General features: G+C 38.8%; 3 protein-coding genes across 5 annotated transcripts; 2 read left to right on the top strand and 1 right to left on the bottom strand.

The window, feature by feature from the left end:
- The first annotated feature begins 2,011 nt into the window (after nucleotides 1-2,011).
- On the top strand, nucleotides 2,012-110,242 carry epha4b (eph receptor A4b). Its single transcript, XM_056743134.1, has 17 exons — nucleotides 2,012-2,133; nucleotides 20,385-20,449; nucleotides 25,547-26,207; nucleotides 58,635-58,790; nucleotides 61,108-61,443; nucleotides 65,036-65,148; nucleotides 67,759-67,921; nucleotides 69,812-69,920; nucleotides 86,418-86,485; nucleotides 86,768-86,893; nucleotides 88,235-88,420; nucleotides 98,639-98,700; nucleotides 101,265-101,474; nucleotides 103,191-103,340; nucleotides 104,678-104,871; nucleotides 107,005-107,142; nucleotides 107,255-110,242. Exons 1-17 carry the CDS (start codon nucleotides 2,040-2,042, stop codon nucleotides 107,352-107,354), a joined length of 2,931 nt encoding a protein of 976 aa, XP_056599112.1. The 5' UTR covers nucleotides 2,012-2,039; the 3' UTR covers nucleotides 107,355-110,242.
- A 44,031-nt stretch (nucleotides 110,243-154,273) lies between these two features.
- On the top strand, nucleotides 154,274-163,736 carry LOC130417901 (uncharacterized). 2 transcript variants are annotated; one of them, XM_056743748.1, is made up of 7 exons: nucleotides 154,274-154,334; nucleotides 155,048-155,137; nucleotides 158,175-158,378; nucleotides 158,518-158,625; nucleotides 158,987-159,994; nucleotides 161,715-161,883; nucleotides 163,275-163,736. In XM_056743748.1, coding segments are annotated over exons 2-7 (1,620 nt in total). In that variant the 5' UTR covers nucleotides 154,274-154,334; nucleotides 155,048-155,136; the 3' UTR covers nucleotides 163,405-163,736. The 2 variants fall into 2 exon arrangements, with proteins under 2 accessions (XP_056599726.1, XP_056599727.1); XM_056743749.1 differs by having other exon boundaries at nucleotides 158,236-158,378.
- Nucleotides 163,737-262,559: 98,823 nt separating this feature from the next.
- Nucleotides 262,560-284,731, bottom strand: uggt1 (UDP-glucose glycoprotein glucosyltransferase 1). 2 transcript variants are annotated; one of them, XM_056743385.1, is made up of 40 exons: nucleotides 284,684-284,731; nucleotides 283,763-283,895; nucleotides 283,493-283,572; nucleotides 283,260-283,390; nucleotides 283,067-283,179; nucleotides 282,793-282,967; nucleotides 282,603-282,699; nucleotides 282,431-282,509; nucleotides 282,249-282,349; nucleotides 281,439-281,538; nucleotides 280,721-280,781; nucleotides 279,322-279,413; nucleotides 277,603-277,753; nucleotides 277,402-277,521; nucleotides 277,206-277,291; nucleotides 276,869-277,004; nucleotides 276,545-276,676; nucleotides 276,086-276,250; nucleotides 275,132-275,252; nucleotides 274,536-274,634; nucleotides 273,001-273,095; nucleotides 270,684-270,890; nucleotides 270,406-270,537; nucleotides 270,196-270,326; nucleotides 269,564-269,659; nucleotides 269,368-269,470; nucleotides 269,175-269,254; nucleotides 268,753-268,942; nucleotides 268,435-268,593; nucleotides 268,266-268,351; nucleotides 268,093-268,177; nucleotides 267,101-267,189; nucleotides 266,917-267,021; nucleotides 266,410-266,494; nucleotides 266,039-266,221; nucleotides 264,853-265,013; nucleotides 264,622-264,736; nucleotides 264,190-264,306; nucleotides 263,903-264,068; nucleotides 262,560-263,403 (listed from the first exon to the last, which is right to left on the bottom strand). In XM_056743385.1, the coding sequence occupies exons 1-40, from the start codon at nucleotides 284,718-284,720 to the stop codon at nucleotides 263,378-263,380; spliced, it is 4,620 nt and encodes a 1,539-aa protein (XP_056599363.1). In that variant the 5' UTR covers nucleotides 284,721-284,731; the 3' UTR covers nucleotides 262,560-263,377. The 2 variants fall into 2 exon arrangements, with proteins under 2 accessions (XP_056599363.1, XP_056599362.1); XM_056743384.1 differs by having other exon boundaries at nucleotides 282,431-282,512.
- Between the last annotated feature and the right edge of the window lie 3,627 nt (nucleotides 284,732-288,358).

A 288,358-nucleotide genomic window follows, 5' to 3' on the forward strand; every position in this document is an offset into this window, starting at 1 on the left:
AGGCTTTGTGTTTTACATAGCACTGACTGATGCTGCACACAGAGCTCTACAAAAAGATTTACCAGTAGCTCACTATCCTCCTCTAATGGCCATTTGTGTTATGAAAGAAGAGAATATTAAAGAGATATTTCACATGGTCTGACTTCGACGGTTCGTCCTGAAGGGCAGAAGCTGACAGTGCACTTTACTGTAGCATTCAGAGAAAATCCACAGAGATTGTGAGGATTGTGAGTGTCTTAGAGATCTCACACACATACAAACAGGGTGGGTGGTAGTTGTAAAGCCTGATAGCCCTGTCATGTCGTTGATAGGGTTGCCATGACAGAACAGGGTTTTGTTACTGTTGAATGCAGCCTTCTAAAAACCTTTTCTATTTTTCACCCCGTGGGGAAATTAGGTCATTGGCGAACGGCCTGCATGGCGTGTAAATTGCGGTCTTAATTGGACACTTAGAAAGTGCAGTTGGAGCAAAGTGTGGGCAGATAAAATGATACTGGTTTCATTGGTCGCTGTTGCAATGCTATGCATTAGGTACAGATAGTTTACGAATGATCTCCTTGGGATCTCTGAGGTTCTCCTGGAGTCCATTTACTGTAGATATTTGAATGACTTTAAAATGGGTGTTTATACAAGTCCCTTGAATACGTTGCAAAAACTGTATTTCAATATGTCAAAACGCTAAATAACAGTTTTACCTAATAAACTGATCTATAAATTAAGAAGCACAACATTTCTCGCGTCATTCCTGTACAAAAACTTCTGATCTCCAACAACCTGTTCTTGGTCTAGATATAGACGAAACTATATATTAGGTATACAGAAATACAAATGTTTACGTTTTTTTAGGTTTCATATATTTAGCTTCATTTTGTAAGCTCTTCTTTTAGAGTCTTAATGGTCTTCATTCATATCCCAGAAGTAATTAAGTGTTTATGAGTTTTACATCACTGACATGAGATGTCAAACGAGAAATTATCTAGTATTTCCTTCATTTTAAGTAGGTCCTGTTAGCAGGATAGCAACACGACAAAATCCAAATGGCTGCTCTGTTTCATTAAAGGGAAAGTTCATCTCAAAATCAAAATTGTGTTATTTTTTACTCACCCACATGACATTCAACATGTTTAAGACCTCCCGAAGTATTCGGAACACAAATAAAGATATTTTATTTTAATGATAGTACTTTTCTGGACCTTGAAAACCACTATTGCATGATGTCTATATGAATAGGCCTGGAAACCTCTCGGATGTCACCTAATTTATTTGTGTTCCTAAGACGCCATGTGGTTGAGCAAAAAATAACACAATTTTGATGTTGAGATGAACTTTTCCTTTATTGTATGCAGTATATGTTGCCAACACTGAAGGTTGTCAAGAAGATTTTATGTGGTGACATTGATCAGTTGAATACAATCATAGTCTCAATTTATGACACTCGTGATGTTATATCTCTCCGTATATATATATATATAGGACACATTGTGTATTTATTTATTGTGATCAGTTGTCGAGATGTTGACGGAAACTTTCAAATGCACATTTGTCTTTAAACTTAGCCTACAAAACAAAATAAGTCTGTGATACTTTAATTTATTTTCTTTTCGTAACCTGTTTTGTCACTAAGAATCTATGAGCGAATATGCACAAAAGCAAGCATTTGTTCCTATTGCGTATTCATATTCTTTTTCGCTTAATTGCTGTAGCTAAAGTGAAACAAGCATGGCGTTGCTTTGGATAAAATTACCTGAGATGATCGAATTTGACCACTTTAAAGTCCCTCTAAAATGAAATTTGGCAGCTGTCATCGCCCGCGTTTCCCTCATATGAGATCTTTATCTAGCTCGAGCTTTTAAATGCGTCCCGCGCCTCCCGACGCGGCTCGCCGTCCTCCGTTTCCCTGGCAGCCTTGGGTGATTGACAGCCCGAGACTGGTCCCGGACCCTCCCTCTCTTCTCCTCTTCTCACTCGACCTCCGATCGGGAGCCTCAGTAACTTTCTACAGCGAGAGAGATGCAGCGCGCGCTCAGCGCAGCCTGAAAATGGCAACCCTTTGGATTTATCCGTCCCTTCTTTTCTTTCTCTTTCCCTCCCTCACACCGAGTCAAGCCTTACGGAATTACCCAGAAAATGAAGGTAAGAGAGGGCTTCTGTTGAATAACTTTAGAATAGGATGGTTTAATGCTGCGTTTTTCTTTAAACCACGCATGAGTTCTCGGAGACAAGCAGAGGGGAATAAAGCAAACGCATGTGTCTTCTGTTAGTTTTATTGAGATATCTGCTGTATCTGGAATATTTATATGTCAGGCTGGTCCAAAAGCACTATACATATCCGACAGCGGAACTGCGAGTCCAGATGAATTCAGTGCGCCCGGGGAGTCGGAGCTTTCCAGTATATAGACATTACGCACACGTGCAAATGATTAAGATAATGAAAATGATAATGGCATGTAAAAAGAACATCTGGGATTCCAACAAAAAAATAGTACTCCGTTTATGTGGAGTGTAAAAACATCAAATCAACACTTATAAATAAATAAATAAAAATTAAGTATTACCCAAGCCACGAAAACATGCTAAAAAGGGATGAATTTGAAAACGTCTGCAACTAATATTTACTAATGTGCATCACAGCAGTGCATCAATATTTTTCTTGCCCACAATCTCAGAAAGAGAATAGTGGTTTGACTAATATATTAAAATGTTATTTATTAAAACGTTACTTAAATTGGTAATAAAGAATATAATGATATTCTATTAAAAAGTACATTTACCAAGAATTTGATACAAATAAAGTTTATGTGATCAGGACAACTGCTCCAGGTTGAATGTCCGAGGAGCAATGTGCCGTGTACAGTCAGCTACAGAGATAACTGAATTTTCCTGTAATCATGATTTTTTAATTGCTGGCCATAAGGTGATTTGTTATGGTGACTGCAGCTTGTATATTGCATTTTCGTTCCACGTAGAGAAAACTTGTTTTATTTGTTTACCCGGCCTGCATATTTGAAGGGGAGAAAAGAAAACATTAACTTCCCTGGTATACTGTATACATTTAGTTCTTTGAAACCAACTACTTTAGTACTTGATTTCAGAATACTTTTCATTTATGATATTAATTCACTTGAAAGGTACCAAGGTCTCGCTCAGTTCAGACAGTAGTGTGATTTGTGTGTGTGCCAAAGCTACGAGTTGCCTGGCAAATATTTCAATATGATTAGTTTTGAATGAGAACTGTTTTTTTTTTTTTTTGTTGAAGATGCAGTAAGATTTTATGAGTGAGCTTCCTCTTCTGGCACAGCTTAGCCCTTGTTTCTTAAATGCCAATTGCTGGAAAATTCAGCAATTGCTCAGTTCAGGAAAATGCACGCTTAGATAGACAATGAAGATAATGCATCCACCGAGACAGAGACCTTATTGCAGTAATTTGCCATCCAGAGTATAGGAGGGGAAGAACTTTTTTCCTCTTTTTTTTTTTTCATTTCATATTATACATTTAAATCACGCTTGTTCTGGTTTCTGAATCAGAAAAGCAGTTTTAGGTCACACTTCTGCCAAACCACAACACTTCAGCAGATGATGAAACTGTGTTTAACCAGTGGAAATAAGAATACTGTTTTAAGCAAATAGTTTCTGTGCCCCGTGTGGGTGTCCAGTGTTTGATCTGTCTGGAGATGGGAATGTAGAAGCCGCTTTCCAATTTTTTGTATGATTACCTCCATCTCTCTCTTACTCTCTAGTTCTCTTTTTCTGGAGCTCTACCTTGTTCATCATGTTTTTTTGGCTTATCTTTTTCGGCCTAATTGGCAGACATTTGTCAACTGTCTAATGTCTTCATGACATTGTCTGTTATTGCGTGTCTGAGGAGAGTGGGTAATGACCCATCGAGTGCCTTCCGATGGCATGGCAGGATCTTTTCTGCTTTGTCTCTGCTATGCTCTGATGTGCTCCATGTGACTGTAAACAACGTCCTCTCGTCTGGAGGGTGCCCGCTGTGCTTGCTCACCGAGCCGAAAGACTGGCCAGCGTTTGTTATTTTAAGCCCCAGTGGGAGTACGGGTGCCATGTTACAGCGGAGCAATGCGTACACAATGACACAGGAGTCATTTGCCACATATGAGCAGGACAGAAATGGGGAGGTCACATAAGGAGGAATGAGTTCTTACTGAAGTGATGGGGACAGAACATTAACTGTTGGGACCAGCAGAGGGCGCCTTGTTGCATTCCATTGTTAGGCTTTTATTCTGAGAAAGATCATATCACAGTTTTATGGATTTCAAAAACTCTGATGAGTGTCGCAGGAAAATTTGAGGCTTTTATGGGCATCTTATTGGAACACATCCATTAGATTCAAGATTCAATGGCACGTCAAAGTACATCAAAATTCATATTGTTCACTTATTGACAATATGAGACATTACAAGCTTGTTTTGCAGACCTCCACGGTTTAAAAACCACATGACTGCTAATTTAAATCAAGGTAATTTGCTATAAAATGAAAAAGACCTTCATGCAGTCTGAACAGCAGAGGGTTCATACCACCTGCTTGAGTAAAGATTAGATAAAGTCTGATCCGGGCCGCAAAGCTTAATTCGGTTTATTGGCTTAAGAGAACATTTAATCTTTTTGCAGAACCCCTGGAATGGTCATCGATTGATACTTTTTCATTTTTTCTTCCTCCATCGTGATGTGTTGCTTTCTCCCATCTGTTTTTTCTCTCTTTCCTTCCCTTTTGGAATTTGGGTGACCTGTCCCTTGAATTCTTTCCTTTAGTGGTCAGCCGGATTAGCGGTTCCCCAAGGAGAAGAGGGTCTGTTTGTGAAGGAGCTTCTGTTCTCCGTCTTTTCTTGTGGTTTAAACAGTCTGGATTAGAGCGACCCTACAGCCACATGCAAGCAATGTGTATGTAGTAATACATCTAGTTGTTTAAATATATAATCAAAGCAAGGATCATAATATGAGTCTTGTGATTAATTGCACAGGTGTAATTGGATTGGGTTTTATCACCATCATTATTTTGTTCATGACCTTGAGCTGACGTGGACATTGATTGGCCGTCTCACCGCTCTGATTCACCTCTATTACTGGGATTACTGATGGATTTGCACTGTGGCTCACACGCTGATGTGTAATCATGAAAAGACCTCGGAGGATCCCGTAATTTCCCACTGTACATGCCATTATTATTGCATGTGAGGGCAAAATGATTTTCTGGACACACATTGACCCGAACCGGATAATTGATTGTCAATGTTATTTGCAATGAAATTAAAATAGGTAGGAAGGTATTGATTTTTGGGACCTCATCGTGGAACGGTTCACCCGTGTGCACGGAGGCCTGTTTTTCTAAGAACAGCTGGACATAAAAGAGAAAATTCTTTGTGAGGGGAAGAAAAAAGGATCGTTTTACGGGATGACTTATTTGTTTTGGTTGAGCTCAGTTTGTTTGGACTGTATCTGTTGTTTTTGTAAGAGAACACTTCCTGTGACATGCTGGGCCAGTGACCTATATTCACCGGGGCCGTCCCGCATTGTCCCGTCAGCTAAACATTCTCCGGCAAATGAGCTGCACTGTCCTCCGTTTATAACTCTTTCTCTCTCGCTCTTTTCTTTCTGTTTCTTCAAATTAACGCCTCGTGTTCTGCAACCGGTTCTCTCGAAACTCATTAGCAGGCTAGTCAACACAATAGCAGGGAATGAAGTCTGGTTCTGAACGTCATGCTGCGTGCCCAGCTCTCCCTGCGGTCGTGCTGGGTCCCGGTCTTGACCTTTTATTTGTTTTAATTGAATTTGTCTGTCTATTGTGCTCAGAGAATCGCCGCCTTACCGCAGCGCTAAACAAACAGCAGGGTTTTTCTATTTGCTCGGGTCGGTGTTATTGACCGGAAGAAATCTTTCACCGCATCTGCCCCGCATGCTTTGAGGTACCCTTTTCTGTTTATCAGAGCTGATGGTGGGCTGTTTGTTCAGTTCACCTGCGCTGGTTGTGAGTCAAACACCGGCTGGATTTACATTGCGGTGCAGAATGACCTTGGCAGCGGCTTCTCTGCTCACCCTGCATGCATCTATTTCAAATGCCAAAACCAACATCCTGCGACGGACAGGCTGCTTCCCAGGTCACCCTGATACTAAAGCGATGCTGTCTTTGAGATCTGATCCAGTTTTATGTGGTTCTTAAGGCGGCATTTTAGGCGGTAATAGAAGAGCTGTAATTGAAGCAGTGCACCACTTAACAGAAAATAATACACCCAGGTCATGTTTATACAGATAGGTGGGCAGCATTTTTGGGGGGATAAAAAGTAAAAGTGATACAATAATGAACCGCAAAACTGCTGGTGGTTATCAGTAAGTGCACTGAAATGGATGGATTGAGGTTTTGAAGTAGTTGGTGTGCATGTTTTGGTGTGAAAATGAGACCTTGGTGGGTTTAGATTTCCAGTGTCATACCACCCACTTTTACAAGCAAGGTGACAGAAAAACAGGTAAAGTTTTTGCTTTTTTTCTGGGATTAAAAGGTTATTTAAAATAATACTTTTATTTTCTGGTCAGTGTTAAGAATTACACTAGCATAGGATGAAGACGCCTAGCTCAAAGTTAACTTCCGGTCTATGCTTGGTTATCGGTTACTTATTGTTATAATATAAAAATTTATTTTACATTTATGTTAATATTCATTTATATTGATATCTTATTGTATAGACCTAATAATTGTATGATTTTAATTAAAATAACTCAACAGTTATTGAGGTCTACTGGAAGTTAAATTCGGGCCACATAACATTTATCTATGTTGTTGGCGCTGAAACCATAGATTAGACATATGTGGTGTTCGGTAATACCACGTTAGTGAAGATGCACGGTAGTGTTATTGCGGGCACGTCAAATCACTGTGAAGAAAAATGTGCCTTATCTTTTCCTTTGACTGGATAAAATAACACTGGCAAGCTTCATTTGCGTGCACAGTCACACGCTCTGATGTAAACAGCCTCAGGTGGAGAAGAATGGGTGAAGGTGGAGCGCTGGCGACCTAAGGTGAAATATGAGCTATGGCACACCAATTCTCATATTTATGTGTTTCTGATTACCACAAAGTGCCAAAATGGCAGGGTTATATGGATTATATTGCCAATGCATTCCTGACAGTTATAGAGCTAGCTTGGTCTGCTAGCTACTCTAAAGTTAGCATCTCGTAATTTAACGAATAAAAAACAGTAACCTGCATATTGTTGTTATAATAATGATCAGATAATAATGTCAGTGTGGCAGAACAATTCTTGTGATTTGAAGTTGAAGATGAAACGCGACACAATCGTATCTTGCCACAGAGTGCTGCTTTTAAATGTCTATTAAGCTTAGTAAACTATTCTACTACTTGGAAATGATTTATGATTTATTGGCTATAATATTTTATATCAAATAATGTTATTATCCGAAACCGATGACATTAAAAATGAACATTTTTAATGGTCATTAATTTATCATGCATCCCTAATCGATTATAAAAATCATATTTCAACAGCATTAGCTTTTAGATAGAATGCATATTTTCTTCCCACACTTACATTTTAGCAATTTTACGTGTCTAATACATGCATGGGCAACTAATAACACACCAAAGACACAGAAGAACATGTATTCGTGCCATATGACCTCTTTAACAAGAAAATGTCAGAGGTTTTCATTAAAAAAATCTGGTCACCTTATTGTACAGTGAGTAAAGTTGCCATCTTTAGCTAAATCATCATGTGTTCACTTTCTTAAATCTTATATATAGTTTAACTAAACACCTGACAAATTATCAATAAACTGTGATTTCTACTTATTTCTTATTATTGGTTGATATTTGAAAAAGTAGTTTTTAACACTGATACTGGCTTATGTTTTTGTAATGCATTTCATCAATAAAAGCTTCATCAATTACCGCCACATAAAAATGTGCTACCGGCACAACCCTACCGTCGATACATACTGTAAAGATGGCGTAAATTCTTACACACATGAAGAAAAAAACACAAAACTGTAATTTTTGGGTCTTCGACCATTTGGGACATGTTACTTTATTAAACATTTTTCTAACATGGTTGGCCATGAAAGGTATACTCCGGTTTGGGAATAAAATCAACATTTGACATCTACAACCGAATGATTATGGAAATTTCCTATAGTCGTCTTTTTGTTCAGTAAGTTTAGAACCTGATGGCCAGTGGGAAATGGCATAGGAAAATGAGAATGAAAGACATGAAAAGAAGAAGAAAAGATAGTTTTTTTGTGAGAGCTTCATTCTCCATACACTCTCCAGAGCGGGGCTGATGTTGGCAGCACAATAGCAGGGCGACCTGGCAGCTGATAGGGGAAAAAAGAGACAGAATGGAGATGTGTTTGTGGGAAGGATTTGTATGCCAATGAGCTTCAGCCTGAACGGACTGAAAATCTCTCTCTCTCAGCCACTCACACTTTCTCGTCTCTCTCTCTTTCTCTTTCCCTCCTGTGGCCAATTTGGTGCCGAGGGACTTGAGAATCCTGTCACTCAAAAATCTTGTCTTCTAAAGCTTTGTGTTCCCATGACTCCAGGCTTTGTCCTGCTGTGTGATGGTCAGAGTGTGTGTGAGGACGAGCGTTCAGTTTGCCCTCTATCTTATCCTCAGTTATGTGTGTGTCAGGGCTTGTGTATAGCTTTGCAGAGCTGCAGATGAATTCTACTGTCCTTTTGTTGGTAAGCTTACAGACGGGCTGAAAAAACGCTTAAGAAACAATATATAAAATGTTTCCTCTACCTGAGAGAGAACATTTCCAGCATTATAGATTTATTGGCTTAAAACATTTGACCAATAATTATGGCCGATAATTATATGTTTTCTTTTACAATAAATCTCCAAATGAGAATTTTTCACAGTACACCTGTAACTATTTGTACCTTTTTTGGTTAAAAATAAGCAAAAGCATCATTTATTTAACAAGAAGATTAAAAACACAGTTTAACCATTTAAAAAAAGTTATGTTACCCTTTAATTTTTTACTATTTCTTTATGAAGTTTAACAGGGTGAATATGAAAATCACATTAATGGAACTGACAAATGACAAATTCACACATTTATACATATCGGTATTATTACTCGTACGCAGAAATTACAAGGTACTTGCATAACATTGAACTCAAAACAACAGTTTAACAGAATTAAGCAAAGTAAGTCCTGATATTATTTGCTTGTAATATTGATGTGTAGGTTGGCAAATACTGTTACGATCACAAATATATTCTGCATACATTTTTTTCATTAATTTATTCACTTCGTATCATTTCAATAAAACACTAGGGCTACAGTAATGTCTAAGTTGGCTCTGAGAGTTTGGGAGAGAAAGGAAACTCGTCCATATGCTTTTCTGACGGCTATGACTCATTAGGGATGCAGTACATGATGGTGGTATCCGCTCACAGGTACACCGACTCGGTCCTCAGCAGTGATTATCTGCTCACTAATGTGCCATTGGCTGCTGAGTGACCCATCGCTGACCGAACTGCACAGACTCCAGTCTCCCTTAATGTCTTACTAGAGCCAGATGCACCAATCGACAATTTCCCCCCTGTACCCCATGTACCCTCCTGTTACCACGACAACACTCTGGGCCCTGTCGTAGAAGAGAGCGGAACGAAACTTTAAGGCACACTGATGGCCTCATTCATGAGGCTGTGTGTGTGTGCACATTTCATTTCTACACTCGAGTATTATATCTGTTGCAAAAAGCTTTTGGAGGGGATCTGTGTATTATTTACGCATGTTTCAATGTGCGTTTATTCTTGGCTGCCACCCTCATCGTGAAGTCCGCAGCGATGTCTGAGGTATTGGATGGCCTGGCCAGGTGTTTGATTGCTGGCAGGAAGATTAAAGCAGCTCTTCTGCTGGGATTAGAAAGTGAAAAGGGATGAAAGTGCACATCACAGCCAGAGGAACACTGAGCTTTCTAAAAGTGTCCGTAATTGCCCCCGGCTTGGACTCAAGCAGTCGACACAGAGTATCATGGGAGATGTGGGCAAAGAAAGAGAGAGGTCCAGAAAGGGTTTTTGGTTGGTCTTAATTTGTGAATGTGTTTGGTTATGGAGTGAAATGTGTTGATATTGCTGTTGTTAAGAGGAGGCTGGCCAACGCCCAGGCCTGCACAGAATCAGTGAGAAAGTTTGACAGCAAGCAACACAAATTTTCAGAATTAAAAGACCGGTCTGTTCTACACAATTTAATGCTATTAAAATGTTTAGCATTTTAATGCTAGTGGCCTCTAAAAAGTTATGGGTCGAAAGTATGTTCAAATGAATGTAATTTTTGTGGGGACTATATTCATTTACCAATTCAAATTGACTAAATGTTTTTAATGCAACAACTATTTGATTTCATATTTACTTGTACACAAATTCAAATTGCGAATGATCATATAAAGGCCGGCTGACTATTTTGTAGTAACCCATCAAAGGGTTATCAAAACCACATCTGCTTTGTGAGATCCACTAATACAAGGGACCTAAAGTATGACAGATCAATAGATTACTATGAAAGTGTCATATTTATTGATTTCTCACAATAAAATCATGGACTCTGTCTTGTCTCTGGGGGGGGCTGTTCCAGTAACATGGTCCCATAGTCTCTAAGCTTTTCTTCCCCTATGTAAAGCGCTAACAAGACGACAATAATCGATATGTGAGCATGCCTTTTTGAAACCCTAACCCTGTGAAGAGCCTGTGCAGTCTGCGCGACATGTGGAGAGCAAATGTGGTCATGGGAAAATGAATCAGTCCGTGTGCTAACAGAGTTGAATACCAGCAGGATCCCACCACTACTAAGGAGAGTGTAAAATCAGTGTAAATGCCCTAATGCTACGTTTGCCAATTTGAGTCATAAGTCAGTTTCTACATTTTCAATTTATGCCTGGAAAGTAAGTGCCGAACAACCACTTTCACAAAGGTACAGTACATAATGGCTAAAGCATGTACATGAGGCAGGCAGCACGATTTGCCAAGTCTGGATACACAGGTCAATTTTAAAAGCTATTTGTTGCTTTTTGATCCAAGGTGAATGAACTTGAAATCCTCCTAGTTTTTATTTACTATACAATAATCTTTGTAAGATTTTTGCAAAACCCTGAAGCAATAATAGCCAAAGAATGGAGAAGGGATGCCTCTTTATACAAAATAAAATAGTTATTTTAATTTAATTTTCGTCTGTCCATTTATGAGGAATATGTAGTGTTATGGATGTGACAATCCTGAAAATGGCTCTTACATGACTATGAAAAATCATGCACTAAAAATAAAACAAGGGCTTTACAAATTTGAAGAGAGATCTCACATGGGTGAGATTTCCATGTTAAAATCTGTGCTGTTACCATAGTAAAAACCGCTGGTAAAAAAAAAAATTGTGGTAAGGTTGACATTTTCACAGAATTGCCAAAATTATTTTATTTTCAATTTTTACACTGACAATGCATTGTCTCTGTCAAATTGATAAAGAAAATGCAATTTGACATTTCCACTATTCATTTTCACAAAAATCTTTGGCAAGACTGCCAATGTGAAAAAAAATGCAAAAACATATTTACAAAGGTTTTTATTAATGCTCACACAAAAAAGACTGACACTATTCAAATTAAAATGTAACGTTTGATTTTCATTGAATTTTCCCTTTATTTCGTTTTCATTTTCAAAGTCATGCAAATTACATGTTAATCAGTGGCTGTGGATGAACTACTGGGAACGCCCACAAAATTGTCATATTAGTTTATGTGTGCCGTAGGGGAAACAAACCATTCGAATGAACGTTTAGAGAACTTTTTAGGTGCTTGGTCTTAGCTCTTGGTAATGATTCACTTCAGACGTCTGTTAACCTGTCAGAGATGAAAAACACCACACAGCAACTTTTCGGTATTGCACCAAGCACAAGGCAGTCGTAATCATGACAAAGATCTAAAAGCAAGCGCCAAACAAGGTCTACACACGTTCATTCGAATGTTTTTTTTGCCCCACGGATATGAAGATTTTGTGGGTGTTCCCAGTAGTGCAGACGTTCATCCACACCCACTGATTAACATGTTATTTGCATGACTTTGAAAATGAAACAAAAGTTTGCATTTTAATTTGAAGTGTTTCAGTATTAAAGCGTTATGATTATAAACCTTTGTAAAAGTGTTTTTTGCATTTTCATTTTCATATTGGCAGACTTGCCTCCTATTTTAGTGAAAATGAAATCACAAGTTGCATTTTCTTTTTCAATTTAACAGGGACAACGCATTGTCAGTGTAAAAATGAAAATAAAATCATTTTATTTTGGCACATATTGTGTGCACAGTTGTGTATCATGAAATTGTTAATCTGGTTTTTATTTAAATTTTCTCATTTTTTTTTTTAAACAATTATTTTATTTACCTTCAATAGTTAAAGTGATTTGTTCGGTTACAACACATCACTAAATAGCTTCATATTCATGATTTATTTTAATTATTGACAATACAAGAAGATTGAAAGCTTTACACCAACAATATGAAGGGAAAATTATGTTCATCGGGTGATTTGTGTTTTTTGGCTTTTACAAAGAATTATGGGAAATGAACTTTGCTCACTAAAGGCAGTCAAGTCATAAAAAAATTCTGATTCCGGTTTTTATCTCTGTTCTTCATCAAAGGTAAACAAATTGCATAGACAATGAAATTATACTGTGAGAAAATGAAATTATATAAATTACAATTTATGATGAAAACTACCTCCTTCCGCAAATGAATGTAATTGACACAACTCATAAAATTTCATAAAAACATAATTCAAACTAGCATACTCCCACATCGAAAGCTAGAGTGTTTAGCAATGGGCGTTTTACCCACTGATGTGAAAACCTTCGGAAAGTCAATCCAGAAATAGCAAGTTTAGTGCAGGCGAGGAAACGTACAGAGAATCCAGTCATTTACACAGGCTGAAAAAGTGGCCCACACTCATGCTTGACCACAAAAAATATGTTGATTGGATAATTTCACTGGACCATGAATGAAACTATATTGTCATTGGCTTGCTACTTAACATTTAATCACACATTCAGATAGCAAGATATATTTGCATGTTATTATGGCACAAATGCAAATGACTTTGTTATGAGGTTCAGATGGTAAGAGACCAGTGCAAGAAATATAGAAAGGTGCAGTGTGCCGTGATAATGAGGTATAAATGAAATGTGACCATTAGAGTAAATTACATTGTGTCTGAATAGAGTTCGGTCAAAATGTGCCGTAAGGCAGGATTGGTATTATAGGGGTAAAAGTTAGTAGACTGGTAATACCAAACTCTGCTGCTTCGCTTTACTTAGTAGACAGAGTCTGGAAGGGCATAATTGAGAAGTGTTAACTTTCTCGTGAGCGGACACTTGTCTGAAGTTAAAAATCATTGGTGTACCCGTAAGCCAATCACATAACACAAAACACCATCAAGCAAAATAACGGACTGACGATGACTGTGAACGACTTTTGCAGATTATGTGAAGCAAATCTACGCATCCACGGTACAATTACTGCATCTAAACTAATATTTGTCAGCAGAGAGAAACAAGAAAATATTTGCAGCCAACTGTCAAAGTTAGGATTATTTCTGTTAAACACAGCTCTTCATTCATTTCGAGTCTGTCGGAAATGCTGCAATTTCATTGCAAGATTACAGCATGACATGGGAATATTCAAGGACTGAAAAAGAAAGGAAACACTGACCAGGGGGATGCCAGTTTAAAAAGGATAAAAAGTTTGGGCCGGAATGATATATGTCGAGATTCACACTAATTTTACCTGTCTAGGGCGATTCTGAAATCGCAAGGGCTTCAAATCTATGTTTTATGCACAGCTCTTTCGTTAACTACAGCTCTTTGATCAGTAGGAACTGTTCGTTCGAAAATCACTACGAGATTGAGTCGTTTATAACGTGCATTTGAAAAAGCTATACTTGTAAAACATTTAAATTATAAATATACTTTATTATCATGAAATACCTGAAAATGTTTGAAAAAGAGCGATACAATATGACCATTGGCATTTCCTGGAACTAATTGTGTAAATCGTTCTTCTTCTGTGTCCCATATATGGATTTTCTGGGCGAAAGCGCCCTCTGGCTTTTGGATATGGCAGCATTTAACCGTAATGCGATGAGAAACTCACCATGAGAATTACATGATATATCGTCCCAGCCCTAGTAAAAGTGAAATTTGATAACGGTTTGGTTTCTGCTACAGAAAAATATATAACAACTGGCAAATTACCATAGCAATGCAAATGATGGGATAAATATGGCTCTTCCAGTAAAGTGTTTTTGATAGTCATCAAGTATCAAGTCATTGATGTTTTGTGTGAGGTCTTACTGGATAATGATGAACTTGAGCCGGGCTGGGCGGCTAATGGACAAGTCTTTTAGCCGTGAGAGTCCAGCCAAAGTTAGAGTTACACGTGCGGACAAATCGACTTCCCCAGAGACAGAAGAACAGAGTGAGAGAGTGGACTGTGGACAGTGAAACACTTAAGGTCTAGGCAGGGCCGTCCCAAGCATGGGGTGGGGCTCAGTGCGAAACAGAAGACGCAGAAGCTCTACCTGGCTGGCACTTTTTTCATAATGGCATATCTTGTATATGGTTTTAGGTCCTACTACAGTGTTTCATTGGTCAAATACGCAAATAAAATGTCACGCGTGCGCTTGCTCCAAGTGCTGCCAAATCATTCATCAGTCCGTTCTGAATCAATATTCCATCGTACAGGAATGTGCTGTCACCGGAACGCGTCATGTTTTTCTTGCCATGTTGCCTCTTCTGGGTTCACTTTTCGAAGGAAAAGTGCGTTTAATGCAAACGCGCACACATTGGTGTTGTTACAAATAACAATACCTGTTTGTGATAGCGAATAAAAATATCCTACATCAGAGAACTAAAGAGCCTGCAGACAACAAAATGCATGTTTTTTGATGGTTTAGTTCATGCATACTCTCACTCGTTTCTGTAAAGGACCAGACACATTTGCAGCTTACTCTTTCCACACAGTAGGCACTCATTCTACTCAGCCGTGCAAAGCAGGATCAAACACATGAAAAAAGACTTACTCAGAAAAACCCACTAAAACACTACAATCAATGCAAGATTCAAGATTTTTTAATGTTTTATTTTTTATATTTCCTCTTGCCGAGGGACCCTCTAGAGTGCGGAGCATGATGCGGTCGCTCCAGTTGCGTTGCCCAAAAGACGGCCCAGGGTCTAGGGATGTATTACTTTTTACATGTTAATCTTATGAGATTCCTACTGACATCTAAATTTTTTTTTTTTAATCACTCAATTGTTTCAAATAGAAATGGCAGACCTTCACACATTTGGTGCAATCATTTATGTCGAAATTAATACTTTATTAACACTAATACACAAACCCTAAATCTGACTGATAGTGATGCTTGCCTTAGCAAAACCCCTAATGAAATATAGCAGAACGCATACTAATAGTTTCTGCACCAGATAAGAGGTGTGCTTATTACATAAAGCCCTTAAGACCATGAGATTCAGTTGAAAAAGAACATGGTTGTCCTTATAAAGATGGAGTTGTTGTTTTCTTAAATTAAGATCTCGGGGCTGAACTATTTTGTTTCACCCTCAAAGGCTTCACCAGAAGCTGTTATGAGTAATTAATATAACAGTAATTCACATGTGTTATCCGCATTTTCATTCAACATCCGACAACAAAATACGTCTTATGGGTCAATTTTTCAAAATTGAGATTTTTACATAACCAGAAAGCTGAATAAATAAGATTTCTATGGATGTATGCATTGTTAGAATAGGACAATATCTGTCTGAGATACAACTGTTTAAAACTCAGGAATCCGAGAGTGAAAAACAAACTAAAGAGTGAGAAAATTGCCTTTGAAGTTGTTCATCAGAGGCACTGTAGCAGGCCATCCACTCACATTTTTTTTAATATAAATAATTTTTTTATATAAATAAATATAATAAATATCTTCATGAAGCGTGATCTTTATATAATATCCTAATGATTTTGGGCATAACAAATAAAAATCTATTATTTTGACCCAGGGCATAACAAATAAAAATCTATTATTTTGACCCATGCAATGTATTTTTGTCTTTTACTAATAATGTTCCCGTGCTACTTAAGGCAGGATCACATTTGTTCTGACTTCCTTCCTCCTCTGTTGTTTAAAATGGTTTCTCCTCTTTTAAATGAGTGGTTCTCAGCCCCTCGGCTGTTGTGTCAGCATCCGCCCTCCATTAGCCAGCATGCTAGACATCAGCATGTTTAACCAAACAGAGACCACAGAAAAGCTGTATTTTTCACATGCAGTTTTAAAGCGTGACCATTCCTTTGCGAAATGTTACCTGCTCGCTGTGCAAATGGCCTCCGCAAACGCTTTGACACACTTTCGGTGCAATTTTATTTATTTACATATGTCACTGTCACCAGGGTGTAATGCATTGCATCAGGAATGGAGCTCTTTGGAAAAGTGCTCCTCATCAATCCAGAGAGTCCAGACGGAAACGGTAGAGTAAGATCCCAGAGGACATTTTTATTTCTCAGAGTTTGCTCTTTCACAGCTCAGGAGACTTAATGGAGTTCTCAGTTAACAAATCACAACAAGGGATAGTTCACCCAAAACTGAAAATTCTGTTATCATTTAGTACTTATCCTCAAGTTGTTCCAAATCTGCATATGGGCAATTCTGTGAAAATATCAACCTTACCATGAAAAATTAAGTTTTTACCAGATGTTTTTACTATGGTAACAGCACTGATTTAATCATTTGGTGGCTCAGACACCCATGTGAGAACTATCTTCAAATTTGTACAGTATTTGTTTTATTTTTAGTGCATGATTTTTCATAGTCAGGTAAGAGCCATTTTCAGAATTGTAACATCCATAACGCTACATATTCCTCATAAATGGACACATGCAAATTTATATAAAGTAACTATTTCATGTTCTATAAAGAGGCATCCCTTCTCCATTCTTTGCGTATTATTGCTTCAGGATTGTGCATTTTATTTCACAGAAATCCTTAAAAGTTTTTATCGTCTTCCAAAAACACGTCCTTTTTTTGCATGTTTATATCCCTTTTTTTAAATACAAAATTTGTTCATAGACAGACATATTTTGATGTTTAGACTCTGTCAACAAGGGTTTGGTAAACTGTAAACAGATGGTTCAATATACTTGTAACAAATGCATTCTATGAGCATTTTTATGTCACGTCCTTAACCCAAAATGTCACGTCCATAACGCTGGAATTGTCCATAAATATATTTGTTCTGACGAACACAGAGAAAGAAATTTTCATTTCTGGGACATCATTGACTACCATAGTGCCACAGAAATGTTTGCTTAGTACCAGGTAGTTTATGATGTCCCAGAACTGAAAATTGCTCAAATTCTTCCAAATATCTTTCTTTGTGTTCAACAGATCAAAGATATTTATTCAGGTTTTGAAAAAATTGAGGGTGAGTAAATGATGACAGAATGTTTGGTTGAACTATCCCTTTAAAATAAAGAAAGAGTTTATTGCTATACAATGAATGCAGATAAAAATAATAGATTATGTGTTCTTTTTAGAATCTGATGAGAAATGTATAATGTCATATTGATGTCTCTTTTATGTTGCTAAATATAAGTCCTGTCTAAAATACTGAGATCTATTCTGAAGCTTTAGAGAAGGCACATAATATAACACAGTGTTTTTCTCAGAGCCAGCCAGTCTCAAGCAAAAGTCTGCATTTGCTCGCCTTTTAATCTTGCTGCTATCTAGGAACAATTGAGGTTTTAAAGGGATTTAATTTGGCATTACATTTTATTTCTCTGTCCTATGGGATGATGTTTATTGAGTGATTCATTGAGAATTCTGTACGCTCTTTCATCACTTCTATTTTTAGCCATAGTGATGTTGCACCAAACCTAACCACAGTCACCAGAACAATTTCTCACCCGTATACTTTGGATTGTTCTGTGGTGCACAGCACTCAGAGATGAAGTAGATCTTTCATCAAGTGAAGGATTATAGTAAGTGTAGGTGGTTACTATTTAGAAAACATGAATCCTAGTCCATTAATTTCATATCAACACCTCTCTGTCTTTAGAAAGGATAGGTAACTCGTACTGCAATAAATGTTCAGTTTTTAACTTTTTTGACCAAATATAATTAAAATATTGACTTTTAGAGAGTGAAAGACAAACAAGGCTATTAAACCACTTAAGATCTGCATGCCAATAGCTTGCATGCTTGCCAATATGCCAAATGTGCCTTGCTCAGCATTTGCTTATGCTGATATCTTAAAGCAGTGACTGGAAATGTGTCTTTGAAAGTGTTTGTTGGCTACAGAGAAGACAAGAATGAATAAGTATGTGAATGTGACAGAGAGTATGTGTAGGCATTTGTCTTGTTTATATACACAGTAATACAATACACATAGACATATGACTTCATTTGTTCGGTTCTAACTGTATTTGGCAATATTTTACCTTTATTTTTCATAAATGTAGCTGCGATAGTTCAGCTTACAATGAAAATTCTCTCATATACTGTTTTCCATGGTGACTGAGGTTTTTGAAGTTTAGTTCAGCCAAAAATTAAATTCTGTCATAATTTACTCACCCTCGTGTCATTTCAAACCTGTATGACTTCTTTCTTTTGCAGAACACAAGATATAAAAATATAATGTTGGTAACCAAACAACAACGGAACCCATTGACTTCCAGTGACTTCCATTAATCCCATTGACTTCCAGTGAATGGGTACTGCCATTGTTCGGTTACTAACATTCTTCAAAATATCATCTTTTAAGTTATGCAGAAGAAATCATGTCATACAATGACTAAATGATAATATAATTTTCATTTTTGGGTGAACTATCCCTCCAAGAAAGGTTGTAAATGCACCTATAAATGCTTTTCAAGGACTACAGTGTGTGTGCGCTTACCTCTTAAACACATTTATGAAACATCCTTTGAAGTCCTGCTTGCAAATGCCTTTTTATCATCCAACTCGGGTCCAATATAAAAAAACTAACGCTTCTATTATTACAGTTATTTAATATAACTGGTCTGACGCCATTCGGTCCGGTGTCATTCCCCTCGCCATAGTAGGAAGAAAAGATCACTAACAAAGACTGATGAAGTTTATGAGTACACATGAAAGGGGCACCGACCAATCACAACAGCCTGATAAGCGGAAGCCAATAACGAAAGACCCATCAGAGCACTTCAGAATGAGGGACTTTATATAGAACGGGAAGAAATCCGGTCGTTTTGTTAGAAGTGGGACAGCGATGAACAATAGACTTGAAAAACTGTTTTTTTTATTAGATACATGAACATCCATTGTTAAACACCAAAAAACATAACCAAAGCCTTTAAAACAGCCAAATACTGGGTCCTTTAAGCTTTTCTCAAGTTGCACTCTCATCTGTACACAAAGTTATCATATAACTTCATTATTCTTCATCTTCATAATCTAGTATCCGCAGTGACTGACTCACTGATTCACGACGTCTTTCAGATCGGTTTTATGAACTAGATCAATCAATTAATATAACAAAAATTGTTACAAAAGAATAATTTGTTCATTAATTGTACATTACTACTTCTCCTATGAGCTGTCATGCATGTGGGAAAATAAAAGCTATGGTGGATGTGAAGATTTTAGTTAATAATGAATGAAATATAGGTTGTTTCTTCACACGGCCAAACAGAATTGTAAAAATAAATCGTACACTTCCAAACATACAGAAGCCAACAGGGACTATGCATTACATGCATTATTAAAGCAAATATTATTATATTTTTTCTCAATATGAAAAAGCAACATCTGAAGTGATTAAAAATGAATGGTGTCGAGCTCTTAATTACCCTGGAATGCAACTCATAATAGAAAAACACAGATTGAGTTATTCGGGATGGAGGAGACCAGCACCAGAATTAAATAGCCACTTAGATGGTTTGTTGACCCAATCCCCTTGGCACACACTCACTCGCTCCAGAAATGAAAATGAAAACCATCAATACCGTGATTGAGAGCAAACTTTGTTTTGCACGTAACGCTGTGTAAGACATAAAAGTGTTTTTATTGATATCTCTGATTTACAAAACAGTCATTTTCTTGTAATAGGCTCCCAGCGTTAGGTTTCTCCACAGGAAGAACGAGGGCATTGTGGAAATGATTTAAATCGTAGGGCCGGACTCCCGTCCCTCAGACTACAAACCTGATTGTCTTCAACTGTTCTATGATTTACTCGCCAAATATCCAACCATCTTATTTTTTTCACAATATGTCGCAAGTTGCACTGAACTTTAGCAAATCATTACTTTTTATCTCTCTTTCTCTCTTTCTCTGCAGTTACGTTGTTGGACACCATGTCTGCTCTGGGAGACCTTGGCTGGGAGGCCTACCCGGCAGAAGGGGTGAGTAACACAACCGATCAAAATCAAGACACAAACACACACGCCACCCCAAATGCCTTGAATCATTTCTGACTCATGCGCCCAGCCAAAACTATGCCGTATTTTGTCCCAGTGCATGTTCTAGACAAAATGATTTGAACTGCGTAGGGACCTACATACTGTTTTGAAATTAAAATGAAGCTGCTCTCCTGGGTCTCGACACACTTTTGAACCCCTCGTACATGTTTTTTTCATGCAAACAATCATGGTTAATCATGCCGTCGCCTTTTAGATGTGCTGGAATTTCACATGGTCAGATGTATATTCATAAGCATGGATATGGCGTATACTGTATACATCTGGACTGTGGGATAGGGGGTCCCTATGCATTTTCTGAAGTATTATAAAGCTGCCTGTTTTTTTAGGGTAATTTTGCACATTTTGGTCCCTGAAATTATGCAGTTAATGCAGTATTATGTCAAGCATAAAAATCAATGTGTTGCTGCAATGAATTCAGAAAAAGTCATTTGCAGTCTATGTATGAATCAGTTCGATTATCATTGAAGCTAACAAATTTAAAATAGGAATTTTACAAACGCTAATAAGACATTGAGACCAAAACACTTTCGAGATTTTTACATTGAATCATCTAGTCTGTGAAGAGCCCCAGTTTCATTTCATCCGTCGCTTGAGTTTGTATCAATACAAGCAGAGGGCGGTATCATGCTGAAGCCAAAATTCTGGTATCAATCCAACCTTACTGTTTTACGGAAGGTGTTCTCAAGGTCATCTATGAAGTCTACCATCAAAGGAGGGTTTTGAGAGCTTAGTCCTGTTTCCAGCCAAGAGCGGCTCAATTCGGCTTAACACCACCTACCCGGTCGCTTGCTTCCAATTTATTTGAGGAAGATGTAATGCAATCCCCTGTGCCATAGAGGGAGAAGAGGGAGCGGTTTACGTTGAGTGGAGTTGAGGAGGCCGTCTCCTTCTTTTTTGATGTAACCAAAGGGGTCTAAAAATAATCAAGTTAGTAAAAACCATGGTAAGCTTAAAAGAAAATCAATCTTTGGGATTTCACAGACACCCTTTAAATGATTTAATAGAGCCGTCATAGGCTAGATCAGATTGCCCGATGTCGCACATGCATAAGCTGGGCCACCAGCGGCTAAATCTGGAGACGAGGAAAATTTGGGAATGATTTTTCAACAATGCTGAAAATAGTAATGCAGACAGTACTCACATTGAGAAATATTACATTTGCATAATAGAGTATGAGTTGCAGAACTTGTATTTTGTTAATAAGACATACTTTCTGAATTACATGATCGTTGACAACAAAAACAATTTAAAAGATAACCAGGAGGCATTGCAGATCCACAATTCTGATGTCAAAGTCTACTTTATATACAGTCCTCCAGACATAATACTGACTATATATAACTTTGCAACTACATGTCAACAAACTCTCAATTACTTGCATTTATATTTCAACTGAATCTCATTAGAGTATTAATAGAGATTTAGGTTTAGTTTAGAGTAAGTAGAATTCAGTTTTTTTAGAGACTTTTATAGTAAAGTGTTATTAGATATTACAGAGACAGTCTACTTTACTGACTGGTAGTTGACTAAGGTGTAAAGTTACGTAAAATATCTAAAGTGGACTATCAAAATAAAGTGTTACTGCCATTTGTAAGCCAAACAGCAGATATAGGATTGGTCATATTTTATATTCACGATATTCCTTGCAGGTTGCTTAAATTAATGTCAAGAAGATTAGCGGATTACTTTAGTGAATATGTGCTCTGCTGTAATGTGGGTGAACCCATCTTTATAGCTTATCAGCAGATAAGTGGAGTCACTACAGGGGGCTTTTTTTGTCCTGGGCTGCTTCTCAATTCACACAGTATATGTACAACATGAAATCCTTTTTGGATACAAAATTGCTACTGAAGGGGAGAGTTTGTGATTGTCGTTAATCAGTTGTAGGAAAAAATGTGTGAGCAGTGCAAGGCTGAAGGTAACAGTAGTTTTTAAATGTATGAACGTTAAATGTTTGAACTTTAATGAATAATTTCACAAATAAAGTCACAAATTAAATAAATTAGCTGCATTGTTACATGAGACATTTTTAAAGCTCCTAGTGGCATCTAGTGGTGAGGATTCGAATTGCAATCAACGGCTTACTCCTCCACTCCTTCCTTTCGAAGATCTTCTGCAGCTAACACAGAACTAAGATGTCGTCACGTTTTTGCTTATTTGCCGAACATATTTACTTTGTAGAGCAGTTTGTCCATTTAGGGCTACTGTAGAAACAACATGGTGAATTCTCGCAATGTATGTAGATAGAAATAGCTCGTTCTGAGGTAATAAAAACATAACGCTTCATTGTGAAAGGTCTTTATACACCTCTGAAGACAGTAATTTGTGTTATGTAACATTTTTGACCATAGATCCTCCAAAAAATTACACAGAGCACCTTTAGTGCCGTATTATATTCCTATACTGCTTTACCCTCTTGCTAAATACTTAGTATATTCTATCCCATACAAAGTAGTACTGTAGTGCATAGTTGGTGAATTGGGATACAAACTTGGTTACGCAACATGCTCCCAAATAGACCTTCTTTCATTGCATACTACTAACTACACAATACCATTCATATATCACCATAAATCAGATGTAGATTCAGAATTTTGTCTAGATCCAAAGACTTACATTACCGTTCCCTGTGAATGTATCAGTTGAGCATCAGAGTCCTGTTCCCACTTTACGTCTGTTATGAATAGCACCTCATAAAACACTTGCTCATGTCCTTGTGCAACGTTTACCTTAGATTTTCTGAAACTAGACTAGGCTTTGTTTTGTATGTATTTAATGTGGGTGAACTGTAAAGCGACGTCAGGTCTCACACATGCGAATTGCATTTCATACCCACGGATTATTGCAGCGACCCGCCGAACCTGCCGACTGTGCTGCATCTGGTGAGGCTCGCAGGAAAAGCCAACACGTCCCTGAAGCGACCGGTTCGCCTCCGCTGGATATTTACCTTACTGACTCAATCGACTGCCACTTGACCTTTGGGGTCAAGACTAATACAGCTTTCCCTATCCCAGATGTGGAAGGTTTGTTTTGGATCGACTCTCAAACGGCCGTAGTCATTTAGGGTATGTGTGCGTGTCTGTTACCAAAATAGAAGGGAATAATTCAGACCGAGTGATAGAAAACAGGTAACCCTAATCACATGTCATGCAAAAGGGGCCGTCTTCCTTAAAACAGACGCTCTTTTAGGGATTTAAAGTCAATTGCGCTTAAGTACCTTAAACTACCAGATGATTGTGTGCGGCAATTAAGTTAAGCCAATGAAGGGCTAAGCAGACCCCATGAACTGACATATTCGCCGGGCTTCAAAGCAGTCGGACCCTCTGAAGGGTGAGCGGGGAGTTAAGGTATTTTACATGGGACGCGGACAGCTGGAGAGGCTAATTAACGGGACGCCAACGTCACACTTGTGACTGCTACCTTGATTAAGAGTGGCTAAGCTTTACCTTCTGTCCAAATAGCCTGTTTTTCACTCAACAATTGTGTATGTGTTGGGATAGCTTTGCGTAGGAGGACGTGTGAACGTTTTGGCATATGCTTAGATTTTTTAAAGGAATATATGAATCGCATATGGCCGGTTTTTTTTCATATGATTATACGCCATCATGGGATATCGAAATGTGTAACTATATTGTACTAGCGCATCTGGAGTGTGTAACACAATCCTCTCGACTTTTGTAAAAGCCACCCGTCTGTGGTAAAATGCTCCATGATTTCAGACAAAGCATTCCCGAAACAACTTTCCATAGCGGTTAACTTCGGACCAAAAATTGAAAATAAATAAACAGAGAAGCATAAACCCGCCTTTATGCCTGTATAAATAATCCTTCAAATGTCCAAATTATTGCACTCGAGGGAAAGAACGCACAGACATTTAGCGTACGCTTTGATCTGCGATGTCCCCCCGTTCTAACCGTAGGCATATGGCTCAGTTTAACCGACCCGTGCTAGCAATTGACTCGTGTGCCTCGATGGTTTTTTTAACTGTAAGCTAATGGAAATGTGTCACAAATAACTCTCATTGTTAAATGCGATGACATCATGGCAGGAGGGGCCAGTGATGTACAGCCCAGACCGTGCTGTCGCATGGAATAAAATACTTACCCTGATGTGGAAAATGAGGCTTTTGGAGTCAATTGAATGTACTTGGGCTCCTTGTCCGTTTGCTTAAATGTGCACCCATATTCAGATGCCACTCAGATTAAGGATTGTTAAAAGGACTCGCTGCGCTCATAGAAAACCATAACTCCGTTGGCTTCTTGCAGTCAAGTAATCACTTTTTCCCATCAAGCGCTATTCAATGAGGTAAACCTTCGAGTGGGTGGTCAAGTGGTCAGGAAAGCGATGATTCCTGTATGCTTGGCATTTGAGGTCTAGCACGGTATTCGGATTGATCAGTAGATTTAATGAATTCTGTAATCACTTAAAAACTGAGCTGGTGGTCCTTCAGCCCATCTCCTCTGGAAATTATGCAGAGAAGGACTGAATTTATCGAAGTAAATCAGATTTTTTTCAAGACCCAAGCATTCGAAACTCCCCTAGAAGCCTCCCTTGTTGGTTTATTTGCTTTCCTTTTTAGGAGTGAAATGTTACTTATGCATGAAGTGTTCCAAATGAAGGAACCTTAGACAAGTGGAAGCAGATGGTAAGAGATGATGGGAGACAAAGTCTGTTAAATGTAGTGTATCTAATGCTGTCTACACGACTGCAGACATGCACATAAAATCATGTTGAATAATGTTTTTATTACATCCAGGGGTCAGATTTACAAAGCTATAGACATTCAAACCTGCATGTAAATGTATGTTATTTGTCTACAGAAAAAGTATTTGATTCCGCTGAAAGATCTTAATCTGGTCATTACTGAATGTAACAAAGATAATTGTCCTTGCCAACAGTGTTATTTTCCTTATAAATGTCATGTCAACGTCTTCATGCTCTGTTTAACATTTCAATTGATCAGCTCGATGAGTTATGCACCTTATTTCAACCGTAACTGTTGTTCTGTCTGTTCTGCAGTGGGAGGAAATCAGCGTGATGGATGAGAGGAACACTCCCATGCGCTCCTACCAGGTGTGTAACGTAATGGAGGCTAACCAGAACAACTGGCTACGTACGCGCCACATACCACGAGACGGGGCACAGCGCGTCTACATCGAGATTAAATTCACACTTCGTGACTGTAACAGCCTACCCGGGGTCCCCGGAACCTGCAAAGAAACTTTCAACATGTACTACTATGAATCCAACAACCCCAACCTGTGGTTTATCAAGGAGAGCCAGTACATAAAGATCGACACCATCGCCGCCGACGAAAGCTTCACGCAGACCGACGTTGGCGATCGGGTCATGAAGCTCAACACGGAAGTGAGGGACATCAGCAACCTGAGCAAGAAGGGTTTCTACCTGGCATTTCAAGACGTCGGAGCTTGCATTGCTTTGGTGTCCCTGCGGGTCTTCTATAAGAAGTGTCCACTTGCCGTCCTGAATCTGGCCCAGTTTCCAGACACGGTCACGGGTGGAGATTCAGCTTTGGTGGAGGTGAGGGGATCTTGCGTGAATGACTCCGAAGAGTTTGAGGCGCCGAGGATGTATTGCAGTGGGGATGGCGGATGGCTGGTGCCCATCGGACGCTGTGTCTGCAAGTCAGGATTCGAGGAGAATAAGGACTACTGTCAGCGTGAGTTTAATATGCAGAATTTTGTCCACCTGTTTCTTTTATGAATGCTTTTATGAATAGTTTTTATGAATATTTCAATTTTTTATTTTAAATATGGGATTTATTGGATATTGTTACATGTCTGCTGGTAAAAATATCCATGGAGAAAATTTACTAAGAAATAATATCTGCACTTTTTGGCACGTGCTATCTGCGTTGTTTCAGCACTAGATTTAGATTTGTTGAGTCTGCGCAGCAGTTTTTGCCCATATTTCGTCCATATGGTGGCATCTATAATATGCCTCACTTTCATAGGCATGTTTACCTTGTGAAGAACGACGTTGACTTATATGCATTGTGCAAGGCTGTTTCGATGCATATAGCGGCTTTGGATTGCAGGTGGTAGTCAATTATATAAGGTTTTTGTAACTTTTGCAAAATTTGAGTAAATTTGCCTCCTTGTGTTTGCTTCAGAACAGTGTGAGTGTACATGGGTTTGTGAACAAATGCAAATAAGTTTGTGATGAAAGTAGCTGAGGGCTTCAGTGACTCATTTGCATTCACTGTGTGCCTCTTTCCTCTGTGTTGGAGAAGGTAGCTTTGCTCTAGGATACAAATTATTGAGACATAGCATTCCTTAGACTATATGCTCTGTTTACTTGCCGCAAATCCATAGGCCTCCAGCAAGCCGTCTAGATTTTATTTTAAAAGAGTATGTTTGTGACTGTGTGTGTGTGTTGGTGAGTTTCTAAAAGTTTTCTCCAAACAGATCTAAGCCAGCTGTTTGAGGGAATTAAACTCTTTCGTTTCAGCTTATGTAATAGTGACTAAAACCCTAGATCTTCTCGATTGGATGGATTTATATATAAGATAGAAGAAATGAGAGACTGTGACATATTGTGAGTGGGGCTGATGGGTCTTGTTAGGCAGAAGAACATTGCAGAATGCATGGAACCCCTTCAGCCATGACTCTTATTTATATTTTTATTATACTGTTTTATTATTTACAAAGATGATATCTACCTAGTCAAAGTATTAGACATGCGATTTCTTATAATTGTTTATGGTAACTAGGGCTGTTCAATGAATAATCGCATCCAGAATAAAAGTTTTTTTGTTTACATAATATGTCTGTGCACTGTGCATATTCATTTTGTATTTATAAACACATACATATATATATATATATATATTTCACAATAGGTAAATGCATGAGCTAACATTGAAATAACAATACACCTACAGCATTTATTAATTTTAGTTCATGTTAATTCCATCATTTATTAATCTGAAATTAACAGTGGTAAATTATCTGTTAACATTAGTAAATGCACAATGAACAAACATGAACAATTGGATTAACTAACATTAACAAAAATTATGCAAAAAGTTGATTATTGAAAATGCAATTAATAACAAAACAACCTTATTGTATTGTTACTATATTAATTTATTTAGACATCCCTAACACATTACTATAAAGTGTAGTCAATGTGGACCTTTTTCGGATTAACTGATATGTTGTATAGTCCAATCAGCATCCAGAACCATTTCATAAACTAAGATCGAACCACACTCGACTGCTCTCCAAACTCATCTTGCTTTGTGCTGTTGCTGTTTTGATTTCTCTATAGCCTGCAAAAACGTCTACACATTAAAAAAGGAATCGTATCCACCCACACGCTTCTCATTTTATCAAGCCTCTACTTGATTAAATTGGCAGCACAGAGGAAATTTGTCTTTTAACCTTCTGCTAAATTCCCACTTATCTTTATTTGTTTGTGCCCACATTGGCGCAGTGTAAGTTTGCTTTCGCAACTCTGAGTTTTCGTACTGCAGTGGAAAATATAAGTAAAAAACAGAGAGCGGTTTTGAGTCTATTTGCGGGGCTGCTGTTCTTTTTTCTTTCTGCGTTTGCCTGTTTCCCATTTAATAGCTGCCGAATGGCTTCATGTTGTTTGCTAATGGTCGGTCTGGAGCGACACAGAGGGACCTGCTGAGGAGCTAATGATAGCACCTTCATGATGAAACGTTCACAGACTTCACACCACTCTCTGGCAGATATATCTCTTTTTTTGTAAAATACATGCATTTTAGCTCTGCTGTGGATTTCTGAGTTATGTTAGTTATATTAATTAACAGAATTATTTATTTTCTATTAAATGTGAATGAGAGTAGCATTGTTATCACATGATGTAAATCAGCTAATGGCATCCAGTTCTTAGAAGGTTGTTCTTAAAACAACAAATTTTAATTGAAAAAAAGTGTGTTTGTTAAAAATGTATTTTTCATTGTGTATTGCAAAAACTGGTGCGTTGCCGATTAGGACATTCTCATACTCTCTTGCCCTCAAGTTTCAAGAGTTTGTGCAACTTTCCCTCCCTCTATCATGCACTGGGGTCAAGGAACGGTCACTCTTTGCAAAATAATCTTATCAGAACGTGTCACTGTAATGAATCGCTCTCCGTCGGTCAATTAACCTTATTCAAGACAAAACTAGCTGTATCTTTTCCGGTCCAGCCGCTGAATCAATCATGTGAGAGGTCAGCAGAACAGAGAATAAAGGAGGCACCGAAGGCCCAGCTAACAGAACGCAAGACTCAATAAATGCCGATTGACCGTGTTGAGCTATTATTCAGCTTGGTGATCCGTGGGCCGGCATGACGAAATGGCTATAATCACAGTTTATTGGCAGCACAAGGCCAGAGGTCACTTTATATATGTTCTTGTCCTTCATTTAAGGCATTGAGTTATAGCTGTGTATGGGGTCCGCGTACATGGTTAAGTACACGTGTGGCCATGTTGTTTTTACCTTAGTGAATGAATTACACATAAGGTAGACAGATGGCTTTCATATTTATGCATCACACGGCTGATACGGCTGAAACTCTGATTATGATGAGGACTTGTGAATTATCCTCGATCTTTGTTCAGTTGACAAAACGGATGGATTCTGCCGGTAGTACAATAGCTGCCTTGGTGAGCAGTCTTTAATCGACGGGCAGACACCTCTCAGATATCACACAGCTCGGAGAGGGATTAGGAAATGGGGATCTATCGCTTTGCACCGTAGGCTACTTTGGGTTAGCCTGTCACCTTATCATTCTGGTGAAATAGAGATGGGAAAGCATAATTAAAGCATAATAACATGAACATTTAAGGGGATACTTAAACAATGAATTATTTGCATCTGTTTGTGTATCATGGATATACAAATAGGCTCATTTTATAGGACTTCGATTAAGGAGCAATTTGGAGATTTTAGCGGCATCTAGCGGTGAGGTTTCATGTTGCAACCAACGGCTCACTCCACCGCTACCCCTCTCTTTCGAAGCACTATAATGGCTGACGGAGGAGTACGATGTCATCACATTTTCACTTCTTTGCCGAAGGAGATCACGTATTTGCGACACGCGCTCTGTAGAGCAGTTTGTTTGTTTAAGGCTACTGTAGAAACAACATGGTGAATTCCATGTAAGTGGACCTGCGGTGTGTGTAGATAGAAATAGCTCATTATAAGGTAATAAAAACATAACTCTTCATTATGTAAGGTCTTTATACCCCTCTGAAGACATAGTTATGTATATTATATTGCATTTCTGTCAATAGATCCTCTAAAACTACACACAAGACCTTTAGAGGAATAGTCATGTTATACAAATGAAGAGCCTCTTTATATTGTAAAGACTATACGTTACGTTAGACAACACTGTTCTTTTCTATACAATAAAAGGCGTACTGTAGATATAGTAATACACACATACTTTTTGTTCAAAAGAACTAAATGAGGTCAAGTGTTTACTTTTAAAAGGATCAGAAAAAGTTGTCATTTGCTGACAGTCTTTTATATTAATTTTTGAGGTCATTTTGAAAGCTTGCCAGCCTGATGTCATTGTGTTTGTCATTGAGGTCACTTGTTCTTTCGTGTTCCACAGAAAAATGTCACATGGATTATGATAGTAGTCATATAGTTATTAGGAATAACACGAGGGGGAGAAACTGATGGTAGAATTTTAATTAATTTTTAAGCAAACTAACCATTTAAGCATCTGGGCAAGGACATTTGTCCTTGGAGTATAGTTGAAATTTGACAGCGGAGGGAAATTCAGGAATTAAAAAAGCGAGAATACTTTATCCTTTTCACAGTTTGTTGGTTCTGGGCCAAGGTGAAATGCGTATATTCACTTAAACAGAGAGCTTTTGGAAATGTTTCTGTGGCCTTGAGCGTCAGCTAAATTTGGAAACGGTGCTTGACTAATGCCCACATGGGCAATTGTGTTGCCTCTTCTGCAATGTATTCCAAACGAATCGGAGAAAGCAAAGGTGTTGGTTTCTTACATTTCCTCCAGTGTTTATGCTCAGGAGAGCTGAATCCACACTCTCGTCAGAGACAGCGCTCTGCAAGCAAAAGGTCAGGGCGCTCCGAAAAGCGTGTCAGCGGCTCTGAAAGGCCCGCACAGTGAAACTGTCAGCGGACAAATGTAGTAAAATGAGCCTTTTTTGCTTGTCTTCTTTATGCAAGGTAGGTGCTAATGGACTCATTAGACAGGCCCGCTCTGGCACTGTAATGGCAGCCTGCTCTAATTACCGACATTTTCCATAGTGCTGTTTTCGTAATATTGGTGTTTTTCCTCAGCCCTTCTGTGGTCGAGTTTCGGTAATGGTCACCCCTCCTTCCCGAAGCGGGCTCTAGCGACGCTCCGAGACCACTCAGGAGATGAGACTGCTGCTCCCTGTTTAAAAATTCATTAGGATTCATGGATCCAACTGAGAAACGTAAACTTAAAAAAAGCTAAGTGCTTTCATTTAAAAAAGGCAACAAATAATGGAAAATCATGACATTCAATTAGGCCTGCCTACTTGCTGCCCGTCAACGCTTCTCATTTGGAAGTCAGCGAGGAAGTCCATTTGAATGCTGATCAGCGCATGTTTGTTCAAGACTGGGCTTTTCAACAGTCGCGCATAAATGTGCTGGTGCGTTTGGTAGGGGGCGTTTGTTGTCTTCTGTGCCGATGCAGTCAGGCAGGGTAGAGCGCTGGTACCACATTTCCACAGGGACCTCTGCACGTAGCGCTTTCCTTCTATGGTTTTCTCAGATGACGCCAGCGTACCGGTCATGAAATATTAATATCTGTGTGGCCACATCTTTAAAACATAGTTTTATACTCTCTTTTGGGTATAACTTCATTTATCAGAAGGATGGCTTGTTTGTGTATGCAGCGAGTGTATGAATATCAGAGTAGATTATGATAGGTGACACTGCCTTACGTTCAGAAGCACTTTAAAAGCAAAACCCAAGTTGGCAAAAGATTATTTTCTGTTCATTCACATGATTAGGTAATTATTATGTTATCCATAATAATTATTATGTAAAGGAATAGTTCACCCAAATACGAATGTTCTGTTATCATTTATTCACCCTCTTGTCATTTCAAACCAGTTATTTCACACAGCCAAATCATGATATTTTGAAGAATGTTGTTAACCAAACCATGGTTGTACCCATTGCCTTTTTTTAATGATATAATAAAGCGAATGGGTACCGCCGTTGTTCATTTACCAACATTCTTCAAAATATCTTTTTTTTTTCTGGGGAAGAAAGAAGGTCATACAGGTTTGAAATGACACAATTTTATTTTTTTCATTTTAATCATGTGATGATGATGATTATTATTGACATACATTTTTTTTATTGATAAAATCATATAAATAGTTAAACATTTGCAAAGACTTTTGCTGTCCAATTCAGCTAGTTGGGTTGCTTGTCAGGTAGTCAACTGTAATATTTTGAGCTGGGTTGAATTTTTCTTTATTACCTGTAATAGATTTGATTTACTTAATTGACAATGTCAGATTCACTACCATCCAGGTCCATAAATATTTTTTTCATAAATCTTCCTACTAATTTGTCAGCAATTTCTTCGTCAACGTACTATAAGAAAGTCATAATTTACCGAAGCCAGTTTAACACAAGCTTAAAGTGTTTTTATTATTGATGCTATAATGTAAATTTAATGCTGGATCGGATGTGGAATATAGTGCTTAAAATACTCTTGAAATATATTTTGGTGTCCTGCGTAATGAGTTCCAAGTAAACCCATCTATCCATCTTCTTAGTGTCTCCATTCAATCTCCATTCCTGGTATCACCTTCTCTCAGACGTTACCGCTACTGTATAGTGTTTTTCTCATTTGGCATATTATAAAACGGGCCGGTCCAAAACCTTTCAACCCTGCTAGTTAATTAACATGCTCTGGCTGTATGTGTCTCAGGGGAGCTCTCATTAGCACGGAAAGTGTTCAATGGGCCTCATTCACAAGAGGGGACCTATCTGATAAGAGCCGCCTGTTCCCGGGTCAGTTATTGTGTTGCTGCTGGCTGCTCTTATCAGCTGGATGAATAAAGCTGATGGGCTCTTGGTTTGTAGTGCTCATAGATGGGTGGACAAGGCCCGTTTCATTTGAGCACTCATAGCCTGTATGAATAGCAGCGTGTGTGCTTGTTTGTGTGTCTATTTGTCATCTTGACGGTACTTGTGTGTAGGGAGACTTTGGACCGATTTTGTTTTATTTTTCTTAGATACAAAATAGAAAACCACAGTTCATTTTTTATGTGACATTTCAGCCTGACCTGAAAGGAATTTAGCTATTTTACAAAGTTGCTATTTCGTATGAATTCATGAAGTCACAAATGTACGTTCAATAGAAAAATGCAACAAAGAAGCATGACACTGATCATACAAAAATGCATGAATGAGATTATATGAATTCATACAAATTAGAGGTGGACAGTAGTGAAGTATTTTTACTCTAATTAGTATTCAAGAAACTTACCTTGGGAATTTGTTCTTACTTCATTTTAATGCATATCATCCTTTTCTCTACTAAATTTCATAATGTTTTGAGTAAAAGCACTTTAAGTGTGAAAGGAAAAAACTGTATGTATTTATGAAATGTAGTAGAATACTATGATGTTATGCTTTATAATGTACTGAAGTAAAATTTTTCTAAATTAAACACTGTAAAAATACAAAATAAGACTTGAAAATGTTCTTGAGAGTAAAGATAGTTCACTTCTGTCCACCTTCAGCCAACTTTCACAAATTAAAGAGAAAAAATATTACAGTAATAAACAGAAATATTTAAGATTTAAGTAATAAGGAAAAATAATAGTTGCATCATAAATTAAATAAGATAAAAATGCATTTTTTCCTTTTTATTAAGAAATTCTTCAAAGTGTGCAAAATGCATTAGATTGGTATACTTTCGAATTCCCTTAATATTTTCATTTAAAGTTCCTAACTACTGTGTAAGTTTTATATTCAGTTAATTTTCGGTATAGGACTGTTTATTTATATTGTACAGTCAGCGTATTTTACTGTATGCAGAAATGTGCAGTACCCAATGTACTGATGTCTGGCAGGTTCTCACTGATTAAACAAGAATAACTCGCTGTACAGTACGAGTCCCAGAGCGCTGTGTAGATTTCACTCATCCTTTATCTCTGTCTCACTCTCTCAGAGTAACCCCACACGTTCACGAAAAAATTACCTACTGCATACTGTCACAGGGATTATATTATTAGGAAATTGAGTTTTGCTGTCAAAACATCCTCTGGATGCATATCCTCAATTGCACTCATCGCTAGCTCTCTCTCTCTGTTCCTCCTTTTCTTTCACAGCTTTGAGTTGATGCTTTTTTCTCTCTCTACCTGACCCCTGGAGGCCTGAAGCAGGCCATTCATGCTGTCTGCGTCTGCCACAACCAATTACAGATCCAGCGGAGACCAGAACAGCCCAGGCACCTGTCATCTCCCACAGCCTCTGTCCTGGAACCCAGTAGACTTCCACTGTCTTTCTCTGACTCACTCTCACTCCTCCCCTCTGACGTTGGCCGATCTCTTCTACTTATGCTCTTTCTATCACCCTCTCTTTAGCTTGCATGTTCAATGTCTCTGTGCTCCATTCTTTCGCCCTCTACTTAGGAAGGATCTCACCGCTGTGTGTATTGTTGTGTCAGTCAAGGTATTATATTGCACACTACAACCAGGAAATGGAATAGAGTCAGTGGTTGACTTCAAATGGATGAACGTTTTAGACAAGAGCAATGGAACAGGTTGTGACACTGGATCAAATGTTTGATATGATGATTAAATGGGATAAAGTTTTGCCTAACCAGACTAAAAGACAAAATCTGCATTCCATAACAGCTTTTATTGGCCAAGAGGTCTAAGTGACATGTAGAAGAACCAATCACAGTATGCTTTGTTTAGCGTAATGTTTTTGGGCGTTTCAGATCTCCCAGAAATCCTTTCGAATTCACTAATGATGACTTGGAAACTACTGAATTGATAAAACTGTTAAAAAATACTTGGTACTTGGTCATTGGGGGAAAACGTAAAATTAACGGAATAATTCACCGTCAAAATGTAATATTTACTCAACCTGTTGTCATTTTAAACCTTTGTGATATTCTTTCTTCTGCTAAACACAAAAGAAGATATTTTGAAAAATTTTGGTAACCAAAATTCCATCATTGGTCCCACCATCATTGGTCCACTTCTATTGCATGGACACAAATCCAGTGCAAATCAATGGGGATCAACATTTTTCAAAATATCTTGTTGTGCAGAAGAAAGAAAGTCTTAAATAATAAGGTTAATAATGACATCTTTTTCATTTCAAAGGTGAACTATCATTTCAACTCGCCATTTATTTCTAAAATTTGACTTTTTACCACAATTCAAATAAATGAGAAAAATCGGTAATTTTTACAGTGCTATGCATTAGACACATGAGGATGAGTAAATTATGACACAATTTTCATTTTGGGTGAACTGTTTCTTTAAGTTAAACCAGAGTTTTCTGAGTGTCTGAAATGACAACAGAAAACACATTCTGCTCAGTGGTGAAAGCACATTCTGGCCGATTGCCTGTGAGTCCCTCTTAGTAGCGATTAAGATCAGGTTGATTTGATTTTACAGTAGGGAAAGTGGGTCATGACTTTCAGCAGCATATATTATCTGTGTTGGATCATCAGAAGGACATCAACTATATCACCAAAAGCCGGAATTCTCCTGCATGATTTTGTTTAAATCAGATCGATTGTGTATGTATAATATATCCCACCCTGGATATGAAATTGCTTTTCATTAGAAGTTCATAAAAACGGCAAAATCTGAGAAAATGTCCATTAATTATTTTAAAAGGTTTTGTGTATGTAAGGTCAAGCATATTATATATTATTTGGAGTTATTTCTCCAAAGAACACAGACTTTTATGTTTCCCCAAACTCCTGCAGTTGTCCTTAAAGTAATACGCAGCCTGTCAAATCTTTGCTTTAAATAGTCTGCTTGTTCAGTGAAGTTTTGATTGAATATCTCAAAGGAAAATAACTTAACTTTGCAGCACAAACTCTTTGTAGCACGTAAGAAAAAGCAACTTCATATTTTAAAAAGAGAGCTCTTCGTGATATATGAACTCACAGTGATATACGAACATGTTAGATGTTATAACAGATGTTATGAAGGGTTAGTCTTCAGACCTGTGAAACACATTTTAATCATTTCAGGGGGCAGTTTTTATCGTCTTCTGGGTGATCACATCTACTTTCTTAGATATCCGTAATGCAGTTTTCTCTCGCTTACAAATCATGTCATATATCACAGAGGGAGAGACAGTGTGTGTGTTTGTTAAACCAGTATGCGGCAGCAGTAGTCAGTCATGCTCCACCTGATCTCTGTTAAGTTCATCTGAAACATCGAAGGATCTTTGAAGGTCAAGCGTTCCCTGAGCAGCTGCATTATTCCTCTCTCGCTCTTTCTCTCTCTCTGGCAGTTGAGGGTCAGTCAGAAGCAGGAGACCTCTTGCTTAAAGGATTCTCTTGAAGCTCAGTGTGTGCGGCAGGGCAGTTTTACCTCATGCCAGATGTTTTCTGAGGGGGGCTGATGGGTGATGTGGAACGACTCCTTGAATAACAATCTGCAGGTCGTTTCCTCCTCCCCACCCCCTGTTCTCTCGCTCACATCCTCACAAATCTGCAGTGTTGCTTACCGCTGTTCTCAAATACACAGCTGCACCTCATTTTCAGGCCCCCCCCCAATTCTCTTAGTGAAATGAATAACGTTTATTCTTTTGTATGTCAAAAACGTGCACGTAAAAGGATGTACAGTTAGAAAATCTTAGTTTCAAATATAGATTTTTTCCCCCACGGATGATGCATCTGCAATAGTGGGAAAATGTAATTGCATTTGTGGCTCAATATCTTGCTGTAGTTAGGTACAACAAAGCAAATTTTTCCTAGGCCGTTGTAATATTAGCTTTGCTTCAAACCTTGTGAGCTGTCTCTTAAGAATGTGTTAATAACCTTAGGCTGCCATGAGCTCTCATACATGACCAGTTTGAATGGTTTACATAGACTTGTCCAAATACACTAAATTGTTTATTGTTTTGTGATACTTTTTTAATTTGTGAAAGTCCATTGAAATCAATTGGCCTTTGGTATAAATAAGAATATATGAACATTGACAAAATTCACAGATATAGTTTTTTCTTATGCCATTCCAGGCTCTGAGGTAACTAACTCCTATTGGCTGTTTTATAAAGGGAGGAGCCAGGCAATATGTCCAGCCCAATCCAGTACCTCAGAGATGGCATATTTTGTAGGCTAACCCGGAAGTAAGTGCCGCGCTGGTTCCCTCAATCGAAAGCCAGTCTAAACGCTAAACAAACCATGACTAAATATTTTTGTTTTTTTTGGTCCGTACCAAAAGAACCAAACTAGAAATACGAACGCACCCTTAGTGTATATAGCATCTATTGCTATTTAAAGCAATTAGCCGCCGCCTAAACTTATTTGATAAATAGATCTTCTATATTTTGCATTCCAGTATCAATTAAACTGGATTTGATGCTTTAATGAGTGAGGTATCAAGATTATTTGCCTTTTCATTCAGCATTGCTGTTGATGACGTCATCCAAAAACTTATTTTAGAAGTGTACAAATGTAGTAGCTTTTGATTTTAAGATTTAAAATACTTTTTTTTGGAACATGCACAATAAACCTGAGAAAATGCCTTTAAATAGGGCCAATCATTTATGTTTTATGTTGACTTTAGAGTGAGGAAGGAAACAAAAAGTTAAGTGAAAAAAGAGAAGGACGTTGAAATGATTTGTGGTATTGTGGTATTGCAGAAGAGAAATTCAAAAAAGAGAGAGGTGAAAAAAGCTCAAGAATATTGGAGAGTCAGAGTTCTACATAAATTGGGTCGCTGTTGTTTTAGGGTGCACATTGGCAGGCAGCTATTCCTGAAGGAAATGGTGCATCGACTCCTCTGATTCGTGGCGATAAATTCCAGATGTTCTTCAGCGATGTCAGACAGACGCCCGCTTCTGCGTTTAGCTCTTTGCAGACAAAACCAATCGCTGCCTTGAGAATTGTGGGGCGCCATATGAACATTGCCCGCTGTGGTGCTATGTTATCAATAATGCAGAAGCTCTGTTTCTAACACTGTGATTCGCCTGCGGTATGTATTTCTCATAACCCAGTTTGCACCTTAGCGTGTCGTTTTGCTTACCTGGGGGCTGACGTGTATCTTCTCTGAAGTGTGGTTACTCTACGGCAGCTCGGACATTGTTGGATTGAAAAAATTGTACTTTTTAGCACACAGTTGCTTCAGACTGGACTTTCTTTCTTTGCATCTATTTTTCTTTATTTGTAATGACTCAATGCTCTGACACAGGTGACATGTACGTCATCGGACAGATTGGCAAGTCTATAATCAGACCAGCATCAGACACATGAACGCTTCACAACATTTGCCAGGTTTCTTTAATAAAAATCTGGTCCAGGTGGGAACGAAGCTTGAGATGTATTGGAAAGGGCAGGCAGGTGATAAGTATCACTCTGAATTGATTAGTGTGTCAGAGGAGCTAAAGATCAGCACCTGCTTCATCAAACAACCCCCACCCATTTATAACACCCACCCACTCCCTGTCTGCCCACCAGCAGACCATAAAATAAACCGTTAGCGATAATGCAGATTCAGCAACCCACCTTAAAATAACCTTTTTGACAAGATCAGCTGTTGACTTTGACTTACAAGAATATTTTGTCCAGGAACTGACTACTTAAATAGGAAGAAGTCATCAGATTGACATGTAAACCAACCACCCACAGTTTGTTTTAACGTGACATTTACAGGCTGATCCGCATCTGAAATCAATGTACCACGATAATAGAGCAGTGCAGGAAAAAACTGTTTTCAGAAATGGATACAAATTAGATATGATCTGAAAACAAAACATGTTTCTGTGGAGAATCTATCAGCCTCGCTGTGAGAGACTACTCGGTAACCATCATAGCTATACTGGACAAACTGGTTTACCTGCAGTATATGAATGTATCAGACCAACAATGTCATCTAAATCTTCATAGGAGCTGTTAAAATAATCAAATGTATGAAAAGGTGCATGGAAGTCATTTGATGTGTTCTTTCACAACCCGAATCTTGCTCAATGGAGAATATCACTAAACTATGTCGCATTTGGGACCACTGTGATGAAGCCGAGCTTTACATGATGGCCGAGATCCAAATGTTTGAAACGGAGAGATGTACTCCATTGATCCCTGCGGGAATATTCAGTATTACGCCCTGAATGGAAAAATTGAAAACAGAATCTCTGTAATCCAGCCACCACAGGGGTCAGTATTAACAGTTATTAGAGTGTAGCGTTTTAGAGGTGGTGAGCTAATCAGTGTTAATCGTAGCCGAGCCATGTTGGCGTTCACTGTTGCGATCTGTGGTCACTGTGAGCCGAGAGTGTGTTAGCTGTGCTTTTCAACAGCTTCATTACAGAGAGCAGGAACTTGGACATCACTGTCCTTATGATAGAGAGAGTGGTGTTCTGCATCTGCCTGTGATCATGAGTTGAGCTACTGCTATTATTCTTGTGTTTACCGTCGTTATTCACTCGGAGGAAAAATGTATCGCTCAGTGGATGCACTTTCACAGCTTAGGAGATTTAATTGAATTGTTGTTTAGGTATAAACTTCAATATCAACTGTCTCAGATGTTACTGTTGTAGTTGCGTTGGAGAAATAGAAACGATTCTTGAAATGTGAGAATATGGAGCTAAAAAATAGTCTTCGCGATATGTAAACACTGGTCCAGTAGCACTTCCGGTATTCATTTTTTTATTTCTTACATACAGTATTTAAGCAAATCTTAAAGATTTGAAACTGGTGTTAATGAAGCAGGAAGTTTTTTGGACCAGCGTTGGACCAGCTTTGTTTTCTGAAGTGGTCTGTAGGTAAGAAATCTGATTTTGGATCTATTTAATGAGTTCACAGTGAAATCTTCAATGATGTTGACTTTTGATTACAAACTTAGCAAATATGCACATAAGGAACAGCTCACCTTAAAAAGAAATAAAAACATTTACTCTGTTGTAACCTGGGTTATTTTCTTTCTTCTCTAAAACCCCAAATATGCTATTTAAAAAATGATGGTAACCAAAAACTGTTGTTCCCCTTTGACTTCTTCCCTTTTACTTTAAGAGAATGAGTAAGTAATTACAGAATTTTCACTTTGAAGGTGAACTGTCCCTTTATTTTGATGTGTTATGAAAGTAGTAGATATCGGAAAATATTAAAGATATACATATGATTTTTGGGTCTTTTGGTTAGAAATATTTTAGACACAGGAGGCTTGCATAACATTTTTCATTTGCTCTTCATTCAATGTCATTGCTGTTTAGAAGATGTTGATTTGAGGTATTGAAGAATCTCATCTGTGTTTTTTCTTTCTTAAAGTCTTTCTTAATCGTAAACCATTTAGATATTAGGTTTAATGATATTAGGTAGAATGTTGTATTTTATTTATTCAAAAAATATACATTTCAACACCCAACTAATAATGTAATCCCCAGCAAAGTTACTAAAAATGAGTGTGTTGGTTATCAAGGATATAAAAGTGTCTTGAAAAAAAGAAATGTATGCTTCGTTTATAGTGAATGAGACATGAAAAAGCCTTCTGAAACAAAAACCAATAGTAACCCAGATTGAACTGTGATGATTTTAATAGTTAACAGCTGACGGTTGTGCAAACTATTAGTTTTTGTGGCTTCCATTGTTTTTTCAGCAGGGAAATAACTTTAACATAGATTTTTTCTAAATGTCATTGCCATTCCTAATCAAAATAATGTGTTTTATGCCTCATTGTCAGTCAAACAGTAAAACAGTGGTGAGGTAGAAAATGACACAGAGAGTTTATAGCCCAGAACACGGCACTGGATCTTCAGACTACCTCCGGTCCTGTTTTATTTTAAGTTCATCCCTCTCAATAATTCATAGCCTCTGTCCCAAGAGCTCACAGTAACACATTCACAAGTCTCGCAGTCCCTTTATCAGCCTCACCACACTGTTCAAACTCCCACACTGTTCTCCCGTACTCCCACGGATTAATCCGTATTCTTGCTTATCGATGTCATTTCTTTATTCTAAACAATTGGTGCAAAACTTGCCACCTCATAGCATAAAAAATAGTAGACTAATGGAAAGTAAACACCTTATGCAACGCGTGATTCATTTACAACATTATATTGCTGATTGTGAATCAGATGTGAATGGCTACAGTGGTTGGAAAGGGCATCACGGTAGCATGAGTCAGAACGTCTCCTGCCGACGAGAACCCTGCGGCTCCTTAATTGAGACTGAGGCGAAGAGGCCAAAACTCGCTTTGTAGATTCTGCTTCCACTAAGTATATTATGGTAAGCCAATTACATAGGAGTTCAGAGTGTGAAGAATATTTACAGACTTTTAATTTTTTGGGCTGTATTTCTGCGTGTGAATCTCTAAATGGCCTGGTTTCAAATGGGGGAGCTGAGTGAGCCTGCGTCTGGTAACACCAGTTTGATTGCTAATTTTATTAATCTGAAGGCAGTGGCGTGTTTACCATTTTGGGGGCCCTAAGCAAAGTCAAGTCCCGAGGCCCCCCACACATTGCCTAAAATATTTGTTTGAATTGCACAGCAGTATTGAGTACATGGAATTAATGCGACATATGACACTGGTTCCTTCAGTTTTATCAAATGGTGTCAGAGGGGATTTGAGTGGCTCTAGGTTTGACATTTGGCATTTCCCCATGATGATCTTCATTTATATAGATGTGTCTAGAACAGTATGGAGTTCAAGATACAAATTGTAGGTTTGTAAGTTTCATGTAAAGTTTTGTCATTTATTTAAAACAAATAGTATTTTTGTTGCGAGACAATTTTGCTGTCATACTTTTTTGCTGTAATATTTCTGTGGCAACTGCTTACATCAGATGTTTTTATGTGTCCGTCTTTGTGTCAAGAGTTTGGTTACTTTTGTTATAAATAGACTTAAAGGGATAGTTCACCTTCAAAATGAAAATTCTGTCATCATTTACTCGCCATGTTGCAAAACACAAAAGAAGATATTTTGAAAAATGTCTGTAACCAAAAACCTATTGGTCCCCATTGACTTCTATTGTATGGAGACAAAACCAATACAAATCAATGGGGACAAACGGTTTTCTGCTGCCAACATTTTTCAAAATATCTGCCTTTGTGTTCTGCAGAAGAAAGAAAGTTATACAGCTTGAAATGACTAGAGTGCGTGTAAAAATGACCGATTTTTTTATTTTGAAGGTTAACTATTCCTTAAAACTTGAATGCACACAAAATGTGTCATGTTTTATGCCAATGGAGTACTGAATTGAATATTGAATATTGTGAACAATTATATAGAAATAATAAAAGAGACTAGGATGTTTAATGATTTTTATACAGTTGTATACAATATCAGTTTAACCTGGTACAGAAATTACACATTATAATATTGCAAGAGTTGAGATTATACCATCCAAATTGTTATAGCTCTTGGTGCAAAACACGTTGACTACTATTGATAAGTGGATATCAAAAACATTGTATACTGTCAGATATGGCCGCTTTAATATCAGACACTTATAAATAACCGTACCTGATAAAAGATAAACCAATGCTGTTCTTTGCTCCTGCAATATAGATAGAGGAGCTGAACAGGCATGAAATGACAGGCAGGGGTGTCGCTTCATCTGGAACCGTTCGCTAACCTCATAAAGAACCCGTCTGGAAAGCTTCCCGGTGAGTTTCATGACTCAAATCAGGCCAGGACAATAGAAAGCGGGAGGCCACCACGGAGGGTGAAACCCGGATATTACTGCGCTTATCAACGAGAAAGAGCTCATCAGGGTTCATTCGTACTTTCAAAGAAACGGACACTAAAATCCTTATCTGCCTGAGTGAACACGCCAAGCATTTCCTATTAATTCTGACAGGGAGAGCATATGGTTTGTAGGAATCAGTATGCAGTTTTCAATCTGAAATCCATAACCTCACATCTGAAGATGAAAGGAACAATGGCCCGTGGACAATCTGGAGTATGGCTGCGTGTGAATGAGTGAATAGGGATGAGATATTGTGTCAGGTCAGGACTGTTATCAGTATTTTGATTGATCGCGTTTTGTCTCGCACAGTACGTGTATTTGTGTGTGGTTGTTTGTGTGTGCCGCCGGCAAGAGGAAGCATCACTTGCCATTTGCACATGGGGCAGATGAACGGAGCCAGGATGTAATTTGCCGAAACCTGATAACTGCTGATGACAGGAGCCAAACATTTATTTTATTCTACATCTTTTGAATTCAGGTCTACTGGCTTTAATGAAAATAAAATTGTGAAAGGATGGTTTTTCCCTCAATATGCTTCTTTCATTAATACCTTCTTGCATTAGCATCTCAAATCAAAATCTGTCCCTTACAAAATACACATGAAATTCCCATGTGAAAAAAGCACACGTGATCACACATGAAATATGTGTTTTTGGAACATTTTTGTGTGAATCACATGTAAATTCCCATGTGAAACCCATAGGACATGTTAAAACGCATGGGATAACATGTTCAACATGATATGTCATGTTGCAGATGTTGACCCATATGGGTTTTTACATGTTATCCTATGGTTTCCACATGGGAATTTAAATTGGATTAACGCAAAAGTGTTCCAAAAACACACATTTTACATGTGTTTTTGCACATGTAAAACACATGTTGTACAGATGTGATCACGTGAGTAAAACGTGTGAAATGTATGTGTCTTGACTCGCACTTTGTTTTAAAGGAATGACTTTATATGGAAGAAACCAGCAGAAAACATTGTGTGGTGGTATCTTAAACTACTCCAGGCTTTCATAAAAGACATATGATAGCTTTGTGTCAGGAGCAGACAACAGTCAGGGAAATTTCTTATTAACACATTATTAAGTAATTTCTTTTACTATTGAGTATTCCTAAAGAAAAACCCTAAAAATAAGCCTTAAACATTAACATTTAATAAAGCATTAACTTAAACAATAAGATTTTTGGAACTACTTTCAACCATGATGTGTTTCTATGTGCTTTGGTAGTTTTTTCTTGCACTTGATTGTAAATTTGGTCTTATTCTGTATATGCCATTTGTTTGCTTTTTCACTTATCATTCCTCAGTTGTAGAATCCAAATTAAAATCACGTTCTGGTTAAAACAGTGAATGAAGGAATGATCCTTTTAAATAGACCAAATGAACATGTTCAGAATAAATTCAGAAACGCAGTTTGGTTTGGCCTTGGTCTCCCAGTGAGAAATATGAGGTTTGGTGAACGGGGGGTTGTTTATATTTCTTCATGTCTGATATTTTATGCACGGAAGAGCTCAGAAGGACATTTCAGAGTGGTTTGAAGAAAGCCGGGCCACAGTTTATAGACCTTTATTTAACTGCTACTCAGTTTGTCCTGTAAATTGCAGAGAGCGGGACGTCGTCTTGGCGTTTCCCCAGCTAAGCCTTTTGTAGAATGATGTCGAAAACATACATGAATGGAAAACTTCTCAAAAAACTATGTTTGTGTGTTTCCACGTGTTGACTTTGCATCTAGTCCGATCTCCTGAATACTAAGTGTTACAACATATTAGGAGTTTGTAACTTCATTAAGCAAGCATGTAGTGAGGAGATGGATGAAAATGTAGATGTAGAGAGAGAAAGAGAGTCGTCTCCAGATAGTAGATGCAGGGCTGTAGCACCTGCCGCAGCCACGTGAACCTCGAGCCCGCAGCGTTAAATATTTACTGCTCAGCATCACACATGACAACACAGATCACACAGCGAGCTTCTCTCTCTCCTTCTCTCTTCGTCCTTCACTCCTGAATCATCCCTATCCTCTTCAGTGAGTCATTTCTTCCATGTTGACATTTGTACTTTGCAAAGTTACGCTTTTTCAATATTGGTGTCTCGCCTTGCTGGTACAAGATAAAGATTGATTGGCAAGGCATAGCAGAAATATGATCATTCGTTTCTATTTTTTTCCCAACTAAAAGTATTTTTTCACAAAGCTAGAATTGTTACTTTGACAGGCCGTGCATCCCTTTCACTGCGGGCACGTGAATAATTTTGACAATGAAACAATGTTTATTTCTTTGTGTAGGCTGTTTTTACTACAGTGGGTATCAAAGTTTACGGATCAAAAATATTTTTTATATAGATAGACTCACAATCTAGGTGTGCAGAATAACCCTAAAATTAATCTATTAATGCTCTGCAGATTTCTATAAATCTGTAAGCCCTCATACAACTGAACAAAACAGAATAAAATTAACTAAAACTGTAACACCCCCACTTGAGGGTTTCTTAAAATGTTGATTTTTTTTTGGCTGATTGAATTGTACTCCCAGCTAACAGCTTGAGTGCAATACTCCTTTAACACATTTTATCATGTGTAAATCATTTCTGGAGAGTTTCACAGGTTTTAGTCCGAAATTAGAAAATATCTTCAGTTTCCATCTGTTACATAGGCTTTGTTTTGCACTAAGGAATGCAAATGAATGACCGGTGCACCATTTGCTTTTGTTATCCCATAAAAATGTATTACTTTGGTGTAAATACATTTTTGGCAAACTTACATTTTCATGTTGCCCTTGAATGTAAAAGGGCTTAAAGCTCATCTGTATGTCTTTCATGCCGTATGTTATGCACACTGAGACATTAAAAACTCTAGAAAAACCATCACATGCTCCCGTCATCATTTTTCAGCGAACACATGCTGCGTCCAGCTATATGCACATAAGCAGAAATGCAGCTGGAATCCATTTGGTTGTGTTGTGTGTTTGTGTGATTATAGGTTCTGTAGGCTTGCATGAAATTAGTGAGTGATTAGTTTGGCTGGCTGAGAATCTGGACCATGTTTTCCTGGAAGAGCAGCGAGACTGAGACGCCCAGCTGGGCTTCACCTCACCAAATTCTTCTCTCTCTCTCTCATCTTCTATACCTCCCTCTCACTTTGTCTTTTATATGGGCTTCCAGTTCCTATCAAACAGCAGTTGGATACAGAAAGTGTTTGGAGAGAGATGAAACTGCAGGGTTTTTTTCTGTTTCTTTTTTACATTTCTTCTCGAACCGTTTTGCATTCACATCATCATTTACGGGTAGTTTTAGAGCTGGAATGTGTGTGTGTTTGCCTCCCACTGTGGCTGTCTGTCAGATTTTGACCCTGACCCCTCCAGAGCTCCTGCACTAATATTTATTTAATTTCAAATGGCCAGCACAATGACGAGAGGTCAGGGAGGAATAACAATCACAAACTGCCAGACGGAAACCAAAGCTTGAGTTTTTCGGAATCTTTCTGCCCGTCTGTCTGTCCGATTGCATTTCTGTTTATATCTTTCTGCTAGATCTGTTTTTTTATAGTTGACTGATGTATGTCGGAAGCAGGTTGTGCAGTATAACTGCTATAGATATCATTTTTGCATTGAATAGATACTTTTTTAGTACAAATGAAAGAATTGAAGCCAATTTTTTGGTCACATTTCCCCCCACATTTTCATTTCTGTAATGCACATTAATTCTCGTTATGATAATGAAGTAAAGTACTTTATGAATGTACTGTACAGTTATCCGTTTGTAAGAATGGATTTTTTTTCCACATTAAAGTGTATCATATGTGGACACAGTGTATTCTGTATTCTTACAGCATAGAACAAAAATTTAACATGATGCTTATTTTACTCACATATGCCACAGTGATTGATGGAAAATGAAGTTTTGTGGTGGCCTGAAGCTAAAGCAGCAGTCTGTGATACCAGTTGTCCTTCACTGAACTAAAAAATTGAGAGACTTCGCTTATTTTTATCACTGTGCTCTGCTATCATAGGTTTATGCAATTTGTTTTCTTTAAGTGAGACTGCGAATCCAATAAGCAAGTGTGCCTGTTTGTTTGTTCATGTTCATGTCAGAATGTCTGTGGTGTTTTGTCCATTACAAGCACAGTGTCACTCAAAGCCTGACCTGCGTCTGGAGTGGTGTTTCGGTTGACCCGGTGGTTCACAGATGGTCAGTTAAAAATTTGGAGTATTTTAGGGAGATAATCACCCGATAAGTGATCTCCTGTAATTGGGGTGAAGGGGTACACGGGTCACATTGAAGAGACCTGTTGGTAAAATATAATAATCATTTTTTCTGGATTAAAGAAGAATTTATATTAAAAATAAATTGAGACTAAAACTCTATTTTCAGAATAAAGCAGAAACCCATAGATTTAAAATGCCCATAGAGAGATTCGGTTTTAATGTCTAAACTAGTGGTTGACTTTGATATAAGCATCTTAGTGGACCTTAATAATATAGAGATCTAAATATGAAAATTAAAACATCCAATGTGTAATTTTTTGGAGGATCTATTGACAGAAATGCAATGTAATATATACACAACTATGTCTTCAGAGGTGTAAAAAGACCTTACATACTAAAGTGTTATATTTTTATTACCTCAGAATGAGCTTTTTCTATATACATATACCACGGGTCGCATCACTTGAATTTCTCCATGTTGTTTCTAAATTAGCCCAGAACAGACTGTATCGTTAATACATTATCTCCTTAGTCGCCAAAACGTGATGACATCTTGTTCCTATGTCTGCCTCCGCAGTTAGCCATTGGTTGCAATTCGCAACGTCACCACTAGATGCCGCTCAATTTCATATACTGGACCTTTAAATGATGAGTTTGTTTCCAAAATAAGGTAGCTCTGTTTTTTTTTTTTTTCAAAAATCTTGATTTTTGTTATGTTAACATGTTTTAATTCTGTTTTGTTGTGTTTGTTAGCTATATTTTTTTAGTTATTATAGCTTAAATTAAAACAAACCAACTGCCGTTTAATTGATATTAATTGGAATGCACAAAAATTATTTTGGAACCAAACTCTTTATATATATTGTAAGTTGAAACCCTTAAAGACAGCCCTCCAAAATTCTCCATTTATCTCGTTTGCTTATGTAGACGTCAAATGTTATTTCACTTTATCTAGTAAAAAAATCATTGTTGAATTCATGGTTTTATTTATGCTGTCAGTTTGGAAATAGTAATTGTAACTAAACACTGGAATTCAACCTGTTGAAGGATTTTATCTGATAAAGAGCCTTGACACACACATTTATTCATCCTCCTCAGAAGCGTCATTATTATCCATTGATACGACTGATCCGTCCCATAGAACTGAAGTCCTGGTTTTGCACCTAATGCCATGAACGTTTTTCCCCGTTCCTCTTTCTTTTACCAGCAAGATTTCCATTGACAGAGATAATTATTCAGTGACCCGTTTAGCTCAGAAAACACCAGCAGACGAGATAAATGCATTTTGTTGAGGCAACTCCCCGGTGTATAGTCGCCTATGCATGATTGCCGGCCGGCTGCAGCTTTTACAGAGAAAAGCCCTTAGTTCAGCTCATCTGGAGCTCTGCTCGGCCTGGAATAGCGACATGTTGATTTTCTATTGATGCAGTGCAGCGCTCGGGCTGACCATGAGGAGGAGAGAGAAGAGTTTAAAGATGATTGCCAGAACCTGTCCTCTCCTGCATGACATAAAATCGATATCTCAGACCAGCCCACCACCCATCAGGTGAATGAAAATGCAAGGAGAGTAAGAATCTGCGAGTCTTTGTGAAGCAGTCAGCAGAGTTTCATGTTGAATTAGGTTCACCTCCGGTAAAGTAGCTTGTTTGTATATGTGCTATTTTACTATCTGTCTGATTTCTCAGTTTATAAAGTGTACAAACACACACGTAAAAACCTGCTGAATGAACTTTGCACAGTGTTCAATAACATACTGCCCCTAAAGCTCAATTGGTAGAGCATGTGCACGCTTTTGTGTATGTGTGCGTTTGACCGAGTGTATGTTTCTGTGTGGCCTACTCATCTAACATTACATGAGTCAGGGTGTCTAAGTGTTCCCCTTCACAGCTGATTGGCAGAATGCCGTCTGTCTCTCTGAGGCAAGTCAAAGGAGCGTAATCGAGAGATGGAGAGGAGGAGCGGAGCGGGGATTTGGTTTGCTTCAGTGCTTATTAGGATTTAGCCCTGATTTGGGCTCTTACAGGGAAAGAAAGCTCTCCGGCTGCCTCTAGCCAAGCCGCGAATGTCTCAATTTGGCCTCCAGAGCTTTAACCCAGTGCTTGCTAACTGGGCAAAACATTTTTAGGTCGCTGTTTTCTTTTATGTAACCCCTGAGGAGAGCATATAACCCCGGTGAGGTAACAGCTGTAGACAAGATCTCAGAGTTTTCCAGACAATAAAAGCTGGCAAAACCAGTGATGATTTTTCACATCACGATTCTTATAAAAAGAAACGATTCTTATTTTTTTTTTAACATCTACAGAAATTATTTTAGAGCTATGATTTGTGCCTCTCTATTGCCGTAATGTACTGTAGTTCAGTAGTTCAAATATATTATGTGATAGTTGCTCTACGTTTTCTGTCTTTCTGTACTGAATCTTTCATTTTTTTGCAGCTCTATGTATGACCTGTATGACTTTCTTTCTTACACAGAACACAAATGTTAAAATACTTTTTTAAGGAATGTTGTGCGGTTACCAACATTCTTCAAAATATCTTCTTCTGTGTTATGCAGAAGAAAGAAAGTCATACAGGTTTGAAATGAGATGAAAGTGAGTAAATTATGACAGAATTTTCATTTTTGGGTGAACTATCACTTTAACCACGGTACAATCAAAGTTGAACCGGTTGCTCATTACTTTTATAAAATGCAGCGTGTGTTTTTGAAAACTGCAGGTACGCGGCTTAATACATAAAAATGCAGGGCAAACCAAGCTTTGTCAGCGGCTAATTTTGTTTGTTCCAGGCTATTAGGTTCTGTGGTCCAACAAAGGAAGTGCAGCTAATTGCGCCGTCGCTACAGCGGTCCGTCAACCGTGTGTTATTGTCCCGAAACGGTAACAACACATCTGTCATAGGTATCAGACGCCGAGAGTAAAACAAAGAGCTTTGATTTAACATCTCACTCCTCCATGCCATCATCGTTCCTGCGGAGCTTCGTCTGTTGTGCTGTCTGCCAGAAACACTCCACTGTCTGGTGAAAAATGAGCCCTGTCAAAGTTAGATCCCTTCAGGAACGACTCTTTATGTCAATGTCCAACTCTAATATGCTCAGGGAGTGGTTTTATGAAATCATAAACAGTAAATGGAGATACAGGTAGAGGCCCCGCAGTAAGGCTCAGAATGACAAAGAGAGTTCCCGGAAATCTAACGCTAGGGCCTGAAATTGAATCTCTTTATCTCTCCGACATTTATTGGAGGCAGGAACAATTTCATGCCATGTTTTTCATATCCTGAGATTTAAATGCGATTGGCTGATACAGTTTAGTTGTTTACTTTAAAATAACATTACCACTGAAGTTGCATTGCAAATTCAGAGATATCAGTGAATAAACCATCATTCCCTCAGAGCTCAGAGGTTATTTGTTCAAGTGCGCCTCGCACCGTGATCTGATAGCTATAATGGCCTGACCTGAGCATCTTCTGTGCTTGTTACCGAAGTGCGGATGAAGTTATAAGAAAGTGAAAGCGTTTGCATGCTGGATGTCCTCGACCTCGACAGTGGGCCCTGAGGCTTTAAGACAAGTCAAATCCTATTATCTCGCATCCCATGTCTATTGAAGCTTTCTGTATTGAAGTTCTATAGAGGCGTAATCCCATAGAAAGATTTTGCTTAAGGGGCCACATTGTAAAATGAGTTATCTCAGAATGACATTGCCCTGGTAACTACAGGGACCAATCACATGCTGCTCCCACAAGCTGAGTGAATGACTGAAGGCAACTTTTTTTAATTTCTCGTGTGGCAAAAAAAATGCGAAAGAACTTTCAAAAATGTTTTTGGAGACATTTTATTTTTATTCATTTAAAGTGTTTGACACTTTTATCCAAAGTGAGCTACAAATGAGAGAGCATGTTATACACTTTTAAATAAATAAATGGAGATTTGCTTCTGGTTTTGTCTGAAATTGTAATAATCCACTGGATTTCATCCATGATAACTGAAAACTGTATATGAACTGTTAAATTTTAATTAATAGTTTGGAAGCATGAAAATTGGTCTTGAAAGTCATTTAAATTTAATAAAAATTTGTGATCTGTTGCAAAAAATTATAGATAAATCATAAATTATATACAGCCGCCAAAATAAGATAAGAGACCATTTCAAAGATCATTTTCAGCTTCACTGAATTGACTAATTATAAGTATGTGTTTGGGCAAAATGTTTTGTTTCATTCCGTGAACTACTAACTAGATTTCTCCCAAATTTCAAACAAAAATATTGTTAAAATTTAAATTTATTTGCAGAAATGAAACTGGTCAAAATCACGGGAAAGATTAAAATACTGCAAAAAAAAAAGTTTATATTCACCTTTAAGCAACACAACTGTAATATTTGCGCATGTTATCAAGAAAAGTAAACAAAAGTGATAAAACCTCAATTTGAATTTTATCACATTTTTTTGTGTCTTGTCATGCTGTCACATTACCGTTGGGTGACTTTGTCACTCCTGATGGTGGTTTTTGGTCAAATTCATAAGGCACTATACTGGAATTGCCACAATACATCTGGAGGTGCTGTGTAAATGAAAATTTGAAATGGTCTCTTAATTTTTTCGGCTGCTGTATATAAATTCTAAGAAATTATAATTGTTAAAAATATATATATACACAGTATTTCTTCTATTATTTCTTCAATGTAATACCTAACAACCTTTTTGAGTACTCACAAAAGTAGATAATATATATTATATTACAATATATATAATTTAATATATATATTAGATAAAAATATAATGTAGCAAAGCCAATTTTATTTACACATTTTTTAAAGTACAATAGTAGGCAGTATTGCACTGTGTATTAGGAAGTATTTTTCTTAACACATGGTTTTCCCTGTAAACATCTCTTGCTCAGTGGATTAGTAAATAGAGATTACTGTCAAATTTAAGGCAGGATTGTATAAAGATTGCATCGAAGAAATGTAATATGCAGTTTGAGTTTGGTTAGAAAAGCCCACCTTAACACTTATCAAGTGTGTTTATCAGATGCACCTCACTCTCAACCACGAGTGTGATGGGCACATCCTGATTTTCCATGTCCTGATATCATATGATGCACTTTTAAGAGCTGTGTGTGTGCGCGTGCATTTGAGTGGCACACAGGCTTATCACACACAGTCCAGGAAGCAACTCGCTGCTGGTGATTACAAACCTTTTGTGTGTGTGTGTGTGTGTGTGTGTGTGTGTGTGAGCCGTCCTCCAGTAATGATGTCATCCTACAGGATGTAATTCACAGTTATCTAGGAGTGTGTGATTTCTATTTCTCTGCCCGGGCTGGCAAGAGACACTGAGACCCCTGGTTTCTTTCTTTCTCCCACACACACTTGTTTTGCCTGGGGACCTGGTATTTCTCTCTCAGGATGTGATTGTATTTCATATAAATTTCACACTTGTTGGGAAGGAGCCCCAGCAGGAAAAACTTGATTGACACATCTGTATTCTACATCAGATTTAGGCCTATTGGGCTTGACTAGCATTCAGATTGCTATTTTATCACTTTACCTAGACAACAGACAACCAGAGACCAAAATGTAAAGGCTAAATGTCTTCTGTTGCAATTTATAATAACTTTCATTAAAGCATACTACTATAAATTAAATAAATTTACGATTAAATAAAAAATTATATAAATATGTAATAATTTTTCCTTGTCATGTCATTCAATACCTGTATATGACTCTTTCCTCTGTGTAACACAAAAGTAGCTATTTTGAGAAATGTCTTTGTAGTCTTGTTGATACAGTGGAGGTCAACGGAGGCCAATATTGTTGGTCATAAACGTTCTTCAAAATCTCTTCTTTTGTGTTCTCCATAAGAAAGTCATAAAGGATCGGAATGACATGAGAATGCACATTGTTAAACCCTCAAGTTTTTTGAACACCGGTAGTAATGCAGCTTGAGTGATTAGATTTTAGCTGGAAAATTGTAAAAGCAAAGATTTGATTCATTTGACCGCAGCATAGAGACATGCACTTGTCTTTGCCTTGCAAATAACATCATCTTTATTGATGCTTATACAAGGTTGCTTTCGCAAACACCGTTATTGCAAAGGCGTGGGTTTGTGCTCAGCACCAGAGTGCAGTTTACTTACTGTCATTCTCTTAAAAGACAATGACGACTGCTACATTATGTATGAACCCGGTGATGGTTACAGGGTTTGCAATTTTCTGTCTTGCGAATTTGTTTTCCGGCAGAACAAAGGGCAGTAATTGAAAAATGCACACCTCTGCTCTGACGTCTGATCGGATAAAGAGAGACGTTGTTGAAATACATTCTGCCTGTTTACTGCCGTGATAGCCAATTAGCACAGAGAAAATTTGTTTAGATTATAATCAGTGATACGTCGATGCAACGTGACAGTTTTGCAGCAAGCTAGCCCTGAGGGGTCATTCTTCATCGGGATGTACGGTTGGGATGTACCCACAAAGTTTAGAAGCGAATTATTCCTGTTTAAAATTGATTACTTACATGACGGTTGATATGGATACTGCTGAGATCGGATTCATGTTCATAAAATGGATTCATACACTTAACATAAATCCTGTTTTATATCCACCTCATCTCTCTTCCTCACCCATTCTTTTCTTCTTTTTGCTAACATTATTATAATGCGGCACACAATTATCGAACATCATAAAACTCTCCCACCATAAAGTATTTCAGCAATACCGTAATCAAATTCCACAGATGAGCGCCACTCTGTAAATTAAAATAACGATTACGTTCATCTCATAAACAATGCTGGATCGCTTCGCCATATCTCACCTCGGCGAAGCGTCATGTTCTCCATGTTGTTCTCTTTAGAATCATATCTAAAAGCTATTGATTGCCATAAACAAAGAGCCAGAGTCAGATGAGTATGAATTTTTAATGGGGAAAACCTCCCGGAGATATCTGAGATGTAGTTTTCTGTGGCGTTTGCTTCCCCTCGCCTCGTGATTTACTACCTGGGCATGAGCACGTGTTGTTGGGTGCAGCGGGCGTTATGTTTTACATTTGTAGAGATGTATTGCTGCAGTCAAGGAGACAGCTCTATACGTGTGTTTTATATAGAGAGAAATACTGTTCTGTTCTGTTCATTTATTTTTCCTGTGAGAGACATTCGTTTGTGACACATCATTAGTGTTTGACTGAAGTATCTTCAGGCCATGGTTCTGATTCTGCCTCCATGTAGTGTTTTTAGATTTAGTCTGTTTTGCTCTTTCTTCACAGACTCTTTCTTTTGGGATAGATACACCCATTCTCTCTTATACCCCTGGAAACAACACAGCAGTACTTATATTGATAAGGATTTTGGAGATCAGACAGCAATACAGTTAAGTTAAAAAAAGGATTTTAGGAATTTGTCAAATTTGGTTGGTTGGTCCCTTATGAAAATGAAAACCACATGGTTACCAATATAATAAATAATAGATAATATTAAAAACTAGAAATACACTCATACTAAATTTCTCAACTGATACCGATATCAAATATTCAGAGTGACATTTATGCAAAATCGCTCAAGAAAAAGTGTATATATGACATGTGATCCGCTGAGTCTCACACAGAAATTTTCATGGGATTCACATAATGATTCAAAACTACATGTTTTACATGTGATCACAGGTGTTTTTGCTGATGTGATATGTCTTTTCTGCAAGATATTTTTTATCAAAAGGCATGTCTGAAATTTTGAAAAAAGTTATGTGAAGCAAATACAATTTCATTAAAAAGTAAAAAAATTTTCAAAGCCATTGGAGAGAGAGAGTTGCGACAATGAAACAGCAATGGCGGTTCATGGAGGCTCTAAATAGTTCCGGAAGTTACAAGTAAAGCATTGAATTACAGCAAATCAGATTATTTGTGACAAACGCAAATTTAAAGACGCAAGTCATTTATTGAATAAAAAAAAGAGAAAACATAACTTACTGGAACTATCTGAAGGTTCCATGAATCACGTGACTTGTGAAAATTGTGAACTTCTGCTGTCGCGACTCTCTCCCTTTCAACGGCTCTGATAATACCCAAATAATATAGAAAAACAGCCAGTTGGATAGAGAGAATCTCCTTCAATATTGTTTAAAAAGGATTACAGAACCTCAAGAAGTTGGTGGATAAAATCAAAAGCATCCTTACAAACCATAAGCAAAGGGTTACAAAGAGGATAAAACACTGGAAAAGAATATTGGTTGCTTTTATGACAATTTACACTTTTGATGAGTTAATGTATAATAATGGTGTTAATGACTTATTGATCGCATAATTTGAGCAGTCTAATTTTAATGAAAAATATTTATGTTTCTGATTTTTACACATACACAGAGAAAGCTGAATTTATTTCCACAACTTGTTCACATTGTCACTATAGTAAAAACACCATTAACCTTTAAATGACCACCCCTGAGCCTTCACCACCAAACCACCACTTCTCTCCATTTCACAGCACTGATTCAAATGAAAAGACTCTTAGATTCTTTTTATTGCCTCCTTAATAGTCCCAAGTAAACAAATGGATTCAAATGAGTTTTTTGAGAGTTTGTTAGACTTGAGTGTGTTAGACCTTTTGTTAGTCCGGAGAGAGATAGAGAAAGTGATGAGTAGGGTGAAACAGGGGTGGCTCTGCTCTCAGAAAGCCTAATCAGAGGCTAAGTGTCTGGGGTGAGACTTGGGCACGCTGCCCCTGCACTAGAGAGGTTTGGACTGCTGAAGAGGGTTGCCTGGCTGCCTCTTCCTGGCACCGGTCCACCGCGGTATATCAGAACTCCCAGGCATTCTGGCCACACACAAATCTGGAGCAAACATACACAGACCCTCGCGGCCACAGGAAACTCCCTTTAGCTAACAATCTTTGAAAGACATTCAAAGAGAGAAGTAGTGTGACCTCCAGCATCTATTTAGATGACTTTCAAAGACTGAGTTTCTCCGCAAAAGCTGCTGAACTCAAGCAGTGAAAAAAACACAACAACCTTGGTCGTGTTTCGTGAGTTTGGCCCAACCTAAATGATCTTGCAAATCAGAGAGAAACAGTGGAAAATTCACATGTGTTAGTCATACGGCTCAGGAAAGCCCAATGTTTATTTGAATGGCATAGCCTGAGAGACCCTAAACCTCCCTCATTATAGACTGTATCATGGGACGCGTGCGCGCCTGACCCCCAGTTAACCTCTGGTCTTTGTTTGGCTAGTGTCTTATAATAACTATTTTTGTTTCATTGTTTTGTTTCAATTCAATTATGTTCATATAATTTGTATTATTATTTTATTGTAAAGCATTTAAATAAACGATTTGATGACTTATTACTGTAGTTTGGTCGCATTTAAACAAACCGTATGGTACATTGACATCTAGCGGTTGAGCAAGGTATTGGATTCTAAATCCTAAATATTGGAGAGACAAGTTTAGCAAAGTAACGGTTCTTCTCGGTTTCTTTTGATTGTTATCAGAAATAATCTACAGACACTCTATTGTTTGTGAATGTGCACCCAAAGTTCAGTTGAGGTCACAAAAGTGCGCATGTGATGTTAGACGAAACCGTCTATACAAGCCTTCCTTAAAGGGATTCTTTATTCAAACATTTCAATTCTCATTTATGTCCCCACACACTGGCCCAAGCCCATTTTGAGAAAAGAGAATGTTAGTGACAACCTCAGTGCCTAGTTAACATTAAAAGTTTGAAGATGAAATAAGGATGATTGATGAAAGGGTGACAACTTTCACTTTTGTGTGCAATAGCTCTTTAACACTGTCTAGTCAAGCAATGTTTTTTTAGAGATGCATTGATATATGGGACAATAATCTGTACTGGTCAATAAAAGCAATTTTTTCACTATTGGTTATTAGCCGATAGTTTAAAAACAGCCGATGATCAGGGCCGATATATCCTGTCAGTCAAAAGAGGACAGGAAAAGGTGATACGTTTGTGCTCTGTTTATAATAAAGTGTGATGTTCAGTAAAAATGGTGATTACGGTAACTGATATGCTGGGCTTGAATTTGTGGCGGAAGAAAGTAGTTCCCCTGTTTTTCCCTTAAGTGTGACACTTAAAGGGAGATTTCCCTTTACCAAAGACAAAAGGAGAATAACATAAGTTAAACTTAAGGTATATTTAAGGGCACACTTAAGGGAAAATTACACTTAAGGTGCTTTATGCAACCGGGCCCTGTTCTTTTAAAAACCGGAGGGGATTCTTTACAGCTTTCTTGTGGCTCAGTGGTTAGAGAATGGTGTAAGTGATGTCAAGGCTATGGGTTCGATGGCAGGGATTGCAAATACTTAGAATCAATGTATAGTATAATGCAATGTAAGTTGGATAAAAGCGTCTGCCAAATGTATAAATATAAGTGTAAAGATACTCCTATGTTGTTCCTGATTTATCTACACACGTGTGCCGTCGAGCTGTTGTTTAAATGCAATATCGCTCTCGTAGTCGTGTATATTGTTCTTATATCAGCGGGTTTGATTGCCTCCGGCCTCGAGCCTCTGGCGTAATCACAGCCATGCTGATAAAAGAGCACTATGATGATGACATGATATTCATTTGTTTTTTTTCTGTAAGAATTCACTCAACTTTGTGAAATTTTTATTAACATATTTTTTTATGTTTTGTGTGTTTATGTTTCATGTAGAACAGAATAGGGCTGAGTATTGAAACGATAACAAATTAAATCACAATAAAATCTTTGTCAGTCTGGTATGTCAAATATATACAATGAAACAAAAATACATACAGTATATGATGGGCCCTATGTTTAGTAGAATAAAAGAAAGTAAACTGTGAGTGACATGCGAATGTTTAGGAATCAAGGTGCAGATTGGATCATCGCGTGCAGGTTGAGCCGTCGTTCTCAGCCGGGTGTGGATTTATGGGTGAGGAGGGAAGCTGCAGGCCTTGATTAAATCGGTGACCTTCACCACTCGCACAAGCAATCAAGGCGAGGATAAATTCATCATTGCATTGATCCATCAATTGAATTGCGTTTCCGACACTAGCGATAGCTTGACCTCGGCAGCCAGCAGGATTGTCTAATTTGCTCGCGGTGCAGATTGCTAGCGCTCTCGCCTTAACTGCGGTGTGGATTTACGTCTCTACCCCTGAGACGCGCCATCACAAACCGCTTCCCTCCCACCACCGTCCCCTCAACGATTGCCAGGCAGCAAGGCAATCAAATAAATATGCCCTTTCCAATTCATTAACATTCACATGGGCCTCTGAATTTACATACATTAGAATACTCACAACCCTATGTGGTGTTTTTTATGGGCGCCTTGAGCTAGCGTGATTCTAACGTTGCCTTACTAAAGTCGCATCCTTGCTTTCTGCCGCTTCACGTGTTCCCTCTCTCAGGCCTGTGTTTATGAGAAACCCTACGCATATAAAAGACTGAATGTTACCTCGCATTTCAGAGCAGCTCCTCTGAGGGCACGAAAAATTGGGTCATCCATCGGGGCTGTGAGGCAAACAAATGAATGTGAGTGGCATATGTTAAAGGATTTTTCCTGACAGAAATGCCCACAAATGACGAAGAATGTTGTGTTGTTTTTCTCAGATTGGTAAACATAATCACGGTGCATTCTGAGGTAGGGAAACGATGGGATTTTTGAATCCAGGTCTCTGGGATGTGTTTGGGTTTGCAAGTCCTTAAGGGATGCTCTGCTACACGAAACTATTTGTAATTCCTGCACTCAAGCTCGTTTTTCTCCGCTGGTTATTTAAGTCCGTGTCGACTGACCCATTTTTACAGAACATGGGATGTTGTAACATCCCGGAAAATGAGAAAGCGACGAGTATTTAAGTTCAAGCAAAGCAAGAAATGAAAGAGAGCACAAAAAGGTTAAGCGCAGAATGAAAGACAGGGGACAGTCCTGGTCAACCTGTATAAAGCTGGTTTACAACCCACGGCATGATTGAACTAGATTACAACCTTTAACTAACATTACTGTATAGGTTTGAATGTAGCCTAACCTTTCACCTCTTGTGTTTTTGTATTGCAGCCTGCATTCCGGGCACCTACAAAGCATCTTTGATGGATGCGTTCTGCACCAAGTGTCCTCCCCACAGTTACTCCCACCAAGAGAAGGCGTCCGAGTGCTCCTGCGAGAAGGGATTTTACCGAGCTGACTTGGACCCGCGTTCAATGGCCTGCACTCGTGAGTGATCTGTAATGCTCCACTTGATGGATGGATTTATGGATGGATGGATTTATAGATGGATGCTTGGATAAACTGATGGAAAGTTGAATGAATAGATAGATGGATCAAGTTATGCATGCAAGCATGGGTAAACAGACAGATGTATAGGCGATAAATGAATGAATTAATGCACGTATGTTAAAACACGATAGAGGACAGATGTTTATAGGAGTGAACCTGGAGGCTGTTTTCCTTATTTATTCTTATAGAGCGCTGTACATTTTCACCTTCATCAATGTCTCATTATCAGACATCACGTCAGATTGGACGTTTAGTGCTACATTTATGAGGGTGTGGAGGTCACTCCTAACCATAGACCAGAGAAGTGAGTCATGGCCTGAATGTTCTATTACAACACATATGAAAGAAAGCAAGCCTCATATGACAGACCTTCATTAGTGGGTTCACTCATCTGATAAGACAAATCATTGATGCAGTAAAACATATGCATGTTCTTAATGACCTTCGGTTGTTATACCGAACAGAACAGATACAAACTATTGTTCCATCCCAAATAAACAGACAGACACACAACCTGCTTGTCTAATGTAATGATGGAATAAATTAGGGCAACAGCAGCGATACGAGACTGTGTTTATTCACGCAAATCATGTGCCAGGAAAAAATGTGCTAATGTTATTACTGAGATAGCAGTCATAACTCACATATGTAAACATAAGGAGAAGCAACTATATTTACACCCTCTTTTCAACTGACTAAAATGGGTGTTTTTAGTCATGTTTTTTAGAGTTAACATACTTCCAGCCATCTTTATGCTCAATGCAGATGTTTTCAAAGCAACAAGATACATAAACTTTACTGCGCATGCACGCTTTGTGTGCGTCCGATGAAACCATCTGTAAAGTTAAAGGAATATTTTACACAATTGTTTTATTCACGCTCATGTTATTGTAAACCTTTATGACTTCCTTATTGTCTGCAGAACACAAAATAAGAAAATTTGGAGAATGTGGTTAGCCAACTAACATTCATTGACTTCCATTATATGGTGTAGTAGAGTAGGCGGGCGAGACCATGGTTCGAGTCCGGTGAGTAATTGTGAATGAGCGCCAGCTGTGCGCACACCGGGCTCGAATCACGTAGGGGATAGGGAGCATATAAAAGGAACGAGCGACCGGACCGTCGAAGAGAGAGGACCGGGCCCGAACATATTTTACGTTTGTATTTGTATTTATATTTGTTGTTTATGTTATTTCGCCGGCGGTCGTCCGTGAGGGGCCGCCGGCTGTTATTATTTATATTAAAACGTTGTGTTTAATGTCTGCCGGTTCCCGCCTCCTTCCTTCCCTTTTATGGATGTATTACATATGGAAACAAAAAAATGAGATATTTCTCAAAATATCTTCTTTTGTGTTCCACACAAAAACAAATCAAATACAGGTTTTGAACGACATGAGGGCAAATACATGATGAGAGAATTTCTATTTTGGGGTGAACTGTCTCTTTAAGGGTGTATATATATATATATATATATATATGTTCAGCATGTTATGAAGTAATGAAGTGTGATGAAGTTAAGCCAAACACACACACACAGAGAAAGAGAGAGACACGAATCTAAAGGCAGCCAGTAGATCTGGTGAATGTCATCTCCACATTTAAATTCCTCCTATCCCTCATTCTTCCGCGTCATTTCTTTTTTCATCCAAAAACCCTCTTGCAGACTCATCAGAGCCTTTGAGCAGAGCAGAGAGCATCCTTCACTCTCCAAGAATAGAGATGAGCTGGCTTGATTAAAACACTATCAGCGTCCATGTGGAATATGTGCAGACTTCACAATCTCCCTCTCTTTCCTTAAGGCTGCATTTCCTTTTCTCATGTCACATGATTACAAAAGACCCAGTTTTTTGGTCAGAGCCTCTGCTGAACAAAGTGATGTAAAAAACTACTGTAATATAGGTGCAGGTTCGGCACACCATTAGAGAATAACCCGGCAGCACATTATAGCTCCTCACATCCTGCTCAGATCGTTCTCTCATTATCATGCCCCCTGTGATGGAAGGAGAGATGCCTTAGATGATGAATTTTGTATGGATTCATCATGGCTTTCTGGTTTGGTCAAATATGTTGGAAGTGGGTACCAAAAATGTAGATATTATTACTGTATTAATAAATTCGTATTTTAACCCACAATCTTTGCACTGCTTGCTCAACGTTCTATGAAACTGAGCCACAGGAACAAAACATTTTATATGAATTGAAACAATATTAACAATAAATGACGATTTTTTTGTCTGTAACTATTCTATTTCAGGGCCTCCATCAACACCCGAGAACCCCATCTCCATCCTCAACGACACCTCTGTGACCCTGGAATGGAGTCCTCCGAGAGACAGCGGCGGGCGAGGCGATGTCATCTACAGCGTCCACTGCAGGAAGTGCGCGGGGGATGGCAAGACATGTACCCCCTGTAGCACCAGTGTCCATTTCGTACCCAGACAGTTCGGTCTCTCGATTCCCAAAGTGCTGATAACAGACCTGCTGTCCAACACCAACTACACCTTCAGCATAGAGGCGGTTAACGGGGTGTCTGATCTGAGCCCAACCCCTAAACAGCAGGTTATAGTCAACATCACCACAAGTCAGACCGGTAGGTTGCATTACTACTCTACACACCCACAACAAAGAGAAGTGCTGTATTATGAATTATCACATCATGGTTACATTTACACATTTGGCACTCTGACACCTCACACAAAAAGGATTTACCCTAAAAATTAAAATGATGTCATCATTTACTCACCCTCTTGTCGTTTCAAACCTGTATGACTTTCATTCTTCTGCAGAACACAGAAGAAGATATTTTGAAGAATGTTGGTCACAAAACTTATGCAAGTCAATGGGTCAACATTCTTCAAAATATCTTCTTTTGTGTTCTAATGAAGAAAGTCAGTCATACAGGTTTGAAATGACAAGATGTTGAGTAAATAATGAAAGAGTTTCCATTTTTGGGTGAACTATCCCTTTAAAGTGTGTGCGTTTCTTGCTTATGGATTCTATGACTTTGGATGTAGCCTACTGAGGTTTTGTTCTAAGCAGCAGCAATTGTGAGAAAGATATTTTGTCAGCTGCTGTTTTTTTCTCATATAGACACACATTCCACAATTTTGTTGTTTTGCGTAGCAGTTCAGTGCTTTTCAGTGAGGATTGAAAAGATTTTCTTGATCTGAAAGTTTGTCGGATTGTCTATGGTTAGGAGGCAATCTTGCGCTGTGTATGCAAACGGCGGAGCAAAGCTAGCTGTTGATAAACAAAAAAACAACACGCCAGAGGCGGATGTTATTCCATTTTTCACTGGAAAAAACCCTCATTAGATTTCCTTTGAACAATCGTCTCTGAATGTGATTTAAAGGTATTTATGTAGTCAACCTGTGCCTCTGTGTTTCAAGAAAAAAGTAAACAAAATCTCTTTTTTTCTGACTTACCTTTCGTATTACAAACCTTTACGCTGACAGCAAAGGTTATCTTTTCATTCCATGAGAGCTTTCAAAACTCAAGTATTTGACAATCCTTGTGTCTGCTGCACGTCTGTGTGCTGACTCCTGTGATGGAGCATATTGTGGAATCTCCAGCGGTTGTGTTCATCTGCTCAAGGTCCCAGTGACGGATAACTGACAATGTAACGGTACAACTAGAGTGCTGCTGTTGGACCGGATTCATATATGAACCCTCACAGACACAAAACACACACACACATACAACCTCCTTTGAAGTTCACAAAAATCAAAATGCTTTCAATAATACATCTCATCGAATACAGTATCTTCAGTCAGGACTCGTACTCTGGTTCTAAAATGTGCTGAACACACAACTGCCCTAACAACTTACTGACTCTGTCTCACACCGCTGAAGGGATGACCAGGGTCATCGGTGCTGGTGTGTTCTCATTAAATGCGGGTTTGTGAGCGTGTATACGATTGGGCCTGGTGGAAGACTCCGGCTGAGGTATTAAATATGTATGAATCTGTTCGGGGTATAGAGCGAGGCTCTTGAGCGCACGCAGAGAGAGAGAGGTGCTTTGTGTCAGAACAGGGTCAAAGATCCAAATGATTTATACATTCAGAGATGACAGATGCTGACCTTACAAGAATCTGGAAATTATAGAGTTTAAAAGATTTAATGCCACCCATAAAAATGTAAATTTTTGGATATGCTATTACAAACTGAAGTTCTACTAAAATCTACCGTTCTGCATCCTGATGACATCCACAAGGAACTGTTTGTTCTGTAGTCGTTCTGAAAGCCGTGTACTTTTTGTACTGTTAGCCAAAGATTTTATGACTGACTTTATGTAGCACTAGACAGTAAAATGCATTTCACTATTTAGAAGTGATTTTGATTGGTCAGTCTTAACAAACTGTGGCCAAATATTTAGCATAATGAGGGGTAAAAGGCATATGTGACGATTGTCCCCGATCACTAATGTCCTACATTGTGCTAGTTTGATGTCTTGAAGCACAAAGATGTCTTCTCACATAATGAAAAAATTTCAGTTAAGATAAAAAAACAATAGTGTTCTCATAAAGAGACCTGAAAAACAATCATAGAAATTTCTCAATTATAGTGCATAAAGTAACAGTCTTGATTTACTCATCCTTAAATTGTTAAGAATCTGAATAAATGTCTTTGTTCTGATGAATACAGAGAATGATATTTGGAAGAAAGCTTGTAACCACACAGTTCTTGACCACCATTGACTATCATAGTTGGAAAAATTGCTTTATACATTTCTTTGTTTGGTTGAACAAAAAAAAACTATTTGAAGAATGTACAAAAGCAGTTCTGAAGGCCAAGAAAGAACGATATTTCTCCCTGTAACACAGTTCAAAGTTGGTAAGGAAGGAGGCGGGAAACAGCGAACATTTAAACAAAGTTTAATCACAATAAACAAACAATAACACGGAAGAAAAAGGCCACAGGAACAAAAATACAAACTTAACATATGTTCGGTCCCGGTCCTCTCTCGTTGTACACTTTGCCTCTCGTCCTTTTATGCTTCACATCTCCACCTTGAGGGATACGGAGCCGGTGTAACGCCCAGCTGACACTCATTATCTCTGCCGTCATCAGCCCCTTGCTCGTCACACTCCCGAAATATCAAATGAAACATTGTTGCTATTTGCATTTATTTGAAGAAATTGAAAACTGGAGAAACAGGTCAAAATAACAGAAAAGATGCTCTGTATTTTATCAGACCTCAAATACTGCAAAGAAAACAGGTTATTATTCACTATTAGGCAATACAATAGTATTATTTCTTCATATATTTAGGAAAAAATAATCATAATTTATTTAATAACCTCACAGTTTTTTATGTGTTGTGCCATGCTGTCAACCTTGCACATTGCTGTTGGATGACTTTGTCCCTTCTGAGGTTTCATTTTGTTGAAATTTAACAGACACTGGACTGGAATGGCCAAAATACATTAAGAAATACTGGTAAAATGAAAATATGGATATACAGAATATATTTCTATATACAATATTTGTGTTTTCTCTGTATTATAAGATTATGGTCTTATATATTATTATGGTCTAATAAATTAGAATATATTTCTTTATCATGCACAACTCGGGTATTTGCGAGTGCAGTCTTTATAAAAGATATCTTTAAGTCATTGACCAAGTGTGATTTCAAAAGCTGTTCTCAGAGATCACAGAAAAGGTGAAGGACATCAGGTTACCTCCAACCATCTGACCAAATATCAGACCTGCTGTCTCTCTCTCCCATACACACCCTCTCACATATTTCTCTTTGTCCTGGTGTAGTGTAGAAAGGCAAAGAGAGAGAGGTGTTAGACTGAAGCTGGCAGGTCATGGCGTTTCAGGAGTGTAAATACATGGTGTGCGGCTGTCGCTGTGTCTCGTTAGACAAAGGTTTCGCAGCAGTTTGTGTGTCAGCTGATGCGTGTGTATGTGTCGAGCACACTCGAGTATGTAAGGAGGATTGTGACCATTGATTTGCAGCAACAGAGGTGTAACTGGAATAAAACAGTGTGACCCGAGGAGCTGTGATTGAACCGAGGTGGTCTTAAGTGTCTGTTGACAGATGCACACACACCGCATGTACTCTTAACATGATTGCCTTTGCTTCCCGAGGGCACTATGTTGAATGCACATCATCACATGGCACTGCTGTACTTCTGTCTCGCTTACCTGTCTCGCCATCTTTCTATTTGCAGTGAATGTAATCCTGAAGGAGAGAAAAAGCAAAGACAGTATCACACTGGCGTGGCAAGGACCCGACAGACCCAACGGGGTCATAGTTGAATATGAGGTCATCTACTATGAAAAGGTAAATATTGTCTACTTTGACGTCCTCGTTTTTCATCTCATCTCTTCTTCTCCACGCATCTCATGTAATCTCCTCTCTTCCATTTCTGTTTCTCATACTAATAAGACGTCTCTTCTCTTTACACACTGATTACACACATGCCTCTTTGCCCTCTATTAAAAGCCATAACGATTGCCGTTGTCCACGCAGCCCTGGCACGTGTAATTGAGAGCTGAAGCATCATTGTACCTTCGGGAATGAAAGCAATCAGAAAGCCCGTATGCCACAGCTGACTGCTCACATACACAAGCCTTTTTAATTATAAAAGGAAAATGAAGTCGGGACATCACCGTTCAAAGAGAACTCTGTGACACACCTGTAGACACCACACACGTGCATTCACACAAGTGTAAAACACAGCTGACCCATTTCCCAGGTCATATATGCTTATGTTTAACTAACAGGTTTAAATTGGCCATTATAGTGGTGATGTTATAACACTTTATGTGTTTTATAAACATAATTTAGGGTTGTGCCACTATATGTTAATAAGTGTAGCCTGGGTATGAAAACAAGACGAGACAAGTCACACAATATGTGAATGCATATGCATTATATAAGATAATACGTGTTACTGAAAGAAGTGAGTTAGGTTTTAAATGATCACATTTTTTATTCCTATTTTATAATGATGTGTTAATTATGAAATTTGGAGCTTCAAAGATTGATTACAGTCATTAAAGGAACAGTTCAACCCAAAATGTTTTTTATCCAAATCTGTATACATTTCTTTGTTCTGATGAACATAAAGGAAGATGTTTGGAAGAATTCTTGTACACCATTGAGTGCCATTATAGGAACAATTGCTTTGTACATTTATTTCTACTGTTGAACACAAAAAGAAGATATTTTGAAGAATGTAGGAATACGAACAGTTTTGCGTCATTTTTTACTACTGTTGTAATTTTTCCTACTATGGTAGTCAATGGTGGCCAAGAACTGCTATATTACAAGCTTTCTTTCGAATATCTTTCTCTGTGTTCATCAGAACAAAGACAGATTTGAAATGAAAAAATGACAGATTTTTGAGGGGGTTGAACTGTCTCTTTAATTTCAATATGATTTTAATCCTTGAGATTGTCTTATTCAGTCGATATTATTCAGGTTTTATTTTCACTTAATGTTCTGAACATTATCTAGGGTGAATTTATGTAGAATACACCAAATCACAAAAAACAACTTTTCACAACATCTGTTTATGACCCGTAATAGCATTAATACGTAAAAATGTCTATTCACATGCAAGAGATTTATTTTAGATCAGTCCAACACAGATGCAATCGTTTGACCTAGTCTGGTCTGGCACTCGTACTGGTTGCCGTCCGTGCGATTATGGGATGTGTGCGCAGGCTGAATGCACAGATGGATGTCTGGCAATGGTGATTGTGTGTTGGATGTGTATTTGTTGGAACTGGAACAATCTCATGATCACACACAAAACTGCTCTGCCTTCTTTCGGGGTGTGGTGGACAGCGACCAAGTATTTCCCAGAATCCATTACAGTAGTTATGGGATGTTTGAAATGATTTAATGTCTGTTTACTGTATTTCATTATGTACATTTTATGCTTACATAACTCATTCTGTTTTCAGAATGTTTTTAAAATCTCTATACAAATTTGTTTATTTTATGGATAAACTGATATTTGTATATTAAGTATATGAACTTAAGATTTAGAAGAATAGAGTTAATTTAATAGATGCTATACATTGCGGCACACATCAGTGGTATATAGAAGTGCTTTTCAGACATATTTGAAATTATACTTTCATAAGTTAACATTTTGTTATAACATTCAAAAAACTGTATAACTCCACTTCTATATAACAATGCTATGTGTCGCATTGTTCAGGATCTGCTAAACTTAAAAATTTTCGGCTTTAAAAATTATTTCTTCTTTAAGACTCCCCAACCGGAAACTGCCTAGGGTTCTTACTGTGAAACGCAGAAGTCTTGCATGCATATAGCCCATTGCATTGGTTCAACTTTCCAACCAATCATAATGAATTCCAGCTAGTTCTTTAATTTTTCTATGCAATATTGATCATGAAGCCAGTATTTTTTTGTTATTAGTTAGTTTGAGCAGTTACTTTAATATTAATCACTATGCATTATTCATAGACTCACATTCTTATATGCACTGCAGCATTATAAATCAGATGTCTCGCCCATGTAACTGTAATCAGACCAATAATCGTGGTACACAGTGTAAATAAAAGCTCTTGACTGGCCTGTTAGCGCATAATGAAAAAATTAACTCAGCATCTGGCTCTCCATAATGACTACCAAAAGATTAGTACTGCTGGCTACAGTGTTAACATGCTGCCGAAATAATATCCTTCATTAATCCTCTCATTTTTTAGATGTAGACGCAGGGTTCTGCTTCTCTACGTGGCGCACGTCTCAGAATTTCACCACGCCATTTATCTCAAAGAGCTTTAATAAGTAATAATACTTGACTGACATTCTGCTCATTTTCACCTTTGGTTAACACTGCATTCTCTGTCTACCATAGCTACTCATAAAAGCTAAAGACAAGTCTCACAGTGAAAAATGTGTCTTTCCTTCCAGAACCAGAGAGATCAGAACTACACTGTTCTGAAAACCAAAGGCCACATGATGACAGTAGAGGGGCTGAAGCCGGGCACCACCTACGTGTTTAGGGTGAGAGCCCGCACGGACGGAGGCTACGGCAACTATGGTGGAGAGATCGAGCTGGAGACCAGTCATGAAGGTACAGTCATAGATTTGATCTCAGTGTTTTTTTTGGCTGTTTGCATACTTTACCTTCGTTCTCGGCATGTTTCTTTTCTTGTTTTCAACGTTTTCTCTATCTTTACACCTCTCTTCTTCTACTTTCATCAGCTGTGAACCGTGAATGTTGGTGGCCCTCAGCGAATTGTGATGTCATGCATTAGCATTCTTTTAATTATAAGTCCTATTCGTGATATATTAAGTCAAAGACACACTGTAGTGATGTTATGTTGGGCATATTTGTCCTTTTGATAATTTTGGGTTTATTATGTCAGCCATTTGTGCCCCTGAAACATTTGTTTAGATTTTGGTCTTTTAAAAGATGAAACTACAGTATAAGCAACTGCATATGTGCTGCAGGTATTAAAGTTATTTATATATTAATACAAAATGTGACTATTGTGTAAATCAAAGAAAAGGGACTGTAAAGATTCTAGAAAAGAAAAAAAAGCATTGGATATAACTGTCTTTATATTGTGTTTTTTTACATTCCAATGTATGTGTTTTCCGTCTGCATTGTTGAGCAGATGCTTGAGAATTCAGTGCACTACTCTGAATTCAATATGGTGAACCGGTGTGTGACTTATTTACTAAAGCCCCTGCTTATAGTCCCTGGGAGGGGCCCACTGTGCGTGTCTGTGTCTCGTGAGGACAAACAGGGCTGTGTTGAGCTGACCTGCGGGATCAAAGAATGGAGGCACTTTAAAAGCCTTTATACAGCAAACATAGAGGCTTTGTGGCATACACGTCTAATCTAAACCATGTTGCGGTCCAGAGAGCATCTCTGGGAATATATCACAGAGCTCAGCCGACCTCATCTGCCAAGCTCAGAGTTAACGGAGACCAGTACAGTAATTGCTCTTTTAATTATATGAGAAATGTTTAAGCCTTCGGCTCACGGTGACATTCATAGACCTCTCACATGTGTGCAGTTGTGCATGCGTTGGATACATGTTTAGCCTGACAGCGTAGGAAGATTATTTAAAATGTCTTCATGCTTAGCAGTAAGTGCACCTGCTCTGACACACGGTGCTCTTAAGGATGTTGTTTACTCAGATGTAAAAAAAAAAAAATCTCACTACTGTATTTTGGGTATGTTTGCTTCTGTCTCCTTTGGTTGCGATATCTTGCTGTACAGGGAGCAGCACGTAACTGAGATTGTTGAACGGTGTTGAGTGGAATTCTAAATCAATTCCTGTTGCTGGAGATATTCATTTTCCTGAAGAAGGTGGTTACTCATACGTTGCCGGGCTTGATAAATGATGTATTTGTTTTGAGTAATGAGTCGATTGCGGCAGCATAAAATCCATACGCTCGCCGTGAAACTTTCATACTGAGCCTGTTATTCCCTCTGTTAACATACCTATTTGGATGGCACGCGTAAATTAGAGAATTGACATCCACCTTCAACCATGTACTGTATATAGCAGCAAAATGCAGCTGGTGGTGGAACCAGGCAGAGTTTGAAGTAAAAGGCCAGAGTTTGGGGTCTGAAGGATCTCAAGACCCTTTAAAATCTCAAAAATGTACTTAACTTTGGTTTAAACTACAAATATGATTTTTTCCAGAATTTACATTTCCTTGTTCCTTTCTTACTCAATAATTGTACAACAATATTTAACTTGTATGTTTCCATGAATATTTTTTATTAATGAATTTTATTTTGCTTTAAATAAATTGCATGCTTTCTTTGCAGACTTTTGATTGAATATTTTTTATTATCATATTAAATGAAAACATACTTTTTAATTATTAATTATTACTGCTTTTACATGTGGATTTTTTTTGTTTTTAGGACCCTAAACAGACAGAAAATGAACCTTTAAAGAACACAAGGGTTAACATTAACAAACATTTCTTTCTGTTTCAGATATGCTGGCCATTGGGGACCCTAACCAGGCGACCATCCTGGCGGTGTCTATAGCGGGTGGCATTGTACTACTTATCTTCCTTGTGACGTGTTTTGTAGTGAGCGGAAGGTAAGAACGAACTTTTACGTGAGTCTCTCTGTCCTTGTTTTCGTCCTGGCCGAGTGGGTACTGTACTGGACCTAAATGCTGATGTTACTTCATATATGTTGAATATGAGGGCTTCTGTCTTAAGGACTATTTAACAAGAAATTGAATCTTGAAAGTCAATAAAATACGGATTCCTTCATGGCAAAGCATATAAAAGATCTAAATACAGAGGCTCTGTGAAGTTTTGCTTGAAATTTGAGTCAGAGAAGATATTTTGCACAGCACCTCAGATATTCAACAACAGCTGAAGCAGAAAAGACGGCGCAGCCAGCCGAAGGAGACTTACTGAGCCTACAAATTAATTCTGATAATAAATATACTCTGACTAAATTAAATAGCGCTTTCTTTCTCGAACAAAGCCTGTCTGCAGTCTCTAAAAACATTAGTATTGATCTGAGGTGATTGCCTATCACGCTGAGTGCTCTATTCAGTATTGACTGGAATAGACCTAATCAGCCTCTCGTTGGCCTACTGAGAGCGTACATGTTGAAACACACACACATACATGTAATGAATTCCCGCGCAACAAATAATTCATCGCAGCCACTCAACTATGAACCAAAACTAAAAAAATGTGCCTGAGTTTGTAACCACATTTTAATCAGCCAAGAAGCTTAGTTTGCATCATAGAGTAAACAACTTGGCCACACGGCCACCTGCAGTGCAAACCAGGTTTTACCCACAAGTCATTGCAGCTTCATGAATTACCCATTAGAGCTCTCCCATGTCGACTTTGTCCAGAGTGAAAGCTGGAAGATCAGAATGCAGTATGAAAGACATGCCCATTGATAGGTGGTTTTACTGATAGAAAAACAGGCAGGTGGGGAATTTGTTTGGAAGTGGGTGTTTTTTTTCAGAAAGATGTATTTTGAAAAGACAGTGATGGACAGAAAAGGATACATTGAGAACACCAAGGAGAATCGCTGTCAGTAAGAAAGGTTATAGTTTGGTTCCAATCGAAAAAAAGCTTTGGAGATGTTGAGCTATCGAAACATGCAAGTAAAAAAATTTTTGTAGAGGTTTATAGACGGTTTCAAAGTGACAACATAAACAAACGTTACTGCGCATTCGCACACTCGTGGGTTGCAGTTAACTTCCGAGAACAGCTTGAAGAACCGAGAAGAACCGTTACTTGCCTAAACTTGTCACTCCAATATTTTGAATTTAGACTCTGAGACCAAGCTCAACCGCTAGATGTCAATGTACCATAAGGTTTCTTTAAATGCCTCAAAACTACAGGACACGTTCAACAAATGTATTATTTAATAAAATACAACAAATCGTGTATTTAATATAATTATACATTAAAATAATAATACAAATTAATATGAACAAATTAAATTAAATATATTATTAGACACTAGCCAAACACATCTGGGGATCAGGCACTTATGCGTCCGATGAAATCGTCTATAAACCCACAGACTAATTCAGTAACAGTTCATTGTAAACCTTCCACAAAGTCCTTGACTTGCAATGTATTTCATTATAGATATAGCAAATACAATGAGGTCACAACACAACGTGAAGGTCAATCTAGAACGGATTAAACCTTTAAAAAAATGCATACCAAATACAGCACACTTTGGTTAGAAATATGGGATATGTGACTAGTTTTGTGTTGGACATTTGTGGTGTTACTGAGGTATATTGCTGCGGTCTTTCCTGAAACCTTTTTTTATCTAATTAAAATTAATTTAATATTAAAATGGGCTTCACAATTTTGACAACACAATATGCAATTTTTGCAAAAAGTGCTGTGTTTTTCCACTTTATGAAAACTACAAATTTGGACCTACAAGGTTTCAGAAAGACAGCGACGATATGTAAAGTACAAGAATTTCACCTTAGTAATTTATAAAAGTTATCAGAGTGGTTGAGCAAGAGAGAGTCACGACAACCGAAGTTCAAAATTCTATTGCATCACAAGCTTCATGGTGCCTTTAGATAGTTCCCGGAAGTTATGTTTCTATAAATTGTGTTCTTTTTTAAACGACTTGCATCTTTAAACGTTTTAAAAGTTCATCTCAATCAGTCCATTTTGCTGCAGCTCAATGCATTGCCAACTTCGGAGAACTATTGATAGGCTCTATGAACCGCCATTGCTGTGAAAAATCAGTTTGATTAAAGTGAATAGAGTTGACGTGACTTTCTCTCTTTCTCAACGCAATAAACTAATTTACCTTTCACCTATGGCATGCAGGTGTTAAACTTTGTTATGCTGTTTTTTTTTGTTTCCAGTTTCCAGTGTCCAGTATTTTATTTTCGTAGCAGAGTTTGAGAAGTTGTGAATGAAGCGTAGGCAGGCTTGTAATAAGACAAGCAGTTTCAGCTTGGTGTCATGATTCTGGATTTTCAGACAAGTTCAATAAGTTTGACTTTAAATTATGAAAGCAGAGAACAGTATCAAGGATGGTAATATGCAGTGTTAGGATTTTCCAGGGGAAGAACCCAATTGCAGGCAAACACGGTGGTGAAGAAACAGATATTTATTTTACAAAAGACACTACAAAAGGACAAAACAAACCCCACGATGGGGAAAACAAGACTGGATAAACTATAAACAAAAACAAGAACACAGACTAACTAAACTAGAAAATAAACACTGGTACAAACACAAAACTAGACTTACTTAAACTCGAGGGAACAGGAACTTGGTAGACAAGGTAACTCTTACAGGGAACAGCATACATGTACTGACATCAAACAGTCCAAGAGCACAAGACAATAGACAAGAGGATGCTTTAAAGTTTAAAGTGAAACAAACACAGGATAATTGGCAAGGAACAGGTGTGGGTAATGAAACACTAATGGGAAGGTAACAAGGAAACGAGATGGCGGGAGACACAGACAAGACATGAGAAAGCACATGTCAGCCAATATATAAGCAAAACCATGTCTTTCTCACACAAAACCCAAGGGCTATGCCATGACTCCACTACAAGACAAGAATAAAATGACATGATAGCGGATTCATGACAATGCAGGTAATGTGTACAGAAGTTGAATAAAACTGGTAGCCTTGTGGATTTTAGAAGTATGTAGATATTTTTTTATGTCCAGGCCAATGTGGTATTTGCAATATTGAAAGATTTGTTTCATTTGAATAAAGACTCTTTTCTGATGTAACTTTTGAAGAATACATATTTAAACCGTAAACTGTTTATTCATAAGTGTCTCTGGGCTAAATATCCCCAGACCCTTGAACAGCCCCTATTCAAAAATGTGATAACTTGTGGAGTCAGTAACTTACAAAGCAGACACGCCGATTATTTCTTCAGCTGCAGGCATAATTCTCTGCTGTAACATAGCTGTCTAAGATACAACAGAAGGTTATACAAACTTTCACAATCTAAACTGTCTCTCGGAGGGAAGTCAGGTCTCGATAAACCTTTTCTGGGCACCTATATGTCCTTGAGGAGAACGACTGGCTTCCTTTCAAACACTGAACAGGGTTTTTCTGCGTATTTCATGTCGTTTTGTGCAGTTCAGGTGTGCAGGGAGATGAGATCAAACAACATAATCACCTCACATCTTGATCTATGCAAATCCCACTTGAACTTTGGAGGTCATTTTGGCTTTACTTACCATAAGGAGTCTGCGGTTGCCAGGTTGCATCACCTTCCACAAAATAACTCACACCTCCAGCATCCGCCTTATTCTTTCACAATATTATTATTTTCAATCTCTATTCCCCACACTCCTCTTCTGTCTCTGCCTGTGTTCCCATTCCCTGTAAGTTTGGAGTTTGAGCAATAATTTTAAAGGCTACAGCACTGTTAGCATATTTTTGTACTGTTCACAGCTTCACCTGGCTCAGGGAGATAATGCATAATTTAGAGATTTTAACGTCGGCATTGCCTGTTCCTTCACTTAATGAGACTCACACATTAGCCTGCAAGAAATACTGTATGGAATATGTGCTTTTTGATCATTTAACATGAAGTTAATTGGGGTTGTTTTGTCTCCTAAGTATAAATAAGCTGCCATGATTAGCATACTATAAAAAGTCAGTATCTGCTATACAATTAATATTTCTAAAATAAATCCATCACTTTGCTGGTTTTACAAGCTGTTCTCCCGTGTGTTTCATGTTATTGGGAGAATTGTTTCAAAGTTGCAACTATGTAGTATTTGTAGACTCAAATGCACATAAATCTAAATGCTTTGGCTTTGCCATCAATTTGGACTTCACTGCATGTGTGGCCAAAAGTGCAAAGAGGTAATACTAGCTCCCCTTGCTGGATCTTTCTTGATCCGTCCCCTGCTTCATGTTCAGCTTCTGTAATATGTGTACTATCTGGATAAAAGTATCCATGTCCCATATAGTCGGAGTAGGAGCAGTGGCCCAGCTGTTAGTATGCTAGACACCATGGCCATGGTGTGAGATGCAGGGACCAGTCTGTCCACTCCTGTAACCTGTTTTCTTCTGATAAAAAGATGAGAAAAGAAAACCCAGACAAGAATAAATAAATTATAAATAGTACTATTTTAATTTGCTTTTCCAGCACACCGAGTACTTTTGGCACAGAATATTTTGGTATTTTTATATTGACAACAGGAGAAAATGGCATGTGTTACAGCAAGCAGATGGTCTTCAGTCATCAAATTCTGCATTTTTTTTAGCGCGTTACCCAAGAAGCGATAAAGCGGCAGCCAGGTGCTAACCACTGGGAAACTCCTGCGAGTTTAGCTCGTGGACCTGCAGAACATCACTGTCGCTTCCATCATTGCCAGACAATTATTTTTGTTTTCATTTTATACTGAAGTTGGAAAATCTATTTAACTCCCACGTCCAACTCGCTCTATCCAGCAGGATTATCTCTTTTAAGCCATTTCCCCAGTGGAGCGCTTAATTATTTGCCGCGCACACCCCATATGCCAATATTTCTCTTTTAATTATATTTTTTATATTTTCAGCTGCTAGAAAATCAAGCAAGCTCCTTTTTAAGGGGGGGGGTGGTTGATTATCAACAGCTACAGTATTTAAAAATAATCATATACATTTTTCAAATAATCATACTTGGTTACATTCTTTAAAAAAATCTCAAATAACCTAATCAAAAAATTATATTAATTGTCTTACATTTATATCTTAGCTGACCCTTCGAAACCTTGGATGTACAAATTGGCTGTTTTGGGGAATAGACAAAACACTGAGGTTTTTAAATGATTAAATACCTTTATTTGTGTTGTCAAAATAGCAAGACTTTTTAATTCTTTCTATTGGTTTGATATTTGCGTGACCCAGTGACAAACATGAAGGGTGACTATAATAATGATTTATGGCGAGAAATAAAAAACACAAAATATGGAGATACTGTGGCGAACCACAAGTTTTACTGAAGAGACATTCTCCAAGGTACTGTACCTTTAAGGGAGGGAGGAGTCGGTTTGAGTGTTGTGTTCCGGTGGTTGATGTGCGTGGTTGTATTTGTCCTCACTTGCTGTTCAGAGTGTTATTTATTAAAGTGGAGCGTAAAGCTGTCTCGACGCATCTTCGTCTCTTGTCTCCTTATTTATTATACTCCACAATACGAAGTTTCAGAAGGACAGCAGCAATATGCCGCTTTTGATTGAGTTATACCAATTAAAACATTTATGTCAATTAAAAACAATTCCTGCTTATGCTTTTTGAAGTCAACCAGGCAGGATATATCCTTAATGTAACCCCCACTACTCCACCCCCTTTTTACTGTGTTTTACTTATTAAGATTGTGTAATATGAGCATTGGTTAATGCCCCTGATGATTCAGGTACTGTACACCACAGATACATATGTCATTGTAATCAGAGATGAAGTACACAGGAAGATTTTCAAGCGGAGCTCATTAGAAAGAATAAGAAGCTCTTTGTTAGTGATATGTTATCTGGGTAGCATCTGCTATGAGCCTTGGGTTATTCTTAAAACTTAATGATGACAGGAAAGCATGCTTCCCGCGAACGCACAATGTCAGATACACTCATTTGAGTTTTCAATTTCTCCATAGAACCTAAAGCTTAGTGCACTTAATGCTCCAGATTGTGTTTTCTGTGATTTTCATCCTCATGTTATGTCAAATTGGTTGTTACTCTGCCATGTTCATAATGGATTTCTGCATAAAATGTTCATTTTTACCTCAAGTGTGTCTTTAGGTGCTGATGTCTGGGTGACATCTTTGATTGGCCAAATGGCACCAGAATGTTTGGCTCTTTGTTTTTCTAATTTGGCACGAATGCGTTCGTGCATCCAAGCAGGACCACCAAAGCACCTGAGAGCGTCCGCAATTGTAGCACAGCAAACATAATTGCTTTTTAAAGCCAAAACTTGTGAACTGGAGTGCAGTTCCATAATGAAAGCTGGAATGATGAACACAGCTCTTCAGGTGTGCTGCCCAGACGTATACCAACACATATAAAACAACACATAGCCCAAGCATGTTTAAGGTGTAATTGTTCTCCTAGCTGCTTAATATGATGGACCGGCCTCTCACCGCAATATAGTCGTTGTGCATAAAAATGCTCTTTGGCAGCAGTAACAAAATGACACAGTAATTGTATCTATAGGGTGCCCGACACTATAGCACGGTTCATTTTGAGCTGTGAGATGTGAGTCAAGGCTAAAATATCGCACAGTCAGCACAAAAGAGAGGAAAACACTGAGATAATGAAGGCAAAGCAAGTTGCCGCCTGTCAAGCACAATTACACAGGAAGAGAATCTTACACCTCCAGCTTGGAAAAGATGATGGCACTCTTTGTGTGCTTTGAGCAGCCGGTCTTTGGGGAGGGAGTCTAAATTTCCATGTACCACAGTACCTTTCCAAAAGCTTTGCTGATACAAAAAAAAGAAAGTCAGGTCTATGTGATGTGCATGGTTTAGAAAGTGGAACACATAGTCCAGACATATTTAGCTTTGGTGCTCATCAGTGAAACACATGTTTGAACCTGGTTTATAGTGGTAAAAAGCCACCCAGGTTTTAGCAACTGTATATTATTTATTTATGTCTCATTAACAATATTATGTTTGACCAGATATCATTAATAATGTAACAATTAACCATTAATTTAAATATTGGTGTTGTTTATTTATTTATTATTGATAATAATTTATTTGAACATTTATTGAATTATTGGCATTTATTTATCAATTTATTTATCAATACATAGACGTAATGTGCGGGTGGGACAGGTGCGCACCATTTTTTTTCCATGGGTAAAACACACATTCGTTGTAGTAGTTTTTATTTTTTTCACAAATTAATACATTAATTGCAATATCAAAATACCTGATGGTAGGTCTGCATGGTTATGGCAAAATCATTCTTGCTTATCCATGATATTGCAATGATTAATAATGTTGATTAAATTGCACGCCATATTCTTTATATTAAACATTCTGCTCCTGAAATACTTGATTATATATTTATATTAATGCATTTTGTAGATGCATTTTTCCCAAAGTGCATTCCAAGTATACATTGCATTGTACTATACATTTGTTTCTGACCATGTGCAATCCCCACTATGTGCAATTACTTTTATATCCTCTCAATGGGTTGAGATTTTTTCACATTAAAACTCATCACAACTGTGGAATAACTCTGTAACTACAAGAATGATTTAAAATCCACATTAAGTAATTCACACTCATTCAACTAACAAAAACAAATTTATATTTGTTCATTTGTGAAGAAACTGTACAAATGTTTATTTTTTCTAGCGCTACTCATCTCACTCAAAAACAAACTAAACTAAACTAAACTAGCCAAACCAAAGTAAAGTAAAGCTTTGTAAACTAATGGTACTGTTTAGCGTTTTGACAAAATGTTTATATGCTCTCCTACTTTTAAGTCGCTTTTGATAAAAGCGTCAACTAAATTAATAAATGTAAATGTATAAATGTAACAAGAAAGCATCTGCAATCATGTTTAGTGTAATTTATGTTGTTTTTTAAAAACAGAGGCATTCTTTATCTTTCATTTTTATTGCGATGACCCACGGCTATGTTCCAGTGTGCCGATTAGCAAATGAGAGTTTTATTAGGTAAACGGCCCCTGCATAGATTAGGGTGCACCCGCCATCGTGTCATAGGTCAAACTTCTTAATGAATTAGATCCCGACTGCATCAAACTTATAAAATCCGACTCTAAAAAATGGGATCATTATCGGCGTAATTTTCTCTCCCGCATTCTCAATTACCATAATGAATAGTTAACAAATTGGATGTTTCTCCACACCTATCAGAAACACATCCTGGAATTCAGCAGATATCACCATTTAATCTCCTCACTTCACTAATAATGACTTTGGCTGGAGTAAATCTTTTTTAAAACAGCATGCGCGAGCCTTGGAGGGCTGCCAGGTCTCCTCTTACTGAGTGGGAGCCACGAAACAAAGGGCTTGAAAAAACAAGGGATCAAGAGATGAGAGACGAACGTTTTGTTTCGCATTCATTTGCGCTATCTGTTATTGCATGATAATGTAATGACCGCACGGAGCAGCGTGAGGTTATTTTTTTGTCGCAGGCTCCGGTGAGTTCAAGCGGTGGGTGTCGCTGATTGCCATTAATTTGAAGAGCCACTCTGCGTGATGAAAGCCTTGAAATGAGGGAGGCATCTCTCCATTCTGCTCCATCCTATTAGTTCTGTGACAAACCCACCGAGTGATTAGAAATCGTCTGATCTTTGAAAAAAGCCTGTCGTCTATGCTAATGAGCCCTGCTGACAGCCACTGCGGCCAATGCATTCCCTCAACCAAAATATGGAGCTTTGGATAGTCTTTCCCAGTCTCTCTCTCTCTCTCTCTCTCTCTCTGTCTGGGTATTGGCTTCAGAGTGAAATTCCAACAGAAGCTTTGTATTTGTTGTGGCTTCGCTTTTTCTTTTGTTCTGCATTGCGTGTGGTTGAGATGTTCTGAAGGCCAGAAACAATCTGTGCTGTTTTCTCTCTCTCTCTACCTCCCTCACTCTGTTTCTCTGTGACAGTAAAGTGAACAAAGGACTCGGTACAAAGTGTCGTCATTTGTTGAATTTTTTCATTAGTGAGAAATGTCTGGATCATTCACTTAATCTCTCTTTTTGTTTATCTGTAATTGAGGCTGATCAAAAGCTTTTACTTTGATTCAGCCTTCAAAGACCGACTCGAACATTGACGTCTAATTTGAATTATACTTAATGTTCAGATGGTGTCTGTCAGTTGTTAACAACATATAAACACAATGCATTGCACAGGAATACTTGTAGAGCACATTTGGTTTATCAAAGAACACAGTTTTGGTGTTTTTGATGTGCCTGTATTGTTCTTTGGAGGTTGTTTGATCACTGTTGTGGTTTTGCTGCAAAAAATGTATTTCTTCATGTACATTTTTGTCTTGGTTTCTAGTACAAATATCTAAGAATTAATAAATAATGATACATTACAGGAAAGGGACCTAAGGAACTATACTCCCATTCCGGCGTAATAATCAAGGAAGTTTGCTGCCGTAGCATGGCCGCAGCAGGCGCAGTGATAACATGTGCCATCAGATGGTCACGTTGGATATGATGACGGAAGTTAGCCTATTTCCACATGAGCTGCCTGATATCACTGCCCCTGCTATGGGTATGCTACAGCAGACTTCCTTGATTATTATGCCAGAATGGGAGTATAGTTCCTAATCATATCGACCTAGAAAATCACAACTTTTCATTTCCGCCAGACCTAGCACACGATATACTGTAAGTACAGAAGAGTCAAGTTTTAAACATGAAAACTATCGAAATCCTTTGGTCATTCTTGAACGCGTTGGTACTGGTCTTATTGGATTCAATGATCTATGCTAAGCTATGCTAAAAGTGCTATCGCCAGACCAGGAGATCGGCTGAATAGATTCCAATACAGTAAAACGCAACTTATTATCTCTGGGGGAGTTGGAGAATGAGCCTATTTCCAAAAAAAGTCTTCCATTAAGTACCTAATAAAACAAATTCTGTTTGTTCTAAACATAAACTATATATAAGTTTGTATTTTTCTTTGCTTTTTAGACTAAGCATTTACTGAGACTTTTCTTTGTGAAGTAAATGTATCTTGATTTAAGAAATTTAGACAAAGTCAAAATGCATAGTATTTTGTTGGTGTTTTGGGCTCCTCGAAGTATTCCTTAACATGAACTGCAGAATAAAAAAGTTTGAACGTCCATTTTGGTACCTTTACACCATTTTTTGGTCAATAAAAAAATCCAAGTTTCTTTTCTTTCCTTTCAACTGGAACGCTATTTTTCATGAAGTTTTTAAAACAAGCCTGTAGGACAGCAGAGGTCACTTTGTCTCCTACGTTTCTTCAGTCCTCACATTAATAAAAATGTAAAACCCAGATATCAGCTTGACCGTGGCGGTTTTGTGTTGTCAGCATGGGCGGTTATTTCAAGGTCACATGCTTATTGCCAAATGAAAGGCTAAGGTTGGTCACCTCCTGTTTTATAATGCAGTAGAAAACACAAGGTAATCAAACAAGCAATTAAGCATTATGAGCGGAAATAACTTCACGCTGTGCCCTTTGTGGAGTCCTTTCAAGCTTTATAGCTCCTCCTCAGGCCAGGCACATGGCAAACAGGAAGTCAAACAATTTTCACTGCATGCAATTCATCATCATCGGGGACAAGGAGAGTGTTTAATAGGGGAGTGGAAGACTACAGAAAGTCAGTGAGAAGGTCACATATTTTATTTTGCAACCCTAAAGTGAACGGCCATGAGATTATTTATTTTGGTCGATCACAGGAAGCTTTTTCAGGCTTAAAGAGGAAGCAGTTTATAATAAACTGACGGGCATTTCAGGGTCATGACTTGGTCCAAACAGTCACTGATTACTCATTAGCAAAAGGCTTGTACGATGCCAGCGCCTCTGCCCTCATTTCTATAGCCGGTCCACTTTATGTTTGTAAAATGAGATGCCGGATGAATTGAACCAGATGAGGTGATCGTAATTCAACACACTGCTGGAACGCGAGGGTAAGGGCAACAGTAGTCATGGGAATATCTGAGCTGCTTTTTTAACCTAATTGCAAGTCAGTTAGAAACACTTGGCAAGGACATGTGGCTGGGGAGGCTTTAATGGAGATGAATGCTGTGCCAGGAGGATGGAGAAAAAGAGACCCCTCCTCCTATTTCTGTAGTTTACAGGTACCAAATGCTCGGGTAGGTCACTCGACCAACGGCTCCGTCAGGTCTCACTTCTGAAAGTCCTGAAAGCCTGGGACATATTTATCATTATCCAGCTTGTCATGTGTTTACCACTCAAGTTTCAAGGAGGTTTGGCCAAGGTTGAGTAGGTCATTTAGGCACACCACGCATCCTTCCAATCTTTGAACTTCCTGCACATTTCAATTTGAAACCGTTTGGTTTCAAAGCCCCCTTTCACATCTATATTTACCTAACTTGAGCACAGTTTAAAGGTATAAAGATTTCTTCTAAAGGCGCCTTATCATAAAACCCGTCCATCTGAGCCAAAGCTGTGAAGAAAGTCTCCTTTACCGTTTGATCTCAGAGCTGTCTTTGTTTAGGCGGCTTTCTTACGTCCTTGATCTTGAGAGTCTCTTTGGGGAAGGACGTTTTTTAGACCCCGGCACCTAGCAGTGATAGGAGAATCAAAATATGTCTTAGTCAGCTCATAGCCCAGTACGGGGCTGATAGGAATGGGCTCTACAGCTCCAGGGTTCTTGTTACAGTGGATCGCTGTCTCTCCAGCTCTTATTTCAATAGCGTTAGTATGCCGCAGCCCAGCAGAGCGCTCCCAGTAAAAAGGACATTGTCAGCACAACCAGGTCCTGCTCCAACTCAAGCTCTCAAAGAGTGTCAAGACGTGGATCTTAAAGTATGGCAGAAGATGAAGGGAGAGAAGGAAACGAAGATTTTTAAAGTTTCAAAAAGTGAAAAGTTCAGAGAAGGGAGAAGAAACAAAATGATACAAAGAGAAAGGGGTATGAATAACAGGAACGGTGAGGCATTCCGACTGCAACCGTAAGGTCCCAGGGACAGAAAGCTGGAAGGCGGCGTGAAAAATGGCATTCAGGTGACAGTGTATTATACCGGGAAGGTAAATTGATATGTAAATTGCGCGTGAGGCTCAGAGAAAGAGGAAATATGAAATATCTGAAACTTGCAAGGCCTGCACGTAGAGCAAGAATAGCTCTTTTTCTCTAGTCAGCAAAGTACAATAGCAGACCCGGGCCTATGGAACATCTTAGATCCGTCTCTTCAGTGTGGCAGAATGAGAGAGAGGGTACATTAAGCAGCGCAAAGTGATTTGTCGGGGCCGAGCTGAGAGAGCAGAGACACTGCAGAACATAAAGGAAGCAGCTCTCGCTCATTTGCCGAGGAACGCTGTGAGATTGGAGTCATACATCAGGATGATCCTCGCTGCTTTGTTCTTCAAGGAGAGACGTTTTGTCAATATGAGATGCTCTTTTTCTCATTAGGTTCCTGAGAGGTCTGTCAACCATACAGGCTCACAATGAGAACAGCTTCTTATGATTTGTGGACTTCGGTGTTCGCACACACGCTCTGTTTAATGTAAATGCATGCTGTTGACATAAGCGGGATAGGACACATTTTCATTTTTAAGCATGATTTCATTACAGGACGGTTGAGTTACATGAGTTGAAGAATATAAACATGCCATTGACTGATTTTTTTTAATACATAGACCTACAAATCATGTTGAAGGGTCTTTAGATGTGTATTTTGTCATTGTGGATCTAAAACAGGGAAAAGTTTGTTCTTGTGAGCAAAACAACACTGTTGATAGGTACATTAACTAGCTTAAAATGAAAAAGAAAACATGTTCAAGTAAGGCTTGCTAATTTAACAGTTGTGATTTTAAACATCCATTTAAATAGATTATGGTAATGAATTCAGCACCATCAAGACAATTAGTAATGCAAAATTGAAGACACCATACCCACACAATATTTTATTGTGTTCTGGCAGTGTAGCTGTGTGTTGCCATAATAAACAACTTGCTTAATGTTTCCCAATGTCTTGGATTGCATAAATCATAAACATATGACACATACTAAATGTAATATTTTAATGGATTATTTTTTGCAATCTTTTAAAGCCCTATTTTGAATGCATTATTTTTCTCTAGTTTTCATAAACATGAGCTATATATGCCAAACACATACACCAACACAATCTCACAGGGATTTGTAACAATTTTGCGAAGTGCCTATTTTGTATAAATTCGATTAATCGTATTCATACGTTTTAGTGCGATTTGCTTTCAGGCCAGTGACGTTAGGGTAACGTCCCGTTTAGACTGCCAGCGACACCCTGCGACAAAGCGACACGATTCCATTCATTTCAATGAAGAGCTAACAACACAAGCAACAGTTACCGTTGGCGACAGGAAGTGGGCATTTCTAGCGACGAGAGAAAGTTGGGAATTGTTAAACTTTATGCAAATGATGAGAGACTTTCGGAAGGCCCATACCTAACATAAATATGCATAATAATTGTAAATGTAGAATACTGCACTATAGAATATTACGGGGGGTGGCCTTCTGTCCAGCCGATTTGTTCAGTTTACATGATGCCAAGCCTTAGGGTAAAGTGATGGTGCATAATGAACACTGGCACTCAGTTTCATTATGTGTCATACATGTGTGTGTGTGTGTGTGAGGGGGGTTCGCCAGTGACAGAATCATTCTCACTCTTTTCCGCTTTGCAATCACAGCTCAAGTCTGCCAAACAGCCACGGCTGGGCTCCCATGACCCTGGCACCAGCGTCCCTTCTCCCCTCTGCTCATCATTACTGCCAAATTAAAAGCCAGAAGCGTCCAGTTCATCTGCCGACTCTTATCACCAGCTCGACCGTCTCCTTCGCCGTGCTGGATGGAGATCACGCTCATTACAGAATCCTTGGAACTCACCCCAAACCAATTATAATCAGATATGATTTTAAAATGTACTAGTGCTTGATTGTAATGAGAGACTTCTACATTTTCTTCTCAGATTAGCTGTCATAAGGGATTCATACTTTGAAACAAATTACAGAGAAGAGTTTAGGCGCAGGAGCAGGGGAGAGATAAACCTGAGAGAAGGGAAATGTAATTCGGCGATCGCTTCTCTGATTAAAGCATAATGCTGTTTGCAAGGAAGTATAAAAGATTAGACGGTTACGTGTGGAATTCTGCAGGGACTAATTCGGTTCAAAAAGATCTTCAGCGAAGCATCCTCACGACGTGCTGAATGGAAGAGGAAATGGTTTTCGGGGCAATGTTTCTCAGCAGGGGTGACCAAGCTTGCTTTTGGAGATCTGTCTTCCTTTAAAGTTTGATTCTAGGAGCACTTTAAACAACCTGTAGTTTTCTAGTGAAAGGGACAGTTCACCCAAAAATAGATATTCTGTCATCATTTACTTACCCTCAAGTTGTTCCGAATCTGTACAGATTTGTTTGTTCTGATGAACACACATTTTTTGAAAGAATGCTTGTAACCAAACAGTTCTTGACCACCGTTGACTACCATAGGAAAAAACAATAATGGTATCAAATGTGTCCCAGAACTACTACATTACTACATTCTTCAAAATATCCGTTTTTGTGTTCAATAGAACAGAGACATTTATAAAATTAATTTTTCTACTATGGAAATCAATAATGGCCAAGAATTATTTGGTTACGAGCATTCTTTTAAAAATGTGTGTTCATCTGAACAAAGAAACATATACGGATTCAGAATTGTCTAAGACTTCCATTAGCTAGTTTGGATTTGTTTTATTAGGGTTGGATATTTGGCTGTAAGATGTATAAAATGATCAAAATATAGCAATATGGACGTTGCAATGATTTATGGAAAAGGTTATGCTCAGTCAAGTGTTAGAGGTCTGAGAGTCTGGTGAGATAGATATAATGTTGCTTTCCTTTTCCAGACACAATGTGAAACAAGTACAGTATGTTGTTTAAATAACGTTTCCTTTTAAAGAATATTTCAACCTAATTCAGTTTGATTTTACAACTTTGAGTGTTATTGCATTGCATACTGCATATCACATGATGTAAAACGTTATTGGATATCACATTTTTCTTCAATTTTCGACCTATACTGGGTTGCTCAATGGACATCTTAGCATCGCCCTCGTGCAGCTATTTTCTAGTCACATCTCTTATCTACTTGTGTGATGAAAGAGGCACGTCTTGGTTTTTCAAATAAGTGACCCTGTCTGTGAAATCCAGGTTTAGGTCTCAAAAGTGATATGAAATTAGGATCATCAAAGTTTGATTTGATTTATTTCACTATTTCAATATTTGACATGGCATTGCTCAGTCTATATGAAAGATATCAAGGTTATATTCATCACAGAATGTTCTTAACATTGTATGGGATGGTTGTATAGAAAACAGTAAATCACAATAACATGAAGCAAAAAGAGGAGAAGGATAGGACCTTGAGTCAGGAGCCGATCTTGGGTAACGCATTTGCGCTATATGTCAGTTCTGACCCATCACTAATATAAATGTATATATTCTTTTGGTATTATTTAATGAAAAAACTCTTCAGCTGCAATTTAGAGACATGTTTCAGGCATCACCCCCCAGACAATTTTATGTAGACTCCAACTGCATAACTAGTTCCATTAGTTAACAAATGAGAGGCGATGTTTGTACTGATGTGTAAAATGATGGTAAGCTCGAATACTTTTATACAGCATGTGTTGCAGTATATTGCTGCAGGCAGCGGCAGACAGTTTCTGTATCGTACCCACAGAGACCCAGAACACCAGTGGGTATTTTTAGACATTCCAACATGCCCACAGAGAATACTCGTAGAGAACGCTCAACACACACATAGAGAGACACACTTTTATGATGTTGAACGCTTATTAAAACTCCTGGTTTAACACTTTCCTTCATGTTCTGCATTCAGTGGGATGTTTTATAGACTGCACGCTCATTCAGACTCAATTATAGTGATATACTTGCGTGAGTTACAAAGAAATTCTGTCATGAGTAATGTAACAAACATATGTACAGTGTACAGTACAGCAGCGATTCCCAAACTTTTTCATTCCAGGACCCACCTAGACAGGTAAAATCTATCTTGAGACCCACCAAAATATTTTTTATGTAAATATGGGGAGAAAATACACATTCATCCTCTTAAAATAGAGTAGTTCTAAATAGAAAACAAATATTTAAGATGAAATACCAAATTGTCTTATGGTAGAATATAAAACAAAATTGTCATTTAACAGCCATGTGACTTTCCATAACCCACCTCATGCCACTGTGCAACCCACAAGTGGGTCCTGACCCACAGTTTGAAAACCCTTGCAGTACAGTATATAGAGAAAAACTGTATCTTAACAACCTTAGAAGAAGCATAGAAACAGTGCTAATCTTTTTCTCGCTCTCGCACAACCCTGAAATCTAGAATCACATCCTTTTATGGCTGGTTTATAAAATGTACCCTTTTTAAAATGATCTTTTTTTGTGTGTTTAAGGCATTGCGGTTATATCAAAGCGAAACAAGATCCAGATGAAGAAAAAATGCAGTTTCAGAACGGCAGAGGTACGGTGGCCAACACAACACACACGTTCACAGAAAACTCACACACTGTCAGAACAAATGGCTGTTTTTAGAGACAACATAAATGTTAATGATCTTCTCACAGTTTCTACTGGAAAATAAATCAGTGTTCACGCTCAACCTCACCATTACGTTTATCTTCTCCAACATTTTTAGGGGACTGTTTGGTTTTATGATACGGCCGTGTCTTAGCATTGATGCCTACTCAACAGGCCAGAGTAAAAACTGTGTCCTTTTTTTCCCTCTCTCTGTGTCTGTTTGTAGTCAAACTGCCGGGATCCAGGACGTACATTCACCCTCACACTTACGAGGACCCGAATCAAGCCGTCAGGGATTTCGCCAAAGAAATCGATGCTTCAACTATACGTATAGAAAGAGTTATAGGTGCAGGTGAGAAGATAAAACAATATCTACTACTTTTCATCAAGAATTAAAATCCATAGGAATCAAACAGATAGAACTGTGTCAATGTGACTTAATAGTTCACTTTATGAAACTTTTTTTCTTACTCCTTTGATGACATGCAGTCAGTCGGGTGCTAATGTATGTCAAAGAACAGAGTTTTTTATTTGAGCTCTCATTACAGAGAGTCTGCCGGCTATAATCCTCACACACAAAGCTGTTGTTTGAAATACTGAGCTGTTAATGCCGGGTAGCTGTGCGTCTGAACGTGGCTTTGAAATTTCATTTTCCTGGGCATACATTTTCTCTCTGAGCATGTCTGTTTTTTTCATTTCTTTGACCTTATTCTTTTTTTATCCCTCTTCTCTCATTGTATCATACTCCTTTTTTATCTCTTTCTATTTGTTCATCCATTTGAAATAGTGTCTGCGCCTACGATGAGCTTATTTAAGGCTTTAGAACTCTGAATTAAATAATATTATGGAAAAGAATCTATGTGTGAGAACAGATACGTTCAGTAAGTAAAAGATGTCTTTAACCCCGAGACGTGTTTGTGAGATTTTATACATCAGCCAAGAGAGCTTTTCAAACTTCACGTCTACCCAATTGCTTTGAATTTTTCCATCTCTGAAATACTTTTTTATTAGTCAATCACAGACAACATGATTTGTTCATGCTAAACTGTAGAATAACCATTGTTTCAGGAAACCTATTTTTTATATACATAGCCAGCCATGTAAAAACGTGGATCACATTCATTCATCATAATTGCGAAGTAGACCCAAATGGCAGAAAACCAAAGATATTATTTTTTCAAAGTTTTGCTTACACATCAGTGTATTTAAATGGAGTTAAAACGATGTTTTCCATGATGCTGCTTTCCATTTTTGTAAGAGAACAAGAGGTGCTAAGATTTTCCAAGATAACAAAATTTTACTTACTGTTTATCTCATTTGTGTTTATCTATATTTCTCCTAAGGATGAAACATCTCAAATTAACTTAATACTAAAAAATAAAAGCTAAACTTCATCAAAAAGAATCAAGCAACCTCAAGTTTTAGGATGATACAAGATCGCAGATTCAGCATAATTTTTTACACTTCAATAGCATGGCAGTATATCCCTTTAAAAGTGTGAGAAACATTTTTCTTTAGAAATTTTAGACTTCAGAGTTCTAAACACTACAATGGCCACATAAGTCACAGTTGTAAAATCCAGCTACAGGATTTCCAAGGCTGGTCAGATGGATGTTATTCATGCAGTTTTCTCTCATAAACCTGTCGTAGACTTGCTCTGATGTACTGACAGTAGCCTTATGTCATTCCCCAGGTGAGTTTGGTGAGGTTTGTAGCGGCCGTCTGAAGCTTCCCAGCAAGAGAGAGATCTACGTGGCCATCAAAAGTCTGAAGGCAGGATATTCAGAGAAACAGAGACGAGACTTCCTCAGCGAGGCCAGCATTATGGGCCAGTTCGACCACCCCAACATTATCAGACTGGAGGGCGTCGTAACCAGATGTGAGTCACTGAGATATACACACTAATCCAACAATACACATAAAAGCTGTTGGAATTTTCTGTTGGTTGTTTGTTGGGCAATGTGATTTTGCCATAAAGTACAAATAATTTCATGTGCGTAAAATACAAGTGTCTAGCTTTTCCCAAACTTACTAGGAAAATAAACCATTGGATTTTAGAAAAAAACATTTCATTTGTTTGGTAGCAAAAGTAAGTGGATCATAAATATGCTTACATATAATATTTGTGTGTTTTTTTAAATATATTTTGTAATGGTCCTTTTGAAACCTTGTAAAAAAACTTTATTATAAGTCAGGGTTTTGCAAATATCTAACCAATAAAAAATAATAAAAGTGCCTGTCAACTGTAACAACACAGTATGCAATCAGTTAAAAAGTACAATGTTTTTTCCACTTCCTGAAAAACAGCGAATTTGGACATCCAAGGTTTTAGAGACAGCATATTAGATTTTAGTTTTTTGTCCAAATATGTTTTTTTTGTATTTTATAGGTCTTTTCATTTGGAAAATAGTATTTGGTGTCAACAGTACGCCACTTGAGTAAAGTGCATTTACTCAAGGACTTAACACCCCTGTGCCCTTGTGTTTACCTTCACCTGATGGATTTAAAAAAAACGGATTAAAGTATATAAAGGAGCAGAACAGCATTTTTAACATAAAAGGGAAATTGAGTTGTTTTCAAAAGCGTTCAATTGCACACTTGAGTTTTTTTTTACAGATTTTACATGGCTTTGTCGAACAGAACAAAAGTATATGATTATTGTGACTATGCCAACAACACTTTCCACCACAGTGGTCACAAAGCGTTTCATGCGGCTGTGATTAAGAGCCAGATGGAGGTGTTGTGTTCTTTCTGATGTGTTCAGCCTTGGGGACAGAGATAACCGTAGCTTGACTGTTCCACCTGAACGGCTCCGTTGAGTTAAATCTGGTCACACAAGAGGACTGGAAGACAAAGACTCGCTGGGGCAGATGTATTGCAGAGGAAGCCTAGAATGTAGCCAAGCATATTATCACCGTAGTAACTATTCATTTAACTATCCGAGCAAAAGGGTAAATCTTAGGATGTTATATTGTTTAAATAACTGACAAATTGAGGAGGTGGATTGAGTAGTTTGTCTTGTTTCCTCTCAAGGTATCTTAGACAGTTTTTTCTTGACACTGTTATATTTGTCTTGTTCACTTAGGGATGTGTAGGTTTTCATACTACGGGTAATAAAATGTAGGGGAAGTCACCTTTACATTTTCTTCATGGAAAAATCTAGTTTTTGGTTTGTCTTTGATAAAATCATCCTTGTCTAGTTGCATAAAGAAGAAGAATTTGTTAGCTGGGAATTTAATAGTTAACGTTAAAATACTTTCTTCCTGCCTCTTTGCGTTACTTTTCCATTTATCGCTTGTTTCTCCAATCTCCGCCTGCCGTTTGGCACTTACACATTTGTGGCTTATTGGAGTTGTCTAAATTGCATCTCGGTCATAGATGGAGATAGGGTAGACCGCGTTATGTGCGTTAGAAACCTTTAAGAGTCTCATTATCTCATCGGTAATGAAGTGAGCTTATCAGAGAACTTTAGCTTTCACCAGACGCCAAACAAAAACCTTTTCTTTCAAGCGTCATTCTGACTGAACAGCTGTCTCGCTCTCTCCGCACTACCTATAGAGCACAACAATGAGAGTATGCATATTTATGACAACATGAATATTAATAATTTAAATAGTTAATTGGACGCGTTTTAAATTTCATAAATATTCAGCGTCGCACATATGAACAGTGAAGTCTCTCAACGTTTCTTGTATATTTTTTTCCTCTCTAATGCGGAATGCTAATTTTGACCTTTTGTTAGGATCAGTTTGTACAGTTTACAGAACTGTTTTCTCTGTGAATCGAGTTTGGTTTTCACTTTGAAACGGCAGACACTGCCTAATTGCCTGTCTTCCAGTTATAAGTGGTGTATTTATGTTATGAGCAAATATCAGGGGCTCGGGGTCAAAGCTCAGTTCGGTTTCTTCCGGAGTACACAGACTCTTTGGAGAAACAAAGTAGCAGTTTAAGTGAGAGTAATGCATTCATCATTGGGCTGCACGTTCACCTTTGTGCGAAACAGACCAGTCCACTGTCTGAATCTAAAACAAGACTTGATTTTGAAGGGCAACGGAGAATTTAAAATAAGACAAATTACATGGAGACACCACATATAGAGAAGGGAGTCAAAGAAAGTGTGGGGGTTGTAAATGTAAACAACAAGTCATGTCATGCTCCATATGGATTTGTATATTCTCCGGCCTTATGGGATGTGAATATGCACATATGACAGGGAAGCAATTTCACAGATCACAGCTCAGGAGGTCAGCGGCTGCAGGGCCGAGAATAGGAGAAAGTAGCAGAAGGGATGTCTGAGTAACCTTTGACCTCACACAGTTATTCAAAGCATCTATTTGAATAATTCTGAGTTTCCTTTTGTAGCACTTGCAACTTACTTTAGCACCAAAAACCCACCCTAATGTGAATCTGAAGGAACTATTTTATCATCAATAAGGTGCTTTAGTGGCGATATCTGATTCATAAAAAGCACTCCATCGCTAAAATACTCCTAAATTTATAGGGACCCTCAAATTTATAGTTTTTTGTCATATGTAGAGAAGTAACTATTTGTATATTAAAATACTCGCTGTGAGGCATGCTACAACAGTCATTTTGTTTCTTCCTGTGAACTACAAACAATATTTATTTTGTATTTTGAATAAAAATATGGTTTCTATTTGCATATTTGCAGAAAATGAAAAAAGGAGTAACAGGTCAACATAACAGAAAAGATGCTCTGTATTTTCTCAGACCCCAAAAACTGCAAAGAAACCTTCACTTTTAAGCAATACAACAGTAATTATGTGTTTAGTAAAAGTTAAAAATTTATTATTTTATGTGACAACCTCGATTTTTATCACAGTTTCCATGTGTCTTGTCATGCTGTCTGTCTTTCACATTGCTGTTGGATGACTTTATGTCACGCCTGAGGTTTGATTTTGGAATGGTCTCTTAAATATTTCCACGACTTTATTGGTATAATAGTTATACTTTTGCATATAATATTTTTTGTAATCAATGAAGACATCAGATGCAAAAGCCTCTAAGTACCTTCTGACATTTTTCTTCTAAAAGTACTTTTATTAGGCTTTTATATTTAAAGTTGATTTACATTAATGCAAAGATAATGTATTCATTGCCATTAAAGTGAAATCACTGAGCCTGAACCTACTGTAGGAGTCTGATAAAAGCACTAATTTTAGAAGAAAATTACAAGCTGATAAAACGCAAACTTTTTAAGAAAAATACACACTTTGTTATGTGGGTCTTTAATGTACAGATGCTGATAGTAAACGGTGAAAATTGTGTATGATGTACATACCGCTGTCGTGAGGAGCAGGATCCTTTTAGTAAGAAACGAATTGGAAATGTGTAAACCTGTTTTTCTTGGCACGTGGTCCAATCAACCAGCATTTATCATAACAATGTTTCAAAACCTCCTTCTCGCTTTGATTGCTTCCATTGTTATGTAGATAGCGGGTGCAGTTTGACTAAAAGAAAGGTTTGGAAAGAGCCCTTTTAATTGCTATCTCGTCGTTTGTCTGAAAAGTTTGAATCTCTCGCTACCTCTCATCTCCTCCTTTATGTGCCAACAATCGCCTAATCTGGAAGCATTCAATTTGGAAGAGGCTATCATCTCTTCTCATTTCGCTCTTCCTAGCGCAAAGGGTTTTCCTTCGCCGCTTTTAACGAAGTGGCTGCTATTTCGAGAAGCCGTTCATTAAACTGCCGTTCCTTTGTTTAGGGGACAATGAAAGTTTAAAGTCTTGCGGAGGCTCTTGTGTTAAATTACGTTAACTCCTGCGTTAGATTTAGTGCTCTGACGTTCCTCCGGGTCTGCAAGCTTTTCTTGCCAGCTCGAGGACTTGGAAAGAACTCAGTGCTAAGTACATTATGTGTCATTTAGTTAAAGCACCATTAGGAAAATCAATAACATTGTGAAGTTAAGGAACAGTTCCTTTTGTTCTTTTCTTCATAATCATAGCCAGAGAACGCCGAGCGGACCGTAAGGGCATCAACCTGGTCAATATCTCTTTGATCCTATAGGTTAGTTTCTGTTGTATAAGCCAAGAATATAGGGAGATACCGAGTTCTCTTTTAAAACAGTTACCAGGGTAACCGCTGCCGAAATAAACCAGCTTTAACACGGGTGTGAAATCAATACTCTATTTGCAACAGGGGTTCTCACTTTATAGATGAGCCAGCAGAGAGAATGGGCCAATCTGTTGCCTGATTTGAGCTTGTTAAGGGTTGTCACTGCCGGGGTCCTGATGGGACGGCTGCCGGCCAAATATATAGTCTGCAGTTTACAACTACACACGCTAGCATATGTTTACACGTGTGAACTGTAGAGCGCACATATGTTCACGCATCACTCTCCATACGAAATTACACAACATGCATTCAAGACACCAAATAAACTAAAGGTATAGATTAGTTTACTTTAATAACTGATTTGCAGGGACCTCATGTTACGGAGACAACGAGTTTATGTGATATTGATTACCTACACTCTGAGTTTCTCGCAGGTGTTCATTTTTTCACTAAAGTTGCGTTGCAAACATATAGGTCAGGGGGATGCCGGGAATAGATCTATCAAGCAATTTCCCACCGTAAGTACGTATAGAGTTTAAGAGATTCCTCGCAAAACGCCTTCGACGGCACCGTGCTGTGACAGCTTTATATAAGTGAATGTGGTTTTTAAGTCTCTGCCCTACATACTGTATCAGAACACAAGCAGACCTGGATTCATGATGTTACATTTACTGTTCATTTGCCAGTTTGCAAAATGACTCACAAATGAGGAATGCATAAGAGATTCATCAAAAAGATGTTTTTTAAGTGTTCTTTGCAGTTAACAGTTGAGTCTAACACGTAAAGGGGGGAAGCAACGATGTGTCATGCATTCTGACTTCTTTACAATGTTAAACGTCTTCTCATGCTTACAATGGTCAACTTGTCAAAAAAACAAGTTGGCCGTATTACGAAGTATTTCTGTGCTCGATACACCCCCCCCCAGCGGAGAAGGAGCATGCGCAGACGTCACTTTCACTTGTGTTCAGGAGAGAAAGAAAGAGAGAGCATATGTTCATGAAATTCAGGTGTTTGTTTGTTCATTTCGTTTGGGTGATGAATGTTATATAAACGGTGGATAAAACAGTGTGTTTGGAGATCATTTGAATATATGATATATGGAGCCATCCCAGCGCTATAAGATGTTGGACTTGAATGAAACTGATGTCTGTGTTTTGTTGACAATGTGCTTTAGTTCAGACTACCCCTCCCCCCCGCACGCACCGTATGATTTCGGAACTAATCGCACATTTGTATCTATCTTTTATAAATGTGATCAAACTAAATTCTCTTCAAAGATATGACATATGCAATGCGTCTCAAGATTAATATGAGATTGACAGAAACCATGTGTGTTAGGGCAGCTTTAAGTGTTCACTGAAGAATTGTGTCTCTTGCAAGTTATGAGGGATTCTGTGTTTGGCAGAGCTGAGATGACGCATCCACCATCGAGATCATGATAAACCAGACAGCCACATAATCTGGAAAAGAATGACTTAATGCTGCAGTTTGTTGCTTTTTTGGTTAAACATAAAGGAAAATTACTTTGGAAAATGTCTTTGTTCTTTTGAGCAAAAAAAAGAAATTTTGAAGAATGTAGGAAAGCAAACAGTTTTGGGGGAATTTTGACTAACAGTGTAATTTTTCCTATTAGAGTTGTCAATGTTAAGTTACAAGCTTTCTTCCAAATATATTTTGTTGTGTTCATCAGAACAAAGGGTTTAAGGGCCCTATTGTACACTCGGCGCAATGCGGAGCAGGGCAATTATTTTTGTTAGTTTCACCTAGACAAGGTTTTTCGTTTTTACCAGCGGTTTTTACTATGATAACAGCACAGATTTTTTCATAGACTGACATTTTGGGATGTTAAGACTCTATCAACAAGGGCTCCGTAAAAGAAACAGATGATTCAATATAATCATAACAAATTCATTCTCTGAACATGTTAATGTCACGTCCAGAACGCTTGAATTGCCCACTTACGCTGTGCGCATTAGACCATGCGCTTAGATCTTTAAAATATCCCTAATACAGATTTGGAACAGCTCGAGGGTGAGGAAATTATGGCAGAATTTTTATTTGGGTGAACTGTCCCTTTAAGATAAGCATGTAAATAACCTGCAATTTCATGTTGCAAACAGATATGTTGATAAAGAGGCAAAATTTTTGTATTTTTATTAGTGGTGGGCCGTTAACGGCGTTAACGCAGTGAGACTCTTATCGCGCGATAAAAAAAATGTCACCGTTAATCTATTCTCAAAGTTGGGTTGGAGCTGGGTCTATACTACGCAAGCTATGATGACTTTCACCTTGATATTTTAGCGCAGATGTATACCAGCTTAACTACACTGTACGTGATTCGCGTCATTTGCGTAAGCAGAAGCCGCCTCATCATCTCATCACCAGGGCTTCTTTCGCGCGATTCGCGCAGCAAGTAGGTCTATTGCCTCTTTGCATTAACATATAAATCACTCGCGCTTGACACGGCATTCGCGTTTGGTCTGAACACAACATAACGTTACTGTGAAATTACCGCATCAAACGTGACGTGCTAACATGGATGCAGCTATGAAGCCGCCGGGTTTGCTTCAGGGAATATTAATTTAAAAAAAGCTTCCCAATGGAAACATCGACAAGACTAAGGTTGTTTGCACCTTGTGCAATGCGGAATTGGTTTAAAAAAAACACTTTCTCTCAACAGGTAGTGGTCTAGCTTTAGTTCAAACCAGTAACTTTGTATTGAGATCTAATGTATTATGGCTCCTGTATGACATATCGCTTGTTGCTCCCTCACTCTTTGTAAGTCGCTTTGGATAAAAGCGTCTGCTAAATGACTAAATGTAAATGTACTGTAGGAGCTCTTCCAGTCTCAAGTACCACCTAAACGCAAATCATCCCTTAGCTAATGCGGAAGTAAACACAAGTTCATCTTATTGAACATAATTTAATTTTCATCACCAATTATCATAGTGGAACAGCTTTCTCAAGCAGTTTGTGATGCATTTTGGAAACAGGAGATGAGCCCCTGGTCTAATGCGCCACCTGGCTTGAGAACCCGTTCTCAAAGATTTACTTTTAGACATTATTTGGGTAGCACACATATTCTGAATGCCTTCGGCAGAATTCAAATGAGCCATTTTAATCTAGGTTAATCTAGATTAATCTTGGAATTAATCTAGATTAATCTAGATTAAAAAAAATAATCTATGCCCACCACTAATTTTTATGTAAACAAAAACACACCAGTAACTTTACTGTGCACATAGAGACCATTGTGAAGGGCTGTTATTTCAGTTCAGGGTTCACGAAGGGTTAAACATATTCTTCTCGTGGTAGAGAGCAAAAAGCAGGTCTTGAGAGGGGAATTACAGAGATATGACTGCCCTCTTCATAAGACATGTGATGCTAATACAGGAAGCTTTCAATGAGCTCCATTGTGAGCTTTTCAGATAGCGAACGGACCGCCAGACAGAGATTGCGTGAGCTTGCGGTAGTGCAGTAACCTTTCCGTATCTCATCAGGAAAAACTGCCATGTCAGATGTCCAGATGATAGCTTGATAATGTATGAACAAGAGGGGAAATTAAAAAACGCAGCTCAGGGTTGCCAGAGATGAATGTCAAGTAACAATCTCACATTCAGGGTTCTGAAGAGTTTACAGTAATGAGGGTTTTATTCATCGAACGCTGGTGTCATGGCCAAAGGTTGAGATTAGCTCTCAAATCCTTGTTTAAAATTAGAACTACATAACCTTTAAAAACATTAACCAGGGCTGTTTTATTGTTAGACATTTTAGAAAGATGTGTTTCTGTAGGAAAGTGGATGATGGATAAAAGCTTCTTCCAAATGCATTAATGTTAAAATGTTTGTTCTACATTAGCATTTCCATTTTTAGTAAACCAATTCAGATTTGCTGGATATTCGGTATTTGTTTTAAGCACAAACTTGTTAATGCCCTCACATCTTTTCCCTTAGTGTTTCGCTACACGTTCAGCTAAGATTTCCAGCATCTCTCTAGGCTCCGCTGTAGGTCAGAGCCCCGGGAGGCTGCCGTGAGCTTCTCTGATCACATCCAGCACCTCGACCACCCGCTCATTCAGGATCAATGCTGTCACTCTGATGAGGCGGTAACGCTCACAGATTCACACACACACGGTGACATCCGATGGCCACCCGTCGCTGTACCATTCCCGTAACGCAGTGTTGCACGGCCATCTCTCTCTCTCTCTCTCTCTGGCTGACAGCTACATTAGTCTGCTACAGAAAAGTAAAGGGAATTGGATTTTTTTCATTTTTCGGATGAGACACGCTGGGTTAGGTTTGGGGGTGTCAGGGAAGGCATTTATCTTGGTGAGATAGTGATTTAATTTTAGGTGATGTATAACCGGCCGGTTGCTGTGGCGATGCTCCGAGGGGGCGATCTAACCGTTTTTCTCAGATACATGCGGACACACATGTACTGTTCACACATACACCTCTCACATATCCTGAGAACAGCACATATTTCAGCATTCTAAAGTGGAGATGTGAGGAATAAAAGTCATTTATAAAGACCGACACGAAAGTCAGGTACATTAGGACACAACCGAGCACTTTTGTGACCACAAACACTAATATACTGACACACATATACTGTCTACACGAATGCACTAGTAACCAAAGACGTTCTTTCAGCATGAGGCGACCTTTGTTGAAGATTCTCGATCACATGAGGTTGCATGGTTGTTAACCTGCTGTTTTTTGTAAAATGCCAAAACTACTTTTAGTCTTACAGATGTGTGGGTACCTGAAGTAAAAATAATATAAACCTGCTTTTTTAAACATTTTCTTTGGTTCCATTAATGCACTGAAACATGCAAGTTGCCCAGAAATACAATATTTTTCTGTATTTTTCTGTAAGCTTTTGCACCTATATTTTGAATTCTGCAATTCAGTGCATTGTGTTTTAGCGTTAAAAGTCCATAAATTATTGTCCAGACAGATATTCCAGGTGCATTATCTGTTTTTTCCATTTCTTTCTTTCTATTAATGTATTGTTTTTTGGATTTGTTCTGTTATCAATCAACAATTTTTTTTATTTAAGTCATATTTATATTTTTTTCCTTTGTTTTTGAGAGGCAGTAAAGAGAGACAGGAAGTTTTAGGGATTTTATTCTAAGGTTGTTTACTATATAATTTGATATAAACATTTAGCATTTATATTAATGCATTTGGAAGAAGATTTTATCCAAAGTGACTTACAGTATATCTATTTTTTATTTTGAATCAGTGTGCTTTTTGGGAAAGGGCACAAGCCGGGACAAAGATTGCAAAATGTTTGAACTCTCTGTGACCTTTGAGTGACTTATTTGGGTCAGAGGATTGAAGAAGCAATGACTAAGAGGGTTAACCGTGACTCTCTAAAAGTGTTTATTTCATTCTGTCACCCTGTTTTAGACATCAGCTTGCGGATGTAGCCTTGGGGTGTATTGGTGACAGAAGCAGTATAGCATACGGCCATTAGTATGTGTGTGTTTTTGAGACTGTAGCTCTGGTGAGATGCCCCGCTGTCTGCTACCTACAGACACACCCAGTGCATCCTGGGAAGAGGAAAAGTGTCGAGATAACAACAGGAGATCAGCCTCTCGCTACCTGCTATCCATCACTCCTTGTGCTCACCACAACAGGTGCTGAGCCCTCCCATCGGCTCTCATAGACCGCCCTGCCTGCCCATCACAACAAAGCGCTCTAATTGGTTCTCAGTGGATTAGCCGGGGTTAATTAACTGCTGTCTTTGATAGTGGAAGGCTCGGATGAAGGTCTGTCACGCTGAATAATGGGGCTGCCCGGGAGAGTGTGGCCGGCTGTAGCCTCCTCTCTTCTCCCCTCCATTCCACTGTTTCAGCATCTCAGCGATAAAGGATTAATGAAGCCATTATCATGATTTATTTCTGCGTTGCATTGTGTAGAATCATCAATCTGTTAGGACGTTTTATGTTTTTCCTTCCATCTACAGTAGACTCCGATGGTAAATCTTGTATTTTCTGTCTTTGTGCTTTCTACAGGCAAGCCCGTGATGATTATAACAGAGTACATGGAGAATGGATCGTTGGATACTTTCCTAAAGGTGAGAAAGGAAAAATACATGTGGCAGCACTCCACACCGATGCTCACGTGCCATTTAAGGCAATAACTTACATTTAATCTCTTACACACGATAAATGAGCATTGCTCAGGGGTTTAAGCTCCGGACACCTCCCTGAAAGTACTGGAGGGAAATTAAGCATGGAAAGATTCAGGTGGCGCAGGGTCCTTTAGGAGCTTTACTGATTTCTGCTGTACAGTGAGTGTGTCAGGGTATGAGAGCCTTTTACACATTCTTTTTCGGTTTGGAAATTGACTTTTGATTGTTTTATTGTAACAATTGATTTATAGAGATGAACAAAAATAAAGTCATTGAGCAGGTGTTAGCAGTATGACCCTAAAACTTTCACGATTTGACAAAACACTTTATGGTAACAGTATATATACTCAAAACATATCCACAGCCCCAATGTCGCATCCCCCTTTAAAAATAGGCTCCTCCTCTGGCTAGTGATATGTTCTCTGTGTTTACATTTCTTCGTCATAATTTCAAGTGCAGCGTCTCACTTATCTAACAAAGTGTGATGATATACCGATATTGGCCATAATCATGATTCAATTTGAAAATGAACTACCAACATAATAATGATAATCTTAGAAATAATTTAGCGCTCTTAACATTTGGCCATATGGGACACAGTTATAGAGGTTAGACACTCTCTCACTCTCACTATCGCTCTCTCTCTCTCGCTCTAAATAAAAACTAAATAAACAAAGTTAAAGGTACATTTTTGATTGATAACATGATAATATTATTATGATAATACAATAATAAATATTGTAATAATATCGTTATCATGAATGTTTTGGCCACGGTAACCGTGTCCAAAACGAAAATCGTAAATCTGACACCGTGTCTACACCCGACAAAAGACAATAGAACGCATTAGAATCCATTGTAATTAAAAATGTTGTCCCCCCAGGATGCGGCCCTTTGTAGACGGGGGGGTGGTATTGTGACAGCCCTATTCCAAGAGCACGTAAAGTAGCCACGCCCACTTATTAACATACGTAGAATGATCTTGGAGATAATTATAAAGCCAATTTATCTTTGTTTCTTTATTTCAGTTCGCTTTATGTATTTGTGTTCATCATTTGGTTTCCATATAGTGCTTTCCTGTAGCTCAGTGGTAAGAGCATTGCGTTAACCACGCAAGGTTGTGGGTTCAATCCCAGGGGATTGCACATACCTAAATATACAGGTATAGATTACTGCAATGTAAATTACTTTGGATAAACGCGTCTGCCAAATGCATAAATGTAAATCTAAATTTACAAATAAATAGTTGTGCACATCTAAGCGCATGGCAAACATGTTTTGCAGGAGCAGGGCGTGAATGAATGAACTCTGTAGATTTATTATGAGCGTACGCTTGCTCCGCCACATTGCCTTAACGTCTTCTGTGATCCTCGCTAATTTATTACCGCCTTTGTCACCCGGCAGATCGGACCATGAAATTTTATTACATTTAGCACAGATACGTTTTCCTTTAAGTCAGGGCCCGTTTTAATTGCCTACACTTTGAGAAAATGAAATGCAATCGGACACCCCCATTCCTAAGAAAAGCCTGTCCGAGTCTTTCCATCTCTCTGCAGTGCACATAATGAATCCCATAAATACCCCCTTAGCCCACATAAAGAGCTAATATAATTACAGGGTCCCTTTTATGGCTAATAGCTCATAGTTCGGCCACCCAGCTACATGTGTTTAATAAGAAAGATCTGATCAGTGAAGTATCACTTACCAGTACAAAAACAAAACATTTCTCTTTGTGTCTTACTGTAAGCAGCGGGACTTCTGCCGCCGGATTGATAACATCCAGTTGATCAGACCGGGCAATCAATCAGCCGGCACATTTCACAAAACACAACATAATTAACTTATCCACTATATGATGCATGAAATACAAGTGCACGTTTCAGATTGATGTTGCTGGGAGGGACAAAAGTGGGGTTTTAACAAGATTAGAGAACCGCTCTGATATGGAGATTAAGACATTGGGCTAATTGCTCTTTGCTGAGATTGTTTTGGGGCAAAGTGGATGTCTGGGCTCTTTTGTTATGCTAACAGGAGCTCCAAATCCAGATGGTTTTACACTAATAACGGCCTGTCAACGTTATAGGAATTATGGCGGAAAGAGCTGTTAAAGCACAGGTCCTTTGCATAATGATTTTGAGGGCAAAACTGTGGCAACTGTGAAAATGGAGTGGATGAAAAATACACAAAGCCTGAATTAAAGTAATTTGAAAATGTTAATGTAAAAAAACTTAAGACTCAACTCAAGACAATTTCCAGTTCAACTGAGCGACGACATTGACGTCGGAAAAGTATTAGTTTGAATGCATCGAAATTTATTTTCTAGCTCAAATCAGTTGTCAAATCCTAAAGGGTAAAGTGTGTAATTTCTGTTATCTGAAGAATGCACATGTCAGTGTAAAAAGTTTCTAATATTTCCAGAAAGATATAATTTAAATTTGGGGTTTTAATAGTTTATATCCATTGAATTTTAAAAAGGCTTTACATGTAATTCTTGTTTTCTTTCTTAGAAACACGACGGGCAGTTCACCATCATTCAGCTGGTTGGAATGATGCGTGGCATTGCATCAGGAATGAAATATCTGTCGGACATGGGCTACGTCCACCGTGACCTGGCGGCACGCAACATCTTGGTCAACAGCAACCTGGTGTGTAAAGTGTCCGACTTCGGCCTGTCCCGAGTGTTAGAGGACGACCCTGAAGCTGCCTACACAACACGGGTAAAACACCTTTCATCTTATGTTAGGTGTTCTTCTTGCTCGGCTGGTGGGTGCAAGTCACCGGTTCAGTTCCCAGTAACTGATTTAACGTTCACTTTGACCTCGTGGCTTCAATTACAAGTCAAGTCAAATGAATTTTTATAGCACTTTTTTACCAGTTGCATTATATCATAAAGAAAGCAAGCTGATAAAGATGACCTTAGAAAGTAAAATGAAATACAGAAAGTAAAGAATATCAAAAACATACAGATACGAATACACATATGTATCTATAATACAAATCTACATACTGTACATGTAGACATTGTGTATATCTGGGATAAACGGTTAGGTTTCTATTTTAGTCTAATACGTTAAAAGCAATAAAATGCTCTTTTACAGATAGCTTTCATTAGTTATCTCTTATTTTAGCTAAAAAGAAAATTTCTAAATTGTAATTCTGGTAACATATCTAATCTACATTTAAAATATCTCATGTCTTTTGAAAGTGAATCAAATAAGGACAAGAAAAGACATGGATAAAAGAGACCGTGTTTGAGTTAGCGAAAGAAGCAAGTTGACTTTCCGCTCACGGGTCAGTTTCTCTGTCCACCCAGCGTGTTTTAATTACATCCCCTTCTGACAGGACAACAGCCTCCAAACCTCCTCCGCTCCCTCCTCTGTCCCTCTCTCTCTCCGCTGTGTAATTGGCGAGCACCCTGTGGATGCGTATGAAGGCCAAGGGCGAGAGAGGGGCGTGAGGCTGCGTCCACGTAGTCATTAGTGTCCACTCGGGTGGACAAAACGTAGACTCAGCAGGGGAATCTGTTGTCACATGCAAACAGGGAATGGAAGTACTTGTACAACTCTGAACGCACCCCCACAGACCGCTGTTGAAGTTTTGCTTGAACGTGTGTGTGTCTGAGGATGAAGTGTATGTCCAGGGACGAACTCTTAAAACATAAGAGGCTCTGACATTCAACGCCCTGTTTTCAGTCGCTTGAAGGGCTGAAATCACGACAAGATGAAACTCTCCAGGCCACAACGAGGCACTCGTTTATGTGGCGTGACTTTATATAATTAAAAAATTGTAAAGATTGCTTTTTGAAATTCTCTTTAAATGATTTTACCCCATGGGCCCGGGCTCGGCTCTTTGGCACTCCCCTCCCGTACGTCTATATAGAGTACAGCCGGTTTGTCTTTTGTTTGACTTTGACTGCAGAAATTAACTACCAGCGACTGCAGCTATTTAAAAAGACATTTAGAGAAATATAGACTTCACCATAGGGGTTGGAAAGAAGCGAACAAAAACAGCCTTCAGATCTTCGTTATGCGTGTCGACGACAGAGATGTAGCAGAACAGCAGTTGGTATTGAAATCTGGTGGGCCTGTTGGAAATAAATAATATTTCTATACACAGCGTAAAGAGGTTAGCTGGTATTGAAAAGCAGGTTTGTTTTGATGGTTTAGGGGAGTTTTGATCTTATTAGCTGGTCAGCTAAACCAAATAAACACTAGATGGAAGATCGTCTCATTTTACATTTACATATGTGGCAAACACTTCAGTTTAATATGATTTAGCATGCATTTTTGGCTTAAAATTGTATTTTCAAGTATGTGTGTTACCTGGAAATCAAACCCCTAAGCGGACCAGCTAAACCATTAAAAGCATCAAACAAGCTTTGATGAGCTATTTTGTTACTAGCAGGGGTTTGAATTTGTTGTTTTTGTTTTTAGGGTGGAAAAATCCCCATCCGATGGACCGCTCCGGAGGCTATAGCGTACAGGAAGTTCACCTCAGCGAGCGACGTTTGGAGTTACGGTATCGTCATGTGGGAGGTTATCTCGTACGGTGAGCGGCCTTACTGGGAGATGTCTAATCAAGATGTAAGTGTCCTTGAGAAAATGGAAACACATACGTTCTCATGTGAATTGTTTAAATTGAAATCTGCTCCACTAATGTCTAATATCTTCACTAATATCATTCCCACCTCTCGAGGGGGACAGCCTCAGTCCCGAGCAGCGTGTCCTTGCAAATACGATTTTAGTCTGTATAGAAAGCGTTCGGATGACAATGTTTTTAGGAGCCTCATAAAACTAGAGCTGCCCGTCTTTAATACAAGCCAGTAAAAACACACTTCTGCCCTCGTGGCAGTATTTGCTAACGGTTTCTGACTTCTCCTTTATTACCATCAGAGGAAATGTCGGAAAAATGTTAAAGACCTTCAGGGCACCTCTGTAAATGATGAAGATTTAGAGCGTCTGTACTCGCGCTGAAACAAAGAAATCAGTGTTAAAGAGAAATGATTCCTGTCTGAAATAAAAATAGATCATTTGATTTAAGAACAGTGAGTTACAGGGAGCAAAAGCTGTTTTAACCATACTGTGAGTTATAGGTACTGTATATAATGCGAGCAGTTTGTTGGAGAGTCGAGTTTTAGTGTGGTCTGCTGATTTTCGTGTGTGAGTTATGTGTGCAAAGGACAATAGAGTTCATTTAGCAAGAGAATTGTAGAAATCGAAATAAAATGAAGGATGGTACTATACGTGTTAATGTACTCTAGTTTTACCATAGTAACTATAGTAAATGTAACTTCAGTAAAAAAAAAAAATATTGGTTTTACAGACACAACCATTAAGCTACATTTTCAAAAAATATTGACAGCCACAGAAACAATAAATTACGGTTTCAAAATTATTTTAGATATTTCTGAATTTAATATTTATAGGTATGTGTTTAAAATGATAATTTTTGTTTCATCCTGGGAACTACTATCAATATTTCTCACAAAATTTCAAATAATTGTTTAATTTGCATTTATTTTTAGAAAATGGAAACCGGTCAGAATTACAAAAAAGATGCTCTGTATTTTTCAGACCTCAAATACCCAGAGGAAAACAAGTTCATATTCACTTTTAAGCAATATAACAATAATATTTGTACAGTGTATTTAGGAAAAGGTCCAAACATTGTTTTACAGTTTGACCAAAAATGTACTTAAAAATAGAAGTCAAAGTATCGATTCAAGTGGCTAAACCAGTCTAACTAAATTGTAACTGTGGTTACTATTGTAAATTTCTAAGGGACGTAGCTTACTGGTTATCTATAGAGGCCAATATTTTAAGCAAATATTATTGGTAAAACCCTACTAGGGATGGTCACTGGAAAATAATTTGAACACATCTGGTACATTATGAATAGAACGGTGTTTGGTGTGTTTCAGGTGATAAAGGCTATAGATGAAGGTTACCGGCTTCCTGCACCAATGGACTGTCCATTGGTCCTCCACCAGCTCATGCTGGACTGCTGGGAGAAGAGTAGAGGCGAACGACCCAAATTTGGGAATATTGTCAACACTCTTGACAAACTGATCCGCAACCCCAATAGCCTGAAAGAGCTGGCCAACAGCTCAGTGTGGTGAGTGCACTATGGGAAAACAGATCATCATTTTTAAGCCTGGGTTGAAGGAATAGTTAGCCCAAAATTTTAATTCTGTCATCATTTAGTCAACCTCATTTCATTCCAAACCTCTATGAATTTCTTTCTACTGCACAACACAAAATTAGGTATTTTGTGGCCCAACAACACAAAGAGGCCCATTGACTTCCACTGTATGGATACACATCCACTGAGACATTTCTTAAAATATCATCTATTTATTCAACGGAAGAAAAAGTCATAAACAGGTTTTGAATGACATGAGACTGAATAAATTAGGACAGAATTTCCATTTTTGGGTGAACATATCCCTTTTAGCAAAGTTATACATTTAGGTTATGATGTCTACAACAGGATTGGGACTTCTATTGCAGTATACATTGTTGAACAATGCATGTGTTAAACATTGTGTAGGGTGAGCATTCCAAAATGATGTCTTTGCTAATCATTTCAAGTATGAAACATCCACAAAAGGTTTAGCACCAAAAACAGCGGCAGTTCAAACAAGGACTGTCTTGTTTAAATTGACATACAGATAAATCAAATCCCATACAGGTCTTATAAAACTAGAGAAAATCCAACACGTCCTTCTCCGTCTGTCCCATTAGCTCTCAAATCGTTCATTTAATGCGAAAACAACAACAAGCTGATATACTCCATTTTCTAGCCCAGCGTTACTGATCCTTTATCCAACAAACGTTTGGCTGCTGGATTTGTAAAAACGCAGAGACATTGTCTTATAAATAGCCTGAACTCTTGTTGTTAAACCTGACGTGAGATCGCCCTCAACCCACAGTTCATCAGGAAGGCTGGAAAGGGAGAGAAGTAGTTCAGATTACAGCCGTAAACCAGTCCAAGCTCTTCACGAGATATAGGCTTTCACGACACTATCACAGTCTGTCTGATCACGGCCTGAGCTGCCACTCATTCTTTTCCTCAGTGTCCAGAGAGACGACACTGAAGAAAGAGGGCGTTAAATACATCCCGCTTCTGGAGATTGAATTGACCTCCGGTTTTTACTCAAACGGTGCTGTCACTCACAGCAGTGTGAACCTGACTCACCTGTCACCAGACACAGAAAAGCAACACAAAAACTAGAGCTTCTCCCCTTATGAAATACCTGGAGGAAAATGTCAATTGTCTTGTATGATTCTCATTTGTCTCATTTGTGTCTATTTTTTAATAAAGGAGAAACAAAAAGACAATGTTGATACCTGCCAAAACACCTTTCAAAATCCTTTTAAAGTGTATCCAAGTGTCCAATAAGTATAATTCTTTACATAATACCTTTTCTACTTTTTACTAAAAATACATAAAGATGATCCTTTATACTGACAGAAAAGTCTAATTTGATAAAAGATGAAGTACAGTATACTTGGCTTGCATTTGGGTAGCCTATTAAATATTTATCACTACTTTTACTAGTATTTTACTTTAAAGTATACTTTCTTAACCTTAAAAATGTGCTACAAGTTTTGAAGTAGTAAACTAGTATACACATAAGTTCACAACAAATGGAAAATGTAGTTGTGTACTTCTGTTGTGTACTATGATAATTAATGCAAAAGTACAGTATACTTTCAAAAACTAAAAAGTGGGCCAATAAGTATTAAAATAGACTATTTAAATACTTATTTGGACTAAATTGGCCCACTTTTTAGTTCATGAAATTATACTTTTTCACAACAAAATGTTTCGTTTGTTCTTCAAAACTGTACACTTACAAGTATACTACTAGTCCATTGATATTAGTATAGCACCTACTAAATTAATACTATACTTGAACTTTACTTAAGTACACTATTTAATAGAATAATATAAATTAACAAAATGGTTAGAAGTATACTTGTACATTTGCGGGAAAATGCAAAGTGATACTTTATTAAAATATTGTGAATAGAATTGGTCAGACATTTTGATTGTTGAATAATTTGAGATCATATTTTTATCTCTTCCATTTGATTGCACTTCAAGACAATGAGACATTGTAGGAGACAAGTGTGGGATCATGTTAAGCCAACTTGTGATGCAAGACAAATCTTTTTCAGATATGAATCAATGAGATAGCAATGAAACAAAGCACAGTTGACACAAATTGAATTTGCTTTGCAGGGAAGACCCCACCACCCCAGAATTTAGTGTGAGTACAGTAGATGAATGGCTAGACAGCATCAATATGGGCCAGTACAAGGACAACTTCGCCACCGCAGGCTACGTTTCCTTAGACTCCATACTGTACATCAGCCTGAGGTAAGACTGCGATCTGCATGCATTTGCAAATACGTCTGGCTGATATTTTGACACCCTCAAATCACAGTTTCTTCATCATTTCTTAAAAATATTTTCTCGTTTGCTTCCTCAGTGAGTTAAGCAAGATGGGTGTGACTCTAGTCGGTCACCAGAAGAAGATTCTCTCCAGCATCCAGAGTTTGCACGCGCAAGGGACCCACGTGCAGGTATAACATGCCTTCTTCATCGCTTGAGAGCATATAGACTGAGAGGGTAAACAACTGCTTCCGGAGCAGTCCTTATCAGCTGCTTCACCATACAGATCCCACCCTGGATGTTTCCACACACGAACCCTTGTCACCACTCCGGCTTCCGTCCATGCACGCCTGAGCCTCCTCTGAGCAGAGGGACAACCAGAGACTGATCTACAATCGCTCGGCAAAGCCAAGCATTTTCAGATACAAATACATTCAATAAATAAAAGGAAATCAGTGTAACGAAAACAAAAAGAAACAATAATACAATTTACATTGTGTTAGTGCGGTGTACAGTGTTTTTTTTATAGTTTCAACATCTGCATTCCACATCCATCATATCTTGCATATCAAGGGTCGGACTGTTATTAATAAGGTGGTATGTATAGGAGGGATGTTATGGAGCGTTAGAACCATGTGATCTTCCTTAAATATCATCTATAATCAATATAAAATAACAGATGTTTATAGTATATTTATTTTGTCATAAATGAGGCGACCTGTTGGGCACTGATGTTTCACATCATGCAGAATCTGATATTCGGTCTTAATGCGACAGGAGCTCTTGTCCCACTAGCAGAGATAAAACCAACGGAGACGGTTGGAAACATTCGACTGTGAAACAGACGTCTGAAGCAAATCCTGCGGACAGCTGCGTAGGCGAGCGAGAGATGACAAGATAAGAGCTTTTGAATTCTATTTAGCTGAAAAATAGCTGCTCTTCACTCGCAGTTGCGTTCGCCGCGTCGCTCTGTAAGATTAGGCATTGAGGCATTACCTGGATTTGAATTAGAAGACTTCTGGAGTGCATCTCCAGAAATATGTATAAATAGACATTTAATCAAAATAGACATTTTATTTTAGTCTGCTGCACAGATACCTGGTGTATTCATGCCAAATCACTGAAGTCCTGGTTTATTGAGGAGAAATATACATAGTGCATGTCAGCTTCCCAGATTTTAACGAAAAAAACAACTACGAGTTTCATTTTTGTCATTTGGAAGAGGTTAAGATATTTGCAATTAGCATCGTGCACCACGTTCATGTCGTCTTTATGTTTACACTCATGTAACTACAGTGCGTGACAACCACAACATGAAAGTATGCTATTGTACTATAGTGTATAAAATGTACAGTGTTGATTTAAAAAAGACATCAAAACGAAAAAAAAAAACTAGAATGTTTGTAATTACGTAATTTTATTTAGTATAAAGAGGAAAAGGCGAGCGCGTGGTGTTATCACCGTGGCTTGCCGATGTGCGGTGATAACTGATCGTTGGAATGTAGCATGGATCCTAAGCTTCATCTTTGATTGACAGGTGGCAGTGACTGCAGTTGTTTCACTCAAGTGGTGGCATTAGCTGCTTGACTTTAGATGCCTTATTAAATGTGCAGTTCTCTCTCTTTTCTCGTCCCTTAGAAACAATATCATGAAGTATTATGTATATAGTATTTATCATTGCATCACTGAGAAACTCGAGCTCTATTAAAGCCCAGCTCAAGTGTTTATCGCTGTTTTAGTTCGATGCACGCCGCTTTAACAGGTGGTATGGAGACAGAGATTCATAAATCTATTGGGCTGAACTTCATTCGTCATACTTTATCCAGACTGATTTGCTGCACTGTATATTTTTGTACTAGTGAAGTTGTTCTGTAAAGTAGAAGTCTGTTTTATTTAAAAACATATGAGACTTTAAAAACAGGAAAAATGTTGGTATTGAGAGATAAATACAAGCTGGTCATCCTTCAAACCAGGAAGCCCATATGTTTTTCAAATTCTTTCTTTTTATGTCATGATTTTGTACCAATGGTTTAACACAACACCAATGGACCACTCAAAATGTCTTTTTTTCAGAGTTTAGCCACATTTTCTTTGTTGATTGTATGAGAATGTCTGCAGAATTTTTCAATGTTTTAATTTTGCAGGATGTAATAAATATGGTACATATGGTATGATAAACACAATTTATTAAACAGCTAAGAAATATCTTATTGGTACCTTGAATTAAAAAAAAAATGGAATTATAATGATTTAAGTAAAAAGAAAATGATCATGGAGCTGGTTTTGTTTACTTTAGTGCACACAACTGCAGTACCTTCTCTCAATATATATTATTGTTATGTTTTTGGGCCCATAAAGAGAATCATGATTTAAATAATTTTTGATTTTGATTTATTTGATTTAAAGATTTTGCGTCACTCAACCATTTCCATATTTTTTTCATAACTGTTACCTCATAGACTGCGACTAAACTACAAATTATTAAGTGTAAAACTAGAATAACAAATAAATAAGACGTTCACTACTATAACTACGTTAATGTTATTTTAGTTTTATTAATGCATATTTTACAAAGATGCATTTACATGAATTCATGGCTCTATTTTAAGATCTGTGATGCAGTGTGTAAAATAACATTGATCATTGGTCATCATAAGTTTTCAATCAAAACATTTCATCCATTAAGCTCTATAAAGGGATGTAATATGATGTGGCAAAATTGTCTGTATCGGATAAAGATCCAGTTGAAGAGGCAATCTTTACTACTGCAACACCAAAATTTAAAAAACAGCTACAGAAATCTACAGTATTTATCTCACTAAACTAATCTAAGCTAACAGATGTGTGTCTAAACAGTGTTAGTGGCAGGATGCAGAATGTTATTAATATGATAGAAGCGATAGATCAACTGTATTTTTTTTTTGCCCTCGCTCTGTACATGTGTTTGGACTAATCCTTTGTGAGATCTCTGTTCTTTTGTAAGCTGTGTACCCATCTCTCCTCACACTGCAGGTTTCTATGAGCTCGCGAAAAGGGTGTATGCATTCATGTCGCTGTAATAAATGCTAATATTTTTAATTTCTCACCTGAAGCTTTGCATCTCTTTTCTTTTTTGCCTCTAAACGCGCACACACTATGGTTTATATGCTCATACACAGACACAAATAAACACCTAAACTTCAAATTCAGGGGTATGAAAATGGTGCATTGTGATCAAATGCTAACTGAATTGATTCCTTAAAGCAAATATTTACTCTATACCCAGATAGCACAGGTACGTCTGTAAGATGTCCATTGAACAAACATTCTAAATCTTAAACATACTACAGACATTTTCTAGATGTCTATATGGCATTTCACAGCCGATGTCTCGGAGACGTTTAGCAGATGAGCAAACAATAAAATAACATCATGCAGATGTAAATGCAGACATCCATTAGTCGTCTCCCAGATGTATGTGTGCTACCAGGGTAAATATTTTGAATTTTAGAAAGTTTATTTCATTTTTTAAGTTATAAAAAATAGATAAGTATATATAGATTTTTGTGATTTATAATTTGTACAGCATGTGCCTATGAGATTTGATACAGGTCAAATAAAATTGTAACATTTCAAATCTAAATATATAATCAGATTATCCTAAAAAGGCTGTGTGGCTGCACTGTTCATCTTTTTTTTGTTATTTCCTGAAATCCTAAACAAAACAGGCCCTCTTTGACCCACACGCTGCACCAGAGACGGATGTCATATTCTCCTGAGAGTGAAAAGAGGTCAGAGAAGATCAGATTTTAAAAGCACTCCTGTTTCTCTTCTCACTCTATGTTATGGCCATTACAACCAATCGCCACACTCTCTTTCCCTCCTTTGTCTTGCTGCGTTACCGTCTACACACACACATGATATAAAGCACATAGTCATTTTTCAGCCATCATTAGAATGGCAGGCGGACGGATTTATGGGCAGCCTGCAGGGCAACAATAATAAAATCAGTAGGAAAAGACGAACATTATGGACTGTCTTTCAAACAAATTTGATTGCGTTACAGAAGTTCAAACAGTACACAAATCATCTCTAACAGTACGATATCGCCGTTGTGGACTCTGATCTGTAGTTATGCGTCGGAACGGGTCTCCTTTGCCGCAGTACTTCAGCTAGGAACAGGAATTTTCATCGGTTGTTTTTCCTATTTAATGAGGATTACATGGGCTTTTGTGTTCCCATTACTCAATGATAAAACATGAAGTGTTTATAGAGCTCTCCAAATCCGAATCTTGTTAAGCTGGGAAGTATAAAAGGTATTATTAGCTGCACGGTTTGTTTATTTTCTGCCTTATCATAAGAGGGGGTTTAGAGGTCATTCTGTATGTGTGCCGAACGTTCAGGGCCGATTTTAAAGTGCAGGCCAGCAGGGCAGGGGTCAGCTTTCTAACGCTGTTGGTCGGACCCTCCGGAGATCTGAGTGGATCTATAGCCGGGATGCAGACTCGGGCTCCTGTGTTGTTTTAATGCCTTCTGCACTCACATTAAGAGACACCTAAGCCCCTGTCTGACAGCATGACTGAGAGGGGTAATTAGACTAAACACCCTGGAGATGTGCTACCGTGTGTGTGTTAGCGAGAGAGTGTGTGAGACAGCGAGCGAGTTATAGTAAATTTGTTTTGTTCGAGTGTTTCTGCATTCGTTCGCCGAGCGAATTTGTTCGCTCCGTACGAGCACGAAGAAGTTGACGTTTATTCTTTGTTCGAGCGCTCCTGTCTTTTTCTGGCAGACCCATTCGTCATGTTTTGGCCTTTTTAGCCTTCTTCACCACACCGCATAACCTTTTCAAATTATGTCAATATGCGTTTCAGAATGAATCAATTCGTTGTACTGTAGCCGTTTGTCCACATCTGCTAAGATACGCACGCGGGCTTAATTTCTGGTATGGTGAAATGACACATTAACACAGGGTGATCCATCACGCCGCTCTAAATGACAGCTGGCCATCATTTTGCCCTGCTTACTGGTGTCCGTGGTGTCATATGATTACTTAATATGGTGAACATGACAAAGGAAGATTGAGTACGATTGAATTTAGGTCACATGACTTGGCCTTTAGTCTGACGGTACTGGCCGTCTGGGAACAGATCTGTTCCCACCGCACTCTTCCCGGGATGCGTTTGACTTGGCAGCACTTAATGCATTAGTCTTGGTGACGTATTTCTCCAAACGCTAAACTCCAATATCTAATCCGAAACCGATCCAATCCCAAACAAATATGGCGAGATGAATGTGTAAATAAATTCCAATTACTCAATTTCTGCCTCTTTGTTATTACTCTTAGCTGTGGCTCAATGACTGCTTTTAATTTGTCATGTAATCTTGGCTGATTAGCGGTGACATTTAGCGTTAGCTCCCCACGCGCCCGGCCTTTATTTTCATTAAAGACAAACAAAAAGTTGAGAGCAGGATAAGTGCCATCCTCGCACAACAATGAATAGCAAAAAGGTCACACACACACATTGTAGCGCTTTTATCAATACTCAAATCCCGAAGACACATGCTACCACATTCCTCGCAGCTGACGCTAGACTTACACGGCAAATGTTATCCGAACATATGCTGTTCTCAGTAAAAGTGCGATCTACAGGACAGTTTTCTGTGTTACTGCGTCTCCATCATCCAAATTACATTTGTTTGACGAGACACTTGATGCAAAAACACGACGGTACATTTTACTGCCCAACCGAAGTAACGTACTGAGACGTTTGGGGAATGTGTGCTTACACTTCAGTCCTCTGTGGAATATGATCCTCGCTATGCTATTGTTTGAGAGTGGAAGCGTGCGGGTCGTGGAAAGAGAGGGAGAAATTTTGCTCACAAAGGGGATCTTCACGTTTAACTAGATTAGTTGTCATCCTAATCCACTTCAGCAAAGGCATCTATAGGGACAGTTTACTTACAAACAGAGCTGTCATGGCTGTTTAAGGCGTGTTCAGTTCAGGCCCCATGAATGATGTTTTTGAAGGTTGCATAGTCAGGGCGTTGTAAGTAGATTTGTTCAAATTGAAAATCAGCCTCAGCGAGAAACAATGAGTGTTTTATTGATTCGCAGTTTCAATAGCCGCTCTGCAGGAACTATTGAACTGTAACCAAACAGTTTTCAATATCATGCCCTTAATGAGACATCTTTGCAGTTAAAGGGTAATGTAGCCCAGTGCCAAAAGATTTGGACTGGTTATGAAAGAATAACACAAATCCTTTATGTAATTCATGTTTTTGATTCAGAAACAATGTGTTTAGACAAGTACTGTTTTTTGACTAACATTAAGAGAATTTTATTTTAGTTTTTTTTTAAATGCAAGTTGGTACAACCAAAGTTTTGTAAATATTTGTCGCCTTGGAATTATAAGGTTCTATCTGGCATTTTTTTCAAAATCATTAACATTCTTATTCTGAGACGACTTTATTTAGTAAAGAAAACATTTTTATCTACAAAGTCATATGTAATGCAAAAATCATTATCTCAAAACTTATCTGAGTGCAAAACCTTATAATTCCAAGGCGACAATATATTATTACATTACCTGACTTTTGCAACTAATTAACATTGAACATGCTTTTATTTGGAAGCTGGAAGGACCACTCGGGAGCATTAAAACTACTGATATTTGTGAAGTCTTATTTAGAATCTATTATATTTTAAACAAAATTATTAGTAGTTTTCTTCTAGTTTTTCGATCTATTCGTTAGTTTGGACAGTTTGAGATTCCAAAACATAAATTAATATTTATCATTAGAAAGTACTGAAAATGTATTTTAACTAAATGTCCTCCATGTATAAAGGTATTTCAAAAAGGAAATAATGCCTGAAAATGTTCATGTTAGGTCATTGAACCTAATACCTGACCAAGCCAATGTCATGGATATAATTCCCAATTGTTTTGGATAGAAGCATCTTCCAGATGGATAAATGTTAATGGAAATTCTTCAGCTAAATCATCCCTATACCTTGCGTTGTTCAGAAAGACTCTTTGTGTCTCTTAACTTGGCCCTAGTCTACGAAAACAATTAATAGGCCCTCACTGCTGTAGCGAAAAACACTTTTTCTTTTATAGAACAGATAGTTTTAACCGTGAATTCTGGTTGAATGAGCCACATAAAATAGTCATAAAATAACCACTATATATGTGAATTTTTCTACATTAATGCCCTTTATCTTCAAAAGCTCCTTAAGCATTAAGACTAATGAATTATTATGATGTTCTGTGGGCTGCATGCCTAACAACAGTCGTCACCCCTGGTAAAACCACTGTAATACACAGCTTTTTATGTTTTATTGCTTCATTCAATAAAGACCCAATAATATCTGTGGAGATGTTACTTCAGTAAAGTCATCACATACAGCAGATGTTAATTAGAGACTGTCTGAGCAGATGCCTGCAAGAAAACCATTCTACCATATTTACAACATCACTCACAAAAAACGTCAGCCAACATATTATCGCTGTTAGACTAAAACATTCTATGTCTATTTTTTGTATGATTTTTTTTTCGTAACATTTAAAGCCTTTATGTATAATGCATTATTAAGGGTTATTAAAGGGTATGATGCATTATAATTGTTCATAATGTGTTGTAATATATTAAATGTTGAATTGTAAACACATTAAAAATTCAAAGAGTAACAATTAATTGAAAAGTATTATAATGTATTAACTGTTGTTACAAAAGACATAACAATAAATTATAAGGTGCATTACAAGGCATAATTAATACATTAAAACTACGTTTATAAACCATTACATGCATGCTTTAAGTAAAGTGTTACCAATATATAAAAAAATATATATTGGTAACACTTTATTTTACGGTGCCCTTGTTACATGTTACATGTATTTACTGTAGTATTTACTATAAATGATGGATAATTACATGTAACTAACTGTGAATCAAACCCTTATCCTAGCCCTATAGTATGTACATAATATGTATTACTCAGTACTTAAATGTAACACGGGCACTGTGAAACAAAGTGTAACCAAAATATTTTTTCATACTTTTTGTCACTCTCAATGCTGTTTTGCAAATATTTAACCAATAAAAAGTATTGAAAAGAGCTTGTTAACTAATTAACTAACACAGTGTTTAACAAAAAAATGCATGTTTTTTTGTTTCCTGTAAAGTGCCAGTTTTGGAGAAACAAGCTTTCTGTCGGACAGAGACAATATGCAACAGTATCTGGTCACTATAAAATATTTTTCATACTAATGTATACACAAATGGCTAACAATGAATCCGTTTAGTTCAGATGTTTTTAAGGTGCAGTTGACCTTGGCATATACATCAGAGGCTTATACATTCTTGATATTGTTGAAGCTGCTTTTGTTTGCTGTTCACTTTAATCAAATCCGTAGCTGCCTCTCGCTGTGCCTATTTTCATTCCATTTTGTTTCTCTTGGAATTTTAATTTGTCTATCAAAGCATTTCCTGCCTCAGATTTTCATTAGCTATCAGAGTTCCTTATTCAATTTGAAAAGTGAGCACGGAGCTTTAAATTGCATTACATGCATGGCCCGCATCACGCCCGCTTTGATCGGCACGCTACGACGAGATGCACGCTCAATACTGTTGACCCACGCAAGAATGCGCTCATTGCATTCTGCCCTGCTAGAGGAAGAAAAAAAGAAAAGGGGGAACTAGCACCATCTCCTCTTCATGTTGTGACTGCCACCCTGCTTTCCAATAGTGCTGGGCGAACTGCCAGAGTTCCCATTGTGATCTGCTCAATAACATTTGGTTGACTTTCCCGGTTTCAGAAGAGTATTATTTTGGGGTTTGTGGGGAGTTGGTTCATCGTACAGGATGTTTCTCTCCGGCTAGAACTCAGTGGAGGTCTGGATCTCCTCTAACCCTCTGCAGATGTGCTGCTTTGGTGTGCAGCTGGCACTGGTTTCTGGAAGAGTCGCCTCTCCCAGTTGCATTTGATTGCTGGGTGAAAAATTAGCACGGGTCTTGTCTCTTTGCTGCATGTTCCAGATACATTGTGTCACATCTTGCAAACGTTAAATCACTCCATGCCCTGTCTGGGTGCTGGAAAAGAGATGTTCAGAGAAAGATTATGGTGGATGATGCTTTTTTGAGAGCTCAGGGAAATCTAGCTTTACTTGCCGATGGGCTTTTGGCCACGATAAACTTGAGCAGAGAGACACCACACTGATCTAATTCTAAATGAGGCAGCATTACAATCTCAAGTAGCCAGATATTTTACTGTAAGCATAAAGTTTGATGTGCATTGTAACTTATTCCGCCCAAGAACCACAGACAGCAGAAGACCAACTGACCAACACGAAATATACTACATATAAGATGACATATATTGAGTTTGTCATCTATTTGCTAATGTGTCTGAACAAACAAAACCATAAATGTCACAGATTTTATGACACAAAGCTTTCATGCTTCTAATAGTGTCTTAAAAACAGCCAATAGACTAGCCTGTCCAGCAAACTACACTGTAAAAAGTAATTTTACGAATTTCAGTGGTTTTTTTGACATAATTTTAAAAGAGGTAAAGATACAGAAAAGTAGTGCACATTTACAAAGAAAAACAGGTAAAAAGTTATTTATGGTATAGTTCTGTCATCCCAGCTTTTTTGGGCTACTTTTGAAATACGGTCAATACTGGCAGATTACAGAAAAGACCGCAAATTTACAAGAAAAACATGGGAAATATGTAATTTAAAATATGTTATTTTATGGCATATTTTTTGCGCCCTAGCTGCCAGAAAATTTAGTTTTTTATGAATTTTTTCAGTATATATAAAAGGGATGGTTTACAAAGAAATAAAAAGTATATCATGTCATTCCAAATCTGTATGGCTCTCTTTCTTCTGTAGAAAACAAAGGAAGATATTTAGAAATATGCTGGTAACTAAAACATCACTGGGCCCCATTGACTTCTATTGTATGGACATAAAACCACTGAGACATTTCTGAAAATATTTTAATGTTTTACAGAAGAAAAACTCATACAGGTTTTATATGACATGAGGGCGAATAAATGATGACAGGTGTCTCTTTAGGTCACTAAACATAAACAATTCATAATGGTAAGGGAACCATTAAGTGACACTAATTGTACCCATTATTTGTCATTATATAGCTGTAAACTCTTGTTTCTAGGCTAACACATGTGTCCCATTGACTTATTTAACGGAAAACAGTTCCCATAATACTTATCTTCAGTTTCCACCCCAAAATGCCCACAAATGGCCTTGAGAACCTGGCATACAGCATTTGAAGAATGTAGCTCAGTGTGAAATTACAGTAGTTGGAAAAGAGTTTGTTTCATTACGCTCGTCTCCACACACGTGGGCTACAGCGGTAAGATGCCCCACATCCAGCAGCATCACCCTGCAGAGAGAGCCGCATCGATTACTCTGACACCTTGAAACACTCGTCCATCTTGCACCACTGCCTGCAGAAGAAGAAAAAAAATGAAAAAGCAATTGAAAGATTGAATGTGGAAAAGTACTCCTACAGCCGTGATATTTCATAGAAAAACCACAGGAGTGTGAGATTGCAGCTGAGTTAGAGCTGGAGGAGAAGTGAAGAGAGGGCTTTCTCAGCAGATGAGGGAATGAGAAGCAAACTAGTAAAACTGCAGAATGGTACGAGAAAGAGAGAGAAAGAGAGAGAGAGAGAGGGGAGCCCCATGCATCTCTAGCTGTAATGATGAGTGATTGGAGGAAAAGATGATCTGGTGCGTTGGCAGAGCAGAAGTGGAGAGATGAGTATACTCATCGACGGAGATGAAAGATGATGATGAAGGGCTGTCGTACACACCTCACAGCAGGGAAAATTACGGCACTGTTACATTAAACTCAATTCGGTGCTGATGATTTGTACAAATACACTACAAAACATACAACATACAATCTATACTCCATTCTGACACTGGCAGTTACATGATGCTAAAGCTATGTCAGGAGAATGTAGAAGGGAAGAATGAATGTAAGACATTTAAAAAAACATGCCAAAATGGATTTTCCCCATAAAAGTTTTCAAGATGCGTCACCTGAGAAAGACTAAATTTTGTTTACATATCACATAAAGATTTAACGATACCATAGTATCTTTACCTTTTATTAGGTCTACCTTTCTGTTTGTAGCAAAAGATGCATGATGAGAGAATGTTCATTTTGTGTTCATTTATATCCACTTGAATGAATTCAACAACACTTCTGAGTATAAATGAAATCTCTGTCTCAATATATTTTTTTTCTAATCAACTACAAATCCAAAGCGTTTCAAATCAATGGGGTCAATTCCAGGTTGAAAAGAAAGTATCAGTAGGCTGGATGAGTTCCTTACCAGTCAAACGTGAACTTTTCCACCTCCCGTTCTGCCCAGGTCACTCCCAAATCTAATCCCATTTCCAGAAGCCTACGGTCCAGCCATTCCCCCTTTCCACTTGGCGTGAGCTAGAAGATAAGACCGGGCACTAGGGGCTTGATCAATTTCACTCCGCCACGCCCATTCTGGAACAGATTAATCTCTGGCCAACTGTGCAATCGAAGTGCTGTCAGTCAAACCGGCCTCTGACACTAACCAAAAGTAGTTAAATTAATGAAAATCCTTCCCCTGCTAACTGGGACGGACCCAAACAAAAACAGCAACGCAGCTAGGGAGAGAAAGTCTTGAGAATCACAATCATTGGAACACAACTGAAAACAAACAACACGCATTAGTTTGCCGGAGCAACCAGTCACATAGGAGAACATGTTTGAAAAGGCTGAGAAACCGTAGGTCCTCGGGAGACATCAGACTAGAAGACTACAAACCGTTTCTGGATTTCCATTCACTGCCCATAATTACACAATTTATGGTCCTCAAGAGAAGCTCAAGGCCTTCTTAATAAAAGAAACAATTACAGACATGCATAACAACAGAGAACGAATAATTGTGCTTGTGTTTTTGCCAAGCTGCCTTGAAACGTTTCATTTGACTAAACTTTGTCCTCAAGCGACTGGGTCCGTAAATCTGTTACTTCCTTTTAGATTACACTATCTTGTGTGGTTTGCCAAAATTACACAAATCTAATGTGCTGCTTTGAAAGAGACCAACTGAGTAAAACTTTACCCTACCTAAAAAGGAACAAGTGGCTGGCTGTAAAGTGAAGTTCCTGGACTAGAAGCATGTAGGAATGCAAGGAAAATGTAATTGCTCTCTATATGAAATTATAAGACCCAGTTTAATATGCAGAGCCAGCTCATAAGGCCATTATTTTCACTATTTCATTTGCTGATGCTTGTGGCACTTCTCAAAATAAAAAAATGAAGTGTGACACCAATTACATAGATGCAACAATAAACATGTTTTGTTCCAGTGATTGACAACGTAAAACCTTTTACACTTTACGGAGGAACGAGCTGATTTCCCACAACTCTCTCCACTTTAATGAGAGTTCTTTGTTTTTTGTTGAAAGGCTGTTTTATTGCTCTCAGACATTTCTGGATATGTTTAGATTTGAAGAATTGGCGATGCCACACAAATCAAGTCTTTTAATAAAACTGTCTACCACACAAGAACTTTCCACGGTACTTGAGAAGAATTTAACGCAGCTCAATTTGAATTCTCTTTATATTGTTTGGTGCACAAACACACACTCGCAAACACTTCTGCACAAATTAAAAGTAAGAATGACATCATAGGGGCAGAATTTCCACCTCAGTTTCCCGCACGCAAACACTTGTTCCCTTTCTGTCGGTCTCTCGACGTTGTGTCGAGAACGACAGATGGGGTTCGCCCTTGAGAACCAATCAACTCTGACTACTATAGAAAAGGCCAATGAAATTTGGCGAATGCAATTTGCATGCCGGGCTCCGCCCCCGGAAATCCGGTATAAAAGGAGGCCGGCGTGCAGCATTCACTTACCTTTTGTTCTTCAGAGCCATCGCTCATGAGTACAACTCAGGATTCAATCCTCTACAACTACACGCTGGTGCTACGACGTGTTACAGCGGATCGTCCCTTCCTGCAGCGACCTTCCCCTGGGCGTCTCGGCGGTTCCGGAGGTGTTAGAGATTTTTTCTAAAAGTCCTTTTCAGGACTGACTGAGCATTCTCCAGCGCGGCATGTCCCGCTGTTCTCTTGGGTGCGGCACCCTCATCGAGGAGGGGGATGGACACGATCACTGCATTAGGTGTCTGGGCGTCCAGCACACTGAAGCAGCGTTCGTTGACACATCTGCCTGCACTGCGGGCAGATTGTCATTCAGAAGTTGCGGTCACGGGTGGCTGTCTTCCTACGGGAACCAGCCACCATTTCGTCTGCTACCCGGGCTGTGACATCTGTGGCTACGGCCCCGATGACCACCCACGTTAGCAGCGTTAGTGATACGGGGAACTCTGCGAACGTAAACCCGCCAGCCAAGTGCTCACGGGCCGATCGCACCCCGATTCGCTCTTCTGAACGTTCCCCAACCGGCGGTGGCATACCGTCCGGATCCTCACGCACACACTCGGAAACGATGTGTGACGTAGATGAGATGTCGCTCGCAGCATCGGAGGGAGACTGGCATCCGACTCTGCCGAATCCAAACTCCACCCCCAGCGGTCGAGTTCAGGAGGAAGCAGAAGTGATGTCATCCGTGCTAACCCGGGGATACATGGTTCCCGAGGTCGGTGCGCGGTGCAAACCGCGCCCACCCCGGGTGCCATGTTTTTCCCGGAGGTGCATGAGGAGCTGTGTAAAACTTGGAACGCTCCACTCACGGACCGTTCCAGTGAAACCAGCTCCGGCTCCCTTACTTCCCTCGATGGTGAGGCAGCCAAGGACTGCGTCGAGATCCCCCGGGTGGAACGTCCGCCTGCGGTGCACCTGTGCCGCGGACGGCTACCACCTGGGGGGGGATCGACCACTCCTACCGTCCAAAGCACGTAAGACTTCGGCATCACTGGTGTCGAAAGCTTGCGATGTTGCGGGCCAGGCTGCCTCCTCTCTCTATGCCTTGGCCATCCTGCAGGTCCGCCAGGCCAGGGCGTTGAGAGGGCTCCACGAGGGTAAGGCCGACCCGGGTATAATGCAGGATCTCCGTGCCACCGCTGACAGCGCTCTACGGGCGACTAAGGCGGCGGCACGGGCCCTGGGTCGGACGATGTCCACGGTAGTGGTCCAGGAGAGACACCCCCGGCTATACCTTGTGCAGAAGAGTGACAGCAAGGAAGTCCGCTTTCTTGATGCACTCATCTCGCAGGGTTGGTTGTTGGTAACACCGTCGAGGACTGCGCTCAGCAGTTTTTTGACGGCGAAGCAGACAGTGGCAATTAACCACATTTTTTTCACGCCGCGACTCGGCCGCCTACAGGCCTCCGAGATCTCACGTGACGTCTGCTTCCCTGCAACCCAGGACCCTTTCGACATCGGCTCCGGTTCCTGTGCCCCCACAGGCGGCACCCCGGAAGCAGAGGTCGAGGGGGAAACCTCCACCCCGTCAGCAACCTCCTCGCGAGAAGGGACACTGCCGGGAAGACCCCAGGGAGAACAACATCGGGCCCGAACCTTCACAGCCACGGCTCTGATCGGTCGGTACGGGACGACTCCTGCCTCGTCACCAAAGCCGGGCCCTTGTTAGGGCTTGGCGCCCACTTACTCACTGAGTTTTCTGTTCTCCCCGGGATTACTTGCAGCCGATCGCACACTCCACTGGACTGTGCTCGGCGAACCGACCTCACACCCTGGCGAGGCGTGAGGTCGTACACATATGACAGCCGTCACCACTCTCAAAGCGACAGTGCGTGCCGTTGTCCCGCCAGGCAGGTAAGCAGGCGGAGCAAAAACCTTCCCTCCGGGGACTCCCCGCGACATGGTTAGCGCCGCCAGCCGACGAACCACCCCCCGTGGGAATGATGAAGCAGACCGTCCCCTTGGTCACCCTGTCACAGTCCCTGGGAGCTCGAGAGCTGCCCACACTGTCTCGCTGGCTAATGAGGGCGGTCCGTCTTGGTTACTCGATCCAGTTCGCCAGAGACTCACCCAAGTTTCGGGGCATCATCTCTCCCTCTGTCAGAGGCAGGGACGCCTCCGTACTTCGGGTAGAGGTCACCACCCTTCTGGCAAAACAGGCATCGAGTTCGTCCCTCAAAACCAAGATGTTCAGTGGGTCACCACCCGCACTTCATCGTTCCCAAGAAAGACGGCGGGTTGCCCCCAAAGGCTGCGTACCCTGAACAGAGCACCTTCACAAGCTGCCATTCAGGGTGCTCACACAGAGGCGCGTCCTGACATCTATGAGGTGTCAGGATTGGTTCGTGGCAATCGACCTGAAGGACGCTTACTTTCATGTCTCGATCCTCCTCGACACCGGCCGTTCCCACGGTTCGCGTGCGAGAGGCGGGCATATCAGTACAGAGTCCTCCCTTTCGGTCTGTCCCTGACCGCCCTTTCTCCCTGAGAGGAGGAAGGCGAGCGGGTACTAAACTATCTCAGCGACTGGCCTATCTTGGCACACTCGCGAGATCTGTTATGTACACAAAGGGACCTGGTGCTCCGGCACCTAGGTCGATTGGGACTCCAGGTCAACCAAGAGAGGGGCAAGCTCTCCCCAGTGCAGAGCATCCTCTTTCTCGGTATGGAACTCAGCTCTGTCACCATGTCGGCACACCTGTCCGCAGTTGTGCCCAACCAGTGTTGAACTGTCTGAAATGAACATTTTAGGCAGACAGCGGTCCCCCTGAAACAATTCAGAGGCTCCTGGGACACATGGCGTCCTCGCGGGTTAATACCCCTCGAGTTGATGCACATGACACCGCTCCAACACTGGTTTCAGAGTCGAGTTCCGAGGAGAGCGTGGCACACCGGCAGCAGGCGCATGGTGATGCCGCCCTGCTGCCGACGCACCATAACCCCTAGTCTTTATGACTTTTTCGACGGACTCAGGTCCCTTTGAGCAGGTTATGAGGCAGGTCGTGGTGACGACTGAAGTCTCCCTGCAGGGGTGCGGTGTAGTGTGCAACGGGCACGCAGGTGGGGTGTTGGACGAACCCCCGCCTGCGCTGGCATATCAATTGCCAAGAGTTGTGGGCTATGCTACTTGCACTGAGCAGGCTACGGCCTCTCGTGCGAGACATGCACGTGCTGTTCCGAGGACAGCACTATAGCTGTAGCGAATACAGATCGTCAGGGTGGCGTTCGCACACAGCAGCTAAACACAACTTGCTCGACGCCTCCTCCGGTGGAGTCAACAGGTGACTCGTTCCCTGCAGGCCACACACCCCGGGCAAACTGAACTAGACAGCCGACGTGCTTTCTCGCCAGTTTATGCCTCGTGGAGAGTGGCGACTCCACCCCCGTGCAGTCCAGCTCATTTGGAGGCTGTTCGGGTAGGCCCAGGTAAAACCTGTTCACCTCCCGTAACACCACCATTTGCCCGCTTGATAGTCCCTGCCCTCGGCACGGATATCCTTGCGCACAGCTGGCCGCGGGATGGGCGGAAGCACACCTTCCCCCCCCCAGGAGCCTTCTTGTACAGACTCTGTGCAAGGTCAGGGAGCAGGAGCACCAAGTGTTATTGGTTACACCACACCGGTCTTACCGCACTTGGCCTCAGAGCTGATGCTCTGGACAGCGACTCCCCCTGAACCATTCCCCTGACAGAGGACCTGCTCTCTCAGGGGAAGGACACGTTCTGGCATCCCAGATCAGACCTCTGGAACACCCATGTCTGGTCTCTAGACGGGACGAGAAGATCCTAAGATGGCTACTCCCCCTATACGGCTGAGACCATCACCCAGGCTAGGGCCCCATCTACTAGGCGGTTACACGCCTCTAGACGGTGCCTCTTCTCGTCCTGGTGTCTTTCTCAACGAGAAAGACCCACTGAGGTGCTTGATCAGGATTGTGTTCCCCTCCTCACGAGACTGGAGACTAACATCTCCCTTCCACACTGAAAGTGTATGTAGTCGCTATTGCCACTCATCACGACTCAGTCGGTGGAAAGTTTCTAGGGCAACACGACCTGGTCACCAGGTTCCTAAGCAGCGAGAGGGCGGAATCCGCCTCATCTCCGCTCCATACCCTCTTGGGACCCTAAGTTGTCCTGGGGAGCCTCAGGGCCCCCCAAAGAGCCCCTCGGAGGTTCCGATCTTCCTCATAGAGTAAGACGGCCCTCCTGACGGCGCTCACTTCCTTCAAGAGGGTAGGGGACCACCGAGCATCCTCCGTGTCCCTGGATTGCCTTAAACTCGGCCCTGGAAACTCTCACGTTATCTTGAGACCCAGGCCCGGATGCGTGCCCAAGAAGTTCCCATTACTCCCTCCGGGGCCAAGTGGTGAACTTGCAGGCGCTCCCCATGGGGGAGGAAGACCCAACCCGATTAGTGTTGTGTCCAGTACGTACTGGACCGCACGCAGAGCTCTGAAGCTCTGACCAGCTCCGTGTCTGTTGGAGGACAGCAGAAGGGGAAGGCTGTCTCCAAACAGAGGCTGGCGCACTGGGTCGTGGACGCCGTTACGACGGCATCCCGATCTCAGAATCTCCCATGCCCATTGGCAGTGAGGGCTCACTCCACACGGAGTTTAGCCACCTCCTGGACACTGGCAGAAGCGCCTCTCTAGCAGACATCTGTAGAGCTGCGGGTTGGGCTATGCCCAAACACCTTCGCAAGGGTTAACAACCTTCGCGTAAACCCGGTGTCAGCCCACGTCCTGCGTGGCGACATGTAGGACTGGCATCCGGGGGGGCGTATGCCTGCGAAAGCACCTTTCCACCCTCTAACAGGTTGGGTCAATGTGCTATTTACCTTTTCTTCTTACCCGAACACATCGCTAAGAAACTGGTACCTCACCAGCCTCCCTTCTTACCCAGACACTGGTTAAGAATAGGCATTCCATCCATCACCAAACAAGCACCCCCTGGGGGCTGGCTGGGCAGAGCAGCCTTCCCCCTTAGGCCGGGATACCATGTGAGCTATCACAGATAGCTCTAACCGGACCTAGTGCTACCGGACGTCTGTAACACCCCCTCCGTGGGCTGTTCCGTCTGATGTATCCTCATGAGAATGGTTCCCACTCCTGGTAACCCATGAGCTTCCCCAGGTGGGCCTCCACCTCGCGGTTAACTACTCAGTCCGCACGTTCCATGCGTTCTCCTCCAAGGACGAGACCATACCTATATCCACCATATTCCTCCCCACGGGTAGGAGGTGGCCTCTGTAGCGCTTCTCTGATTAAGAGTCGCGCTTACCCGGTGTAAACTGATCTGGACGGCCTCTCGCCTATAGAGAGCTAAGGCCCCGTCCGTGAAAGTTACCGGTCAGGGCTGTACCCATCTTTCTCCAAGAAAGCTCTGGAACCCCCCGACCACCACACTGGAAGGTTACAGTCTCACGAAAGCTTCGAGATGACACGCCAAGGCTTGTTACCGTCGCTTCGCTAGAGATTGTGACGCGATACAGCGTTGTGGCGTTTTCCATAGGCAACCCCATCTGTCGTTCTCGACACAACGTCGAGAGACCGACAGAAAGGGAACGTCTTGGTTACGTATGTAACCTCAGTTCCCTGATGGAGGGAACGAGACGTTGTGTCCCTTATGCCACGAACACGTATCGTATTCTGCTGCAGTTTGAGAGGTCTCAGGCTCTTCAGAACAAAGGTAAGTGAATGCTGCACGCCGGCCTCCTTTTATACCGGATTTCCGGGGGCGGAGCCCGGCATGCAAATTGCATTCGCCAAATTTCATTGGCCTTTTCTATAGTAGTCAGAGTTGATTGGTTCTCAAGGGCGAACCCCATCTGTCGTTCTCGACACAACGTCTCGTTCCCTCCATCAGGGAACTGAGGTTACATACGTAACCAAGACGTTTTCAAATTAAAAGCTGCATCAATATCTTCTGACCATATGGCTGTCACTGGTCACAATCACTCACATGCTGACAACGAGCAAACCCTTGAAAAAAAGAGAGATGGCGCATCATGAAGGCATGAAATTGCAGCATCTGTAAGATATAATGCGGGCGATCATTATACGTGCAATAAAGTAGCCGTCAGCCTGAAAACTCGCATCGGAGGCAGATGGGTGAGTCTTTGGGTTAAACCACTTCAGTCAAGACCTCTGTGGGACCTACTCATTAATTTTAGTGCCTAAACATTTTGTTTTTCCAGCCTTGCTGCGTCTGCTTATTTACTTTCACTCCAAATGAATGGTTCTCAGAACAGACAAGTAAAATAGCTGAGGGAAAGGCAGCATGCCAACACACGCATTTGAGTGTTTGTGAGTCTTACGCTGACAGGGTTCTGAAGCCAGGTGGTTTCTCAGATTTCACTTGTTGTCTTAATGAGAAATGTTTTGTATGTATTGCTCAGATAAACACCAATCCAGTCGTGTGCTACGAGCTCTATCTGGACTCTGACGGGTCATTGTCACAGTAAATAGGAAAATTGCTGTGGGTTGTGTCTAGAGAAACATTAGAGGGGAAGTGGTTGTGGTGGTAGGATAACATCAGCTTTAGGGACTGTGGCATACTTTAGATTTGCAGAATGTATTGGTCTCCATTCTGTCCTTGTGAGGGAACTTCATATGTATATCACATTTCACGTAGACATTTCTCTTTAAAGTCCAGTGTAGGAAATTTTGCGACATCTAGCGGCGAGGTTGCGAATTGCAGCCAATGGCTCACTCCACCTCTCACCCCTCCCTTTGAAGCAATACGGTGTCTGACACAGGATTAAGATGTCATCACGTTTTCGCTTTTTTGTGGAAGCAAATCATGTATTTACGAAGCGCGTTCTGTAGAGCAGTTTGTCCGTTTAGGGCTACTGTAGAAACAACATGGCGAATTCCATGGAAACGAACCCGCGGTGTAGAAATGGCTCATTCTAAGGTAATTAAAACAGAACGCTTCATTATGTAAGGTCTTTATTAGTTGTTTATATCATATTGCATTTCTGTCAACGATCCAAATCCTTCAGAAAAAGTACACATTGGACCTTTAAAGAAACTAAAAATCTGTCACCTTATCCATCTGATTAGCCACCCAAATTAAGCTCCAAACCTGGCACATGGATTCAAGTGAACTTTTCAAGTTCATTTATAGATAAAAACTCACACATGAATCTCTCTATCCTTCCACACTCCACAATTTATTTTTAGTCAGCTATGTTTTTCCAATATATTCTCCATTGAGTCTGTGTTTTTGCCTGGAGCGAGGGTACCTCCCCAGCATTTTCCGAGCGTACACCCATCCAAAAACCTTTCATGCTTAGTCTCCTCTCTGGGTCCACAGGCCTTCTGCGGCCCTGAGCGTGCCCGTGGCCGCTGCGTATCTTTAAGACTTCTATAAAGACTCAGACCATTAAAGCTTAAGAACAGAACCTGCCCCTTTTGATCAAAGACAGCCAACACATTTAAAAGTCAACGACTCACAGACGCAAAATGCAATATATCTTCAAAGATGTACGATTCTCAAGTTACCAACAGAATATTTACTGCCTGTGAATCTATACAGAAGATATTTCACAGTTTATGCGAATACAGTGTGGATGTCTCATGTCTTCCAAATACTTTAACGGTTTGGAACGCGTGCGACAGACATTAACCTCACTTTCTCCAGACCTACACAGATGTACAGTTGCTGGATTTTGCCATGTGATTGCTTTATAAAAATGGAGTACATGTGCAATTTGGTGAGTTGAAATCGGATATATTTTCTTATGAAAACACCCAGTGTCATGCATGGAGATCACACAGATTTTGAACTATAGCAATTCTTAGCAAACACACAAAGGGAATGAATGCAGCGTGCCCTCTCTGCACTTCTCTGCTGTAAAATGACATATGTTTGCTATTATTGAAAGATGCGATTGTATCCGATCTGAACAAGCCCTAAGATTGACTATTTCCTGTTTTATACTAGAGTGTATGGACGTCATTATCTTGTATAAGCAAATGTTCTTAAGTCACATTTTTTTGTTGTTATTTTCGCTCATTACAGATGCTATTAACATGAACATTGGTCGTATTCGTCTGAGGCGGATGCACTGTTGCTTTCCGAAAAATCAAAATCAATATTCAATTTAAAGCAGTTTGAGAGCGCAGCATTAAACCCTAAGTGTGTTTTTGTGCCTGTTAAGGACGAATAAATATCAATCACAGGTTAGCAAACTGTTCCCATAACCCTTACAATGGAAATGTCAACACATAGTTTTGAATTTCATTTTCGCAATGCGTCTGAGAAATCTGGTCGCCGGCTTCCTTTGTTTGCGAATTTGCAAATCTAAGAAAACTATGCACATAGGAACAAATGTCATATTTGAAAGGCTCAGCTGTGGCATTCAAGCTGAATCTAAGTTAAAACCTGATGCTAACCAGAGAGTTCTCCAGCCACTCAAATGCATCAATATGCTCCACTGGGGTCAGTATCACAAGACATTTTGGCATTTTTACACAACCGGATTCAATCAGAGAGCTGGTCTGAGGAAGAACACATTCATTATTAAACATTATTATATATAGCTTTCCATACAATAGGGTTATGTTTTTGTTTACTTTGGAAAGCAAAGGACAGAGATTTTAAGTTAACAACAGTACATTCAAAGCTATACACAAAAAACCTGCAAAAAATCATTACACAAATTGTCAATTTTATTTGTGCACTATTCTAAGACATGAACACAAAAGCTACAGATTTTGTAGAAGTTGGAGTACAGTAAAAAGTTTTTGAACATTTAATCAGAGTAGTTATATATTTTTTTCACATTTTAGAAAAATAGGAAGTGCATCAAAACTGTAAAATAACAAAAAAGGGAACAATGAGTATGTTTTGACTATAAAATAATCAAAAAAGATTATATTTCCACAGTTATATTTTTGTCCATGAATCTAATTTCACACATGTTCTGTATGCTTGTAAGACAATAAGAAAAATTTCATTCAAGTGTTCAAAAATCTTTTGACCGGTAGCGTATGACAGAAATTGGGTCTGATCTGTGGTGCAGTTACTTATATGCTCAGATTCAGAAAACAGGACAACTGCGAAAACATTGTTTTTTCTGCAGCCTCTGGTTGCAGTTTTAGGTCCACAGGTCTTAGCAGGCACTTGTATTGCTGCAATTGGCAAACTTACTTGATTCAAGAAAATTAAAAGACCTCGTAATTAGTTCATCCAGTTCTGAAGTTAATGGCAGTGTAAAAGAATCAAGCCCATGGACCATCTGAATTTCCAACACTTTCCATTTTGTGCCTAACACAGCCTTCAGCTTTTAAAGTAATTTGGATTTCTTTTGATAATGCAATGACTGATCTAGCTAAACATCTGACCTATGATAAAAATACTGACAAGCATGTTTATGGTTTTACTTGCATTTCACCTTACATTCCGAAGAAGGAGAGTGCTACAAAGTTTCTTTCGTGATGTGATATAAGAACCGTTTTGGGAAATGTGATTTTCCTTCTGAGGCAAAGCATTGTTTGTGAAAGCTTCTTTGGGTCTATAGCTGACTTCATGGATGGCTTGTTAGGTACAGTCAGTCTGTCAGATAGCACAAATCTCCTTCTCTGCCCCCAATATGTCATAGCTAGAACTTCTTTGTGAATGGTGTGTCAGTGTGGGCCAACACATCTGTCACAACAAACATTTTGATATTTTGCCATTTCAGAGACCTGGCTGTTCTTCCTAAACTGGTTTGTTTGGGGCTTTTACCAAATGCCCGCATGATGTTGGAAACTGAATGAAGAGAACAGATATAAAAAGGCGCATGTGTTGTGGCCATCCTGCCTGTATTTGAGGACAATATTATTTATTTCTTTAATAAGTCAATATGGAACAGAGTTTGTCATGTGTTTATGAGTGCTTCACTATTCAATGCATTTCATTTGTGTTATTGTTACAACTGACAGATTAAAAAGGCAAACATTAAGCGAATGTATGTTAACTTAAATGACTAAAACAAAAAGCACTTAAAAGTTCAAACAAACGTCTGTTCATCTTGAAACAGTTATGTACACTCGCGATCCTCTAATGTTACAATTCACTGAAACTGATTGTGTGTAATAGTGACACTTTAGCACCAGATCACATTATAAATTCATTTTTACAGATGAAATGAAGCCAAAATCAAAATAATTGCATTGCAAATGCATTTAAGCACTTAATTCAGTCAAGCTGTCAGCATTAGTTCAGCATCACACACATAGCTGCAGGCGTACACTGCGACTGTCGCATTTACAGTTTTGTTTACAATGTGGTCAATCCTCACCTGTCACCATTCACTTCTTAATCTTAAATGACACGTGATATAAAGAAATTAAGTACGTTCCTTATTTTCAACAAAAATAAAATCAAGAGTTTCCCCTCTGCTGAAGTTGGCAACAGGTATGAAATACAAGATTGCATAGTTCAAGTTCTCACTTTGAAATGTACCACAGTCACTACTGCTCAAACACTTAAGATGATCAAAAGAATCGTCCGTTATATTCACATTGAAATCAGAAGCCAGGCTACAGTTTAATGAGAGCATCGACAAAAGTGTTAAATGCCTTTTACTGCTCTTTATAACCCATTTAACCTTTGAACTTTTATCAATGATAACAATCTACAATCAATCTTATTGATCTATGGCTGAATGGTTTAATTAATTGGAGCCATCACTAGATCAGAATTAGTGATAATACAGACATGTTTTGAGAGGGGGTTAGGCTTCCTGTGTGGTGTGCCTATACAGTATTATTTATTATTATTTTTGACTTATACTGTACAGCTGCATAATTATTTAAGACCATTTCAAAACTATTTTCAGTTTTTCTGACATTACTGTTTATATGTTTTTAAGTACAATTATCATTTTTGTTTCATTCTATTCGCATTTATATGCAAACAATGAAAACTGGAGAAAGAACTCAAAATAACAGAAAGGTATTTTTTCAGAAATCAAATACTGCAAAGAAAATACAGGCCCTTTCTGCCGGTCTCTCAACGATGTGTCAAGGCCGAATGGGGTTTAAACATGAGAACCTATGATGTCTGATTGTACTTTTAAAAGGCCAATTAACTTGGCGGATGGCAATTGTTCTTCGGAACCTTTGAGGCACTAAATGCTGAGCGTTATTTCTCTGTTCTCCCTAGTGGACTTTCTGCGATGCAGAACAGCGGGCTGGTCCTCTTGTTTGTGACTTCCCCAGGGCGTTTCTGTAGCGGACCTAGGTATCTATTAGAGCAAATTTCCTAAAAGAGCTGAAATTTCCTACAGGGTGCACATGTCGCCAGGCACGTCTCGCCACTGTAATTTTTGATCCTGCCACCTCGAACCCGATAGCCACGATGCCTGCATCACATGCTGGGCAGCATGCTGAAGTAGCGTACGTTGATATGGCATGCCCGCACACTGAGCATATGTTGATTAAGGTGTTGCGGTCATGGGTGGCTGTGTTCACTTTGGACGCAGCCACGACATCGTCTGCTTCCCATTCCGCGGAGGCTGCCAAGCCGTATGCAGCAGCGAGCGCCTGGAGACTGCCATGGACCTCAAACCGCCGCAGCTGATGCCGCGGACTGTCCGTGCCTCGCCATGCTCACCAAATCCGTCTCCGATGGCAGCAGTCGACCGACCCATAGGTGCATGATGAGGATGAGATTTCCGTTGCAGCATCGGAAGGTGACTTGCTGGCATCAGACGCTGAAGACTCCCTGGAGCTCCCCGCTTTGGCCGGTCGGTCACAGGACAAGGCTGACACGGAGATGTGTCAGCCATGCTTGCTCGGGCTGCCACAAGCATCGGGTTGCAGTGCGCTGCACAGCCCTCCGGCTTGATTCCCGAAGGTTCATGAGGAAATCAGCAAGACCTGGAATGCCTTCCTTCTTGGCGCGTCAAACACACCCCATAGCACTAAATTCCCTCGACATGGGGCCGCTAAGGGATATGTCGACGTTCCCCAGGTCGAGCATGCTGTCGCGGTACATCTGTGTGCCAAAAGTTCGGGCCGGTTGACTCCCACGTGATTCTGCCCAAAGTTCCAACCACTCCCTTCAGGGACCAGGTGGTGAATTTGAAGGCGCTCCCCCTTGGAGAAGAAGACCTAACCCTGCCGTGTCCAGTATAGGTATTATCCCCTTACAGCAGATGTGGTCTCCGGTGAGGGGGTAGTGCATCCCAGTGTTCCTCATCTAAATTTCATCTCTATAGTAGGAAGGCCACCGCCTGTACGGCCGTTGGTAAGAGCTTCTCGTCATTGACTCACTCGAACTGATGCCTTACTACACCACGGGAGGGTTACGATTTATGGTAACGCTCACTTGTGAGTCGCCCAGGCCAGTCAGTGTCGCTCCGCTGGAAGTCGTGACGCGGCTCAGCGCCGTGGCGTTTCGTATGGCGACCCCATTCTGTCTCGACACAACGTCGAGAGACCAACAGAAGGGAATGTCTCGGTTACGAATTGAACCTCTTTCCGTGATGGAGGAAACGAGAAGTTAAGTCCTTCAAGCCACAACGCTTCGCCGTCTGCTGCAGCGACCAAGAATGCCTCTCAGGTTCCTCAGCCCAAAAGGTGTATGACTGGGCACGGCATCTTCCTTTTATACCCGTATGCACGGGGTGGAGACTGACATGCTATGTCATTCGACAAGTTCATTAGCCTTTTCAAATACAATCAGAGATGATTCTCAAGTTCAAACCCCATTCTGTCTTGACACAACGTCTCGTTCCCTCCATAACCGAGATGTTTTCATGTGTCTTGTCATGCTCTTTCACATTGCTGTTGGGTGACTTTGTCACTCTTGAGGTTTGATTTTGTTGCAATTCAACAGACACTGGACTTGAATGGTCACAATATAGAAATGCTGATTAAATGAAAGTTTGGAATGGTCTCTTAATGTTTTGCATGGCTGTGTAGTCATAAACACGATATAGACAATTCATATGAAAAAACACTTTCAAGTCGTTAATAAGCGAATACATTGTTTTGTCCTTTATTTTATTTTATTAACTGCATTTCTGATTGTGTACGTGTACAGTATATCAGGCTATTTGTTTTGTTGTGTTGCCATGTGTTTGGAGTGCCACGTCAAAGTCAATTAAATAAAAGGACACCTTGCAGCTGTGATGCAGATGGGAAGCCAGATTCATAAGCCTCACTAAATATGGTGAAAACATCCGAGAGTAATGCTGCGAATTAAACCAGAGCTTATGCCACATTTTTTTAAACAAACGAAGCCAATGTGAAACACACATGTTTTTATTTTAAATCTTAAAGACTGGGACACACATTCATAGGAGTTTATAAGCGAGTGTGTGGGTTACAAATCGTTGTCAAATAACCTTGACTACACAAAAACATCAGCTATGAGAACGAGTGGAATTTATAAGTGTATTAGTGTTTGTAATATGGGACAATTAAAGGGGTCATGACATGGCGAAAACAAATATTATCATTTGTTTTAGATGTAATGCTATGTGTATACACGATTTAAAGTTCAAAAACGCTGTATTTTCCCGTGCATGTTTGTATCTCCTCTTTACCCCGCCTCTCTGAAACTCACAGATTTTTGAAATCCTCGCATCTCCAAAACCATTATTTTTCAGGAGTAAAACTGCATATTTTTTTAATTATTAAACATTGTATCGTTAATGTTGGTATTATACCTTATATTGCTAACATATTCTGTCGTTTACCAGCATTAACAAAACATTTTCCCAAAACAATGTTTAATTGGAGATACAAGGTTTAAAATTTGGGAGCAGGGAGATACGAGATTACGCTAACATTGATAAAAATGGTACGGACACAAACGTCGCTGCTGCCAGCAGTGTTCATCAAAGTCTGCTGTCGCGTTGAGCCTTTTGACAAGAGACAACGAGGCTTTAAGAGCTAATGAAAGCTAATGATCGTGGTTATATACATCTTCCTAAACTCTATTTTAAACGTTAGAGCTATGAGTGATGCAATATCAAAATAAAACGATGAGCAGAGTAGGCTGTCTAATAGGCGGAAATTAGACTAATCTGCTCGCAAAATTACCTCGTAGCTCACAGGCTTCCTTCTGCACAGAAGAATTAAAACTATCGATTTTTAAACAAAACAGGCCTACTCAAATGTATCTAACCTAACTATTTTCACTCGTAATTGTCTAAAAAACAGACAGAGTTATCCGACTTTCAATCAGAAGATGTAATAGCGAGAGGCTCCCGCGCAGTGAAGAGGTGGAGTTACAAGACTTCTCAGACAGTTGAAGTGTCCAATGGAGTTAAGAGATTTGCTCTCAAGCTATTTTCATCACTTTAGATTGGTTAATAATTCGTAAAAATAACAGACCCACATGGGGACTGACCAATAGCATCGATTTGTGAAAAAATATGAAATTGACAAAATTTGGATATTTCCGTCCGACAGCGACTATATACCATTGGATAGTCTTAGTCAAATCATACCACAAACTGACCACGGTTTCAGGCAGGTCTGGGTGAGCATTCGCTTTTAGATAGAATGCATCTTTTGTTCCTACACTTTAATTTTTGCAGTTTTACGTGTCTAATACATGCATGGGCAACATATAACACTCCAAAGACACCGAAAAACAAGTATTTGTGCCATATGACCCTTTTAATGTATGTTTGTGTAGGTCTATAGATGCTTGAGCAGCTACTCCTGCAAGGGTCCTTCAAGGTTATCTAAAAGTAACCTGTGGGCCGTGGCAGTTCTGTCTGTCAGAACTGTAAGAAATGTCTCAATGTGAAAATGTAATATTCATTTTTAAGTCAGTTATATTTAATACAACATTTAATATTCGTGTAGGATCAGGTTGGAATATTTCTCAGGGCCATAACAGGATGGAGGCCCACTGTTGATGGGAACTCAGGAGGACAGACACTCACACAAATAACCAGAATGTGGCCATAAGGGATGAAATTCACGGTGTGAGAAAATACAAGGCTTTTTTTCAAGGAACTGCACATTACAAATTCATTTCAATGGTGTCTGTAAACGAATGATTCTTGTAAGAGTCTGATAGTTATTAAATAACGTCAGGCAAATCGTGGACAATCGCATGAACTTAACTACGTAGAAGAACACTTTGGTGGCTTTCCATGTGCAATCCCATATGGCCGTCTTCTCTTGCCCCTAAAAGGAAATAGTTCAAACCTGGGTCTATTTTTATTCAGTTATTTGTGCACAGGTCCATTTTCACGGCTGGGCTTTAAGGGTGAAAATCAATAGTGATATTCAAGAGATTCCATGGAAAAGAGGGCTGAAATTTGATCAGGTATCCTCGAACATTCTCTTCTGACGCGAAGCCTTGAAATCCGCTTTGGCCATCCATCATGCTTTGCGCCACATAAGACATTACGGCGTGACCAAAAGAAAGAGACAAAGATAAAAGAGAAAATAGAAACAAGAAAAAACTAAAAAGAAAACCCAGAAGCCTTTTATAATCAATATCCATTTCCAACAGCTGTCACGTTGTTCTTTGGAGCAACTCACCAAAGTTGTGCATTAGAGAATTGATAGGCTAATACCAAATAAAATATCACCTTGAACCCAAATGCCTGCATTAATCTTCATTTAGACAGCCGTGCTCGGAACAGTCAGTTTTTCCATGTTCACTCAAAAATAAAAACATCATAGACCATGCTCATTGAACCTAGAAACAGGCATCTTGCTATAATAAAGAAAACATAAAAAAATAAATTTTGAACGATATATATCAATTTCATATAGCAGTTGTTTAATGCATGCAATTGGGAAATAACAAATAAGGTCTTTTGTTTTTCCACTTAAACATTGATAAAATTAAATGGAGACCAGTAAAAGACTTTCACTGACAGTATGTAATCTGTAATCAAATGTAATCAAAACATAATCACAATGTGACACTAGAATTGTAAGTTGAGAAATATTTAAAACATCATTTGGAGCTAAAAGTGACAGTTCACCCAAAAGTCATCATTTGCTCACCCTCATGTAATTTCATACCTATATAAATTAAAGATATTTTGAACAATATTAGAAATGTTCAATTCTGTGACTGCCATACTAGGAAAAATTAAATAGTAGTCAAAGATGCCCCAGAACTAATTGTATTCCTAAATCCTTAAAAATATCTCACTTTGTGTTCAAAAGATAAAAAAACATTTTTTTTCTTACTATCAGAGTGGATGAACAGAACAGATTTTTTTAACAGAACACATAAATTCATATACTGTAGGTTTGAAACAACCTGAGGGTGAGTAAATGATGACAGAATTATTATCTTTAAGCAAACTATCCCTTTAAGAAAACATCTAAAAGTCTTGTAGGTATGATGTCATAAAGCACCGTGCCGAATGCCTACACACAACCCAATATCCTACGCCATTAGCAACTGCCTTCCTGCTCTCGCAAAACAAATTATTTTTCCATCTAAGACTGAGAGCTAACCGGGGAATAAACACATCAATAGTTGGTGGAGCTATCTGTCAGCTGGTCTCTATAGGTTGACAGACTAAAGTGTACAGAGGCATTAATGGTGCTTAATGAAATACATGACAGGTCCAGACCGCAAAGGAATTATTCTTACAATTTTAAAGTTTTAGAATCAGGCTTTAATAATGGTCTTCCGCACTTTCTTTTTATGTGATTTTTTGTCATGCAGTGAAAATGAAATTTTAAGGAATAGTTACCCAAGAATCCTTTGTGTCATTTTAAACTATATGACTTATAAACTATGCAAACTCTTTTCAATTCATTAGAACCAGTTGACCAGGTTTACAAATTACTTCCAAAATGTTTTTCTGGATCTTTCTGTGTATTCCTCATGACCTACTTTTAATATGCAGGAAAATGTATTCACAATATTAAAAACATTACCTTTTGTGTTTTGCTGAGAAAATACTGATATGGAACGATATGAGAATGACAAAATGATGACTAAATATTTAATTAAAGGTTCAATTCTCAGGAACTACTTACTGTACTGCTTTGTTTCCCACTGTCATTATACGACTTAACCTCTCGTGGCAGTTTTAATGAGCAGTTTTAAAAAAAAAAACATATTGATCGATTGGTTGCAATTCGCAACCTTGCAGCTAGATTTTACTGACTGGAACTTTAAGTGTATGTATTTAGTACAGCACAGATTTATCAATTATTTTATTCCACCATGATTTAATTCAAGAATGTTCCATGAATATGTGCTTTAGTAGAAGAAAAAAAATGAATTCTCGAAACATTCAATTATCTTCAAATTTAAAATACATTTTCCGTGTCACATGTTCAATGTTGTCTCAGACTTTGGATTTCATTTTTTCATTTTTCAAAAGAAACTCAAACAAAAAAAGTAACTCATGCTGAGAAATAACTCAAAATGTTTAAAATTCCAAAGCTGAAAAGACAGGTCTTGGTGGTCTTGGCAGGCGGCTCTCTTGGTGTTTCTCGACAGGGCTTTGGACTCCATACGAGCCTCCATGACAGATTTTCAAATGAGAGCCAAACACATTTATCAACGGTTCATTTGACACTGATTACTCACCGAGGGCTGTCCACTACACTGCCCGTTTAAAAGTGAACAGGGTCCTAGAGGTCAAAAGCAGTCTCTTATTGTAACCGACATAATCAGATCTGACAGGCATGTTCACGGTAGATGGCGAGGGGACCAGTCCATTATAGGGGGGTGAAGCAGATGTAGTGTGGATAACCACGGCAACAAATGCGTATTCACACTCTAAATCACTTTCCTCTGTCAATCTCACTTGAAATGGGGATTAATGTTTCTCGGAAAGACATGGCATTACATTAGGAATGATGTAACAAAATGAATTTGTACAATTAGTTCTAAAACACGTGCTTCAGTGTAGAAATACAAATGATAAAAATAATACCGTTTCACCCGTAATACAGCCCTTGTGTAAACCGTATAAAATACATCCCACGGTCATAAAATGCACCGATCGTCAAAATAAATCGGGCACAACTTGCTGCACGGACCATTGCATCTGCAATACTTCATCCAGGGAAGTTCCAGCCACATAAAACATAATATTTACTTTAACCATGATTAAACTGTTAGTAACTGATATTAAATAGTTTTCCTTGACCCTGAATCCCATCTATCTTTAAATATTACAGTGCTGATATTTTCCAGATACTACACTATAAACTCTGTTTTACAACACCCAATCCAACTTTGGTACAAAAGTAAGATGGTTGGTCTGATACACATCATACACACTTGCAATGTATACAAAGATCTCATGCCTGCAAATGGATCATTACACAAACACATACACAACATTGTGTTGGTCGCAGAGTAGTTGTTTTAGGAAACTCTGCCCACACCGAAAACTTGATGATCACAAACACTCATTACGACAAATTGAAAAAAGGATATGTCAAATTCTTTATGTTTTACAAGAAAACTATAAAATGGAAAAAAGGAAGTCAGCCAAACCCATGAAAAATTCATGTCTTGCATAATGAAGTTAATCTGTGGTTATTTGTCTTGACTTTATCTTTATGACAGACTTTTATTTTGATGACAGAAATTGGAAATGTGATGTTTCCTGTTGTCGATTTCTTGTGTCCAGATGTTTATAGTTGGCTAATTACTTTCGGAGCCCCCTGGGGGGCCCTTCAAGGTTAGTAAAATAAAGCATAACACTGTGATACACTGGAAGGGAGGCAAGAGGCCATTTTTTGTGTTTGTCTGTATGAACAGACACTGTGTCAAGAGAAGAGATATTTCAGAATGATGAACAGACAGTTTTTCCGCTAATCTTTAACACGTATTACACTAAACAGTATATATTTAAAGAGGTCAGATGCAAAAGCCTCAAAATGCTGTCTGACATTTTTGTTCTAAAATCAGGCACTGATGTTGATTCACTTTATTGGCAAAGAGGATGTTTTAAATGCCATTAGGACCTATTAACGACTATGCAATACAATACACACAACTATGTCTTCAGATGTGTAGAAAAGATCTTACACAATGAAGCAATGTGTTTTTATTACCTCCGAATGAGCTGTTTCTATCTTCACTGCGGGTCCCCTGTCAAGCATCGCCATGTTGTTTCTGCAGTAGCCCTAAACCGACAAACTGCTCTAACGAATACGTTTAATAAATATGTTATCGCATTCGGGAAAGAAGCGAAAACGTGACATTTTAGTCCTGTTGAAACTTCATTTGGGCTTCATTCACCATCTCTTCCATCTGCATGCTGTGATCCCCACATGTAATACATCACAGCCAAGCAACCATTATTAACTAAATGCTTTTATTAAGTGATTTTAAAGGCAAGGAATAAAATGAAGAGAAGAAAGCACAAAAAAAGAGAAACTGCTCCACCGTGTCCACAGAGCCACACCGACAAAAGAAGGTGACGAGAATATTAATCAACACAAATGTCACATCTGTCCATGCTCACCCAACTCGCCTCGACTGCGCTGAAACATGAGGCTCGTACACCGTGAGGGTCACAGTGACAATATTTGTGAAACATAAGAACACCCAAAGGCATTTGTTCTCTCTCTCTCTCTCTCTCTCTCTCTCTTTATAGTAGCCATCATCTTCTATCACTCTTTCTCTCTCCCACCTCTCATTAGGTCAACAGAGACGTTCTGCATCTTTGAAATGTTAGTGTGTCTCCAATCTGCCACAGACACCTCAAAGACTCATGGGGCTTTTACACCCTTTCACCCACAAGGGCAAAATCAATTGAATTGTTGACAGAGGACGATGGGTTTTAAACTCTACAGCGCACAATCTCAACATACATTTCTAAGCTTGTAGAATGCAAATGGAGGAAGTATATGTTCAGTGCTACATTTCATAAAATTGTATTATCTGTATTAACTGCTACGTTAACCTTATTACCCAGGTCATTGAGTTTTTAGTGAATAATACATATTATCTTACATATATATTTTTACAAATTTTTCATGTTTTTTTGAAAAATGATCAAAAACCATCCGATTACAGAAAAACAGGAAATTAACAAGAAAAACAGGAAAATCATGCCAACTGCTGGGAAAAAAAATGCATTCCCCAGGATTTTTTACAGTCTACTTTTGAAATACTTTAAAAAAACTGTCAAATTATCAAAAAGTATAACTTTAAAGAAATATTTTTTTATTTTACAGGATGTTTCTGGTTCCCAGGCTGCCAGAAAATTAATATTAGACCTAGGATTTTTAAACAGCGTATTAACAGGACATACTTCAAAAACTCATCTTCTGCATTATAAGAAAGAGAGTCAAATGAAACGCTTTGGAACATCAAGAGGGTGATGCAAAAGACATGCAGAGAAAGGTACAGAAAATGACTTCTAAAAAGCAATCTGCTCTGCTAAGGAAGAACATCAATATGTGGCCCTGCTGTGGAGTGAGCCAGGAAGCCTGTATGGATCCAATATTGAAATCTAGCCAAGCTGTCAATGTGCTGGCTGAAGCAGGTGCCCGCTGCGGTACACAGATGCTGTGGTCCCCACATTAGCATCTCTTTGTTGGTGAAAAGGCATCACATTGGCTATGGAGGGAGGTCAGGTGAAGATGAAGTATTGAGTTGTTAAGTTGGCCTTGTCTGCTCATTAAGCCCAATAAAGAGGGAAGGCAAAGTTAACATTTATAGGTTTCACCCTGCGCGAGCACCACCCAATAAACAAGAAACTATAAGGAAAGAAGTGGAGCCATGATATTGATTTTAACTAGCCAATTTTCTTTATGAAAGAGGATCTGTATTCAAGTGTAAGACTGTTTTAACTGCCTCAAAAGTCTGATATATTGCAATTGATCCTGTCGTGTTAGGTTACAGTAAGATATTGGTTTCGTAAGTGAATTAACCAGCAACATGATTTTCTTCATAATGTAAAACTCTCTGTTTTGTATCTTGGAACTATTTTATTGTGTTGTTCTCATTATGACATCTACTTTCCTGCATTTGAAGCATTGAGACCATAAATAGTTTTACAGCTCAGAGAACTTTGTCAAATAAACTTTCAGTGATTCTTTACAAAACAAGTCATTTATAAATAATCTCTATAATTTAAAAACTTTTTAATCTCCAAAGAACCATAACCGCTTCAGAAACTCCACAAATGCTGACAAGAAAAATGTCCCTTGCTGTGCCTTGCTCCAGGTAACATTAAAAATGCTTTTTGAAAGAGAAAAGAGCTATATTACTCGCCCTCACCGCCCTCAAGACTTTTCAAAACCTCTTTCTAAAGATAGTCGGGCATCGCCGTCATAGATTGTGCGGAGGCAAATGTACATGATACTTCCTAAAGCGATGTGAGGTTATAAGCAAAAGTCAACAATAATTGGTTTCAAGTTTATGCTTTTTATTCAAGATTTATTAAATATCTCAACAGTACTTTTTTTCAGCATCTTGTTATTATGCTCTTTTTATCTATGACTTCTATATATCTCGAATGTGACAGCAATAAGCTAAGTGCCTCAGCCGCCTGTAAACTGTACTGCTGCTTTTCAGTATCCGATTATAGCATTCATGCCAAACACCATCTCTCTCTCTCTCTCTCTCTCTCTCTCTCTCTCTCACGTAAAGACGCACACACGCTGTACAATCAAATGCTATTGTGCACTAACTTTGATTACGGGAGGCGTGTTCATTGGCACCTAATTAAAAATATGGTTTGTATTACTGCCTGTCACCAGAAGTTCATAAATCTTGATTGATGGATAAAGTCGATTTGAAACAGGGACATGGCACAAAAGAAAATGTTCAGTTCACTTTGTACGCCAACCCTGCACTTACATGTTAAGCCAGAGCTTCTGGAAAGAATTTATTTCTTTGGAATAAATTCTGTAGAATAAATCCACCCACTAAGAGGAGATAAAGTGGAGGAATCAGACAAAGCTATAAGCAATTTGAACCTATTTAAACTTTAGGATGTTTGATTTGGAAGTCATGTTTCAAACCATTTTCACATTTTGTTTTCCTGTGAGCAGAAAATAACTCAACTTTGTGTTTCAAGTGCTTTAATGAGTTCAATAGTGCTGGTATTGTCAATGGTTAAAAATTTTAATATTTAATAAGCTAAAATTATGAGTCATCATTCTCGCATCTATGCAATGTCTGATATTAAAGACATCGTTCATCCAAAAATAAAAGTTCTTTCATTATTTACTCCCCCTCATATCTTTCTAAACCTATGACTTTCTTCCGCAGAACACAAAAGAAGATAATTTGCAGAACGCTGGTAACCAAACAACATTGCACCACATTGACTTTCATGGTGTGACCACACAACCACTGAGACATTTCTCAACATATCTTCTATTGTGTTATACAGATTTTATTTTCTGGGAACTATCCCTTTAAGGACACGACTAATAATCCTTTTTTATGAATTAACAAGTTGAAAGATCATTACAATTGTCTGAACTTCATTTAGGTGGTCTGAACTTACCACGCCCCCATCTCTGTCCAGATCATTTCATTTGTCACAGATCAACATCAGACCCGAATGTTTTGCACAGAATGACTGACAGCAAGGTAAACACAGTCTGGCACAGATAAGTAACGTGCAAAATCAGTTTTAAACTGATTTGAATTCATCGGGTCTGTCCGTGGGTTGCACATGTGGCAAAAAAGCCATGAAACTCAACAGATGCCCCTCCACAAAATCACCCTGTTTAATATTCATGCTTTCTTTACGTATGTTCTTCTTCTTCCACTTCTTCTTTCTCTCAAGTTTAACATGTTTTCCTGAATGATTACAATGCTTTTAATGTGTTTAAAAAGGTTTCAAAGATGAGCTATCGGTGCATTTGCTGTTAATAATTCAAGCCGTGTTGCTACAGTAACAGCAGCACATTTCGTATCAATAATAACCCATGTCATTATCTCTGGTTTTGAATGAATCTTCTTTAACAGGAAAAAGTACCTTTCTGTTGTCTGTCTGGGTCTCTCATTCACACCCTTGAAACTGTAATGTATGGAGACTATTTTTTAGGCTGGATAATTACGGTAATTTTTATCAACAAGAGAGAAATAAACATTTCAGCTCATTTCACAGCCTCGTGAAGACAAGGATACAATAGGCGCCAATTTTCAGCTTGCAAAATGAACCGACCCCAGGGTCACTATTTCTATCCTGTATTCTGAGAGAGAAATTCACAAACATAACCTGGTAGTCCCACAACATAACACCTTTCTAAATATTTCACCAGAGACTAGCAGTCTCAGAGATGAAGCCGTGAAAACAAACCGCCTATCAAACTGGGGAGAACATAATCACAGATCAATTCTGTCATTGCAATCTTGAATTAAAGAAACGTCAAAACCAAAAGGCACTGAATCTGAAGCATGTTAAAACTTCCTCCAGTCATAAATATAGACACACGCAATCCTTTTCAACTCAAAACACTGGTTTTCTACCAGAGGGAGATTTTTTTCGTAGAATTTTGAATGTCGTTCACCTACTCGGACCTCATACTGTGAGCTCCGGAGGTTTGGATTTCAATGTCAATTAGAGGCTTTGTCAACAGATGAGGCCTTTCCTTTCAACAAATGTCAGCTATTTTCTCATGGGGCTCTATAGATGAAACCAAAATGCTAGGATTAATTATGTTGAATAGATGATGTTCACGCATTGCAGCTCTTGAACCCTTATGAAATAAAAGGAAGCATTGCACCACTTTTCATACCAAAAACATAATTTAAATCATTTTAACATCTCTTCCATAAACATGCAAGAATTCTACTGATATTTAAATCCCGATAGCTGAAATATCTAAGATAAATGTTCCCCCTAAACTGTGTGTATGGCAGAAAATGTGTGTTTGAGTTATCTTCAAATGGATACTATACAGCCATCACATCAAGATACCTAGACATCTCACAAAAAGCTACTCAGACTATGTGGAGTCAGATGGTTTTAACAGGGAGACTTGGCTCCGATGACCAACCCGACCACCCAAACTGGCCACGCAAGTGCTGTGACTGCAAATGGAAAAGTGATATTCTACACAAATCCAATAAACACTGACTGACTGGACACTTTCAGGTCTCCGCGTCTCTTGGATCCCCTCAGCGCCTTAAGAGTGACATTCAATATAATGGACAATGACACTTAAAAGAGTAGTTTGACTTCAGTACAGGCTGGTGTAAAATAGAGGTATAATGCACTTGTCGATGCCAAAATGCCTGGAAATTGAGATGGACAGAATAAAAGGGAAGGTGTGGTCTGAATTCTTTATCAAAGACGCATCATATAAAACGTCACGCATCCCTCGAACGAGAACTGTGATGTGCACGGAGCAATGCCTAAATTGACCTGTTTACTTGCTGTTTGTGGCTTGATAAATGGCAGAAAATTGCAGCATATCTACTTCTCAGAATCCCAAAGCAAATAGCTTTTATCCTGTAATGAGAAAAAATTAGACTTGGTATGAGGCATATTTTCCAATATGCATTTGCCACGGCCATTACTCACACGCCAGCATCAAGACAAATAAAACAATTACCCGTCTGTAATTAGTTTTCATAGCGCAACTCAAGTCGCCATCATTTTAAACACTAACTGTGTCAACCGCCTGCGCGAGGCCTGGTCCGGGTGATCGTTTATTATGGAAGGTCATCATTTTAAAATCTTGTTAGCTGTACCTGTGGGCTGGAAGGTCAGGATCCACTCAAAGTTTTGTTATGTATGACGGAAGAGGCATCCAACTAACCCCATCTAGCTCTACACATCACTTTATGCTGTCATAATTTTGAATTAGGCAGAGATGTATCATCATCCTGGGTAATATTTCATACGTGCCATCTCAAGCAGCCAAGAGGCAATAAACAAAGCAATTACAAAGGCCTGCTCCTGCAAAACAAACCTGCCCCCAACCTTGCCAGACTCAATTTCTTCATGTGTTAATTCGCATGAATATTTAAAATGTCATCAAACCTGTGACACACATTCATAGACATCTTTAAGCAGTGATACTCAGACACAAGCAAAGTCAGTCTTAAGGCAAGTGCTTCACATTGAGCTGTGGTGCTCATGTAGACATAGCAGGTTCACATCTGGCTCTCAGCATATAGTGTTCTTTTGCACAAATTCTTATGCTGTGTTCACACCAACATTTCATTATTTGCGTAAGTATATTACAAAAACAATGCAAAGACGTATATAGACATGAATTTGTAGTGGGTGATGCGAATGACGCAAATTGGGCGATGCGATTGCCGCGAACAGGTAATGTTTGCCTAAGTTCCATCTCATTCAAGAGTAAAGATTTGCCTAATTTGCACAAAGACACATGTCGCAAATTTTTACTGCGCAAATAAAAACAAGTAATACCCAAGAAAGATAGAGCAAGGAACACAATGCTTCATGTTTAGTGTGTACACAACATTAGACCATACTTTCTTGAATTTCCTCAGAAAGCAAAATGGAAAAACTGATTTTAAAACAATGTTTATAGTTACCATCAATCTTAAGTATCATTGCACAATTCACTTTTATACTCAGGATGTCTTTCACACAACTCTCTCTCTTTCTCACTCTGTTTCTTTCTGTCTCTCCCTCCTCATTCATTCAGGAGGTGATGCGTTGGCTTTCTGTACACCGAAGAGCTCCTACAGGATCTCACCATCTGTTCTGCTGTTGACTCAGTCGTCAGCAGAGGTATGGACATGTTTACTGAATGAGCCACTCACAGACATCTAGACCTGGCACACAAAGCAAATCTTTACTTTTTTCTGGACTACCTTTACTCATGATTTGTTATAACCTGTTTAAGAATGATAAGAAGAGCTACCAATGAAACGTAAAATTTATATTAATGGGATAGCTGAAAACAGTTGGTGTGTAGACAAGCAATCTAAAGAATTGAAAACAAATTAATAAGATATGTGGCCCTGGACCGCAAAACCAGTCTTAGGTAGCCTAGGAATATTAGTGGCAATAGCCAACAAAACATTGTATGGGTCAAATTATCGATTTTTGTTAAACACCAAAAATCATAAGGTTATTAAGTAAAGATCCATTTAGGATTCCATGAAGATATTTGGACTTTTCCTTGCGTAAAAATATCAAAACTCTTGCGAGTGGTAGCAGCAAAATTGCTACGAAAAATAGCTGTAAACACATCTATAAAGCTGGCTGCTGCCCGCCCTTTGGGAATTTCCCACTTAAGTTTGGAATCCATGTTAAGTTTACAATATCAGATATCGTGTTCATCTACTCTACACAAAGTCATTACAGCAGAAAGCCAAAAGAGAGTGTTGAAACAAACTCGTCCCTTCTAACCAACGGCCTGCTACAGCGCCTCTGATGGACAACTTTAAAAGTGATTCTCTCAATATTTTGATTTATTGCACCCTCAGATTCGAGAGTTTTAAACAGTTGCATCTCGGCCAAATATTGTCGTTATAATAAACCATACATCTAAAAAGTGTTCAGCAGATGTATAAATCATAATTTTGAAAAATTGACCAAAAAGACTGGTTTTGTTGTCAGGAGTCACATTTAACACTAACATTTTACAGATTCTTTAAATTTGTTTGCAAATATGAAAGTAATTTTAGTGGTAGTACAGTATGATCATATATTTTAGCAAAAGAATGCCATTCAATGAAATATGGTTAAATATCTACTGAAAACCTGAATAAATTAGTGATGATCTTAGTATTTCCAAATGTACTGTATATGTTCCAACATCCATTTAAATTTTACATTTACGCATTTGGCAGATGCTTTTTCCAAAGTTACTTACAATGCAGAATACTATACATTTGTATCAGAGCATGTGCAATCCCTGGGATCAAACCCATAACCTTGGCATTGCTAGTGCCATGCTTTGACCACTGAGCTACAGGAAAACATCCAGTCGATAGATTCAGATTAACCCCACTTGAGGTGATCAGATGTTAAGACCCGAGATGCATCTGATCCCTACAATCAAAGCTTTGTGGTTAGAGCATCAGTTGCAGAGTGCTGAGGGGTCTGTCTGACTATAAAAAGGGGGCCGAGGTTTAACGCCCACACAAGGATACTCCTGTCTCCCCTACAGAGCAGTGTGGGCGTCTTGATTCATGTTCAAACATTGATATCGATTCAGCATTCAGGCTATGCTCAGATCTATCTGTTCTTTTCTGATGGGCATTTGAGAGTCTCGGAGGCATTTAGAGAACAAAACAAACCAGAGGGAGGGGAGTTATCGGCTATCCTTACAGGAAAACATTTATAGAGAACCTGAGGGAAACATGGACTACTGCTTAAACACATAAATGTTTGCATTCTTAAATAATCTACATCTCTTATACTTTAAAAACATAACAGCGCAGAAATCTGCATCTAAATCTCTACATAGTATAAATATTTTGCCAGTGTCAACCACGATTTTTGTTGATTTTAGATGAAGATTCAATATCTGACAGATTTCTCATCACCCGGTGGGTCGGTTAAGACCTTTCGCACTAGGATTTAATGAGAAAATCTCACGTCCAGCCTCCCGTGGGAAGAGGGAAGGTCAGTTTCGGGATGCGTCTTGTCCTGTTTACTCAAATCATTAAAACAGAGCCACAATTAAAAGCCTCCTACGGGAGGTTTCAGTGCGGCAAAAACACATCATATGTTGATGGACAGATTCACACTGTGCCCGTCTGGGCTCGTTTAGTTTCTTGCATAAAATGGCCTAGAGCAAACCTGTTTTCTTTTGTGCTTTTAGTTCAAAATTCATATCAATTTTCAAGAGTGCATATGGGCCATTCTACGAGAAAATCCCTAGAAATTTTATAATATCCGTCCGTGGTAAGCATTTCTAATAACTGTGCAGTTAATTTTCTAATTTCAGAACGTTTTGGAAAATTCTTCCTCTCCCCAAAATGTGTCACTACTGAAACACAACATTATATGATTTAATAAGAAGGAATATATTATTATATTAAGATTCTGTTTAAATGTGCTTTTTAAATATATTTTTTGCTATTTTCAAATGTAAATCGATAACAGTTATAATATTTTAAGTGTAATTTATAAGATTTGTTGTATTTTGAATCCAATCTTTCTTTGTAAAAGGCATTAGTTTATATATACATTGAACAAAACACTATCATAGCATCTTAGTTGATAATTTCCATCCATCCATCCATTCTCTACCGCTTATCCGAACTACCTCGGGTCACGGGGAGCCTGCGCCTATCTCAGGAGTCATCGGGCATCAAGGCAGGATACACCCTGGATGGAGTGCCAACCCATCGCAGGGCACACACACTCATTCATTCACACCCTACGGACAATTTTTCCAGAGATGCCAATCAACCTACCATGCATGTCTTTGGACCAGGGGAGGAAACCGGAGTACCCGGAGGAAACCCCAGAGGCACGGGGAGAACATGCAAACTCCACACACACAAGTCGGAAGCGGGAAGTTGATAATTTAATATACTTTATTTTTGAAAAAACATCTCATGTTTCGGTCGTGACGCACACATTTTCAGAAGTGATGGTAATGTTTTGGTAGTGATCACAATATATAATTTGTACGGCTGAATCAGACTTTCAACAATATATGTTAATACAAATAACTTACTATGTTGCACATACACAGGCAGCACACCACATATAGAAAACACACATCTGACAATAAATATCTAATATAAAACCTACAGCTCACATACTATATCACTACTAAAACACACTAAAATACTTATGATTTGCATAACTGTACGGAGTTTTGTTTATTTCCTCAAATAAAGGATAAATTGACCCTTTTCTCACTACTGACTTAATTTTTGTCACTACCGAAACAATGATACGAAGTTATACATTTATTTGTCACTGTTTTGGTAGTGACTATTTTTTTATACTTTTGAGCCTAGTTCAAAGATGCCAATCAACACGTTTAGCAAGCACAGTTCTGAACAAATGTACAGACATAAACAAAAAAAAATTATGGAATAACGCCCAAAAAAGTTTTCTCAAAGGGATAGTTCACCCAAAAACTGCAATACGCTGTTTATTTACTCACCCCCAGGTCATCCGAGATGAGGGTGACATTTTTTCTTGAGTAGAAAAAATGAGTGTAAAGCACATAATTCCGAAAAAGCGACTGTCGCTCAACACTCCCCTGCAGGTGGCGCTAAACGCACCAGACGCTGGCATGCCATCCGCCACCAAATACTACAAGAAGAAGATCGCGATTGGGACGTGTGCCGAGGCTGCACAATATGACTAATATTATTAAAAGTGACGTTCAGTTTTTTGAAAATATTGAATGATTTGCTTCACAAGACGTCAACATGTAGCCAGGAGGCGCTCTTTTTGAATCGTGTGCTTTAGAAACTCTTAGACAGGTGGACCCCATAGACTCCCATTATATGAAGCAAGAGGGCTGCGGATTTACCAAACAATCTTTTTATGGTTCTACTCAAGAAAAAATGTCACCTACATCTCAGATGGCCTGGGGGGTGAGAAAATAAACATAAAATTTGAGTTTTAGGGTGAACTATCCCTTTAATTACAGAAAAAATATGTTTGGTAGTGACATTCCTTAAAGTTACACACAGATTTTTTTCACACATACACCATGTAAATATTAGCAAGAGGGACACAGTAAAAATGCCAATGGATTAAAACATACACTGTTTCAGTAGTGACATGATAATCTGGGACACATTTTTTACATAAAGCTTAATCATTTAATTTAAAAATAAAATATAAAATAAATAATTTAACTCATTTTAACTAAAAACATAAAAAATATATAAGAAAATGCAAAAAGAAGTGATATAATTTTCATACGTTGAAATTTAGGGGTTTGGGACACCCATCTCCCAATAAAAAATAACCCAATAAATTAAGATTTCATCGAAAGATGATAGTAAACAACTAAGATTTGAATACTTGAATACACAAATTCTGTAGAATGGCCCATATACTGTATCAAATCAGGTGCGCAGCAACCATTATAAATGATTTAACCTAACATGTTTTTTAAACAATATTAATGTAATTTTAACAGAGCTCTGTTTTTCTTTCCGCAGCATGAAGACAATTTTTAACTGCCCGCATAAAACAATAAATTGAAAATCAAGTAGAATCCTCTGCCAAAGAGTTGCATCAACAGTCTATAAAATGACCGTACATTTAATTGTAGTCATGATATGGCTAGCACCACTTAACCACTTTTCTGCACTTACAGATCCTGGATGCATGTTACATCACCTAATTAATATTCATGATCCACGATGATATCAACGTTCATTTTTTAAATTACCCTTAAGGCCTTACACCAAATCATCATATAATTAAAGATTTGAAACACACTTTCAGTTGTGGTAACTCAAACTCTTCACTAATCCTGTAATTCGAGAACTGCTTGTTTGGAACATTTGCTAATTAGCATGAGTCAAACACTTCAGTAACTGAATGCCTGCAATCAGCAGTCTGAGTCTGAAATTTAGTTCCCCCACTCATTGTTATGAAATGTTTGACATGAACATAGGTTCTGTATTATTTATTGTACATTTAAAGCTTCTTTTAAAGAAGCCTACTGCTTATGTATTTCCAGTCTTATCTCATTTGGTTTACTCGGTAACACTTAACAAATGAGGTTACATTCGTTACCTTACCCCAACTCACAACAGTAAGCGTATGATAATGATTTATTATTTGAGCTGTCTGCCGGTGAGCAAAACAAGTAGATTGACTGCATTTGTATATTTGAAACAAAGATGGCGATAGAGAGTCAAAACTTCTACAGTATTTATTACTCTTAGACAATGTTAAATTAAACCTTTACTAAAATCCTTGTAATAAAAATAATGTAGTGTTCTGTTCTGTAAATATCAGTTAATGCACAACAAAATAACATCATCAAACAATGAAATGTATTTTTACAAAGATTACTAAAGACTATAAATCTTGTTTTTCATTGTTATATCATGTTACCTAATTAACAAATTACTTACCTTATTGTAACGTTTTTACATTTTTATACATGATTCTTCTATGGCTAGTCATATTTAAGCTGGCTGAAATCAATTAAAAACATAAGTTAGAAAACTGGAACGGAGTTAAATAGTCAAGTACAAAATTGTAAAATAGGCTTTTATGCTGCGTTAAACACACGTCAGATTTAGGATATTTCCTACTTCAAACTGGAAATAATTTCAGGAAAATGGCTATTTAAATGATGTTAAATACTTGTAATGTTTTAATGCTACGAAATAATAAGTAACATAGTAATGTAACTACATCCAGATGTTATCTCTGGGTTTGTGGTGGGAAATATCCCAATATCCCAAGGTGTCTTAAACTCAGCATAAAGCCCATTTTACAACTTTATACCTGACTATTTTAAAGTCTTGCACACACTAGAGCAAACAGACAAAAATACATTTTAATAATAATTTGATTATGATAAGGTTTATTGATAAGGTTTATATTGATACAATACCACTGGGATCAGCTGTACGACGAGAAACTGGATTATCTAATATTTTCCACTTGATTATACAACACCTGCAGCCAATGCAATAAAACAAGACTCCAAAATACTTAAAACTCATTCATTAGAATCATTCACCACTTACCACGAATAAACTATAAAACCCCTTATTTTTATAAGAGCCTTCCACTCGTACTTGAATCGTGACGCTAGAAAATGACAATATATTACAGATATATGCAAGGGTGACTATGAGCACGCTAGACTGTGACGGTCTATCCGAGTCCATCATTTTGAATAACCAGCCAATCACAGACACTCCATCTTCATAATCTATCATCCTTACGGTGTCATAGGCCATTACACTGGAGTCATCCAAGGCTGATAGAGTGGGCAGAGCGAATTTAAGCTCTCGTCTTGATGAGAGCGGTTTCGTCCCACAAATCTGTTATACCTAATAACATCATAGACTCGAGAGCCTACGCCCAATCAAGGGCCTATCCCCCACTGATTGGGCCTCATACACAGCAGGTCCAGCCACAACATAATCATGAATCTGAGAGATGGTTTAGGTCATTTGAGTGGGAAAACAAATAGCAAATCAAAGCTGGACCTTTTCCCCTCTTCTATTTCATTTTAATTTCCATCTACAAACAAGTCCTCCATTAGACCCCCGCCGCAATGCTCCACGCGGCATCTAGTAAAACGCAGGATTGAGCGTTTTGTGCATTTCTGGAGCAAGATTTCCCGTTCTCTCTGCATTTTCGCCTCTCCCCCAGGGTAATTATGGGATGTTAAGGGCAGAGCCTGTCTGCTCCGGCAAGCCGGTGTCTTGAATAGTTGGGAACGCAGGCTTGTGTAGTCATTTCGTTCTGATCAATGGTGTTTTCAAAGGGGACGTAGACAGAGTTGAGGTTTGAGCTGTGTGATTAACACCAGCTCGCCGCAAACTCGAAGGACTTAACACGCAAATTAACACAAAGCCAAAAGGGGCTGCAGCCGTAAATTAAGATGGGTTTAGGGAAACAAGCAAAAAGCTTAATGGTGTTTATAAAAGCAAGCCCACACAGAGAGGATATTCCAGTGACACAGCTTATAAAATAAAAAACACACAGATACACAATTTTAAACAATAGAGAACTAAATAAAGCCGAACATGTAAAAGAAACTAGATCTATATTAGCACCTTTTTTAAATACTGGAATATAATATAATATAATATATAAACTGTGAATTTTCCCCATATCCTAAGGGAATTTATTATTTGTTGTCATAATGTTGCTAAAACAATCCAGAATCTAAACAACATCAGCTGAACAAAAAAAATATTTCTTAAATAAATAAAATTATTAAACAAATCAATAAAAAGTAAAGTAAATATATTGTATGAATTCTGTATAGTGCTGACTTTTTTGTATTATTTGGTTTTGCCTTACATGCTTGATTATAGATAATGACCAAAAAATGTTGAAATGTTGAAGTTACTACCCCACCGAATTTAAAGTGAAAGCCCACTTAATGTGAACATTTTGTCCTAATTTACTCACCCTTTTGTCATTAGCGACCTATGTGACTTTCTTTTACATCTAGTTTGCGAAGAAAAAAACAATTCAAGTCAATAGTACCTATTGGCTGTTGTTCGGTTACCAAAATTCTTCAAAATATCTTTTTTTGTGTTCTGCAGTCATACAGGTTTAAAATGATAAGAGGGTGACATGATCACAGAATTTACATTTTGGGGTGAACTATCCCTTTAAGTCCTGCACATCAGAAACAAACCATCAGACAAACTATTGTATCAAAATAGTTCACTCTATATATGATTTACATAATCAATTACTAGTGATGGTTTGTTGACTTGATCGTAGCAGCTTAATTTCCGGCGCATCCAGGTGTGTGTACGTGTGTAAAGAAAAGATCCCCACATTTCCCCAGCATCCTTCAGGGCTCAAAGGCTCCCAACTAAATATACACTGTAAAAAATAAATATTTTTTTACAGTTTTTGCCAATAAATTTTACAGTGCTTTCACTGTTTATTTAAATTACAGAAATGTTTCATTAAAATTACAAAAAAAAACTGTTTATTGACATGTGTAACGTAATTTAACAGAGAAACTTTGTATAAATGGAATACAGTATATATCTGATTTTTAACATAATTTCAATGATAATTTTAAAGAAACTAACTGTAAAAAAAAGGTTTTTTTATTAACCAGCTGGCCTCTTTTAATACATGAAATACTGTAACAACTGTGTTAATTTCTGACACCCCTAAGCTTGTCACAGATTATCAGAGATCTGTTAGAAATAGAGATATCCTAGTTAAAAGTATATCAATCTACTTGTGTTAAGCAGGCCTCTTTTTTTGTTTTTAAAACCAGTCTTAAAACCCATCTTTTCTCTTTGGCTTTTGACACCTAGTTAGATGTCGACTTTATTTGCTTGTTTTAATTTGTTACTTTGAATGCTTTTATTGTGTGCGTATTAATTGTACTTATGTTTATTTTTCTGTACAGCACTTTGGACAACACTTTAGTTGTTGTAAAGTGCTTAACAAATAAAGTTGGTGTGGTATGGCAAGTTTAGCTGTTTTAAAACCGTTGCAATTTAAATAATAAGCTACGAAAACCAATGCAAAAGACAAATCACCAACCTCTGTGTTCAGCAAATCATTTTCACGGCAATAATTATCTAAGCCAATCAGAATTGACACCTCTGCTACGTTCTTGGCGCACGCAGAAAGAAGCGCGCGATATGATGAAGAGTGAAGACGGCGGCGCGCTGGTGAACTATTCTGCTGTTTTCGAAGAAGCAACACTTGTGAGAGGTAACGTTGAAAATATTTACTGACACATTCTAAAATTCAACGCAATACTGACATAGCTAGAGTATACATTAAGATTGACGACCGAAAACATAACAACTAATGAATGTCAGATGTTACATTAGCTAGTTTGCAGATGCATTTTAGCTTTGTGTTAACGTTACCTGAACGCAATTTAACGTTGCATTTTTAAGAACATTATCTTTGTGTTGGCTTGTATTTTTGTGGCCGTGACTGTGTGGCACGTGGCTGGCTAACTATAAAAGTTAGCTAACTAAAGTTGACCACTGCTAGCAACAGTTTTCAAATATGCTGCGCACGTAAGCGCATTAACTGGCCCAAAACATCGTCAAAATTATTAGAAAAAGATAATTGTTTGGCTTAAAGTCAACGTTGACTTTGGTTTCAAATGGTACACTAACAGTCAGCAAATTTAGTGTAATTGATATAGCCTACAGCTAAAATGGCATATGGAAAATACTCGTAGTGTGGTGCTCGATGGTCACATTGTAAAGGTTTAAGAAACAAACACACTTTATTTCAATTTGTAAAGGCTTAACACTGAGTGACTTTCAGAAATGCCTAAATTACAGATTTTTTTGTGACTGAATCTGAGACTCAATTAAATGAAGAAAATCAATGTTGCTGTTTTACAATTTATTGTAATGTAATTTTGCACAAATATTATGCAAACTAATTTTTTTTCTTTTTTTCAGTTTTTTGATTCAATACCAGGAATTGGAACAATAGCTATCTGGAACTTCTGGAATTGAGATCAGTCAGAAGGCTTCAAGCTCAAACATTAAGTAAGTTTGCAATATGGCAAGTGTTCTAAATGCTTTCACATGTCCTATATGTGGCATTTCTATGGAAACAGTGAAAGGGTATGTAAATCATCAAAAATTACACACAAATGAAGCACATGGTGAATATGCCTGTTGTGTAATTGGGTGCAAATCAAAGTTTACCAAGTATAATTCCTTTAAAAGTCATATGTTGCGCCACCATAGGCGGTCATCCGTGTCACAATGTGAAACCATACAGGGTCCACTGAAATGTGAAAAGCCACATTGCCAGAAACAATGCATTGATCTGAAAGATCTTTTAGATCATTTAAAGTTCCATGTTTCAAAGAAAGAAGAGGTGAAGTGCCCATTTAAAGGCTGTGGCAAAGCCTTTTCATTGAGGTCCTCTTTTACTGCGCACATTTCTAGAAATCATAAAAAAGCCGCATCTGTGCACATGTCAGCTATGTATCTTGTTGATTCTGTGCCAAGCCAGTCTTTTGATATTGCTCAAAGTCCGTCAGATGTAAGCATTGACGAGCCTGAGGATATCCTGGACCCACCTGATATAAAAGGGCTATATATGAGAAACTTGTGTATGTTTTACATGAAGTTACAGGCCAAATACCTTGTACCTTCATCCACTATTCAGATGATTGTGGAACAAGTAGATAGTCTCAGTGATGTGTGTCACCAGTACACAAGAAATCAGCTTAAAGGTGTCCTGCAAGCTAATACGAGATTGACAGAGTCAGACATAAAAGATGTTCTGGCAAGTTTAAATGATTCTAGCTTGCATGCATCCTGTAGCCCTGCACTCTCTACTGAGTATTTGAGAAGGCAATATTTTCAGACAAACTTCTCTTATGTGCATCCTCAAACTATTAGTTTAGGCACTGATGATAATCGAAAGGAACAATTTGCTCAGTATATCCCAATAAAAGAGACTTTGCAGGCTTTGCTAAAAGACCCAATTGTGTGGAAAGAATGTACAAAGCATGAAGATGACACTTCTGCACATGTTCTAAGTGATGTGAGAGATGGATCTGTCTACAAGAGTAATACACTGTTTAGGGAGTCGGGTATAAGTATAAAGCTCATACTGTATCAAGATGCCTTCGAGGTTGTTAATCCTCTTGGGTCAGCAAAAAGAAAATACAAGATACTTGGGGTTTACTTTACACTGGCCAACCTTGACCCGTTTTATCGTTCCAGTGTTGAAAACTTGCAGCTTCTGCTCTTGTGTAGGGAAGAACACTTTAAATATTTTGGCCACGACAAAGTGTTCTCCACAATGCTGTCAGATATCAAGGAACTGGAGACAAATGGGCTTGTGATATCTGGGCATGTTGTTAAGGCATCAGTTTTTTGCATTGCTGGAGATAATTTGGGGTCTCACAATATTGGAGGTTTCACAGAGAACTTCAGTACCTCCACTTACTTCTGTAGATATTGCCTGGTAACTAGAAGTGAGTTCCATGATTTCCAAAAAGGTGCACCACCTCGAACAGTGCAAAACTACAATGAGGCAGTACAACAGATTAGAAGTGGTGCCCTGACAGAATTCAGGGGTTTAAAATTTGATTCCGTTTTCAATTCCCTCACTTACTTTCATGTCAGCCAGCCTGGCCTCCCACCTTGTATTGGACATGATGTGTTTGAAGGAGTTGTGGCATATGACTTGGCCATGTACATCAAGCACTTTGTGAAGGTAAAGAAATTCTTTACTTACAGTCAGCTAAACCGGAGAATCAGGCAGTTCAGCTATCAGGGATCTGATGCCACTTCTACTCCTTCAGATGTTTCTGAAAAGGGAGTTAAAATAGGTGGCCAGGCAACAGAAAACTGGTCTCTCCTGAGGCTTCTTCCTATTATAATCGGTGAAAAGATTGCCGAAACAGATGATCCGATATGGCAGCTGACAGTCCAGCTGAAAGAACTTGTGGAATTAATATGTGCCCCTAAAATATCTCACTCTCAAGTTGCACTGCTCAATGTTCTCATTGTGGAGTATCTAGAAACAAGAAAGGAGATGTTTCCTGATCATAAACTCAAACCAAAGCACCATTACATGGGCCACTATCCTGCTTTGATTCTCAAGTTTGGCCCACTCATAAGATTGTGGACTATGAGATTCGAAAGCAAGCATTCCTATTTCAAAAGATGTGTGAGAAGAACACAGAATTTCAAAAATGTGTGCCAGACACTTGCAAATAACCACCAACTTCTGCAAACATATCTAAACTCAAGTTCTGTCTTTGCTCCTACTTTGCAAGTGAAACAATCCACCCCTTTCCATGCAGAGTTGTACAGTGATGCAGTACGCAGTGCAGTAGAAGCAAGCTTACCAGATCAGTGTGCTCTTGAAGCATCTACTGAGATACAGTGGAAAGGCACACAATACAGAAAGGGATTTTTTCTTTGCATAGGTCCTGGCATGCCAACAGAGTTTGCACAAATCGAACTTATGCTAATAATGGATAAAAATGTGCACTTCCTTGTAACTCCTCATGGTTCACAGTATTTACCTGAGTTTGGACTGTATGAAATTCACACAGCATGTGGAGGCATGATGTGCATTAATGGAGAGCTGTTGTTGGATTACTATCCATTGCCTACTTATGCTTTTTGTGGAACTCGAGTAATTTCTCTCAAACATAGCAAAGTGGATATTGAGTAGGAAATGTAATGCTGAGTTGTGACTGTGTGAGCACTAGGTAATATAAGGATGATTACAGTAGACTGTGCAGGACTTGAGTATGGCTGAAGAGGTCCTTAAATGCTTGAAATTACATTTTAGAATTTAACTTTCAATAACAGAGTTCCATACATATTTTTGCGTAGTTAAAAACAGATAATGATAAAAACGGTCACCACTTCACAAAGATGCAGAAACAAATCTACACACACATTAGGCTAATGTTTAAAGCTGATCGTGAAATGGCTGCCTCTGAAGCTAAGAAATGAAGAATACATTACATTTTCCTTTTGGGCTGAATTGCACTTTGGATATTTATTTGGGCTAACACTGAATTACAATGTCTCACTCTTTTCTTAGTGATGGATGATGTAGACAGTGGTCTTTCTGACTTAATTTACTCTGTCCTGCCAAATTCAAGTTCAAATGACCTGCTGTTAGAGGCTCTTCAGACCTTGGGTGTGGAAACCGTGGAAGATTTAAAATATGTCCAGGAGGCAGATCTTGTTAATACCATCAGGCCAATTGAAGCTCGAAAATTGATTGCGAGATTTAAAGCTTTTTGTAAGTATACTTAATTGTAAGTTGTAAACACATAAAAAATAATATTATATCCTCACAACATAATGGATCAGTTGTATTTGAGTTTTGCAGAGCGATTTTGAAAGATTTGTAGGCCTAAATCCTATTGTCTTCTATCCAGCTGAAAAGAATGCCAAAGAGATTCCTGATCTGCCTACCAGAGCTGAGCCAGAAAGATGTATAAGCACACACACAGGAACAATGCCATGCGGAGACCATCGATCTACAAGTATGTGTGATGAAAATGTTTTGGCTTAATTAAAATATCACAGCGTATTTTCTAATTATTACTATCTTTTGATCTGAGACAAACAAGCCTGAAAAATACAATAAGGGATATTGTATTGTTCAGGCTTAGGGTTAGACTGTGATGTATCAATATACAATTGAAAATGCTTTATCATTTAAATTTGATGTTAAGCCTGGTAGAATAGATTAGTGTTTCACATACAGTAGCTGTTTTTTGTTGTCGTTTTTTCACACAACATCAAAAATGTACTCGAGTTGTGGCATGTCTTCTGTTCATAGGCCAGTAGTGAATGCTAAAATTTAATGAACTATTTTGAGATATTTTTTTCTGCCCTCTCCAGGTGAAAACAGTGCAGATCATTCCAACTCTCCACAGGCTTCCTCAAGCTCAAGTGAAGTCTCAACTCCTCATAGAAACACTCCAGTGGATAACAACTGGCACTTCAATTTTGAGATACCCTGGAGTAAAATGCCGTCAGAACTTACAAGAAAGCTCGAAAATAAAGAGCGGCCAACAGGACGTGAAAGACGTGAACTGATTCGCCTGATGTTAGGAGAGATTCTAACCATCTGCCCTACACCAGGGAAGAAACATCTATGTGAAATTGCCAGGAAGATTGTTTCAAGATATCCTCTGTCATTTAGAGATGTTATTGAAGATCAAGTTGTTGGTAGTGGTTATGACTCCCTTACCAAGCAGCTGCAGGCTAGACTTGACAACATGAAAAGAGGGAAAACCTCACTTTACCTGAAAAGACAGACGTCCAGCACAAGTGAGGGAGAAGACCCACCTTCCAAGATAAGAAGAGTGGATACATATGGTTGCACAAATTGGCAACCAAAACGGCTGCCACCGGGTGAAACCGAGGAGACTCAGAAATGTGCACAAGAAGAATTAAAGAACATGCACAAAAACAAAAGCAAGAACACCAAAAGTATTCAAGAAAAAATGCTGGCTACTTTCTACACTCAGAGAAGCGACATATGTAAAATGGAAACCCCTTTTTTGGTAATAGAGTGGCCATATCTGTTTGAGATGTGCGGGATAATGGTCCACTTCAAAGAGCTAACAGATATGGATGTTGACAGAGGAGCCATCTCAAGTAAATCTGAAAGAGTCATTTCATATCTCATGTCCCATGACAAGAAGAACAGCAAAATAGGGGGCATCCTAGAAGGCATTGAAAGTGCCAAAGCGAAGCATCTAGATCCTTATCTTCCTGGATGTGTGATGCTGCTTCTGAAACATTTCAGTGAAGATCAGGCAAAGATGTTCGTGATGGTTGATGAGACGTGTCTGCCGTCTGAAGTTGATCAACTGCCCAGCACGCCTTGCGTCGTTGTGTGTGGTATGTGGTATTTTATGTTTTAACCCATTTAAGCAAAAGGCATTTTTAAATATATGAATGGGTTGATACAGGCATATTAAATCAGGGGCTGGCTGGAGATTCTAGTAAACTTAAGTATATCTTGTGAATGGGTGAAGCATTTTCTGTAATTAGACCTTCATCAGCGTAGCACTAGCATTATGGAACTAAATTAATTTTTTTTTTTTAAAGTTCATTAAAGGGGTAGTCAAGCCGAAACAGAAAATTGGCATTAATACACCATTATGTCATTCCAAACTATCAGCTGTTTATGTCCATACATTGATGGAACTTGTTGGTTACCATTCACCTTTAATGTAATCCACGTTACTCGTGTTTTAATTCAAGTCTTCTGAACAAATATGGTCACTTTATATGAGATTTATTAACTACAGTATCAAATCATTTTAGTGTACTTCCACATCACATACAAAATGTCACATCTCTTTTAGCATATAATTTCATTAATCACCATTGCCATAATGTATAGACAAATTAGGTTTCACTTTACGGCCTGATTTATTTTATATGTGATTTTAAATTGAGTGTTACAACTGCATTTTATATTTATAAACAGTAAAGGGATTTTTTTGCTTCAGAAGACTTGGATTTAACCTCATGGGTCAAATGGATTACACTCATGCTTTTATCTTTGTGTATCCTCAATGTTGGTTGCCTTTCATCTACATTTTTTGGATCTAAACAGCTGATAACTTTTAAAGGGTTAGTTCACCCAAAAATGAAAATTATGTCATTAATGATTCACCCTCATGTCGTTCCAAGCCCGTCAGACCTCCTTTCATCTTCGGAACACAGTTTAAGATATTTTAGCTTTCTGTCCCTCCATTGAAAATGTATGTACGGTAAACTGTCCATGTCCAGAAAGGTAATAAAAACATCATCAAAGTAGTCCATGTGACATCAGTGGGTTAGTTAGAATTTTTTGAAGCATCGAAAAAACATTTTTGGTCCAAAAATAACAAAAACTACGACTTTATTCAGCATTGTATTCTCTATTCATCTGTAGTATTCCGCTGCTGACGTAAGTCTCCCTCAGACTGTGTAAAAGAAGCGCACCAGATGACACGTCAGCAGTCTGAGGGAGACTTACGTCAGCAGCGTCACTGCGGAGTCCTGAACGCGGATTGACAACAGACCCGGAAGAGAATACAATGCTGAATGAAGTCGTAGATTTTGTTATTTTTGGACCAAAATGTATTTTCGATGCTTCAAAAAATTCTAACTAACCCACTGATGTCACATGGACTAGTTTCTGGACATGGACAGTATACCGTACATACATTTTCAATGGAGGGACAGAAAACTCTCGGACTAAATCTAAAATATCTTAAACTGTGATCCGAAGATGAAAGGAGGTCTGACGGGCTTGGAACGACATGAGGGCGAGTCATTAATGACATTATTTTTATTTTTGGGTGAACCAACCTTTTAAATATCTTAATTTGTATTACACAGATAAACTGTCATACTGTTTTGAAAATACATGAGTTACTGTGAGAATTATTTTTTGGTGGACACCCTTAACTTTTTAACATAATGGAAAGGTAAAACCCAGAATAGTACGGTTTTCTTGTTGTGCTAATATGCAAGCCAAATAATGTGGTCTTTTGATAGTCGTGATGTTAGACTTTTCTTTTAACCTAATGTTTTTTGACTTTTCTTATTTTCCTATGTACTGTAGGGAGTTCTCCCCTCACAGCTGAAAACTTGATGATTGCTGTGGACCAGACCATCGTGAAAGATGGGGTCACAAATTGTGTTGATGCCCTTGTAATGATGTTCGTATACTACTACTGCCTCAACATCAGTTATCCACTGGAACTTGGAGCAACTCTGGAGTTCATGCAGAGGTAAGACTTAAAGTTTAACCACAAAATGCATTTCCTGAAGAACAAAAAGTGTGTATATATGGCCCAAAGATGGATAGATAAACAATTATCCATTTAGGAAATTAATGGACATGAAACCGGTAACAGAAAAAAGTCTAGATACATTTTATTCGGTGGCAAGATCATTACAACATTTATTCAATGACAGGAGCAAAATGAGCAGACGCTGTGCATTTCTGGCATCTGTGGGAAGACAACTGGTATTGGTACATTATGAACTGTCTATTTCGATTTAATAGATCAAATTTTTTTCCCTGTTGGACATTACATTCTCACCTTCCATCAATCTTGTGGTGCGACTATCACTGTGTCCTAACCAGACGCGATGCGTTAAGATTCCAGCGACAAGCAATTTGTCTGTCTACACCAGACACGATTACAAGATGCAATAAAATCAATCAAAAACCACAGCCAATCAGAACAGCGTGTGGGCGGGCTCCCGTGGCAAGTGCACGGCCCCAGAGATTAGTTTTGTTAAAAACATAATAAAACAAAATTTATTATTTTACACATTACACCATTTTAAACTATTAAAAATACATAAAGAGTTATTACAACAATCTTTGCTATAGAATCAAGTTTGAACATTCTTGTTTCCATTTGTGTAATTGTATGGCTACAAGGCTGGGAACAATAAATTATATTCAAAGTAACATTACACGCTTTTAACATAAAATAAAGCACATAAACAGTACCTGAGATTATCATTGGCATACTTTTTTGTGTTGTAGTTCCAGCCGCGATGTTGCGGAAAAAAAAGCAGTTCTTAAAATAGCATCATTGTGTGTCGCTGACACGGCTGGTTAGGACATGGTGTAACCTTTCCTTTATGACCTATGGAGATGTTGACACTGGCAGCAGATTTTAACACTGGTTGTTGGAACGCATCACAGCCATTGTAGGCACAGTTGCTTAATGGGAGATACTTGTTCACCCCAAAATAAAATTGTCATCGTTTACTTGCACTCATGTTGTTCTAAACCTGTATGAATTTCTTCTTTTGAACAGAGATATTTTGAAGCATGTTTGTAACCAAACAGTTGATGGACCCCATTGACTTCTAAAGTATTTTTTTTCCATACTATTGAAGTCAATGGGGTCCATCAACAATTTGGTTACAAACAAATCTTCAAAGTATCTTTTGTGTTCAACAGAAGAAATAAATGTGTACAGGTTTGTAACAACTTAAAGTTGAGTAAATGATGACAACTTTATTTTGGGGTGAACTATACATTTAGATATGTCTGTCACCTCTCTAGCTCAAGTTGAATACTTTTTATATGGCTCATCAGAATTGCTGATTATGAAAAATGTTTGTAGCACTATATTCAAGTGTATTTCTGTCTTCACAGATGCCTTTTCCGGATAAATCCAGATAGGGGGACCAAAGTGGAGAAGCAGCAATCTAAAAAACAGCAGTCCATAAATCCTAAGGTTCTTTCTTTGATTACAAACATTGCAGACTTTGAATGGCGAGAGTAGACATCTCACATGCCAGCTTCTTTCTGTTTCATACATTTCCATTTAGTTTATATACTATTCTGTAATGTGTAAAGGGTTCATTCTGCTTGTATTTTGTGGCTGACTGTTATCTTGAGTGAGTTGCAGGGTTTTGACGTGTGTTTACACGTTTTAAATTGTGTACAATTCAAAGTACAGGGTTAAAAAAAAGCTCACAGTAAAGACCAGTAGTTTTAACCAGTGGGGAGAACCAGTTTCATTATAAAATAAAATGTGTGTTGCTAAACGATGCTTTGTTAAATGTTGATCACAGGATGTATTTGCAGATAACAAATAAAACAAAATTAAGATTACTGTTGTTGTTGTTTTTTATTATTAAAGCAAATCTTAGTTATTTTTGCAACTTAAAGTTGAGTAAATGATGACAACTTTATTTTGGGGTGAACTATACCTTTAGATATGTCTGTCACCTCTCTAGCTCAAGTTAAATACTTTTTATATGGCTCATCAGAATTGCTGATTATGATCTTTTAAACTTTTTTTATCATTCTTTAAATAATTTTTCTGTGTTTTAGGTGTTTGAATATTTTAACAATGTATGTTAAAATGAAAAGATTTCATGGTATTACAAGGATATTTTTATGTAGAATAACAGTAATAAACCGTAATTATAGGAAAAGAAATTACCGTTTTTTTACAGTATATGTTATTATCTGTACTTAAAACTTCTTTTAAAGACAATTTTCTGTGTTTTAGAGGTGTATGACTGTATTTTAACAATTCATTTATGTTAAAATTAAAAGATTTCATGGTTTTATAAGGATATTTTTGTGTAGAATAACAGTAATAAACCGTAATTATAATATAATTTATAACCGTTTTTTTACTGTTTTTTCCTGTTTTTTTTTGACAGTATTTTTTCGTTTTTTAACAGACATTTTCTGGCGCCCCTGCTGCCAGAAAATTACCGTTTTTTTACGTTTTTTTTTTTTACAGTGTAGTACATCTCCCAGATCTCTGTTGCCCTTGAGGACTCGCACAACTAGGCCAAGAGTAGAAAAATGGGACGGTCTTGTGGTCGGATATGCAGCAAATTCAGAGTATCAATAATAGATGCCACAGTATCTAAAAATAATATTTCATCTACACTGAAGGTATAGGAGCGAATCTGTAAAAATCTGGGTGAGGGCAAATTCAGAGAATGCTTTGCCAAATCCCAAACTTTGTACCTTGAAGTAGTAGTCAACTTGCTAAATTCAGTACAAATTAAAACTTCCATTTTAGAGGTCTTAATTTGTATCACTTGTCCCATGAAAATGTTTGCGAAGACACACTTTTCAGCTGAACACAACAGTGAAATTGAAAAGAATGTACCTGCAGGTTTATTCTCAATCGTTACATTTTTTTTTCCAGGACTTCAGGCTAAAAACTCAGGAGCAAGGTAGACCATTTAGTCACTTATCGTGCAGGATCTACAACTGTAAGTCTGTCTTACCCTGGCTATGTAGGTAGCGGACAGAAACACAGTGCACTGGACTTAGAAAAAGTAGATCTCTGTGTGAAAAAAACCCAAATGCTGATCACTCAAAAGCAAGCATCCCAAGTATTTCATAACTGAGAGATTTGCTTGGGTTTTTCCACTCAAGCTGCTGCTTCAAAGAACATTCTGACTTCACCTGAAAAGCAAAGCGGCATCTGTGATTGTCTGATGCAATTTCACCAACATCTCGCTCTTGTAGCCCGAAGAGAGTCTGCAGCCTGTTGTTGAGGTTGATGAGCTCTAGCTCATGGCTGTACAGCTGCGTCCCTATCGTTTTTGCCCTCCATCAAACTCAAGTGGGTCTTGATTCTTTTATCGTCTGCTGGCTCTGGATTCAATCAGTGCTTCTGCCTCAGACCATCTTTCAGAGGTCAATTCTTAATACTGTTTGTCCTAAACCAAATCTAAGCTGAAAAATGAGAAGACAGGTAACCTTGATGGGGTATTTTAATGAGATCCTGTGTTTTATCTGTCATGGTTTAGCTAATTAGCACATTAACATGAATTAATCCATGTAGTGGCGAGGGCAGAAACTCATCTCCCATGGACCATTGATGAGTTAATCAACCGCTGGTTTTTAAGCGTGTGTAAATATATCACAGAACAACAGCTTTGTCCTCATACAAGGCTAAAATTCTTTCTATTAAATTAACAAACAAATGCAAATGTCCCTGGTCTCAAAAGATCAGAGTCAACTTCAGGACAAACAGGTTTTTTTTATCCCAAGCAGAATGTTTGTTTTCCTTAATCGCGGCCATAAAGACTAATTAAACTTTAGTTATTGAACGTGCAGCATCCAATAAAGATGAAAACTCAAAGCTGCGTGAAAGTAATTACATCTTGAATCACACAGGCTTGCTCATCTCTTTCCATGACACACCAATTGGATCCGTTAGCGAAGGAAAATGTTCTGCTTCCGATGGAAATGAATGACATTTAGAAGGGAAGATTGCTTCAGGAAAAATACAAAAGAAGATATTTTGAAGAATGTAGGAAAGCTAAGAGTTCTGCGGCACGTTTTAAAGAGTAAGTAACATATGATTTTTAAGGTCCTTCTTTGGTTTATGGAGTGTCCAACAAAAAGTGTATTACATAAAAGGTGTAAAAACACAATTATGTTGTGATAATAGGCAGTTATTCTTACCCTTCTTCTTGACTGACTCTCAAATGATTTGTTCCGCAATTCATCCGTCTAATCCCCTCCTATCCGTTAGCCTAGTGTCATGTGATTGGTCGGATGATGTGCCGCAAACAGAACGTATATCATCATTACCGGAGTCTGCTGTGATCATGTGTCGCAAATGGAATGCCTACAATCATTACTGGATTATGGATTACGGGTGGTTGGATATTATATACAGTGTATAGATAGAGATGGCGGGGATTTTACATTACCAGTTCAATCCTGAGTCTGACGAAGAAACATCTGAACACGAAAGTAGATATTAGATTGAACACTTTGAGCACCGTGAGTTGCATCTCTCACGGAGGAGATCGGAAGCATAAAAGGACGAGCGACAGGAGTGTACGACAAGGGAGGACCAGGCCTGGACTTTACGTTATGGTATAATTTTATGTTAATGTGGCCGGCAGGAGAGGGCGAGGAAGCTGCCGGCATTTTACTTTCGTTTTGTGTTTGGTTTCTGTTATTAAAAAGTTGGGTTAAATCTACGCCGGTTCCCGCCTCCTTCATCCCATGCCTTGAAGTTGTTTCAGACTTAAATAAGCCAAGTTCATAGCTGGATAAAAAAAACTTAATACCCCAGAAATAACGGTACGTGTTAACGTTAGCGTTATAAGCATTAGCAAAAACACAGACATAAGGTACACAAATATTTCTTGAAGTTTAGACAAAAATAAATATTCACACTTACAGGTTGTGATTCGGTGGAACTAATAGGTCAAAATAAAGTTGGTATTCCCCCTCTTTCAAGAATAGCTATTTAACATATCCTGCAAGGAATGCGCCAAGATTATTGAAGCAATCTTTGGTGAAATGACGCATGCACAGTAAATCCCTGGGTTTTTCCTCCTTTTGTGTCTTTTGAAAAATGAATTGGAACCATCGTTTCATCAGAAGTTCTTCCTTTGGTAGTCCTCGCCCAACAAACTGTAGGCGGGGACTATTTCTAGTGACATAGATACACGGTGGTTAGAGACTCGGACTAGTTTACATCTCGTTTGCGTGATTCAGAGTCGACTCCCTAATAAGCCAATAACTTAAAACGTAAAACTTGGCAGAATGCTTACTTTTACTTTACTGCTTACTCTTTAATACCGTTGTCATTTTCCTACGATGGTTGTCAATGGTGGCCAAGAACTGTTTGATTACAAGCCTTCTTCCAAATCTTTTTTTCTGTGTTCATCAGAACAACGAAATGTATACAGATTTTGAACAATTTGAGGATGAGGTCAACTATCACTTTCTATCTTATTTTCTTGGCAAGATTTGTCTCAGGATGCCATCATTGCCATGTATAAATTAGGGCTGGATGGTAAAATGGCTTAAAGAGGCTTCCTGATGAAATATGACAAAAGATGGTAAGAGTGGGTTGCAGAAAATCTTAATGTCATTTGGGTTACTTATGAATAACTGTAATCAGCTGTCACTTTACTTAATGAAACTGATGATTAAGATTTATGAAGGGCTGTCAGTTGCAGCCAAATGCAGAGCAGCTGAAAACAGTTTGTTGAGTGCAGGTGCATGAAATGTCGATGCTTGATGATCTTACTTGTAATTTTAAGGACAATTCCTGCAGAAATGTTTCTAATTGCAAGACTACTTTCTGTGATACTGTCGGCACTTCCAACTCAGAAACTAACGTGTATCAGTTTATCTCATGAAGATGCTGTAATATCTTGTATCCAAAGCAACTTATACAGTTTAAGTATACAACGTGCTTGACAGGTTTGGATGAAAAAGTCCTTCAGATTTTATAAGTACTGCTACACCTTTGATTTCCGTTATATCTTTTAATTAACTTAGCCTTGGCTTTAAAACCTGCAGCCAAACAAAAACCCAGCAGTTATTGTGACACATTTAGATGTCAGTTGTTACGTAGTAGAACATTATATTAATTGTGTGGCTACACAGAGTCAAAAGTGAACAGTACGTGTTGTTTCCCTCAACAGCCTGAAAGCAGGTAAAAGAACAGGGTGACAGTATGCGAAGCTCAGTTAACAGTCAGCGACCCACTCAACAATTTTATTTGCAGACCCATCCATCAAGCGGATGAATAATTCATACCTGCAGCCCTTTTACTGCCTGTTGAAGAAAGATTGCTTCCATTTTTATTTCTTTCTTTTCTCCCATTCTTGCACACACCGTTCTCCGCTTTCCAATTAAATTAAGGCCAGCGTGGCACTAAATCTAGTGTGCTGGAGTGTGTACATGACAATTAGAAGCTGTGAGTCAGGCCGCCGTTGGGGCGATGAGAGAATGACACCGGAGGGAATTCGGAACAATTAGCAAGCCGTGCCGCACAAAAGATACATTTGTAATTAAAGCCCTTTTGCCTGTTTGAGGCCAGTAAGTAGGGTAGGTAGACCTGAACTTAGAGAGACGTAGCGCCCTGGGCAGTAATACTGGGTGGAAACATTTCACATCCAAGAGGGAGATAAGCAGTATTTAATATCTCTTTGTTTGCGAAACACTTGACAGCAGGGTCTTTTGCTTTGGGCTGTACGAAGTGTAGATACATGAGATGCTACGACCTGGAAAATAGTAATAGGTTGACTGTAACACCAGCCAAAACTGTTATTACAGATGTCCAAATGACCTGTCTTTGACTCATACAGGCAAAATCATAACAAACACACATAACACAATTTTGATTATCTTAGTTAGTCTCAGAGCTGTCTAGCATACTGGGGGTGACATGGCACAGTGGCCTGGTAACTGGTAAGGTTTAAAAAAAAGAATATTCAAAGTTATCCATATGATCTGGTGAGGATTCAATTAGAAGATAGATGTTTTAACAATACCTGATTTGCAGTAATTTTACCTGTGTAGCCATCATCCAATCAGCATTATCATGAGATCCTTTTTCAGAGTCTCACGAAAATGAAATGCCATTTTGACTGATTGGTTAATAACAATCAGGTCAGCAAAACTGAAATCGCATCTATACCCATTTTTTCCCTACATTATTTTACTGATATAGTCCACCTGAAGGAGCGAATGTAAATGAGAGAGCGAATTCGGACACGGAGTGCGCAGGGTGTCCTTATTTGGCATGACCCTCAAAATGGATGGAATGCATTTTAAGTATACATCAGCTGTTACTTTCTATTGAAGTGCAATGCAAGGGACTAAATAAGTGCCCTTAATAATGTCCACTATGGTTTCGGACACCATTGCAAAATGGCTGTCTCCTCAAATAATATATTATTAAGGTTATAGGTGGGCTATTTCAGACACAACACTGTCAATTACCTCACCCTTGTTTAACAACGTAAACTCAATATTCAAGTTTAAACAATAATGCTTATTATAAAAGTTTATTTGAAATATTCAATTAACTTTTTGTATAACGTATTTATTGATGACTCCTATCAAAACTTCTCATTTGTAGTTAGCTTTTGATTAGTGCCTGCAAAATAAATGCAACAGGCTCATGAAGCATCTCTCCCTAGGACACCTCTTATTCTTCTGCAGCTGTGTTACAAGCGATCACTAAGATTTCCTCAGAGCACGAGGCGATTATATCCAAAGTTTCAAATATATTCTGCTAGCACCAGCAAGAAAGTACAGAACAGTTTTAAAGAAAGAATAAGACCTTTCAAATGTATATTATTATTATTTATAACTACAAGGACAGGCTAAAAAATAAAATAAAAACTGCTTTGTGTACTTAAAGATCGAGGTTAAAATTACAGATTTTTCATCGGTGTACAGTAATTGTGTCCCTGAGCTGTTTTCTGGGGCTGCTACAGCGTGACTGTCCTTTCATCTTTTGTTCTTGTGGATTAGCGAAGAAGAAAAAAATATTAATTTGTTGGTACTCCATTGAAGAAGGATCAACAACCTCTAACACAATAAACTAGTCAAATCTTTGAGAGAGCGATGCCATTCTTTTTTGAAGTATTTACTCTTTATGGTGACTTTTCTTGAGATGTGCCTCACCATGGATACGGCGACTAAAGGGAACAGGGTAAGAGCACTTATACTACCCACGCTGAATTGCAATCACAACAGAATGAGCTTTCATTGAGCTACTTCATTTAAAGTACCTCGTGTATTGTAAATGACAGAGAAAACGAGGAAAGAACTGACTGAAATGCATAAGGAAAGAGTGGAATGCAAGAGACTGGAAAATCAGGCTATGTGAGGAATAGTAACCTATATACTGCTCTATCTAGCAGTACAATTTCCTCATAGTACAAAACTCAACTAATCGAGCATGGTGCTAGCAAGTATGTACTGATAAAAATGTAAAAGCCTGAACGTATTGTACATTAGTCACTTTGGATAAAAGCATCTGCCAAATGTAAACAATATATATAGTTTGCAAATTTCTGCATGAATGAATGACCACATTTGTCAAAAATGTGCACTGTACAGCAGATCACATTACACAAAATACTTTATCCCACAATGTTACAGGCTTGGCTTTCCATAAAGTGTGATAGATGAAATGTCCACAAATATATCCACAACATTTTTGCCAGTATTATATATAAAAAACATGAAATCACTGTATCTCGTTTCAAGATGATAAGTGGACTACTTGCATGCCATGTAATGAGATCAAGGTAATGTACAACTCTTTGAAACATTTACTGAGGAATAATTATTTAAAAAAGGTCAAAATGGACAAAACCAATCGTATGCTGGATTGTTTCAGCCCATGTTTGGGGAAAATACAGTATGAACATTTTCTGTGTTCATTTAACCCAATGGTTGGATTTGTCCCATTTTGATCCACCCATGTGTTAGCATAACATCATTGTTAAAGTTTAACTGTTTCAATTAACAGTAAGATGTACATACTGTTAGCTGTTTAGTAAGAGGTATTCAATTCAAACCAACCCAGATTCCCGAAATAACCAACTAATGGGTAGTTGACAAATATACTGTACATGTGTCCTACGGTGTGACATAGCAAAAACAATTTAAACAAATTGTTTATAGTATATCATTTTATATTATTGATTTTAACATTTATAATATAAGTCTCATGTTCTCTCCACCCTTCCGCATCTCGCTGACCGAGGACAGCTGTCTGGTGGCATCTTCCTGTTGTGTTTTACCTCTTCTGGTTTTGTCCCACAGCTCCCGTTTGCGCCCCATTTGCGCCCCATTGGACTACCGAGTTAAAGGCGTCTCTCCCACCATAGCTGCTGGGATCTGGTGCTCTATATTCTCGCCGCCGTGGACGGGGGCGTTCACCAGCTGGACACTAGCTGTATTATTGACTTTACACTTCAAATAAAACATCTTAGCCCCGCACTTGGGTCTATCTTGTGTTCTGTCATGACAATAAGAGAGAATTATCTTTATTGTTTTCTTTTACATACATAGATTATTAGTCTCCCTCATTTACTACCCAACTTTACTCTCCCCGAAATAAAGTTTACAATTACCACACAATAATTTTCTTATTAACCACACATACTGTATAAACCCCACTCATTTGTTTAGACTTTGTGGAGCATTATTGTTGTACATGGACCACACAGGTCATTCAGCTTGAGTTTATTGTCCTTGTGTTGGCGGTACTATTGATTTAGTCTTTTCATTGTTGATAAACAGCTCACCTTACTCCACTGCAACTGTTTACCTGCATCCTATTTTTCTACCTTCCTATAATTGCCATTTGGTTTATCTGTTGTCGTGTGGATAAATAACATCTATAAGACCTGTTTATAAAAGGAATTCACAATCATAAGACAATGAAAAGCCCAACAAAAACGATCAAACAACTAAACAATATCTTGTGCTTCTATCATCTCTCATTTGTATGGGCTTACAAGTACTTGATTTTACACTTGAACACATAATACAAGGTTTTTAATAATGAGAGTAATTTTATGCTGTCAGTCAAACAGCTACATACACACACACACACACGCAGAGAAGAATCAAAAGGACCTGAAACTCCTGTTGGTATAAAACCTGAATCCAAAAATGAAGCAATTATAAAAAAGGTCAAAGACTTTATCCCCCCCTGCATTTTTCTGCAGACTGGGGATTGTGGGATTGGTCGAGAGGACAAAACACTGGCTCTCCATGCCTTGACCCGAGAGGTTACACGGGCAACAGATGGCAATTACTTCCCAAAAGTTTTGGGGCTAAAATTGAGAATGACATTTGCAGACGGGTGTTTTAATGAAGTGTGCAGTTCTCCCAGTCTCGCATGTGCATTGGTTTTCTGATATATTCTGCTGGAACTGACAGTTGTAATTACAGAGAAAAAAAACTGGGGACAAACTCTCAGAGGCACAGAGAGGTGGGTGGAGGTGATATTCACAATGGAAATCTGATTGGGTTTCGTTATCTTAGGGAGAGATGAGATGTCTGGCAAAGGATTCTGAAAGGTGCTAGATAATAGACCAGAATGACATTTTGATATTCTAAACCAATGTGTGTTTTCTCCTTGATTTTCCCTGATTTAAGGATTAAGTTATACACACACCTTATAAGGTTTCTTTCAAACCAACCAACCATAATCCAGTTTTGATAATATATATTATGGAAGTAATCAAATGACACATGGTCAAATTTTGAAAGAATTATGCCATATACCTTTATTAAACAAACTCTTCCCAGATAAAATATTGGTGAATCAGTACAAGAAAAGATCTTCACCCCATATTCTTTTTACCAGGCTCACTATTAAAATCTAGAGGGTTTTGTGAATGAGGGCGGGCCAGGACAGATGGATCAGATAGGTGTCACAGCCTCAATCTATCTTCAGTGTCAAAGTGTTAAAACTGTACAGATAAAAATATATATTTTGTCTTTCCAATCATATCCACCATGCATCATGGTACCATGTCCAACTAGCATCTCCATTCCAACCGTCTGAGGTTAGGAAAGAGCCTCTGCGACTGCTTGTCCAGCCCTACTGGTTAAAAGCTGATGTCAGGTAAATCTCTGCTGCATGTGGCTGTATCAATGCCTTTCAGCAAATGAGAAGGGACTACAGGGGTGCTAAACATCACATGATGCCATGTGTTTAATATTAATGTGCCAAGCTCATAAGTGTAATTATCGTGCTCCCCACCTACCTCGATTTTCAGATCAGATTCTTCCTAGGCCCTGTTTGGAGACCATTTGCTGGAAACCCTCACAAATAAAACACTGGTAAAATAAACCTACTGATATATTGCCTAAAGGCAAAAAAAGATCTTGAAATGAGCTTAATGTACAGCACGCTGCACGCTTGGTGCACCGTAGAATAAGCTCATTGTAGGAATAATAAAATACTCTCCTGTTTCCCTTTAAAAGGCATGTCAGGGTGACAGATTACTCTTAAAAAGAGCACACACGCGCGTGTTCACGCACTGCTCATGCATGGCAATTTCCTGCATGGTGCTCAATGCTTATGCCTTCACCGCTCTACAACAGGGGATAGCGACAGTGATCTATAGAGCAAATTAACTCTCTTTACAATCTCTCTTTCTGCCTCTCATGCACATGGAGAGCTTATTTTGACCTCTGCTGTGACACACAAGGGCAGATGTCCCTCCCTTTCCTTCATTTTTTCTCCCCAGCTTCCTCCTTTCTCAAGGAAGATGGATAACATTGCTTTGTGTCTACCCTCTGCGTCCTGTTGTACTTGCTCAGGAAGATAGAAGGATGGATAGACACGACTTTGGCGCTGTTCCTCCACTTTTAGCAGTCAACACGCATTACTCACGCCGACACCTTCATTTAGGCTCATCTGACACAATGAGGGGCTAGTGGAGGGACGGATCCAAAACCCGAAGCGGAATAAAATGAAACTAACACGCGGGCCAGGCAGTTGGCATCAGTTATTCAATGTCACACTATTTGAAACTGAGTGATTACTCGGGGAACAGGCGGGCAGCTGTGGATAGGTGGCAAAATGAACGCTGGAAGGCTTGTCGTAAGAGGCTGGAAAATTGGGCTGTACGTTCACTTAAATGAAAATCTGAGAACATTTGATCAAGTTCTTAGCTAATTTTCCTTTTGCTTCATTTTCTGAGCAGAATGTATTTAGACACTGAAGCCATACTTAATTATGTATGACTGTCATTTAGGAACTTCCATCCATCCATCCATCCATTTTCTACCGCTTATCCGAACTACCTCGGGTCACGGGGAGCCTGCGCCTATCTCAGGAGTCTTTGGGCATCAAGGCAGGATACACCCTGGATGGAGTGCCAACCCATCGCAGGGCATTTAGGAACTTCATATATGAAATATTAGGTGATAGGAGCAGCAACACATTCTAATAATCTTTCAAACATCAATTGTTTGCTTTGGGGTTCATATTTAATTTAATGCAATAAAATGCATTCATTTTTTTTAAAGGCAAATGAATACTACAAAAAGATTAGAAATCAGTAATAGAAATGGGAAAGGGGTTCAGGGACATGCTGCAGGGCTCAAACTTACATCTCTTTCATAAAAGCAAAGTTTACCCAAAGATGACAATTATTTTATCATATTCACTTACTCTCATTACGTAACCTGTATGACTTTCTTTCTTCTGGAGAACTAAAAGAAAATATTTTCCAGAACGTTGGCAAACAAACAAGATTGACCTCCATTGACTCAAACTCAAATACAAAAAAAAGACATTTCTCATAATATTTTATTCTGTATTCGACAAAAGCAAGAGTCATTTACAGGTTTTGAATGACATGAGGGAGAATATCCCTTTAAACATCCATTGCTTAACAAAAATGTGCATTATATCCAGCGCTCAAACGTGTCCTTGTTTCTAAAACGATGTTGATTAAAGTCATCCCCTCTGTCATAAGAGTTTACCGCTGGTCATTTTTCCTCTTCAGCTTCTCAAGTAGATAATAACATAAAACCCACCATGAATCACAATATCACTGACAAATCACAGGTGCTGTTTGGTGATACTATCAATATATGTGAGTAATCAGAAATGAGAGGAGGAAAATGACCGCCCATGCTTTAGAGTTCATCGGTCAAGGCTATTTCTACCTACTTTTACAATATAACAGTTCATTTCATATTACGGATATGGATGTTGATGGTACATCATTCACGAACGTGACATTTGAATGTCCCTTTCTCCAAGAGACATCATCAATAAACGTTCTGTCCTCCTCTGTGGAAAATGCTCCCTGAAAAGTTGCCAAAATGATGACTGGACCAGTTCATATTTTAAATTCATGCCTCAAGTCCTTACTATCATTGCTGCATGTGTACATGATCTATATGGATGTGCACCACACCACACCACACGCCTGTCTGTCTGTCACAATATGTCTGTGTGGAATGAGTAATGGACATTAATTACACTATCAACCTAGAAGCAATACGGATACAACACCTGTGCCCACAGTTCTAGTAAATTCTACTATATTAGAATATCTTAGTGATCTTCAGTATTTTAATAATAAGTCAAGATAACCCTACACATATGTTTATGCATCCAAACAGGGATAGTTCATGCAAAAATGAAAAAAAAACTGTCATCATTTCAACCTGTATGACTATCTTTTGCAGAACACAAAGGGAGATATTTTGAATATTGCTTGTAACCGAACAATCACAAGGCCCTTATACTTGCATTGGTTTTGTGTGCATAATAGAAATAAATGGGTACCGTAGTTGTTCGGTTACCAACATTCTTCCAAATATCTTCTTTTGTGATCCACATAAGAAAGTCATACCTGTTTAAAAGGACAAGAGGGTGAATAAATGATGACAGAATATACATTTTTGGGTCAACTAAAACTTTAGTTTAACTATGCTTTTTAAATCCATCTACTTATCAGAGACTGTTGACTGCTGGTCACCCATAATATACGGGTTTAAATTCATACCATCCTATATTTGGTCCTTATAAATAGGTTCAACCTAACCCCCACACACACAGAAAGTATGAGCAATAATACGTTTTGTGAATGGCAGTTTCCCGGTGTCTGTATTCCATGCTAAAACAAGCACTCTAATTTTTGACATAGAAACTCTTGCCGTGGTAATAACTGTCATCGCTAGTGATGTCCAGGAAGAAAAACGAGGCGTGCAAAAAGACCCTACACTGCGTGACAGACAGTTTCCTTACAATTTCCCTCCATAAAATCACCCTGTCATATGGCTTGTTTCTCTTGTGAGAGCAGCAACAGAACATCTCTGCTAAAGACGGAGGGGTTGAAGGAGCTCCTGGCAAAAAGAGCATCATAGACGCCCATTAAAGATAAAGTGACAGAGAGAGAGAGAGAGGGGGGAGAGAGAGATTAACAGCTTGATTGACAGCTTTAAGTCTCTGGATGCCAGGTCACTAGATAAAAAAGCATTTATTCCCCTTACAAAGCCAGAAAAGTATGGTATAGGCACATTGCCTTCCAACAAGCCTGGTTGATCATCGTTAACACATTAACTCCAACAAATAAGTAAATTTATACTGTATATAAAGACACATATGGGCAGACTGGGACTAAAAAGTGGCCCAGGACTTTTTCGACAGGAGCATCCAACAAAACCCTGCTTGCAACACACTTTCTCCTCCTCCATGATTAAACTAAATTGGCGGCGGATGTCTTGAAATCGGTGTGGCGCATGTTATCCATGCGCCATTTCAGTGGACGGGATCACTTGACGGGACGGATTATCCCACTTAGCCAATCACATGAAAATTAAACATATAAAGTAGCGACGACAATGTGTGGAAAAAAATCTGGTAAAAGTATCAATACAGCACTAAAAATGTACTCAAGTAAAAGTACACTGTTTTTAAACTACTTATAAAAGTACATTTTCCTGAAAAAAACGAATCAATAACAGTATTTTGAGTATTTGTAACTCGTTATGTTCCACCACTGCTATTGAGAGCCTCCATGAACCACCATTGCTGTGAAAAAACTGTTCCACTGGAGTCAACAGAGTCGATGCGACTCTCTCTCGTAATGGCTCTGGAACTGGCAGAAGACAGTTTAAGGGGTGGAGTTAACGGATGCTCAAACATACATCATTTAAGATGGATGGTCATTGCAGGAAGGAAGTGTATTTTCAGATTTTTACTGAAGATTATGAGGGCACAAGAATTTTAAAAAGAGAATGACAGACATTGATAAACTATTTACAATAAACAATATTTCATGATATAATAGGCATTGTATTTTTTTTATTTCACTAGGACTTTAATAAGTAAGTAGCTTACTTATAAGCTTAAGAAATAAAGCTTAATAAGCCTTTTAAAACTGTTCATTAAATACAAATTTGAAAAATGACAAGTAATTGAATTACCTGTGATGATAGTTCTGCAGTCTATTGAATTCTTCCATGCTAATAAAATGGACCATATACACACACAGTCATATCTTATGCCTCATATGCTTTAAACTTGTCTGTTTCAGTATGTTTTTAGATATTAAACGCTGCATACCGACAGTTAGTTCTGCCTACTTCAATTTGATTGGCTGAAAGTTCTGTCTCCTTTGGTTTTTATTGGCTGTATTCTACTTGGTCTCTGTAAATTGATTGGCTGGAATTCTGTGAACCCGGATTTTATTTAATTTGATTGGTCAACCTTTCGACCTTGACGAGCCCTTTACACGCTGCTGCCTGTGTAAAAACACTGGGACACAGAATTCACAACAGCTTGTACCAAGTGAGCAAAAGAAAATTATTATTGTTATTCTATCCAAACAGTGGGTCGGCCCACATTGAGCAACAGGCCAACGGGAAAACTCCGTCTTGTAACTTCCTCCTGTAAAAACATTTTTTAAATGTATTTTTAAAATCTGACCGACCTACGTTTTAAAAAATGGTCCGTGGCCCCTCAGGCATTTGCCAGCATTTCCACAATCCGCCTATGAAAACACCAACTAACTTAATGTCTATTTAATATTTCTTTCTGTACAAGCCCTTTTTTGTTTGTATTTGTAGTGCATATTGGCATTGCTGATGTGTTGTTTGTTGTACATTGCTGTACAGTTTAAACATCATATTATTACCAGATGAGACACTATGCATTTCCTTACAAAACCTGTTGTTCATTCAGGAACTTTGAACATATATATATATTTTTAAAACACAACATTACATTGCATTACAGAAGCTAAAGAGCAAAATAACATATTAACATCAAGAAAATCACAACCTTAAGTACAATACTGACAGTTATTGAAAAATTGCGTTCAAAGCTGTTTCCTCACTTCACCATGATTCACCATGTTACGCTTATGCTATGATTTATAATACGTGTTAATATGTGTTTCGTACAATTTTACTGAAAATGTCAGTTTGACCCAATTTGACTTTACTTTACGTACAGATACATAAAATAACCTGCAAGTGAAGAGGGGCAAAATTACAGATTGGAGATTTAAAGTAACAGAGTAAAAATAACATAAAACATAACAACATTGAAAGGAAAATAAAATGTGCCTCATCATCTTTTTATTGCCTTTCTGAGAAGCCGAAAGTTTATAATTATTCTCGGGCAGTTTAAGAATACTAACCGTGCAGAGGGCAAAACATTAAAATGTGTTTCATTAGCCCATCATTTTAAGAATAATTATTTTACAAAATATGTAATGTGGTGGCAGGCAGTGCGCTGGTTACCTCTCTCTGCGTTTCGGTAGGTGGCCAGACAAAGCTGTTGTAGCTAAATAATTTACAACAGAGGTAAAAGGGTGGTCACAGCTTCTCTCCGTAGAGCCAGTGTGCAATGTTTGCCAAATCCAGAAATCAAGGCCAAGTCCTATGACAGGGCAAAAAAACATGCTTTACTTTTCTCATTAGAGCTTTTTGAAACAGAAGTTAAATTAAAACGTTGAAGGAATGAATTCAACGTCCCTGACATTAAACCAATCAAATACAAATTAAGTTTGAATAGTTTTAACAAAAATCATGCTGTACTTCAAATTTCTACATAAACGTCTGACTTCACACTTCTCATTATTGCACAATTTGACTGTGATTTTGAATGTTTATTTGCACAATCCCAAATACACTTAAGTGACCTCTTTAAGACGGCATTGTAGATTTTTTTTACTGTGCCCTTCAGTGTTTAATTGACTTCAGCAATGTAGTGCCATCCTGGGGACACTACGTTATATAATATTGAGGAGCTGTAGACACAGGAGGGTTATAACTCGGCAGGCTTTAGTGCTGGTGGCGAGACAAAGCGGCAATGAACTTCAGCTGAACTCGGGGTGAATTTGAGGTCAGAGAGGCGGCGTCACTTCACCCACTTACCCACCAGACACACACGTGAGTTTGGCACCGCCAGCATGCCACTGCAAGAGCTGCGTCTGGTTGACTCACAACAGCTTTGCATTGAAATTTCTACATGAACTTTTATTCATGGGTTCTCTGAATGTGTCATGTCACATAACTACATGTGAAAATACATTATTACTTTGTGTTATCTTATCAACCACTAAATACAATTACATTATTTTATACAATATGTGCTGTACTATAGCTCTTAGGGGACAGTTAGAGAAGTAGATCATTATGCAAGTTCATCCATCACTTATTATGTATTTGTTTTTTACAACTGTTTGGGGTACAGACTTCCCAAAATTTAATGTAATTATAACTATAAACTATCTAAAAAATATATATAAAATATATACAGTATAAAAAATTATGCTCCTTTTCAGAGAATACATTTTTAATATACATGTTTTTCTTGTGCTGTTGGCAATTTTACCTCTTCATAAAGCATTTACCTCTCATTAAATATAGTATGTCAAATAAATGTTACATAAGTACATGTTCATAAATATATGCTACTGGACAACAAAAGAAATACACTCTTTGTCATTTCAAACATTTATGACTTTCTTTCTTCTGCAGAACACAAAGGAAGATATTTTGTAGAAAGTTGGTAACCTCACAGCACTTGACCCTATGCACTTCTATTGTACGTACACAAAACCAGTGTAAATGAATGGGGTCCCCATAACAAAATTTTTCGAAACATCTTCACTGTGTTCTGCGAAAGTAACAAAGTCATAGACGTTTGAAATGACAAAAGGGTGAGTAAATTATGACAGAATTTTAATTTTAAAGACAAAACTATTTTACTCTTGACCTCTGACCTTTCACCTTTTCCTTTGTTTGTCATCTCTATATTTACATTTATTCATTAAGCAGAGGCCTTTATCGAAAGTGCCTAACAAATGAGCATTGTTGTTTTATAACACAAAAACAATTACTTTAGAATTTAATTGGATCACAATAAAATACCCAGAACCTGTATCCACAAGAGATCTACGCTTGTATCTAAATCTCATCACACTGCACACACATATCAATATCAAGCGTTCACTGCAAAATACAGATACATTGTATATGTATCTTTGAGAAAATGTCTAGTATTGTTTAGGAGATTATTCTGAACGCCAGTGATAAGAGGTGAAATCAAAGACGTTCAATAAGATCCAAAAGAAAGTACCAAAAAGGTGCCTTGAAATAGATGAGCTCTCATTTTTAAAGGATAAGCGTATCAAGTCTCCACAACATCAATAAACAGGCAGAGCAATGCTTTTAAGGAGAAATGAAACACTTTCTCCATTACAATTCACCTTTGTGGTTCTGGAAGAGTATTTACAGATCATGAGTATTGCTAATGGAATGCTTAGAATGTCTGTCAGAGAAAAAAGATGTAAAAATAGCGTCTTCCTGTATTGATGTGCAGTAATGGAAATAAACTTGTATGACTTGACATCTCGCCTAATCAGTATGTGAGAATGAAAGCGTTGATGACACACCGTTTCATCAGATGTTCACTCTCAGACAGATCCAGAGAACACATGGTGAAATTGAGAAACTACCCAGAAAGCAATAGCCGTCATTTCAACGTCTCGGTTAAGCATAGACCATACATAGTCTGCTATGAGAGTAACCCACTTCTAGCCCAATTAAACTTTAATTGGGTTACCATTCTTTTTTTGCCAAAAAAAACTTGTACGATGCATGATACTCCATCATGTAAACAGAACCAATAGTGTTTAAGGCATTTGGTTTTGAATTTCTTTGTCATGTTTTATGCTTAGCCAGGATTTAAACTGGCTATTTGTTAACCGTGTATAGTAAAGGCTGGTTCATTTACGCTCTTTGGCCAGTTAGCGCAGATATTGTTGACGTATCTCATCATGTTCTATAATTTAAAACATTCTACAATGTAAATTTTCTTTCATTTTAACAAATTAAACATAAATGCAATTACAACTCTTGACCGCTAGAAGGCAAAATTAGCCCTACTGAGACTTCTGGCAACGCGAGACTTGAAAGTTAGGCTGCGTCCAAATACCCCTACTTTCGGTCTTTCCACTTGACCACTTGCATGACGTATTTCCTGTTCTTGGCCCTAGTTTTCTAGTGGGCGAGATCCCAAGTGAGCATTAAGTATTTCTCACCCGATGGGTATGGCAAGCCGTTTCGACATAAAAACTGTAGTTTGACTATCCATAAAATATGTTTTAGATAGCTTTAATTGTATTTCGACGAGTCATAATCAAGATTTGACTAGTCAGATTTATAATGATAGATATCTGCAATTATGATTTCGCTAGTAAGAAATCTGATTTGAGATGTCTGTAAAGATGTTTTGACTAGTCAAAACTCTATTTGAGATATCTGCAATGTCATCATAGATATCTAAAATCAAAGCGTCACACATACGCAAACCTATTTAAAGATATCTCTAACTTAATTTTGACTAGTCGCAATTATAGTTTAAGATATCTGAACTTTGCCTGCTCCTAGTCGATTTGCTGTTGTGTGACGCGAGACTTAACGGTACACTGTGTAGCATTTTGAAGGATTTATTTACCAAAATGTAATATATTATACAAAACTATGTTGTGAGTGGTGAAGAAATACCTTACAAAATGAACCGAAATGTTTATATTACCTTACAATGAGCCATTTTAATGTATATACACCGCGGGCACACCCTTACATGTAATTTATCAAATTGCACAGCCATGTTTCTATAGTAGCACTACACGGACAAACTGAGCGCGTTTTGTAAAACTAAGGATGCACAGGACTATGTTCTTCTTCTTCGGCTGTGTTTTGGAGGCAGCTTGCAAAGCCACTACATAGAAGGATTAGCAGAAGAAGAGGAAGAACAAGAACAAAATTTACTTGTCACGTTTTTATTAGAAATAGAAACGGTTCTTTGTTGCAGTAAGAAGTGAAATTAGCGCTAATGGCAGACCACACATACTCTACACAAGAGCCGACAGAGCGTCAATCTGTGTCATCAAAAAAGAGAAAATATGATGCAGCAAGGCGAAGTCGAGACAAAAAACGGCAGAAAACCTGAATAAACATTGGCTTGGCTTTTCCCAAATGGAGGGCAATGAAGCAGGAAACGGGTTTGCGAAGCAACGCCGAAGTTGCCAGATTTCTGCTGTACCGGTAAGTTTGTCTAATTTCCGCAATATAAGTGAACTGTTTGTTTGATAGCTTTAGCTAATAGATGAGCTGATCATCAAGAGAAGTAGCGTTTTTCTTTGTCAATTATTAGCACTTTGTAATTGTACTATAAGTCCTTGTTGTATGGCCGTGTGCAAATCAAGTAAGAAATTCTTTGTAAACAAACCTCGTCACTTGACTTGCAAAGGTTACTCTCTGCTGTCTCAGACGACGACATCTCTGTCCTGTGTCCCTAACCTCAGTCTGTTGTTCACCTGTGAGACGTAGATTGCAATTATCAACACCACCAATAATAGGCTATCATTTACGGAACCCTTTAGTCCTGTGACGGCAACAGAAGCTACTCTAATGGGAGGGGGGTGGCGGAGCTGTAGGTTGCAATCGCCCCCATCGTCAATAGTGGCCTCTGAAACTTACACACAGAACCTTTAATTTACTCAGCTCCTCCCCCACAGCAAAGCAAATAGAAGGGAAGCCGGTGCAAGCTTTAGCCTGAAAAGGGCAACGGCTATTGCCATCACCTTGGCTACATCGGAACACAACAAAGGAGAACACAGGCTAGTTTTTTAAATGAATGCCAATGGGTTTTGTTAGCTGTTACGCTTTCTCCAGCTGGAAGTATTACAGACCCTTCCATTTCACTAAAATAAGGGTAACTTACCTATGCCAGAGCCCCTCCTTATATCTAGTGCTAACCGCTAACAGCAGTAGACAGCGTTTGTAACTTGTCACAAACTGCTCATTTTATTGTATCTATATATATATATATACACACATAAATATATATATATATATACATACACACATATATATATATATATATATATGCCAAAAAGTACAAATAAACATGTGATGGACAAGAAAAATGCTTTTATGGCAGACCGGGTAAACAGCTGAAGACTTTTTTTTCAATTGAAAAAAGTTTAACTGGCATTGATGGCAATTATTAGTTTGTTTCGTTATGCATAGTGTGTATTGTGTTCTTTGTTGATGCAAGTTTGGTCGTGTCTTTAGGTAATTACACTAAGTCACAAGGCAGGAGTGTTGTATATTGTATTATATAATAGTAAGAGATCAATGATGGTGATGTTCTTCTGTGTTCAGTGATGAGCGCAGGGGCAATAAAAATATTTAAAAATAAATCAAAATGTTTCTACCAGACATGATGCCTATACAGATGTTTATCTGAAATGTATTCATTTGGAATAAAGCCAAACACAATTTAATTCACAGCATACATCTACAACTTTATGATATTTAACTTAACGAAACACTTAAGCATGTGGATCAGTAACGTTTTCATTTTCATTCTTTTAAATGACTTCTGTATAAAGCAGTTTGAATGACACGAAATGTAGGACCTTTATTATACAATTATTTGACAGATGACCACAGTTTCCAAGGAAAGATTGGTTAAAAGCGCTTTAGGTGGTGCTTAGAAAAAGTCTGTTTACAACCATATTCTAATATCCAGGGTTGTTCGTGGCTCAAAATTAAGCTGACGTGGTACCATCCTGATCATGTGCATGCACACACTACCTTGTAAAATGTACGCTTTATGGTACCATCATTGTTTTAAGTGAACTTTATGTTATACAGCACATTAAAGGGGCAGTCCGTAGGATTGTTCTCTTTGTCGCCATCTCAGCTTGTAATTGCTACTGCAGGTGATGTGCGGAGGTATTTCTTTACGTGAGTTGTGATTCTGCTCTGCTCAGCTGCGCGGATGAGTCTGATGTTTTGAGTCGTGGCCTGTGACAGTGCAGCGGTGAGAATCACTGAACATCAGTAGCGCATAATAAACACAGAAGATGACATGGCAGATGATATAACAATGAGCAAATAAGAACATAAACAGACACAAATAGCCCAAACGGAGGGTGTGTTTAAGTGTTTTTGATATTATTTCGGGTGCTGGGTCATTTTGTTATTTCTCATGGAAACTCCCGTAACATGAACCTGACAGAAGATCCCCGAACGCGGCTCTCAAATGCTGACAGGCTCGGTCATAAATCATTATAACCATACAACTATATATGCTATATGCAAAGCCTTACCATCATATGAGGGATATAAATCCATAAATTTGAGTAAAATCACAGACTTCACTTGTCCGTGCTAATTCGCGCCGCATGAAATACAGATTGCGCGGGAAGCGTAGTTTTCTAAATCACGTGAGGTCCTCAGATAATACTAATCCCACTTGAGTAGGTCTTAAATTATCATAATGAACATAACAAAGAGAGAAAGAATAACCGATGAAACTGCCCGTCTGTATTAACACAACAAGTGCGCAACGGTTTTATGTTTATCTATTGAAATATTAAAATGTCTTACCCTAGACGTTACCTTTTCAGAATAAATGTCTGCATCCGTTTACAATCCTTTCAGATCAATGAGTTCCCGCCACCTTTGAAATGCCTTGCCAATATTAATTCTGGTTTTCGCACGAGTCCGATCACATTCCCTGTTTCTTTGTAAACTGTCATCATTTCGTTCTTGCTTGTTTTTCACAAATGATGAAACCTAACCCCAGATGTCAACACTGCTTGGCGTTTATAAGTAATCCTCTTCGTTCTGTGTACGAATGTGACGAAATGACGCATATAAGACACCATATAAGGATTTCCGGGATAGTCCACCCGACAGGGCAAATTACAAACCATTATTACAAGCTTTCCGTGGTGAATAGGGTGAAAGGATAATGACACAGTTTTAAAAAGCGTTCTTTCGTGTACTTGCTCAATAAATTGGTTTTAGCTAATTTTTACTCAAAAGAACTTGTGGACTGCCGATTAAATGAAACGTAATTTTCATTTGTCATCAAATGTTTAAAGCCCCTAAAATGCAAATATGACTTACAGTTTTAATTTAAAGTCATTTCAGTTTTTAATTACTATTTTGAATTAACTTACATTTTTATATCATTTTAATTTAAGGCAATTTCTCATTGTGTTTCTCAATTGTCTAAAGTTTTCGTCGAAAATAATCCTTATTTTTATAATGTAGCTGAACAGACACATCATGAAACATTTTCATTTTTACAAACAACAATATGCAGATTGGAGACCATTGTACTATTTTCTTATCAACATAGTTCACAACCATCAGCAGAACATTTTAGTCTCCTATTTTTCAGTCTGGTTCTGCATTACTTGTCTCAGACCTAACAAATTTCCCGCATCTGGTCAGTAACATTTATTTATGTCCCTCTTTTCAAATTTGATAGATTAGATTTAATACGCAACAAACTTTATAACAGCCCTTATAGGTATCGCTGCTTGCAATCTGCGCATTACTACCAGTCAGGTAGTAATGTAAGCACGGAACACAGTGTTACTCAAACCCTAACTTATACCGAACGCGAACAGCGCAACGTGGAAAAGATGACGTGATGTGAGACAAGGTCAATTTTGCGAGCGAATGCAGTTTAGTCACTTAACTTCTTAATGTGTCATTATATAGCCGAAATCACCACACCTTCGTCTGTCACCACACTGTCTTTAATGAAAGTGATTTTTCAGACATTCAGCGACAGTAGATAAGGCAGTGGTGTATTATAGCTTATTTGTTAATCGAAGCTGAAAGACAAAATATCCAAAATATTATGCTACAGGAAATGACACCATATTTACGACTTGTTTACAGAATATTGGCTAATTTACAGACTGTAACGTATGCCTGGACTGTTTACCTGCCCTCGTGATCCGCCTGCTTACAAACTGGCTTTAAAAAGTAATCTGTGATTTTACGAGCCATATCTGCTAAGTTAAAAACATAACGTGTGATGAAATGTATAGTTTGAAAGCCTTTAAAAACGTATAAGGGTGCAAAACGAACAATACTCACCTAACCAGTCACGACAAAACTGAGGAAAAATCTTTGGAAAACTGCAGTTCTTTTTCTTGAAGCAGATCGAGCATCACTGTACCTAATTGCGATTCAGCGCCACAATAGTGGCGCAATGTCACAAATACAGTTACAAATGCCTATTGAGGGTAACGATTGTCCATGGCATGAAGACAGCGTTTTATGCTACACTCTTTTTGTCGAGAGGGGCAGAGGCGGCACAAAATTAGGCGGAGGCGTCCGCCTCCAAATTCTCTGTGCAGGAAAAACCCTGATATCATTGTTGTTTAATTTTGTCTCTTTTCATTCTTTTTATTTTCAGAGTTGTGAAATGTTATTTTCTTCATACAAGTTTTAAGTTGTTTTGATGAATACATTTTTTTTTACATATTCGTTTATTAGCCGTCTAATTGATGACTGGTCTAGTCTTGTGTTTTAAATTGAGTATTGTTTTAGCCTAGACACACATACACCGTCTAATAGACGTATACATGTAGTCGTTAGAAAGCCGTCTAATTGATGACTATTCTTGGTCTATAGTCAGACGTCTATTCGATTTTCAATGATAGCCCAAATTTTAACGTGTTTTAGATGAGCCGTTTGGGCTGTGTTTGGACGGCTGACGCTAAATTGCTTGCTGGGAGTGGAGGAGAAAAACGCAAACCAAGCAATGGTCGTGCCAGACTTCCGCTGCGCCGAAAATTTCGCATTTGACATTTGTCATACGCCGATGGTCTGCGCAGAGTCGAATGAAGTTGAAAACACCTTAAACTGATACGTCAGTGATTTAACTAAGTTTGCGATTGGCCATGGAAATAACAATGGACCAAACGAGGAATATGGGAGCTCATAAAGCAGCACAGTATCCTGTCTGTGCACCAATAGCGTATGTACGTCCTCAAACAGTCGCGCACAGAATGGCGTTGTGTAAAAGACGAGGAATTGAGTTCGTTATACTGTTTGCGTTTACTGTCATGACTCTCAAGGTGAGACATGGTTGAACCCAATTGCAGGCAGACACAGACGGTATTGATGGAACAAGGATTTATTAAACATAAACACTAACAAAACAAACAGGCAAAACAAAACCCACGTGGGGGGAAAACAGGACAGGATACTATATATAAACTAACTACAAAGGACACTGACTGACTAAACTAACAAAACAAACACTTTAACAACAAAACACTTACACTGACTAAACTAGACTTACTATGACGAACAGGTACAGGAACAACGACCAATGGGTACAGCAAACGTGAACAAGAACAAGAACAGCATACAAAAAAAGCATCTATCAAACAACATGTAGCAACAAGTAACAGGAACAGCAAGAATCAAACAATGCACGAGCAACGAGACAAAGAAACATGAGGACTCTTTATAGGCAAGGTAATTAACAGAAACTAGGAAACAGGAGGGTAGGAATGATCACGCGACTCGGGGAGAGTATGGAAGACCGTCATTGTCAAAAACCTCTCTCCCCACACAAAACCATCAGGCAATGCCATGGCTCCACTTGAGACAAGAATAAAACATGACATGATAGTGGAACCATGACATAAGCCCCCCCTTTAATGAACACCTCCAGGTGTTCACCAAGGGGTAACTAACAAGACAAGACTAACTTAGACAAGGACAAAAACCAGACAGACAAGGCAAACATGACAAGAGGCAAACACGACAAGATAATGCATGGGTTGGGGTGGGATAATAAAAATAACAAACAAGGGAGGGGGGGTGGGGGCAGACAAGAAAACATGGGTAGTCCAGAAGGGGGAGGGCTGGGTGGGGAAGTTCCAGCCCTTGGGGACGCGCCAGGGCGCGGAGCCCCAGGAGGCTTGACAGGAGTAGTCCTGGGGGGAACTGTCCTAGTCCCCTGCAGGACTGTAGGGCTGGACCACGGCTGGAATGCCGGGCTGGACCAGGGTTGGAAGATCGGCTGGGCAGCCGGACTTGACGGCGGCTGGGCAGCCGGACTTGACGGCGGCTGGGCAGCCGGACTTGACGGCGGCTGGGCAGCCGGACTTGACGGCGGCTGGGCAGCCGGACTTGACGGCGGCTGGGCAGCCGGACTTGACGGCGGCTGGGCAGCCGGACTTGACGGCGGCTGGGCAGCCGGACTTGACGGCGGCTGGGCAGCCGGACTTGACGGCGGCTGGGCAGCCGGACTTGACGGCGGCTGGGCAGCCGGACTTGACGGCGGCTGGGCAGCGACCTCTGACGGCGGCTGGGCAGCGACCTCTGACGGCGGCTGGGCAGCGACCTCTGACGGCGGCTGGGCAGCGACCTCTGACGGCGGCTGGGCAGCGACCTCTGACGGCGGCTGGGCAGCGACCTCTGACGGCGGCTGGGCAGCGACCTCTGACGGCGGCTGGGCAGCGACCTCTGACGGCGGCTGGGCAGCGACCTCTGACGGCGGCTGGGCAGCGACCTCTGACGGCGGCTGGGCAGCGACCTCTGACGGCGGCTGGGCAGCGACCTCTGACGGCGGCTGGGCAGCGACCTCTGACGGCGGCTGGGCAGCGACCTCTGACGGCGGCTGGGCAGCGACCTCTGACGGCGGCTGGGCAGCGACCTCCGGCGGCTGCTGGGCCGGGCTCGGTGCCGGACGGACCGTCACCTTCCCACAGCGCCCCCCCAAAAAATATTTGGGGTTTGACACCACCGGACTCGGGACCACCGGACTCGGGACCACCGGACTCGGGACCACCGGACTCGGGACCACCGGACTCGGGACCACCGGACTCGGGACCACCGGACTCGGGACCACCGGACTCGGGACCACCGGACTCGGGACCACCGGACTCGGGACCACCGGACTCGGGACCACCGGACTCGGGACCACCGGACTCGGGACCACCGGACTCGGGACCACCGGACTCGGGACCACCGGACTCGGGACCACCGGACTCGGGACCACCGGACTCGGGACCACCGGACTCGGGACCACCGGACTCAGAGCTGCCCTCCGTTGTCTCTTCTTCCTCAGCCGAGCCACCCGCCTGGTGGTTGGCTGAAGGAAGGAGGTGAAGGGCTCGACTGGTTCAGGGTTGGAGGCCTCCGAGGAAGACCCCGAAGAAGATCTCCTCCCCCGCTTGCCACGGAGACCAGTGGGTGGTGGTGAAGAGACTGCAGAGGATGGGGAGAGGCCCATGACCCCGATTTCTAGGGAATGACCCTCGGGGATGGCGGCCAGCGGAGAAGGAGAGCAGGACTCGACTGAGACCCTGGGCTTCGGCCGATTCATGGCGTACCTGATCAGTTCGGTGAAGCCCAGCGGTCTCAGCATCTGCATCTCCTCCCGCGTCAGAGGATGGTTGAGGCCGCCATTGAACAGGACCATCTGTTCCTGCTCATCATGGACCATCTCCCCTGCAGTCTCAAAGAAGCGATCCGCGAAGCCAAGCACGTCGCCGTATCCCTGACGAACAGTACACTGGCGACGTGCCTGACTTGCGCGTCTCGCCTCCATGCCTGCTGGGTTCAATCTTGGCTCGTGCATTCTGTCATGACTCTCAAGGTGAGACATGGTTGAACCCAATTGCAGGCAGACACAGACGGTATTGATGGAACAAGGATTTATTAAACATAAACACTAACAAAACGAACAGGCAAAACAAAACCCACGTGGGGGGAAAACAGGACAGGATACTATATATAAACTAACTACAAAGGACACTGACTGACTAAACTAACAAAACAAACACTTTAACAACAAAACACTTACACTGACTAAACTAGACTTACTATGACGAACAGGTACAGGAACAACGACCAATGGGTACAGCAAACGTGAACAAGAACAAGAACAGCATACAGAAACAGCATCTATCAAACAACATGTAGCAACAAGTAACAGGAACAGCAAGAATCAAACAATGCACGAGCAACGAGACAAAGAAACATGAGGACTCTTTATAGGCAAGGTAATTAACAGAAACTAGGAAACAGGAGGGTAGGAATGATCACGCGACTCAGGGAGAGTATGGAAGACCGTCATTGTCAAAAACCTCTCTCCCCACACAAAACCATCAGGCAATGCCATGGCTCCACTTGAGACAAGAATAAAACATGACATGATAGTGGAACCATGACATTTACGGTCAGTACATTCAGTGCTTTGATACACTGCAGAAGTTTGCTACATTTGTCTGAGACACCGACAACCAACGATGAAGGGGATATAATGTTATCTGATATGTCAGATCAAGAGAGATCAGAGCAGTTCGCTAATTTTGACCACCCCATAGACGATGACACCAGCTCTGGTATGTAGGTAGTCGTATTTGTAGTGTATGTGGATTCAAAAAGGATTTAAAGTCCCCGTGACCCGGAAATTTACTTCTTTATTTTTTGACTCCTTTCCGAGTTTAATGGAATATTGTGACCCACATTGATCAACTATTTACAGTAAACGCTGCAATATTTAATTGAAAAATAGGCATAGTAATTTTATTTCACTGGGGCCTGAAATGTCCGTTACTAATTGGTTTTATTGTATTGCAGATGAAACTAGTGATGAAGGGGATGAAACGTTATCTGATGAGCAGTTAGATGATTTTGACAATCACATAGACAATGACGCCATATCTGGTATGTAATGCATCATAGTAGTCTATGTGGATTCAAAAAGGAATTAAAGTCCCTGTGAACCGGAAACGTTCTTCTGTGTTTTGACTCCTAGTGATGAAGGGGATGAAACGTTATCTGATGAGCAGTTAGCTGATTTTGACGAAGCCATCTCTGGTAATGCGCCTTTATGGATTCAAAAAGGATTTAGTCCCTTTGAACTGGAAACTTTCTTCGGCATTTTGACTCCTTTCCGAGTTTAATGGAATTTTGTGACCCACATTGATGAACTAGTTACAGTAAACGCTGCAATATTTTATTGAAAAATAGGCATAGTAATTTTGTCACTGCAGGGGCCTTAAATGTCAGTTACTAATCGCTTTCATTGTATTGCAGATGAAACTAGCGATGAAGGGAATGAAACGTTATCTGATGAGCAGTTAGCTGATTTTGACGACGCCATCTCTGGTAATGCGCCATTGTAGTGTATATGGATTCAAAAAGGATTTAGTCCCTGTGAACCGGAAACTTGCTTCGGTATTTTGACTCCTATCCGAGTTTAATGGAATTTTGTGACCCACATTGATAAACTAGTTGCAGTAAACGCTGCAATATTTCATTGAAAATAGGCATAGTAATTTTGTCAATGCAGGGGTCTTAAATGTCAGTCAGTAATCGCTTTCATTGTATTGCAGATGAAACTAGTGATGAAGGGGATGAAACGTTATCTGATTTTGACGGCGCCGTCTTGGGTATGTAATACACTTGTACGTTTACTGGAAATTGCGATAATTTTTTCTTCAGTATTTTTACTCATTTCCGAGTTTAATGGAATTTGAGACCCACATTGATAAACTATTTACTATAAACGCTGGAATATTTCATGAAAAAATAGGTATTGTAATTTTATTTCAATGGGATTTGAAATGTCATTTACGAATCACTTGCATTATATTGTAGATCTGCTGAGAAGTGCTATAGAAACATCTAGTGATGAAGGGGATAAAACGTTGTCTGACATGTCAGATCAAGAGGAGTTTAATGAGCAGTTGGCTGATTTTGACTACCCCATTGATGACGACGATGTCTCTTGTATGTGATGCACTTGTGTGTCACAGTGTATATTGATTCAAAAATAATTTAAATGTCAGTTACAAATCGTTTTTTGTATTTCAGATCGGCCAAGGAGTGCTGTAGAAATAAGTGATGAAGGGGATAAAACATTGTCTATGTCAGATCAAGAGGGATTTAATCAGCAGTTAGCTGATTTTGACTTCCCCATTCAATCTGAACCAGAATGGTCTTTATTGCCAAGTATGTTTTAAAACACAAGAAATTTGACTTCGCAACAGGAGCTTAATGCATAAGTGTACACATGCTGCAGACATGGTGCAAATATACATAAAGATTTCCTGTAGCTCAGTGGTAAGAGCAAGGTTGTGGGTTCGATCCCAGGGGATTGCAAATACCCATGTAAAATGTATAGGATAAAGCAATTCGCTTTGGATAAAAGCATCTGCCAAATGCCTAAATGTAAGATAGAAAAGAGAAATTGGGGCCAGAGGGGTGGGTGAATGTGTGAAGTGAGAGTATGGCCAGTTGTTGATTTTCCACAGATTGAACGCAATGCACTTGTACATTGCGTTTATGGATTCAAAAAATATTTAAATGTCATATGAATCACTTGCATTGTATTGAAGGTCTGCAGGGCAGCGAAGTATCACAAGAACAATTCGGAAACTCCTCTGAAAGAGGCTGGGCTGCAATGTCTCCAACGCTGAGGTGTGGTGATGATTTAATGAATTTGCAACTCTTTGGTTCAGGTGTGGACCAAGTTGAGCTTTGTCGAGGTAAGTTGGGAATTCCTGTTGTTTTTGTGATTTACTTGACAATCCACTGCATAAATTGACTTTAAATTGTATGATCTACTAGTTTTATTTTGTGTCAGTTAGGCTCAATACAGGATACTTAAATATCTTATAAAACCTAACTGTTGCTTTCAGTTTTATGGAATTTGCCATGTTACCATATCAGCCGAAAACTGACAAACTGCTCTACACAGTGTGTTATACCTTTCGGAAAAGTGAAAACACAAGGACATCTTGGCCTTTTGCCAAAAATATTCACTAGACCAATGCACTGAATCAACACTTATGATGCTACACTATTCTTTAAAGATCCAATGTTCTAAAACGGGCCACATGCCAGTGTTTTTGCACAATTTTGTCCACATGAGCTGTGTTTGTTACTCCTTGGTCCTTGGTTCATTCCAGTGCGTAAAGATAACTGGTCTTCAATTGTGATGGCAGATGAAAGACTCGGGGAATGAAATTGTACAATAATTTCAGTATTGAATCGCCTTTAACTTTCTCACAGGTAGTTCTGCTCCTGTTCCTCTTGGCAATTTGCCACCTGATTGTGGACACATTTCACCCACTCATGGAGGTCTTGTTTATGCTACACCTTATGATGGATGTGGTGTTGCCCAACAGGTATTCATATTTAAGTTGCTCAATGTGTAAGGTTAAAAGCTATAATGCCAACTTGGATGTTTGTGTTTTTCAGGGAGGGAATTATTTCATGCGGATGCTATGGCACGGTAACCCTGTGGTCCTCTCTTGTCCCATGACCTAGTCCTTTGCAAATATGACCATGTCTGGATTTCAGTCTCCATTTCTTTTCCACTCGCTTTCCAGACACAACTGTTACACCAGCCACTGCAATGTAAACCCAAAAGCCACATTGTCCTTTCTATCCTTATCATATATTTCTACCTCTCTCTGTTGATGGAAGGAATGAAAATAAAATTGTTTTCCTGATTTTGTTTAAATTTAGTCTAAAGCTTAAACCTGCTGAAACCAGTTTTGTTAACCATCCATTAACACCATCCCAAACATACTTTTAACCGAACATATTATACCTTTTTGTCCTATTAAGGAACGGTTGACCTTAAACAGAAAAAGAGTTTCATGCAATGGGTCATTTAAGTGCTATAATTTGGGTCCCTGGTGCGTCTAATAACCCAGAAAACGTGAAAGACAAGATCCCAGCAACTTTGATTTGGTACACCTTTCACTGCAAGCATGTGAGAAATGTAGCCGTTCAGATTCTTCTCCTGATGTGAAGTACATGCAGGCTCCTATTATAATATTACCACCCCTTCATCTACACAATTCCACCCACGGAACTGGTGCAATTGTTTTACATATGCGACAGCTGTGTAAGTGATGCCATGGCAAAAGTTTGTGGACAACATGCAGTGTAGTGACTGCACAGAGTCCTAACCTCTGAAGAGACAGGAGTGGATTTATTTTATTAGTGGAAAGCCCTGAGCAACCATTAGCAAAAAACCTGCTCGTTTGGGCGAATCTCTTCAAGCAGGAGTACTTTATCAACCTGGGACAGTACAAGCAGGATTTACTTCAAAGTTGTTCCTCAAGAGGGATCGAGACCAACTGAATGAGACAAAGCTGCTGATGTTAGTAATATTGATCAACAGTCTGAATTGACGGACATGTACCATATTTATATGACGATAACATCACATACGATAGCAACAGGTCCGTCATCTTTTTAAAAGAACATTCAAAGCCAGTGTTCTACTTGCTCTATATTTGGCAAATGTACACTTGGAGTTTAGGTGTACGTTAATTATGTGAGCTACTATGTTGAGCTGCGTCATGCTGTGTTTTTCAAATGAACGGGGGTGAACACTGCGGTTGTTTTAAACGTCTCAAATCATTTGTCTTCGGGCTGAAAAATCTTATGGAACATTAATTATGCTCTCATGTTGCAGGTCAACAACAACGACAAGCTATAAAATCCACGTAATTTCACTGAGATCTGCAGGTGTGCATTCCGTGGATTTTAGAGAAGCTCTCACAACATGAGCGCTCTTTGCTGTGATTGATTTATAGTCTCTGGACGAATGATTTGAGACGTTTAAAACAAAACTAACCGCAAAGGGGTTCGGGAAACATAATTATCTAAACCATTGCCATGGTAGTACTACACTTGTTAACACACCGGACAGAAGGACTCATTAACATTTAAAGAGACATCCACCATAAATGGTTGCTGTGAGCATAAAAACTGCATAGCAGTTTTTGACTAGGCAAAAAGGGTTCGGTTTACACAGCAATTGAGTGTTTAGCAAAATATGTTCCAGACATTCATGAAGACCCTAATAAATCATACCAACTTGATGAAAGAGTCCTTTAAATGTGAGGTCTTCAAAAGATCTGAAAAGTGATCTAAATTAAGCTGGATCCGTCGGGTCGGGACAAAAATCATTCTAAGCAGGTAGCGGGTGAAACGAGTGACTTTTCAGCGGGTGGGAGTGGAATGGAAAAAGAGGTCCAGATTAGACCGTAGTGTAGTCCGTTTATAGCACAGTGATAGCTTTTTTTACAGGGAACCAGGGTGGAACTTCCGGGTTAGCCTACAAAAATACTTCATCTCTGAGCCACTCTATTCAAAGGAAGCTTCAGCATCTTGTTTGATTTGACTTCTTTTTGGGATCTAATGTTTTTTTTTTTTTACTTACTATATTTCGTTAGTTTCTGGTTTTAAATGACATTTGGCCAAAATGTTTTAATCTTGAATAAAAGGAACAAATATTTGTGTTACTCTCGCCTCTTGCCTTTCTTTTTGAGTAGAATGTAGACGTGTGTCCTCACTTGGGTTGTTTTCCCCTTTTGTTTGGGGTGCCGAAGTCACTACTTGCCGCATGCTACATGTGGAAATCACTTAATTGAGTGGGTGCGGTTTTGTATCTGCTTTTACAGCTGCTTTTGACAGTCTAGTTAGTATGTATCTGTTTTTTCGGTTTCACATGTTTTCATTATTTCACTACATTATTTATGTGTAGGAATCGCACTAAGCAGGTTTAACAGTATTGTCCACATTGTAGTTGGCTTTAAATGCTAACCTAACTTGCGTGCTCCTGTACTGTAACAACAGAGTTTCTTTGTGCCCTTAAACGGTAATGATGTACTTTGGGCTTATACCATTCAGTTCTTTATAAAAATTGATTGGAATAACCCGAAGGCAGTTTAAAGACTTCAAAATTGTTATGATGTTATCCATTGGATTGAATGACTTTTAGGCCAAGTTTCTTGGAAAAGGCTTAAGGGTAGTCAGACTAAAATGAAGGTTTGCGCTGTCTTGAAAGGTTTTTTTATACAACTTCGCTACAAATAATGTACAGTTTACAATGACTGTCATAATTATTGTTTATTGTAAAGATTAATACATAAAAGTTTGACCTAATGAACGCAATAGGAGGGCATTTTTTAAAAGGTCCAGGCAGAGCAGGGGGTGGTTATATAATTGAAACTAAGAATCTATTCCCTAGATAATTTCAATGTCTTAATATAGAATACAAATGAAAAAATATTTTTCTCAACTCAATTTTATTGGTATATTTGTTTATTGCATTTCAATTTTAATTTATAAATGTTTTTGTGACTATCCTTTTCTTTAATGTATCTTTATACATTTTATTATATTGTGTTGTTAAATTGATATTTTCCTTAATGCAAGCTTTATATTTTAACTTTCATGACTAGTCTATTCTTTGGGTTATGGATAGACGTCTATTAGATTTTCACTGAAGTGTGTAACGTAAAAGCTGTTCTGAACCAGATTGAAAGGTGGTACATAAATTGAAACAAAAACATCAAAGTTGAAAAGAGTAAAAATGCAAACTGGGGCATCATTTATAAAAGTTGACTGGAAACCGTGCTCAATTCAATTTCACGTGTACGTGGGATTCACAGAACGAATGTACTTACGCCTCTTTTTCAGATGGGAAATCTATAAATCGCATATGATCTTGAAATTGTTGGCAGCTTCAGATCTCTGCTTTTTAACAATGTCTAAATGATAACGTTGCACTGTAAAAAAATCCCTGTAAATTTACAGTAAAGTACCGGCAGCAGTGGTTCCAGCCATTTACTGTAATTTTACAGGTTTGCAGATGTTTTTCATTTAACAGTTGTGCTTTTATTCCACAGTAAAGTACTGGCAGCTATTGTCCTCAATTGTTCAGTTCAAGTACAGTTTTCTGTTTATCAGCTGTGCTGTAATTTCACAGTAAAGTATTGGCAGCAGTGGTTCCAGACATTAACTGTAAATTTACATGATTGCAGACGTTTTTCATTTAACAGTTTTGCTGTAATTTTACAGTAAAGTACTGGCAGCATTTTACTGTAACTGTACAGTTTAAGTACAGGTTTCTGTTTTATGGCTGTACTGTAATTTCATGGTTATAGCTATGTTATTTTATATTTACTCTACTGCCCAGATAGCAAATAAATATCTTATTTCTCCCAGAAATGTATAATGATATATTAAATAATTGGAAAAAAACACAGACACCATGCAAATGCAAGTATTGTGTTTAATTCATGCTGACAATAAAATCTACTCACATGCAGCAAAAATAAATACAATGTCAAAAGAGGTGCCAAAAAGCGATCAAACTAACATTTAGACAACAGAAAAAGAACAACAAAAACAAAGTCACACAATACAACAGAAACATAAAAATACTATGGAAATTACGCACCAAATAATGTCAAACAAAAAACACAGCAACAATAAAATGAGCAATAAATTCACATATTAAGGATTAAATGAAAACAATGAAAAGATTTAGTGCATATAAAGAGAACAAGAGAAATTAAAGACAAAAAAGTAAGTTTACAGACAGGCAAATATTTATCAAATACTTATTTTGACCTCCAGCTCAGTCATCTGTGCACTTGAAGGACTTCTTACTGCTTCTAGAATAAAAACATACAAATACAGGGTTAAAAATGTGATTAAATAAAATGCATAATAATTAGAGACATTTCACACTATAATACACCATCAGGGCCAAGAGTTTTACATTTAATACATGAAGTTTTTTTAGTACATTTAAGAGTTCCTTATGTAAGCGCATACCAATCACAACAAAATTGGGAATTCAATTTTCGCATGTATAGCTCTGCAGTTCACAGTTTGGGCTTGTTTTTTTTTATTGACTGCTTCATTCACCAGACTGTGTCTTCACATCCACTCCACCAAATAATCCAAGATCAAGTACCTTGAATGTTTGAAAACATGCTGTCAGTATTAAGCCAAATTACTACAACATGCTCTTGGAACTAATACTGATATTAGAAACATTTCATTTTCAAATTGTTACAGATTTAGTTGAAATTGTACAAAAGTACAATGACCTGTTAGAAAAATGTTAACGAATGAAATAATATACAGTCTTAATTTGTTTTCCTTTTTAGTAGCCTCAGGGAGTCTGTCTTTGACTGAAGATGAGTCTACTGTTCCACATAATGCGCTGCTGTCGTGATCTTTTTTATTTTATTTTACTCTGTCAACGACATAATTTCAAAAATCAAAACACACACATAGATTTTAAATGAAACAAAAATCACTCTTCACCCAGACTGGAAGCACAACATCCACTTATTTAATGCCAACAAAGCCAACAACATTTTCTTCAAACAAAACTCAATCATGGATAAACTTGGAAAAAATATTTTTGCATATGAACAAAAAAGCCAATCGAGTAGGAAGCAAAACCTGTTAGTTTAACTCACCGAACAGTATTGAAGATCAACACAAAGGATGCTTACGTGGTAGAATTTGAATTACGGACTTCTGGTCCATCTAGTGAGAAAAAGTATTATAGCGAATGAAGTCCTTTTCATAGGCCGCATTTAACGCTGTATTCGCCAATCGACTACAACTTCCAAGATGTATGGCATCTACTACATCATCGTATCTGCAAAAACATCAGGCTTGCTCAATTTCATGAAGCACTGCGAATAATGGATCAAAAAGCAGGCAAGCAGTCGGCTCTCAATGCTTAAACTATACCAAAAAACACCAATACAAATAATATAAAAAATAATATATAATCGTTTTTAATGATATAAATGTTTATATAATATAACATCATATAAATATTTCCCTATAGTAATAATAGCACCATATTATTAGATATTATTATTGGCAGTTTTTTGCTTTTAACTTTGTGGCTTACCACAACCGACCAAAATCATAACTGAACTTCGTCCTTTTTATGGCAAGCCTAAGACCAGGATGTAGCTTCTGGCTAACCAGACAAAAACGACCCTGATTCTGTTTCACACAAAGACTGTGGGAAAAAAACATAAAAAAATGCCTGAATTAATACAGAATTTGTTGCTATCTGGGAAAAGACGAGCTGTGACATGATCTTGATTACTGCTCTGTGTTTTGAAAAAGTGGGATGTGTTAAAATTCCCCACCCCCACATGCTGCATTTCACAGCGTAAGACTGTTTTCTTTTTCAGGCGCCAACGGCTGTACAGTTAAATGCTGCAAATTTACAGAAAGGGATTAATCTATGGGCCTTGGTCTGTTAAATCTGTAAAATCTAATTAGTTGCTCTTACTTAAAAAAAGCATGCAAACCGATTGCCTTAAAAAAACTAAGTAAAGTGAAATGGTATTGTTGAGTTCAAGTAACTAAAAAAAATAATTTAGATGTATTGCACTGTAAACCCGGAAAAGTTTGCAATACTAAATTTTGATAACTGTATAGCTAAATTAAATTTTACTACAGTTTAAATATTTAATTTATCCATCATTGGAGTTTTAAGTTAAATTAAATTATTTTTTTCACATAAATATTATTCTAAAAATGTATAAATCAAACACCTTGACTCGTGCAACACAAAATGAGCAAGAGGAGACTGATCTCAGAACTGTATGCACAGACTATGCTCATTAGTAATAAAAACACACAAGCTTCACAGACCCAAATCACATGCACCTATCTTCTAAACAGTGGTAACCACAAAACTGAAAAATGAGAGAAGTGAACATTAAACACTATCAAATCTTTAACTTTACTAAAAACATATAAAATAATCATATTTTAAAAAATGCACTCTCCTAATGTAGTCTGGCGCAAAGCATGCTGGGAATCTTGTCTGCGTACAGGCAGGATCTGCTTTCCACTGCCTTTCGCTGGTGTAGTAGAGTAATTGCTTCGCTTGCTGCTACTTGCTTGATTTAAGTAATGTATTCTAAAGGCAAAAAGTAAGTTGTTTTATTTCCCCTGCAAGTAATCGTAACTTAATAAAAACTAGTAAAATGTATACATTTTGACAACTGAGTAAAGTTAACAAATAATTTGCAAGTAAGGACAACAATTAGATTTTACAGTTTACAGTATTAAACGGTCTATTGTTATAACAGTATTACTGTTGGAAATTGCCTGTTTTAACAGCAATTTTTTACAGTGTGAGTGCATGTATAGCCTATATTTCCAAAAACCTGAAAAACTCGGACGGCAAAAGTAAGTACGTCTGGTCAGACGTGGCTCGAAGCACTTTTCCACGTCAAAGACAGTTTCAATAAGTATAAAAAATTCCCGCAGATGTTTGCGTATGCACACTCTACGATCAAATCTGTGCATACACACGCTTTATAAATGAGGCCCTTGGTCGCTCTTAAGGGGTAACCTTTGTGTTAAATTACGGCATTTCGGCCAACAGCCTTATTCAATCTATAAGTGTTTTTATTCTAACAATCCAATTTTACCCATTGCACAGTGATTTAGAAAATCTCTTTGGGTAATTATGGGATGTGGGGAAGTTGTTAGCACACGTTACTAAACAAACATATTAGGCCAGCATACTAAATCAAGAACAACTCGATGAAGAAAAATTTCCAATCAATAAAACTATGCAAGGATTCTAAATTACACTACTGAATTTAACATGAAGCCTTCTAAAACAAAACTGTCTCCATGATGTTTCATGGTTAAAATTAAACTATGGAATTACTTGGCTAAATATCTAAACAAAAAGCACAAATGGTACTTTGTGGAAACCATTGGTTAACCACATATGGAGCGTTTTTAACCACACATTTAAATGACCACAATGAAACTTTCATCAACAGAAACAAATAAATCACAATTCAATGACACCAGCTTAATCGCTTTTAAAACCGGACGTGGTTTGCTGGCTCCATTAATGCGGCAAACAGCATGGAGACAAAAACCCAATCTCACATGGCATTTACCCGTGAATGACAGGGAATTTCCAGGCCCTCTTTAAGGCATTAGCAGCAAAGCGCTAAGAGTGATGAATTCTGGGAAAAATCAATGGTGCAGTACAAGACTTAAGTCGTCCACGTTTCCTCATTAACATTGCACAGTTACCCTGGGAGAAAAGCATTGCGCCATTCTCCTGCACCGCATAGGTCGGAAGACACATAATACACTACCATGCTTATGTTGCCAGGGCATGAGTGAAGCTCATCACAATGGCCCTTCAGTGAGTGGAACATCTCAGAGGCCAAGTTAACAATCTTTCTTCAGCTTACTCTGCATTCCCTCCCCTATAGCACAATGGGAGCAGGCAAGAAGCTGTCCGGCAGCATATCAATCTCTCCCATCCTCTGCAGAGGAGTTCGGGCCCCATTAAGATGCGGTAAGAGATTCCACTCCAAGCAGGGGCGGGGGTCCTCTCTGTTTGGTATTCATCTACCTGCAGAGCTATCAATTCAGGTCTTTCAGCAGGGGTTCTGGTCGCGTCAGCATGGGATGTTGTTCTCGCCTATTGGTTGCCGCAGGTTTGTGGGGCCCCGGTTAATGCCGCTAAAAGCATTACCTCTAATAGATTCAAGCGATAAAGGCAAAAGGACGGCTTGATGATGATTGACTTGTTCGGTAATGAAAATCTGCCACTAAGAGCGAAGCGGCGCTACATGAGGGGTTTAATAGAATGGTGTCTGATACCACAAAAGTAAACAAAAAGAAAGCGGGAGGATAAAAACTGAACGCGAGAGCGGGGATTTGAAAACGCTTGGGGGAATGGTGTGCGCAGACGCTTTTTTATCAAAAACAATATGATTCCACAACAGCTAACAAGAGCTAAATAACTTTTGCGTCACAGGAGACGCCTTGCAATTCATTTGATGAGCGAACCGCAAAAAAGCTATTTCGCATGGTGATGCAGCGTATTACTGATATGAACGAGAAAAAGGGAACATTAAAATCACTGCAAAAACAAATCTAAGTTCAACTCTCTGTGAAGAGTAGGCTATACAAAAGTGACTATAAAATGGAAATAACATTAATGGGTGTTTAATCCTGCATGTCACATTAAAAATGTATAAAAAAATATGATTTTTGAAGGAGTATTGGGGATTTAAATAAACTTAAAGCAATAACACTTTTGTTTTAGAACACACAAATTATAAAAGTATATTTGATACATAAGAGACGTAATTAAAACCCTACATAATATTTACCAATATTTGCTCTGAACTGTATCTGCAGCAATAATTTCCATCTCTATGAAACCCCAATGGTAGAATCATCTCAAAGCCAGCGCTCCACATAAAAACCTTTAGATCTGAATCATAGACCGGTCTGCAGCGTACATTTATAAAGCTATTAATCAAACTAAATGCATTGAAAGAGGTGGCCGGTCTTGTGCACAGTTTGGCCATTAGTCTTGGACACATATTACTTTCTGTTTTCTGACTGCACGCAACCTCGCTGAGTAATCTATGACCAAATGCGGAATGATTTAAAAGTGTCTTTCACTTTGATCGCTAAACGACACACAACCAATCATATCGGCTTTCCCATACCAGAACACTCCCATTGGGCATAGGGCACTGCTGTGTGCCATAGAAGATAAATAAACACATCTGTCACCCTAGACACCATGTCTAGCCAATACAAAACATTACAAAGATTTAAAAACAACAAAAAACAAATCTATAAGAGACATTTTAGAACAGAATAGATCAGGGTTGTCTTTATCAGTACACTTTACCTGTTTTTGAAGTAAAGTGTGGTAACATGTTACAATAAGATTGTATTTGTTAACATTTGTAAATGCATTAACTAATACAAACTAGCAGTTGCTTTTATCCAAAAAGACTTACACTGCATTCAAGCTACACATTTTATTAGTATGTGGAAATCAAACCAATAACCTTTGCGCTGCTGAGGCAATGCACAATTACACCAGCTGGTGAGGAAACTGTTCACCAGCAATTCTCATCCTAAGTAACACAAAAGGCACATTTCTCAGTTTGTCAACATACAGTGCACAGACATAAACCTATGGTGGGACATCTCCCCAAAATGTTACATTTATTTATTTAGCATATGTTTCTCTTAACTCACGGATATGTATTTAGCACTATTCTTTACCACATGAGCAACGAGAACTTAAACACTAAGCAGCTGTCGGCTTAAGGAGGTTGAGAATACATTGTAATGTAACAGTGTACATGGAGGATATTAAGTATTGCTGTCAATATTTCCTCATCCGCGGCAAGATGATAGGATGGGCGACACCCATTCCTTATGCGGCTTATCGCAGATATTGAGATTTCACGAGCGTCGGCAGGTATAAACCGTAGTTAGCCTTGGTAGCGCCGCGCAGACACAATTTCTATCCCTCATCTTTTATTCAATTCACTCCTCTGGTGAAAAGGCTGCGTGAGAGCGAGAACGCAAAGCCAGAAAATATAATTTATCTCTTATGCAACTTGACGAATCTTCACTAGGTTGGTAAACTATTTATGAGTTGCACAGCTAAATTCTTTCATGCATTTCTTTCCTCTTTCCTTGCATCCGCTTCCAAATCTAATTCGGCCACCAAGAGTTATTAGCATTTTTCTCTCTGTACAGGCATACATATTTTATGAAGCAAGCAAAGTCATTTATTGACGCAGGTTTGCTGTTGTGGAAAGCGAGTTGAGGATGAAGGCATGGTGGATTGACAGTTTTACACATTATCCTAGTATTTTAGTTTTCGTTTTATTGTTTGAAACTACACATTACATATATATATATGTACAAACACATATGTATATGTTACAAACACACATACAGTAAAGTATTATATACATACTGTATATATTATATATCAAATGTACATATACTTTTTATGACAGGAATTATCTTATATGGTCCTACAAACGTTTGACAGATTCAATTTGTTTAGTTAGAATATTTTTTTAATGATTTTAAATTGTGTTAAAATAAGCACAGCTGTGAAGCTAAAAGAACAGTACTCACTCTCAAGTTGTTCCAAATTTGTATGACTTGACAGACTTGTGTGAAACAGCCTCAGCCTCTTTTCACTTTCACTTTATGGGAGAAAAGAGCAGTGTCAAGTAAATGATGGCAGCATTTTTATTCTTGGACCAACTTTTGTGACTTCTGGGTGTAAGGAGAAAATACAGGACAACACCATTTCATTCTATATAGACAGAAGATCACTTATTCACAACCTGTTTATATCTGAAATGTTGATGTACATTTGTGTATTAGTTTCTGACATTAGTCAAGGGTTTATTTGAGGTTTTAGTAAATATATATTAAACATTGTGACATGAAGGTTAAAACTGGTAACACACTGTTCAAGTTTATGACCTGAAACTGGATCCCAAGTTTCCAGACAAACAATCGGAATATTAACAGTTTACAAAATAAATTGTATATATAAGTCAAAGCCCCAGGAAAAGTTATCATATACTGTACTAATGTAGACAATGAAAGATGATATAAAACAGAGGACAGCTAATCAAATACTAAAACAACCATTTTAAAAATGATACAATGATTTCAAGTCACTGCAGTCTGAGGGCACTTAGCCGAGGGGTTGACTTGTGTCACGTTGGTCACTGTCCTCTTCTCCATCAAGTCTGGCTCTTGCTGCACTCCAGAGCTGCCATTGGGGAGCTCTAATGGCATTTATGCAATCAGTGGCGCACGCGGGCATAAATCAGACATCAGATCAGCCCGCAGACATTCAACATCTATCAATCACTGTCAACCCAGCCCAGATGCTAAAGATCCGTCATGCTGTCACTGGCTCATTAAGTTTGCTAATTTACAGACGCTCCCCTACAGGAGATTGCTATTCTTTGTGTTTTTCTTCCTTGAATTTTTTGCTGCTCCTTGCTGGGGCTCGTTGATGCTTTCTAAAATGGTTTCTTTGTTTTTATTTTTTCTCATGTTTAAAGTTAAAGATTGCAGTACACAACATCACTTACGGGAATGACTTTGGCATTTCTATTCTGGGTTTAACGTGCTATTTTTGTGATTGTTAGAATGAGGCCATATCAGCAAATGCAGGGAAAAATTCTTTCCTTTTACATTTACTTGGCAGCCATATATACGCTAAATGGGCCATGAAATGTAATCCATCACAGCGGCATTTAACGCTGTAATCTAAATGGACGCTGCTGCGATTACCGGCTGCTCAGGTGCTGTCTGAGCACGAGTGACAGCATGATGCAAGAATCACATGCTGACACGTAACACTTATCAAAAACTAACCCTCAGCAAAAACCTAGAAAAGAACAAAGGTGTTTATACTTGCTTAGCGACAAGAGACAAAGATCCCTTTAAAGATGATAACGTCATGACATATTTAAATGTTCTTTTATGTAAAAAAATATTTCTCCATGCTCTAAAATAGCTTGAACTCTACACAATTGCTTCATTTAGTATATTCAGATATATGCAAATAAGTCTCGCCTTCTCTCATTCACACAAGTTCAGACCAGAGCCAGCAACAGAAGTTTAAAATGGAGCCTTCAGATAGTTCTAGGAAGTTGTGTTTTGTTCTTCAAATGCTTTATTTCTTTAATTTTTTTTATGAATTAAATGACTTATGTCTTTAAATGGGTTAAAAGTTCATCACAATCAGTCTGTTTTGCTGCAGCTCCATGCGTTACTAACATCCGGGGAACTATTGAGAGGCTCAATGAACCATCATTGCTGTAAAAAAATCAATTAAATTCAATTAGAGTCAACAGAGTTGACAAAACTCTCTCTCTTTCAATGGCTTTGGTTAAGACTAGCAAAGGCACTCGGTCTGTTTGTGACAGAAAAAAGAGCAGGTGAAAAGCATCTCTAACACCTTAGAGATAGATAACACAAAATAACCGTCAAATTATTGTCACTTTGTAATACAGGTTTTTCTGTGAAATTGGACAATTTTTATCAACTTACTCCAATGTATGTAAGGCACTCTTTCAAAGTTACCATGAAATAGAAGTAATTGTTTTCTTTTCCGTATCTTGATGTATATCCAAATGAAACGGCTTCTGATATGGAAAAGTGAAAGGCAGAACTTGATTTCGACAATTAAGGAACTGATTGGATCATTGGAAGTTGGGGATTGCTAACAAAATGGAGGCAGATTTAAAATACCAGACTGCTAGTTTGCAGTCAGTCAATCATTGGAACCCCGCCCTCACGATGCTCCTCGTGACCGGAAGTAAAGAGAGATTGTTTTGAGGGGGGAGGAGGTTAGCGTTTTTGATTCAATATTATGAGGACACATACATTTTAAGTGTACAGATAAGTCACCCTAAAAAACATTTCATTAAATAAATATGATTTTTCAAAAATTATTTCATGCCATTTTAAAATGAATGCAATAATCTTAATAATAGATAAAACTTGACATATGGCCTTTTAGAGCATACTGTCCTCTTTAGTATATGTACATGTAGATTCAATAAAGGTGCCAGTCTGCCAATTAAAGGATAAAAAATCGATCATCTGTATATCATGTAATGACGCTCATGAGGAGCCGTTTAGGTCTAAATTATTGAAATGACTCAAACACTAGTGAAATAGTACATCGATCAAGCTTTGTGAAATTCATATGTATAACTGAAAAAACTCATCACGATAAATCCAAAAACACACTGTTGCACATCTTTCATACTTGTGTTTAGGATGGAGATTACTCAAGTTAAGGGTTTTCAAGTCCAACAATGAGTCATATAGTGCTAGTTGCCAATTCTGTGCTAAATCAATGGAAAATAAACACAAAGTCCTCAGCAAATCAATCACAAAGGCACACCTTTGTGAGCAAAGACAAGTGGACATGAACTCAATTAATCTATGTATTTAAACAGGCCGCAGACAACTGCTGAATATCAAACAGGTTCACAATGAGAAGCAAACAGCACTCAATGTCATCCTGGAATGGGCTTTCTTGTTCAGCGGTGTGGGTAATGAGTTTAAGGTAGAGTCTTTAATTGTTTTGTTTGAGGAGGCTCTGGTTATCGGTGTGGAGGAATGAGGGGGACGGAGCAAAGGTTTGAGGGATATTGATTTCCTGTGGTGGCTGACGCTGAGGTTTCATCATTTGCATTAGTTCTTAATCAACATCCCAGCACACATCTGATGGAGAGAGAGCAATTTAAGGAGAAATTGTTCCGTTCGTATCGAAATCTGTGTATTATGTGCATATAAATTTGAGCACAGTCCATGATATTATCTTCTCTGAAAACCCAGAGAACACGCAAGTTAGATCATTTTTAGGGGAAATATAGCAAGAGAAGCAAAGCCTTGATTGGCTATCCACGCAAATTCATTGCTGTCTGGAGGACATCAGTGGAACGAGATTTATCTTTTCCATTGGCAGAGACATCAAGATTAGGGCGAACTCAAAGACGGAAATTTGAAAAGATAGGATAATACGAATGAACAGCACGTTTGTTTCAAATCGTTACTAATGTCAGTGATGAAGAATGTTCTCAGTGCTGTGACGGCCTCAGGGCCACACGTTTCTATCTCCACGTCCTTCTCTTCTCTCCTCCCTCTGGAATATTGGTTTGTTCGGATCTCAGAATTGATGAAGGAGGGTGGGAGGGGAGGTTGCGGGGATGTGGCAGCGTGTGGTGACATGGAGGACACCAAGCAGGCGACATGGTGCGTGGCAGTGGTAATGAATTCTTCTGCAGGACAACAACGTGAAGCGACACAGCACGGGGATCAATTTTTAATAAGGATCCTGGCTCTCCCAGGCTGTGCTAAAAGACAATATTTTAATCAGTGCCCTCCTGCCGGTCCTCTTTTCCCCACCTGATTAAGTCAGAGTTGGCCGACATGGTTCGGAATGGGGAGAAGCCGCTATCCGCGTCTCAATCAGAGAGCCAACCCGTGGTCCCTGGTCTTGATTATCAGTGCGAGCTCATATGCTGTTACATCAAAAGAGGCCAATAGCATGTGCAATAATCCTATTTTCCACAGGCAGAATCTCTGTATTAGAGAGTGGTGGGCTGGTGCCTATACCAAAAACAACAAGCAAACAAATGATCCTTTCCGAAAAAACTCATTTACATTGCACTGGGACTGAAAATGTGTCACTGTGAAATTATGAAAATTATGACACTGTGTCTGTGGAGTTCTAGTGTAATTCAGCTGGACTTCCAATCCTGTGTAGCAGATAATAAAGCATGTCATATAAATATTAGAAATATCAAAATGCACTTCAGTTTTCATTCCCCTGTACTAACCCAAAGGCTTTACAGGAACTCTCGATACAATTCCTTGATTATTGTGCATTTAATACTCATACACAAGCAATTGTGTGTTTAAAGACTGTGGTTAGAGATAATGACACAGTGCTGAGTATAAATGCTGTGCGAGGAACTCGATGGCCAAAGCAGGAAGAGGATTAACTTTGGGTTTCAGTGCAGCTGTTTGTATCATTAATTTATGTAAATCCATTTATTGCTGTTTCAACCCTCTGTTAAAATGCTCAAGGTTATATAAGTGTTTTTAATACAAAATTGACCATATGAATTCTCTTTTAGCACAATAAAATGTTTGGGAGAAGTTTACTTCAGGGTTGTGCACCATTTAGAATTAAAAACCTCTTTCAAAATACAGTTTAACAAGTGAGGTTGTTTAATATATATTTTATAAAGCAAAATTGAAATGGAAGGACTTTTAAATAATAGCACTTTCCTACACTGTAAAAAAAGCCTCACTTATTTCAATTTAAAAACATTATTTCAAAAGCTGCCTTACTGTTTTAAACTAAATGAAAATGACTTTACAAGTCACTGGATTTTAAATAATATTAAACTGACATTAAAAATCTATTGATTTTCGTAAAATTTATAAAAATAAGTTGAAATAGGTGAAGCTCGTTATTTTTAAGTAAGTTTAATATCATTTAAATTCAATTAATATGACTATTACTAGACTACTTTTGAACTTGTTTTTTCAAGTATACATTTTAAGGATAGTTTTTATAATGCACTGTTTAAGTGCCCACCTGTCAGTTAAAATTAAAGCTACAACTTAGTTTGGATAATATAATGCAGTATAAATACAAATCATCACGCTGGAAGTATGAGGTTCTATCTGACATTTTTATCAAAAATAAATAATTATTTATTTAACTATAAACAACCTATTTATATTATGTGATGTTTACGTTTCTTGAGTTTTTTTACATTTATTGACAAAATTCAATGGAATGCAAAAACTTTGAAGGTCAATATCTCAAAACTGCAGATAGAACCTTATAATTCCAAGATGTTGAAATATACTAAGAAGTTATATTGTCATTGTATTGGCATTATATTCCTTTGTGTAACTCAAAATTCAGACTTCACTTGTAACACCATGTCTACACTGGACGCAACTGGTGCTGTGCGTGTTGCAGTAGATGACTTATTCCATACAAAACAAAAAGCGTCACATCACAGTTTTTCCCAACCCTGCTTCATGAAAAGAAAGTGTTTCCTTTGAAAGTGATGGTGGTCAGACTGTTCCTTTGTGTCTGTGTCATGACCTGATTTGCTGTAGAACAGCTGTATGATTCAATCTATGTGAAGATAAAACAACAAAGAGCAGGATATGGCAACACAAGTTATTCGATCAAAGTGAAGTAGGCCTGAAGCCAAAAACAGAGGGCCTATATAAAGTTTGCCCTCACAGGGGAATGAGATATCTCTGCTTTATTGACTGGTGTCACTGTGATATGAAGGACAGCCTATATTCAAGTGAAAGTTTCCACTCCCTCGAGCTGGACAGTAAAGTCTATCACACTTTGCTGGACAACAAAGAAATGAACGTCAGTCAGCTTCCTGAAGACACGGTCAATACATGACATACTAGGACACAAGGACATACTTTTAATTAAGTGAAGATACAATATAAAACATTTACGAGTCCCGTTGAGAGTGGGCCGATCTGCTTTAAACGTCTAGTGAGAGCAAGAAATAAACAGTGGGAGAAAGGAGAAAAGAAAGACTTAATTACTTATCCTTGTAAAATGATTTTTATTTTCATTCAATGACGTTATCATAGAGTGCCAAGCATATGCAATGTGCAAATGCTGCGGTTGTACATGATCGTTTCACATGGTTTTCTTTGACTGGGCTAAATGTAATCCTGATTTGGAGGATATAAAGTGTCTCAATTACTTTTTTGAATGTTCAGTATCTGCTAGTGGTGGGAGAAAAGCTTGATGCATCGATGCATCGCGATTCGTTATCTAACGATCCAGAATCGATTCTCAAAAATTCAGAATCGATTCTGTGTTCAATTCAAATGCGGGCGCTGTCAAGACTCACGTGACCAAACAAAAAAGACGTTGATGGACGACCGTTCATATGCTGGTGAATTAGCTTCGTTTAAGATAAAAATGGACAAACTACGACCTGCACCATCTCATTTAAAATCGGATGTGTGGCAACATTTTGGATTTTCTGAAGACACCGAAGGTGTCGTTGATAAAAGCCATACTGTGTGCAAAGTCTGTAGCGCCAAATTCAAATATTTTGGCAACACGACTAACATGAAGAAACATATTACGCGGTTCCACTGGAGAGAGCTGGAGAAACAGCATTCTCTTCCAATCACGAACACTCCCGGTTACATTCAAAGGACCCTGGATCAAGTAGCAAAGCTTCCAACGAATTCTGAAAAGGCGAAGCGAATTACCCGATCAGTGGCGGGTTTTATTGCCAAAGATCTGCGCCCGTACTCCGTTGTGGAAAACCAAGGATTTCGCACGATGTTACAGGTACTTGAGCCACGATACACTTTGCCCTCACGTCGTTATTTTAGTGAGACGGCTGTCCCCGCACTCTACAGTGAGTGTAAAGATCACAAAAAGCATAGTAACTCCAATTTTGGTTAAAATAAAAAGTTTAGAGTATTTTTTGCACAGCAGGATAATTCATTAAGAATCGTTTTGGGAATCGGATCGTTCCTCCCAGAATCGGAATCGGATCGAATCGTTGAGTGCCTTAAGATTCCCACCTCTAGTATCTGCCTGTTTCTTGCATAGTCCGGTCTTTTGTAAATACACATATTCTCTCTTCAAATTTTTGCAAAGCAAGGACACTGAGAAGATGCCTTGTAAATGTTACTGTACCCATAGAAACGTAAGACAAAATAATTTTCAGTGTTCTGTGAAAGACAAAAGAAAATAATTGAGAAATGTCTCAGTGGTTTTGTATTCATACGATGGAAGTCAAAGGGGACCCACATTGTTTTGTTACCAATGTCTTCAAAAAGTCTTCTTTTGTGTTCTGCAGAAGATAGAAAGTCATACAGGTCTGGAAAGACATGAGGGTGTGTAAATGTTGATAGAATTTTTACTTTTGGTTGAACTAAAAAGTGTGAATGTTAATTTTTTGAAAAATTGTGCAGATATGAAGCTAAAGTGTGGCATTTAGTTTTGGGTTAAAAGGTATAGGCCTCCATCAAATCAGGTCAATTACAATACTATCCAAAGAGGAATGAAAAGGCTGCATCTGCTTCACTGGTGTTAAATATCACTCCTGTCAGATTCTCCCCACTTTGTATTAAGAATCATTCCACAAGTGATGAATTTAATTTACCTATGGCCGCAGATCCAATCTCAGAAGATTACAATAAAGGAGTCATTATGCAAATCTTTTAATTTGCATGTGAACTAGCCGTGAACCTTTTTCCATTCAGGTTCAGAAGTGTTATGTGTTGCTATTTAATCATAAATGTCTGGCAGCGCAGTTTCTCCAAAGGAATGAGCACCAGTAATGTCAATTTTGTAATTGTGACCATCAAAAAAAAAGCTTCCATACACATGAGCTAACCATAAAGTCTAATGTCATTTGCATGCAATGTATTTTTATGTTAGATACCTGTTTGGCATCTCAATAATTAATCCTCAGAATAGATATTTTTCAGTTTAGCATGTTATGTATGTGTTTATTTGGTCTTAGTGTGAAGAAAATCAGAAGTTTTCCTGTCTTGTTGTAGGCCATAATATGCAAAGCATGCATATTGAGATGCATTAAACAGTCTGAAGATATAACTTAAACGGTCACATAAACTGAAGTTAAATGTTATCCAAAAATGCATGCTGATAATTTAGCATGCTGCTCTTACTGCAGCACATAAAAAGCTCAGTTAAATGACTCGGGCTATGCAGTATCATGTACACTACAGTGCAGTATTGACTTTCTTCCTCCCTGTAGGCTGGTTAGCACAGATGCTGTGTGACTTTTGTGGAGACACCAGGCTATAACAAAGTGTAATACTGCAAAATCGCCCTACATTTGTCAAAATGGACAAATCCTAGCCTTTCCGTACCACGGTAAAGATCATGTTCTGCTCATATGGGAAAAGGTGCACTGGCATTTAAAAGTGAACTGATGCGGTAAACAGGGGCGTTTGCGTGTGAACTGGTATATTTATGCATTTTGCACACACTATAATCCAAAATGCATTTAAACTGGATTTTGCCACATTTTGCATTCACTTGGGATCAAACCACTGACCCATGCATTATGAGAAATGCTTGTGCTGTATATGTGTACTAAACGACATCCGTACACAACGAAGCAAATATGAAAAAAAACATACAGTATGAAAAACATATACGCCCGTAAATTGAAAACAAACTTTTTAACTCAGTTCAATTAAGGCACACATCTCTAGCGGCCATCACATACTTGACAACATGCATTATTCCTCTTCATTGGTGGCTATATATGTCAAACCCACTCGAGGAGATAAAATGGTGTTGCGTTGTAACCGTACCTTTCAGTTTGAGGTAGGCAACAAGTGTCTGCTTCATCTCATGAATACACTGTTCTTCTGGACCTCTTCTACAAACAACTGCAAGCTCCCTTGTTACACATCTTCCTTTACAAGCATTCTCTGTTTCTGCTGCACCACACAAACTTAACGCGGGATGTCAAAAGATCTCATTTGCATTAGCGCAAGGACACAAGCTAAGGTGTAGCAATTAACCTCGCACCGAACGACACGCACACGGGGGCCTATTGCCGGACAGACCGCTCGAAGAAACATTAATAGATCTTGCACGCAACGCACACAACGGATAATGTGAGCTGCTCAATAAGCCATGTAGCTCCTAGTTCAGTCTAATTAAAGCCAGAGCTCTTGTTACAGCCGGCATGCTAGACCACTTTAGTGCAATTGGTAATGAGCCCTAATTGTGTGTTGTGACCTTTGTGTAGGTTAAGCAATTAATGGCTGCGAATGTGATCTCTCATGGACCAGTTGATAACCTTACTTGTTATCATTTACTGACTCTTGGGCCGTTACGGGTTGGCATTCTATCCTGGAACATAAAAGGAGTTCCCTTTCTGTCGGTCTCTCGACGTTGTGTCGAGAACGACAGATGGGGTTCGCCCTTGAGAACCAATCAACTCTGACTACTATAGAAAAGGCCAATGAAATTTGGCGAATGCAATTTGCATGCCGGGCTCCGCCCCCGGAAATCCGGTATAAAAGGAGGCCGGCGTGCAGCATTCACTTACCTTTTGTTCTTCAGAGCCATCGCTCATGAGTACAACTCAGGATTCAATCCTCTACAACTACACGCTGGTGCTACGACGTGTTACAGCGGATCGTCCCTTCCTGCAGCGACCTTCCCCTGGGCGTCTCGGCGGTTCCGGAGGTGTTAGAGATTTTTTCTAAAAGTCCTTTTCAGGACTGACTGAGCATTCTCCAGCGCGGCATGTCCCGCTGTTCTCTTGGGTGCGGCACCCTCATCGAGGAGGGGGATGGACACGATCACTGCATTAGGTGTCTGGGCGTCCAGCACACTGAAGCAGCGTTCGTTGACACATCTGCCTGCACTGCGGGCAGATTGTCATTCAGAAGTTGCGGTCACGGGTGGCTGTCTTCCTACGGGAACCAGCCACCATTTCGTCTGCTACCCGGGCTGTGACATCTGTGGCTACGGCCCCGATGACCACCCACGTTAGCAGCGTTAGTGATACGGGGAACTCTGCGAACGTAAACCCGCCAGCCAAGTGCTCACGGGCCGATCGCACCCCGATTCGCTCTTCTGAACGTTCCCCAACCGGCGGTGGCATACCGTCCGGATCCTCACGCACACACTCGGAAACGATGTGTGACGTAGATGAGATGTCGCTCGCAGCATCGGAGGGAGACTGGCATCCGACTCTGCCGAATCCAAACTCCACCCCCAGCGGTCGAGTTCAGGAGGAAGCAGAAGTGATGTCATCCGTGCTAACCCGGGGATACGTGGTTCCCGAGGTCAATGCGCGGTGCAAACCGCGCCCACCCCGGGTGCCATGTTTTTCCCGGAGGTGCATGAGGAGCTGTGTAAAACTTGGAACGCTCCACTCACGGACCGTTCCAGTGAAACCAGCTCCGGCTCCCTTACTTCCCTCGATGGTGAGGCAGCCAAGGACTGCGTCGAGATCCCCCGGGTGGAACGTCCGCCTGCGGTGCACCTGTGCCGCGGACGGCTACCACCTGGGGGGGGATCGACCACTCCTACCGTCCAAAGCACGTAAGACTTCGGCATCACTGGTGTCGAAGGCTTGCGATGTTGCGGGCCAGGCTGCCTCCTCTCTCTATGCCTTGGCCATCCTGCAGGTCCGCCAGGCCAGGGCGTTGAGAGGGCTCCACGAGGGTAAGGCCGACCCGGGTATAATGCAGGATCTCCGTGCCACCGCTGACAGCGCTCTACGGGCGACTAAGGCGGCGGCACGGGCCCTGGGTCGGACGATGTCCACGGTAGTGGTCCAGGAGAGACACCCCCGGCTATACCTTGTGCAGAAGAGTGACAGCAAGGAAGTCCGCTTTCTTGATGCACTCATCTCGCAGGGTGGGTTGTTGGTAACACCGTCGAGGACTGCGCTCAGCAGTTTTTTGACGGCGAAGCAGACAGTGGCAATTAACCACATTTTTTTCACGCCGCGACTCGGCCGCCTACAGGCCTCCGAGATCTCACGTGACGTCTGCTTCCCTGCAACCCAGGACCCTTTCGACATCGGCTCCGGTTCCTGTGCCCCCACAGGCGGCACCCCGGAAGCAGAGGTCGAGGGGGAAACCTCCACCCCGTCAGCAACCTCCTCGCGAGAAGGGACACTGACGGGAAGACCCCAGGGAGAACAACATCGGGCCCGAACCTTCACAGCCACGGCTCTGATCGGTCGGTACGGGACGACTCCTGCCTCGTCACCAAAGCCGGGCCCTTGTTAGGGCTTGGCGCCCACTTACTCACTGAGTTTTCTGTTCTCCCCGGGTTTACTTGCAGCCGATCGCACACTCCACTGGACTGTGCTCGGCGAACCGACCTCACACCCTGGCGAGGCGTGAGGTCGTACACATACGACAGCCGTCACCACTCTCAAACCGACAGTGCGTGCCGTTGTCCCGCCAGGCAGGTAAGTAGGCGGAGCAAACCTTCCCTCCGGGGACTCCCCACGACATGGTTAGCTCCGCCAGCCGACGAACCACCCCCCGTGGGAATGATGAAGCAGACCGTCCCCTTGGTCACCCTGTCACAGTCCCTGGGAGCTCGAGAGCTGCCCACACTGTCTCGCTGGCTAATGAGGGCGGTCCGTCTTGGTTACTCGATCCAGTTCGCCAGAGACTCACCCAAGTTTCGGGGCATCATCTCTCCCTCTGTCAGAGGCAGGGACGCCTCCGTACTTCGGGTAGAGGTCACCACCCTTCTGGCAAAACAGGCATCGAGTTTGTCCCTCAAAACCAAGATGTTCAGTGGGTCACCACCCGCACTTCATCGTTCCCAAGAAAGACGGCGGGTTGCCCCCAAAGGCTGCGTACCCTGAACAGAGCACCTTCACAAGCTGCCATTCAGGGTGCTCACACAGAGGCGCGTCCTGACATCTATGAGGTGTCAGGATTGGTTCGTGGCAATCGACCTGAAGGACGCTTACTTTCATGTCTCGATCCTCCTCGACACCGGCCGTTCCCACGGTTCGCGTGCGAGAGGCGGGCATATCAGTACAGAGTCCTCCCTTTCGGTCTGTCCCTGACCGCCCTTTCTCCCTGAGAGGAGGAAGGCGAGCGGGTACTAAACTATCTCAGCGACTGGCCTATCTTGGCACACTCACGAGATCTGTTATGTACACAAAGGGACCTGGTGCTCCGGCACCTAGGTCGATTGGGACTCCAGGTCAACCAAGAGAGGGGCAAGCTCTCCCCAGTGCAGAGCATCCTCTTTCTCGGTATGGAACTCAGCTCTGTCACCATGTCGGCACACCTGTCCGCAGTTGTGCCCAACCAGTGTTGAACTGTCTGAAATGAACATTTTAGGCAGACAGCGGTCCCCCTGAAACAATTCAGAGGCTCCTGGGACACATGGCGTCCTCGCGGGTTAATACCCCTCGAGTTGATGCACATGACACCGCTCCAACACTGGTTTCAGAGTCGAGTTCCGAGGAGAGCGTGGCACACCGGCAGCAGGCGCATGGTGATGCCGCCCTGCTGCCGACGCACCATAACCCCTAGTCTTTATGACTTTTTTCGACGGACTCAGGTCCCTCTGAGCAGGTTATGAGGCAGGTCGTGGTGACGACTGAAGTCTCCCTGCAGGGGTGCGGTGTAGTGTGCAACGGGCACGCAGGTGGGGTGTTGGACGAACCCCCGCCTGCGCTGGCATATCAATTGCCAAGAGTTGTGGGCTATGCTACTTGCACTGAGCAGGCTACGGCCTCTCGTGCGAGACATGCACGTGCTGTTCCGAGGACAGCACTATAGCTGTAGCGAATACAGATCGTCAGGGTGGCGTTCGCACACAGCAGCTAAACACAACTTGCTCGACGCCTCCTCCGGTGGAGTCAACAGGTGACTCGTTCCCTGCAGGCCACACACCCCGGGCAAACTGAACTAGACAGCCGACGTGCTTTCTCGCCAGTTTATGCCTCGTGGAGAGTGGCGACTCCACCCCCGTGCAGTCCAGCTCATTTGGAGGCTGTTCGGGTAGGCCCAGGTAAAACCTGTTCACCTCCCGTAACACCACCATTTGCCCGCTTGATAGTCCCTGCCCTCGGCACGGATATCCTTGCGCACAGCTGGCCGCGGGATGGGCGGAAGCACACCTTCCCCCCCCCAGGAGCCTTCTTGTACAGACTCTGTGCAAGGTCAGGGAGCAGGAGCACCAAGTGTTATTGGTTACACCACACCGGTCTAACCGCACTTGGCCTCAGAGCCGATGCTCTGGACAGCGACTCCCCCTGAACCATTCCCCTGACAGAGGACCTGCTCTCTCAGGGGAAGGACACGTTCTGGCATCCCAGATCAGACCTCTGGAACACCCATGTTTGGTCTCTAGACGGGACGAGAAGATCCTAAGATGGCTACTCCCCCTATACGGCTGAGACCATCACCCAGGCTAGGGCCCCATCTACTAGGCGGTTACACGCCTCTAGACGGTGCCTCTTCTCGTCCTGGTGTCTTTCTCAACGAGAAAGACCCACTGAGGTGCTTGATCAGGATTGTGTTCCCCTCCTCACGAGACTGGAGACTAACATCTCCCTTCCACACTGAAAGTGTATGTAGTCGCTATTGCCACTCATCACGACTCAGTCGGTGGAAAGTTTCTAGGGCAACACGACCTGGTCACCAGGTTCCTAAGCAGCGAGAGGGCGGAATCCGCCTCATCTCCGCTCCATACCCTCTTGGGACCCTAAGTGGTCCTGGGGAGCCTCAGGGCCCCCCAAAGAGCCCCTCGGAGGTTCCGATCTTCCTCATAGAGTAAGACGGCCCTCCTGACGGCGCTCACTTCCTTCAAGAGGGTAGGGGACCACCGAGCATCCTCCGTGTCCCTGGATTGCCTTAAACTCGGCCCTGGAAACTCTCACGTTATCTTGAGACCCAGGCCCGGATGCGTGCCCAAGAAGTTCCCACTACTCCCTCCGGGGCCAAGTGGTGAACTTGCAGGCGCTCCCCATAGGGGAGGAAGACCCAACCCGATTAGTGTTGTGTCCAGTATGTACTGGACCGCACGCAGAGCTCTGAAGCTCTGACCAGCTCCGTGTCTGTTGGAGGACAGCAGAAGGGGAAGGCTGTCTCCAAACAGAGGCTGGCGCACTGGGTCGTGGACGCCGTTACGACGGCATTCCGATCTCAGAATCTCCCATGCCCATTGGCGGTGAGGGCTCACTCCACACGGAGTTTAGCCACCTCCTGGACACTGGCAGAAGCGCCTCTCTAGCAGACATCTGTAGAGCTGCGGGTTGGGCTATGCCCAAAACACCTTCGCAAGGGTTAACAACCTTCGCGTAAACCCGGTGTCAGCCCACGTCCTGCGTGGCAACATGTAGGACTGGCATCCGGGGGGGCGTATGCCTGCGAAAGCACCTTTCCACCCTCTAACAGGTTGGGTCAGTGTGCTATTTACCTTTTCTTCTTACCCGAACACATCGCTAAGAAACTGGTACCTCATCAGCCTCCCTTCTTACCCAGACACTGGTTAAGAATAGGCATTCCATCCATCACCAAACAAGCACCCCCTGGGGGCTGGCTGGGCAGAGCAGCCTTCCCCCTTAGGCCGGGATACCATGTGAGCTATCACAGATAGCTCTAACCGGACCTAGTGCTACCGGACGTCTGTAACACCCCCTCCGTGGGCTGTTCCGTCTGATGTATCCTCATGAGAATGGTTCCCACTCCTGGTAACCCATGAGCTTCCCCAGGTGGGCCTCCACCTCGCGGTTAACTACTCAGTCCGCACGTTCCATGCGTTCTCCTCCAAGGACGAGACCATACCTATATCCACCATATTCCTCCCCACGGGTAGGAGGTGGCCTCTGTAGCGCTTCTCTGATTAAGAGTCGCGCTTACCCGGTGTAAACTGATCTGGACGGCCTCTCGCCTATAGAGAGCTAAGGCCCCGTCCGTGAAAGTTACCGGTCAGGGCTGTACCCATCTTTCTCCAAGAAAGCTCTGGAACCCCCCGACCACCACACTGGAAGGTTACAGTCTCACGAAAGCTTCGAGATGACACGCCCAGGCTTGTTACCGTCGCTTCGCTAGAGATTGTGACGCGATACAGCGTTGTGGCGTTTTCCATAGGCAACCCCATCTGTCGTTCTCGACACAACGTCGAGAGACCGACAGAAAGGGAACGTCTTGGTTACGTATGTAACCTCAGTTCCCTGATGGAGGGAACGAGACGTTGTGTCCCTTATGCCACGAACACGTATCGTATTCTGCTGCAGTTTGAGAGGTCTCAGGCTCTTCAGAACAAAGGTAAGTGAATGCTGCACGCCGGCCTCCTTTTATACCGGATTTCCGGGGGCGGAGCCCGGCATGCAAATTGCATTCGCCAAATTTCATTGGCCTTTTCTATAGTAGTCAGAGTTGATTGGTTCTCAAGGGCGAACCCCATCTGTCGTTCTCGACACAACGTCTCGTTCCCTCCATCAGGGAACTGAGGTTACATACGTAACCAAGACGATATTATGAAGAGCATCTAAACATCAGGTGACAATCTCAGAGCCCTGAGTGTCCCCTGGTGACGGCATAATGCATTACAGAAATAATAAAATTAAAGAACTCAACCGTCCACAAAACATTTCAATTACAAGTCTGCTCATTTTCCAGCCCACCCTGCAACATTCTGATTGTGCTGGCTGTCTTAATGCATTATATATGTGTTAAAAATGCTAATTGCTATTCTCTTCTCCTAAACTGCTCCAGGGATGTCACTAATATGTGTTGTTCAGGTGACAAGAGTGTTTGCATTGTTTTTCCTTCTTTTTGGTGGAGCCAAACAATAAAAATATGTACTTTCCTATTTCTGTGCATAAGTCATGGAGAGCTGTTTTCATCTCTTAACTGTGTTCTCATGAGAGGGGACAGAAGATGAAAGAAAATATATAGTATCAGAATGTATAAATATAAAACATAACAATAAAATAGATAAATACCAATATAATTGAAGAATAAGGACACTCTTTGTAGGTACATGGTAACTGATCATGTCAGTCATTACTATTATTTTTATTCATTTTTTGTTCCACATATAAGAAAAAATACTGTTACATAGTTTTAGAATTACATGATTTTTATTTTTGCGGTGAACTTTTAACATGAAATTTCCTAATCTATATAGTCGAAGTAATTAATACACCCAGTAAAACTTTTTCTCGTCTTTATCGAACAATATTGATCCAGCTTTCACTGCTGTCATTTGGAAAATATATGTGATTATTGAAAAGAAATAGAATACAGGCTACAGCAATTAATAAACACATATGAGAACATTAATCTCATGTTCCCATAGGCGACTGACATCATCTTGTTATTGGAGGTTTATGCTGTGGACAGAAGAATCCAATGAAACAGAAGAAAATGTTATTTTGAGTGGAGTGTAATGTAACTGTGAAGTCTGAAACACTGAGAATTCTCTTAACTGTATAGGCCTAACAATATTTCTCACTAAGGTCCTAGCTCTCACTATATTTATACTATACAATATGTGACATAAACCAAAGTGAATTTAGGAACCTGAATTAGGACTATTTCAATTTCATTCTAAAGTTTCAGACCTTATTTCAATATTGTTACTCTAGGCTTCAGAAATCGAGAAAGCATCTTATCATCGGCTCTAGTTTTCAACATCATACACATATTTTGTTAGTGTATAGATCGTTTCATCAGACACATGCGCGTCTGACCCCCAGTTAACTTCTGGTTTATTTTTGGCTAGTGTTTAATAATATAACTATTTATAACTTTTTAATAATTGTATTAAATAAACGATTTGTTGAAATTTGTTGTAACGCTTGAAACATGTATGTATAATGCCTTATAAAAGTAGTTTTAAAGCATTGTAATAGACCTTTTGATGCATTGTAATGTCTTATAAATAATTGTTATTACAGTTAATACATTATAACACTAAGCAATTCATTGCTACACCACACATTTTACATTGGTTAGAATTCTTTAAAACTACATATAATGCATTACAACACACATTATGAAGAATTATAATGCATTTTACCATTCAACTCTTTATAATGCATCATACATAGAGGCTTTAAGTAAAGTGTTACCAAATTTTTTGTATGTTCATTTTATTAAATGAACAATTTGTTGAATGGGTCCTATAGTTAGGTCGCATTTAAACAAACCGTATGGTACATTGACATCTTGTTTTGTTGATTCTATCGCAGTCTAAATTCAAAATATTGAGAAACAAGTTTAGCAAAGTAACTGTGCTTCTCGGTTTCTTTTGCTTGTTATCAGAAATAATCTAAAGGCACTTTATTATTTGTGAATGTGTACCGGAAGTTCAGTCGGGGTCAGAAAAGTGCGGAGGCGCAGTAACTTTTGTTTATGTTGTTAAGATGATACCATCTTAATGAAAACTTTTCCTTTCTGCCGTCACCTATTGTATATTCAAATGTATGCTCTTGTCTTGAGTTCCCCAGCAGGTTCAAAATATAATTACATGGTGTGTGACCCTGCAAACAATGCACAATCCAGAAACTTTCCATCTCAGCATATATTGTAACTTAGGTAAGGCCAGGGTCGAGGTATTCAGCTTTAATACATGAGTTATTCATAGGTATGTGAAGCGATACCTCTTGATTCAATATGCACATACATGCTGGATGAATACAAATTCGATAAAGAACTAAACATAAATCAAAGTATTCAAAGGGAACAATGGCTATGAATCAGCTCAGTTTGAAATGCATTGTTTTAGCAGCTTCAAGGTCATGGGTTCAAGTCCCAAGAAACACAAATGAAAGCGTCTTCCAAATGCACAAATATAAACTTTGAGTCATGGGTTTGATTCCAAAGGAATTCATTAAAGGGGCAGTTCACCCAAAAATACAAATTCTGTCATATTTATTTAACCCTGTTTTGATCAGATGACTCTCAAATTTGACTCTTCCGTTGACCCACAAAAATGATATTCTCTGGTTATTAACATTCTTCAATATATCATCTTTTGTGTTTTGTAGAAATTCACACAGATCTGCTATGATAGAAGGTGATTACATTAATGAATTTAGATATTTAGGAGAACTATACCTTTAAACATCAACACAAATAATGCACTGCAAGTGTCTGCCAAATGCATAACTCTTTCTCTCAGACATGTAATGAGATCGTATGAAAGCTGAAGCCTGTGACAGATTTAAGTATTTTGTAAACCTCAAGGTTCGGTATCATATGTAACTTCAAAAAATGTAATCTTTGGCCCAAACAAAACAAACCAAGTGTGACGTCTCCAGAGTTAGCCATTGATTTTCCCATAATGAAAAACACAATTAGCATTTCTTAATTATGATTCACAAGCACTGATGTGTTTTCCTGCTTTTTCATCATTCTCCCATGACTGCGACATATGGGCCGAGTTAATCAAGCTAATGATCTAATTCAGTGACTTCATTATTTCGCGTAATTCATTTTCCAATAGGGACTCCTGTTTTCTGCAGAAAAGACGTGTGACGAAAAAATATTTGAATAAATACGCATATACAAATAATAAGCCATATCGAAATCACAAAAGCACAGGCTGATAGATTTCAGCACCAAATGTGTCCACGGGATGCATTTTCAAGACCTTATCAGATATCTGTTTTATGGGCTTTAGATTGACATGAAGTATCTGTTTGATGTTTTGGATTCTTTCTTTATCAGTTTTACAGTTCTGTATTTAAGCATTAACCCAATTAAACACATTCTATAGCCATCATGTTGAAGCTGTACACGGGTGAGCATACATTTCAGTTCTCTAGTTATCTGCGATTTGAATAAACCCCAGAAAATGCTTTCTTGGCACACTTGCATTCTACATACACCTGGAGAACATCTGAGCATTCAGGGGATGAGAAAAAAATGCATTTGTCAGGGGACTTCAGTGCTGTTTAAAGCAAACATGCACTCAAAGGAAGAGAAATTAATTTAGCAAAAAGACGAGTCTCAGAAGAGACATTAGCCACGGCAGAGAAATGAGCCCCTTCATGTTCAATCCGCAACTGTGTGTCTGAGAACTTTGAATGAGAATGAGATTTTCCACTTCAGTATTTGGTAATCATTTGTCTACTACTGTTCCTAATATCTAAAAGAAATTCAAAAATACATATCAACATTTCTTTTATTTTAGCTCCCTGCCTGTATTCTTCTCTTTTTCACCTTATGTGTTCTTCATCTGTAACTGTGACGAAAGGGAGGAAGTCGGCTATTTACACAAGAAAACACCAGACAAAAAAATTGTTACATGGTAGCCATACTAACTATTTATTAAGAAAAAATTAAGAAAATATAACTTATTTATTAAGAAAATCATATTAGTCTTATGGCAACATCACAATTAAATAAACATCGGTGTTTAATTTTAAACTAAGTTTTACTTTTATATTAAAATACATTTCATGCCTTTAATGTAATGATAGAGAAATACTTTAAACCAAAGTATTTATTTGATTTTACTTTACTTTTTTATTTATATTTTGTTTCATTATCTTATTATTTATTTTATTATTTATTTATTATGTATTATTATGTATTATTTTATTTTTCCATGTAATTATTTTATTGTATTTTTTATTTTACACAATAGGTCCTTGGAAATTTACAAACATTAATTATTTTGTTATACCAATATTATTTTACTTATGATCATTTTTGCTACCAAACTTTTTTCCTCTGTGATCGGGATGCACTCTGAAGTCCCCTACATTTGCTAGTTGACCTAATAAATAATCAAGCAAGTTAAATATTTACAGCTGTTGTATCATTATTGGGGTAAACAAGCACATGTATTCAACTGTGAGCAGATGTCTGAGTCATTTCATGACCACAGCTGTTGTTATCATCATCACATATAGCACTGGTCTTTAATGACTTACGATTCATCATCATCACCAACATCATCATCATTCTCATTTTCTTCTCCCATCCTCTGCGTCCCTGTGTCTGTGCTGGTCTACTGAAAGTGGCATAAATCATAAAAAAGGAATCATACGTTGTTTTACAAACCATTTGGAATCGGCATGAGGCAGTTTAATGTTCCATTCCTAATGGTCCTACCCAGTCATATTCAGTAATGATATAAAATTACTGCCGTCAGCTTTATGTTTGCTTTAGGCGCACTTAGAAGGCCCTGCTTACACTGTAATTATGGGAACAGCACCTCCACCAGGAGGATGAGATGAGGAGAGTGGTGCTCCTGACCTTTACTGTCCACCTGCTCTCTATAGTGAACATTTTTCTACCCAACTAACAGTTGAAACACTGCAATGAACCACCCCAATAGCCCAGTACGCAATTCAACTTTCCCCTTATTCCATCTCAAATAAAAACCGCTAGCATTTCACCTGGATAAAGATGTAGGGTGAACTCAAACGCTTTGGTATGTGTCTGTGCATGTGTGTATTTATGTTATAAGCTCTAAATCAATCACCAAATCAATCTATCAATCATCCAACCAACCAAACAGCCAAACAAATCATTCAAGCAACCAACCAACCAGCCAATCAATGTGCTTACATTTGCGTTCAGCCGTTTGAAGATCCCAACCGACTACTTCTCACAAACACATCTATTGCTGGCATTCCCATAGCATCGTTCCCCATTCAGCTTTTCACATCAGGTGGTTTTAACTAGTATATACAGGATAGATTCCTCCAAAAAAGAAAAGCGTAGCACAATACCCAGAAGAGAACCTCAGCGCTTTGATGTGGCAATAGTCTGAAAAGGTTCCTTTAAAGTTGATCTTTCATGACAGCTGCAGTGAAACGCGTTCATTCTGAAGCCAGAGTTTCTCTATAAACTCAAAACTTTGACTCGCTTTACAAAGAGCCAGATACAATTTTACTCTTTTAAAGTATTTTTCTTCCCATAGTCTAACAGCACGGAATCTCAAAGTTTGTGAAGTGACCACTATACTTGTAAAAGTCAATTGTGTGTGACCAGTGTAAATTCAGTTAAAACTCTAAAGTCTAAAAACTACAAATAATAAAATGTTCCCCTACAACGAATGTTTCAGAGGGGGGGGGCGAGTGTTATAAGTAGTGAGCCCCTTTTTACTTTGAAATCCATTTAAGATCACTTCCTAAATGATATAACATTTTATAGAAAGATTTTTATTGTTTGGTTTATTGCTGCTTGTCAAGATGGTCCTATTTTCCTTCCAACATTTCAGGATTTTATCATTCATAAGGAAAAGGCAATTACCCTTTAAAGGTCAAGTTGGCAATAGTAGAACATCCTCCGCCTTCTATTTTTTAATGATACAGAATTTTTTGAAATGTCCAAAGAGGGCAAGCTTCATGGGATTTCTTCCATACACTGCCTGGTTAATTGAGAACTGGGCTGTACTCCATAAACTGTGTGTGGATCTGCAATTTTTCACACATGGACGGCTTAGATTTTTCAGACAGAATATCATTGTCTGAATGTCTTAAATTGTCTTTACTATAAATGAAACTGTATTATATGGTCACTGGATGCTTTTTAAAAAGATTCTTTTGTGAAACGTGCTACACAAAATGACACACCACTTTAGTAGTCATTAAATGAGCAATTTTAATGTGGGTAGATTATTAACCTTGTTAGCTTTCTAGAGGAATATTAATAAGCCAATATACCATTTCCACAGTAATTCTTGCAAATGTAACCCAAATAAATGCAAATACACCAAATGGTACATGCAGTAAAGAGATCATGTAGCAACAAATATGTAAAGTGTGATGTCATAAAAGCTATGAAACGATGATGATTGGTTACAATCTGGACCAAAACTGCTTTTTACAAAAAACACACTTAAAATAAAAAAGGCTCAATACAAAACATACATAAAGAGTTTACAATGAATAGCATGTAAGTATTCCGTTCCATTTTTTTATAATCCAGGGGTTGGATTCGATACTATTTGACCCAACCATGCGTCGAAAATGTTTTTAGAGTGTAGTTATCACCATAGTTTTTGGTGTGAATGGCCCTTTAGTCTGCCTTTGGAATGGACACAATAGATTTAACAAATCACACATCCAGGGTATTAAGAAACAGACCTGCAAGGACCCTATTGAAGATAACGTGGATATCAATCTTTACTTTTGTTTTCCAAATACATTGGGGCCTCCTCTTTGTCGACTACTGAGGTACCGGACAGCCAGGGTTGGAACCAGAGGCAGAGCCGTCTACTTTAGCACGACACCTGCTAAGAGAACGATTAGAGGCAATTAGCCGGGTATGAAAAGGATATAGCCGGATTTCCAAGCTCAGCTCTAAAATTAATGACTCCTGGCAAAGTGTTTATGAGAGTGTGTATGTGTGTGTCTGTTGAATGTGACACTGAGTGCGGCTGGAGGCGGGCCGCTAATTTCAGGCCTTTGTGATCCTCGTTCACAGGGACAGAGAGATTAATGCCATCCTCGTACCGGAGAGAAGAATCACCATGACAGCAGGGGCCACACAGCAGCGTCCGACTATATCTGTCAAATTAAACACTAGCTGAATGAGAGGTTATACTGCTGAGGTCTGTGATAGTATTGCGGATATGTGAGCCTGCACTTTATCATATATACATATTATAGTAACTAACTTTATCAATCAAGCGGTTGAAAATGAAGAGGAATGAAGATAAACAGATCGGATGTTAATGCACCATAGTTCTCTGATAGTCAACAGATAAACAAACATATGGCTCGAATAGCTCTTCAATCATAAGAACAGCAAGAGTAAATGCATCAGGTTCTCATAGACTTGTCTGCATATACATAATCTTAATATTTTTAGAAAAGAGCAAAAATTAAAACGCACACCTAAACTATTGATTTCTAAAAAGGACAAATAAAATCGTACAGATTCATAAGAATTTGCCACCAGCTAAAAAAGTTAAGAATTGCCATTAAATTGTGTTGTCACACTTTTCGACTTTCATTTGAAGTATTTAAAGTCATCTAGGTTTGGCGACACACACATGAAATGCTTGTGAGGTTTACTGTAGCTCAGTGGTAAGAGCATCGCACTCGCAATGCCAACTTCATGGGTTCGATCCCATACTAAGAAACCAATGTATAGTATAATGCAATGTTAGTCGCTTAGGGTTAAAAGTGTCTGCCAAATGCATAAATGTTGTAAGGTTATATTGACCAAACCCCTCTAGTTGCAAAATGTGACAAGTGCCTAAAAGGCTTTTGGCTTAAAAAGAAATGAAAGGCCCCCATCGTAACTCCTCGTGGCTGATTCACGAGACTGAAGAGGTTGTGGAGCTGTAATCACGGGGTCCTTCTCACTCTAGGTGCCTGTGGAGCCCATGTGAGACTATGGGGGGGGTGCTTTCAGCCCCACGGGCCCAACCAGGACACCCAAACCCCCAGCCCTGATGAGGGGAAAGAATGTCAAAGCATTCTGATTACCAGAGCTCTCCAATCAAAGCTCTGCACCCGTCTCTGAACCAGAGGAGTGATTGGAGAGGTCTGGCTTGCCAGCATATCTCTGATTGTGATTGTGGAATGAAGTGTGTCTTGGGTGGCATTGGTGCAGCTGCAAATCTAAAATGTGTGGCCAAAAGGCCATTTGGGAAATTATTGGTTGTGAATTTGTGACTTGAGTTAGGAAAACAAGCCTGTTTCATGTATGACTTTCTTTCCTCTTCGGAACACAAAAGAAGCTATTTTGCAGAATGTTAGTAACCAAATAACAGTGGCACATATTGGCTTCAATTGTATGGACACAAAAAAACGGAGACATTTCTCAAAATATCTTCTTTTGTGTTCGTCAGAAGAAAGAGTCATTTCCAGGTTCTGAATGCCACAATTTCAAACACATTTTTTTTTTTTGGCTAACCCATCCTTTTAACTAGACGTCCCAAGATTGATCAAGCTGGGTATGGCTGGTAGACCCCAGAAGACAAGAACCCAAACTAGCTCCCATGTTCCAAAAAGCGTATATGACCACTTGTCTTTATCTGAAAGGGGCGAGCATGAATTTTAAGTATATTGGTTTAAACCTCAGGCTAATGATCACCAACCAGAAATCCATTTAGCTGTCTGTAATCGGCTTATACACACAATGTTTCCCATGACAATGAGATGCTCCACATCTATTCCACTAGCAATACCTGTAAATAACAGATGAAGAAAAACACCCATCACAGTTCTGGAGGACGCGAGTCAGGTTAAGCCCAACCAGATTGACAATGGCTGCTCCGCCGTGAGGACTTTCTGCCAAACACCTGGAGGTGAACGCTAAAACAAACAGAATAGGCTAAACTTTGAGGAAATGAAAATGCACTCTTTCTAATACAGACACGCACACACCCACACTCACCCCATTATATGACACTGAATAGAATATGTAATCTCTGCTCATTTCGTCTAGAATAAATGGCGGTATAAATCAACAGCAAGGTTGTCTGCAGCATGATAAATGCATTGGTAGGAAATACTGGCTACACTTAATGGGCCGACTCAATGATACAGGCTATATTAAAGTTTTGTTAGGTCATTAGAGCTCATTCTTTAGAATAATTTATGGGTTAGGTGTCTTCTAGTCCTTCAAGCGAAATAATACGTGAGCATATGAAACAAATATATTCTGGGCTGCAAAAAAAGTGAAACACAGACAAAAGTATTGCAATTTATCGTATAAACCGACATCCTTAAAAATACATTGTTTTGTCTGTTTTACTGGAGCTGCATTGGGTGTTTGTGGCATCCGAGGGAGATATACATAACGGAATGACAGAATAGATTCCCATAACTCATAGAAATCAGTAATAATGAATCGATTGGACCTGTCATTGTCCACCTCCAGAGCTTTTTAAGAATGGCACAAACTCATAAACTTTCCATAAGCTTGGCGTGCTCTCTTTCTCTCTCTGTCTCTCGGCAGCTGACTCATAACCATTTTTCTCTGGCCAGCTGAGCCTTTCCATTAATACTGAGGAGGAAATTGCCAGAATGTGACATCTGCTTAAGGGCTCCGGAGAGGAAACATGAAATTTCAGCCTTGTTCATCAGTCACTCTCAGATTGTAACTTCAGTAATCAGCTCTCTCGGCGCTGTTTTTCACATCGAAAATCGAGCATGATTATGGCAAAAAGCACTTCATATGTTAGAAGGTAGGATTTTTGCCATATCAGCACAGAATTTTGTTTGGGTGTCCACATATCAGGTCAATCCTTTGAGCATGTGTATAAGATATTGATATACAGAAATACTGTATAAGATATTTTGTTTAGGATTTTGTATTTTATTTGGAGGATGAATCAAATTTGATGACAGTTTTGCAAAATAAAAGACCTTATATGAAACATTCATCAAACAACAATGTGAACGACAAAGAATGCAAAGATGCATGAAAGTTATGGAAACATCAGGCTTATTCCATTATATAGTCATGTAAAAATAACCAGTATTGTATTGTTTCTTTGCAGTATTCAAGTTCCCGAAATCATCGAAATATTTTGGAATTAAAAAAAAAACTGTGACTTTAGTTCACTAAATAACACAAAAATAGAAATTTTACCTAAATGCATTCTGAGAAAAGAAAATCATTTTAAAGCGGTCTCTTTTTTTTCACGGCTGTATTTCAGAATATAAAGCAATGCTATTATGTAATTAATTAGTTGTTCATGTTAAAGCATTGAATGTATTCAAGCTATACATTTCATCCGAATGTGTCGTCCCCGAAAATGAAACCCAAGACTTTTTTGTTACAAAATGCTTTTCCAAATGAGCTACAGAAACACAGCATCCAATATAGCCACAGCACCCTATTTTTTTTCTGCAGTGGCCACACACACACACAAATTGTCAAGGTGAGATGTCCACAATTACACAAAACGGATAGCAAGATGCTTCAGTAACCCCCTGCCTCTCCAACATTAAATTTCCTTTTTTTGACATGCATGAACACACTGCTCACACATACACACAGTAATACAGCATGGTCAAGGCTCTGACAGGTGTGTCCATACCCCTGCTGTGGAAACGTCCAGGGGGCAAGATGTTTCAGGGCTTGGTAATTGATAGTGACTGGACTGATAGTAGTGAATCAGGTGGGGGCGGGAGGATGCTGTCAGACCTGAAGACATGGACTCTGCTGAGGAGAGCAATACTTCACCGGATTCACCCTCCTACTCTCATCTCATTCATTAGCAGCCACCTGATGGAAGTCCACTGATCGATCCGCTGGGCTTCCTTTGCACAGAACAAGAGAAAAAACACACTCTCATTTAATAAGAGCCACAGAGAGAAGACCCTAGATCGAACGGAGCGAAAAAAACGTACAGTGGGGTACAAAACCCCACAGCTAAGAGAATACAAAAAAAATTAAAACAAAATTGTGGCAGAAATATTGATGTAAGTACATTGTGAAACTGTCTTCAGAGGTGTATAAAGACCTTAAGTAATGAAGCGTTATGTTTTGATAACCATAGAGTGAGCTAACTACATACATCTACACCACGGGTTTCATTGCATGGAATTAACCATATTTACATTTAATCAGTTAGCAGACGCTTTTATCCAAAGCGACTTACAAATGAGGTAAACAATAGAAGCAGCGTTCTTTCTAAAGAAGCCCTAAACGGACTGCTCTACGTTTCGTAAAGATGTTATCTACTTCGTCAATTTTCGTCATTTAATTTCTGCGCAGCCATCGTGGTGCTTCAAAAGAGAGGGGTGGAGTGAACCGTTGGTTGCAATTCGCAACCTCACCGCTAGATGGCACTAAAACCTCCACATTGCTCCTTTAAGTCTTGTACTTTAATTGCCTCCATTAAAACTCTTTGGAACACCGTCAAATTATCCTAAGGTGTTAATGTTACTTTAACGTTACATCTGGCAGATGCTTTTATACAAGAATTTATTAGTGACAGTGATATTTAGGATATTTATTTTTTGAGAATGTGCATTGCATGGAAATGAAAGCCATGACCAAACTAGCAGAGTCTTGGCTATCCTCAAGGGAGAAACATATCAAATGTTATAAAAATCTGACATGTATGCACATTTAAATGCAGCTTTCCACTCAATATATAAATTCTTATAGATCTGGTCGGCGAGCAGGCCACGATTTCAATATCCAAGCAATGCACATGCTGTTGAAATGTATACCACACTTTTTTCTGCTGACAATATCATTTGCGACGAAAAATGTAAGTCATTTCATTATAGCAGTCTCAGACTTTTGAAGCCCACTGGTTGTGCCATAAATGAAACATATTAAGAGGAAAAACTGACATACTCAGCAGTGCATTCTGTCTAAGGGAATAAAGTAAGGTCCATTTCGGTGTTCCATGAGAAGAACAAAACGGCCAGGCCTGGCTCTGTCTTCAGCAGAAATGTACATTATTAGCTTTGTTTGGGGGTGGACGGGAGATGCCCGTGAGGTGTTTCCATCAGGGGAAAATTACACTGACAGAACAGGGGATGCAGCACAGAGAGAAACAGGTCACAGTGCCTGAGGTCATAACGGAAAGCAGTACGGGCGAGAGGAACATTAGTAACCCCAAACCTAATGGTCTGCGCAGAGCTCCCTGCGGGCGAGAGAGAGAGTGAAATAAAAAGACAGAGAGGTGAGAAACAGAGGGCATTTTGCGGACAGTGTGTTTCCGCTGTAGGCTTTAACAAGTGCAGTCCAAGCCGTGATGGTTTGCTGTGATGCATGCCAGGTGTTTAAATACAGAGTTTGGTGGAAATTAGAAAGGAGAGTTGACAGGAACAGAGCTCATTCGGTTTGTTCTACCTGATTGAGTCTGTTCCAGCAATCGCTGAGGAGAGACGGTGGAGTCGTGCTGCAGACTGCGTACGGTGCACCTCTGTCTCCAGGGGTGATGAATGATGCTACATCTCCAATGGCAACCAGAGCATATGGAGACGTCAGGCTGATGTATGTCGCACTATACAGCGTGGTCAAACAGCCATTTGGTGTGCATCGCTGTGCATTTCATCATATTTGTGCCTGGTTCAGCCAAATGCCTTTAAATGTAAATGAGTAGCAGTGCATTTATTTTTTATAAGTGAGTCAAGTGAGCCTTACAAAAATCAACCCTGATTTATATTGTAGCGCACTTTGAACAGCTGAAGCTAACCAAATAACTATATTACTAACTAAATTGTTGAGTAAATAAATGACTGATTGTTTGACTGAAAGACTGACTAACCAACTAACACACTGACTGACCAATCTGATCTCACTGGAATTTGTTACATAAGGTGGCTAATTTGGACGTTGTTTATGTTGTTGTGAAATTACATACAATTATGAGAAAAACACAATATTTACCTCCCTCCACTAAATCTCACGTCACTGGTGTGAAAGCAAATTGTAAGATATACGAATTCATAGGAATTGGCCAACTCCTAAAATTGTTAGATTGTAATTGAATAATAGAGATTTTGTTGGACTGATACACTAACTAACTAGCAACTAACTAACTAAGCACCTAACTTAAGATCTAATAATTATCTATTAAAGCAACACCCAAATAACTAACAAACTTACCAGCCCATGAGAAAAATCAAAGATGAGATCTCTTTAACATCTGAATTATTTTATTAAGATTAAAAGCAAAGCAAACAGGGACTTTTGCTTAAAGTGACAGTTCATCCCAAAATTATAATTCTGTCATCATTTACTCAATGATTTTCTTTCTTCTGCAGAACAAAAAATAAAATATTTTGAAGAAAGTTGATAACAGAACAACGCCGGCACCCATTCACTTTTATTGTATGGGCACCAAACCAATGCAAGTCAATTGCTGCTGGTCAACAACGTTCTTCCAAATATCTTCTTTTGTGTTATGCAGAAGAAAAAAAGCTATACAGGTTTGAAATGACAAGAGGTTGAGTAATTGATATCAGTTTCTTTTGGAGGAATGACTTTAAATATTGTTACTGAGATAAAGAGCCAGAAATCTCACAAAAGTCTCCATTAGATTTTCCGGTATAGGTGTTATCAATGTCACAAACTGAGCCCAGATTTTGAAATGCTATAGAAGATTTCAGCATAGTCTCAAACATATCCAAATTATGTTACCTATACATTATCTACATATATTTTATATTTCCATGTTCATTCTGATTCGGTTCTGCTGTTTTGTCTCCAAGGCAATTTCAGGAGAAACATCTAAGTTAATAATGATACACATCTAAGAACTTCACCAAATCTCTTAAGCTATTAAAGAGCCACCTCTGGGTAATGAAAAATATCCTCTCGGCACAAACAAACTACACATAAACAACAAATTGTATGATTTTTATTCAGTCCATTCCAAAGCAACATGGGCGAAAGCTGTTAAAGGTCCATCGCTGCTACATCGAGACATATGGTGCATGTTTCATCCGACCGCACTCAAAATATGTCTTTTGTTGGACTCGACACCAATCTGTGTATCCAATCGACGCAGATCTGCACCAAACTTTATCTGCCACACTATCTCCCCGCGCACCTCTCCATCTGTCTTTCCAGCCTCATTCTGTCTGGCGAACTGACCCATTCTCCACTAGTCCATTCAATCACGCTGAGCCCACACAACAATAACTGCAATATTGGATTTTCACAAACTCTATCCCTCAGGACAGAAGCTCCAGCAGGAGTATAACACAAACCAGACCAGGTGGGAGGGCAACCGGCCACACGCGAGTTAAAGTTATCGACTTCAGGGGACAGTGGGATTCATTGTAAAATATAAGGCACCTAAACAGACAGAATGAAAGTGTGAAAGATGTGTTTAGGGCTCAGTCAATGTCACTGATGTGATTCGTAGATAACATGTTTACCGATTAGCTGTTATCAGTAGACTGTTTTGTAGCGCGGCATTTTGTGTGCCTGGAGAGCGAGGTTGCGGCATTGTCATTGCGGGACGAAACAACAAGTGTTGTGTAAACACAGGAAATGGGATTAAATCTAAACATCACATCCTAATCTTTACACAATCTGCACGCTCAGCATCATTGATTAGATGAAGCACATCAAGGTGAATGCATTTCAAGTCACGTTTCATTTTCTAGCATGTTCATGGCTGGAGAAATTATTCACTTCGGATACTGATATTGATGTGCGGTACTTAAAAAAAAGTGAATTACAAAAACCTGAGTTTCTAGGCAACAGCATACAAGTTACAAAACAGAAAAACATGCTCCATCATCTGTCAAGCAATAGTTTATGAAACAAAGACTTGATGCTGCGTCATGATACTCATAACTCGCACATTCTGAACAAAGCATAAGGTCTTAAATAATAGATTTTGTTTATGGAGGAAAACTGCCAGTTGTTAAATGTCAGGTGTTGTCAGTAAGGAGAAAATTTCTCTAAAGGCTACAACACATCCTGGGGAATTATGGTCCAATTGCAAATAAGATGATTCAGATGTGAAGTTGTGAGAATGGATACCAAATTTAAAATCTGTATTAAATATTTAGCATAATTATAGCATAAGCATAATTTCCCTGTAGCATCAAACAGTACTAGTCATCGATTTAAATAGTTTAAAAATCACAACTATTTTTTATCTCTTCGCTTTAGACAGTGTAGATACTATAAGTAACTTAACAGCTGACCACCACCCAACAAACCGAATGAGGGACGGGTAATTCGTTTCATTGTTACACCGTCTCTTTACATTTTGAGCACAACTCAGCCGTAATTATCATGTCGTACACTTTGAAGATCTTCTCAAAAAGAGAAAACTTAAGGAATAAAGAACAATAAAAATGAAAAAGAGTGTCTCTGATACATTTCATGATTTAAAATAATTTTAATATGCTAACCACAACTTATCCATACATCGGATAAAAGTCAGGCCTTAAAAAATAGTTGCGTTTGTATGAGGTTGTTGGACACAGGTGTGCACCGGGTTGCTGCTTGTTTTGACACAGCGCTGTTAAATAGTTCAATAAACAATGACGTCTAGTGCGTTTCAGGTTAAAGAACGAGTTTCTTAATGTGTCAACTGAAAAGTTACAGACTGATGAAAATGCGGGACATTTTCTTAATATGCGACGTGCGGGACAAGAGGTGAAAATGAAAACTTAAAAATGAAATTTTGGTGTATTTTCTTAAGTTCTGTCTACTTAATTTCATAAAAAGGATAAATGAAATATTGAGCTTTCACAAACAATACTGCAAAAAAACGCCTAGTTTTTTTGCGGTAATGTGATGTGCGTGTGTGTGGGGGGGGGGAGTTGTCTTAGGTCGGTAAACGTCCAGTCTGGTTAGAGGCCCTGTGGAGAGGACGGCAGTCTGGTTCTGCTATTCCCCTCTGTTGTGATGAAAAGGTCAGTACGTCCTTCCTTTGAAGCAAAGCCCACACACTTTCTCAGTAGGGCACAGGTCCGTACAAACATCCACCGTACTATCTGATGTCTTCAAAGCCACACACGTTCTGCCCTTTAATGCCCAACATGGGCCAAAAAACGGAGTTCTGCACTGGACAGACAGCTACATGATAAGAACAAATAAAAACCAGCATGAGACGCAGACTTATATATTAGTTCACACGAGAACACGTGTAGAGCGATTATTTTGTCAAGTCACTTTTCATGTGTCTGTGAGAGGGAGAGATAAATGGCTTCATAAGAACTTAAAGAAAAAGTTAGCACAAAGATGAAAGCCCTGTCACCATCTAGACTCTTAAAAGTCAGGGTACCAAAAATGTTCTTTGTTGAACTGTGGAGGTTCCAATAAACTTTGACATAAACTATTCTGTGGCAAAAAAAGATCCTTTGTATACTAATAAAAGGTTTTTTTTGGGGGCGTGACCAAACGTAGTGTTTTTAGGCATCGTTGTAAAGATATTTTATAGCACCTTTAATTTGATAAGCATACTTTCAAAATCCACTATGATATGTTTATTCAGACACAAATAGAAATCAGAGAGGAGGAATAACCTTTGGTGTTGTGTCTCATTCCAAAAGTATGAAAATTTCTGCCAATTATATGGTTTGTAAACAGTGTGGAAATGTGCAAAAAAATGTGAGATGCACCGGTACGAAATTTATGCACCGATAGGGTAGTCGACTATTCAGAGTGATACCTGCCGATACCCATTCTGAAGAATTGAATAATGTTTCTTTACTTTCTTTATCTCATTCATTAATATAAAGACTATTAATGTTGAATGTCAAACTTGTGATGTTTCTAAACACTTTCTATATACAGAGCACAAATTCATACATTTTCCAGTCCTCTTTTGATTGACATTTTAATCACCCTGATCATCGTCCTTTTTTCAAATATCTTTTGAATACTGAGAGTGTGAAAAATACAGATTGTTGGCCAGTATATTGGTACATCTCTTATAAAAATATAAATATGAGAAAATGAAAATATGCAACAAAAGTGCAGCATTTGGTTTGTAATGTTTAGCTACGTTGCAATGTCCTTCAAATGTTTCCATTAAATACAATGTATGTATATTATACATACATTGCATGGCTATATAACTTCAGATGGATCTGTGATCCGATGTAAGTAACAAAGTAAAATCATATCATACGCTACCCATAAACCCATAAGGTTAAGACTCTGAGGAACAGACAAAAATGCACTTTTAATTGAAGATGAAACAAAGTAGATGGGTGAACTATTCTTCACTAAGCCACCAAATGTTTCTGCTTGTTGTTTTTTCTTGGATGAAAAATAACCCCCTTATTTCAAAATTATATGTTGAGGACCATAATTGCTTTCATTGACACCTGAGCGTCCAACTGCGTACTGAATGTCTGAATGTCACTCATAAAGTACCGAGTGCTTTACTCGCACCTTTGTGTGAGGACATAATCAACACCAGTCTCTCTATAAAAGAGCAATCCTCACGAAAAGAGTCGGGATGTATTGTATATAAAAGCTCCCTCTTATCCTGCTTTAGCAAAAAACACAGAAAAAATAATTGGCAATAATGGAGAATGTGACTCACTAATGACACACAATGAATACAAACAACACAGACCATGACTAGATCCTCCCCTAATATTATGTTATAGATTCTTATGGAATTATATATAGTAATAACAAATAATGATGTTATATTATGCCCACTTGCTGTTCTTGTTGCGTTATAATAGCTAAAATCGTCTTGAATGAGCAATGAGGCCTATGAAATGTCTTGTCTCGCTCATCAGATTAACAGATTCCTCTTACAGTAAGTAATCCTAAAATGACTTTTACAGCAATACAGTGGAGCCGTGCCAAGCTTAAAATGCACCTTTTAAAGTCGCCTTTCTCATTGTGCATGCCAAACAAAAGCTTTCCTCTGCTTCACTTAACTTTTGACAAACACATAAATGAGAGGACAAAAAAACATAAGATCCCTAAGTAATACTGCATCTCTGTATAGATTTAATCTAAAACCAATATATAAACTAAATGATGCAGTTACATCAACGATGGAAATCAACGGTAAGTCTTATATCAATTACAAAGCATTTCTGCAATCTCTAAACCTAAATGTCTCACATCAGATGAAATTTCGAAGCTCTTGCTGAAGATTAGATAAAGTTATTTAGAAAAATACAATGTTACAGGTGTTTCATTTCTCCTTATTAGGAAGAAGTTGTGATCGCTTACCCGCCTCTGCTTTGATCTGTCTCAGCGAGTCGATGCGCTCCTCCAGGAATCCTCTCTCTCCCTCACCGGGCCGCAGATGCATTGATCAATTGTTGTTTTTTCTTCAAAGTCAAAGCGAGTTAGTGCTAATTCAATGGAGAGCTGGAGTAAGACGGCCTCTCGCGCTCCTCTGGGGATGTTCATTCCACCTGGCTGTGTGCTGTAATCACGACTCCGGAATAGCAATGCGAGAATACTGTAACCTTCATCACAGTGATGGAAGTTCAGTCATATGAATTGTTAAAAACTATTTTATTGATATGATTTTATTGCCTTCAACAAAACTGAGGTTGTATCTCAAACTATATACAATATAGTAAATCTTATTAGATACAGTACACTTTTTTAAAGTTAAAGTCAAAGTGAAATTAAAAATTACAATGATTATTTTTCCAAGAAATATTGCAGCATATATTGTAAATAGATCACCAATGTGGGTCATTCTCGCTTTTAAATTTGTGTGCCCCCATAATCTTAAATTAAAATCTGAAAAGTACTTCCATCCTGTAATGACTTTCCATCTTAAAAGACGTATGTTAGACGGTGTATCCGTTAACTCCTCCCCTTCCGCTTTAAAATGCAACGGCTGTTTTTATGCATCCAATCAAATCGCAGAGAAAGATGAAATCCAAATGCGTCAAAATACGGAAATAAAAACGATGGCAACTTCCGGTTCACGGGGACTTTAAAGTGCTGTGGAAAGCTTTTGTAGCTTTTTGGTACATAAATATAAATGACAACAGATGTATGCACTATTACACATCAAAGCCTGCACAACAAGGAGTTCTCATCTAGGAAAAGATTCAGTCAGCGTATTGATCAAGAAAGTAAGATAAGCTTAATTTGATCCATTTTTAGGGCTGATCCATATCCTGTACACCTTCAAAGCAGCAATAGAAGACTAATGGCCAACAAAATGAGAACAAATAAAGCCTAAAGATAAAACAATGGCGTAAACATCTCTGTGAAGAGGCTTGGCTAGTTTTCAACTCATTTCACTCCACTGATGGGACAGCAAAACAAAATCATTCCCTGTCACTGCCAAGATTTCTGATAAACGGTCTTCTCTGAGCATTTTTCAATGGAGCAGACTACTTTACTACGCTAATACCATTATAATAGATTCCTTTTTGACAGACGGTATGTGAGCGCAATCTGCAACTAATATAGTATCATTAGCCATTCAGAATGTCAATTATATTCTTGAGAGACAAACAGCCAGTGACTCATTTAGCAAAGTCACTATAATCTCAATGGAATTCAAACCGGGCCTTCAACAAATTGAGCTTGAAATGCAAAACATCACTCTAAAGCAGCTTTCTCCCTCGCTCGCTCGTCCAACATGTAAGGATGAGACGGACTCTATGGAACAAATAATACATTTACATTTATGCACATGGCAGACACTTTATTCAACGCATTTATTTTACAGAACAGACAGATATATGCATCCAAGATTGTGTTGATTTTTTATTAAACATGTTGTCCCATTATAGTGTTTCTGTTACTCAGTTGGTAGAGCATACATGCAGTAATTTACAGCATTACATAAAATGTAATAAAAAAGTACACCTTGGTGGTCTCGATGGCCCCTCATAACATAACGAACTGGTCACGTACAAGGCAGTGGTTCCATCAGCAAGCTAATGAGCATAAATGACCCTTCACACGCAGCATTCGAGTGACAGAGGTTCAGAGAGGTCATGTGTGTCATTATTTTATGTAAAGGAGGCTATAAAATGTAACAGCCTGTCTGAAGCGGCACTGAGGCAAGAATGAAGGATTCTGGGGGAAATCTTAAAGTGTGAGAATATAAACCCTGGGTGAAGTGTATCTGTTTTGTTAATAATTAATTGATGAAACAGATTCTTTAAGCAGAAAGTTAAGAATAATAATATGTATACTGTATATATATTGTCTTACATGAAATGAATATATTGTGTCTACTATAAAAAAGATATGCAAAATTTAAGCTAGCAGATAGCTGTTTTTAATTCTTTGTGGCGTGTGCAAGATCTAACAGAATTAGACTTGATGTAGTCAAAAGTCATGACACTATGTAAATTAGCTGTATTCATACTGATGTCCTTTGTTTCATTTTTCTAAAAAACTGTGAAGAAAGGGTAATTAAAACTGTAAATAAATTACTCTAAACAGTTGACTACATCTTCTGTTTTTATAAGGCTCGAGGGAATTCATAAAACCCATTCATGGCATACAATTTCAGAACAGAAAGTTTAGATTTGAAGAAGGTAGTTATACAGAAACAGTATAGAAACGAAGATGCAGATTTTTAAGAGAACTGTGTAACTAACATACGGTATTTAACTAATAATTTGTCAGTTTTTGACTGTCTGCCTCTTACAGCTATTTGGAGTGTTGTTGGAGTAGGGGGTCATTACAATTGAATCAAATTATTGCTTTCAGTTTTACAACGTAATGGGACTGACCTTAAAAAACAACTGTGTGATTATATAATCATATGATAATATCACTGTGAATGGAGTGAACAGTACTATTTGATTATACTGGCTTGTTGCATCAACAGCAGTGTAAAACTAACTACATTTATTAATGATCTAGACCTGGGCATCAAATCAGAACTTACAGAAAAGCTCTCATAATGTACACTGACCAAAATAATAAACACAATTCTTGTTTTTGCTCCCATTTTTCATGAGCAGATCTGATAGATCTGAAACTTTTTCTATGTCCACAAAAGGCTTATTTATCTCAAATATAGTTCACATATCTGTCTAAATTTGTGTTAGTGAGCACTTCTCCTTTGCCGAGATAATCCATCTACCTTACAGGTGTGGCATATCAAGATTGTGTCTAGACAGCTTGATTATTGCACAGGTGTGCCTTAGGCTGGACACAATAAAAGGCCACTCAAAAATGTACAGTTTTACTGTATTGGGGGGTTCGAAAACCAGTCAGTATCTGGTGTGACCACCATTCCCCTTAAGCAGTGCAACACATCTCCTTCGCATAGAGTTGATCAGGTTGTTGATCGTGGGCTGTGGAATGTAAGTCCACTCCTCTTCAATGGCTGTGGGAAGTTGCTGGACATTGGAAGGAACTGGAACACGCTGTCGTATATGCCGATTGATATGCCACAGCTAGTGGATGGTTATCTCGGCAAAGGAGAAGTGCTCACTAACACAGATTTAGACAGATTTGTGAACAATATTTGAGAGAAATAGGCCTTTTTCGTACATAGAAAGGTCTTAGATCTTTAGTTCAGCACATTAAAAATGGGGGCAAAAACAAAAGTGTTGCATTTATAATTTTGGTCAAAGTTATTATCACATTTGGATAATTACACTAAGTGCTGTTTTGAGCACCATTTTACAACGATTAAAATCTCAACCAATCAAACAAAATAATAAGATAATCAGATATGATATGCTCACAAGATTTAGCTTTTTAAAACATTTTAAAGCTCCAGTGTGTAATTTTAGGAGGATATCATACATAATGAACCATTGTGTTTTTATCGCCATAGAAAGAGCTATTTATCTACATACACAACGGGTCTCCTTGAATGGGTTTCGCCATGTTGTTACTACAGTAGCCCTAAATGGACACACTGCTCTACAGAGCGTGTTTCATAAATAAATTATCTCCTTTGGCAAAGAAACGGAAACATGTCGACATTGTTAATTTTCGTATTACTGTAGACGAGACAATAGTACTGGTAAATGGAATGAAACAATCATTTCTCACACAGAAAGTGAAGAGTGCTTATGTCAGCTGAAATAAACAAGTGGAATATTGTTCTAAACATAAAGTGGTTTTAGCTTGTGACACCAATTTAAGCCGCAATTGATGTGCAAATACTTGATAAGCAAGCGTTGGTTGAAGTTTCTTTTGTGATGTTCATAAGCCCTTACAGTTTAAGAAGGGACAGGCACAGGTTTTCTCTCTCCCTGTGATAAAGCCGTGTTTCTGAATGAGCTGGCTGAAGCCCGGGTCATTTCATTTAGATTATCCTGTCTCATCCCTACACTGCAGTCCCCTGAATCAAATATTTAAGCCTGACCTTTCACTGGTCTGACAGCCAAGGTCAAGAGATGATCGGCTGAACTCCACACAGCTCTCGTTGGTGAAAAATGTGAGCCAGAGAAAAAGAGAGAGAGAGTAAATTGAATATATAAAGAATACATACACTTTATTGCATCAAGCATGGTAAAGCAATGTCTGAAAATATAAACTAAAAATGATTCCTGTTTTATTACACAAATCACACGCAATACTATTAGATGTATTAAGAACGAAGTAAGATTTGCCTTTTAGCCAGAGTCGTGCGTCTCTTGTTACAAGTGTTAGTCCCATGACTAGAATCTATAATAGGTGTGCATAAAATCCATCCATGCTCTTTGGCTTGCAATCCTTTATGTTCAGCATACAAGAGTAATTCATTTGTCTACAGAAAATTCTAGAAATACAAGACCACAAAGCAAGCTCAGGCAGCGAGCAAGCAGCTTATGAGTAACTGCATGCAATCAATAACATTAATACAGTGTCCCAACATCCAAACATAGGGGAGTAATGAACAAACTTTGTCCACAATCTAAAAACTAAATTGACTAAATCGTCATACAAAACCAATGCACCAAGTGCCTCTTGATGAGGGATGTAGAGGATACATGGAGGTCAACAAAACCAACACACATTAGAAGCTTTGATATAGAACCTTGAAAGCGAAGAACAGGGCTATAGGGGAGTGAGTGGTCGGTGTTGTTAGGGGGATTGGATCACCTTAAAGCAATTTTTGATGTCAGCAGCCTCAACTTTCAGCCTGTCACCTAATCATTCACAAAGACGCTCAGTCTGTCATTTACCAGCCTTGTGTGATCTCACATGCCCTTGTAGAGTCATTTCTGTTCTCTTACTCTGTAATTCCCAGATCTGGAGGTAAAGGGTGGAGAGAAAAAAACAATAAGTCCCTTCTTCAGATCAGCTAATTGGAAATAAAAGCAGGAAAATTAACAGCTTGCTCTTAGTAGACATGTTGTAAATTTAGCCCTGAACTGCTGAACGCTAATATGGATTTTGGCTCTGCTTCTAGTATACATTCCAAAAATGACCTCAGAGAATTACCTTCATCATTTGGGGGCTTTTTTACAAATTATTTTACTGAAATAATGCTCGCTCAATCATTTCAAATGGCTCAACATTTTGCTACGTATAGGGGTTAAATTTGAATTGGGGGAACTCAATCCCATGAGTAGCATAAGAACTACACACTTTAGTTGCAACATGTTGTAACAGTCACGGTTCACTATTAAGGTTCACTACTGCCTAGAGAAACATACAGTTGAAAGAAAAAGTATGTGAACCCTTTGGGCTTACTTGGATTTCTTCATAAATTGGTCATAAAATGTGTTCTGATCTTCATCTAAGTCACAACAATAGAGAAACAAAGTCTGCTTAAACTAATACCGCACAAACATTATACGTTTTCATGTTTTTATTGAAAACAACATGTAAACATTCATAGTGCAGGGTGGAAAAAGTATGTGAAACCCTAGGCTAATGACTTCTCCAAGAGCTAATTGGAGCCAGGAGTCAGCCAATGTGATGAGATTGGATGTGCTGATTAAAGCTGGCCTGTCCAATAAAAAACACACACCAGTTTTGAGTTTGCTGTTCTGAAGAAGCGTTGTCTGATGTGAACCATGCCTCGCACAAAAGAGCTCTCAGAAGACCTACGATCAAGAAATGTTGACTTACATAAAGCTGGAAAGGGCTACAAAAGTATATCTAAAAGCCTTGATGTCCATGTGTCCACGGTAAGACAGATTGTCTACAAATAGAGAAAGTTCAGCACTGTTGCTACACTCCCTAGGCGTGGTCGTCCTGTAAAGATGACTGCAAGAGCACAGCGCAGAATGCTCAATGAGGTGAAGAAGAATCCTAGAGTGTCAGCTAAACACTTACAGAAATCTCTGGCACATGCTAACATTTTGTTGACAAATCTACAATAAGGAAAACATTAAACAAGAATGGACTTCATGGGAGGACACCACGGAGGAAGCCACTGCTGTCCAAAAAAAACATTGCAGCACGTTTGAAGTTGGCAAAAGAGCACCTGAATGTTCCACAGCACTACTGGCAAAACATTCTGTGGACAGATGAAACCAAAATTGAGTTGTTTGGAAAGAACACACAACGCTATGTGTGGAGAACAAAAGGCACAGCACACCAACATCAAAACCTCATCCCAACTGTGAAATATGGTGGAGGGGCATCATGGTTTGGGGCTGCTTTGCTGCCTCCGGCCCTGGACGGATTACTGTCATCGATGGAAAAATGAATTCCAAAGTTTATCAAGACATTTTGCAGGAAAACTTAAGACCATCTGTCCGCCAACTGAAGCTTAACAGAGGATGGACGATGCAACAGGACAACGACCCAAAGCATAGAAGTAAATCGACAACAGAATGGCCTCAACAGAAGAAAATACGCCTTCTGGAGTGGCCCAGTCAGAGTCCTGACCTCAACCCGATTGAGATGCTGTGGCATGACCTCAAGAGAGCGATTCACACCAGAGATCCCAAGAATATTGCTGAACTGAAACACTTTTGTAAAGAGGGATGGTCCAAAATTTCTCCTGACCGTTGTGCAGGTCTGATCTGCAACTCTAGGAAATGTTTGGTTGAGGTTATTGCTGCCAAAGGAGGGTCAACCAGTTATTAAACCCAAAGGTTCACATACTTTTTCCACCCTGCACTATGAATGTTTACATGTTGTGTTCAATAAAAACATGAAAACGTATAATGTTTGTGCCGTATTAGTTTAAGCAGACTGTGTTTCTCTATTGTTGTGACTTAGATGAAGATCAGAACACATTTTATGACCAATTTATGAAGAAATCCAAGTAAGCCCAAAGGGTTCACATACTTTTTCTTTCAACTGTACCTTGTGTACAAAAGTGTACTTTGAGCAAGTACATTCTGTCAAAAAATATAATCTAGACTAAATCCTAGAATGATTTAATTGACAAACAAATCTTCTTTATCAAAAGTAAGAACAAATAATTGCCCTTAAAAAAATGTTAACGATAGCAACCACAAATTGTATATAGTCAACACTTTGCACACTTTATTTAATTTATTTATTGCCCACATCATTTAATTGTTACTTGTACAGCATCCTTATACTGTGAAAACTGTATTTTTGTATTTTCATTATATTTCATAATTACATATAGGTTCTCTTTGTATTTATTACACAGATTTGTTTTCTTGCTCCTACTGTTATTTATTTGTATTTTTGCTGTTGGTTCACCATACTGTATATATTCTATTCTTTAAATATTTTATTGTATGGGTGTTTATTTGTTCCCCTTCCACTCAGTTTTTTTCTCTTGAGGAGTAAACAAAGTAAGATAGCCTAGATAACACATGTGGATCTGTAAGATATTTGCTAAAGATCTGGAAAAGCTGTGTATAAACAAGTCTTAGAAAAGGCAGGTTTACATTCTATATCATAAACATTTTACAGTCATCTTTTAGATGTCTATATCACGTCTGACAGGAGACATCTCAGTAGCGTATTGGAGTTTTTGTTGCAAACAATAAAAAATTGTCTTGTTAATGCAGACATCAAATAAATGTCTCCAAGATATGTGTGCTATCTGGGTATAGTACATATGACGATAAAGATCTTGCACTTGAATAGTGATTGTCTTAAAAACATGGTACCTAAAAAAAATATTCCTATACCTAAATCACGACACTCAAATGCTCAAGAATCACCACAGTATGTTGACTGTGAAAATTCTGCACTCTAATTTATTCATTTATTTCATTTGTACTTAGCGAGGCACCTGATGGAGAGTTTTGGATCCATTACTTAAAGTTCTCCATCAGATCAACTTTGTTCCATTAACTCAACTGTCCAATCATGTTTGTTATTGTATATGACAGCAGATTAGTCCACATATTTGTTGTCCTATTAAGTCCACACATATGACACGTGTAATTTGCACAATTACGGGAATTCTCCAAATGCAATGCCATAAATTAATTGACTCAAGTAGTTTATAAACTGTATACGCCAGATGGTCATTTGGGATCCTCCTAACTGTCTTTTCATTTAGCATTTTATACAGATAATAATAAACAAATTAATACATACTGACAGTAAAACTGCAAAGGTATCCAAGCTGTTCTGAGCAGAACACAAAATTATTTAAGCTTGGTAAACAAGCACTCCTGGGTCAATGATGCCCATCTGGTCTTAAATAGACTGCAAACTACATGACACGTTCTGCATGTAAACCACGCGTCGCCCTATTTTGGTAGGCGGGCTGCACAATGCAGAAAGAATGGGAACAGAGGGACAGCATTGATTTTGCGGTTCCTGTGAGATTCAGATAACGCCTGTCGACTAAAACAGTGCAGGCGCACCGCACAATGGGTTAGACGAGTCTGTTGGCAAATTGAAAAACAGGGAACGAAAAGCAGTTGTTTTGTATATTTCTCAAGGGCTGGATGATGCACACGCACACTTGAATCCCCATAACACATGATGATGCTTAGGGAAAATTGAATACTGGGTAATGTTTCTAGGGTGTTCTGGGAAGAATCTCATTCAAACCCAGCTGAAAAGACAGCACAAATTCCATTCACCAACAAAATGATGTTTACCAGCAAAACCAGAGAAGCTGGTTGTGAAATATCAAATCCAATAATGGAAACCAAAACACAACATGAGCTCATAAGCCATGTTTCCAAAAACACAAAATACAGTGGTGTTGTTCAAGTCTTAAAGCCCAAAAATGCTTGAAACATAATTTCATTAAATGTTATAAAAGTCATTAACGGTCAGCGAGTTTTAACACTTTCAAACAAAAGTCAATCTTTTAAAAAATAGAGTGAACATTTTATTAAACAATACTAAAACTTTAAAATTCTGACAGCTGAGATGGTCTTGCTATGATACTTTCCTGTCTTATCCTCTGACACTTAGGTATGTTCTACATGCTAAACAGCTGACTTTATGCATAGCCTCTTAACTTCCTTATTACATGAAATTCAATGCAAATGACGGAAATTGTTTTAAAAATGGTCTTAATTGTCTTTTAAGGCATTGTGCTAGCACAACATGGACACTACATGTGTAAGCAGAAAATGTTCTTTTGCAGCTCTTTATATCTCAAGCAAATAAAACACCACTCTCATTAGACTTATTGACCAGCGTTGCAGGGTCTGCAGTTTTTCCTGTAGAATTAGGTTTAAACTCATGCCGCAGGTTAAAGGTGGATAGATTTTGTTCATCAGCTGCCATTCTAAGAGTAAGATTACGTCATTTATGAAAACAGAGTGTGTTAGTGATTAGCTCCTATGCAGTAATTTTCGTGAAATTGCGTTAATAAATAACAGTAACCCTAAATGTTTATTTAATGTTTATTCATAGTTTGGGTTTAAATAACCCATAGGGCTGGTTTTGTATTCAGATCTTGCAACCCCATCATTGACAGGGAATTCCTAACTATTATAAGAGCTTTTATGTATGAATTGTTCAATCTTAGTGCGTGGTCACACTAGACTTTTTGCTCCCTAGATTTACATTGATACATATGAACGCAGCAGTATGGAATGATTTTGCGGACTGAATTACAAAGGAATTGCATTTGCAAATACGTTTTCTATTTGTTCTTGTCAAAATGGTGACATAGTTCAAACGCAAATGCAAACCGTTTGCATTTACGCAAACGTACAATGTCTGCCAAATTTCAAAAGGAAAAGCAAAGTCTATATGCAAATGAATTACCTCTGTCTTACGAGTCAGAACCCTGCCATATTTAAATTACAATTCCTCATATGCTATTTCACTTCCTCTGGCGTCGCGTATTAAGCCTGCCAAAACTCAAATGAAATCGCAAATCCCACTGCATTTGCTTTCTTCTCTGACTTCTACAGAAACCTGTCAATCAATGGCGGGGCTGGGCTTATGCATTGGGGGGAGTGACATCATTCACCGTCACCTGAAACTTAATTACAGTAGGAAAGTAATACAGCTTAATTTAATACAGAACATTACAGAAGTTGACTTAGTTCAGAGTTCAAGTTTGGTGAACTCTGACCTGCGAATTCATACAGTATCACGTGATGATGCGTGACCAGCAGTAAATGGAAACACTATTTCATACAATCCAATTTTGTACAATATGGCTTCAAAAGAACAAAAACATTTTTTTCTCAATTATATGTCAACGTCAATCATTTTTGAGGATAAGAAACAATTGACAAGTTGACAATACTAAAGTACAACCAATGTTATAGAAATAGATTACTGATAATAGTATTGTCAGTGGTGATCTACATGTAATGAAAGTCACTTGAAAACAAATAGAAATACAACAATAATTTACATTACATCAAAGATGGGGCTTAACCTGCTTGTTTTAAAAGTGTTAGAATCAACCGGTGTTAGGATCGGTGTTAGGATCACCGGTGTTAGGATCAACCTTACAAGGAGCAACAGAGGCAAACAGCAGATTCATGGCACACTTAAGAGTTGACAATGTTTCTCATGTCATTTGGTTAGAAAGTAAGCATGGCTTAAACTCTCCAGTTCCCCAGCAAACAAACTCTCATCTCCATACCGAACAGCAGGGCTGTTTTTAGCTCCCTGTTTGTTTGTTTGTCCGCGCTTGACTGCTCGGCTCATCTGCATAGCCGTCCTGAAGGGAACTTCACACGCTTTTGCAAAACCACGGCAAACTTTCTCTCCTCCTTCCAAATGAGATCCTTCCACTTATTAAACATTCATTAATGCGATTCTAACTAACAAATCTGAGTCAACAATGAATTATGTATCATTTTCTTATTATTTACTGTTTCCATAATTAGAGAATCACACATTGAGACAAATCATCAGATTACAAGTGTGTTTTCATCTTTCAGCTCAAAACAAATTACAAAGAATGAGTATTTAAAGGTTGGAGCCATCACACCTGAGTCTCGTAGTGGGAGGCTGTATTAGCGCTACAATTTGATACAATCAATCGGCCAATAAGAGGCGATTGACCTCCATTCTGTCGAAGGACTTTTTTTTATTCAACAACAAGACCATACTTCCACTCATTGTTACTTATGATGAGAAGCAACTTTACTTGTGAGGAGAGAAAAAAGTTTTTTATTTTCAATATTGATTTCAAAATTGACAATGTATGCCGTTCGATTATAGAGGAGGGTGTGAGTCCTTCATTTCTCATGTTATCAGAAAAGAAACATTTACTTTCCAATTCAGAGTGAAGGTGTGAAGTCATTTGTACTGTAATTTTTTATATTAAAATTGGAATGACGATGTCTCAGCACCTGACTACATCTCTGTTGCCATGTACAAGCTAATTTTCACTTTCACTGACAAGATTGATTAGTTGGTGCTTGTGAACATCTCTTAGCGTAATGAAGAGTGAGGTGTTATTCTTCTAATCCCATTTATTCATCACACTACCACATCATTTTGTTTAACCTAATGGATATTTCTTTCTTCCCCTTTTTTGGACGGCCATTATGAAGATTTAAGCATTTCCTCTTGCCTGCAAACTGACTTTATTTATCTCCCCATTTTCGAAGTAGTTTGAAGTCTTAATGAAATGCATTGGGTTGTCTAAATGCTTTTTTAAAGGGAGACGATGGATGGATTGATGGATGTTTAAAAGACTGCGGCCGTACGGAGGTGTGTCAATAATTCTATTAGCCTGATCACACTTAGCTCGAGCGGACTGGCCAACGCTTACACGCATACGGTCGTAAATCCTTCTCTAATGCATAAAAGCAACTTTAAAGTGCCAATGATTCTTTAAAAGGCATTGCGAAAGGCGCCTCCACCTTGACAGGAGCCGTGACGAAATAGCCATATGCTCATTTCCATTTCAAAATTGTTCTTTGCGCTGGCGGACAGAAAGCTAGCAGTCTTAATAAGAATTCGAGATTTATGTTTTGAACAAAAACACTGGTGGTAATGGTCATCATCGCTAGACAAATCTATGATCTCATCCCAATAACCATAGTATTTGTAATGCTATGGTAATACAAATTATCATTTGTCAAAACATGATTCATTTGAGTAAAGTAAAACCGTGATTAATTTTCATAAAGGAATATCACATTCAAGTACAAATACATGTATGTGTGCTATAATCTAGTGATTAATGTAATAAAGATTTTTAACATTTCAATTAAAATGCCTTTATCATCATCAAGGGGTCAAATACTGAACCTACGGCGAAGCTTATGTGAAGTTATTAGCAGAAGACCCTGCGACTGTGAGATATCAGATGAAGAAAGAGATCATTGGCTTCACAGAGCTGATGTTAGCGTATCATCTTCACAGCCTCTCAAACCTTCCGCAATCACCTCCACCTTACCTCCTCTCAGCATGAATCCTGCCCGGTCTCATCCTAATGATTTCAGGAGATCTGGCTCAAAGCTTCTACAAAGCCGACATTAAAGCAGTAAGTGTCTGTTGACGGAGCGGCCCCCCTCTGATCGCGGTTAGATTGATGTACGGTGGATCTGAGGGATAGGAGGAGATATTCTGTGTGGACACAGCACTGGCTAGATACAGTACATCTGATATCTGCAATGCAGACTAAAGAGAATCAGACTTTAATCTGACTTCAGCATGGCAATATGGAAAGAGTATCACTTGAATCAAACACACCTGATTCAACTCACCAACTTGTTAATACTGAATACTGAGCACTTCAAAACTTGAGATGGATATGTCAGATAAGTGAGACAGGGAACAACTGATCTGTTACAAAGGGGATCAAACTGCAGAATGGCAACAATCCTCCAGTACTGTAAACAAATGTTTGTACTTATTTTTGCGAAATTAAATTAGGTTTTGCTTAAAATAAGAAAAAGAATCTGCCAAATGTGGGAAGATCTTGTTTTCCCTTTTAATTAAGTTTATTCTTTATACCCCATTAGCAGATGTTTTTTCAAAGGGCAACAGACTTAATATTTTAATAAGACTGATCAAGTAATCTTATTTTGATTTAACAATGTTTGATTATTTATACTGAAAAATGATCTGTTTCTTAATACAGATTAAGAAAATATGTTTTTTCTGCTTTGATCTAAACAAGTTTTTTTTCAAGTTGTCCTTTAGTAGCTGGTTTATTTGTGTTTCATGAGGTTGGACCTTCAGTTCTTGGAAGTTTATTGTCGCTGTGCATCTGAAACCTCAAATGTGAAAAATCAATGATTGCATACTGTGTTTTTAATACTTTTTATTGTTAAGATATTTGCAAAAGCCAATGACAAGCGTAAATGGTAACAAATAATAATGATTTATGGTAAAAAAGAAAAATCACGAAATATGGAGGTACAGTGTTTCAGAAGGACAGCAGCGTTATTTTTCCTTTAAGATATTTGTACTGGAAAACAAGACAGAAATACTTAAGAACTTCACTTTTCAAGTTATCCAGAACATTAGTATTAGTATTTGGTTCATGAGTATCTTATGGAGGTTGGACCTCCAGGACTTTGACACCTGCATTAAAGAAAAAGCCCCTGAGGTGCTTGCTTTTAAACCTCAGAAACAATTAGCGATGGAAATATTTATGGCTGTAAACAGGGTTGCGACTGGTCTCTGCCTAAGTGTGCCAATCAAACTCAAGAAAATGCATTAAAACATGTTTACGGCCAAACACACACTTAGAACTACATATCTCTTACAGAATACAAAACCAAACCTGTGAAATAGGCCATTAGTACAGATTTTCTACCTTTGTACGAATTGTGTGCTTTCATTAAGCATCTGAGGGTGAGGAGGAAATGCATGTTTCATGCCCCCTCAAACGTTCTCTCCTGTCTGCCACTGTAGCTCCGGTCTCAATCCATTTTACTTTTCATGTTTTGCCAAATGCGACTTATTCCCTCCATTAACCCAAACCTGCAAAAACGTTATATCACAAACATCCTAGCAATGCCACAGATTGTGCTCAGATTTGTAAAAATACCCAAGTCAGAACACTGGTATGTCCTTTGTTTTGCTTTTAGAGTTCATCATAAAACATAAATGAGAATGTTGACTTAGTCTCCTGAGCAATAAAAACAGAAACCTCTAAGCAATAAAACTTTAAACCCATTTTTTTGATAATGGGTCAGTTAAACATCTTTCCATCAGCCATCTTCTGTAACTGAGCACCTTTCTCTAAGTAACTGATGAGAGACTGCAAGAAAAGGAATCTCTTATTTTTTTGTTTGTTTTCCAGAACAAATGTCTAACAAAAATAATCTTAAAGAAAAAAAGATAAGTGGTGTGACCAAGAATCCCAATGGTTAAGAACTCTCTCTGTTATTCCTAAACTCATTTTAAGTGGGATTTGTTGGCCAAAAAATTGCTAAATAAAAAAATAGCATTTTTTGTTCATAAGAAAAAAACAATTAAATAGATATTTTGATAATATATATTTACTGTAAATTGTTTTGGCCATAATAACTATGAAGATACATATACTTGATAAGCTTAATGACTTAAGATATCAAGTCTTGATCCTGTAGTATCACAATGTTTGTTTAAGTATCATGAGGTTATGCTTAAAACAGGAATAAACATGGGCTAAAAAATCTACTTAATTCAATAAACTAAATTCAAGCCTCAACTTAATTCAAGTTTATTTATTTAAAGATATTTCCACTGGAAAACGAGACAAAAATACTAATTATGAAATTCAAGTACATTTTTACAATGAGCTTTAGCGAGAACCTATTCTATACAACTTACGTAATTCTAAATAAATTTAAGATATATATTATCAGTCTGCATGTTGCCTGGGAATTGAACCCATGATCTTGAACCAGTTGTGGTTTAGGAAGATACTGCTGTACAGATGTAACACACAAAACCTGTTTCATGGCGGCTCAATTCCTCCTCTATTCAGGGCTGTTGAGACAAAACACAAATCTATATTTCACTTTAGTACTTTAAACGCTGTTGTGCCGACAAGGCCGGCTGAAGTCATTATGCTAAGGTCCCCAGTTTCTCGGTTCTACAGAGAGATCAGGACATGTTGTACACACACCAGGCAGGACACAGGAGATCAAGGGCAGGGAAAGCGTGCAAACACTAGCTCTGGGCTGAGTTATCAGTATCGACTGTGCTTCAGGCAGGACGCCGGAGGGTAGACCCATGTGTGCGTGTGGTGGATGTGTTAGCACAAACCTCTTTATTCTTTCAGCACCTGCTGAAGGTCAGATCCAACGTAACCAATCACCTGCTGGGCGTGAGGTTGCAAAACACATCCCGCACCGCAGCCGCCTTACACCGTGTTAATTGATGGCAGTCACTGCTTAGAGGATGTCAATCAATGTTAATCAGATTTTCCTTTCTTATTTTAATCAGGTTTTTATGCCAGAAGCATTTACAAGGTCCTTTTGTTTACCTTGGTAGGAGATTGACAGCAGGAGTCCCGCTGAGGAATCCATAATGCCTTTGATTTTCTGTTATACCGCGTTCACACGGACAAACAAAAACAATCTTTTGAAGAAAATGACATGTTTGTTTTCCATGGATATCAACCGATCAATCCAATCTTATTAATAACAAATCAAGCCTTTATTTGTTTAGCATCTACTGTCGATTCATTACATTTATTTCCCTTATTTCCTTAAACTGCGGTTTCTGGATTGTGAGCAAATTATCCTGCAGTATTTGGAGAGTTGCCTGAATTCACATTTACCGAGTCGCATGCATAATTCTACATTTAAACAACATACTTGATCATATCTGATCGAGAAAATGTATTTTATTCCATAAATTAGGGGTTTTCAAACTGGGTAATTCTCATCAAATTGTCAGATTTTTTTGCTTGTTTCTACCATAAACTTACATCATTCTTCTATTTTCTCCTTAAAAGAGACTTGTCAGAAAGTGCATCTTGATTTAAGAATGTTTGGAAAAACAAGACAAAATCACTTAGTAGGAATACTGTTATTTACAGTGTTGGGTTTGTCTTGTTTGGGGCTCATTGACATCATAAAGTTTGAAAACCCCTGGCATAGATTAAAAAATAGTAAACCAAGTAACATCTGCAAACAAATGATGCAAGAGTTTTTACTCAGATACCGTATAACTTTCAATGAAGTGCAAACATCTCTTAGGCAGGTCTGGAATCAGAGATGAAGATAGATTTCTGGTCAGTGAATCAGCAGTGAGATCCTTATGTCATCGCTCATTCATGCTGTGTTTTTACTTCCGATAGCAAATGCTTTATCATAATTGGAACTCTGGCACCAAAACCTATTAATCTTAGCTAATCAAGTGAAAGCTCATAGGCTTTAATGTCGGACCAATCAACTGTGAGCACATATATTCATTGGCTGACACTGACATTAACTGAGTGTCAACTAGGGGCCCAGTTGTCCCCTGCTGGTAAATGCCAGAACATCATCATCTGGCAACAGAAAATGTCTTTATTTATTTTATAAAAGGCTCATAAAGGCATGAAATACAACTGACATTTTCTCTGTATGCTACATTTGACGTCATTCCTGGACCTAAACTGTTATGGATTTTATTCCCAGACAATTCACATACTTAGAAAATGTACATTGTGCACTGTAATTTCATAAAAGACATCTTCCAAATCTGCACAAATAAGAATAATTACTCAAATGACTATAAGGGGACGGGCCATGAGGAAATGTGACATCATCACGTACTTCCAGGATAGTCCTGCTCTAATGAATACGTTTACTATAAATCCTCTCGGTATGAGCAAAGATATTTTGCTGACATCCTGCAAATGTTAAACAGAAGAGACTGGGTTAGTTACACTGCACCAAAAGTAAAACGTTGTTGGGTGGTTAGATTTAGTTTGATCAGCGCTAACCTTGTTGGGAACAATTACGGTTCTGTTTCCAACATTCTCTATCCAACAGGTAAAATGTTTGAAATGTGCTAGTCGTTAAATAAATACCCTTTAGAGACATTAAAAAAACAAAAAAATTAAAGCTGCAAGCAGCATTTAGCGGGTTCGAGCAGTCTAAGGCCTCTATTGGCCTTGCCATTGTCAACTAGGCTCAGGAATGGCACCGTAACAAATCCACAACGAATGACACTCTTCCAAACCAAGAAATATGACAGAAACGGTTGGTAACTTTTAATACAGACCATGCATGCGTACACTCGTATGCAAAAACGGGCGTAACCGATAATGCATGCGAGTGCTAAGGGACGAGTGCAATAAACCAATTCTCATGTCTCTATGATGATTTGTTGCAGAGATAGAGATCTTGCTAAACGGTTGCTAAGCTAACCTGTTCGGTTGCCATGGGTGTCATTTAATACCTGTCAATTCATAACACATTAAACCACAGGTCAAACGAACCAAGCCCCGTGTCTTTATAATATTCTACTGCAGAGATGTAGGTCTGGCTAGACGATTGCAAAAAATAATCTGTTTGGTTGCTAAGGGTGTGGCTTGGCAGCTGTCAATTGATAAAGAATGAAGCCATTAGCAAAACAAAGCAACTCCTGTGTCTCTAAAACATTCTATTGCACATATATAGGTCTTTTTTTAATACAATGCACATTCTTCAAAATAGCTTATTTTGTGTTCTGAAGAATTGATAAAAAAAATACGACCAATTTAAATAGATAATTGATTCACATTCATGGTCTGCAACAATATTCCAGAAGACCTTGCCATTTAACTGATGCTAATTTGGTTGAGTCTGGTGACTCTGAAGGCCATTGGAGTACAGTGAGCTCATTGTCATGTTCAAGAAACCAGTTTGAGATCATTTGAGCTTTCTGACATGGTCCATTTTTTACTGCTGGAAGTAGCCATCAAAACATGGACATGGTTGGCAACAATCCTCAGGTGGTATGTGTTATCTAACAAATCCCATACCATATATCCAATTGTTTCTCCATTTTGATGCTCGGTTTGAACTTCAGCAAGTGTGTTTACCACGTCTAGAAGCCAAAATGGATTGAGTTTATGCTATGTGACTGGCTGATTAGCAATTTGATTAGCAAATGATGTATTTATTAAAGACAAGTTTAAAATAGTAATTTTAAATATATGATATTTCACCTTTTTGACTGTTGTGAAGGAAAGCCTCTTCCGATAAGAATCACATGTTGCATGCTTGTTCAGTGTCATAATATGTATAATAGTACTTAATGGCAAGTCAGTTGGATTAATTATTAAGGAGTAGCGACCTTCACCGTACTTGTTTCACGCTAATATATTAAAAGACCCATTGGTCACAAAACAAAAAAAAACTCAACATGTTTTTGATGATTATTGACCTAGAGAGTCCAGAGAAATGTACTGTGGTGGAAATTTTGAAATTTCTTGAAAATCCTTGAACAAGTTTGCAAAAGTAGTTTTTTTACATCATCACCAATAACTCACAAACCATTTGATAGACATCAATGGTTCAAGAGGCAAAGTTGTTATGAATGAGGAGATCTATCGTTTGATATCAATAGTTTGTGTATTAGTCAAATGTCACGTGACACACCGTTGTCTAGGCCACCAAAAGACATGTACATTTAGCCATTTTTACTATTATAGCGCAACCTAGTGTCCAAACGCCACGTTATTTTGTATGTGACCTCGGAATGATGGTCTACATATATTTCCCGAGGCATATGATGATATGTTTAACTGTTCTGGATTTATGGCCATTTAAATGTGATAGGCTCCACCCATTTTTTATTTTGGCGCCCCTAAGCGACCGTGAAAGGAAATTTAAACTTTTTTTCAATAATTATTTACAAACACTTCCCACAGAAGTAATCTGTATTGTTTTGGTTCCAATCGGTCGAAAATCCAACGACTAGTTCGCGAAAGTAGGTTTTTGACATCATCAGCAATAACTCACGAACCGTTCGATCGATAGAAGTTGTTCCAGAGGCAAAGTTGCTCAGAATGAAGAGTACTATCATATTATAACCTTAGTTTGGGTATATGTCAAATATCACGTGATACACAGTTGTGCATGCACTCCAAAAGCGCTATTACGCCCCCCGGTGGCCGAATGAGTTCTTGTTTCTTACAGACCTTCAGGACCATGAGACAAATAAGCACAGTGAGTGGCGTTTTGATTGGCCTCCGTTAACCCATTGTAATGAGTGCTCAAACTTCATCGACCAATGGCGGCCATGTTTTTTGAGATACGCCAATGTCCTTTTAGATATTCATGTAGAATGAGACAAAGACACACCATACCAAATAATAAGTCAATCGGGCAAACTGTTGCGTAGTTATAGCCATTTTCTAGCTCATTCAAATTATAGCGCCATCTAGTGGCCAAACGCCACTGTTTTTTTTATTGTGACCCCGGACTGAGGGTCTACACATATGTTCCAAGCCCCATGAAGATATCTCAAACAGTTCAGGAGTTATGGCCATTTAAGTTAAATATGTTACTTCCGGTTTGGATGTTTTAGCACCACCTAGCAACCGTGAATTGAAAATTCAACTTTTTTTTAATAATTATTCATATTCACACTCCACAGAACACATCAGCGTTGGTTTGGTTCCAATAGGGCAAAAATCCAGGGACTAGTTCATTTTTTTTTTTTTTCATAAAATGCTAATTAGCGAAAAAATTTGCATACCGGAAATGAAATCTGAGTCATACGTTTTTTAAGTTTTGAGCCAATGATTACACTGATATAAGACACTTGGGTGTGCGACAAACGGTTTAGGGGCTACGAACAAAAAGGCTGTTTTCATCGCTGTAGCGCCCCCTATAGGCCGATATGGCTGGGTCCGTGTATCTGAGTAGCGACAAGGACTACTACCATCTGACTGAGTCTCAGCTCTGTCGGCCTTACGGTTTGGGCTGCAGTATCAGTTTTACCGGAGAAAAATAATAATAAAACCAACAAATACAATAGGTTTCTAGCCCTACGGGCTCGAACCCTAATAAAAAAACAATGTGGACATCCTTACGCACTTCACTATGTCACTGTCTAGAAAACAAAAGTAAATGAAGCATAAGCATATAAATGCATGAGCTCAAAAGAGAAGTTGTTTTATATAAAGACAACAAGACCGACTAACTATATCAAAACGTGGGATGATGTTTATGTTCATGTACATTGGACCAGTTCGCTGTCATTGGTTTGTAGAGCAAGAGTGCCACCGGATGGCTCATCTAATAACTGCAGCATTAACTGAACCTGAAAGTTTGAACACATTCAGATGAGTTTTAAAATAAATCTTTGATTCAAATGAAAGTCCTGATGTATTACGATATACCAAGAGACTTTTGACTCAGTACCCTCCAAAAAAACACCAGCTCACTGCACTTTCCAGCTTTCACTTTTTAAAACAAAGAAATAAAACTCTTTCAGCAGGGGTCTTTCAACCTACTGAGAGATTTGACAAGAAGAAAATGTCTGTAGAAAAGTGCAGACAACAGGAAACACAGAGTCACACTGCGGGTGGAGAATGAGAGAAATGTTATGAAGGAGAGCAGCGAGGGTGTACCATCACCTGCTGACCAGATCCGGATAGAATCAAAGAGGCCAAGCGTCTGTGTGGATGAGAAGCTGAACCTGTAGGAAGGGACTGACTGCTCGCAGCTTGATAGGCAATCATCGATGAGTGATGTCTGACTCATGAACACATCTTTCTTCAGAGACAGTTCTTTTTAACTGGTTGACCCAGCTCACAAAACAAATTGAACCTTTTTTTATATTTGTCGCATGTTTTTATATACAGTACCAACCCTGCTGAAAAAAATGTTGTACAAACCGTTACAGAACTCCTGATGGATTTAATGATTCAAGTATTGGTTTTATTGGAAACTATAATGGTCTCTGTCGGTCTTCATTAGTAATGTGCTGGGTTCTGTTCTGTTGTCCAAATATATTAAATAATTGCTCTGCTTTTAATGGCAAACAGCTGATGGATCATGATGGTATTTGCAATGGATTCCATCTGAGCCATCAATTACTATTATTTTATTCAGCTGGATATTTTAATGCTTAAAGGAACAGTTCACCCAAAAATCTAAACTCTGTCTTCATTCACTCACCTTCAATTTTTTCCAAGTCTCTTTGTTATGGTTCTTTATAAATGTCTTTGTTCTGTTGAACACAAAATAAGATATTTTGAAGAATGTAGGGAATCAAACAGTTCTGGGGCAGTTTTGACAAATATTGTAATGTTTATTTTCTTAAAGTCAATGGTGGCCAAAACATTTTGTTACAAGCATTCTTCCAAATATCTGCTCTGTGGTAATGAGAACAAAGACATTTATACAGATTTGTAACAACTCAAAGAATTTATATTTTTGAGTGAACTGTTCCTTTAAGTATAGAAAATGTCATGGGACGTCTAGAAACACTTCGTGGGTATGAAACCACACAGGAATTCGTTTTTTCTGGATTAAAATAAGTTGGATGGGGAAAATAAGTCAGATTTCTGAACATTAGGGTGGAGTCTGAAACCTAAAAAAGATGCATGCTTTTTAGTACACAGTTATTCAGTATATAACGCTTCAAGGCATGTCCAAACAATGTTACATAACATTCTAACTATTTTTCTTATGTTTTATTTGTTTTCAATAAGGGAATAGACATTCCAGTCATTTCATATGTCCTCAATGTGAAAAGCCTGTAGCACAATTGGTGGTGTAGCGCGCTAGCAATGCAAAGATCATGGGATCAATCCCCAGGAAAAAACAAAAACTCAAATACTACTAAATGCAGCTTAAGTTATCTGTTTTAAAGTGTTTGCCAAATGCAGCAAAAAACTCTCTTGGCATTTTTGGACACGATGCTATAACTATTAGAAATAAATATGATGACATAATGCCTTAAAAGCTTTTAGCTGCTTTATGCAAAGACACTGATATGTGCTGGCCAACTGACTTCAATTTCACACAGAGCCTAGGACATAAAACTAGACCTATAGGAGTCAAACTTTGCCAACCCTAACACCATGGATACAACCACCCAATCAGATTACAGAGTGTGATTTTGAGAAAGCTCACGCCATTTGTGCTTGAAAACATCAGAACGGTCCAGGGGTGAACAGGCTACGCCTGATTTCTCATAAGCATCACGCATTCACCACTGCAAATGAGAAAAGCTGCACCAGTCCCAGCTGGCAATGTGTAACTCAAACTCCCAGCCTCCTGCTGGGCCTGGGCGAGGGATGGCATGGATACCAGCGGCGCACAGATAGCCCGCCTGGCCCAGACCGACAGCCGTTACAGAGATCAAAGCATCGGGATGCCCGCATTTATAGACTGGACGTGGCTTAGCAGATGTGAGTATTGGTCATAACTTTCGGCGATCCGTTTAATATGCCCGTGGAGTAACGGAAGGCTGACCAGTGCCATCTGGACAGAGACAAGGAATTACGCAATATCCATCCCTCTGATCCAAAAGTGGACCCATTGAGTCTCCCCCAGCAACAGGGGATGCCCAATTTCTCTCTCATCTCCCCTCTCGTCCAATATGGATTTCTCATGGGGTCTCAGAGGAACAAGATCACAATGAGTGGAGAAAAAGGAGAGACAGTAGTGAGAGAGAAGCAAAATACACCGTCGGAAGGTCACAAAGGGGGGAAGACAGACAGGTAAGGTAAAACCATGAGAAGCCACAAAAGAGAGAGCGAGAGAGGACACAGACAGCCCAAACTCATCTACATGCAAATTCATCCCACTAAAAAGGAGGTCTGGAAGAAAAAAGCAGTCATAGCAGAAGACGAGCAGTCTGCGCCTAATGTACAGAAATACCATGAGCGTTGTCATGGTAACTATGAACCAACAGGAAAGGATAGAGAGCGAGAGAGAGAGAGAGAGAGAGAGAGAGAGAGCGAGAGAATGGATCCAGGCTAAAGCTATCATCTACATGTAAATGATCCTCTTTCTGGCTCCACTGCCCCGCTCTCATATTGACAAACTTTTTTTCTTCCTCTCTAAATAGAAACATTAACTATTTATTCTCCAAGTCAAGATACCACTTCTTAAAAGGATTGTTCCAGTGGCGTAGAAGACTAATGTAGGCCTACCCCAAACATTTTGGGACTGAAAAAAAAAACAAAGCTCGCATTTATGATGTGACAAAAACACATTTTAGTTATGATAACAATTTTCACCTACATGTGTATTCCGACCACGACCTGCCATTTTTATACCACCAATACATATTTTAAACTGTTTAACACAATCAAACCGGTAAAAATATTGTATTTAGATCTGGACTTCAAGGACAAGATAAAATTAAAGGTCACATATTTATATGTGCTAATGTTTGAGAAATTGAGGAACATATACTTTACTGATGAGAGTGCTGTAAGACATTCTTATCTATTTACTTGTAGCTCGAAAAGTAATATAAAACAAATATTTAAAGAAAGTAGTATTTTTACTGGACAATGTAAACGGCATCAATCTTTTGCAACAAGATAGAATAAGGGTTCAGCTACTCACAAAGTTGGGGTGCCATCGTGTGGCAGACTGCTGCATTGCAACCAGTGTTGTTGTTATTTTACTTATTTGGCTTTTTCGTGGAAGAACAGTTTACTTTAAGCAATAATTATTATTTGTCAATTATTAGTGACAAAACTTAATGAACCACTTGATACATTTTTATTACAAAATATTGTCATCCCACACATTCTTACAGATATTCCATTCGATCATAGCAGGGCTTGATCACTCCTGTATCTACCATAAGAACAATGTAACCTATAAACACACAATAACAAGATAATGTAATGTCCCTCTTAAATCTTTAACCAAAGTCACTGTAAAAGCCCTGTTTTCATTTTCTCTCTAGTTCTGTAAACAGATGCAGATAATATGCATGTTATAATATAAACAGCCCATTTCATGATTCGTTGTATGAAAGCAGTGGTCCACCCAGCCTATTCCTAAACCTACAAAGCATAACCACAGAAACGACCAGAGTGGCTGACAAAAAGAAATATTCAGAAAAGGAAACCACTTCAAGAGTTATAGTATGAGGATTCCAGTGACAGAAAAAAAAACATAAAAAACAACATTTCAGATTTAATAATTATCATGCAGTAACATCCAGCATCCCTTTATTGTCTTCATTTTCGTCATTTGGGGCTTACATTGATCTATGTTAATGAACTGAAAGAGCTTTATTAAATTATTATGACCGTGAGCCAACAACTGAAAATACTGCCAGAGATATCTGAAACAAACATATTTAGTTTAATATTTTCTGTGTGCAGAATAAAAATGCTTAGCTTTCACCACGGTTACTAAAACCAAATAACTGAAACAATTTACAATAAGGTTGAATTGGTTAAAAGTAATAAATACGTTAGCTAACATGAACTAACAATGAACAACAAAACAGTTTTTCATCATTTTATAATCTCTGTTAATGTTAAGGCTGGAATACACTACAAGACTTTTGCTCAGATTTTGACCAGATTTGTTGGACTTGTTGCAGAAAGTCTTTGCTAGTCTGCAGATTTCATTATGTAGTGTGTGTGATGCCGTTTTTCCTCTGCAAATTTAAAAACGTCTGCAAGTGTATGATGTCTGTTCTTATTTCATCTGTTCAGATTTTATAAAGTTGTATATAGTTTATTACAGCCTTTAGTTAATGTTGATCCAACAGTTTACTTGTTAATCGTGCTTTAACTATTATTGACAGTTACAACTTTTGGCTTTAAAAAATTACCAGTAAAATGTTACCAAACAAGTTTTAAATCCTAAGGTAAAAGCCGCTCATGTGCCTTTTGGAAGCATAATGCTAATATTAATATCAATATTATAATGTTTATCATGTCATCATAAACTCCACACTGTAAAAATAAATCTGTAAAAATAGGGCACAATATATATATATATATATATATATATATATTTACTTACTGTATTTTACATACTTATTTTTTTAAGTTGTTTACCTGTATTTTATATTTTGCAATACATTGAATTACATTTTAGCATTAACAGAAATCACCAGTACATTTTCCGTAATTTATTTGATGATCCAAACAATTTGACTCTCTTTAATGGAACACAGGAGAATTATTGAAGAATGAACTCGCAAGATTTTCTTTCAAGAATATTATATGAATATTCTAAAGCAGTGGTTCTCAAACCTTTTCGTTGCAAGGCCCCCTTTGTGTAGGGTGAATCGCTTTGTGGCCCCCCAAATAAATACTAATAATCTTAAACATAGAATTTTAATTAAACAAAAAACATATTCAGGTGTAAAATGCTGGCACATTAAAACATATTTTGGTTGGTGGACTTATTTTTCTGATGTTTGATTGCATAAAATGTTTAATCAGTTTTTTTATTTCATAAAATTCCACAAAATCTGTGTTTCACGATTTAATCATCATTTTCAGTGCATGATTACAGTTAAGAGAGACATTTACCAAACCTTATTATATTAAAAATTGTGCACATGCAGTGTTTGTGTCTCGCACAATTACATTTTTCCCTGTGGGTCCTGCCTTGACCAATCGGAGACCGTGCTAGGTTAAACTGCTTTCGTTTATAAATGCACATATGTGTCAGGCCCAGAGTGGTTTTGGGGTTAATCATTAAAAGTGCGAGAAAATATGCCCTATGTCTGTCTTTACCCTGACCCAACACCATCAAACATAAGCCACAACCATTCAGATACAAAAGAGGGAATTTGCATTATTTCTCTTCTAGTCAAGTACAGCATGAATGTCAACCCATTCCTGGAGGATAGGCTTATTTAAAACGAGTGAAGAAAAGACGACTCTTTAAACAGAGTCCCCTCTTCATCAGATGTACAGCATTAGATCAGAGCTCTATGTGCTTGTCACCACCTGACAGAGAGAGAGAGAGAGAGAATGCTGAGAAATTCAAATCAAGCCAACATTTCCAAGCTATCTGCATGTGATAGGAAGTGAACAAGACCTTTTTATGCATTAATTGCAAAAAAATATAGTAACTGTGTATTAGAATTACTTTGGACCCTTTTTGCAAGGTAATAAAAAGTGACATTTAAATGTACAATTTAGCAAAAATCTAGTTATTACTCAATGCACACTTTTCATTAAATGAGTTATTACAAAAACATTGACTGGATATGTCCAAACATTAAAACATTGAAATTCATATATAATCTGCCATAGAAAGACAGTCACAGAAAACAAGAGCCACACTGACTTACAACAGCAATGTTTACGGTTGTTCTGATGCATTTACCTCAGAGACTCCTCAATAATTTTTCCTTTCTATTTTCAGCATCGCCAAGCTGCTTTTCGAAAGCACTGAACTGGTTGGAAAAGTCACATTGACATGCAATGGTCCAGAAGAGCTTACCTGTGTGTTTTCTGTCTGTTGTCTGAATTCTGTCTATGCTGGCTCTCTCTTTCTCTTCCAAAAAGTGATTGTAGATTCTCTTAATCTCCTGATCATATTCGCTCCATTCTGATACTATACGCACAGCAGCCTGCAGCTTTGGCTCTTTCGTCTGAGGGTTGTTGCACTAAGAAAGCAACAAAACTGTAATTACTGACGAACTGTTCTGAAGAGCTTTACAAGATGTGACAGAAAATTGACCAATATAAGACAACATTTCTGTCATATTACTGTGTGAAAACACCTACCAGATCTATAGTTTTGGCTTTCTTTTTTGAAGCATTGTCACACCAGGTCTCACACCAAAGCCACTCTTGAGGAAGTGACTTAATCGGCACCTGGTGGATCATGTTGTTGGGCAGATCCTGACAGAAAAAAACATTATTAACGGAAGGAATCATAATGGCGGATTACTTGAGGAGATCCCAGAATCCAATATACAGCCTTTCCAATTTTCAACAGCCTTTTTCATTTCAAATGAAAAATAAAACAACAAAACAAGCTGGTTTGATTAGTGACCGAGGAATAATGCAAATCACATTTTTTTCACATTTTTCAAAACCTCAAAACTGTATTTCTATGTTAGAATTTGATTTTGAGTGCCAGATTTTTTAACATTGTCTCCATCTTTCCTTCGTGCTGTCTGATGCGGGTGATAACATTAAGAAAGAATGCCTCACCTGGTCCAGATTGGACAGGCTGTTTGGGTCTTGACTCAAACCCTGATACTGGCCTCTCAATCGGTCTCCTGCTGCGATCTTCCTAAACTTCTTCAGATCCACCACATATAAAGCACTGAGGAGCACAAAAACACCTTTTTTAATATTCAGTCTTTGAAAAAACCCTGATGGGCTCCTTTCAATATGGCCAGTTTAGCTTAAAATCATATGGATCCAAACGTCACTTCTTACCTAATGTGGTATTTACGTCCTGCCAAGTGACTGGCCCAGTAGCCCGACTTCCAGAAACGGTATCCATCCATCTCTGTCCGGCTCTCGCAGAAAGGAGTGTAACCGTACGGCGCCCCCTCAAGGTCAAAGTCCCTGAGCTCCTTAAGATCTGTGCGAACTATCTGTGTGACAGATTACACCGACATACTTAAAATAAATATGATAAAATATCATTATGGGTAAAAACCCTTCTAAAACTTTAGTCACAAACTATTGCAAGGCTTCAGTATAGGCTTGTGCTGGTGTTGGGGAATATGGTACACCACGGTAGTAAAAATCCACAGTAGTGTTACAGCGGGCAACTCAAATCATCGTGAAGAAGAATGTCCCCAATTTTTTCCTTTGACTGGTTAAAATAACACTGCATGCGTTTATGCTGTGGCATCATAAACACGCGCACTGGATGTAAACGGTTTCGACTAGAAGGGATATAGCTTCCTCCACTGGGCATGCGCACTTCAACTTTACTAAAATCTAGTATGGAATCAAAGATATATTTATCATATTTCATTAAACACCTGACAAATTATCAATAAGCTTTACTTTCCATTCATTTCTTATTATTGGTTGATATTTGAAAAAGTTTTTAAACTTGTTGTTGTCACTATAACACAGAAGTTTGCTTAGGTTTTAGACGTTTTATTTTTATGTAATGCATTAAATCACCGTCATAATACCGACTACCGTAATAAAAGGTTCATCAATGACTGCAACATAAAAATGTCACACCAGCACAAGCCTACTTCAGAATATGAAAAACAGTGTTTAAGTTTTATGAAACCGTTTTTCAACTTTTAAGTATTTTATGTCATTTTGGAGCTCAATAACCCAGACAGCGTTATTCAGAAAAATTACTCCTTTTGCGTTTTAATGAATACGCTAGAAATAAAGAAATAGAACAAAAAAGGGGATGGACATTGTGGTGCACAAATAATAAATGTATATTATTTTTGGGGGAACTATTCCTTTACGAAACTGTATTTAACTTCTAACCCAAAGGTGGCAGCAATGTATCACTGGAAAATCTGAATTTGCCTTCTTCTAGTTATTACCACTCTGAGCTACAACTCAACATGTCAAGAAACTTGAATTTAGATTATAAAGAGATGAAACTGTATCCCAAAGTCAAGTCAAAACCCTTCAGTACCTGATCGGCATCTACAAAGAGGAATTTGTCCACAGCCAAAGGGAAAAGCACATCCAGAAACAGGATCTTATATCCCCAGATGATCCTTTGCTTCTCTGTCTGCTGGTGGAGCCAGCGTGGCCATTTATACTGTACAAACTCATACTGGAAGCCATGTTTCTCTGCCATGTATGGAATGAATTCCTACAAGAAACATACAATTATTAAGAACAATGAAGGATTCGAACCAGGTCTGAAAAAATACTAAGGGTACCGTAGGAATTTAATGAAAATAAAACTTTTGTGAACTCATTTAAATAGGATGAGAGTTTATCGGCGAAGGTCCGTTACACAACAGCACAATCTTCGTCGTTTTAAATCCTGACAGGTACCTTAAAAGTTGGGGACAGGTAGTTTTTGAGAAACCAGAACTTGACAGGTGTCTTGGTGTGTTTGAGCACAGACAGCATCATTATCCTGCAGAGACAGAGAGAGGTCAGAGCTCAACAAATTGCGCCTGCGGTGACAGGAGATGAGTAATGTGTGTGACCTTCTAAACCGAGCTGCATTACACAAGCACAAACACTGCTGCTAATAAGACACGGCAAATCTGAAGATCAGCATTTGAAAACAAGCTTATTCCCTCCAAAAAAAAAAAGATATATATACATATATAAAAGGTAAATGTCACAGAAAGCCAAGATGTGACCCAAGCCAGGCGGTCATGAAGTTATTGGATTTTCGTAATATGTGAAGATTGGTGGGTGGTTTTTCAATATCCCGTAAAGGGATATACACAAGAGTATTTGTCTGTATTACACTTTCTACTGCATAAGAATGAGATTAAAGTCACAGATTTGATTTTACATGTAACATAAATGTCACGATTTGCTGTTTACCTGAGGAACCTCTCGTATAAGTGACCTGAGGCCACAGAGAATATGTTGATGACATCGTCCTTCTCCTGCTTGGTTTCGACTGGTTTGGAACCACCAGTAAGCCCTCTGAAAGAGTGAAGGATCCGTTAAATGGGTTAGATTTAATTTACAATAATTTATGAAAAGACAACAGAGATGGTTGTACCTGGTTAGAGACGTCCAGAACCCAGACTCGTTCTCGTGAGTATCATCGCTCAGAAGCTCCTCATTCATCATGTCGGGCTTTTTCTGCACCTGAACACATTTAAACATACAGTATAGCAGATCACATCTCAAAAATCGAACGCTACCTTCTGTAAGCCAAGTGTCCCAAAGCACATAATTTGCTATATGGGTTGTCTGGGATGCTTAAACTGGCAAAACAATGTTTTAAGATCTTTGGCTCTGTGGTGCTTCGACTTCTGAAGAAAATGATTAGATGACTTATAGCTGTCTTTGTATTTTAACATGTTGACTTTGGCACGTAAATAAGAACTGGCTAGTCTGCAACTTCTATGCAATTATAGAATAACAAATGTTTCAAATTGCAATGCAAGTACCTTTAGTTTAAGTCTCGCTTTTGCGTTTCCGTTGACATGCAAAGTTGTTGCTAATATGAATAAGCTAAGCAATTCTTTTGTCACGGGAACTACGACAACATAATTGAAAGTTTCTTCACAAGCGCCACATTTACGGCTAGTAAATGTTCTCAATTCCCCAGCTACCGGTAGGTGACGCATATGTTAATTTCAGACCCTGGTGACAGCGTTGCTCATATGGCAAAAGCACATCTGCCAAGTTTTGACAAGAAAACAATAATCCAAACCTCTCGACATTTTCTGTCTCATAAACACACACATTCCCTACAGCCCATGCTGTGTATCTACAGGTGAAAAGTGTCAAAACGAAAGATATATATATACACAAACATCCACATTTTAAATCCACCCACAGCTCTGCAGGCAGAACCAGAACACACAATGGACAAGAACCCACACGACTGCATAAATCTGACAGTCTGTCAAACATAAACAGTATGCACAGGAAAAATAAAGATGCTGCAGTTGTGTGTGCAGAAATGGAAGGAATCAGCACATTACAGAGACAAAGATCTGTGAGTCTGACCACAGCCGACAGTTTCACACGAAAACAACTTACTTTCACTTTAATTATCCTGCTTTTGAAGTTGTTAAGGACGACAATTAAATCCTCAGCTTCGGCTGGAGAGTCTGTGCCATCATGACTGCCAGAAGAGAAAAAATGAAGCACATCGATTAGAAAACCAACAGAGGGACATAGAAAGAGAAATCTGACAAGCCCTAATAGGTTACCTGTAGATTTTGTAGATATCATCCGACCGGCCTTTTCGTAGTCGGAGGATCCAGGCTCCTGGGTTTGCTTTCATCTGGAAATAACCCTGTAAAGACACATAAGGGACAGTCAACTCCTGGAACAAATAGGCAATTACAATTTTTGGATGTGTATGGGACGCCCACTCACCAGGTTGGCCATGACGATGGTGTCAACTATAACTGGGTCAGAAACAGTGCCCAGTGTGAACTCCAGCCCGCGGGGCGGCTGACCCGTCGTTACGTCAAAACAGTGACCCTCCAGTAATAAATGTTCAAGCTCGTACTCGGCGGCCACAACACTGTCCACCTAATGGAAGATTTCATTTTAGCATGTCTACAAGGTATTTTTCCAAAACATCAAAATATCGTTTTTTGTGTCCTACAGAAGGGAAATGTAGGTATTACACAGTTGAAAACCTATCTCTTGAGATTGAGAGTGCGTGTCTGTGAAGTAAAGCATGCTTGCCTCTTCTAGGTAGATGTTATCCAGATCATAGCGAGTATGGACAGACTCAACCATCCAGCTCTCGGGTGTGTTAAGGTTGAGAGTGAACAGGGGCGACTGAGGCATGTCCAGGAATTTAGCCATCGGACCTGGAGCAAAGCTGCTGTCTGCCGAAAAGGCTATCTCTGGCTCCAAGACATATCGGTAGAAACTAGGAAGAGATAAATAATGATGTAATTTTATCTGAAAACATATATATATATATATATATATATATATATATATATATATATATATTACTTTAAAAGATTAATCAATGACTTCAAAAGTGCTCGAGACTAATATTTTTGTATTAAAAATCACTAGAAATGATTTATGATGAAATCTGACGGTGACCCTGTGATGGAGCATGTGAGTGATGGACAGAGTTTCTAGCCATTAACCTTTTCAGCGGGAGGTCAGAGAGCTTGGACTGGCAGTTCATGAACACTCGCAGGTTGACATTGACCAGCTGCTTCAGGACCTGAGCGAGCACAATGAGAAACAGGAAGTGACATGGGTCAAAGATGCAAACAGAGCCGACAAATCCAGAATGACTGATGACCAACTCTACGAGCCAAATGCAGTTGTGCTCACCAGGAGGAAAGGTGCCAGTTTCTGAGCATCTCTGGTCACTGGATCCACTATAGCGACCACATCGAAGTACACTTCCTGTTCCTTTGGCCTGATTTTCATTGCACTGTTAACAGCAACATAGAGGATGTTTTTGACGTAGTGAATTTTAGGAATGTTTTAAATAATTGGAAATAATGATTCAGAGGAAGTGATGTACCTGTATTTGTCTTCCGCAAAGGTGTGTTCCATCCTTGCTTCAACTTTGGGCTGGGAGGAGAGCAGTGCATCCACCTTCATGACCAAATCACTAGCTCTGAAATTACACAGACACAAAGTTGGGGCAGACCGAACAATGCCAGCCTTCTTACTTATCCAAACTATTACAAGAAAATCGAAACTGCCCAAATGAGCACCACAGCACATTGGCATCAGATAGAGCGTCTTCTAAAGTTTGTTCAAAGGCCTGATTCAAGTTCTTATAAAGACAAAAGCTGCTCGATTACAGCCAACACTCCAATAATCTGCCCTCTAAAACATTACTGAGAGGGTAATGACCGCAGACATCACAGTCTCAGTCTGCTCTTCCAGTTAATACACATGAAACGCACATTTATTACTTCTCCGTCTGTAAGGCAGATTGACACACATCATTAAGAGGAAGTAATTACTGCCGAGGGGACAAGTGAGGATAATGAAATACATCACAATCCTTTACAAAGCTGGGAACGCCTTGGCTTGTACCGAAAACTTGTCAGACGTAGTGAAGGGGGGCGTGTCTTTGCAAAGGTCAACTGAGCTACAGGAACATGTCATTTCTGAGAGATTTTTAATTGCACGTATCTATCATACCTGTCCTCTACCATGCCCAGCTGTTGAATTTTGCCCTTGATCCTCTCCCCTGACGTCTTCAGGATGATGCTTTCTAGAAGCAGGAAGTCATCTTGGTTAAAGATCTCCCCTTTCTTCAGTGGACCAATGATCTGCAGAAAAAAAACAGGAAGCCGGATGAGAAGAACTCACAATATCAAGCAGATACAATCTGATGATCGTCCAACTAACCCGGCCGTTGCTGATCACAGCTCTTTGACCCTTCTGCAATTTGAGGACGTCCCGGCAAAAGGCGGAGTGAGCTAACAGGAAGTCCACTTTAGGAGATTCATACGCACTCTTAAACAGAGGAACATCCATGCCCTGCAGCAGAGAGAGAAAGGAATACAGCTGAATTGGCTCTATATTAAATTTCGCAGAATTAGCAAGAGCAACAGTAACATAACCTAGAGCAAACGATCCATCACAACTGTAAAAAAGAAAGAAAATCACAGAAGTGCTTATTTTACCCCAACAGCAAACTCTGCAATGTCACTCCCTGCGTACAGAGCCTGTGCAGTTTCGTCTTTAGCCATTTTGGTGATGAAGTTCTTGGCGTTGTTGGAGGTTTGTGTCTGCATGGCTGACCAGATGGCGCGAGCTATCAGACTGTTCTCATTAGATGGGCTCTCGCTGGGGTTATTGATCACTCCCAAACGGACATTATTACTGGTTTTCTGAAGACAAAAAACAAACGTTTTTAAGCTTTTCACACATTTTAAGGTTTTACATTTTCAAGGTTTGTCCATAAATTTCCATAATTTGGACAGAAACCTTTGTCTTGTACAACCGCTACTTTTCAGGAAAAGGTGACCAATAGAAATGATGTTTGAAAAAAATACTAGGTTTGCGACCGACAGCTATGAAATGCATGACTAAGGTCTAAAACGACACTCTTTAAAGTAGAAATGCGTACATTTTAGTGCCATCTAGTGGTGAGGTTGCAACCAACAGCTCACTCCACCCCTCCCACCTCCTTTTTGAAGCACTACGGAAGCTGACACAGGACAAATTTGTTGCCGCATTTTCTTTTTTTTGCCAAAGGAGAAAACATATTTACGAAACGTGCTCTGTAGAGCAGTGTGTCCGTTAAGGGCTACTCTTGAAACAACACGGCTTCTTTTAGATTATTTTTAATCTAATTTGTTTTGTCATGCTAACTTTTTTCTCACCAAGACTTTTATCTCACAGCAGATGTATAGCTAGAAAGCCAAAAGATACAACTTAAAAAATTGTTTGGACATTTATTCACTTAGAGTGCTTTCTCACCGGACTCATTTAGTATACTTGAATCGCACTAGGGTTCGTTTTTGTTCTTGGTGCGGTTCGCTTGGGTAGGTGTGAATGCAGAAATCGCACTCGAGTGCACACCAAAAGCAGACCTTATAAGTGTACGCTTTCAAACGAACCCTGGAGAGGTTTGTTTGTGGTGAGAACGTGATCTGACCTCGAACAGACATAAAACGCAAAAAGTACTGCCCTTTTTTGGACTAAACCAGCTTCCGTAGTCAGCTGCACTGTGCATTATGGAATAAGGACAAGTGTTTGTTGACAGCTCGCAAACAAACTTGCTGTGAGGAGGTGCGGAGCCTCAATTTGGTCTGATGACCATTTTACATTCCAACTTTCGAAAACTCACAAGAACTTTTAGCAAACAACTCGGGGAAAGGGGGTTTCATAGATCTGTGGAAAAGTGCTGGGTTCAGGTAAAGAGACACTGCCAGCAGATCATCCAAGTGCAGGATGTAAAAGTTCTCCTGGTACGATGACCTCGATAATATACTTTGGACAAAACTAGACATTAATCCGGTGGATGTTGTTGAGATCGCCATCGCCGCTAACAATGATGCGACTGATGCTAGCATTGTTGACCGGGCTAACGTTACCACATCTGACACGCGATGTTGATGGTGAGTTTATTTAGTTTGAAAAAACAGTTTAGAAAATATGTTCTCGCCAACGAGTGATGTGGATGTTGTCACATTACTGCATTTTAGTCCGTTTCAACTGGTTTGGACCAAAGCAATCATTGTGGTGTGAAAAGGAACCAAATCTGCTGAAAAATGCTACAATGTATAACTTTTTCATTGGTCAGGACCAAATGAACCGAACTAAAGATGAGAAAGCGCCCTTAATGAAATTTAGTGGGCAAAAAAATATTTATAAAATTCAATACATTTTGGACAAATGTTGACAAGTATTTTAAAAGGAAATTCACTTAATGTTGTCAAATGACATCATATGCTAATTAGCATTTTTTGGACGGGTCTGAAGAGTCTATAGTTAGGGATAGATCACAAAAAAAAAAAAAATCTGTCATGAATTACTAACCCTCAAGTACTCCCAAACCTGATAAAATGTCTTTGTTTGGTTGAACATAAAGAATAATATTTGGAAGAATGTCAGCAACCGAGATTTCTGGGGCACCATTGACCACTATAGTAGAAAGAATTGTTATATAATTTTTAGTTCTGTTGAACACAAAAGAAAATATTTTGATTTATTTTGTAAAAAAGAGTGTTTTTGGCACATATGACAACCGTTTTAATGGTAGTCAATGGCGCGCCAGAAACGTCAGTTGCTAACATTCTTCCAAATATCTTTCTCTTAATTTATCAGAACAAAGAAATTTACATAAAAAAATACAGATTTGGGACAATTTGAAGTGGAGTAATTTATGACATTATTTCATTTTTGGTTGAACCATCCCTTCAATCTTGGCAAAAAGGTTTTGTAATCTGTATAAAGTTGTAGACGTTATGGCTTACATCAAGAGAACTGGCCTACCGTGTGTCGTATGGCATCGTAAAGCAGCTGCCTTCCCGAGGGCTGGTCAAAGTCACCCACCACCCAGAAAGTCACAGGACGGATGATGCCATCATCTGAAGGTCAGAGAAAAACAGACGTGGGCGGAAGGAAATGACATATGCGCTTTCCTCATGCAGTCTGAACAGGTGAGTGAAATGATGTGAGTTAAAAGGCTTCTCTTGTTCGTCTCGAGTTTGAACCATCAAAAAGGTGAGCCAGATTTGAAGTGCCCGAGCGGCACAAACAGACAGACAGGCAATTTCGACCTAGATATAAACCTGTAAACGTCTGTAAGAAACCGAGATTCTCTCTCATCCATCACACGCTGGCAGTTCTGACAGCTGACAAATGTACTGCCTTCTTGGATCAATACACGGTAAACTCCTCGACTCAGTAGAACGAAACAAAAAAAAATACAACAATAGATTTCATCTTCAAACTTCAACAAACTATCACAGTGTTTAAACAAATAGTCTGGATTACTTACAATTTAAAATGTCTATCGACAACATCTGTGGCATGCTGCTGTTCAGCGGAAGAAAATCATTTTGACTTTCCTCAGTTTGTAAAAACAGATGAAAAACATCTTTACAGTAAAAACAGCAAGGCATGCTACAGAGGAAATTCCGTCAAGGCACTTTAAAGAAAAACAATGCAGTATTTGAGTTGTAAAGATGTCTATAGTATTTTTCTGAAGCGGATGAACTTCTGGTTCAGCGTTACATGCTAAAAAAATCTGCTATGCTTGTCTCTTACGGTTTCACTGCAAATGCATTTCCTGAAAATATCTTTTTATCCATTCGTACATACTGAGAATATTCCTTTGGAGCTTCATGTTAAAGATGGCAATGCAGAAATGTCAACAATATTTTACGTCAGTACTATATGTTTAGATGAGTTCTATGGAAAGTGGGCTGTCAGTTAGGTGAGTATAACAGCTCAATGCATTTACCAGAAGTATCCCTGGATGCCATTCCTGAAAACAGCATTCAAGAAAAGAAATGAAGTAAGATAAATTCACTAATGCACTGACCATTTTGATGATTCATATAATTATTAAAGGAAAAGAATGAGAAGTTCACCAAATATACATTACGTCATTTACTCATGCTCTTCCAAAGTCTTGTTTCCTTCTTTCGTAAAACAAAAGATTTATTATTTTCCATGCATTTACAATTAAAGGGGACCTAAGTGTAAAGTCAACCAGTTTTATGGTGCTTGTGCATCCTTGAATAAGTCAATAACAAATAATCTGTTTTACCTAAAACTACACTTGTACTTTTATAATACTGATAGGCTTTTCAAAGCTTATTAACTTCAGTCTCCATTCGCTTAAACTGAAAGGAAAAAAACTAGCACTGTCTCAATTTCTATTTCAATGTTTATTTTGGGGGTATTTCCTAAAAACTTTTCTGTACGATGGACCGAACAAGACAAACTCAGAGGCCACCGATCAGTAGCAGATTGAAGAAGAGACCGTTTCTCATGGAGATCTCTGACAACTATCACCTTACCTTTCTTTGTCATGTAATTCATACTGTTGGCCACTGCTGCATTCTTGTCTTTGGTGTCGAGGAAGAGAAACCGAGCATATTCATCGATAAAATGATTGTCTGCAAAAAAAGAGAGGAGAACGTTTTATTTTCTTTGGGTGGCTGGGGAGAATAGGGAAACAAGGTCACGCTTTGATCTCGATTGAAGGTATATTCACATTCAAAATTAAATCCAGACAAAATTGTTTTGTATGCAGCAATTTCTGAACTTGGAGTGCTTTTTAGGTTCAAAATGAAATGGGTATTTTTCTCATCTTTCTGGAAGACTGCAAACATGCTTTTCAAAAGCTATTAAAATTCAGTTTCATATTCCCTGCAAAAACAAAGTACTTTGTGAATATCATTGCCGCAGTCTCGTTTCTGCGTCTTTGTAAATAAATGAGCTTTCGTGAACAAACAAGACATTTAGCACAGAATTCAAAATGAGGCATATCCATTCCCTAGAGCCCTAGAGTGTGTGCATGCCTTTTATCCCAATCTCAAACTAGCTCATTTACAGGAAGCTATTTATGATGCAACAAAATAGAACATTTAGTTATGAATTGAGTCGGACTCACTGGTGGCGGAGAGATCCAGATAGTTCCTGCTGGTGGTCAAGATTCTGGAATTGATTCGTGGGACCACGTTGGGTTGATTCATGATAAAGTCCACCATATCATGATCACCGTTTAGTTCACCCTGAACAGACCAAAAGGAAAAATAGACATGATCCATCACATTTCAAAAGACAATAAGTAACCGTAAACTTTTCCTTATGAACAACATTACCTCTTTTGCATTATAAATGGAATATTTCATTTTAGATTTTAAATTCTGTTATCATTTATCTGATGAACACGGAGCAAGATATTTGGAAGAATGCTTTAACCGAACAGTTCTTGGACCCCTTTGACTACCATAGTAGGAAACATTTCTTTATAAAAAAATTCTGTCGTACATAAATTAAGATATTTTCTACAATGTAGAGCTACCATTGTAATTTTTCCTACTATGGTAGTCAATGGGGTCCAAGAACTGTTCGCTTAAAGCATTCTTCCAAATATCTTGCTAAATTTTTTTTTCAAATAATGTTCTCTGTGTTCGACCAAACAAAGAAATGTATACAGGTTTGGAACAACTATAGAGGGAGTAATTCATGTCATGATAGAATTTAATTTTTTGGTGAACTATCCCTTTATCTTATTTTAATGAGGGGTTTCAAATATATTTATGACAAAAAAACTTGGATTAAAAATTAGAGGAAAACATATTATACCATATTAGTGTATCTGCATTCATTGTTTTGAGGCAGTAAAATAACCATAAGTGATATGCACACCTTATATTTAATTAAACAGTACATGTGACTGAATAAAACAATGAAAAAAGCTCAAGTCTGTGTACTTTGTTTTGGCTGAAGTTACCCCAATATTGCTTTTTGTTTTTGTTTTCACAATATTGGACGGTGAACAGTAATTGGTGTTCTGTCACAGACAGGTAAGGTCAAAATAAAAAAAAAAGGTCATTCTCACCAGGTACACGGCACGCTGAAAAAAGCTGGTGGTTTCGAGGATCTTGTGCATGACGACCGTCTCCAGCTCATCGGGGTCTAATTGCTCACGCTGTAAAGGCATTCCGTTATACAAGACCACGGGCAGCGGGCCAACACCGGTCTGCTCGTAATATGCTTTCCCCTCCTGCAGAGACACAGAGATGTGACCTCAATAAGAGTTACAGTTATTGGGAGCAAAGGTTGTGCTGACTGAAAAAAATGTGTCACTCGCACATAATACCAAATGATGTCTATCATTTTGACAGAAAACAATCAACTCTCATTTAAATAATCTGTATGAGCGTCTGTCTGTCTGTGCATGCGTGCGTGAGTGCGTGAGTAAGAAAGGAAGAAGACAATATAATCCCTCTTGCCAATGTCTTTCGAAATGTAGTACTGCTAAAATATTTATTCAAACAGTTACTGGTTTAATGCTTACTTTTCTGTTGTTGTCATAGGCAGAGTCAGGCCCCAGGACGCTGCTGATCTCTATGTAGGGATATCTCTTTTTCATCACATCCACCACATTCTCCACCTTCAACAGGCCTCCACTGGGAACTTTGTTCAGCATCTACAAGACAAGAGATATCTTCACCTCACAGTCCTAATCAGATATCTAGTTGCGCAACCCACATTAGGCCCAAATGCATGAAGAACGCCTACCATACCGACCTGGCAACTTACAGATATAAAACTGCTAGCAGTAAACATCCTTAAACATTTCTCCAATGAGCTGTATGAAGCACTGAATTCATTGGCTTACTGAAATAACGGCATCGAATGCCATCTGGTTATCCACATCACTGGCAATGTAGTTGAAAGCTCTGAGCAGGGCCACACCAGTGTCCTGCATCCCATCAACATCATCAGAATCATTCACCACAAACACCAGTCCAATTCTGCGCAGGACAGAAACAAAGAGTCATTCAGTTGTAACACAATGCCCTGAAGAGAGAGACCACTTAAGGCCTATAAAATATTTGGAGAATGTACAGTATATAAAAAACTTCAGTGTGATAAATCTTTTTCTTTACAGAAAAGAGGAGAAATCCACAACTATAAATGATGTTTCTGTAATAACAGTTCATTTCCAGATGGACCTGAGTGGGATGTTGTTGCTGTAAAACATCTCTGCCACGCTGATCAGCTCAGCCGTATTCACATGTGTCGGGTCCACGATCATCACCTGTCAGAAAGACACATGAACGCTGTCAAGTTAAACTTCAAAACTATGTAAGCTTCGTGAAGTTGAAGATCTACTGAAGAAACAGCGAAAAACAGCATCCAGCCTCTCACCAAATTGTGAAAGTTCTTGCGGATCTGTCGAATGACTCCAGGAAAGGTGGGCCGGAGTAGCTCCTGTACATTCGACGGCCAAGACATATACCGTCCATCTGTCTCCAGGTTATTAATCCACTAGAGGGGAAAAGGAAAGCAGGACATAAGATCGGATCTCAAACTCAGAAATCAGATAGATGTGCAAAACACGCAGCTCACGTTAACAGCAGGGCTGCGGATATCCACGCCGTAGTCCGAATCTGATGGCTGGACGTTAAGTTTCAGGATGTCGTGGATATAAGTGTTGTCTATTTGCAGACTGCGTAAACCCTCCATGACTCGCGCCTCGTTCCTTAACACATCAAAGATGCTGCAGAGACAGAAATTACCTTATGTAATATTTATACATAAACAGACGTGCTCAAATTTGTTGGTACCCCTCCACAACAAATGAAGAATGCACAATTTTCTCTGAAAAAAATTGAAACGGTCAAAATTATTTGGCATCCACCATTGTTTATTCCATATTAAATAGAAATCAGACTTTGCTTTTGATTTTTTATTCAACAAAATATTGTAAATAATAAAACAAATGAAAATGTCATGGACAAAAATGATGGGATCCCTAACCCAATATTTTGTTGCACAAAGAGGCAATCACTGCAAGCAAACGTTTCTGTAGTTCTCAATGAGACTTCTGCACCTGTTAACAGGCAGTTTGGCCCACTCTTCCTGAGCAAACTGTCCCAGCTGTCTCACGTTTGATAGGTGCATTCTCCAGACTGCAAGTTTCAACTCTTTCAGATCAGGACACATAGAAGGCCACTTCAGAATAGTCCAATGTTTTGTTCTGATTTTGTTCGTCTGTGAACATAGAGCTGATGTGACTTGCCAAAAAGCTCCAGCATCTGTCCAAAGGACATTCTCCCAGAAGGATTGTGGCTTGTCAATATGAATTTTAGAAAATTGCAATCTGGCTTTTTCAGGTTTTTCTTTCAAAAGTGGATTCCTCCTGGGTCTTCTCCATAGAGCCCGATTTTGCTCAAAAAGCAACGGATGGTGTAATCAGAATCTGACGTACCTTCACCTTGGAGTTCAGCTTGTCTCTCTTTGGCAGTAATCCTTGGTTCTTTTTCTACCATTCGCACTATCCTTCTATTCAATCTGGGGATAATTTCCTCTTGCGGGCGTGCCCAGGGAGGTTGGCTACAATTCCACGGACTTCCACGGAACAATATTTTCAACTGTTGTCACAGGAACATCGAGCTGCTTGGAGATGATCTTGTAGGCTTTACCTCTACCACACCTGTCTATTGTTTTCTTTCTGAGCTCCTCAGACAACTCCATCTTTTGCTTTCTCTGGTCCATGTTCAGTGTGGTGCGCACAATGATACCAAACAGCACAGTGACTACTTTTCTTCATTTAAGCAGGCTGAATGACTGATGACAAGATTGAATACATGTGTGATACTAATTAAAGAAACTCATTAGTTTGAAATATCACTGTAATCCAATAATGTATGATCTTTTTTAAGGGGTTCAACAAATGTGTCCAGGCCATTTTACAATATCTTAGTAGAACAAGCAATAATTCATCTCTTTCCACAGCATCTTTGCATTATTCTATAACATACCAAAGACATGCAAGTATACATGATACAATAAGTTTTAATTTCATTACTTTTTAGGAGACACTAACCATTATTTCAATGAGCTGTAAGGGTCGTATATATATGTTGTAACCGCTTCTTTGTTTCACATGGGTAATCAATATAACTTTTTTAAACACTGTGTCAACCAACCAGTGCTATAAGCAACGATTCTCAAAGACTTCGACATAGTTGTGTTTCCGATATGTTTAATAGATTAGTTATCTGCGCCACCAATCAATGAAACAAACCTCTTAATTAGACAAACAAATTAAAATCGGCATCTCACCTGAAAATGTCCTGCACATCCAGGTCAATACTAAGTCCATTGATAAAAAGAGCTGAGTCACCAGGCTGGAGGCCCAATGTGCCCTTAAAATACTATAAGAGATGGAACAGTAAGACACGTTAGGTACAGCAAACTCTCTATTAACATAATATATCCACCAAAGCTGTGTGGGCTGCGAATCTCTAGATGAGGCACAGTACAGAGCAAAAGTATACGCAAATATGCGCAATACATTGCATTATATTATACATTTGTTTCTAAATATGTGCGATCCCTGGGATCCAACCCATGCCATTGGCGTTGCTAGCGCCATGCTCTTACCACTGAGCCACTGGAAAGCCAAGTATATATTCACGCTTTTATCCCTCCACTCACATTTGTTATTGAGTAAAGGCACATGCATTAGAGCGAGGGAGCTTGTTAGAGAATCTTAAAGAGCCTCTATTCGTCATGTTTCCCAGCACACAATTACAGTGAGGAATGAGGAGCAGCCTCGTTACACGTCCTCATTACAGCACGCAAGAAACTGCTTTAATCACAGAAAGGAAATGACCAAAACAATGAATAAACGCACTTATAAACCACATCGACGGAATTAAACCATCCATTTCCTTTTCGGCAATGAATAAAGCGCTAACGTACGTTGGAATACAGATGAGAGAAAAAGTATGCGAGGCTATTCTCTGTTCCATTAACTTACACAACCAAAACAGGTATTTGCCAATGACGTCATTTCATTTTAGACCATCCATGTCAAATTCCATCCAAGAAATGCCACAATCCTGCAGCGTTCAGCTCCAAACACACTTGAACCTGCAACTAAAGCTTGTTAGGATTTTGAATCGTTGGACCTGAACACTGACGGACTGTTTGACACCCAACTCTAGATGATGGTTTAAATATACAGGATGAGAGAATTGTCAATAATGGGAGAGTTCACCCAAAAATGACAATTCTTTCATCATTTATTCACCCCAATGTCATTCCAAAACTGTATGATTTTCCTTCCTCCAAACACAAAAGATAATTCAAAATATATTTCCTTGTGTTCCACAAAAGAAAAAGTCACATTAGTTCTTTCCTGTAGCTCAGTGATAAGAGCATTGCGTTAACAACGCAAGGTTGTGTGTTCGATCCCAGGGGATTGCACATACCTATGCACACATGTATAGGAAAAGGCAATGTAAGTCGCTTTTGATAGAATAGTCTGCCAAATGTATAAAGGTAAATGGAGTTTATCTTATGAATTATGAGGCAAAACTAAGACTCTGTGGCTCTGTGTTTGGACAACATTGGTAGGACGTAGCCTCTTCAAATGACAAAAACTTCTGGCTCCACTTCTTTGAGAAACACATTAAGAGAATAAAAGAATATCAATAGGGTCAAGAGTGTCTCTCACCTTTTGATTTTCCTCAATCTCTCTACGAATCTCTGAATTCACCACCGTCTTTGTTAAAGACCTGAAAGAGAAAGTGTGTTATATTGAAAACTACACAGCCAACTATAATGACCTGAAAAGGACTGAACAGATGCCATTACTGATGTTGTGCAAGTTTAAACCTTTGATTGAACCATAAACTAGTTATTTATACATAAATGCATATACTATATACATCAACTTCACATTCAATGAACCGCAGCTGTAGTTAATGGCTGCGTATAATACTGTACCATGTCCAGGATCACTTTAACGAAATTGCATTTTACTGTGGGAGACACATTTATAATACATTTGCCAAAAACCCAGCTGTGACTGCTGTCCGGGCCAAATGGAGCAAATTGTTTTCATCATAACCGCTGATGGGTCACTTTTTCCTCCTTAAAGTGTCAATTAAACCTCAGAGGATGGTTAAATCTTTTTTCCTTCCAGAACATCTCGACTAGCAACATTTATCATGGGCAAACACGAATGAAGCCTAAATATAAGCAGGACCAATAACAATCTGATTGCATAAGCGTTCTGCTGCCAGGAATTATAATCGAAAAAGCACTTCCAGCTACAGAGCCAACGATCAAATAATGAATAAACACAGAGACCTGAAAGACTCCTGAAACTGCGAAAAAGTGCAAACTACGCAAAACCAACATGTCAGTTCAAAATAAAGATGCTTGTTTACCTGGCTTTGGTGGGGAAGTTTTGACTCAAATCCCTCATGACGTTGAGAGCATCTACAGAAGGAGCTGCCAGAATACGGGCGGCAGTCTGGAAGCTAAGATCTGAGGGAGGAGGATAGAGAACATATGACATGTCAAGTTGTATTCTTCAAACTCATATCTCTGTTTTTGTGTAACATTCCACGTTTTCTCTTAATATCCCATATGCCCTGACAGACTTGCTTAATCTACATAAAATGAATCTGATGAGTTGAAAAACGCCATTTTAGTACCAATGGGATCAAACTAGCGCATTCAGCTGTGACTGCATGTGTTGGCTCAGAGGTTTTGCCTGATGCGAGTGGTCTCTGATGGTTTTACCTTGATAGAGCAGTAATGAGCTCTGAGCCGGAGGGACTTGTGTTTGACAACTACACGAGGCCGGTAGATCCGCCGGTAGATCCACAGCTAATTAACAACATGGGAACGGTCCATTTGGACCCAGTCAGAAAGAGCAGTGAACTAGATGAGTGCTCTCTTAGTCATAGGTAATATAATAATTGAGTTTCAAGGATCTTAAAGCGTTGGTTTAAGTTATAAGGGATGATAGGATTTTTTGGTGTGCGTGCGTGCGTGCGTGCATACGCGTGTGGCCACCTGAAATGAAAATGTTTTTCTCTGGCATAACAAAATGTTGCCCAATTTGCTTTGCAATGTCAATTTTACATTATAACAGGTGTAATGCATCTCAGCGGTCACTATAACTATGTATTGTTTGACTATAGCCAATAAGCAAGTATTACACATAATGACAAGCATATAGCATCCCCCACCTTGCATCTGCCAGACTTTAAGAGGGGCCATCTCATTGGTGCTCTCAATCAAATGATTACGAAGCTCCTTTAGTTGTTCCTTTAGTTCAGGATAAACAGTCCTGGTAAACATGCAAAACATCACTTATGTGCTATTTGCCTTTAATCTTCAACGTTTATATAATTTCATACAAATGACTTACTTGAGTTTGCCAAACAAAAAGCCCTGAACTTCATCCACAGGATCGTTTTCACCTATTACCGTTGCATTCACATCTGCTCCTGCTTTAAAAGATTCAAGAAAAAAAAAATGGATTTTAAGAATAAATGTCATTGATTTATACCAGTTTTCTTTTACACCTCTCAATATCTTACCTTGAACTTGTGTATCATCTTTAGCTTTGTATTCTTGGTTTTTGATAGCCAGTTCCACTCCATATCCCGACATATACACTTTACTTTTGCTTGGGTTCTGCAGGTATCACAGAGAAGATGTAAGGTTTACTCTGTGAAAACAACTTAAAAAAAGAATTTGTTTTTGTTCTCTAGAGTAAAATATACTGACTGCCAGGAAGTGGCGTAAAACATAGGTGATCAGGCCCTTGTTGGCTTTGCCCAGCATCAGTTGATGAAATGTTGAGAACTCTTTGGTGCCCATCTCAGCATAAAGAATCACAACAGGTGCATCTGGATTGGCTGAAGGAAATTTGTGATCACCTTTAAACAGAAGTGGTTTTGGCCTGAAATAAACAAATGCATAAATAATTACAAGTAACTGCTGTCTGTATTTAAGGAAAAAATTATAATAAACAACAGCATACAGTAGGATGTGCGATTACCGTTCTAAGGCAGTATCTATCATGGCCTTAAGGTTTTCTGTGTTACAAGTTGTTTGTCCATGGACATTGAAGAAAGCTTTACAGCCGGGTGGAGGAGGCACATTAGATGCGATCTACAAAAAGAAAATATTGAGTAAACAACACAAGGAGCTTACTGTCCGTTAAATACCGCATTTATAGAGGCTGTGCTGACCTGCTGGAAAGAATGCACAGTGGATGAATAGGTCCTCAGAGACAAAGCAAACTTCAGCAGGTTTAGCTGCACAGGGCTCAGCAGTGCACTGGCCCTCTTCAGGATCAGTTCATGGTAAGCCAAGTCTGTGTCTAATAATATAAACACAAAGATATCGTAATACAAGTTAGCAGGTAAGTCCAAGCATGTATAATAAGCAAAAGAATAAGCCAAAGAATATGATCAAACATTACTATCATGATCCTTTTCAATATCTTGGTTGGCTTCCACAAAGTCCCAGAACTTGTCCTGACTCTCTTCAGCAAGGAATTCACTGTGGGATTACAAAATAACAATGTAGTGGGACAATTTAACACTTCTGATAACACTTTACAATAGGGATGAATTTGTTAAACTTAATTAAATTAGATTTTTTAAATCACAAACTTTCAACAGGGTCTTAGATCAAAAGATGTAAATTTAACCAATTGTAATAATTGTGTGATGGAGTGTGGATGGCTCACCTAGCCTCCAGAAGGAGAGGTGTAGAGGGCCATTTAGTAGTCAGTGTTGTGGTAACGGCTTTTGAGTCTCCATCAACAGAGCTGACAGAGCTCAGAACCAGCAGTGCAGCACACAGCATCCACATCATTCCTCCTAACCATGACAAAAAGCAATCTTTAATTGATAAGAGTAGTCAAGTGCATGTAAGGCAAACGTGCTTTTACTTTGAAAAATATCAAAAAGAAAATGAAACAAATTGTGGGACGTTTTAATATAAAGTAATCACGTTGATATACAACCTTCTCTCGTCATAAATAGAACAAAAAGGCGCATTTTAGCAATTCATGGTTTACTCATCATTTCTGTTCGTCATTACATTTGACAGCTAGACAAAATGACAACATGAGATGAAATGAGTCTCAGCCAATCAGAGCGCTGAGCGTGGACATTATGACAAACTACAATATGGGTTGTTATCATACTGTATAGCCGAGCGACAGTTCCGGGTTCACTTTAACTTCCTGCATGGCTTTAATACAAAGCATTTTAACGCAAATTTTTCATACATGGATGAGGACAACTTTTCACTGGCTTATACCGAAACATTTAATATGAAAACGTAAAAATGTGGTAAATCTTTGTGCTAAAATTTTTATAAATCATAACGAGATTATGCACATGAGATGGAACTGAATTATGTTAAATACGATTTAAAAACATTGCAGAATTTAATCCAAACGGAGGAATTCCTATTTAATTGATCTTACTTTTCCTTTTACTGCATTTAAGTTATACTATGTTATACCCTGACTCTGGCCAGCACAGCTAGCACGATTTTTACAATAAATTTTGTTACAGTTCCAAAGTGAATGATGAAGAGAACAAATACACCGTATAAGAGTAACCAAGAGTACGACATAATAATTCAGAAAGCATCATACCAGCACCGGCTTCTGAATCCCCTTCGTGAGATGCCATGTTTGGTCGGATATTACTAGTCCACCCAACTCACGGGTGAAAAGTAGCACATATTTATTATGCCTTTACAAACAACGCTCCCATCACAAAACATATCTATATATTATAGTATTTATGTCTTAGCAAATCTTTGATAAAATATTATATGATGTGTTATTTTATAAATAATTCGATGAATGTAATTTAAAATCACGATAGCGGCAACATTTTTCACAGGCTTTTTATTAGACAGCATGCTGGTCAGAGACGCCATCTTGGCTCAACAGCAGAGCGCAAATGCCTATTATACTATATTGAGGAATGGAAACTGAAATTCTGCATCTGGTTTAAAATGTTTGCTTCTCTTTAGTCAACTGTATAAGATAAAAATGTTATAGTGATTGTTATACCTTTTATCGTTTGTATTTTTGCAATTTGGTGTCTTAACACGAAATATTTGATAAATTTTGGTGGCAGCAAAATACTAAAGGTAAAAAAAAGAAATACAAAATATATGGTAATCAGTTACAGAAACTAAAACACACTAAACATACATGCTCAAATTCCTATTATTTTATTTATGCTATTTAAAACCCTATTATTAGAAAACAATCGACCATGAACTGACTCTGACATTATACTAATTTCATGAAACAAAACCTAATTTAATTTTCTAATTCTATAAATTATAAGTTACAGTAACAGTGTTTGAAATTAAAAATAAAATGTGTTTACAGAAAGTAGTGTTGTAGAACTCGAGACAGGTATCAAGACTATTTTTTGATGGTCCTTGTCTTCTCTTGGTCTCAACTGTCTTTGGTCTTGGTCTTGGTCTTGGTCTCAGACATAGTGGTCTTGGGATTTTTATTTCAAGACCGGTCAAGACCACAACTGTGAGAATTACACTAAATTGCTGGTGCATTGTCTGATTTATGTGTTAACATCATTTATGTGATTGGATCTAAATCTTCTGGCTTTAAAAACTTCACCACTTGTGCCTTATTTGATTCTTCTTTTACTTTTCTTACTCTTACTGCTGGTAATAGAAGAATGGGGGATTGTCTTAAAGACATGTTTCAACGAAATGAATACACACATAAGCCCACAATATCCGAGATGTGATTGCAAAAAAGGTACTTGTATGAGATCTTGTTTTTTTATTTTATAACATCTGATGTGATACTGATTTTGTATAAGTATTCGAATTATTTTTGAGTTAACTATTGACTAAAGTTTTAGACACAATTAAACACAAGTTTTTGTTCTTTTTTGGTTAGTCCCAAAAAATCTAGCACAAATCTGAATTTTTGTGGATTTCTGAAAAACACAGCTATTTTGCTATTGATTGGATAAAAAAGCAATTAAACTAATTAAGTCACTGAATATTTTGTTGAAGGTCACAGACTAAAATTTATATTGGGTATTTACCTTTTTTTAAAGGGTCATATCATGTGTTATAAGTTGCCTTTGCATGTATCAGACACAGTTGCTAAAATTAAAGTGTCGGAAAAAAAGATGCATTCAATCTAAAAGCGAATGCTCACCCAGACCTGTCTGAAACGCCTTGTGTAACCACACACCAACAAATCTACGCAAGTTCGTGGTATGTTTTGACTAAGACCACCAAAATGTATACGCAAGTAAGGTGGACGTAAAAATTCTGTGGAACCTGATGTTCCAAATATTGTTAGAGACGTCAAATTTTCATCACACGATTGCAGTATTGAACCAGTCACTACGCACTGGTTAACTGGCCAATCAAAGCACACCTCGGTTTAAAATCTACGCGTTTCGGAGGCGAGGCAAAGAGGAGATACAAACATGCACGTTGTCTGGATAATATAGCCTTAAATCGTGTATACATATTGGAAAATTTGTTTTAGCTTGTCATATGACCCCTTTAATGTTTAGTTGTTGGAATTTTTACCTGCACAAAAATTGTAATATGTAACAGGTGGGTGATCAAACATAAATCTTTCTACACATACATTTCTGCACAATAAATAACCCAAGTTACTTCTATTCTTATTATATTATGACTTTAGATCTTTTGAATGCATTTTGGGAGTGCTGGACTTGGTCTCGACCCGGTCTCGGCCAGTGTTGGGTAAGTTACTCTGAAAAAGTAATTAATTACTAGTTACTAATTACATATTTAATAGTGTAATTAGAATACTGTCCAAATTACTCTGTCCAAAAAGTATTTAGTTACTCATTACTAATAACTTTCTATCCCACATCAAATTTTATTAGTTAAGTGATTCAAGGATAGACATGAAAGGGCTTATTTAATTCATTCAAATAAATAATATTATTAACTGACCAAAGTATTACAAAGGTGAGAATTATACATTAAAGCACAGATTTTAAAGTAAGACTTTGAATTTTGATGTCCATTACACTATTGCACACGCATATATTTCACAAAGTATTTAGTTTAATTACATCAAAAGTAATTGTAATTAATTTACAGAAAACATGAGTAATCCCTTACTTTACTTTTTCAAGGGAAAAGTAATTAAATTACAGTAACTAATTACTTAGTAACTAGATACACCCAACACTGGTCTCGGCCTGCCGTGATCTTGGTCTTGGTCTTGTCTTGGTCTTGGCCCCTCAAAGTCTTGGTCGTGTCTTGGTCTCGGCAAGCTCTGGTCTCGGTCTTGTCTTGGTTTTGGTGTCTTCTCGACTACAACACTAACAGAAAGACCTATAAAGAAACATTGTCAGCAGGAGCCAAATATGACAGTCACACCTCTGATCAACCATGGCAGCATTGTGCACAATAAATGTCTTTTAGTCTTCTTTACCACAGCGTTTCATGTAATATTGAACACTAATGAGAAGCAGTAAGTCATCTTTACTCAAGCTACAAGCCCCTTGGAAGTGTCCTCAGACTGAGAACAAGACTAGTGCAAAAAGGGAGGTCAGGATCAAATTAAACAATGATAGCCTATATAATATTTGGGTTGTTTATTCTATTCAGTGAAAACCTTTTAAAAATGATCCAGATTTTCTAAATCAACATTAGGTCTTTCATTCTTGTTTTCAGTTTCTTAAATTTGAAGTGATATTGTATCTTAATAGGCATATTTGGAGGTTGCACTGCAGGTGTGGCTCCAGGCATGGGCAGGGGTGGGATGAGGCCACTTAAACGTATATCTTGCCCACCCAATGATAATAAAAACATAACACCAAAAATTCAGAAATATTATTCTATTGGGTGGAAGCAACGCCATATCACTCACATAGTGACTTTAGTTGTAACAGAGAAGCATGCTACAGTAGGCTACATGCTGGAAGCAAATTTTACGCGCTCTGCAGGATTATTATGAACAGCATGTAAAAGTAATTGTGCATTAAAGTCTGAGTCAATTATTATAAAGGGAGTTTATGCGGTCTTATTTTGTGTTGTTAACAAAAAGCTATTATTTGGTTGCAATAGGCTAGATTTCAATAGGCTAGACCTGTTGATCGTCAGTAATGACTGAAAGCTACTTCTCTGCCTCCCTCCATCTCAAAAATCCCAATTCATGCTGCAGGTGGTAACGAAACACTGTGCAAAATAGTTTTTGCGCGCTGCGCACTCACAGAACTCACTAACAACAGCAGATATGATGTAAAGTTCATTGTGCAGTGAAATTAAACAGAAGTCAGTG

The sequence above is a fragment of the Triplophysa dalaica genome, chromosome 3, assembly GCF_015846415.1.
Source record: "Triplophysa dalaica isolate WHDGS20190420 chromosome 3, ASM1584641v1, whole genome shotgun sequence".
Classification (NCBI taxonomy): domain Eukaryota; kingdom Metazoa; phylum Chordata; class Actinopteri; order Cypriniformes; family Nemacheilidae; genus Triplophysa; species Triplophysa dalaica.

Bases quoted from the DNA above. Each gene is read 5' to 3' on its own strand.
- epha4b (XM_056743134.1), top strand. From the start codon at position 2,040: ATGGCAACCCTTTGGATTTATCCGTCCCTTCTTTTCTTTCTCTTTCCC. The intron at 2,134-20,384 runs GTAAGAGAGGGC...CTTTCTCTGCAG, and splicing joins GAATTACCCAGAAAATGAAG to TTACGTTGTTGGACACCATG. The intron at 103,341-104,677 runs GTAAGTGTCCTT...GGTGTGTTTCAG, and splicing joins GGGAGATGTCTAATCAAGAT to GTGATAAAGGCTATAGATGA.
- uggt1 (XM_056743384.1), bottom strand. From the start codon at position 284,720: ATGGCATCTCACGAAGGGGATTCAGAAGCCGGTGCTG. The intron at 277,522-277,602 runs GTGAGCTGCGTG...TTTCCCCTCTAG, and splicing joins TCCGCAGCCCTGCTGTTAAC to TGGATTAATAACCTGGAGAC. The intron at 268,352-268,434 runs GTGAGTGGGCGT...GTGTCTTTACAG, and splicing joins CCATCGTCATGGCCAACCTG to GGTTATTTCCAGATGAAAGC.
- LOC130417901 (XM_056743748.1), top strand. The intron at 158,379-158,517 runs GTAAGTATACTT...TCTTCTATCCAG, and splicing joins TGCGAGATTTAAAGCTTTTT to CTGAAAAGAATGCCAAAGAG. The intron at 159,995-161,714 runs GTATGTGGTATT...TATGTACTGTAG, and splicing joins GCCTTGCGTCGTTGTGTGTG to GGAGTTCTCCCCTCACAGCT.